The 256,294-nt window shown below is 52.0% G+C and overlaps 76 protein-coding genes and 1 non-coding gene across 77 annotated transcripts; 37 read left to right on the top strand and 40 right to left on the bottom strand.

Annotated features, from left to right (window-relative positions):
• Positions 1 to 15,092: 15,092 nt before the first annotated feature.
• Positions 15,093 to 18,913, top strand: IWZ02DRAFT_217709 (uncharacterized protein). The gene is made up of 3 exons (XM_066762769.1): positions 15,093 to 15,507; positions 15,556 to 17,249; positions 17,298 to 18,913. Exons 1-3 carry the CDS (start codon positions 15,323 to 15,325, stop codon positions 18,797 to 18,799), a joined length of 3,381 nt encoding a protein of 1,126 aa, XP_066624880.1. The 5' UTR covers positions 15,093 to 15,322; the 3' UTR covers positions 18,800 to 18,913.
• Positions 18,914 to 19,433: 520 nt separating this feature from the next.
• On the bottom strand, positions 19,434 to 21,536 carry IWZ02DRAFT_217805 (uncharacterized protein). Its single transcript, XM_066762772.1, has 2 exons — positions 21,108 to 21,536; positions 19,434 to 21,052 (listed from the first exon to the last, which is right to left on the bottom strand). The coding sequence occupies exons 1-2, from the start codon at positions 21,135 to 21,137 to the stop codon at positions 19,472 to 19,474; spliced, it is 1,611 nt and encodes a 536-aa protein (XP_066624879.1). The 5' UTR covers positions 21,138 to 21,536; the 3' UTR covers positions 19,434 to 19,471.
• Positions 21,537 to 22,521: 985 nt separating this feature from the next.
• Positions 22,522 to 22,884, top strand: IWZ02DRAFT_374542 (HSP20-like chaperone; the record flags this gene model as incomplete). Its single annotated transcript, XM_066764763.1, has 1 exon — positions 22,522 to 22,884. One exon carries the CDS (start codon positions 22,522 to 22,524, stop codon positions 22,882 to 22,884), a length of 363 nt encoding a protein of 120 aa, XP_066624878.1.
• Positions 22,885 to 23,053: 169 nt separating this feature from the next.
• Positions 23,054 to 24,273, top strand: IWZ02DRAFT_217714 (uncharacterized protein). The gene is made up of 5 exons (XM_066762770.1): positions 23,054 to 23,498; positions 23,601 to 23,731; positions 23,789 to 23,820; positions 23,934 to 24,073; positions 24,140 to 24,273. Exons 1-4 carry the CDS (start codon positions 23,277 to 23,279, stop codon positions 24,011 to 24,013), a joined length of 465 nt encoding a protein of 154 aa, XP_066624877.1. The 5' UTR covers positions 23,054 to 23,276; the 3' UTR covers positions 24,014 to 24,073; positions 24,140 to 24,273.
• A 367-nt stretch (positions 24,274 to 24,640) lies between these two features.
• IWZ02DRAFT_217749 (uncharacterized protein) lies at positions 24,641 to 25,983 on the top strand. The gene is made up of 2 exons (XM_066762771.1): positions 24,641 to 25,434; positions 25,499 to 25,983. Exons 1-2 carry the CDS (start codon positions 24,790 to 24,792, stop codon positions 25,532 to 25,534), a joined length of 681 nt encoding a protein of 226 aa, XP_066624876.1. The 5' UTR covers positions 24,641 to 24,789; the 3' UTR covers positions 25,535 to 25,983.
• Positions 25,984 to 26,230: 247 nt separating this feature from the next.
• Positions 26,231 to 28,633, bottom strand: IWZ02DRAFT_217812 (uncharacterized protein). The gene is made up of 3 exons (XM_066762774.1): positions 28,013 to 28,633; positions 26,760 to 27,946; positions 26,231 to 26,698 (listed from the first exon to the last, which is right to left on the bottom strand). The coding sequence occupies exons 1-3, from the start codon at positions 28,433 to 28,435 to the stop codon at positions 26,662 to 26,664; spliced, it is 1,647 nt and encodes a 548-aa protein (XP_066624875.1). The 5' UTR covers positions 28,436 to 28,633; the 3' UTR covers positions 26,231 to 26,661.
• Positions 28,634 to 30,890, bottom strand: IWZ02DRAFT_217811 (propionyl-CoA carboxylase-like protein). Its single transcript, XM_066762773.1, has 3 exons — positions 30,246 to 30,890; positions 29,941 to 30,147; positions 28,634 to 29,891 (listed from the first exon to the last, which is right to left on the bottom strand). Exons 1-3 carry the CDS (start codon positions 30,774 to 30,776, stop codon positions 28,833 to 28,835), a joined length of 1,797 nt encoding a protein of 598 aa, XP_066624874.1. The 5' UTR covers positions 30,777 to 30,890; the 3' UTR covers positions 28,634 to 28,832.
• A 31-nt stretch (positions 30,891 to 30,921) lies between these two features.
• Positions 30,922 to 33,697, top strand: IWZ02DRAFT_480735 (carbamoyl-phosphate synthase L chain, ATP binding domain-containing protein). The gene is made up of 4 exons (XM_066769112.1): positions 30,922 to 31,091; positions 31,147 to 31,481; positions 31,534 to 31,943; positions 31,991 to 33,697. Exons 1-4 carry the CDS (start codon positions 31,048 to 31,050, stop codon positions 33,260 to 33,262), a joined length of 2,061 nt encoding a protein of 686 aa, XP_066624873.1. The 5' UTR covers positions 30,922 to 31,047; the 3' UTR covers positions 33,263 to 33,697.
• A 600-nt stretch (positions 33,698 to 34,297) lies between these two features.
• On the bottom strand, positions 34,298 to 35,140 carry IWZ02DRAFT_489276 (MED7 protein-domain-containing protein; the record flags this gene model as incomplete). Its single annotated transcript, XM_066769549.1, has 2 exons — positions 34,298 to 34,813; positions 34,874 to 35,140. 2 exons carry the CDS (start codon positions 35,138 to 35,140, stop codon positions 34,298 to 34,300), a joined length of 783 nt encoding a protein of 260 aa, XP_066624872.1.
• Positions 35,141 to 36,023: 883 nt separating this feature from the next.
• Positions 36,024 to 37,071, bottom strand: IWZ02DRAFT_468748 (triose-phosphate transporter family-domain-containing protein; the record flags this gene model as incomplete). Its single annotated transcript, XM_066768654.1, has 2 exons — positions 36,024 to 36,277; positions 36,360 to 37,071. The coding sequence occupies 2 exons, from the start codon at positions 37,069 to 37,071 to the stop codon at positions 36,024 to 36,026; spliced, it is 966 nt and encodes a 321-aa protein (XP_066624871.1).
• A 2,595-nt stretch (positions 37,072 to 39,666) lies between these two features.
• On the top strand, positions 39,667 to 41,122 carry IWZ02DRAFT_516610 (putative adenosine deaminase; the record flags this gene model as incomplete). The annotated part of the gene is made up of 1 exon (XM_066770681.1): positions 39,667 to 41,122. The coding sequence occupies exon 1, from the start codon at positions 40,016 to 40,018 to the stop codon at positions 41,120 to 41,122; it is 1,107 nt and encodes a 368-aa protein (XP_066624870.1). The 5' UTR covers positions 39,667 to 40,015.
• Positions 41,123 to 41,423: 301 nt separating this feature from the next.
• IWZ02DRAFT_468746 (F-actin capping protein alpha subunit-domain-containing protein) lies at positions 41,424 to 44,375 on the bottom strand (the record flags this gene model as incomplete). The annotated part of the gene is made up of 6 exons (XM_066768653.1): positions 41,424 to 42,053; positions 42,129 to 42,238; positions 42,304 to 42,322; positions 42,381 to 42,411; positions 42,925 to 43,754; positions 43,806 to 44,375. The coding sequence occupies 6 exons, from the start codon at positions 44,373 to 44,375 to the stop codon at positions 41,424 to 41,426; spliced, it is 2,190 nt and encodes a 729-aa protein (XP_066624869.1).
• Positions 44,376 to 45,652: 1,277 nt separating this feature from the next.
• Positions 45,653 to 46,219, bottom strand: IWZ02DRAFT_374048 (uncharacterized protein; the record flags this gene model as incomplete). Its single annotated transcript, XM_066764743.1, has 1 exon — positions 45,653 to 46,219. The coding sequence occupies one exon, from the start codon at positions 46,217 to 46,219 to the stop codon at positions 45,653 to 45,655; it is 567 nt and encodes a 188-aa protein (XP_066624868.1).
• Positions 46,220 to 48,181: 1,962 nt separating this feature from the next.
• Positions 48,182 to 49,696, top strand: IWZ02DRAFT_489270 (VHS domain-containing protein; the record flags this gene model as incomplete). The annotated part of the gene is made up of 4 exons (XM_066769548.1): positions 48,182 to 48,196; positions 48,367 to 48,521; positions 48,574 to 49,632; positions 49,684 to 49,696. The coding sequence occupies 4 exons, from the start codon at positions 48,182 to 48,184 to the stop codon at positions 49,694 to 49,696; spliced, it is 1,242 nt and encodes a 413-aa protein (XP_066624867.1).
• Positions 49,697 to 50,946: 1,250 nt separating this feature from the next.
• On the top strand, positions 50,947 to 52,444 carry IWZ02DRAFT_217362 (PAP2 domain protein). Its single transcript, XM_066762766.1, has 4 exons — positions 50,947 to 51,175; positions 51,234 to 51,290; positions 51,391 to 51,684; positions 51,763 to 52,444. Exons 1-4 carry the CDS (start codon positions 51,086 to 51,088, stop codon positions 52,282 to 52,284), a joined length of 963 nt encoding a protein of 320 aa, XP_066624866.1. The 5' UTR covers positions 50,947 to 51,085; the 3' UTR covers positions 52,285 to 52,444.
• Positions 52,445 to 54,500, top strand: IWZ02DRAFT_217363 (major facilitator superfamily domain-containing protein). The gene is made up of 2 exons (XM_066762767.1): positions 52,445 to 52,797; positions 52,861 to 54,500. The coding sequence occupies exons 1-2, from the start codon at positions 52,605 to 52,607 to the stop codon at positions 54,318 to 54,320; spliced, it is 1,653 nt and encodes a 550-aa protein (XP_066624865.1). The 5' UTR covers positions 52,445 to 52,604; the 3' UTR covers positions 54,321 to 54,500.
• IWZ02DRAFT_480725 (uncharacterized protein) lies at positions 54,337 to 55,471 on the bottom strand. Its single transcript, XM_066769111.1, has 2 exons — positions 54,936 to 55,471; positions 54,337 to 54,829 (listed from the first exon to the last, which is right to left on the bottom strand). The coding sequence occupies exons 1-2, from the start codon at positions 55,080 to 55,082 to the stop codon at positions 54,503 to 54,505; spliced, it is 474 nt and encodes a 157-aa protein (XP_066624864.1). The 5' UTR covers positions 55,083 to 55,471; the 3' UTR covers positions 54,337 to 54,502.
• Positions 54,748 to 55,471, bottom strand: IWZ02DRAFT_447552 (uncharacterized protein). Its single transcript, XM_066767294.1, has 2 exons — positions 54,936 to 55,471; positions 54,748 to 54,829 (listed from the first exon to the last, which is right to left on the bottom strand). The coding sequence occupies exon 1, from the start codon at positions 55,407 to 55,409 to the stop codon at positions 55,182 to 55,184; it is 228 nt and encodes a 75-aa protein (XP_066624863.1). The 5' UTR covers positions 55,410 to 55,471; the 3' UTR covers positions 54,748 to 54,829; positions 54,936 to 55,181.
• A 1,641-nt stretch (positions 55,472 to 57,112) lies between these two features.
• IWZ02DRAFT_217368 (uncharacterized protein) lies at positions 57,113 to 58,473 on the top strand. The gene has a single exon (XM_066762768.1). It carries the CDS (start codon positions 57,460 to 57,462, stop codon positions 58,237 to 58,239), a length of 780 nt encoding a protein of 259 aa, XP_066624862.1. The 5' UTR covers positions 57,113 to 57,459; the 3' UTR covers positions 58,240 to 58,473.
• A 739-nt stretch (positions 58,474 to 59,212) lies between these two features.
• Positions 59,213 to 60,320, top strand: IWZ02DRAFT_489265 (nucleoside phosphorylase domain-containing protein; the record flags this gene model as incomplete). Its single annotated transcript, XM_066769547.1, has 3 exons — positions 59,213 to 59,240; positions 59,319 to 59,828; positions 59,926 to 60,320. 3 exons carry the CDS (start codon positions 59,213 to 59,215, stop codon positions 60,318 to 60,320), a joined length of 933 nt encoding a protein of 310 aa, XP_066624861.1.
• Positions 60,321 to 60,553: 233 nt separating this feature from the next.
• IWZ02DRAFT_498171 (Endonuclease/exonuclease/phosphatase) lies at positions 60,554 to 61,955 on the bottom strand (the record flags this gene model as incomplete). Its single annotated transcript, XM_066770208.1, has 2 exons — positions 61,652 to 61,955; positions 60,554 to 61,538 (listed from the first exon to the last, which is right to left on the bottom strand). The coding sequence occupies exons 1-2, from the start codon at positions 61,726 to 61,728 to the stop codon at positions 60,554 to 60,556; spliced, it is 1,062 nt and encodes a 353-aa protein (XP_066624860.1). The 5' UTR covers positions 61,729 to 61,955.
• Positions 61,956 to 62,527: 572 nt separating this feature from the next.
• IWZ02DRAFT_374566 (phosphatidic acid phosphatase type 2/haloperoxidase) lies at positions 62,528 to 63,922 on the top strand (the record flags this gene model as incomplete). Its single annotated transcript, XM_066764767.1, has 3 exons — positions 62,528 to 62,703; positions 62,767 to 62,911; positions 62,978 to 63,922. The coding sequence occupies 3 exons, from the start codon at positions 62,528 to 62,530 to the stop codon at positions 63,920 to 63,922; spliced, it is 1,266 nt and encodes a 421-aa protein (XP_066624859.1).
• A 275-nt stretch (positions 63,923 to 64,197) lies between these two features.
• Positions 64,198 to 65,935, bottom strand: IWZ02DRAFT_447540 (galactose mutarotase-like domain-containing protein). The gene is made up of 3 exons (XM_066767293.1): positions 65,576 to 65,935; positions 65,039 to 65,401; positions 64,198 to 64,921 (listed from the first exon to the last, which is right to left on the bottom strand). Exons 1-3 carry the CDS (start codon positions 65,843 to 65,845, stop codon positions 64,541 to 64,543), a joined length of 1,014 nt encoding a protein of 337 aa, XP_066624858.1. The 5' UTR covers positions 65,846 to 65,935; the 3' UTR covers positions 64,198 to 64,540.
• Positions 65,936 to 66,059: 124 nt separating this feature from the next.
• IWZ02DRAFT_417093 (Rap1-interacting factor 1 N terminal-domain-containing protein) lies at positions 66,060 to 72,560 on the bottom strand. The gene is made up of 4 exons (XM_066765795.1): positions 69,150 to 72,560; positions 68,824 to 69,099; positions 67,934 to 68,767; positions 66,060 to 67,372 (listed from the first exon to the last, which is right to left on the bottom strand). Exons 1-4 carry the CDS (start codon positions 72,195 to 72,197, stop codon positions 66,485 to 66,487), a joined length of 5,046 nt encoding a protein of 1,681 aa, XP_066624857.1. The 5' UTR covers positions 72,198 to 72,560; the 3' UTR covers positions 66,060 to 66,484.
• IWZ02DRAFT_447527 (guanine nucleotide exchange factor) lies at positions 72,528 to 75,044 on the top strand. The gene is made up of 7 exons (XM_066767292.1): positions 72,528 to 73,037; positions 73,094 to 73,168; positions 73,227 to 73,303; positions 73,363 to 73,521; positions 73,579 to 73,698; positions 73,753 to 74,630; positions 74,682 to 75,044. Exons 1-7 carry the CDS (start codon positions 72,989 to 72,991, stop codon positions 74,785 to 74,787), a joined length of 1,464 nt encoding a protein of 487 aa, XP_066624856.1. The 5' UTR covers positions 72,528 to 72,988; the 3' UTR covers positions 74,788 to 75,044.
• A 1,547-nt stretch (positions 75,045 to 76,591) lies between these two features.
• On the top strand, positions 76,592 to 78,079 carry IWZ02DRAFT_217115 (acetylxylan esterase precursor). The gene is made up of 2 exons (XM_066762765.1): positions 76,592 to 77,235; positions 77,438 to 78,079. Exons 1-2 carry the CDS (start codon positions 76,779 to 76,781, stop codon positions 77,725 to 77,727), a joined length of 747 nt encoding a protein of 248 aa, XP_066624855.1. The 5' UTR covers positions 76,592 to 76,778; the 3' UTR covers positions 77,728 to 78,079.
• A 1,553-nt stretch (positions 78,080 to 79,632) lies between these two features.
• On the top strand, positions 79,633 to 81,499 carry IWZ02DRAFT_217109 (uncharacterized protein). The gene has a single exon (XM_066762764.1). It carries the CDS (start codon positions 79,765 to 79,767, stop codon positions 81,295 to 81,297), a length of 1,533 nt encoding a protein of 510 aa, XP_066624854.1. The 5' UTR covers positions 79,633 to 79,764; the 3' UTR covers positions 81,298 to 81,499.
• A 250-nt stretch (positions 81,500 to 81,749) lies between these two features.
• IWZ02DRAFT_447521 (kinase-like protein) lies at positions 81,750 to 84,516 on the top strand. Its single transcript, XM_066767291.1, has 2 exons — positions 81,750 to 82,018; positions 82,086 to 84,516. The coding sequence occupies exons 1-2, from the start codon at positions 81,978 to 81,980 to the stop codon at positions 84,094 to 84,096; spliced, it is 2,052 nt and encodes a 683-aa protein (XP_066624853.1). The 5' UTR covers positions 81,750 to 81,977; the 3' UTR covers positions 84,097 to 84,516.
• Positions 84,517 to 84,976: 460 nt separating this feature from the next.
• IWZ02DRAFT_417077 (putative purine nucleoside permease) lies at positions 84,977 to 87,162 on the top strand. The gene is made up of 2 exons (XM_066765794.1): positions 84,977 to 85,508; positions 85,889 to 87,162. The coding sequence occupies exons 1-2, from the start codon at positions 85,220 to 85,222 to the stop codon at positions 86,824 to 86,826; spliced, it is 1,227 nt and encodes a 408-aa protein (XP_066624852.1). The 5' UTR covers positions 84,977 to 85,219; the 3' UTR covers positions 86,827 to 87,162.
• Positions 87,163 to 91,749: 4,587 nt separating this feature from the next.
• On the bottom strand, positions 91,750 to 93,688 carry IWZ02DRAFT_447516 (uncharacterized protein). The gene is made up of 2 exons (XM_066767290.1): positions 92,405 to 93,688; positions 91,750 to 92,337 (listed from the first exon to the last, which is right to left on the bottom strand). Exons 1-2 carry the CDS (start codon positions 93,500 to 93,502, stop codon positions 92,044 to 92,046), a joined length of 1,392 nt encoding a protein of 463 aa, XP_066624851.1. The 5' UTR covers positions 93,503 to 93,688; the 3' UTR covers positions 91,750 to 92,043.
• Positions 93,689 to 95,094: 1,406 nt separating this feature from the next.
• On the top strand, positions 95,095 to 96,958 carry IWZ02DRAFT_431810 (uncharacterized protein; the record flags this gene model as incomplete). Its single annotated transcript, XM_066766184.1, has 3 exons — positions 95,095 to 95,221; positions 95,256 to 95,414; positions 95,469 to 96,958. 3 exons carry the CDS (start codon positions 95,095 to 95,097, stop codon positions 96,956 to 96,958), a joined length of 1,776 nt encoding a protein of 591 aa, XP_066624850.1.
• An 897-nt stretch (positions 96,959 to 97,855) lies between these two features.
• IWZ02DRAFT_417072 (uncharacterized protein) lies at positions 97,856 to 98,480 on the bottom strand (the record flags this gene model as incomplete). Its single annotated transcript, XM_066765793.1, has 2 exons — positions 98,233 to 98,480; positions 97,856 to 98,126 (listed from the first exon to the last, which is right to left on the bottom strand). Exons 1-2 carry the CDS (start codon positions 98,454 to 98,456, stop codon positions 97,856 to 97,858), a joined length of 495 nt encoding a protein of 164 aa, XP_066624849.1. The 5' UTR covers positions 98,457 to 98,480.
• A 124-nt stretch (positions 98,481 to 98,604) lies between these two features.
• IWZ02DRAFT_474461 (N2227-like protein-domain-containing protein) lies at positions 98,605 to 100,601 on the top strand. The gene is made up of 2 exons (XM_066768997.1): positions 98,605 to 98,939; positions 99,076 to 100,601. Exons 1-2 carry the CDS (start codon positions 98,800 to 98,802, stop codon positions 100,319 to 100,321), a joined length of 1,386 nt encoding a protein of 461 aa, XP_066624848.1. The 5' UTR covers positions 98,605 to 98,799; the 3' UTR covers positions 100,322 to 100,601.
• Positions 100,602 to 102,185: 1,584 nt separating this feature from the next.
• On the bottom strand, positions 102,186 to 102,927 carry IWZ02DRAFT_217036 (uncharacterized protein). The gene has a single exon (XM_066762762.1). It carries the CDS (start codon positions 102,828 to 102,830, stop codon positions 102,363 to 102,365), a length of 468 nt encoding a protein of 155 aa, XP_066624847.1. The 5' UTR covers positions 102,831 to 102,927; the 3' UTR covers positions 102,186 to 102,362.
• IWZ02DRAFT_217041 (glycoside hydrolase family 55 protein) lies at positions 102,928 to 105,665 on the bottom strand. Its single transcript, XM_066762763.1, has 2 exons — positions 105,085 to 105,665; positions 102,928 to 105,014 (listed from the first exon to the last, which is right to left on the bottom strand). The coding sequence occupies exons 1-2, from the start codon at positions 105,483 to 105,485 to the stop codon at positions 103,025 to 103,027; spliced, it is 2,391 nt and encodes a 796-aa protein (XP_066624846.1). The 5' UTR covers positions 105,486 to 105,665; the 3' UTR covers positions 102,928 to 103,024.
• Positions 105,666 to 107,507: 1,842 nt separating this feature from the next.
• On the bottom strand, positions 107,508 to 109,309 carry IWZ02DRAFT_447503 (pyridoxal phosphate-dependent transferase). The gene is given in 3 exon segments (XM_066767289.1): positions 107,508 to 108,573; positions 108,653 to 109,151; positions 109,164 to 109,309. Coding segments are annotated over 3 exon segments (1,449 nt in total). The 5' UTR covers positions 109,166 to 109,309; the 3' UTR covers positions 107,508 to 107,625.
• On the bottom strand, positions 109,310 to 110,304 carry IWZ02DRAFT_447501 (uncharacterized protein). The gene has a single exon (XM_066767288.1). It carries the CDS (start codon positions 109,915 to 109,917, stop codon positions 109,450 to 109,452), a length of 468 nt encoding a protein of 155 aa, XP_066624844.1. The 5' UTR covers positions 109,918 to 110,304; the 3' UTR covers positions 109,310 to 109,449.
• A 268-nt stretch (positions 110,305 to 110,572) lies between these two features.
• Positions 110,573 to 113,257, top strand: IWZ02DRAFT_468727 (uncharacterized protein; the record flags this gene model as incomplete). The annotated part of the gene is made up of 2 exons (XM_066768652.1): positions 110,573 to 110,924; positions 110,952 to 113,257. The coding sequence occupies 2 exons, from the start codon at positions 110,573 to 110,575 to the stop codon at positions 113,255 to 113,257; spliced, it is 2,658 nt and encodes an 885-aa protein (XP_066624843.1).
• Positions 113,258 to 113,626: 369 nt separating this feature from the next.
• On the top strand, positions 113,627 to 114,290 carry IWZ02DRAFT_447499 (uncharacterized protein). The gene has a single exon (XM_066767287.1). It carries the CDS (start codon positions 113,737 to 113,739, stop codon positions 114,001 to 114,003), a length of 267 nt encoding a protein of 88 aa, XP_066624842.1. The 5' UTR covers positions 113,627 to 113,736; the 3' UTR covers positions 114,004 to 114,290.
• A 1,592-nt stretch (positions 114,291 to 115,882) lies between these two features.
• Positions 115,883 to 117,406, top strand: IWZ02DRAFT_447495 (putative mitochondrial cation transporter). The gene is made up of 2 exons (XM_066767286.1): positions 115,883 to 116,290; positions 116,396 to 117,406. The coding sequence occupies exons 1-2, from the start codon at positions 116,063 to 116,065 to the stop codon at positions 117,080 to 117,082; spliced, it is 915 nt and encodes a 304-aa protein (XP_066624841.1). The 5' UTR covers positions 115,883 to 116,062; the 3' UTR covers positions 117,083 to 117,406.
• Positions 117,407 to 117,634: 228 nt separating this feature from the next.
• Positions 117,635 to 120,746, top strand: IWZ02DRAFT_489246 (putative Hsp70 family chaperone Lhs1/Orp150; the record flags this gene model as incomplete). The annotated part of the gene is made up of 2 exons (XM_066769546.1): positions 117,635 to 119,679; positions 119,729 to 120,746. The coding sequence occupies 2 exons, from the start codon at positions 117,635 to 117,637 to the stop codon at positions 120,744 to 120,746; spliced, it is 3,063 nt and encodes a 1,020-aa protein (XP_066624840.1).
• A 4,046-nt stretch (positions 120,747 to 124,792) lies between these two features.
• IWZ02DRAFT_489244 (uncharacterized protein) lies at positions 124,793 to 126,089 on the top strand (the record flags this gene model as incomplete). The annotated part of the gene is made up of 3 exons (XM_066769545.1): positions 124,793 to 125,087; positions 125,137 to 125,303; positions 125,385 to 126,089. 3 exons carry the CDS (start codon positions 124,793 to 124,795, stop codon positions 126,087 to 126,089), a joined length of 1,167 nt encoding a protein of 388 aa, XP_066624839.1.
• A 3,748-nt stretch (positions 126,090 to 129,837) lies between these two features.
• IWZ02DRAFT_417051 (nucleophile aminohydrolase) lies at positions 129,838 to 131,298 on the bottom strand (the record flags this gene model as incomplete). Its single annotated transcript, XM_066765792.1, has 2 exons — positions 130,665 to 131,298; positions 129,838 to 130,619 (listed from the first exon to the last, which is right to left on the bottom strand). Exons 1-2 carry the CDS (start codon positions 131,200 to 131,202, stop codon positions 129,838 to 129,840), a joined length of 1,320 nt encoding a protein of 439 aa, XP_066624838.1. The 5' UTR covers positions 131,203 to 131,298.
• Positions 131,299 to 132,849: 1,551 nt separating this feature from the next.
• On the bottom strand, positions 132,850 to 136,582 carry IWZ02DRAFT_216858 (uncharacterized protein). Its single transcript, XM_066762761.1, has 2 exons — positions 133,934 to 136,582; positions 132,850 to 133,886 (listed from the first exon to the last, which is right to left on the bottom strand). Exons 1-2 carry the CDS (start codon positions 136,367 to 136,369, stop codon positions 132,900 to 132,902), a joined length of 3,423 nt encoding a protein of 1,140 aa, XP_066624837.1. The 5' UTR covers positions 136,370 to 136,582; the 3' UTR covers positions 132,850 to 132,899.
• Positions 136,583 to 136,796: 214 nt separating this feature from the next.
• On the bottom strand, positions 136,797 to 138,521 carry IWZ02DRAFT_373753 (putative diphthamide synthesis protein-domain-containing protein; the record flags this gene model as incomplete). The annotated part of the gene is made up of 1 exon (XM_066764721.1): positions 136,797 to 138,521. The coding sequence occupies one exon, from the start codon at positions 138,519 to 138,521 to the stop codon at positions 136,797 to 136,799; it is 1,725 nt and encodes a 574-aa protein (XP_066624836.1).
• A 974-nt stretch (positions 138,522 to 139,495) lies between these two features.
• On the bottom strand, positions 139,496 to 140,622 carry IWZ02DRAFT_489238 (phosphoglycerate mutase; the record flags this gene model as incomplete). Its single annotated transcript, XM_066769544.1, has 3 exons — positions 139,496 to 139,743; positions 139,982 to 140,501; positions 140,572 to 140,622. 3 exons carry the CDS (start codon positions 140,620 to 140,622, stop codon positions 139,496 to 139,498), a joined length of 819 nt encoding a protein of 272 aa, XP_066624835.1.
• A 1,124-nt stretch (positions 140,623 to 141,746) lies between these two features.
• IWZ02DRAFT_216842 (lysophospholipase catalytic domain-containing protein) lies at positions 141,747 to 144,342 on the top strand. Its single transcript, XM_066762760.1, has 3 exons — positions 141,747 to 142,001; positions 142,065 to 143,602; positions 143,651 to 144,342. Exons 1-3 carry the CDS (start codon positions 141,938 to 141,940, stop codon positions 144,038 to 144,040), a joined length of 1,992 nt encoding a protein of 663 aa, XP_066624834.1. The 5' UTR covers positions 141,747 to 141,937; the 3' UTR covers positions 144,041 to 144,342.
• Positions 144,343 to 144,690: 348 nt separating this feature from the next.
• Positions 144,691 to 146,305, bottom strand: IWZ02DRAFT_216816 (FAD dependent oxidoreductase). Its single transcript, XM_066762759.1, has 5 exons — positions 146,167 to 146,305; positions 146,032 to 146,115; positions 145,914 to 145,973; positions 145,622 to 145,860; positions 144,691 to 145,542 (listed from the first exon to the last, which is right to left on the bottom strand). The coding sequence occupies exons 1-5, from the start codon at positions 146,270 to 146,272 to the stop codon at positions 144,730 to 144,732; spliced, it is 1,302 nt and encodes a 433-aa protein (XP_066624833.1). The 5' UTR covers positions 146,273 to 146,305; the 3' UTR covers positions 144,691 to 144,729.
• Positions 146,306 to 146,598: 293 nt separating this feature from the next.
• Positions 146,599 to 149,691, top strand: IWZ02DRAFT_216764 (OPT oligopeptide transporter). The gene is made up of 7 exons (XM_066762756.1): positions 146,599 to 147,271; positions 147,337 to 147,688; positions 147,737 to 147,751; positions 147,799 to 148,261; positions 148,325 to 148,586; positions 148,661 to 149,168; positions 149,285 to 149,691. The coding sequence occupies exons 1-7, from the start codon at positions 146,717 to 146,719 to the stop codon at positions 149,494 to 149,496; spliced, it is 2,367 nt and encodes a 788-aa protein (XP_066624832.1). The 5' UTR covers positions 146,599 to 146,716; the 3' UTR covers positions 149,497 to 149,691.
• IWZ02DRAFT_216778 (uncharacterized protein) lies at positions 149,547 to 150,928 on the bottom strand. The gene is made up of 3 exons (XM_066762758.1): positions 150,710 to 150,928; positions 149,750 to 150,650; positions 149,547 to 149,670 (listed from the first exon to the last, which is right to left on the bottom strand). Exons 1-2 carry the CDS (start codon positions 150,752 to 150,754, stop codon positions 149,958 to 149,960), a joined length of 738 nt encoding a protein of 245 aa, XP_066624831.1. The 5' UTR covers positions 150,755 to 150,928; the 3' UTR covers positions 149,547 to 149,670; positions 149,750 to 149,957.
• IWZ02DRAFT_216766 (putative polysaccharide export protein) lies at positions 150,780 to 152,623 on the top strand. The gene is made up of 2 exons (XM_066762757.1): positions 150,780 to 151,685; positions 151,745 to 152,623. The coding sequence occupies exons 1-2, from the start codon at positions 151,098 to 151,100 to the stop codon at positions 152,393 to 152,395; spliced, it is 1,239 nt and encodes a 412-aa protein (XP_066624830.1). The 5' UTR covers positions 150,780 to 151,097; the 3' UTR covers positions 152,396 to 152,623.
• Positions 152,452 to 154,658, bottom strand: IWZ02DRAFT_447470 (uncharacterized protein). The gene is made up of 5 exons (XM_066767285.1): positions 154,378 to 154,658; positions 154,063 to 154,316; positions 153,699 to 153,893; positions 152,900 to 153,603; positions 152,452 to 152,828 (listed from the first exon to the last, which is right to left on the bottom strand). The coding sequence occupies exons 1-5, from the start codon at positions 154,427 to 154,429 to the stop codon at positions 152,717 to 152,719; spliced, it is 1,317 nt and encodes a 438-aa protein (XP_066624829.1). The 5' UTR covers positions 154,430 to 154,658; the 3' UTR covers positions 152,452 to 152,716.
• A 130-nt stretch (positions 154,659 to 154,788) lies between these two features.
• Positions 154,789 to 156,553, top strand: IWZ02DRAFT_417024 (amidohydrolase family protein). The gene is made up of 2 exons (XM_066765791.1): positions 154,789 to 155,565; positions 155,623 to 156,553. Exons 1-2 carry the CDS (start codon positions 155,264 to 155,266, stop codon positions 156,329 to 156,331), a joined length of 1,011 nt encoding a protein of 336 aa, XP_066624828.1. The 5' UTR covers positions 154,789 to 155,263; the 3' UTR covers positions 156,332 to 156,553.
• A 128-nt stretch (positions 156,554 to 156,681) lies between these two features.
• On the top strand, positions 156,682 to 159,067 carry IWZ02DRAFT_216733 (putative C6 transcription factor). The gene is made up of 5 exons (XM_066762755.1): positions 156,682 to 157,226; positions 157,278 to 157,477; positions 157,527 to 157,900; positions 157,953 to 158,513; positions 158,563 to 159,067. The coding sequence occupies exons 1-5, from the start codon at positions 156,776 to 156,778 to the stop codon at positions 159,041 to 159,043; spliced, it is 2,067 nt and encodes a 688-aa protein (XP_066624827.1). The 5' UTR covers positions 156,682 to 156,775; the 3' UTR covers positions 159,044 to 159,067.
• IWZ02DRAFT_216725 (Alpha/Beta hydrolase protein) lies at positions 159,035 to 160,376 on the bottom strand. Its single transcript, XM_066762754.1, has one exon. The coding sequence runs from the start codon at positions 160,152 to 160,154 to the stop codon at positions 159,168 to 159,170; it is 987 nt and encodes a 328-aa protein (XP_066624826.1). The 5' UTR covers positions 160,155 to 160,376; the 3' UTR covers positions 159,035 to 159,167.
• A 782-nt stretch (positions 160,377 to 161,158) lies between these two features.
• IWZ02DRAFT_216699 (uncharacterized protein) lies at positions 161,159 to 162,168 on the bottom strand. The gene has a single exon (XM_066762753.1). It carries the CDS (start codon positions 162,010 to 162,012, stop codon positions 161,362 to 161,364), a length of 651 nt encoding a protein of 216 aa, XP_066624825.1. The 5' UTR covers positions 162,013 to 162,168; the 3' UTR covers positions 161,159 to 161,361.
• A 320-nt stretch (positions 162,169 to 162,488) lies between these two features.
• IWZ02DRAFT_216694 (uncharacterized protein) lies at positions 162,489 to 165,004 on the top strand. The gene is made up of 5 exons (XM_066762752.1): positions 162,489 to 162,813; positions 162,866 to 162,939; positions 163,005 to 163,355; positions 163,411 to 163,886; positions 163,937 to 165,004. Exons 1-5 carry the CDS (start codon positions 162,759 to 162,761, stop codon positions 164,919 to 164,921), a joined length of 1,941 nt encoding a protein of 646 aa, XP_066624824.1. The 5' UTR covers positions 162,489 to 162,758; the 3' UTR covers positions 164,922 to 165,004.
• A 1,855-nt stretch (positions 165,005 to 166,859) lies between these two features.
• On the bottom strand, positions 166,860 to 170,255 carry IWZ02DRAFT_216574 (ubiquitin carboxyl-terminal hydrolase-domain-containing protein). Its single transcript, XM_066762751.1, has 4 exons — positions 169,551 to 170,255; positions 169,092 to 169,502; positions 167,002 to 169,046; positions 166,860 to 166,941 (listed from the first exon to the last, which is right to left on the bottom strand). Exons 1-3 carry the CDS (start codon positions 170,114 to 170,116, stop codon positions 167,162 to 167,164), a joined length of 2,862 nt encoding a protein of 953 aa, XP_066624823.1. The 5' UTR covers positions 170,117 to 170,255; the 3' UTR covers positions 166,860 to 166,941; positions 167,002 to 167,161.
• A 1,343-nt stretch (positions 170,256 to 171,598) lies between these two features.
• Positions 171,599 to 173,936, bottom strand: IWZ02DRAFT_373915 (phosphoenolpyruvate carboxykinase [ATP]; the record flags this gene model as incomplete). The annotated part of the gene is made up of 5 exons (XM_066764733.1): positions 171,599 to 172,232; positions 172,283 to 172,989; positions 173,230 to 173,430; positions 173,487 to 173,565; positions 173,740 to 173,936. 5 exons carry the CDS (start codon positions 173,934 to 173,936, stop codon positions 171,599 to 171,601), a joined length of 1,818 nt encoding a protein of 605 aa, XP_066624822.1.
• A 1,641-nt stretch (positions 173,937 to 175,577) lies between these two features.
• IWZ02DRAFT_216494 (uncharacterized protein) lies at positions 175,578 to 176,786 on the bottom strand. Its single transcript, XM_066762749.1, has 2 exons — positions 175,860 to 176,786; positions 175,578 to 175,788 (listed from the first exon to the last, which is right to left on the bottom strand). Exons 1-2 carry the CDS (start codon positions 176,584 to 176,586, stop codon positions 175,709 to 175,711), a joined length of 807 nt encoding a protein of 268 aa, XP_066624821.1. The 5' UTR covers positions 176,587 to 176,786; the 3' UTR covers positions 175,578 to 175,708.
• A 1,299-nt stretch (positions 176,787 to 178,085) lies between these two features.
• Positions 178,086 to 183,079, bottom strand: IWZ02DRAFT_516532 (ABC drug exporter AtrF; the record flags this gene model as incomplete). Its single annotated transcript, XM_066770680.1, has 3 exons — positions 179,140 to 183,079; positions 178,268 to 179,086; positions 178,086 to 178,157 (listed from the first exon to the last, which is right to left on the bottom strand). Exons 1-3 carry the CDS (start codon positions 182,935 to 182,937, stop codon positions 178,086 to 178,088), a joined length of 4,689 nt encoding a protein of 1,562 aa, XP_066624820.1. The 5' UTR covers positions 182,938 to 183,079.
• Positions 183,080 to 184,500: 1,421 nt separating this feature from the next.
• Positions 184,501 to 187,845, top strand: IWZ02DRAFT_373948 (spinocerebellar ataxia type 10 protein domain-containing protein; the record flags this gene model as incomplete). Its single annotated transcript, XM_066764735.1, has 6 exons — positions 184,501 to 184,764; positions 184,817 to 185,195; positions 185,247 to 185,653; positions 185,704 to 186,168; positions 186,226 to 187,576; positions 187,682 to 187,845. 6 exons carry the CDS (start codon positions 184,501 to 184,503, stop codon positions 187,843 to 187,845), a joined length of 3,030 nt encoding a protein of 1,009 aa, XP_066624819.1.
• A 2,431-nt stretch (positions 187,846 to 190,276) lies between these two features.
• Positions 190,277 to 191,886, bottom strand: IWZ02DRAFT_215875 (uncharacterized protein). Its single transcript, XM_066762748.1, has 3 exons — positions 191,567 to 191,886; positions 190,593 to 191,516; positions 190,277 to 190,454 (listed from the first exon to the last, which is right to left on the bottom strand). The coding sequence occupies exons 1-3, from the start codon at positions 191,757 to 191,759 to the stop codon at positions 190,426 to 190,428; spliced, it is 1,146 nt and encodes a 381-aa protein (XP_066624818.1). The 5' UTR covers positions 191,760 to 191,886; the 3' UTR covers positions 190,277 to 190,425.
• A 967-nt stretch (positions 191,887 to 192,853) lies between these two features.
• Positions 192,854 to 192,953, bottom strand: IWZ02DRAFT_t37. The gene has a single exon. It is a non-coding gene; the product is annotated as a tRNA-Glu (tRNA).
• Positions 192,954 to 193,696: 743 nt separating this feature from the next.
• On the bottom strand, positions 193,697 to 195,675 carry IWZ02DRAFT_215787 (uncharacterized protein). Its single transcript, XM_066762747.1, has 7 exons — positions 195,203 to 195,675; positions 194,980 to 195,141; positions 194,785 to 194,930; positions 194,690 to 194,726; positions 194,605 to 194,641; positions 194,364 to 194,552; positions 193,697 to 194,299 (listed from the first exon to the last, which is right to left on the bottom strand). The coding sequence occupies exons 1-7, from the start codon at positions 195,560 to 195,562 to the stop codon at positions 193,839 to 193,841; spliced, it is 1,392 nt and encodes a 463-aa protein (XP_066624817.1). The 5' UTR covers positions 195,563 to 195,675; the 3' UTR covers positions 193,697 to 193,838.
• A 1,161-nt stretch (positions 195,676 to 196,836) lies between these two features.
• On the top strand, positions 196,837 to 199,614 carry IWZ02DRAFT_489218 (uncharacterized protein; the record flags this gene model as incomplete). The annotated part of the gene is made up of 5 exons (XM_066769543.1): positions 196,837 to 196,921; positions 196,984 to 197,004; positions 197,072 to 197,206; positions 197,259 to 197,357; positions 197,528 to 199,614. 5 exons carry the CDS (start codon positions 196,837 to 196,839, stop codon positions 199,612 to 199,614), a joined length of 2,427 nt encoding a protein of 808 aa, XP_066624816.1.
• Positions 199,615 to 199,966: 352 nt separating this feature from the next.
• Positions 199,967 to 200,816, bottom strand: IWZ02DRAFT_468706 (RmlC-like cupin domain-containing protein; the record flags this gene model as incomplete). The annotated part of the gene is made up of 2 exons (XM_066768651.1): positions 199,967 to 200,098; positions 200,166 to 200,816. The coding sequence occupies 2 exons, from the start codon at positions 200,814 to 200,816 to the stop codon at positions 199,967 to 199,969; spliced, it is 783 nt and encodes a 260-aa protein (XP_066624815.1).
• Positions 200,817 to 202,335: 1,519 nt separating this feature from the next.
• IWZ02DRAFT_468705 (glycoside hydrolase superfamily) lies at positions 202,336 to 203,894 on the bottom strand (the record flags this gene model as incomplete). The annotated part of the gene is made up of 3 exons (XM_066768650.1): positions 202,336 to 203,169; positions 203,277 to 203,578; positions 203,828 to 203,894. 3 exons carry the CDS (start codon positions 203,892 to 203,894, stop codon positions 202,336 to 202,338), a joined length of 1,203 nt encoding a protein of 400 aa, XP_066624814.1.
• Positions 203,894 to 206,101, bottom strand: IWZ02DRAFT_447397 (PH domain-containing protein). Its single transcript, XM_066767284.1, has 4 exons — positions 205,634 to 206,101; positions 205,447 to 205,572; positions 205,299 to 205,391; positions 203,894 to 205,249 (listed from the first exon to the last, which is right to left on the bottom strand). Exons 1-4 carry the CDS (start codon positions 205,727 to 205,729, stop codon positions 204,122 to 204,124), a joined length of 1,443 nt encoding a protein of 480 aa, XP_066624813.1. The 5' UTR covers positions 205,730 to 206,101; the 3' UTR covers positions 203,894 to 204,121.
• A 58-nt stretch (positions 206,102 to 206,159) lies between these two features.
• On the bottom strand, positions 206,160 to 209,144 carry IWZ02DRAFT_447391 (uncharacterized protein). The gene is made up of 5 exons (XM_066767283.1): positions 208,681 to 209,144; positions 208,304 to 208,447; positions 207,920 to 208,244; positions 207,424 to 207,858; positions 206,160 to 207,371 (listed from the first exon to the last, which is right to left on the bottom strand). The coding sequence occupies exons 1-5, from the start codon at positions 208,737 to 208,739 to the stop codon at positions 206,490 to 206,492; spliced, it is 1,845 nt and encodes a 614-aa protein (XP_066624812.1). The 5' UTR covers positions 208,740 to 209,144; the 3' UTR covers positions 206,160 to 206,489.
• Positions 209,145 to 209,990: 846 nt separating this feature from the next.
• On the bottom strand, positions 209,991 to 212,575 carry IWZ02DRAFT_468702 (WD40-repeat-containing domain protein; the record flags this gene model as incomplete). The annotated part of the gene is made up of 8 exons (XM_066768649.1): positions 209,991 to 210,058; positions 210,215 to 210,290; positions 210,354 to 210,542; positions 210,646 to 210,931; positions 210,996 to 211,354; positions 211,599 to 211,766; positions 211,833 to 212,380; positions 212,440 to 212,575. 8 exons carry the CDS (start codon positions 212,573 to 212,575, stop codon positions 209,991 to 209,993), a joined length of 1,830 nt encoding a protein of 609 aa, XP_066624811.1.
• Positions 212,576 to 212,827: 252 nt separating this feature from the next.
• IWZ02DRAFT_215603 (EF hand associated-domain-containing protein) lies at positions 212,828 to 215,315 on the top strand. The gene is made up of 3 exons (XM_066762745.1): positions 212,828 to 213,277; positions 213,335 to 215,016; positions 215,074 to 215,315. Exons 1-3 carry the CDS (start codon positions 213,235 to 213,237, stop codon positions 215,224 to 215,226), a joined length of 1,878 nt encoding a protein of 625 aa, XP_066624810.1. The 5' UTR covers positions 212,828 to 213,234; the 3' UTR covers positions 215,227 to 215,315.
• A 1,051-nt stretch (positions 215,316 to 216,366) lies between these two features.
• On the top strand, positions 216,367 to 219,895 carry IWZ02DRAFT_215606 (uncharacterized protein). Its single transcript, XM_066762746.1, has 4 exons — positions 216,367 to 216,614; positions 216,757 to 218,443; positions 218,567 to 219,345; positions 219,398 to 219,895. Exons 1-4 carry the CDS (start codon positions 216,609 to 216,611, stop codon positions 219,761 to 219,763), a joined length of 2,838 nt encoding a protein of 945 aa, XP_066624809.1. The 5' UTR covers positions 216,367 to 216,608; the 3' UTR covers positions 219,764 to 219,895.
• Positions 219,896 to 220,910: 1,015 nt separating this feature from the next.
• IWZ02DRAFT_358198 (CWC16 protein) lies at positions 220,911 to 221,948 on the top strand (the record flags this gene model as incomplete). Its single annotated transcript, XM_066764319.1, has 2 exons — positions 220,911 to 221,704; positions 221,762 to 221,948. Coding segments are annotated over 2 exons (981 nt in total), but the record flags the coding sequence as incomplete, so codon positions are not given.
• A 148-nt stretch (positions 221,949 to 222,096) lies between these two features.
• IWZ02DRAFT_215558 (apoptosis-antagonizing transcription factor) lies at positions 222,097 to 224,176 on the bottom strand. The gene is made up of 3 exons (XM_066762744.1): positions 223,674 to 224,176; positions 223,507 to 223,609; positions 222,097 to 223,455 (listed from the first exon to the last, which is right to left on the bottom strand). Exons 1-3 carry the CDS (start codon positions 223,741 to 223,743, stop codon positions 222,144 to 222,146), a joined length of 1,485 nt encoding a protein of 494 aa, XP_066624807.1. The 5' UTR covers positions 223,744 to 224,176; the 3' UTR covers positions 222,097 to 222,143.
• IWZ02DRAFT_468698 (nucleotide binding protein-like protein) lies at positions 223,919 to 224,992 on the top strand (the record flags this gene model as incomplete). The annotated part of the gene is made up of 4 exons (XM_066768648.1): positions 223,919 to 223,972; positions 224,029 to 224,167; positions 224,214 to 224,333; positions 224,394 to 224,992. 4 exons carry the CDS (start codon positions 223,919 to 223,921, stop codon positions 224,990 to 224,992), a joined length of 912 nt encoding a protein of 303 aa, XP_066624806.1.
• A 998-nt stretch (positions 224,993 to 225,990) lies between these two features.
• IWZ02DRAFT_447353 (glycoside hydrolase family 92 protein) lies at positions 225,991 to 228,880 on the top strand. Its single transcript, XM_066767282.1, has 4 exons — positions 225,991 to 226,221; positions 226,268 to 226,300; positions 226,355 to 227,443; positions 227,495 to 228,880. The coding sequence occupies exons 1-4, from the start codon at positions 226,086 to 226,088 to the stop codon at positions 228,736 to 228,738; spliced, it is 2,502 nt and encodes an 833-aa protein (XP_066624805.1). The 5' UTR covers positions 225,991 to 226,085; the 3' UTR covers positions 228,739 to 228,880.
• The last annotated feature ends 27,414 nt before the right edge of the window (positions 228,881 to 256,294 follow it).

Raw genomic sequence — 256,294 nt, 5'->3', positions numbered from 1 at the left:
GCTTAGTAGCCTTATAAAGTGTGAGACTTCCCATAAAAGTCCCTTAGATTCACATCTTTTTCTAAGGGCTTCTCCCATAGAACTTACAGTTCTATAATGGGTAATACTAGAATAAAGTTTAGGATCTATAGAGGTCCTAATGAAAGTCCTTATTCTAGCATTATTAACCTCCTAGGTAGGATCTTCTACTTTAGGTTAAGATTTAGAGTCTAGATAGGCTTTTAGCCCTTCTATAATCACTATATCATTTATAGTAGATCGCTAAGACTCCTAGTTCTCAGGGCCTTTAAGTTTAGGAATGCTAGGGAATTCTTTTCCCATATTTCCTAGTAGAAGATGTTCCTTTCTTAAGGTATATTAAAGATTTTATACCTTATAGAGGTCTTTAGAGTATAAAACTCTTTATACTTATAGTTTTAAGCGGAAACTATAAGTGTATGAAGTCTCGAAGTTTATTAGGTGCTAATGGGCCTGATGCACCTAATAGAAAGTGGGGAGATTATTAGAGTATTAATGTTTTCTCTAATAACTTAGCCGGGAGTAGAGATATAAGGAATCTGATTTTAGATCCTTATCCACCGAGTTTTTCTCTTTAAAACGGTATACTACTTTGCTTACTAAGCAAAGTATTCGGGTCGATGCGGGTCGAAAACGTTTCGAAGTATCGTAAAGTTTTAGTGTTCCTCGTACTAAGACACTAGCAGGAACTAGTGTAAACGGGTAACGCTTAGGCCTAATATGGTATAGAGGCCGCGTAGCCACACCTTATATTAACGTAGTTAATAGATGTTAGCGGTATTCTATAAAGATAAGTAATATCTTTATTATATACCGTATGGTAGATGGTTTATAGTAGAGAATGTAGTAGATTCTTTACTATAAGAGAACTTCCTTAAAGGACTAACTAGCAGGCTACCTAAGGGTGTTTATATAGAAGAACCTATAGATTCTAGAGAGTTCTATCTCTAGGTAATTAGTAATAGGTTCTTCTATTAATAGAAGACGATTTCTAATTAATCTAGACTAGAAGATTCTAGGTCTTAGTAATGAGACAATCTAGAATAACGGCTAGAATCTGAAAGAACCCGTAGGAATAAGTTCTTAGTAATAGAAGAGGTCTAGAAGAGTCTAGAATAGTCTAGACTTATTCTTAGGCCTCTAACATTCTTACGATTAGCGAATTAATTTATAGGCGTACTCGTAGGCCTCTTATCTTCTTTTTTAGAGAGACTAAGCTATAGACTATGTTCTACCTTTAGGTAAAGTAGTTATTATTATATAAGTAGTCTAGTTATAATATATACATAGCACGAAGCTAAGGTCTACTTCTACTAGTATAAGACCTATAGCCTTATATAGGAGGGTAGCCTAAGCTAAATCTATTAATAGTAGAAGATTAGACTAGTCGTTTTAGTAGTAATTAATAAAGGGTCGTAGTTAGCGCATAAGGACCTAATTTACTATCTTAGTAATTCCGTTTATCTAAGAGTAATAGGCTAAATTAAAGTGTTATTTAATACTAGTTAACTTATATAGCTCCTACGCGAAGGCTAAAATGAACTAAGGACCTTAATCTAATAGTATACTTTTAGGATTTCCGAAAATTTAGTAGACGTAATCGTAAAAAAGTCGAGATACTCCTTTAGCGTTAATTTTCTTCATATAAGGTAAACTAAAGGTCCTTTAGGATAACTAGTCTATAATAATAAGGATATAATTAAATCCCTTTTAGTCTTACGGCATCTCTTTAAAATCTATAGCTAGGTATTATCACGGTTTCTAACTATTTACATCCTTAGATAGATCCTACGGTTAAAGTATTAGGCTTAAAGTGCCGATTCTCCGTATATACTCGCTTAGATTAGTACTTTAATCCTACCATCGTAAGACTAGCTTACTACGACTAATCATTACTATAAAAAAGGAGTTAACTTATATGTCTACATCTTAATCTCCTAACATTTAATTAGTTATTAATAGACGATGGAGTAGTAGTAGCTAGATAATTAGGCCGCCTAGTAGGCGGCCTTATAGTAATAGTAGTAAGACGATTAGGCTACCTAGTAGGCAGCCTTATAGTAGTAGTAGTAGGGGTTACCCCTAGATGAGTAGGCCTACCTCATAGAATAGGCGTACTAATAGTAGTAGGAAGCGCTCCGCGCGTAATAGTAGAACTAGTAGCTATACTACTAACTAACCGCCGGTCTATTAGATCCTAACGTTATTTAGTTACTATAGTAATAGATGGCCTACTAGGCTAATAAGAAGGAGCGTAAACGCTAAGTAGGTAAACTAACTAAGATCTTACTAGAGATGCCCGTTTATAAGGGTAATAGGGACGGGCTAGATGCGTAGATAGATATAGTTTATAATAAGATGAGCCTAGACTATACTAACTACGCGCTAAAGACTTAGTTATTTACTATCTAGGCTAAACTTAGCGGTAAAGCCGCCTACTAAATGACGCCCTAGTTTAAATAATATAGGGATGATCCTAGCGTAACCTTTAAGTAACTACTTACGTACCTAGAGCTAATCTATAGCGATCCTTACTAAGTAGTAAACGCGTAATGCTAGATATACGCGTTATACTAGTAGGGAGTACCATTCTAGGAGTTTTTTACTAAGTTTAATTAGGTCTTATAGTTAGCTAGGGGCGATAAGTAGCTAGATTTAGCTAAGATTAGCCTCCTAGAGAACGCGCTAAGCTATAAACTATTAGCCTAGATAGTAGGGTTAGCCTTAGGAGGAGAGTCTTAGGACTAGTATATAGCCCTTCTTACCTAAGTTAGTAATTCTATAGAGAGACTTAGAAATAATAATAGCGGCGCGCGTAACGGCGGTTACTAGGCTAACAGCTAATTCTATAAAGGTAGGTTAATAGGTTAGGCCCCTAGTAGTACCGCGATAACGCCGTAAGGATGGTTAAATTAAATAAGTACTACCCCTAAGGCTATAGAATAGGAGCCTACTAGTCTAGCCTACTTAGCTATCTAGCGTACTAAGTAGGTATTAGACGCGGAAGTAAGCTAATAATGTATATCTAAGCTCTATCTACGTTACGGTAGTAACGCTTACTTTATTAGTAAGTACCTATATAAGCCTACTCATCCTCCCTAGGCCATAGTAGTCTAGCCGTTACTAGAGGATGAGACTAAAGACGTTAAGGAGCCTGAATTAGGAAATAAGGAACTCTAGCTATAGTCGCGGTCCGGAGTAAAGTTATAAACTAGAGGAGGTTAAATAGTAGGATTATAGTCTATTAGCGTAAGGCTAAGTAGTATATAAGAGGTAAATCCCTACTAGTATTAGCGCTAGTTAATTAAGCATCCTATACTAGAACTCTTATTAATTTAGGGAGTGAACTATACGTAATAGTAACCTCCTAGTTCGTAATTTACATAAACCTCCTAGTCTATAAAATTACACCTATACTAATACTTAGACTAAAGAGCTTAGGATAGTTAGTAAAGACGGTAATAGAGTTTACGCTTAATTTAGAAGGATACTTAAGGATAATCCTTACCTACGTAGTACCCTAACTCCCTAATAGTATTAAGTTACTAATAGGAGCACTATAGCTCCGCTAAGAGAGGGTCCTACTAGACCTATTAGCTAGGAGCCTTATATTTAAAGATACTAGCCTAATAGTACGAGAGGAGGGAAGATTAGAGGTTAAGGATAGAGTCTACTTTACTTAGGCTATCTCCGCCCTAGCGTACTAACTACTTACCTAATTAGTAGCTAAATAGCGGAAAGGATACATATTTACGGTAAGTCTTACTAATATTAATAAGGCCTTAGTAATAAAGCTAGTTATTAGTAGTAATAAGATCCGTTACTATCTACCTAAGTAGATTAGTAATAAGTACTTACTATTATTTAATAAGGCTCTTACGGATTTACTCCCTCCTAACCGACTAGGAATTAACTATAAGATTAAGCTAAATAAGCTACCTAATAGGAAGGACCTAGACCCCCCCTAGGGACTACTATATAAAATAAGCTATAAGGAGTTACTTATCCTATATAAGACGTTATATAAGCTCCTAGAGAAGGGGTTTATACGCGTAAGTAGCTCTCTAGCCGCGGCTCTAGTACTATTTATAAAAAAACCTAGTAGAGGATTAAGGTTTTATTATAATTACTAAGCTCTTAACGCCCTAATAAGGAAGGACTATTATCTACTCCTACTAATTACGGAAATATTAGCCTAGATTAGATAAGCGTGCTAGTTTACTAAGCTAGATATAGTCTTAGCCTTCTACTACGTTTATATTACTAAAGGAGATAAATAGCTAATAGCCTTCTATACCTAATTTAGACTATTTAAGTAGTTAGTAATACCGTTTAGTCTTACTAACGCTCCTAGTACCTTTTAATAGTATATTAACTAGGTACTAAGAGAGTTCCTAGATAATTATGCTTTAGCCTACGTTAATAATATTCTAATCTTTATAGAGGGATCCCGGAAGGAGTATCACTACTAGGTTAAGATAGTAATAGATCGCTTACTTACGGTAGGCCTCTATGTTAATATTAGGAAGTATAAGTTTAAGGTCTAATTAATAAAATACCTTAGCTACATTATTAAGGCCGGATAAGGAGTATGTATAGACCTATCTAAGGTTAAGGTAGTAAAGAACTAGGCTAGACTAACTACCGTTAAGGCTATATAAGGCTTCTTAGGCTTTACTAACTTTTATTATCATTTTATTAGCGGTTTCTTAGAGATTATAGAACCTCTTATTAGGCTTACGCGAAAAAATAAGGAGTTTAGATGGGATAATAAGACTAAGAGCGTGTTTAAGAGGTTAAAGCTAGCGTTTATTAAGGCGCCTATACTAATATAGTTTAATCTAGAAAGAGAGATGGTATTAGTAATAGACTTATTAGGTTATACTACTAGGGGAGTCCTTTACTAATATAATGATTAGGGAGTCCTCCGGCCGACCGCCTTCTACTTAAGAAAGAGTAACGTATATGAAGCGAACTATAAGATCCATAATAAGGAGCTCCTAGTAATTATAAAGGTACTAGATGAATAGGATTACCTATTAAGGAGTATTAGTAACTTTACTATCTAGATAGACTATAAAAACTTAGAGTACTTTATAACTAGTAAGCGACTAAATAAGCGTTAAGTCTACTAGGTAGAGAAGCTTAGCTAGTATAACTTTACGATAGCGTACATCCTAGGGAAGGATAACGCTTAACTAGATATACTATTATGAAGAGAGTAAGACCTACCTACTAACGCGGATAATAGCCGCTTAAAGTACTACTTTACCTAAATACTTAAGTCATTACCCGCTAGCCTTATAATAATAAAGGCTAGTTAAGAAGAAGAACTAGTAGAGGAGAATACCGTATAGGTATACCCTATTATGTTAGGCGGTAATAATACTAGGGGTAAATAGATAACTAACGTGTAGAGAGAGTTAGTAGGAGAGGACGGAGCTTACTAGGCCCTAAAAACGGTAGTACTTAGTAGGAGTAGAATAATACTAGTAGAGCTCTCCCTTAGTAAGATATTAATGTCTAACTTAATAGTAGACGATAAGGGCAACCTTTATTAGCGTAGTTACTTATAGGTGCTAGATTCTAAACCCCTATAAACTAGTATCCTCTAGATAATATATAACTCTCTAGAGGCGATCTACCCTAGTAATAATAAGATAGTATCCTAGCTCTACTATCTTAAGTTATTTTAGCCGAACTATAACGCGTAGGTAAAGTAATTTAGGCGTAATTATAACATCTATAGAGCGACTAAATTCTAGAGAGACCATAAGTAAGGACTACTCTAACTACTCCTAGTCCTAAATTAATAGTAGTAAGAGGTATCTATAGATTTTATAGGCCCTCTTATAGCTAGTAAGGGGAATACCTACATACTAGTCATTATAGATAGGCTATTAAAAGGCGTAATCCTAGAACCCTATTACGACCTAATAGCTAAAGCCGTAGTAGTATTATTTCTATAAACGTACTACTAGCGCTACGGGTTACCTAATACTATTACGTTAGACTAGGGCCTATAGTTTATAAGTCTTTTATAGGAATACATCTATAAACTATTAAATATTTAGCGGCGTCTCTTAACGGGTTACTACCTAGAGATAGACGGTTAGACTAAGAGAGTAAACATAGAGGTAGAGCGGATGTTAGCTACGTTAGTTAACTAAGCGTAGGATAACTAGGCTAACTACTTACTAGTTATTAAGTTTACATTAAATAATAGGACGTTAGCTACTATAGGCCTTAGCCCGTTCTTCTTATCGTATAGTTATCATGCTAACCCCTTATAAATGAGACTCTTAGAAGTCCCCTAGCGTATTACTAACCCGTAAACACTAGTAGCATAAGGTAACGCCATTATAACGAAGATCTAAGAGGCTACCGCTTAGGCGGAAAACATAATAACCGCATTCTAGGTAGCCTAGGAGTAGTAGGTAAACCGCTATTATAACGCCTTACCTATATATAAAGTAGGTAATAAAGTTTAGTTAAGCCTCTATAATATATCTACGGACCGTCCTATTCGGAAGCTAGATTACTAGTTAGTAAAGTATACTATAATGTAAGTTATTTTAAATAAGGCCTACTAGTTAGATATACTAGGCACTATCTATAACATCTTTAATATAGACCTACTATAACCGGCGTCTAATAACGCCTTACTAAGCTAGGCACGTACGGACTATTAGCTACCTATAGTCGTTATTAATAACGAGAACGAGTAGGAGGTAGAACATATACTAGATAAGTATTAGCATTAAAACCGCTAAGAGTTCCTAGTAAAGTGGACTAGGTACGTAAGACTAATATAGAAACCGGTATCTATATTTAAAGATATAGCGGCTGTTAACGAGTTTAAAGCTAGTTAATAAGTTTAGGTTAGAAGTAAGGGAGCGCTACTAAATAATAAGTAAATAATAGTAGACCCTAGTAGTAGAATGTCTAATAAGTAATAGTACCATCTAAATAAGCTACTAGTAGTACTACCTATACCTAGGCGCCGTAGTACTAGGCTTAAGTAAGTAAACTAGCTAGATTATAACTCTAACTAATAGGGGGCTACTAGTAACACGTACTAACTATATAAGCCCGCCTATAATAATCCTCTTTATGAGGTCTAGAACTACTAAACCCCGCTTACGCTCTACTTACCATTTAATTAACTCTATAATCTTTATAACCGTACTACCTTATAACCTTATCATCTTACCGCACTATAGACGCTAATAATAACTACTTACGTAACTTACGTAACTATGTTACTAAGCTTAAGAATCCCCCTCCTCCTAATAAGGCTAACCCTACTACCTACCCTAATACTCACCCTAGTAACCCTTACTTTAGTACTACTCTCTATATCCCTCTAATCTTTAGTAATATTAAAGACCTCCTTAGTGTTAAGCTCCGCGGTTACTACTTTTATATTATGTCGGGCTCTAGTTAGGACGACCTTAATAACTCTATCTATAATGTTATTACTACTACTAGTAGTACGATCCTCCCCTTCCCTAACTTTAGTAATACTAAGGATGAAGAGGAGGACTACTTAGGTCTATTCCCTCCTAGCTCTATCTAGTATTAGATTATTATAGATGAGGTTATTATTAGTCTTACCCCTTATAACACCCTACCTATGCCTAGTTATAATACGTACTAGATCTTACCCGCTAAGCTGCGTATACTTATTACTATTAGCATTACTAAGCTGCCCTAAGGCTAGCGCTATTTAATCTATACCCTACCCCTATTCTCTTACCTTAGTATTAATAAGCGCTTTACGGTCTAGTAGGGCTACCTATCGCCTAGCCGCATTACTAACTACTATATCCGCTTATAGTAGATCTATAGTAATAAGCTAGAGCATAACGCGTTTATTATTTACTACCCTAATACCTGCCTCTTTCTATCCCTCTCCCTTAGTAATACGATTAAGGCTATAGGTAGTCTCATCCTTAACCACCCTAGTAGCCTACCTAACTATAAGACCTAGTTCCTTACCTACTCTACTAGTACCGACATCCTACTATTTAGCTAGCTGCCTAATAAGTATGAGTCTAGCTAGGGTCTCATCCTCCCTATTAAGTAGTTCCGCCGCCTAGTCTTCGTCCGTATTAGGAACCTTCCTAACCTAGGCTATATCCTCTATGAGTACCCTAGTAATAAAGAATTCTAGGCCCGCCTTATCTCTTACGGCTTTACTAATAAGTAAGCCGCTATAGCGACCCTAGTAGCTACCTTAGCCTATACCCTTTCCTTACCGTTCCTTTTTTTTACATGGTGGATTAGCGCTACATTTAATAGCGTAAAGGGGGGGGGTATTATCACGGTTTCTAACCGTTTACATCCTCGGATAGATCCTATAGTTAAAGTATTAGGCTTAAAGTGCCGATTCTCCGTACGTACTTACTTAGATTAGTACTTTAATCCTACTATTATGAGACTAGCTCACTACGACTAATCATTACTATGAAAAAGGAGTTAACTTACGTGTCTATATCTTAATCTCCTAATAGGTATTACTAGGGACGGTTAGGAATTAGTAGAGGATATAGAAGGCTAGGTATCTTATTAGTAAATTCATAGTTCTAGTAGTAAATATAGTAGTTTCGGCTATATCTCTTAATTATATAAGTCTAGCCGGGCTAGTAATAGTATTACCGTAATAGCTTTCGCATTTTATTAATTCTAGGATGGATAGTAACATAAGTAGTATACATTACTTTAATTATTCTTACGCGAAGGTTATCCTAGTTAGGAATAACTAATATGCTATAGTGAAGAAGTAATCCATCCTATAGCTTCTAATACGATTCGTTTTCTAGTTAAAGACGGGCTATTTCTCTCTATAGTTTAAGATCTAGGTTTTCTCTATTCACGTAGAGGAGTTCATTAAGGAAAATTATTAGTAGAGAAACTTCCGGCTCTATTATTATAAGTAGGACTACCTAGGAAGTAGGAATAAGATACTACTCTTATACGGCCTTTACTTTCTCTTTTTAAGTCTTAAGCTACTCTTACTTTCTTATAAGAATATCCGTAATAATGTTTTCCTTTCCTAGTTAGTAGGTAAACCGGACTTAGTACTTAGTAAGTTACTCGGCCTATCTTACTTATTATACGGATAATTAGCGCTTAGAAGTAAAGTATTCTAATGCTTAATAGTCCGTAATTATGAGAAAAGGTTTATAAAGGCCTATAAGCATAGATCTCTATTCCTCTAGTCCTTATATAATAGCTAGGAGTTCTTTATTAGGTATTCTATAGCGGAGTTCGGCGTCTAACATTACCTTAGAATAAAAGGATACCGGTTTCTATTCGTAATTTTCTTAATATTATGATAGAACTCCTATAACTACTCTATTACTTACGTCTATTTCCGTATAAGTGTCTAAAGTTAGATTATAGTTTATAAGTAGTAATTCACTATATATTAGTCTCCTAAGATTCCTAAAAGATTCTTCCTTAACTAGCCTAAGTTATTACTACTTTACTTTTAAACATAGTTTTTCTAGTAGCCGGCTAATTCGTCCGTAGTTAGGAAGGAATCTCTAATAGAAGTTATAGAATCCTAAGAAAGACTAAAGAGATTAGAGGGTTATAGGTAATTACTAGGTACGAATAGGTTTAATTTTTTATGGGTCTATTAATATACCCTTAGTAGAGATAATATATCCTAAGAATTTCGTGTGAGTAGTTAAAAACTTACTCTTTTTTATGTTAGCTTATAGTCCTGCTTTTCGTAATTATTAAAGAACTTTAAGGACGTATTAAGTATAATCGTACGGGTTTTCGGAAACGATAAGAATATTATCTATAAAAGCGATAACGAAGTCATCTAAATAGTTAAAGAGAACTTAGTTAATAAAACGTTAAAAAAAAGCGGGCCTATTACTTAGCCTAAAAGGTAAAACGCGGTATTTAAATAGTCCGTATCTCATATAGAAGGTAGTATATTCTTTAGACTATTCTTAAAGTTAGATTTAATAGAAAGCTTATTAAATATCTAGTTTTATATAGACCTTTCCTTTACCTACTCTCTATAAGAGTTCTAAGATAAGAGGTAAAGGATATAAGTCTTTCTTTATCTAATCGTTTAACCGTTAGTAGTTAATATAAATTCGCTAACCACCTCCGGGTTTTTTTACTACTAATACTAGAGAGGTATAGGGTATATAGCTCTTAGTAATAAATCCTTTCTTTAAATTCTCTTAGACGTATTCCTTTACTACGGTAAGCTATTCTAGAGACATTCTATAGAGAGGACTTATTAGTAGGTGTAGAGAATCCTCATATATAAGAGAAATTTAATGATTAACTCCCGTACGAGAAGGTAGTAGCTAGTTAGACTCTTATTTTAAAAAGACGTTACGGTAGCTCTTATACTTAGAGGGTAAACGATCATTAAGGTATTTATTAAAAGCTTTATCTTTATCGGCTTCATTAATATCGTCTAGTATAATAGAATAAAGATCTACTACTTCCGTTAGTGTTTTTATAGGTAGGTTAATTTCTATAAGAGAAGTAAAAAAAGTTTCTTAGTTATTAACTTTAATATTATTAGAGATATATATTAAAGAAATTAATCGGTTTATCCGTAAAACTTTACTTTATGCGGATAATTTTAGAATGTTTAAAAGATTTAAAAAAGAAATTCAGTCCAGAGGATCTAACTAAATGAGTTATTAGTTATAGTAATCTAGAAGAACATAATAATATATAAGGAACTAGCGGCCTAGAATAATATTATAGCGCCTAATATCTAGTATAAAGGCGTATATTATAACTAGCTAATGTTAGAAACGGAATTATAATTAATAAATAAAATTAAGTTACTTATTTATGCGTTAGTTAAACCTAGAGACTTTAAGGTTCCTACTAGTAATCTTTCTTTTCTTAATCCCTAATTCCCTAAGTTATAGAAGGAGTTAAGGATAGATAAAGCTAGATCTATTTACGCTAGTATTAACTAGGGCATAAATAGGTATAGCGCGACTACTAGCTATAATTATAGTTTACATAGTAAACGGGTATCCTCTAATAAGGTTATAAACGTTTACCTATAAATTAGTAATTTATAGAGCTCTAAGCTTATATCTTAGGGAGGAGACTTCCCCTAAGACTTATTATTTTCCGATAAAGAAGAGTATAGTTCTAATATTATACGCTCTTCTCCTTCTTCTTCTATTATAGTATTAACTATCTTTACTTTAGTTTCTAGGCACTATTAGATAAGGTATCTAAACTTTCTACATTAATAGTAGGGTCTAATATCGCCTTAGAGTTCCGCTTTTCCTTTACGTATTAGATTTTCCGTTATTACGTAAGGAGTAGATCTCTATGATGACCTTAAAAAAGGCTACTCTCTTAAACTTCTACCTATTAAAAGAGTGGATTTACCTACTTATTCCTATTATTATTTCTTTATACGGTCTTCCTAGGATGATAAAGATATATTTTAACCGTTTTAGTACTTAATTATACTTTATATAATAGGGTACGCCTTTTAAAGGTATTCTTTAAATAAAATAGAGTCATCTTATTTAATTCCTACTAAATGAGTTTATAGTAGGGGATCTAATAAAGAGTGAAAATCCTCTTTCTATTATTCGTGCGGAAGGTTAGCTTCTAAAGCTAGGTATATAAACTCTAACTAGAACTTCTAAAGATCTATAGAAATTTTATAATAAAGGTCCTTTAGCTTCTTCTTTATATCCTTTCACCGGTATGGATTCTTAAATACTTACTTAAGCTAGTAATATAAGTTAGTATTAAGGACTAGATCGTCTATCTTTATATAGGCATAAAGAAATAGTACTAAATGCTATGCTACCTTACCCTATATCCTAGAGAGGATGTAACTTATAATAGCTTCCTTAGTATCTATAGTAGTACCTCTTTTAAAGTGGTCCTTATTACTATAGATTTTATTATTTATAAGGAGCTACTAATACTTATACGTAGGGTTTTAGCCGTTTATTAATTTAGGTAGGTTAGGCACTCTTAGTATGCGTTTCTTCTTCTTCTAGGATCTATTCTCTTCTAAATACTATAAACTTATTAACTTAAGAGTATCTTCGCGTAACGAAGTTTAATAACTTAAAATCCTTTCCGCTAAGTTAAGAATAACTTATTTAAGAGTCTTAATTTATATCTTCGTGTAAATAGTAATATCCTAGGTTTATCCCTTTATAAGAGGAGTAATCTTAGATTAATAGTTATTAGCTTCTTCTAGTAGAATATACCTAAAAGCTTCTTTAACCTAAAATTATATTACGTAAAAAAGACCTTTCTCTTATACTTATATATTAAGCTTAACCAGTAATAGGGGGTAAAAAGATTATAATAAGAAGGGGAGTACCTATCCTCTTCCTTCCTCTAATTTATAAGGTAATTTAGTACCTCCGCATGAGGGTGTTTATTATTAACTACTAGACTCCTCTTAAGTACTAGTCGCGTAGGCTTAATTCTTAGCTATACTATCTACGCATAGAATAGTCTTCTACTTTCTTATAAGTAGGTATAGAGAGGATGCCTCCTTAATGTTTATACGCTATACTATAGCCTTATAAAGACTTCTATAGTTAATATATACTTAATGCTCTTTAGTCCTTAGATAATACTAATGCGCCTTACTAAGACGACTTAAATTTCCTTCTTAAATAATAGACGGTTATATATAAGGCTTAGGCTATATATATAGTATGCCTAGTTTAGGTATTCTAACACCTCCCTTAGGTGATAAAAAAGTAGGATGGGGATAATACCTAGAATAATCTTCTATATCTATTATGAATTATTAAGCGGCTAATATATAGGCTTTTACCTAGAGGCTATCTACTTAGTTAGATGTATATGAAATTAAAAAGAACTTAATTAAAGTTAAGTAGTTAAAAGATAAAGTTAAGTGAAGTCTTCTTAATTATTATAAATATAGAAGATGCTATATACTCTTCTATCTTCTATATATATTTATATAAGAAGTGAAATAAGAACTAAACTCTCTCTTTACTACGTAAATTACTACTTTAGTTACGTTATTAAAATAGATAAGAAATTAATCTTCTTATTACCGCGTAAAGTTTCGTTAGCTATTAAGTAGGCTATATATCCTTAGTAGTATTTATTATCTATTAGTACTACTAGCTTATATAGCTTAGCTAGTTTACGCGGCTTAGTTATAATTAGCTTCGGCTTATTAAGTAATTACGTAAGGGCGTAGTTATAATATGCTTACGTTACTAGTATCTAATATATACTTACGTTACTAGTATCTAATAGCTATCGCGATACTCCTCTAGTATAATATTTATAGTATAGTAAAAATGCTTATTTATCTACTAGTAGCTATTAGTATAGGCCCTAAATAGTATCTAAGTAGTATACCTATTTATACTTATTAGCTATAGTAGTATAATAGGTATACTTACTACTCCTACTAGTTAGTACTTTATAGCTAATAAATAATATATAAATCTAGGCCTAGATAACTAGAGGGTCCCTAAAATACTATTAGTAGTAATTAGGAGAAAGACCTACCTTAGCTACTTACTATAAGTAAGCCTAAGGCTTATAACTACTAGAGGATAAAGTACTAGTATTATCCCTAGAGGAGCTACTAGGCGCCTTCTACTTATAAGGGGAGGCCTATAGCTTTAGAGTAGGAGCTAAAGGGTTATCTATTAGTACTCTAGACTAGTAATAAAGATAAAATATATAGGTAGGTATTATGCTACTACCCTAATATATAGACTAACTAAGTAAGATAGCTACTATCTCGCTTACTATACCTTTTTAGGTCGGTTAGTATAGTAGTATTAGCCCTACTACCTTATAGAGTAAGTAAGATTTATACCTACCTAGAGGTTATTAGTTTAAGTCCTAGTTAAACTACTCTTATAGGTATAAGCTAAATTTAGGTTATCGCTTAGGGGTATATATATTAGTAAGCAGTATACTTATATGTTCTATACGCCCTAGTATATACTATAATTTTACTACTATATGTATATACCGCGTTCCTATAGCTATTATAGCTTTTATAACGCTACCTACTAGTTAGCCTTATCTACTAGCCGGCCTAGTACCTACGCGTTAGTAGACTAGTTCCCTATTAGTACTAACTCGTATCTACTTCGCGGCCGAATAGGTTAAACGCGAGGACGCGTTCCTCTAAGGGGGAGATAGTATCATGCTACTACCCTAATATATAGACTAACTAAGTAAGATAGCTACTATCTCGCTTACTATACCTTTTTAGGTCGGTTAGTATAGTAGTATTAGCCCTACTACCTTATAGTAGGATAATCTAATAGCGGCTAAGGTTAGAAATAAACTAGGTAGCTATAGACCTCCTTATATATAAGATAGGGAGGAGCTATAATAAAGGTTACTATAAGAGATAGGGCTAGAATAGTAATAGAGGATAGTAGATAGTAGGAAAGAAAGAGTAGTAGGCTAGACTAATAAACTTATTTATATACTACTAGCCGCTACTAACTCTATACTTATAGGCTATTACCTAGGCACCTATATATAAACCGCGTAACTAATTATAAAGAATATAAAGAAAATAGAATTAGGTATAATACTACTACCTATCTATATAATAAACTCTAGCTACTAGGTCTAGGCTACTCTATACTAGCTACTTAGTACTAACTAGATAGCTACTCTACTCTAACCTATTAGATAACCCTAGAAGAAACTAGGAATAATAGACTAGGAATAGCCCTTTTTAAAGAAGGAGGTAGTATAATACTAATACCTATAGACCCTACTAGAGATTAGGAATTAAGATAGGGCCTAGTAACTACTAACTAGGACCTAAATAGGGCTATATATATAAGTAAGAATATATAAAAAGCCCTTTATAGATGAAACCTTATAAACTAAGGTTTTATCTAATATCTACTCTAAATATATTATTATTACTACTTAATTTAACCCTCTATAGTACTAAATCTTATATAATCTATATTATATAATTCTTCTAATACTTTCTAATACTTTCTAATACCTACTAATACCTACTAATAGCTACTAATATCTATATACGCTCTACCCTTATAATACTTCATTCCTAAAGGGAGGCTTAGCCTAAGCTTTTAACTATTTTTCCCATTCCCCTCCGCTCGGTTCGCACGGCCACCCATCCATAACTACCTGGGCTGGTGTACTGCCTCCCGTCTCTTCACAACAGAGCTGCCTCTGCGCGCCTCGAGCTGATTACCGTATCTACTACAGCCGTCTTTCGCCTGGCCAGCGCGCCTCCGCTCCCCGACCTCGACAGCAACCAGATGAGATGACGACCGATGCGCGCGGGTCGCCGCCGCAACTCTTGGGCGGTACCCAGCACCTTGCCGACGCTCTTTCAAAGGACCCGTGGCGCCGTCTGCTCGAATCCTCGCGCGTGCTGAGCGCGCACGAGTTGAGCTTCCGCGACTCGAGTGCCACGCGTCTTGCTAGCTTCCAGTCTCTGGTCCGCCGGTAAGTTGACCCGCCAGCTGCCCCAGTCTGCTCCTGACGCGCCAAAAGGTATACTTTGCAGTTACGCCATGGTTGCGACAACCCACACTGTACCAAGCCTACCTGCTTCAGCTGCGTCAAACGCCTGACATCGAAACCTCTCCGACGTCCAACCCCCGTCTCTGCCAGGGCTCTCGCATATCACTTGGCAAGTCAGGATGACCCAGAGTCCGGCTTGTGCAATGTTATCGACAGCCCTTCACACTGGATAGGATCTTTAGAATTGCGCGATGGGTGGTCTAGGAGAATAGACCGAAGGTCATTCTTGCAAAATTTGTACAGCACAAAAGTGGCCCGGACATTGAATCAAACTGGCCGTGTCGGATTGGCAAGCCCCGACAGCGCGACATCTGGAGACCGCGCTGCCAAAATCGAGACTGGATTCGAATACCTCACAGAGTCCGGCCACGGAACTGCAATCACAAGTCGTTCGGGAAATGTGGAGGCCCCATGCAAACCAATTTCGGCTCGGAACACCCAAGTCAACATTCCTTTGCCATCGCGTTCAACCACATCTTCTACCGTGAATGGTCATGTCCCTGAGTGTGCGTCTCCTACGCCAAATGGAAAAGCAAATAAATCGGCCAAGGCGCGAGCTGCGTCAAACGAGCCGTCGATTGGAAAGCTTGAGAAGTCGGATCAACGCACATCAGCGCCGAATGGATCTGCTGGGCCCAAAGCTAATACAAACGGAGGGTTGTGCAAAAAGATCAATGTCAAGACAGCTGCCATTGAGCCACCAAAGGAGCGCCACCCTCGACACTCGATTGCAGAGCAAAAGGGCTCTGCCAAGGACCTTCAAATGAACGGTTGGCCGCGCAGCAAGAGCAAATTCACCGCAACCCATCTCTCCCTTTCAATCATGGAGGATCTGAAACGTCTTGCAATTGCTGAAAGAGATGACGAGCTGCAAATCCATCTGCCTGGCGGCATCCCGAGATACGATTCTGACAACAAGAAATGGAGTTTCGTGGACGAGTCTCTTCACCAGTGCCTCAGCAATCCAAAGCGTCTACTGGCATCCTTTCGCGACGAAATTGACGCTCGTCTTGACCCACTCCCGCATCTCCATCCAGTAAAGATGCATCGTGCGTTTGCATTATGGCAGGGTATTAACGGGGCACTCATATTCGACAGCTTGTGGCAAAGTCTCGAATGTTTGTTCATTCCGCCTCCCGAGCTCAAGATTCGAAAGAGTTCAAGAAGCAAGCATTCCAAGGGACAGCGCTTGTCGCTCCACGGTGACAGATCGGCCTACGTACCCGACGAAGACGCGGCACACATTATCATGATTTGCATCTATGCTTTGAACGCACTCGGTGATAAATCGGAGTACCAGGCCTTGCTTGATGGTGAGGTTCCTGGGGTTAGATTGATGTCCCGAGATCAACTCAACTACGAGCCTGCGGTCAGACTCGCCACTCGCATGGCACGAGCAATCAGCGCTCGACAATGCTTCTTCGAGATGCTCGAGAAAACTTCAGAGACCTCATCGCGCTCACCAATCATTACGGTCTTCGCTCATATCAAGAGTTCCCACGGATTGCGGACCGTCGACAGTTTTGACAGTGATTGGTCTTGGTTACTCAATGCGAATCTGAGGATGTGGTTGGAAGAGATTCTCGTGAAGACGTGGCGCGGCGAGCATGAAATCAAGCGATGGGACGCTTTTGGCTCTGCCGCGGAATGCTTATTGGCAATTTGTAAGTACATCGGGATCTGTCATTGATATACACTAAGTGACTGTCTAGCAACGTACTACGGGCCCTCACTTGAACCCGAGTTTTCTGCTGCTATCGAAACAAGTCGTTTCAAGCCCGACCTTGACCTTGTGGAGGTCATTGCTAGCTACTGTGATCGCCGAGACGATCCTAACGTGCGCCACATCCTTGAGTATACATTCTTCTTTCCCGACGATACCCTTCTTACGTGTTTTCGCGCTCTCAACTTCATCACCATGTCCAGGCATTTCACTACCGCCGGAAACAATTACCACATCCAGGAAAGGTTCAGAAGGCACTTCTTGAATTCTAATTGGCAGCGATATCTGGACGAGCATTATGCCGTCGCCTCCAGTAGATACCTCACGCTGGACGTGCGGCGAAGTCACGTACTCGAGGACACGCTAAACCAGCTGTGGGGCTTGGAAAGGCGACAGCTTATGCTTCCTCTCAAGGTCCGCATGGGCAAAGATGAAGGAGAACAAGGAGTAGACCAGGGAGGTGTTGCGCAAGAGTTTTTCAGAGTCGCCCTTGCTGAAGCATTCAACCCAGACAACGGCATGTTTACCGTCGATCCACAGACACACATGGCCTGGTTTCGGCCCATGTCTCCTGAACCACTTGAGCGGTTTGAGCTCATTGGTCTCCTATTCTCCATCGCTATTTGCAACGGAATCACGCTCCCCGTCTCGTTTCCCAAAATCTTCTACCTAAGACTCTTGAAGCGAAGCTGCCCCGACCCTTACTACATTGGAGACGGATGGCCCGAGCTAGAAAAGAGCCTTCAATTCATCCTCGACTGCGAAGAAGAAGTGGGCGACATTCTCGGCCGCGACTTCGTCTTTAGCATCGACGCGGGCGGCCTCATCATCAACGTCAACATGGCGGCCATCGACGAAGAAGACGAACTGCCACCGCTCGGACAAATCCTCTCGCACGTCGACGAGTCAGCCCTCATCAGCTCGCCCAACCCGACCATCAACTGGCCGCCCGAGTGGCCCGACGCGCCGCTCGTCACCAATGAAAACCGCGCCCTGTTCGTGCTCGACTACAAAGACTGGCTCACGCACCGCTCCGTCGCGCCACAGCTCGCAGCCTTCATGCGCGGCTTCGACACCTGCCTGCCGTGCGCGCACCTGCAGCTCCTCGAAGCACGGCCGGCGCTCCTCCAAAGCATCGTCGAAGGGCACCGCGACGTCGACACGCGCGCGCTCGAGCGCGTCACGCGCTACGACGGCGGCTACAGCGCCGCGCACGAGACAATCCGCGCCTTCTGGGCCGTCGTGCACGCGTGGGACATGGGGCGTAAGCGCAAGCTGCTCGAGTTCGTTACGGCCAGTGACCGCGTGCCCGTGGCCGGCGTCGCGAGCCTCATGTTCTGGATCCAACGCAACGGCAGCGATGGAGAGCAGTTGCCGACCAGCTCGACTTGCTTTGGCCGCCTGTTGTTGCCGCAGTATGAGAGTCGCGAGAAGATGGAGCGGAAGCTTATTGTTGCGCTGGATAATGCGAGGGGTTTTGGTGCAGCGTAGTGGTGGGGAGGTGATGATGGGTAGAAGGGGTGCTGTGCTGTAAGTGATTCGAGCGAGAGAATGAGCGAGAGAGTTCAGCGGCTACGTAGCTGGTCATTAGAAGTAGACGCGGGCTATGTGTATGAGCAAGCGGCTATTCCCCCATCTTGCCACCCAGACAGCCAAACATTTTCTTCCAACAGTGCTAGATGTGCTTGATGCACGGAATGTACATTTACGTTGTGATAAATGGTAGGCAGAAATTCGAAGCGTAACAGTGACATAGAAACCGAGACAAACTACCTAATCTGGTACGTAGTCAAGCCAAATAAACAAACTCCATCCGCCCATAAATGCCCGTGCCCGTGTCGGTGCGTCGTCGTCGCCAATTGCGCCTATGATGGAACAAAGCCTTTCCCTCCAACGCCTCGCTATTCAAATGCCCTGGCCAGCGTGTGTAGGTATTTACGTATCGTCTTGTCTTGTCTTATCTTGTCAAGTGATGTGGGGTGGAAGAGACAGACGGGGCTGCGGTTTGTGGTCTGTGGAAGGTTGCTGCGTCTTTGTTTTTGTCTTCTTCTTCTTTTTCTTCTCTTCTTCCTGGGGGCAGATCGATGAGGCAGCAGCAGCTCTGCTCTGCTCTGCTTTGCTCCTCAGATCACATCTATCTCCATCTCTTGCAGCACATCGAGGCTAGTTCCGCACGCGTCCCCTCACACTCAACACGCCACTGCCGACCTCAACCTTCCAGCCCTCCCTCACGAGCATGCGACCAACGGCGGGCCCAATCTTGGCCTTGCCGCCATCGCTGTGCCGCCCGACGCCCGTCACGATGCGATACTCGCCGCCGCCGTCGCCCCAGCCCCTGACGCGCCGCTCGCCGAGGCCGTCCCACCACGCCTGCACCGCCGTCCGCGCGATGCGCAGCGCGTCGCGCACGCTGACGCCGTGCAGGTCGAGCGACGTGGCCGAACTCTGCGACGCCACTAGCTCGTCGGCGCCCGACGACACGGCGGCCCGGTACGCGCGGTCGTAGTCGTGGCCGAGCTGGGCGTAGTAGGATGCTGCGGCGCCGCGGTGGTTGGTTGATGATGCGGAGCGGTGTTGTGATGATGCTGCGTTGAATGCTGCGGCGCGCTGTGCGGCTAGGCTTGCGGTGGTGTGGGGGTGGGGGGATGGGGCGAGGTTCAAGGAAGCGTTGACGGACTCTGTCAGGTCGCCGTTGTCGACGTGGAGGGGTGCGTATTGAGGGACTATCGGGGTTGCGTTCGCCGTGGGACTGCTCCGCGCTTGCGATGCCCGCCCGGTGAGGGCTTTTGCCAGTTCGTGTGCGGCGGCCGACGAGGGGTGTGTCAAGCGTATCAAGGCCAGGGCTTGATTTGGTTCAAGAGAGAATTCCGACACCAGGCCTATGGCGCGCGATGCCACTAGGGGATCGCTTTCAGCTTCACCGTTGGGATCTGAACTTTTGGCGGTCTCTCGCTGGAGCAGGCTGTCGATGGTCCTGCGTAACGATGCGCCGTTCTCGTGATACAGGGACCAAACTGCCTTGTGGCCGAGGTCGACTCTTGAAGAAATGAACGAGACATCTTTGCTGACAGAGTCCCAACGGTTCTCGACAGGCGAGGCGGGTTCTGAATGTGCTCTCGTACGCTCGTCCAGGTTTACGAATTTTGGTTTTTTCTTGCCCTTTTTTTTGCGCCCGCGCGTCCCGTTGGAGTCGATTGCAAATGCGTCGATTCCTTTTCTTGTCAAGTCTTCCCCATCTCCAGTCCCATCAAGCTCTTCAAACAGCACGTGATTGAGTAATTCATCCGTCACTTTTTCGTAATCCGACTTGCACTTTTTCAAGATGAACCTTATCGTCTCCATCTTGAGCGTGGGAAAGGTTTCGGCTAACTGAGCTTCCTTTGCAGCATCATCAAGCCCTTGGAAATAGTCCATGAACGCGCTCGGCTCCAATGGTGTTGAACTTCCCGAGCTACTGCTTCCAAGCCCAAGCGATGACATGCCGTGTGACAAGCTTGTCACATCCGTCTCGGACACGGGCGAAGTTGTGCTGCGCTGAGACTGCCGGCCATTATCCGGAGATGCGTCTTGAGCACTCTGGCCGCTCGTTCCAGTGGGATCAAAGTCGGTGAATTGTTCAGCTACGGCGCTATCCCTGAGTAGATCGAGTTGTGCGCGCGCTTGGTCGAGCGCGTTTGTTTGGCCTTCATAGTCGGAGTAGATGGCGTAGACCAGGGCAGCATCCAAAGTCGAGCAGTACTCGCGCTTGATTCGAGTTAGCATATGCAACATGCGAGGAGTGCGATCTTCACGCGCATACCTCGAGATCAGCGAGCCCTATTTGCTCCATTGCGTGCGTTTCTCGAGCTTCAATCGACCGACGGCGCGTGTCTGTTGTAGGTTGAGGGCGGCGTTTGGTTTTTCATGCTCGGTAGGGAGAGGACTGAAGGGTACTGCATGGCGATTCGAACAGAACCGTAATTGTTGAGAGGTAGATGGAAGGCTGTACACCTTTCCCGATTGAACCAATTCAATGACGCAAATCGTGTCGGCGCGGTGGAACCTTAGTCCGCTAGACGGAGCTCGGGCACGGGTCCCGAGGCTCCGTCTCGCCGACTCCGTTCCCCTGCCGTCAGGGACAAGCCAGGATCCATCAGACAAGCCAAACCCTCCCATCCTCTGAACTTTGACTGTATCTGTCTTGGATGACAAACTCACCTGTTGACTCACCTTTCACCCACAGAAGATGCCAGAAGTCTGTCCACAATCACCCTTTCTCTTGCGGCGCAGGATCACCAAGGTTGTTGCGGGGCGTCGACGGTCGCCACGCTAGACGCCACAAGGTGCTTGAGTACCACGAGTGCTAGTCGCCCCGGCGAATCCTCTCATGCGAAAAGCTGTTGCCTGTGACTAGCTGCCACCTTCAACTTCGAGCTGCTTCTTTGTTTCTGTGTCACAGTCTGTTGGTGGTCCTATGGCGTGCGCCGGAGCTTACCAAGCGACGTATCGTGGCGATTGGCCTACGTACGCGTCTCTGCCTGTCGTCCATAGTGACAGGATGCTATATAAACCCATGGTCTGTTACTTCTATCTTAGTTTCATCACTCCTCTCCATCTCTACATCACAACTTCCGCAAAACATCTTCAACATGCCTTCAATACGCTACGTCAATCAGACAGCTCCCTTCTGGGACTTTGTGGCAAACTTGGAAAACCAAGGTACTACTCATCCCTTCTTTACCGCCCGATCTGGCGACAACCAAGAAAACTCGGATGATGAGCGCTCCTGGGGACCCTGGGGAGCTCGCTTTCATCCATTCATGGGCCCCGGATGTCCTCGTGGATGGCCCCGCGGTCCTCATCCTCCAAGGGGTCCTCATGGCCCAGGACATCACCACCCGCCTTCCCCTCCCCCAACTCACGGTTTTCCCCACCCACCTCCACCTCCTCCGCAGCCCGAAGGTCTCTCAGACTTGAAGGGTGACCAAGACCGCGCAGGATCCCCTACGCCCGAGAACGACGGACCTGCTCCTCCGTACGCCGAGGCCGAGTCCTCGTCAGCACCCCACGGTCACCATGGTCATCCTCATCACCGAGGCCATGGACGTCGTGGTGGCCGTCGCGGTCCATGGGGACGCGCCAGCTGGGCTGGCCCTCCATTTGACCTGAGCGGCCTCTCAGATCTTTTCCAGCGACAACTGTTTGGAGAGCAGGGCGACGGTGAGAGAGACGCCATGCAAGCAGAATTCAAGCCAGAGGCAGACGTATTTGACACGGAAACGGCGTACATCATCCACTTGTCCATCCCCGGCGCGAAGAAGGAAGACGTCGGCCTGAGCTGGGACGCCGAGAAGAGCGAGATCAGCGTCTCCGGTGTCGTTCACAGGCCCGGCGATGAAGAGTTGCTCAAGACCCTGGCTTTGAACGAGAGAAAGGTCGGTGCCTTCGACCGCAAGATTCGCCTCGGAAGCCGCGCAAACCCTGCGCAGGTTGACGGTGACGCGATCACTGCCAAGCTCGAGGACGGTATCCTCAAAATTGAAGTGCCCAAGCTGGACAAGGATTATGTCGAGATCAAGAAGGTCGACATTCTGTGAAGGGACTCTGAAAGCATCCGAAATGTGGACGACATGACGAATTTACGATAATCTTAATACTTTGATGACCATCCTGGAAAACACCAAAAAAACCAAGTACTTCAAAATACTAAAAAAAATGGATGCTTTTACCTGGAACTTTCTCGATGAAATGTGAAGTCGAATGTTTGCAACGTGACATGTGAGGAATGCATTTGATGGTGTTGTTTGCGTGCAGGCAAGACCCCGCCACATAGCTTCTTTCCGTTTGTGTGGTTGCGGGGTCAAGCGAACGTCATTCGGCAGCCGTGGAAGCTTCCTTTCTTTACCACCACAGCTCTTCGTTCTACCTCTCAACTTCAAAACCCCGACACATCCGCCTGAACCAAAAGATCAAAGCAACTGACATCATCATGTCTCTTCGCATCCCCACCTCGACTTCTGTCGCCGAATCGGCCGTCATTGAGGCGCCTCTTGCCCATGTCTGGCACCTCGTCAAGCTGCAGGACTTCAGCAAGTTCTGGTCCAAGCTGGACAAGAGCGAGTACGTCAAGGGCGCTTCGCCCGAGACGGACGTGGTCAAGTGGACCTTCAAGGACGGCACCGTTCTTGAGGTCAAGCAGGAAGAGCACTCGGTAAAGTCCCCACATTGATGCAGCCTTTTACGCACCGCTACACGCCATGAGACATGAAGCTGTTTGCAATTGAGGAAATGACATATCTAATTGCACCCGCAGACGATCAACCACTACATCACCTACTCGGTCATCACTGCTTCGCCTGAACTGAGCTACTCGTCGGTCGTCAGCACCATCCGCCTGTTTCCCGTTACATCTGGCAAGCATGAGGGTCACACCTACGTCCAGTGGTAAGCGACGACGATCCCAGTGGAGGCGAGGCAACCACAATGACTGACGCGTGGCAGGACTGGAAATTTCTCGAGCGATGCTGATGCCGGTACGTGATGAGGCTCCACCTTCAACATGCTTGGAATAGAGAGGCAATAATAGCAGTCGAAAAAGACGGGTAGGTGGATGCACGGACACAGCTCGCTAATTGTTTCTTTGTAGGGGTCATTGAGGACGCCAAGTTCAAGCGCCGTGAGGCTCTGGCTGACCTGGCCGCGGCCGTGGGCAAGGTTTCCAAGTAGGGCAGGACACATCATGATTGGTAGGAGGAGGGGCGAAATTGAAGGCAGGGCTACACGCGTGTAGGTTACCATGTTTAGGTGGACAGGGTGGAGCAGCGGAAAAGGGTTCGACTGATATTTCTGAAGCAAACAGGAATTGATCATGTCATGGTCCATGGCTTTGTTGGTCTGTGTGACGTCGGAAGGTGAATTCTGACGGGCGGCTACATGAAGCTTGACAGTGTCTGGGATTGTGAGCAGAAAAAAGGGTTGCTCCCACGCACGCGATTTGGGTCCGAGTCAGGGTCCAACGTCGACCTCAACACCAGTAGGAGCCTCTCACTGTCTGCTGCAGCACTACCCCAGATTACACCTCATCCACGGCATGCAGCAGCAGCATCCACGCCTGTCACAACCAAGACACGTAGGAAACTTCCGGCGAGCTCCCATCATCATCCCCTTTCTCTCTGCAGCAGTCCATTCCATGGCACGCCTTGACGCCTCACCAAACCACCAAAACGCGCGAGTTGGCCACTGGCGAACAAAGACGCGTAAGCTCGTCGGCCGATGGGCGCTGCAGCGGGGACTATCACGGGAAGAATGATGATGAATCCAGCTCAAGCTCGGCGGGCGGTGATCTCTGCTGCTGCAACATTTGTTTATGCGGTCACGCCTGGTCGATCTTTGCGCTCGCGCTTCTTCTTTTTCGTTTGGAGTCGTCTTTTCTCCCGAACAGGACGGGAAGCAGATCAGCGCCAGCCCCTACCAAGCTGAACCCAGGCAGGCCTCGAAACAAGATGGTCACTACTTACCTTCTTCCGGTCTTCGCTGAGCCAGGCAATTGGTGGAGCGGACCAGCCCAGCAATGCTTTGCTTTCGACATGGAGCAACCGTCCGGCTTTCCCGCTTTTGCATGTGCGACCACTGAATGGGTCTGGGTCTGGGCCCCACGGTGCCGCCGCCGCCGACGACGACGACAACGACAACGGCGGAAGCCATCATTGCCCATTTTCGTTGCGACGATTGATGTCGTAGCGGTGCCCTGTCCCCCTCCCCCGGTCGTCATGGCCCAGTGGGTGCCAACGCGCGTGCCACCGATTTCCCTCCTCCCCGTCTACAGCACGGCTGCGAGAGCTCCACTGCTTGCTTGCTTGCTCTCTACTCGTTGTGGCTATAAAGATGTCTGCGTCTCGGCCATGCTGATGTTGCTTTTTCATTCCTTACTAGCCACTGACAAGAAGCCCTGGTTGGTTTTCTTTCAGTCCTTACAGAAAAGTACAAGTCGCCGTTTTTTCAATCTCCTCCTTGTAATTTTTCGCTGTTGCTGTCAGTCTCTTTTCTTTCTTCCTCTCTACATGATCTTGCAAGACGAACCGGGCCGCACGCACAACCCGTTTCAAGATGCACTCCAAGCTTGCTATTTTTGCTCCTGGCGCTTCCAGGTTAGTCCGCCAACCTCCTCCTCTTTCTTTTCAATTGATCCTGTGTCTGACTGATTCTTTGCAGTGCCCTTGTGGCCGGCGCCCCTGTCCAGCCAAGTAACGGCAAGGCGGCTGCTGCTGGCAGCGTCCAAGCCAGCGCTCCCGCCGCTCCGAGCGGCAACCCCGCCGCGAACGGCACTCAGCCGATAGGCACGCCTCAAGCTGGCGGTGGCGGCAGCGGCCAGGGCCAACACAACGGCGGCCTGCCCCGTCCGCTTCATGACAAGACCGCTATTGTTTGGACGTCACAAAGGGCGGGCAGAGTAGGTCAGTCGCGTGCGAGCAAGCGAGATGGCGAGGCGGCGACGTGCCTGTCAGGGAAGTAGGTGGGTGGTGAGGTGGGCGCGGAGGGTTGGTCGGATGGGAGGTCGAAGCGGCAAGTGACTGCAGATATGTGCGTGGCGTTGGATTGCGCAGTCACTACAACCAGCTGCTGCAAGTGAGGAGAAAGATTGAAAGCAGACGCGATGGCAAGAGGTAGAACGGTCGGTCGTCAGTTAGGCGTCGGGTGAAGTGGCATCAGTGTTGCCGCTGTCGACGACGCCTGACTGCGTGTCTGCCTGTGGGAACCTACCACGAGGTGCCAGGTGCCAGCGTCCAAAAAGGGCGTCGACAAAAAAAGGGCAAAAAGAAAACATCGTCATCACCCGTCAGGTTTCGAACAGAAGCGGCTGCTGGAGTGTTGAGCGAGCTATCTAGATAACGCCTTTCCTCCCGATGCGCCAACCGTACCTGACGCTCGGGGTTCCGGTGCCGTATTAACTCGCTTTTTCAGATTATGTAGTAGCCATTTTGGTACGAGTCAGGAGCGGCCTTCTATCTTCTTTCTGGTCGTTGATGCTCACTGCTGCGAAATCTGAATGGGGGTTTGAGTGCTTTCTATCTGGAGCCCGTCCTGCATCACCCGCCTCACCTCGCCTCACGTTTGCTACAATGTGTACATAGCCCTCATCAAAATTTACAGCGGACCCGATAGAAGTAGGCCCTCATCCCTCGTGCAACGCCCATGACTCCGTCCATCCTGCAGTAGTGAGACTCTGTCACCGTAAACAGCAGCCGACCACTGTCCCCAAGCTCCCCTCCCAAAATTAACCCGTCTAGTATGAAACTTTACGACCGAGTATTGCGTAAACATAGTGCACCATCAAGAAAAGTGGCTCATTGGCTTGGAAATCAAAGCCCAGAGTCTCAGCGCTGGAATCCATACCACTCGATTTCATGTAAACTGTCACGTCCACAGGGTCAGTAAAACGTTGCGGAGTGCGATTAGGGCTCAGAAAACTTACAATGACATGCGATGGGCGCGGAGGTGGAAGTTGATCATCTGAACGGAGGCTTTCAAGCGCGCTGACTTGAGAAGGGCTCGATGCAAACGGCGGGCCTCGTTCTCATGGGTGTGAATGTAGTTGTTGATTGCTCGGGTGTGCGCCTTTTCGTTGATGAGGCGACCCTCAACGAGTCGCATTGCACGTTGATGGATCTGACGCATGAGCATGTCGATGGCGCGCTGCTGCTTCTTGTAGCGTTTCTTATATTGGGAGACCTTGGCTTCTAGAACTGCAGGGCGCGAGTTTGGCGCCAGCTCGTCTTGCAATATACCGTTGTAAGTGAACTCCTGACCAGGGAACTCAACTTCGTACCAAAGAGGTTGACCTGATCGGCAGAAAGACATGTCAATCGAGATCTCCCGCGGGTCTTGCAGGGTGGCTTCCTCGTGGGGTGCAAGTCTTTGCATCTGAACCGATAGCTTGCTGCTCAGCGACTCCACAAGCTTAGCCAGCTTCTTCTGCTCCAGCTTGATCATCGATGCCAATTTTCGAGAATCTTTGCGAGTGCGCTGCTCTGCCATAATCGCCTCTATTCTCTCATCTTCGATGCTTGAAACATCGTCACGCATCTCCTGCAAGCGCATCGCCATTCTCTGTGAAGGATGAATAAGAATCTTCTCCAGACAGGGCTTCTTGAGGGCTTTCGAGATGTCGTCAGAAATGAGCTCCACGATGTCCCGAAGAGGGTGCCTGCTGTTTGGCATTTGGCGGAGGTTGGCATGGTGACTGAGAACATCAAGTCCATGACTGCGACGATCTCCGCAAAATAATTCCGAGTACCGACTGAGTAGTCTGAGGTAAGAGGACGAACAATCGCGGTCATCCTTTTCGTAAAATTCGCGGTCGAAAAACTCATCGATGGTAGTCTTCTCTTGCACTCCCTTTCCCTGGTTGGTCAACGATTCGATTGGACGCAGCTCCTCCAAAACAGAAAGCATATCATGCGTAGTGTCATCGAGCTCCCAGTATGCGGAAATTTGGCGAAGTTGCTTTTCTCTCTTCCTCTGCTCGCTCTTTGAACAGTCCACGAAGTCTTTGTGTATTCCCCATCCTCGAAACTTTTTGTGCAGACCAACTCGGGGCTTCCGAGGGCCAGTGCGCTTGCTGGATTTAATTGAAGAGCTGAATAGGTGGCTTGGTTCACTCTGTTTTGAAGTCAGTATCAATCGATGGCGGTGGGGCAGTCAAAATGGCAGCGGGTCTTCACGAACCTGCGCAACTGGCTCATCACTCGCGTTGCCCAACTCAGCGACGAAAGACTGAAGCAACCGCACATTTCCCATGACTCGTCTGTACGAATCAATTTGACCAGCATATATTCTCTCGGCCTCTGTCGTGAATGCGCTTGGATTCTCTGCAGGAAGACGTCGATTTTGTCCCGGCGACTGTCGTGTCGGACCCGAAGTTGGCGACGCATCAAGGCGACGAGCTGAAGATTCGCTTGACTGTGCAGGGGGAATTGGGGTCCGGTTCTCGTTGGATGTAATTGGACGAGTAGCAGTCGAAGCAGAAGGACCGGTCGAGGTCGGAGCATTGGCGGCGTCAGTGCCAGAGCCAGAACGGCGACGAAGAAATGGGCCCACCCCATAGAGGACGCCGCCTCGGCCCGGGGCCTTGGGGCGTCCTTGAGACATGGTGATGCGATTGAGTGGGTGAATGGAAGACGAGACGAATGGGAAACCTTGCAGGACCAAACGGTTGAGGGTAAGGTGATGGAAGAAAAAGTTGAGAGAGGAGGACAGGCGGAAGCAATTTTGACTTTGAAGGTTTGTTTACATGGCCATTGTGGGCGGCGACCATTGTGGGAGGAAGGCGCGGCCTGCACCTTCTCCACGAGCCAAAGGGCAGATGGGCACAGTCGTCAAGTGCGCCGCTGTGACCGCCAGAGAAAGATCTTGGAGCTTGGAACGTGAACAGTGAGGGAGAGAAATTGCCAGTTTTGACGATGCACAAGAAGGGAACCAAAGATTTGAAGTATAGAAAAAGAGAGGAAACCAGGCGCTTTCCCTTCTCCTCTAAACAATCCACTCTTCATGTAAACCGTGGACTCAGCGTCCCTACCATCCTCTTCTGCACTCTCTCTGGCAGCAGCACTTCATACATGTGCTTCACCCACTCACCTACAACCTGCCTCGTGACAGCAGGATCGATAATCTCCTCAACACCAAACGCATTCGCCGTACGGACAGGGTTCATCAAGCGACGATACTGCTGCTCCAGCTCCGCGTAGCGAGCATCGCGAGCCTCTTGGCCACGAGCAGCCAGGACGTCGCGCAGCTCCTGAGCATGGCCAACCTCGATGCCACCGTCGAGCGGCAGGCTGCCCCACTCGCCGCTGGGCCAGGCCACGCGATGATGCGGGTCGCGGCTATCCACCATGACGGCGCCGGCGACGCCATAGACGCGGCGTACGAGGACCGAGAAAATGGGGACGCTCGTCGCGTAGTATGCCGTTGCGAGCGCGACGCCGTGGCGCATGGTTGCGCTGCGCTCGGCTGCCGTGCCCACTGCGTAGCCTGGCACGTCGATGAGCTGGACCACGGGCAAGTTGAAGACGTCGCAGAATTTGAGATGGCGGGTCAGCTTTTGCGATCCGGCGGCGTCGAGGGCGCCGCTGTTGACAACCGGGTTCATCGCGAGGATCCCGATGGGGTGACCGCCGAACCGCGCCAGCCCTGCAATGGCGGTTTGTCCCCAGTGCGGTCCGATCTGGAAGAAGGATGAGGCGTCTACAAGAGTTGTGATAATGGGCAAGGGGTTGTATGCGCGAGAGCGGGCACGGGGTATTGCAGTGCGGAGGGAGGGCGATTGTCGGTTCAGGGGGTCTGAGGACGCTATTACAGGAGGGAGTTGGGTTCCACTGGAGGGGAGGTAGCCAAGGACAGTACGCAATTGCTCGAAGCATTCGGATTCGTTCGCCGCAAGGTTGTCGATGGTGCCATTTGTGCAGTGCATGCCAGGACCTCCCAACTGACGCGGACTGAGACCTTCTTCAAACGTTGCTTTTGCTACCACCTTGGGTCCAGCATTGAAAAGGGATCCAACGTCTGCGGCCATGACGGAAAAGTGACACGCAGTAACACGAGCAGCCTGCAAACGTTAGCGTGGCCAGTTGAAAAAGACAGCACGACACAATTACCCCTAGGCCAATGGCTGGGCCCAGCACGGCACCCAGATTTGGGATTCCCATGTTGAGCTGTTGGACCACCGAGTCGAAGCCAATCAGTGGAGGGACGTAGGAGTGACCCTCCTCGATAATTGTTGTCACAGAACCGCCGCCTGAAGAACCGTCCACGAGCTTGATCATGGGGAGCTGCAGAGCCACAGCAAGCTTCTCCATGTACAGCTATAGGTCGTTAGCAATGCAACATTCCTGATAAATCAAAACCAAAAGATCGAAAGTCGACTTGAGCAATGAACCGCAAAGACCAAACAAAAACTCACCGTCTTGGCCGCCAACGCTCCATCAGCATGGCCCGCCCGGAGCGAAAAGTCGTCGGCCGTCAGGACGACCTTTCTCCCGCCAACCAGCCCAAAGCCCTGCACGTTATTGCTGGGCACAAAGCTGACAGGCTCTTCCCTCTCGCCGTCGACCTGCCGCCATTCGACAGTCCCGCTCACGCTGCCCACCTCTTTGAAAGAATCCGGATCGAGCAATTGGTCAACGCGATCCCTCACCCACAGCTTGCCTGCTTGCTTTTGGCGCGTGTAACCGCGGTGCGTCGGTTTCGACGCCATGTCGCGCAGCGTGGATATGTTGGACAAGACATCTGAATAATCAGCAGGGACAGACGACTGTTTCCGAGCTTTGCGACGGCGTCGAGCTGGTTTTTCTTCCGACGACGGGGAGCTAGGGAATCTGGCATTTTCATCTTGGAATTTTGTTGATTGCGTGAGGTGTGATGAGACCTGGGCGAGCCGTCGCGAGGCAGAAGATTGGGCAGAACTGCCACCAGCGTCGTCATTTCCTGTCATAGCGAATTTGGAATGGGGGATGATCCGGAGGAGCGATTGCTTTTGCGCTACATGGTGCCGGCTGGATATTGACGCTTGGATGAATTGAAGGGTGCGGTGGGGTTGAAGTGCCTCGGTCCCTGGAGCTACCCCACGTCACGGTTGCCGATCATTCAACCTCCTGTCATCCTTTTCTCCCGAAAACAATGGCATTGAAAAGGCATCTTTGCAAGTTGGCTCAAGAAAGGAGAGTGAAAGAGCTGGATTGACGATACTTCAACACTTTTTTCCAATGGCAAAACTGCGCCCAATCAAACGTTTGCTAGTCAGCAACAGGCAAGCCACAAACATCCTCAAAAATTAGAATCTTCGACAGCTGACCAGACTCTAGAGGCGAGATAGCCACCAGAATCCTGAGTGCAGCACGGGAGCTCGACATAGAAACCTACGCTGTCTTCACGTCTTCCGATACTTCTCACGTGCTTGCAGCAGACAATGCAATCGAGCTGTCTTCAACGTCATCCTATCTCAACGTCTCCGAACTGGTAGAGATAGCAAAGAGACAGAAGATAGACGCAATCCACCCTGGCTATGGTTTCCTCAGCGAGAGCGCCGAGTTTGCGCGGCGCATGTGGGACGAAGCGGGCGTCGTGGTGATCGGACCAGGCTGGGAGATTCTCGAAGCGACTGGCGACAAGCTGAGAGCGCGAGCGCTGGCCGAAGCATGTACGACCTCTTTGTCAAAAATTTTTGTGACTTTAGAGATTAACAGACGCAGGTCGAGTCCCGGTATGCCCTGCCCTCGAGAGGCCAACCGACAGCATCCGCGACGTTGAAGTGTTTGCTTCGCATGTAGGCTTTCCAATTATGGTCAAGGCCGTTGACGGAGGTGGAGGAAGAGGCATTCGTCTCATCAGGCGTACTGGAGAGTTGGAAAATGCGGCGAGGCGTGCGATTGAAGAAAGTCCTTCTCGACAGGTGTTCGCTGAGAAAGCCGCCATTGACGGGTTCCGCCACGTCGAGGTGCAAATTGTTGGAGATGGAAAGGGCAATGTCCTCCATGTGTGGGAGAGAGAATGCAGCATCCAAAGACGGTATCAGAAAGTAGTAGAGGTGGCGCCCAGCACGATATCTGACAGGGGATTGGTGGGCAAAGTCATAGAAGCCGCCGTCGAAATGGCGAAAAAGGTGAAGCAGCTGATCCTGCATTCAGTCCGCGATGCTGACTTGTCCAGGTCCAATACTTTTCCCTGGGGACTTTTGAATTTCTCGTGAACCCGCAGCTCAACGAGTTCTTTTTCCTCGAAATCAACCCACGCCTGCAAGTCGAGCACACCATCACCGAATCTATATCCAGCATCGACCTCGTGCGAGCCCAACTCCTGCTCGCTCAAGGCTCCTCGCTCGGCTCCTGCGGGCTTCCAAACCTCTTCCCGGCAAGCCCACCCCTCCACTCAATCCAGCTGCGCATCACGGCCGAAGACCCGCAAAACAACTGGGCCCTGTCAGTCGGCACCATCACCTCCTTCCGCTTTCCATCCGGCAACGGCGTCAGAGTGGATACGCACCTAGTCCCAGGGCACGCTGCAAAAATATCACCAGATTTTGACAGCTTAGTCGCAAAGCTCGTCGTCACAGCGCCGACGTGGGACGAGGTGCGGCGCAAGGCGCGGCGAGCCCTCGACGACACGCGCATCGAGGGCGTCAAGACCAACCTGAGCGTTCTGCACGCCATCGTGGCGCACGGCGACTTTGCAGCCGGGCACTGCTCGACGCAGTGGCTGGAGACGCAGCAGGCCAGCCTCGTCGCCGAGGGAGCACGCGTCACGACGGCACTGGCAGCGCGCGAGACAACGCGGCTAGGGTCGATGGCATCGAGCACTGCAGCAACAATAATATCAACATCAACGACATCAACAGCAACAGCACCGCTCACCAACATCAGCGCCTCCACACTGCTCTTCCGCAAAGGCGACGCCTGGGATATTGAGCTTACGCCGTCGCAAGCTGGAGTTGACGACCAGCACGAGGCCAGGAAACATCACCATCACCTCGAACTAACCCGCATCCTGCGCAACGACTTCCCCACCTCGCTCGCCGCCGACATCGCCTTCACCTCGCCTGGCACGACGAAACCAACACCCTACACCCTTTCCCTAACAGCATCGTCCGCGTCCGCCGCCGCATCTGCATCGCCGCACGCACTCGCCGACCCACATAACCCGTCGCACGTCGCGCTGCCGCTGGCCGGGACACTGGTCGAGCTGTGCGTCGACGCGGGCGACGCGGTGGCAGCGGGCGACGTGGTGGCCGTGGTGCGGCAGATGAAAATGGAGGTGGAAGTGCGGAGCGAGGTGGCGGGGCGGGTGGGGTGGGTTATGGAGGTTGAAGAGGGCGAGGAGGTTGCCGAGGGGTGGTTAGTTTGCGTTGTAGATGCTGAAGATGGAGAGGGTGTGGTGGGTGTGGGTGAGGGGGAAGAGAAGACAAGGGACAAGGCGAAATTGTAGGACGACAGCTACCATTGTAGCGAGGCAGATAGAATAATATAGCATGTATAGAAAGCGCTGTGGCGTGCTAATCGCAAGTGAGTGAGTGCGAGAGGTGACGAACAAACGCCCTTCGTACCTTACACTCCATCCACTCAACGCCTCACGCCTCACGCCTCACGCCTCGTACCCGCCCGCATATTGACTTCACATCTCCAAAACGCAAGACTGACTAGCACCGGATCCCCGAACATCCCCGGCCAATTCGCGCGGTGACTCGGGAGGAAAGGCGGCGTCGGTTCAACCCATTCAGAATCCCGGCGCAGCAGCTCGCTACTACTGAGTTCGATACCTGGTGGGTGATGTCGATATTCTTCTTCTTCTTCTTCTTCTTCGCAGCATGTAGTGACTGATGACTGACGAACGACAAGTGACGGTAAAGCTCTTTCCCCTTTCTGCTGGGTAGGTATATCATGATTGATTGGTTGATTGGCTCTCCCTACATGGTCTTTTGCGCCTGGCGCTTCCGGCTTTCTCTTTCTCTTTCTCTTTCGTCGTCCTGCGTTTGCCTGACTAAGGTGGTTCTACTTTCTCTAACTGGCAAGACGGATAATTCTACGTACGTTGGCATGACGACGGGGGGTCCCGTTCTGCTTTTTGGCGCAGAGGAGCGCCGCCGTGGTGAAGAGGCAGATGAGCACGGTCCGAAGGCAGGGGCATGCGGAGCAGCACTGTGGTGGCACGGCATGGCTACTCTTTCGGAGTACCCGTCAAGCTGCGATTCGCGGTCGAAGGTGGCCTGCGTTTCGGATTGCCTGTCGAGGCGCGCGCGGGAATCCAAGGAGGTGGCGGCGACGGCGTCAATGGCGTCCGGAGACATCGGCGGCTCAGGCGCGTCGGCTGCTTCCGCTGGCAGTAGATAAGGGGTGTGAGGAGCAGTGTGCATCCCCGAGGGAAGTTAAACTACCCTCTAAAACCCATGGGCCTCGTCGACACTTGGACGGAGCCTTCTATCCTCCCAAGTGCGAGCCAAGTATCGACTGTCAGAAACCTGTCTCAATCCACTGCCAACTCATCGTCCAGAGCGCGGAAGATGGCCCTCTGCTGCTTGCGCCTCAACTCATCCGCATCAGCTCTTGCGTCCTTCTCGTCCACCGCCTCACCCATGTCAATGCCTTCTCTCCCCAACCCCGCCAACACGGCCTCGATCTTCTCACCCATCTTCTTGACGCCCTCGACCTCATCCCTCTTACGCCGCAGCTGATCCTCCATCATCAAGATCAAGCTCGCGCGCGCCTGGTGCGGGCGGTACTCGTTGATCAGGCTGTGGCAGTTGACCAGCAGCGTATCCAGGTCCTTGAACTTGTTGGCCCACTCGGACGGGTTGACGCTCAGCAGCCCGACGTATTCGAGGAAGTTGAGCAGCAGCGATTGCGTCATGCGTTTGAGGTACGAGGCGCGGTCGAGCGTTTGCTGCGAGGTTGTCGTGCCGGACAGAGAGGTGGGCTCGGCAGGCGAAGGGTACAGCTGCTCCATGCCCATGTCCTTGAGCGATGGCAGTTGGGCATTGATCTACACCCGGCATATCAGCATTCCAAAACGTCCCAATGGTAGTAGGGTCGTGCTCCGTACATCATATTGGTCGCCGAAGCTGCGGTACTTTCCAGAGGCCGGTGGTTCGGGCGGCACTAGGTAGCGCAGTTCTGGAGGCAGGTCCAAGGGCTTCGAGCCGTCGTCTTTGTGGGCATTTTCAGAGCTACTTATCAAAGTGTCTTCACCACGAGAGGCACCCTGCAGCTCCTTCAGTCGTGCGCGATTTTCGGGCGTAAAGTGCTTCCAGAACGGCGGCGGAGCTGGCCACTGCGTGCTGACGACATTGTCCACGTCTTCGTCGGCCATTTTCGGATGCGCGTGGCTTGACTGGATTGCGCAAAAGGCTCGAATCCCACAGGCGCAAGGTTAGGCGTGAGATTGCCGTGGGGAGGTGTTTCGGAAGGGGTTTCAGTGGGCAGTCACAAAAGTGAGGTTGAGGTTGAGGTTGAAGATCAGCAGCCAAGCTTTGGAGCTTGGGCCACGCAGCAAAGGTCCGCCGAGATTTAGCCAGCGAGCCGGTGGTTATCTCCGGGAACAAAAAGAAGCATAGATCAACAACCTCTTGTGCCATTCCGCATTAACGGCTGGCGACGTGAGCCAATGGCCTTCAGATCCGAGCTCCTCTGCTGGCAGCCTCATGCAGAAATAGGAAAACTGTTGGAAAATGCTGTTTATTGGTTTCGCTTTGCCACTAAAATGCAATGATGATTTTCCTTGTCTTTACGGACTCTGTCTCTCTCCTGTTTGCACAGATGTCGCCGTTTGATTTGCCTCCATGTTCTCGAGAATTCCGTCCGCTTTGCAATGGCAAGTGTGGCCGAAAGCCCCAAACGTTGTTGCGTCGAAGCGACCGCCCCCTCTTACCTCCTGGCGACTCAAACCCACGATTCCATGCTTCAAGCGGCACAGGTGGTCCCGCATCTGCGTCCTCTCCATGATCCAGGGGAGTTGGACTTGATGATGGCTTCTTGCGCAGGAATTTCGGCGGCGCGGATGCCGTCGGTCTGCCCTTGTGAATGTGGGTCATTCAGCATCTGGGCCGGGCCGCATCGCGGATCGAGTGGGCTGGATGTCTTGTGCTCATCCATGGCCAGATTCAAGAAAGATGGGCCGGTTTTGGTGCGATGCTCAGTCTTTGGTGAGACTGGTCGTGTCGCAGATTTGATGTAGAGTAGCGCACAACGAAACCTCATTTGCGCTTGAGATGGCCGTAAAGCCATCCACCTCCGACGGCAAGTAGAACTCCAAAGGTCTCTTGTTGCGTGGGAATCCTGCCTTCGGCGTACCATCCAAAAGATAGAATGAGAATAGTCTTGAGGTTGCCGACGACGTTGAAAGTAAGAGCCGAGGTGCGGCTGATGATGAGAAATTGCGAAAGATTCAGAACGCTTGCCATCATGCCAGATGCGAGCAGGGACCAGTAAACTTCAGAGGGTATCGTGCCTGATGGTGTTGGTCAGCATGTGAAAGGGAAAAAAGAAGCCGGAAAAAAAAAAAAGGAAAAAGAAAAGAAAAAGAATCTTACGAAAGTCGGGAATCTTGTCCATTAAAGGAACAATGAAAAGTAACAGAAAAGCCGAAATGGGGGCTTGGTTCATCAACAACTGTTGCGGAGTGACATCCAAGTCGTCAATCTTCTTTCCAATCCAAATTTGATAAAAGGCAGTGACGGTGACGGCCATGACGGCAATGATTGCGCCAAACGGGTTGCTCTGGGCAGAGCCGCCATTCGTCATGATGACACCGGCGCAAATGCCAAGGATGGCGAGAATTCTGTAGGCGGTGACGGTCGTCCGGAAAATGACAAAGGTGACGAGAACGACGCAGGGCGTCGTCATGACCTTGGCGAGCTGGTAGAAACCGATCGAGTTGTAGGTCAAAGAAAGGTTGCCCAAAATCACATAGGCTGTAAACATGACGCAAATCGGAAGTACCCCGCGCAGGGGCACGCGGACAGGCTTGAACGCCCGAAAAGGCGCGCGAGTGGAGATCCAAAGGACAATGGCGGTACAAGTGAAGTGCCAAATAGTAAAAAGAACCTGGGCATCGTGCATTTGCGGGTCGCTAAAAGTTCGCTTGCTGAGAAAGACCATGGCGACCGTAGCGAAGGTGTTTAGGAGGATGCAAGCGGCGGTGACCATGCGGTCTTTGACCGAGCCGGCAGGCTCAGCAAAGAGCTGATCCGAGTCCCATTGCGGCAACTTGGACAAGCCGTCCTTTTCCTCATCTGCGACCATGTCAGGACGTGGGTTGGGGGAGAGAGGAGAGAGGGAAAGAGCGCAAGAGCCCGACGAACCATTTGAGGGCTTGGCGCGCAAGGCATCGGCCAGAGGAAAGGCAGAAACGCTCATGGACGGCGTCGGGTCGCGGAGACGAGGAACAAAGTTTTGCACCCGAGGTTGGCCGGCTCGAGCAGAGAGACAGCTTTGGCGGGGATGGGATGGGATGGGATGGGGTTGGAGGAGCTGACATTGAGGCGTGGCTGAGGTCTTGGGACGGTGGCAGACGGACCGCTAGTTATAAGGCGGCGGTGATTGTCATGGAGTGGCTGACCAGCTATTTGGACTTGTTGGACCCCTGTGCTGTGGTGTGAATCCGTCGAGTTTCACGCTCGCTCGCTCGGCGAGTGCCAGGGCAGGTCGACCGCACCGCTCCATCCTCTGCCCCGGCCCCCAAGCAAGCTGCACCGAGAGTGTCCGTCTTGTAATTCTTTGCCCTTCTTCGTTTACGTTGTTGACAGCCAAAATTTTTATTCGCATGGGCAAGATGGTGGACCAGTCACGAGAGCTGCACTCCTAATACCGCAAGCGCCAGAGCAATCATCCATCCATTGGCTTCGTATCTCCGCCATTTGGCCAAGCCGGCGGCGGGCCCAGCCTGCCAAGGCCGGCGCGGAACATCAATCATGCGCCATGGAATAGGAGTTCATTGATGTTCCCTGTTGCTCCCCTCCCCTCCCCTTCCCTCGCCTCCTCGGCTTCGGAACGGAACATGGCAATCCACTTGGAAAACGGCTGCATTCTGTGCCCCGCCTAAGACCAAGATGTGAACCCCGTTTCTGCCACTCGACCGCGTCTGATGAGCAAACAGCCGCCAACTTTCACACCTATCAAGCAACAGTGTCCCGTTAACCCCATGCTGTGTACTTACTTGCCACCCATTCAGAAAAGACCATGTGCCACGTCCACCACGCCAGCTTGAACTTTGCACATTCATCACATATCTTCCACTCGCCAAGGAGCGGGCGGGAAGGGAGAAGGGGAACCGGGAGTCCCACCAGCTGCAGTAGTGCTGTGGGAGATCCCCGTCCATCTTCGCGTCTGAGAGGGCTGCGAGCTGCCTGTTCCTATTGTCGCCTGCCTGCTTGCGTTCCGACAACATCCAACCAGCCACCCTGGCCCCCTTCCCCTCGGTTTAGTGTACATCAAGATCAACAACAATGCTCTTCGTAGTCGTACCGAGAGAAGCCTTGCGCCCAATCTTTTTTCTGTTCAACTCGGATCGAGCGGCGGGCTGCAAGCTGCTGTCCCACGGTGCACAGCGCGCGCGTCGCGAAGCGAGCCGCTGTGGGACTCGCTCGCCTCCGATGAGGCGACTGCCGTGTCGACTTTGCTCATGGTCTGCATCTGCCTACATAGCCACCGACACAACATCTGTCTGCCTGCTTGCGCTTCCGCGCTTCCGCGGCGGTCCATGTCTGCTCGAGATCGTCAACGGCCTGCCGAAACCAAGTCATCCGCCCGCCGTGCCAGCCAGCCCGCCCCCAACAGATCCCAAGAACCAACAACGCCGTTCCCACAGACGGCAGCCAGCCCTTTTCGCCGCACGGCTTCTCCACATAGTTACCATCGAAACGATAGACCACGACAGAAGGCCAATTTTATAAAGATCGATGATGGTACTAATGACGGCTACCTATCGGTTTGCTCGGGCTTTTCTTGCTGCTTTCGAATCCTCCACTCTCCTCTTTGCATGACATTTCTCGCAACAATGCCAGATGCTGCGTTTGTCGTCGTCGCTTAATGTTCCCTGGGTGGCTTCCACCTCTCCTCCCCGTATCTCCGTCCAATAAGTCCGGCCGCGTCCGTCATGACGCGCATTTGTACCATGCGCGCGGCCCCACAACCAAGGTCACAAGGCAGACATGGAACTGTCTACGCTTTTAGGTTGGGTTTGAAATGCTCCTCCACGTGGGGCTGAAGACGTCGACGGAACATTCCATTTTCATTCCGTCTCTTGTCGACTGTGTGTTTGTCAGCGACCGGTGGTGGTCGACCCTCTTTGCTACAGAGATGGCCCGTACAATTATTCCAGCTGAACGATACCTGGCATCCAAAAGAGTTGCGACCTTGAGAGGACTGGTCAACTGGCAGGCTGATGACTTGATAGATTCACTGCTCGTCGTAAAATGATCGAGAGCAGTCGACCTGGGAATGTGTACTCCATCAAGTGTGGCTGGTGCGATACACATACCCCGCTTCATGGTTGGTCGTGACAAGACCCCGGACCAGACCACGAGGCGAGGCGAGAAGCGCGGCGCTGCGGAAGCAATTCCATGGCGTGCGGAGTCGCCGGAGCAGCATCAGCATCAGCACTGCTAGGTAGCACGCCTGCTTCTGCGTCGTCTTTGCGCGCAGGCAAGCAAGCAAAAGAACTCTGGTCATTGGAGCCAATCAAGTTTGCTGTTTGTTCGCTTGCAGATTCAAACAGAGCATAGGTAGTCAAGTGCTACATGTAGATAGGGACGGAGTGAGTGAACGACAGAGAGAATTCGACTTGAGCCTTCTGTTATCGTCACCTCACTATCCCTGATCCACCCATCTGCTACCCTGGTTTTCTTATTCCAGAAGAGCATCATTTTCTTTTCAGGGGAGTCTCTTTTCATCGCAGTCACTGTTGCCTTGCTTGCTGCGGGTTTGTCGGCTTGGTTCCGTCCCTTCGATTGCTCTCGCGCGTGTTTGATAAAAGCCAGGAAACGAACGTACCCGGGAAAGAGGTGGACGACGACGAGGATTTCTTTTTTAAAAAATAAGGATTCCGATACCTCCTCAGTCTGCGGTTCGAAGAGGAGCAAAAAAAGAGTGTCCATCCAATTCTACAATCCGGAAACCTATCATAGGTAACCCCCTCCCCTTTCAGGAGTTCCAACAAACCTCCCCTCTCACACCAACACCACCAACCATGGCCGACGACGACGACGACAACACCAAACCCACGAATCTGACCTCCTTCATCACCGCCATGCCCAAACTCGACCTACACGTCCACATCGAAGGCACACTGACCCCCGAACTCCGCTGGGCCCTCGCAACCCGGAACCGGATCCCGCTGCCCTACAGCACGGCATCTGCCCTGCGCGCCAGCTACAACAACCTCTACGCCTCGCTCCGCAGCGACGGCAGCAACGCCCTGCCCCTCTTCCTCTCGCACTACTACGCCGGCATGGACGTGCTGCGCGCCGAACCCGACTTCTACGACCTCGCCATGGCCTTCCTGCGTGCCTGCGCCGCCAGCAACGTCCGCTACGTCGAGCCTTTCTTCGACGTCCAGGCCCACACGCGCCGCGGCGTGCCCGCCGCCGCGGTGCTGGATGGCTTGCTGCGCGCCAAACACGATGCCGCGCGCCTGCTGCCCGGCGTGCGCTGCAACTTCGTCTTGTGCTTCCTGCGCGACGAGCCGGCCGCCGCCGCGGACGCCGCATACGACGTCGCGGCGCCGTACGCGCATCGTCTGTTCGTCGGCGTCGGCATCGACAGCGACGAGCGCGGGAACCCGCCTGCCAAGTTCGACGACTTGTTTCGCCGCGCGCGCGCCGACGGGCTGAAGGTGACGGCGCACTGCGACGTCAATCAGGTCAATGGGCACGCGCACATTGCGCAGGCCGTGTGCGAGGTCGGCGGCGGCGGCGGGCTCGATCGCATCGACCACGGCGTCAATGCCGGCGAGAAGCCGGAGCTGATTGCGGCCATTCGCAAGCGCGGGATCGGCTTGACGATTTGTCCCCAGGCGTACGTTATTGCGAAGGAGGCGCGCTGGGGCCAGTGGGTGCGGACCCTGGTGGATGCTGGGGTCAAGGTGACGATTGGCTCCGATGACCCGGCGTACATGCATGGCATGGGGACGGCGGACAATATGGTGTTGGCGGCCGAGGCGTGCAAGTTGGACAGGGACGAGGTGGTGCAGTTGGTCAGAAATGCCATTGACATCTGTTGGGCGGATCTGGATGTGAAGAAGGAGCTGGGAAGCGAGTTGGAAAAGTTTGTCAAGGAATGGAAAGGTCAGTCCTGATGTGGGTAGCTTCAAGAAGTAGTCCTGCTGAACTCTGTCAATTGAAGGCGAAGGCCAGTTCAGGAAATATGTGCCAAAGGAAGTTCACCAAGAAGTGGCAGTTGAGTTTGAAAGCGCCCAGTTCGTGATCTCTGAATTGATGAACAGTTCTCGCAAGGCAGGCTACCAATCTACGAGACCTTCCCCCAAATCTGAGTCCAAGTCAGCAAGAAACATCTCCTGTCATATGAGCGTCCAAATACCTCCGTGATGCCGGACCCCATTCCCTCTTCCCTTATTCGCCTTGTACTGCCACCCAAATCTACCTCTTTCCCGAGCCAATGTCCTGGCCCAGCTTGTATCCACTAATCTTCTCCCACTCAATCTTCTGCCTCGTAATTGGCAGCTGCCTTCTCAGACCCTTGAAAGCGCCCTCACTCAGGCTACCAAACGCGCGGTTCAAGTCCTCCTGATACTTCTTCTCAGCCAGAGCCAGAGCCTTGACAACATCAGCCCCGCTAGCACCGCCGGAGCCGGCGCTCGTCGTCACCGGCTTGTCCGTCAACATGCGCACGTTGCCGTCCTCGTAGTAGTGCACGTCGACCTTGATGCTGCCCGTCACCTTGCCCGAGGCGGGCTCGTACACGTACAGGCTGCGCCACCTTCCGTTCCAGTAGTTGTTTGGCGAGTACTTGCTGCTGACGAGCACGATGGCGATGCGCTCGTCGGACTCGATCGGGTAGGCGCCGACGGCGGCGGCGGGGTAGTGCTCCGAAGCGTGCGTGCTCAGCGATTTGAGCAGCGATTTGACAAGGTCTGCGTGTGCCGACTCGAGGACGTGGCTTTGTGCGTCTGATGCCTGTTGCGTGACATGGTCGAAGGCGAACGAGGTTTGCGACGAGGGGTCGTAGTAGCGCGAGTCGCCGAGCGAGTTGAAGGAGGATACGATGACCTGGTGACGCGTCAGACACGGCTAGATTGTGCCCCCAACATCGACCCTTGAGCTCAAAGTCTCAGCCAGACTTACAGGGTCGCTGGCGCCTGGCAGCTTGACTGTCGTGAATTGCTCCTCGTTGTACTTTTGAAGCGCGGGGCTTAGGGACGAGACATCGCTGCTACCGGTGATGGACTTGATAGCTAAGCAACGATGGAGAATGAGTAAGAGGTCTATGGAATGACCGGCGTAGAGTCAAGTGGCACACCTGCGGTGACGTTGGAGAGCTGTGTCCAAGTTAGCTTGAATGCTGTAGCTCAAGGGAGGCGGCAGGCGGCAACATACTTCTCCAGGAGGAGCAGACTCAATGAACGAGCTCAAAGCTTCAGTATGGGAGGCCATTGTAGCAGCGTTGGGATCGGGAGGACGGCCAGAGAGGAGCGTGGTGGTTAAGGGTCAGGGATGCAGGCGGCGGAGGTGTAGTGTTGTCAAGTTGCGGGAGATCGTCGCGGGGTCGCCGCGCTCTTGCGCGAAGCTGTTGCTGACCACCGCGGGGCCTATTCACGCACTTTAATGGTTGGAGCATCAAGAGAAGAATGTTGAAGAGATTGATATCAAAAATATATCTCAAAAAAGTCGAGTCGTGGTATCATAACTATTGAACCCTGGAAATGTCCCAAACCTAATCCGACTCCCTGATGAACGCCGCGCTTGCAAGAACCCGTCTTACGCCCAACGAATTCAAACGAATCAAAGTCCTGGAAGTTGAAGACCATCGACGCCTGCACCACTCGAAAATGGGCGCACTTGGCTTCTTGAGTCGCGCCTCATAGGTCATATATTGCTTGAGACATCACAAGTGTGGGTTGAATGAGACCAGCATCTTCACTCGATGCTCATCTTCATTAGCCCGTCGTTGGTGTCTGTCATTCCTTGAAGACCCACCCTTTTCGGTCCCAAGGATGGGGTGACACTCATGGTACTGCCACCGCTGTTGGACCGCTCGCCCGCAGCGTGTCCTCCCGGAGCAGATGTGCTACCTTCGCGGCTATTCTTTTGGTTGTTGTTCATGGTTTGTTGTGGACTCTGGCTCATGACTGGACTGTTAGTCACACTGAGACCAGGGCTCACTGCTCTTCTCTTGATGCTGTTGACGTCAAAGTCGTCGTCCCGACGACGCTTCTTCTTGATGCCATCCGCCGCAGTTGGGGGGACCATTGGTTGTGGCGTGGATCCACGCGACAAGCTCTGATCTTTGGTACCTTCGGAGACGGACATTCGGTGGGAGTAGGATACGCTGGAGACGGAGGGCGAGTCCATGTTGATATCGTCGCTGATTGCAGATCCGCCACGAGAGAAGAAGGGCGGCGGAGGCGTGTGGAAGCGGCCGTCGGGGTTGCCATTCCATGAAAGAGGACCGTCGACAGTCGGCTGGAGGTTGAAAGCCCTGAAGAGACCTTTGCCACTGGACACCGCCTGGCCTTCCATGTCCATTCCGTCATTCTCGGGTATGTCTTCGAGCTCACTGAGACCGGGGACCGTTGGCAACAGACTTGGGGAGGAGTTTGCTGTAACTGAGCCCTCGCGCTTGTGTTCGGTCCTGGTGTCGCTCTCGCGGACTTGTCGTATTATTTCGGCTTCGCGCTTGACCTCGCTGTCGACTGGCGCACCTTCCTCGAATAGGTCGGCTCGAATGCGGGCAAACTGTCTAGACTTTGGCTGGAGGCATGTTAGGGCGGAAGCAAAGCGGCATGAAGGAGAGGGGCTTACCAGCAGGTTGCCACGCCGGGTTACTGCGCGACGGACAACACCTGGAGTGGAGGGAGCTGGTTTGCCCGCTTCATCGCCGCTGTCGTTTCCAGAGGACAAGTTTAGATCCTTTGCGTGCACGCTGAGCGATTCCCGCCGGGAGCCGGCCTTCCGAATGACGGCCTCGCGTGCAAAGTAGCCGCCGTTTGCACCCTCAAACGCCTTGCTGGCCGGCGGCGATGCGGGACCAGGGCTTGCCAGAGAGCTGTGGCCGCTCGCACTGCTTGAGCTCTTCCTGCTGCGTACCTTTCTCAACCGATTTCTTTGTATCTGCAGGAAGTTTGGTCCGTTGGGGGAGAATCCACCCGACCACATGCCGCCGCTGGGGCTTGCCGCGCTGGGTGCGCCGCCGAAAGGATTGCCGAGATTCTTGTCGAGCTTGAGGACTTGTGGTGTCATGATCATGGGGTCGTCGTTGTCGTCGGGGTCCATGGGGTCGTCGTCACCAGAGCTGTCGCTGGACGAGTCGGAGCCAAGCATGTTGACGCTGCCGACCGAGCTAGATGCAACACTCTTGTCGTTGTTATTCATGCTGGACCAGCGCAAGTCGCTGGCGTTGGGCGAGTCGAGAGACATGGAGGTCATGGTGCCCTTCCGCGGCGGAATCATCATGCCCTTCTGCGTAATGGTCGGCGACGAGTCAGGCGACGACTGCTCGGCCAGGGTAGAGTGATGAAGGTTTGTGCATGCGCGCGCAAAGTCAAGCCCGCGGGAATGGCGGGGCAGAACGGTGGCTGGTGAAGCGTACGTGTCTCGGGTGTCGAGCTGAGGAGAGAGGGGAATGCGGTGGTTCGTAAAGCCCGTCGACGGATGCTGTAGCCCTAGAGTAGGATCCCGCGGGGGCATCTGCAGAGACAACCCTCGCGCGAGAAAGTCGGGCCTCCTGGGTGTGCGAGGAGTCGCGATGCTCGTGTCATCCTTGGACTCGCGCTTTGAGACGATTTTGGGCGAAGGCGAGAGCTTTGGCGTCGAGTCGGACAGCGACCGGCTTTTGGAAGGCGAGGCCGACGGCGTCTTGTCGTCGTCCTGCTGCTGCTGCTGCTGCTGCTGGTGCTTCTCAAAGGCAGCTCTCAACCCTCCCTTTCCGCCATCTGCACCCGGCTCCGAAGCATGAGATGCAATTCGCGCGTTGAATGGCCTCTCAGGCTGCGGATGATCTAGTGGTTGCGTCATGTTGTCCGTGTCTGTGCTGGCAGAGTTTCTTCGGCGTCCACGGATCAGATGGTGTGCTAAGGCTGGTATGATACGATTGGCGAGCCTGCGCTAGAGAGCATAATGGCATTTTAAGAGAGACGGAGGTGGTGGCTAGCTGGGTGTGGGAGGGGAAGTGGTTGGAGCTCGAGGTCCTGGCATTGTCTGCACGTGACTTGTCACGCCAAAGTCCCAACTAACCACTCTTTGACGCCACAAGCTAGTCAAAAGCCAAATCATACGGAATGAATACTTGTGCCGCTCTATTTTTGAAAAGGACAGTCTTGCCAGATCAGCCACAATTGATTGAACCTCTTACAACCCGTCCTGTAGCCGTCCGACCCTCGACCTGACGTATGAAGCGAAAGCCAGAAATTCATCACCGCCCGCCAGGACCCAATTAACCGGAGTGGCCAGCAATCGCGAAGCTCGAGATTCTGACCGACCTCAGTCGCGGTTTGGATCGCAGGGAGATGATACAAACAGGCAAAAATAAGTAGCCCTTGGCCACGCTGTTCAAAACATAACCTTAAATGGCCCATCTCCAGAGCCTTGTCAATACGCAGGCCAATCAACACCGGCGCGATGGAGATCAAGGGGCGTGGATTCTGGAGTTGTTACGACAGGATGATACCAGATACATAGTCCACGTCTTCCATGGTTGCGCTCCAGATGTTGAGGATCTCAAGCCTCCACGTGACGTTGTCGCGCCTGAGTTTCCCAATGCAGCGACACAGGCGCGGGTTGTGTGTTGGTGCCAGGAACATAGATCCGTCATGGTCGTGCAGGTCAACTCCTTTCCAGGTTTCATACGTTGCATTCAAAAATGGTGGGCGATCGTGAAAAAGGTCCATCAGGACAAACTGTTGTTTAGTGCTGGGCCTCGGTTCGCGGTAAGAAGACAAGACTCTTGCATAGAGCTCAATCAGGACTGTTTGTTGCCGTCGAAATGCCCGGCAGCCGGCGTTGAGTGCTTCACCAATGCGAAAACAAGTCCGCAAATACATCGACGAGACAAGTCCGACAATAGGAGAACGATCCTTGACAGGGTTTGGGAAGGGCGGTCTTACGATTGGCTTCGGATGTGTACCATTACTGCTCGGCAATGCTCTCTGTGGTACAAGATTTGCGGCTGGTGAAGATGGTGACGAGATTTTGTCGCCAGCAATGTAGTTCGGCTGCATGTTGCCATCATGGTTGCGCTCCTCCGCTTCCTCGAATATCTGCCAATCATTTTCAAGAACCACGTCAAAGTCAGAAGCGTTCAAAGTCGACGGCGAGTTCTGTTGCTTTGCCTGAGGGGAACTTTCATGTCGTGAGTGGAAGTGTGAAGTCTTCGTTTGACTCTCGTTGCTGTCTCGTTGCTGGTGCTGACCACCCTCCTCAGGGGCATTCTCATCCCCAAGCACGTCGTTGAAGTCACCGTCAGTCAGACCCTCTTCAAAGTCTTGGATTTCGACATCCGGTGGTTCTTGCTGTTCATCATGACTTGAGAGTGGTCTCGAGGAAAAGTCGAAATCCGTCTCTTCAATCAAGTCGAGCAAATCTTGGTCTGTGACGCCACCTTCAAATTCCGTGTACCGGTCAGATTCGGCCACGGATTCAGTCGATGGCCCCGTAAGATCGATCACATTGTTGACCAAAGTGCTTGGAGAAATTATGAAAAAGTCGTCTTGGGTCGCGGGGACTTGCCTTTGATCTTCTGTGAAGGAGGTTACCATGTTGTAAGACTGCCGAGGCTGGACCTGACTGTGCTCCAAATCCTGGAGCGGGAGAAAGAGTGTTTGTGAGTTGGTACTATTTTCTATTGTTGTTGGCATCTGGAAATGACGGTTGACTTTTGGGTTGGGGGGACAGGGTCCATTATTGAGAGTGACACTGGTAGTAGGTTCTTGATTTGCAAAAATGTCCATAGATGTTACAGGAGTAAAGACGTTGACTCTGTCCGAGAGGCCTCGTGTTTTTCGCACAGGGTTTTCTGAACGCGGTCGGAGGGGGAAATCTGCTTCTGCCTTGACTTTGGCGACTTCTTCAAACCCTGAATTAATTGGTGAAAATGTCGAGGCCGGCTTGGTTGAACGCATTCCGGCAGACACTGAACGCTTTGCGGATGCGGTGAAATCATGCTCTGGTCTGGATAGTTTTCGCGGCAAGGACTCGGCTGCGTTCTTTCGAATTTTTCGCTTCACTACCCGGGGCGCTTCTCCGTTGCTGATGGCAGCTCTCTCGAACATGCTGTTGCCTGAGGGGGCCTTGCTTGGTGAGAGGTATTCTCTTACGGCTGACTTTCTGTGCCGCACGGGAGTGTTCTCTTGAGCTTCATGCTTAGCTTCATGTTCGAAACGGCGAACAGGAGAGCTTGAGTCTGAGTTGATGGGTGTAAAATTCACAGCTGGCGATGAAGGTTGCCTGGCCTGGGTTAGCGTTTTTTGGGTGACACGACTCGCGCCCTTGCCTCAGGTCAACAGCAGTGGCAAAGGTCGCTGCATTGCTTATAAGAGGCGAATGGCATGCGTCTTGGTGGTTGGCGGCCATGTCTGTCGAGTGAGAGACTGCCTCGGGTTGATTGAGGTCTTGCATATGCAGCGCAGGCTTGGTGTTGTGTTTTGGGTGAGACACAGCGAGAGGCAGGGCAGGAGCAAGTCGGCAGAAAAGCCGACCTGGTGGGGCCTGTAGGGCCGGCCAGGTGATCACGAACCCGAAACATCAACACCACACCCACTTGCGCACGTCATATCGTCGCCGGCCGCCGGACTTTGTCTTCTCTCTTCTTCCGCCATTCTGCACCTTTGAGCCGTCGACCTGGGCGTTATCACTCATTCGGAGGCCCTGTTTAAGGTGAATCGGTCCGTCAGCACTTCGCTTGTGGGCTTATCCACCACTCTATTTGTCCAAGTATCGCGCCCACGTGCTTCCGAGCTGCATTGAAAGATTCGCCGGACGAACATAAGATCAAAGTCTGATCGGGCAGCAATCTTCGCCTTGCCGCTCCTCGTCGTACGTTCCGCTTCACTCATTCATGCCGCCTGCTGTTGCCCATGTTGACCCCGCAGCAGCTGTTCTCCACGGGCCCACCCTTTGCAGCACCTACGTGGAAGCTCAACACGCCTTGACCTTGGAACAGCTCTGTCAAGCTTGTACAAGACATGTTTGGAGGCTCTGTAAGCTACCCTCTGTCAATCCTCTGCTCTGAGTAGGATCCTGCTGTACTCGAGCACGATCTTTTTTTCATGGTCCTTGTCCACACGCATGGCTCGCGAAAAGCGAATCTGTGGACGTCAACATGCTTATTGATTCCTCTCGTACTGAGCACGACTGACTCTTTTCGCAGCGGAAACCGTACTCGGCTGTGACAGTCCAAATAGACCGCCTCACCAGCGAGCAGTACGAGGAGAACGATATCGGCGGTATTGTCGATCTGATTGATGTCATTCGCATTCAAGAGTCGGGACCTACGGAGGCTGCCCGTGCAATTCGGAAAAAGCTGTATGCCCCTTCTCTCTGCACCGGCCACAGCGTCTTTGTAACATGCCAAAAGCAAGTACGGAAACGTGCACCGCCAGCTTCGTGCCCTGGCCATCCTGGATGGCTTGATTCAAAATGCCGGATCCAGGTTTCAGCGAGCCTTTGCAGACGAACCCCTCTTGGAGCGTCTGCGAATTCTAGCCAGAGATGACATGGTCGACAGGCAGGTTCGACAGAAATGCAATGTCCTGTTCCGACAGTGGGCGACAGCATACAAAGGCCAGCTTGGCCTTGAGAGAATTGCCACTCTTTACAAGGAACTTCCGCAGACCCGTAGGCGCGAGCCGCACCAATCAAAGGTCATCAAGGAAACCGAAGCAGAAGCATCACACAACTGGAGTGGTGTCGCTACTCCCTCTCACTCGCACAATTCCTCAGGCGTCACTCCGGCGGCTGCCGCGGTGGCAGCTTCGTCCAGGCCGACTAGCTTGTCAACGTCCTCATCTTTTTTCAGTTCCAGGGACAAGAAACACAAGAAGACCAAATCGCAACCCTTCAGCCTCGAAAAGGAGAAGCCACAGCTCTTAGAGACGATTGCCTCGGCCTCAGTTGCGAGCACGAACCTGTTGAACGCTCTCCAATTGATCAACCGCGAGCAGGAGCGGGTCTCTGAAAATGCGCATGCAACCAAGGAATTTGAACAGTGCAAGCAGCTACGTCGCAAAATTCTGCGCTACATCCAGCTCGTGGAGTCGGACCAATGGATCGGCAGCTTACTGAGCGCCAACGACGAGCTCGTCAAGGCCCTTATGAGCTACGAAATCATGGATAAATCCATCTCCGATGACAGCGATTCCGAAGCAGAAGGGGCTGTCCGTTCACCCTCGAGTCCAGCTGCCGTGAGGATTGCGGAAGAGCAGCTCTCCGGGCTCAGCATTGGGGAGACTCCCCCGCCCCGACCTCCGAGGCCTGATCTTGGTCTCACAATGCCTTCGCGACCCAGTGCTGCGCGCAAGCAAATGGCTCACTCAGTAGACAGCGAGCCTGAGGAGGAAGAGGAAGATGAAGACAATCCGTTTGCAGACAAGAACGCGGTCAAGACCCCGTACGTAGAGTCGGGCGGAATGGCATGGTGAGTCGTCTGAACTGTGTCACACAACACCAGCGTCTAACACGAGCACAGGCGAGATGTTTAGATGGTTGTACCCAGCGCCTGGTAATCGAGTCCTCCATTTCTAGAAGTAGTTACAGTTCCCATTGGGTAGAAAGAACAAGGCCGGCTCCATGTCCTCGAAAACGGTATCGAATACCCAATGAAGAATTTGGTCTCACTGCGTATAGTGATACTAGATGGACCACACCCCTGTTCTAAACGCAGCTTACTTCTGCCAACCGATCATCCTTAGAGTGTGCTCGCTGTCAGCTATACAGCACAACATGGACGGCCGACTGCAAGTGCTGCGCCTTCCTTGGCACACGTCACGGCACAGCTTCCGCCAGCCACACATCGCTCCGCCGACGACGAATGGTTACAGAGATTCTCTCCACGCAGTCAAATGCCAGCGCGGCCCAGTTGCACTGCCAATCTTCAGCCTTGCACATGTCCCGCGCGCTTGCCTGACTGCTTCAAAGCCATCTGCCCAAGACAACCACAGGACGACAAACCCATGACATTCTCTGCGCCACTCGCCGTGTCCACATGTCTTGACGCCCGCAGACCTTTTCAAAGCCCAGAAACCACAGCCCTGGTCGTACTTGGATCTGTTTTCAACTGCTGCCTACCTGACTTCTGATCTACCAAGAGCGACACTTTTCACTCATATCATCACCGTTAGTGCATAAACATAGCTTCAAGAAACCGAGTACGTCTGGTAGCTTGCTCTCCCCTTTGCTCGTCATTTCTTCTATTTTCTTCCGTTTTACCCCTCCGCTCTTCTCTTGCTCACTTTGCGGTATTGCAGAAAGCAAACAAATTATTCAGCCGACGCAATCCATGCCTGGATCGACAAATTCGTCGTCTTCGTCTTCTATCAAAATCAGCAAACCCGTGCCTCAGCAACTGTCTTGCTGGTGCGGCGACGATTGCGCCTGCTGCTGCATTCCGATTCCGCTGCCGTGCGTGGTCATGTAGGCAGTGACTTTTTCAAGAGAAAAAAGGACGTCGGCGAGCAAACGGATCAGGGAAATAAGACAGCGGAGGGTGATCATGGGGAAACGAGATCGATCCTGAGAAAGCTGAGAGGATATTCCTGGGAGAGGGGTGGATGTATGTGGGCTTTATTCATTGAACAGGTTGCTTTAATGACGCGGCAAACTACGTGGGCTACGTCGCAATGAGTAGCATTATTTCAAACTTAAAATCTACATTTCAGGACAAAAACATGTGGATAAAATCGACTATGTGCACCTTGCAAAAGTTCATCCCTCGATTAACAGACCCTTGCGTCAGCGCGCCTATCGATAACCCTTGCCCCCTCTTCCATTTGGAGGAACGCGAGGCGTCTAGTCGCGTGCTCCCAACTATTCTCCAACAACCAACGCACTCCTTGGTTGACATACCATGGCCCTTTGAAGCCCGAGTAACTATGATGAGGGGCAGCAATGCTTCGTCACCCAAACGCTCAGCGGGTCTGCAGCAACAGGGTCCCAGCTCGCCCGTGGCGCGGTTTTGGCAGGTAAGCCATGCCGCGCGCAACATACAGCGATTGTTGATGGCTAACGACAAGTCAACAGCGATCATATGCGCCGGACTATCTCGGGTTTACGATACTCCTAGCCCTCTATCTTCTCGTGAGTCGATCCGTGTCGACCGCACATCTCAAACAGGGGTTGGCGCAAGCAGGAGACGTTGCCTAAAGAGCAGCCAACTAATGACTGCTGTGCCGACCAGATTCAATTCTTCGCCGAACCCTTCCACCGCTTGTTCTCGCTCGATAATCTCTCCATTTCCTATCCGCACGCCGATCAGGAACGGGTCCCCGTGTCGTGGCTCTTCGCATATGCTGGCGGCGTGCCGCTGTTGGTCCTCGTTGTTTGGGCTCTGCTTTTTCGACCGGGCGGACACAAGCTACACGTCACGATCCTCGGGCTATTCATCAGCTTGATTTTGACATCTTTCATCACCGACGTGATCAAGAATGCCGTGGGAAGACCAAGGCCCGATTTGATTGCGCGGTGTAAGCCGGTACGTCTCGACCGTAGAAACGGGGCATGATGAGGATCCAGAGTCGATGTAAGGACACTTCTAATGCGCAGGGAACAGGACAAGGGTACATCAGAGCACAAATTGGTCAACTACACCATCTGCACCGAGACCGACCACCATATTCTCCATGATGGCTGGCGCAGCTTCCCCTCTGGACACAGCAGCTTTTCGTTCGCAGGTCTCGGCTACCTTTCTCTTTTTTTTGCCGGACAATGCCACGTCTTAAGGCCTCGAACTGATCTCGCTCGCGTCCTACTTGCCCTTTTGCCGCTGCTCGGTGCCGCTTTGATCGCAATCTCGCGCTGCGAGGATTACCGCCATGACGTGTACGACGTCACAGTTGGAGGCATACTGGGAATGCTGATAGGATGGTTCACCTACCGGAGATACTACCCTCCCTTGCGGAGTCGGTTCTGCGACAAGCCATATCCAAGCCGAGCGGAAGTGGCAGATGCGTTGTGGTCTGCAAAGTTCAAGGACGAGGAGGCACAAATCAGGCGAGCAGCAGACTTTGAACTGGATGAGCTGGAAGACGAAGACGACGAGCGACTGCCTTTGCACAACACCCGCAGGTCATGAGCGTCTGGAGAGCAAGATCTGTTGGACAAGTGGAATTTTGGTGGAGTCTCAAATTTGGATGGCGTTTGTATGGATCAAGAATTCTAAAAGTTCTGCAACTACAAAATGGGCAAAAACTGAATCGGTACGTTTTGCGAAGCGTAAAAAATCACCATCATTGTCCCCGACGGAAGGATATTGTACGGTGGCTTATCAGAAGACGTCATCGCCCATCGGGCAAGTCTGCCGAGGCCGAAGCTGGTCTCGTGGAACTTAAATCTCGACTTGACGAAATGGCTTGAACACTCCAACTCTTCGCGCAAGAGTGGGAAAGGAGCAAAATGCCTGGCGCGCCCAATGAATCCACGGCCGCCAGCGAGCGCAGCCCGCTCTTGGAGAATGGCAACGGTGGCGGGGCAGAGCAACACCGCGTCTCAGCAGACGACTCCCCACCTTTGCCCGAAGAGCCCAGCACCGCGAAGCTGCTGCTCATTCTGTCGAGCATCTGGGTCGGTGTATTCCTCGCTGCTCTAGGTATGTTAACAGGCTCATAGCCAACTCAAAGAATGCTTCTCGAAGGCCGCTAACAACTCGCAGACTCGACCATCATCGCGACTCTGAGCAGTCCGATTTCCGACTCGTTCAACTCCTTCACCCTCTTCTCGTGGCTCGCCTCAGCCTATCTAATCGCCAATGCCGCGCTACAGCCGCTCAGCGGCCGGCTTACGGATATCTTCTCGCGGCGGACCGGCCTCGTCATATCCAATGTTCTCTTCGCGGCCGGCAACCTCATCTGCGGGCTGGCCAAAAGCGAGGGCGTCATCATACTGGGGCGCGTAGTCGCGGGCATGGGCGGCGGCGGGCTGACGGCCATTTCGACGTTCGTCACGACGGACCTGGTGCCGCTGCGGCGGCGCGGGCTGTGGCAGGGCTTTGGCAACCTGTGCTTCGGGCTGGGGAGTGGGCTGGGCGGCGTGTTTGGCGGCTGGATCAACGACGCGCTGTCGTGGCGGTGGGCCTTCCTGATCCAGGTCCCGTTTGTCGTCCTGTCCGGCTTCCTCGTCTTCTTCACCGTCAAGATCCCCGTCAAGGAGGAGAATGCGGCGCGCGTGCGGCGCGTCGATTTTCTGGGCAGCGTCACGCTCGTCACCAGTCTGGTGCTGCTGCTGCTCGGCCTGAATTCTGCCGGCAACATTGTGGCGTGGACGCACCCGCTGGTCCTGGTCAGCTTGTTGCTGTTTGCCGTCTTCCTCGTCGCCTTTCTGGTCGTCGAAGATCGCCTGGCGAGCGAGCCCATCATCCCCGTCCGGTTGCTGCTGCACAGAACTGTGTGGGCGGCTTGCTTGACGAACTGGTTCACGACCATGTCTGTCTTTGCGCTCCTCTTTTACGGCCCCATCTACCTCCAGATCCTCGGCTTGTCGGCAGCGCAAGCAGGCGTCCGGTTGATTCCCTGGTCGATAGGGGCAGCAGTGGGATCAGTCGGCGTCGGGATCGTCACCAAAGCGACAGGAAAATACTGGTGGTTGAACGCCGGCATGGATTCGACCATGGTGCTCGCCTTCGGGCTGGTCGCGGTAACATTCGACCTGCAGATGCGGGCCTGGCCGCCCTTCGTCTGCTTCTCGTTGGTCGGCCTGGGCTACGGCGGCATGTTGACGGTGACGCTGCTGGCCCTCATCTCGGCCGTCGACCACGTCCATCAGGCCGTCATCACGTCGGCGTCGTACGCCTTTCGCAGCACGGGCTCCACCATTGGCATCACGATTGCGAGCGCCGTCTTCCAGAATATCCTCAAGCGCGACCTGTGGCGGCGGTTTGGCGACCGCGACGGCGCCAAAGAGGTTATAAAGTCGATTCGCGACAGCGTCGGCTCGTTCAAGCGCCTGCCGCCCGACTGGCGCCAGGGCGCGCTCGAAAGCTACATGACAGCGTTGACGGGCGTGTGGTGGACGATTTTTGGCATTGCGGTGCTTGGGGTGCTGTGCAGCTTGGCCATGAAGGAGCACCGGCTGCACAAGAAGCTGGACAGGACGGAGGAAGAGGACGATGAGTAGAGTCTTGTACGTACCCGAAGAAGAAGAAGAAGAAGAAGAAGAAGAGAGATTGGCTATACTCAAACAAGATGATGGCTCCTTCACCAAATCCAAAAAATCCAAAAAAAAAAAAGAAAGAAAAAAAACACTAATCATGAACAGATACATGCATCAATCAATTTACTCAATCCCCCAACACCCCCTCACCACCTCCCCTCAATCCCCAAATGATCCATCTGCTGCTTCTGCACCTGCATGTCCTTCGTCTTTCCCTCAACCCTCCCCCTTATCGGTCCCCCCTCCCCACTATTCTCAATCGCCTGCTGGCCCTTCGCATATCTTTTCCCCGCATCACTCCGCGCCTCAGCAACAGCCTGCATATTAGCAGCGCCGCGGCCCTGCGCCTGCGCCGCCGTATCCGTCGTCTCGACGCTGCGCGCTGAGCCGTCGGCGCGCGTGTCCGTCGTCTTTTTGCTGCGGCTGAACATGGAGCCGCTGAGGGCGGCGAAGATGTTGAGGCTGAGACCGGCCTAGATGTGGGTGCGTGGGGTTGTTTAGGTTTTTGTGGGAGAGAGGGGGTTCAAGTTGGAGGGGAAAGAATGGTGGATGGATGGATGGATGGATGGATGCACGCACCTTGGCTTCGGCGCTGGCATATTGCTCGCGTATCTCGGCGTTGTCGTGGTGGTGCGGGTGCGCTGCTGCTGCTGCCGTCGTTGTGTGCTGCTGCAGCGCTTGGTCTTCGGCCGCGGCGCGGCGCGCGACTTGTCTATCATTCGCCATGATATGTCGATGTCGTGCGGCGGTAATGTAGGTAAGGTATTACTGCGCGAGATATTCGAGGAGGAGGAGGAGGAGGAGGAGGAGGCTACGAAATGGGAATCAATTATGGCAGGACTGGAGGAAGGCGGCAGTCGGCATATATGTAGCAGGACCTAGAGCGCTGCTATGTCGCTCGCCCTCGTCGTCTCTATAGGTATCTTCTGAACCTGAGGTGGTGGGCTGGCTGGGCTGGGAGCACGATGTGACCTTGAGCAAGCAGAAAAGAAAAACGAGGAGGAAGAGAAGCGAGTAAGAGGGGAACAGGACGACTCGAAGCTTATCACTCATGCATGCATGCAAGCCGCTCGCTCTGGCGTCTGGCTAGTTTATCACGACCTTTTTTCTCCCTGGTCGTGCCTACGAGGCTGCTTCAAGCCCACTGCCCGCCGTATGATGTCAATGTGCAGCGCCGGCGTCCCGTCGTCATCACGTGGGAGCTCGTAGTCCCGGTCGCGGTCCTTGTCTGTTGGCGAGTGTGCGGCAGGGCAGGACCCTGGAGATCGCGAGAGGCTACAGTTATAGGTAGGGCTGAGACTGGGTGGTGCGAAGCAGGGATCGGATGTTTGTTTCTTTCTTTCTTTCTTTTTTTCTTTTTCTTTTTTTTTTTACGCTTCTTCAATGGCGTTGCAAAGGCTCTATTCTGTGCTTTCGTCGAATCAGATGGTGTCTGTGTATAGGTGGTAAGCGGCTGGGGTGAGCTTGAGGTCTTCGGCTCCAGGTCCCACCACATCACCTATGGAGCGACTATGACGTCACCCATGCTTGCATGGAATCAGGTCCTCACTCAGGACAACTGGAAGTTCTCAATTCCGACTAAATAAATATAGGGTCACAATCATTCTCCTTAAATCGACTAAAGACATGCTTGAAATGCTGTAGAAAACGCAGACTGGTCGTTAGAATGGAACATTTTTCACTGTTGGCATCAACTGCAGCTGAATCTAAGTGAATGACTGGAATGCAAAATGCAATGGTAATCTGTTTCTGTTCTTAGTGATTGGTGCGGATGTGTGTTGGGATCGTTGAGAAGTCCAATGGCGAATTACAATCTGATGTCAAGCTTGACGAATTTCTCAAACTGCTAAATGCTTATGGGGCTCAGAAGATTCGCACAAACAAAAGGAACGTTTCCAAAACTGCGATTCCCCTTTTTGCATGTAGCTAAGCTTCTTGCTCGCGACTTAGTCCCAGCATATCAAACGACCAAAGTCCATCAAACGCGCACACCTAGAACATCTGACATTCCTTCAAACGCGCGTGCAATTTACTCCTGAACCAGGGGGAAAACACCCGCCGTCCCGTCTCCGCCTGCCACTCGACGGCTATCTGGCGGTCAGAGTGTCAGAAGGGAAAGCGGGCCGCTGCCTTCACGTCAACATCGAATCAATGTTTCGACCGACTCTTCTTCCGATTCGGCTTGCCGACTGTTTTGCCTCGAAGAGTTGGCCGCAACAAGTCACTGGCATCACAATCGGCGGCGAAGGGAAAGCATCTCCTCTGACTATGGTCGGAGGAGTCAATGACTGCTCCCTGGGCGTGGCGGTGGTAGCGGACGGCTGCCCTCTGGCTTCGTCTGCAGCGGTGAATGAACGATCCCTAGATGTGCCGGCGATGTCCGGAGCTACCACTTTTACGGCGCTTTAATCTTCCTTGACATTTCCGCGACGTAGCAATTCCGACTTGCTTGGATGCTTCGCTTTCCTCGTGGAATGGTAACTTCTGCAGCGTTCCCATTTCGTGACACATGCATCTTCCCGCTCTCAAACTCTGACAGATGCATCTCTCATGCTCATGCGCCTATCGACCCAAGCAGCCCACTGTCAGCAACTGACCTCTACGAGTGTCCAGCCTGAACTCGGTCTCCGGCTGCATTTTACATAGGGCAGACTGGTTAGCCGCCTCCATGATCCAACCCGACATCCCTCAATCTATCCTGTCGGTTCTAAGTGTCTAATCCAACACCTGTTTCAAGTTTCCTCGTCGTCGGGAGCAGCGTGCACTTGATAAGTCGAACCACCGCCCTGTCAATTGCGTTTCTTCTCTCTATTCCTTTGGACGGTCACGACCTCGCCCTCCCCCTGATGCCACATTTCACCTACACCGGACGATTTCATGAAGACAGGACGAGATTGACAAAGCTCAGAAGAATTTTGAAAAGACCTGACGAATTGCCGTCTGAGCATATGGCGAAAAAGCAGTGCATGGCCGTTCCTCCTACTGGAGGCAAGCGAGCTAGGCAAGAGCAGGAAGGGATCACTTCTAGACACCACGCTGCCATCCACTCACCAACCAATAGCTTGGCGATGACATCGTTCTCACACCGTTATCGCATCGTCTCATGTGGATAATGCGACTCACACTTCCAGGCAGCGCCCACATGCGCCACACAGACCGTCCTGCGCCAGGGGGCAGGTATACAAAAGATCCTGCCACCCCCTGCCCAGCCTTCCCCCTGCACTCCATCCCGGAACCTGCAATTGCGACAATGCCTCGCCAGAAGCGTGCTTTGACCAAGGGCGACAAGTGGCTTAACAACCAGCGTCGCAGACTCAAGCAAGCTACTACGGTCAACAAGAACCCGGTAAGTCGACTGCAGGGGGCCCTTCGACGGTCGGCGCGACCAGGTCGTCAAGCTAACTTGATTGCGCAAGCCTCGCACAGGGAGCCGCCCAAGTCGCGGATCAAAAAGTACGACGAATGCGGCGAGCCTCCCAAGCAACAGAAGCTCGGCAGCGTCCAGAAGATCGTGAAGGCCTGGAACCTGGAGGGCGCCGACCTCGACTCCTCCTGCGCCAGCTTCAAGGCTTTCCTCGGCGACCTGATGCCCTCGCAGCAGCCCAGCGGCAGCAACGGCATTGGAGTGCACGACAAGCCGTCCAAGGACTTCGCGCTCCGTCCTGAGACGCAATTCAAGAACCCGCTCGACTTGGGCAAGGCTTTCCTCTTAGGTCTGGCCGTCTTTGCCGAGGAGACCGCGCATGACAAGGACTCGGCTCTTTCTGCGCTGCGTCAGGCTCGTAGGGCGAGGTGGACGGGTCGCGGCAACCCCGTGCGTGACGCCCAGGAGCTGCTTCTTGATGATATTGGTTTGGCAAAGGTGTACTTTGCTCGCCTGTAAGCCATGCTCTTTTCTCTTGTACATTTTGGAATGCTGGCTTGGACTAGGTCCTCCGCTGGTGCCAATCAATGAGATGGCGGTTGAGATGGTGTGTGGTTTTCATACATAGGGAGCCTCCTTGCTGGTGTCACATGGTTCGACGGGACTTGTCTGATTAGAGAAAGGACTGGGAGGCTTCATCTGACGGGACGGACTGATATTTTTGGAGGTCTAGACACCTACATTTAGGTGATGTTAGCACTTTTTCTCATGGTTCTCCGAGACTTGTACGATTACAGTACGAAATGGGGCTTAAATTTGATGGGATGTATTCCCATTTTCGGAGAAGAACTCACCTACATTTCGGTGATGCTGGCACCTTTTCTCGGCTAGCAAGATGAAGTTGACTTTCTTTCCGAAAAGGTCGTAATGCAGAAAAACGATTTCCATCGTGTGAGCCACAAAACTTTGCTCTGCAAGTGATTTTGTGTAAAAGCGGCGTCGACCGAATCTCTTACGTGTTTTATACTGGGATAGCTTGCGTAGGACCTAGACATCTTCCATCGTAGTCAGCTAGAAGCTCTTTTTAACCTCGAATACATAGTACGCGGTCTTTCCCATAAAATTCAGCATTAGTGCGACGTGAGTATGAATACTAGCACCATGCAGATGTCACAGTAGATGTGCGTGATGGAATCGTAGAGGGAGGGCATCGTTGTGATGGCACGTCGTTGAGCGAAGTAGGAATTGAGGTTGTGGTTCAGGTCAGAGTGAGGGAGCAAGGGGTGGTGGGGTGCCCCGGCGGACCCCGGCATGGCGTCATGGCGCCCCCGCGCTACAGTGATCCTAGCGCAGAAATTCTACAACAACCCCTCCTCCTCCGCCCACTTTCTTCATGAATTGTTGTGTCCTGCGCGCTCGCCGACCACCACCTGCATTCCTCTTCGCGCACAACTTCCGCACTGTCTCTCTGCCGCCCTCGCGCAAGAGAATCATGGCTAACGTTGCTACGTCGTACCCGGGTGCGTCAATTACTTCCCCACGCTCTTTCAACAGCCAAAGCTTGCGAGCACCTGCTAACAGCTCCTCCACCACTACAGATCCCGTCCACATCGCCGTCATCGGCGGCACAGGGCTCCAATCGCTCCCCAACTTCACCCACGTCGCCACGCTCAACCCAACAACGCCCTGGGGCGCCCCCTCCTCTCCCATCTCCATCCTGCACCACCCATCCCCGTCAACGGGCCAGCCCATCGCCGTCGCCTTCCTGAGCCGCCACGGCCTGCACCACGAGCTAGCGCCGCACGAGGTTCCGGCGCGCGCCAACATTGCCGCGCTGCGCAGCCTCGGCGTGCGCAGCATCATCGCCTTCAGCGCCGTAGGGTCCCTCGCCGAGGAGGTGCGGCCGCGCGATTTCGTCGTCCCGGACCAGATTATTGATCGCACGAAGGGGGTGCGCCCGTTTACATTTTTTGAGGGCGGCATGGTCGGCCATGTCATGTTTGGCGATCCATTTGATGAGGGACTCGCGAAGGTGGTGCGCAAGTGCGGACATAGTTTGGAGGGCGAGGGCGTCAAGTTGCATGATCGCGGCACTATCGTTTGCATGGGTAAGTTTTTGGATTTTTCTGCTCTGCTCTATCTACACCACAATCACTCCCTCTCGATGGACATACAGGACAGGGCTAACAAGTCATCTCTCGGCAGAGGGCCCCGCCTTCTCCACGCGCGCCGAATCAAACTTGTACCGCTCGTGGGGCGGCACGCTGATCAACATGTCCGTCCTGCCCGAAGCCAAGCTGGCGCGCGAGGCCGAAATCGCGTACCAGATGATCTGCATGGCGACCGACTACGACGCCTGGCACGCCAGCGAGGACGTCAGCGTCGAAATGGTCATGGGCAACATGAAGGCCAATGCGGAAAACGCCCGCCGCTTCATCGGCGCCGTGCTTGACGCCCTGTCCGCTGAGGAGCATGGGAACCTTGTTAGGGCGAAGCATCTTGAGGGCCAGACTAAGTTTGCGGGGAGTATGACGAAGCCGGAGGGGAGGAGTAAGGCCGCGTATGAAAAGTTGAGCTGGTTGTTCCCTGGGTACTTTTAGGAGGGGCGCGGGGAGGTGGGTGTGACAAAGGGGATTTTTTGCGGCTGCTAGGTCAGGAGAAAGAGCTCAAGTAAGTCAGCATTTGGGGAGAGTGCCTGTTACGGCTGATTTGCTGCAGTCAGTCATCCGAGAGTCTCGAAGAAGGAATACCAAGATCAGTCTAAGACTGTTTACTACGTTTACAACTGGTACTTGCTCCCACAGCCGGTGATATCAATTCAATCCAATCCAATCTACGACGCAGGCGCCCACAGCGCAGCCAGCAAGTCCACCTCGTCGCCGTCGCGGCCCCAGAAGCCGACGAGCCCCCAGCCCTCGGGCGCAACGCTGACTGCGCAATCATCGTTCAGCGTCCCCGTGCTAACAGAGTTGCCACTGTTGGTCGAGGCCTCGAGGTAGAAGACGCGCGTGTGGTCGTTGTGCTTGTCCTGGCACAGCGTCACGTTGTTGACGTACTCGCCGCTCTGCATGACGAGGCTCGCGGCCGTGCCGCCGGTGCCGCCGTGCGAGAAGCTCGTCGCGCCGTCCGCCAGCGCAATTCCCACGGCGTCGACGCGCTCGGCGCCGCGCAGCGAGAGCGTGGTACCGGCGGGCGAGGGCGTTGCCGACAGGTTGGCCAGCGCGCCAATGTCGGAAAAGGCGGTGCCGTTGGGGCCGCCCAGGAAGTCAGACGAGCGCAGCATCGACGAGGCGGCCCAGGCGAAGTCGGCGCGCAGCGGGTTGTGGTCGGAGAGGGTGGAGCTCGAGTTGTTAGGGTCGGATAGGAAGAGCTCGGCGATGTAGGCGAAGCTGATGGGTATGAGCGAGACGAGCGGAGAGGGCCGGTAGAAGATTTTGTCGACGACCTCGCACGTCGCCGACTGCGCGGGGTTGGCGCACACGTCCTCGACCGTCGGCCGCACGCCGTCGAGCTCGAGCTTCACCCACACGTCCGTCAGGTTGTTGGCGGAGGAGAAGAGATCGATGTTGTCGGCGGCGCGCGTGAAGCGGCAACTGGTATCGCCAAAGACGAGCACGGCGGCGTCGGGCGACGTCGAGTCGATGTACGCCGAAACCTGGGCGATGTTGGCGTTGCGCGCCGTCTCGTCGGCGTCCTCGGTGCCGGCGTCGGCGTGCAGGTTGTAGGCGTCGACGTAGACGCCCTCGGCCAGCCGCCACCGCATGTACGTGAAGCCCTTGGGCGTCAGGCAGTCGGCGCTGGTGCTGCTGCTGCTGCTACTGGATAATGGGCACGGCGGGCAACAATGGGATTATTATATCCAGCTGCAGCACGCCTGCTGGTGGTATAGGCGGGCTGCTTTGGTTGCAGCCGACGACGAGGCCATTATTACCGCTTAGAAGACTTGGCGAGCAACATTAAAGGTCGTTGGCCTCTGGAGCAGGGCACGTTGGCGGGCGAGGAGGGCATTTTTGGATCTCCAGGACGAGCAGGTGGATGTGCCGTGCATGGTCAGGGGCCTGGGTCGCAAGGGAGATGGCGATAGTCTGCCAGTCAGCATCGGTTCGAGGTGTCGGCAGAGTTGGACGTCGTATCGCGGAGAGAGGTGAAGAAAAGGGAGCGTGGACCGAGCGAGCGTGGTAGTGGGGTTTGTGACGATACAAATCCCTGACGCATAAGGCTGGGCAGAGAAAGCTTGGTGAAGCTTGGCCTCGCGCCGGCCCGCTGCTGCCCGCTCATCACCACCAACACCAACACCAACACCAACCTTAGGCACTCCATCATCGTCATCATCACCACCTCGTCCCGTCGTGCCAGCGTCGCAGGTTTTGCCAGGCCATTCCCCATTCTGGCTCCCGTTTGCCAGCGGCAGGATGGACAGCCCGCCAGCCCTCGCGCGTCCAAACAAAGCATCGAGCCATCCATCCCCGCCATCTAGTGTCGGAGCGCATTGCGTCATCTCTCTCTCTCCCGTCTTCTTGCTTTCTTGCTTTCGTTATCCCTTTCCCCAAGGCGCCAAACAACTCAATCCAAGGAATCCCTCGCGCGTCTGGCATGAATAAAAGCCGCTCGTCACCCTGCCCGTCCTGCTAGGCCACGAGCTCCCTCGTGTTTTGACAGCTGCTGCGTCTCGCGAGCCACCACACGTGCCCTCGCATTCCTAGCCCGACGCGCTTGACTCGTCGGCTCCAGCTGCCGCACTCCATAATTTTTCTCTTCGCGTTCCATCCATCCATCCATCCAACCATACAGACAACCACAACTCACCATGGGCCTCTTTTCGCGCCGCGAGCTGGCACCTGACAATGCCACGACCAGCACTGCTCCCGTCATCGAAAGCGGTCACCACAACCACCAACACGCCAACGGCAAGCAGCACGGCCCTGTGTGGAATGGAGCCCTGAACAAGAGGCCGCCGTTCGGTCAGTGGCTCAAGGTGACATGGTGAGAAAACGCAAACCCATCGACTTCTGCTTTCAGCGTCGTTGACTTTTTGTTGCTTGTTAGGCCGGATATTCTGACCATGGCACTCATGGGCGCCATTGGCCTCGGTGTCTACCAGGCGGACCCGGCACCCTCGCGCTCCTTCCCCGTCTTCTTCTCTGACGGCGAGGTTGTGTATCCGCAGTTTGCGTATCCCATGAGAAACGAGGTGCGTCGCGTTCAAAAACCCCAACCTACTATCCCCAACTCTCGTCACTAAGAAGCAACTCCCCAGATCATCCCCATCTGGGCCGCCGCCCTGATCGCCAGCCTCGTCCCCATCGCCGTCTTCTTCATCGTCCAGATCCGCATCCGCAGCTTCTGGGACATGAACAACGCGGTCCTCGGCCTCCTCTACTCCCTCATCGTCGCCGCCGTCTTCCAAGTCTTCCTCAAATGGCTCATCGGCGGGCTCCGCCCCCACTTCCTCGCCGCCTGCCAACCCAACGTGCCAGCTACAGGCGCGCAAACAGGCAACGGCTGGGCCGGCATCATGTACGACCGCAGCGTATGCACGGGCGACCGCTCCGACATCAACGACAGCCTCGAATCCTTCCCCTCGGGCCACAGCACGGCGGCCTTCGCCGGGCTCGTCTTCCTCGCCCTCTACCTCAACGCCAAGCTCAAGCTCGCCGCCAACTACCACCCGGCCTTGTGGAAACTCATTGCCGTCATGGCTCCCCTGCTCGGCGCCACCCTCATCGCCGGCGCCCTCACCATCGACGAGTTCCACAACTGGTACGACGTCGTTGCCGGCGCGACCATCGGGACGCTCATGGCCTTTTGCTCGTACCGCATGGTTTATGCTGCCGTCTTTGATTTCAGATTCAATCATGTCCCCCTGAGCCGCTTTGTCCCGTTTACGTATGGCGCCGGTGGTGGTGGCGAGGCGATGCAGCTGTTCGCCGGCTTCCATGACGCCGTGTGGACGCGGCAGGTGGGCTGGGGCGCGCCAGAGGCGTTTGAGGCGTTTGGCGGTGCTCCGGGCGATGCGAGCGCTCTTTCTGCCGGTCATCGTGGCTCCACTACTACGGGCTATGGTTATGGCATCGGTCTGGGTGGTGCTGGTGCTGGTGCTGCTGCTGCTGCGAATACGGGTCACACTGTGGACCGCAGGCCGGTTGGTGGACACAAGGATCACGCTGCTGCTGCGCAGCCGCCGCCGGAGAATGTGGTCTGAGGATGAAGCTAGAGTTAAGGGGGCCAAGAATTCACGACTCGAACGAACGAACGAACGACGGAAAAAGATAGCAGGATGCCTACCTACGTACCTACCCATCCACCTTACATTCTCCTCCACTCCCTCTTCTTGTACAGTACATTTTTCTAATGCCCGTCATCAAACCGAATGACATACTTACTTCTCAATCCAAATGCCACCAATATGAAAATAATGACAATGATTATTGGATTTGACGGCGAGAGGTAAGAAGCAAAACGAGGAAAAGGAAAGCAAAATAAGAAGCAATTCTTTTTGCATCGATTGATTGACTGATTGATTGATTGATTGATCGTTAAGTAAGCAAGGTAGGCAAGGTAAGTAGAGGTCATCTACCTGGCTGCTCCCTAGGCAGTCAGTACCTCTTAAGCCGTAGAACCGTACCGTGTCGATAAAACCTCTAAGAGTGTGAATCCATCAACATCATCATGTCCATGTCCATGTCCTTCGTATCCATCCATCAAATGCTTCATGTTTCGTTCCCGAGCTCGTTGGCAAATCGCCACTCCAGCTATTCAGCTAGTCAGCCAGTCATCCACCAATTTTCCTTCATCCACCAACTCGCACTCCGTCTGTTCCTCACAACAGACTCTTATACGTAACACCACCCTCCCACGTGTCGCCAGCCTCAAGCTTGGTCCACTCAGCCACCGCACCCGCCTCGACGCAAATCATGCTCTTGTACGCGTCATCGGGGGCGAAGTCGGCCATGGCGTGGGCCTTCTCCTTCCACGGGTTCCAGACGACCGTGTCGGGCAGGTTGTCGCGCACCACGTCGAAGCGCGGCTTGCCGTCGACGACGACCGACGTCGTGGATTGCGGGATGGCCTTGTAGACGCGATCGGTTTCGCCCGTGATGGGCAGCGAGGCGTGCGATTCGGTGATTGTGGAGATGGGGGTGAGGACTTTGTCCGTGTAGGTGACGCCGAGGAGGCCGGTGACTTGGGTCTTGCTGATGTCCTGTTGGTGGGCGGGGGAGACGAGGTTAGCAGGCGACCTGTGTTTGCGTGGAGGGGGGCTTGGGAAGGATATGAGGGCTTGGGAGTGAGAGAAAGAAAGCACCATAACATGACATACCTTGACGCTCAAGTACGTGTGGAAGAGGACCTGGAAATCCCATGCCTTGTCGCCCTCATTGCGCACATTGACGGCCGTCTGCAAGCTGTTGGGGCCGAGGGTGACGCTGTAGACGACGCCAAAGTCGTAGGGCCACGCCTTGCGCGCCTCGGCCGACAGGTTGGACGAGTAGAGGCCAAAGTCGAGCTTGACGCTGGACGAGTCGGCGGCAGTCGTAGCAGCAGCAGCAGCAGCAGCAGCAGCCTCGGGGTCGGCGCTCGCCTCTGACGTCGACTTGCCCAGGTACTCCCAGCGCGAGTTGCGTGCAAAGCCGTGCTGCGGCAGCGACGAGGTTGCGTGGTTGGCTGGTGGCGGACCAAAGACCTATGTGCCGTTTGCTCTGTTAGTGGGCTGTTGTTGATGCTTCTTGACCTCCATGTCTGCATTCATGGGTGAGCCGTCAGCAGCAAGACCGGAGTCACCTATTGATTCATCGAGAGAAGTCAATGAAGGTGAGAGGCCCGTCTGGCTATGAGTGTGTGAGTGGGTGTAACGCACCGGAAACACGACTGGAATTCCTCCGCGGACGGGCTTGCTGCCGTCGAGAGCGGCCTTCTCGCTCAACCACAGGTTGTCACTGCCATCTGCATTCTTCCAGCTTATGACGGTGGCGCCGTAGAGTAGGATCGTCACGCTCTCGCCGCTGGGGAGGCGCGCCGTTACGCGGGAGTTGTCGTCGCTGATGTCAACGGTAGGCTGGGGGCCTGCAGATTTGGCGGCGGCGGCAGTGTTGGGAAGAGAGGAGGGCTTATGAGGGCGGTCGACCATGATTGCGGCAGTCGTTGTTGTGGTAGTTGTTTGGTGTGATGGGTTGGAGTGAGATGGAGGTGGAGGTGGGAGAAGGTGTGACGTTGGTGGGGTGGTGGTTGGGGAGGGGGGCGGGGTTGGTGGTTTTTAAGAAAGGCAAACAGACGACGAATTGGTCTACGTCAGATGGATGCAAGCACAGCACAGCACAGCACAGCACAGCACAGTACAGTGCAGGCCGACAGCGGACATCAACTACTGAAGCTTCGCGAATCCAATGTCTGAGCTCCAGCCCAGCGCTTACGCAGTCACTGTCCCGCGATTGGTTATTTGGCGCGCCATCCTAAGTCAAGCAATTCAATTGATTATTATGCATACACAGTCGGTTGCACCTCACACCAGCACCAGCCTCTCTCTTTTCTGCCAGCGAATCGGTTGCCAGCGTCAAATAAAACATTAAATCGTTTCGGCGCCGTTACAGCGTCTACTGGAACGTGCGGTCCATGATGTCATGCGTTGCCATGAAACAACGCCCAACTGGAAGAAAACAATGAATGCTGTCAGGTACTGGAGGTAGGTACCGAACATGACGCCCATCATGGCACCACCCATATCAATAGCAATATATACCGTCATCGAACAAAGTCTCCATCCTCCACCCTATTGACCCTGCGCCTCTCCTCGGCGCGCCGCTTCGTGTACTTCTCTCTGCAGCTCAAACATGACATCGCAGCAGTCACGCTCCTCTTCCCTCCCCACAACCATGCTCTTGGCATCTGCCAGCAGTTGTTTCAACCGCCCGAGTATGCTCCTGGGCTCCTTTTTGCGTCTGCCATCAGATGCCTGCGACGCCTGACTGGCCGCCGTTGCATCATGCTGTGACTCGGCTCTGCTGCTGCTGCTGCTGCTGCCGGTCGTAGTTGCTGTCGTGCCACCATCGCCCGCCCCGGCATTGTCTGATTTCTGCTGGCTTGACTTTGTGCTGCGCGCTTCTGCAGCCGCCGTCTTGTCAATGTCGTCTGATCTGCCGTGCTTCTGCTGGGACTGGGACCATCTCGCTTGTAGGCTGTTCTTTCGGGGCCGTCCTCTGCCTCGAGTCGGTCCCGTGCCAGATGCGTTGGTCGTCTCCTGTGGGGATGCAGTCGACTGCGACGTCTCGGACGCATTGGACACTCTATTCTTAGGCGGCCGCCCTCTGCGCTTCTTTGGTGCCGGTGTCTCGTGAACGACATCAAGGTCTATCGATGTGTTGCCATAGTCACTCTCCTCCTGATTCATCTCCTGATCATCATCAATCGCCTGCGACTCGGACAGTCTGGACTTGCGTTTGCGGAAAAAAGGCAGCGGTTCTTGCGGAGCTTTACCAGCTGACCGGGGAGATGCACGTGAGTCTGATGCATTAGAGGCTGGCGATGACTCAACTTGGGATTCGGCGGGTAGCGACTTTGTACTTTCATCGCCGAATTGGACCTGCGATGGTGACGGCTTTGGCCGTTCGTGACGAAGATCGTGTTGCACCAGAGGCTGCGCCTGGGCCGACGAAGAGGACTTGCGCAGGTTTGTCTTTGATGTTTTGTCCTCGTCGACAGAACCCCCATCCTGACCCTCCTTCCCCTGACCAGATGCGATTGACACTGGCGAAGAATCCTCGTCGCCCTGATCTCGCGATGAATGCTTAATGCGCTTCGTCGGGCCCTCTTCGACAGCTTGGTTTTTGCGCTTTTTCGCCGCTCTTTTTCTTTGGTTTCCAGTTGTAGGCGGGCCCTCTCGATCCTGTTGAACAGCATCTTCCTTGTCTGCCAAGCCATTGTTCACCTCTGAAAGAGCAAAAGAATCTTGTACTACGGAATCATCCTGACTCTGAGCGATTTCAATGCCCTTTTGAACTTGAGCTGGCGACTGGCTTCTCACACCGGCCGGAGTAGAAAGCACTTCAGTGGACTCTTGATCTGACATGTCATCCACGGCGATCCTGGCTGGCACCAAGCTTGAAGTTGCTTCCGCAGTACCTTGGGGCAATCCGTCGGCGACGTCCGAAAATGAGTCAAAGCCATTGATATTATCAGTGTTGCCTTCAGACTCTTCCGTTTTGAGATGCTCATCCTCCACAGCTGGGTCTGATTCCACAGCAGCTGGCTCGTTAAGTTTGAAACTTTGCCGGGCTTGACTTTCGTCTGCAAGCTGTCTGGCCGACTCGTCGCCATCTGAATCCAATGACCCAAAACTGCCGGTCAGGATCGAGATGGGTGAGTCTTGAGATAGACCAGATGCCGATGGTCTACTGCCAGCACTTTCCTGCGAAAGTCTTGCAAAGCTCTCTTTTACAACGCTCGAGTCCGGGGGGAGATCATTATCGTCATCCATGCGAGGCGGTGAAGAGGGGATTTCCGTTTCGAAGAATCGGTCCGCAGCCGAGGAAGTGATGTAGTTCTGGTCCAGCGGTGGATCGTCGCGTTCGCTGCGAAATCTTGCAGTCGGAGATGACCCGCCCAAATCCTGCAAGCCATCGGAGCCCAGTGCCGCAAGCACAGGAGTTGAGAGTCGGCTGCCGTCGCCTTCACCAGGCAGATCCAAAGGCAGCTCTGTCTGTTTGATCGCTTCAGAACGACTGCGCTTGGACATGTGAGCGGGACTGGAATTGATGTCTGGAAACATGACAGCAGCACTGCCATGTTGCTTTTCTCGGACCTCCTTTTGATGTTCTGTGAGGAGGAGCTGAGAGTCTACAGAGACGTCTTGCCCTTGAGATGATTCAATAGCGGTGTAGTCAATCTGAGAGTCGTCGTGCCGTAACTTGGCCTTCGGAATTGGCTTGACGCTCTTTTGTTTTGAGGTCTTTGAGGATAGAACGGGAGCTGTCGGGGGAGCAGCTAGTCGTGAACTGGCACGCGTAACGGGCGCGCTTCCTTGGGACTCTTCAAAAGCGGGGGCTGGTCCCAGGTTCTTTTTTGAATCAACACACAATACACAGGGAAGCAAGTGAAAATTAGATGCCATACCTCGTCTGCTGGTCCGCTTGGAAAGTTTGGCAATTCCAGCTCGACACCAAGATAAGGACGCAACCTTCGCAAGGCCTTTTCGACCTTAGGCGGATACTCAAGAGTGCGTTCCTTGCCGAAAGACCTGTTCCAGTTTTCAACGGTTCTGTTGACTACACATCTTTGCCTGCTGTTCAGGCCACTGGCAATCAAGTGCTCCAGAGCCTTGAGCAACATAGTGTCTTTCCTTGGCAGCTGAACTACGACCACCATCACAACAGTCCAAAAACTGTCCACCTGATGCGCGTCAGAAAATTCGACAGAAGTTGAAGGTGGAAAATACTTACTGCCCTTTTCCCGGCCTTTGAATCTTCGCCTTCGCCCTCCAACTTCTTGTCTCTGTCCTCAACCCAAAGAGCGATACCTTCTTGAATCTTTCTCAGCATTATCGCAGTATTAGATGCCGGCCATCTCTGAAGGAGTGCTGCGAGAGACGAGACGAAATCTATGACAAGCTGTGGATGCAGCTTGTCCAGGTTTTCATAGGCGAAATGAAGCTGCGAAACGACCATTCTGTACAAGTGATTGTATGGGTCAAAGACAGACGGCTTCTGCGGACCATCGCAAACCCCCCACAGGGCTTTCCGAGCCGTATCCAGACTCTTTCGATCTCGGGGTGGCGTTATCTGCGTCAGAGCCAGAGTCGCCAAACCAATTATCGTAGGTCGGTCGAGGGTTGGATTTTCACTAGCAGTTACAATCGATTCCGCAAGAGGCTCCGTTACAGCGATGCTTGGGGCCCCATTCCCAGCCTCGACGTTTACTTGAGTCACAAGGACATTGTAAAGCTCTTCTGCCATGGCAACGGTTTCGGTTCCACCAAATTGCAACCCGCAGGTGAGTATCGAAAGTGCTGATCGGTACTCTTCCCCCAGGCGGGGCGATCCCGACGTGCTTTTGGGCTGGCCGGAGGGGTCTTTCAAGGTAGACTTTGCGAGACTAGCAACGTGTATCCAGATCCCTGTGGATAATTCTTTTCGAACAGCAATTTCAGCTGATGCGGTAGCTTCTTGGGCACAGTTCTGGAGAAGCTCTAATCTCGACCTCCGCAAACCTCGAGAATCGGAAGCAAGGGTGATGAGCCTTTTCGAGAGGTCGAGAACCAGTGGCGAATTTTCGCTGCAGACAAACATGTGTAGGAGATGGAGCAATGGCGACTGCATAACCGCCTTCTTCTTTGTCCTACTCGACGGGGTGGGTACAGGCTCGAAGTTGTCGGGAGAGATTTGCGTCAATATGGGGTCCGCAAAGTGTAATGGGCCGAGTGTTTGTACAGCGGTTGTGACAAGGAAACTAAATCTTTCGATCCATTCTTCGTCCTCGTCATCTGCTAAGCCAAGGGATGCGGGAAAGTTGTTCCAGATGCGATGAAGAAAGTTCATAATATGCGCGCTTGCCGCCTTGAACTCCATGGATGTTGTGATCTCCTTGCTGCCCGCTTCGGCAACAGTCGACATCAAAGCCAACCACATATTGCGGACCGATGGCTCAGAAAGGGCCGGGCGACCTGCGCTGGGACTGTCCCAAGCAGCATTTGAAAGACATGGCTGCACAAGTTGAAGCATCACAGAAAGCTTCCGTCGTACCCATTTGGAATCTAGCCCGGGCAAATGACCTGGCGTTACAAGACCTTGCAAGACTAGATTTTCATTCCATATGCCGGTCTTGTTGCCCTTGAACAATTCTGTCAGGACTTGACAGGCTCTATTCGCACCGGCCTGGCTCTTCTTTATCATCTTTTCTAGCAAGACTTGGGCGACATATTCTTCCCAGTAAAGGTCAAGTTGCTCTTCCGAAGCCATTGGAGGTAAGGAGTAGTAGAGCAAGGCGCAGTAAGACGAAAAGGCCGATCCCATTGACCGCTCATTTACACTGGCAGCTTTACGGTCAAGCTGTAGAGCGACACCTTGGCGGAGCAAAATTCTCGTTGCTGGATTGGTGGCTGTGTCGGGTCTGATGGCGTAAATGAAGCGGTTCCAAGCTGCGTTGGCGTTGGCAACCACTTCCCTATTGCTCGAGTTGAGGCATTGCTGTATAATCTTGAACCATTCAAGAAATAGTTTCCATTGATGGAGCTCCCTGTGTCGTCCCCTCAAAAAGAGAATCATGACCGCCCACACCTTGGGGACGTCTTCGACCGAGTTGGGATCTTTGGACATGGTTTGCAGACTTTGAACGTAGTCCCTGCCAAACGTCTGCCCATTTCCCAGCTTCTTGTCCATTAGCTCCATGACAAGCCGTGAGACCTTGGGCTTGTCTCCAATGTGGATGGCTGCACTGTGGCCAACCTCGAGTGCTTTTCGGCGCAGCTCCAAGGGTGCGGTGCGGACCATGCTATTCAAGACATGTGGCAACCAATCATTTGCGCGAGTAATCATGACATCGGGCGCTTGTCCCAATAGTTTTTGGTAGACACCAAGCCTAGCTGCCAACACGCTCTGACCGGAGACGCGCTCCTCAATGTTTTGTATGTGCGTGACAACCTGGTCTACCAGGGCGGGCGTTATGACTTTGGGACCAAAGTTTTGCAGCGAAAAAAGGACCAGGAAGGGATTGACCAGTCTCTTCAACACCTTTTCGTCGCCAAAGGCTTGGACTGCGCAACTGACGAATGCGACTTGGAGCTCGGTTGGGATGTGCCGGGCAACGTCAGAGAGATCCATCAGCACACCGAGGAGTTTCAGTGCCTGTTGAGCGAGCTGCGCGTCGTTGGCGGCAGTCGGGATTGCAATGTCGCGCTGTATAAATTGCGAAAGCAGCCCCATCTTTTCAACCAGAGCGTGCGCCTCTGGAAAATGGTCATAGGCCTTGAGGGTGCTGACCAGTGTGACGTATGCATCCCGCCGATGCGAACGCGACGCACCGGCCAGTTGTTTTACCAAGCTGTCCAGCATTTCGGCAAAGGTGTCGAATTTGGGGGCACTCTGACTAGGGGCGGAGTCAAGGTTGGCGTTTGGTGGACGGGCCTTGAGGATTCCTTTGAGCGTCGTGTGGTCCTTTGGCTGCGGCAAAGGTCTGAGCGGCGACGATATGCTTCCGCGACGCGACAAAAAATCTTCTGGGCGATGATAGTCGGTCCAAGGGGAAAAGCCGACCTTTTTGGGCCTGCCCGAACTGGTGACAGCCGAGTCTACAGAGGGCGGCGCGACTTTTAGCGGCGTGACGACGGGCTCATTGTGCAGCGGCGGGCGCGCAGTGGCGTCGGAGACCTCAAAGCTATCCGACAGGAAATCGCAGGCTTCGGCGACGATTCGTTCAGTCTCTCTCGGCGGAGTAGGAGGTCTCAGCTGAAGGCTTTCGAAGTAGGAACCGGGAGCTGAGGACGGCGGCGCCATGGCAATGGCCGCGAAAGATGGAAGGTCGACACGGCTACGACATTGGCGGTAGGGAGGGTCGAAGTTGGGGACCGACTCGAGCGGGATGGGATGCGCGAGGGTCGAAGACGCAGTGAAGGCTGAGAAGTGGTGATGGTGATGGACCAAGTGAAGAGGAAGAAGCTAAGGAAGCACTCACTCTACGCGCCACCAAAAGTAGAGTCGCGACTGGACGCGATCTGACGCGCCGGCGGCACGGGTAAGGAAGGGTAGGGCGCGACGGGTCGGGTACATGTAGGGTGGTAGGGGTCCACCACGGCCTGAGGCCAACAGACAGCTGTCGATGATTTCTTTTTTTTTTCTTTTTGTCTTTTTCTTTTTTTCTTTTCTTTTCCCCATGGCCCAGCAAGACTAGATGCAGCACGTGCTCGCGGCTTGCATCTGCTCCCACGTCATTTGATGCCTTCTCTCCCACTCAACTGCACCGCATCCCCGGCCATGTACTGGCCTCAAAACTGCCCATCACATGGTGCAGACATGGATTTTCGCAAAAGACCACCAGCTGCTCTGCGGCCCTGATGCTCTGCTGCTCTGGTCTCAAGTGCGCCTGGCCTTGCCATGCGGCGAGCCACATGAGCATCACAAGTTGATCCAGGAACCTTCAATGCGGGGGACCCACCTGTTAGCTTCAAGCCCCCGTGTGCCCGCCGTCATCAGCCCTCCACCGCATTTGGCTCCCGAACCCGACTCACAACCACCGACAAGTTTCCCTATAAATCCTCTCTCCATCCGCTCTCCTTTCTCATGACACAATGCCGTCCCCTTCCAACGGCGCATATGCGGCCATGATCTCTGGTCCCAGTCTGCCTGCCTCTTCCGCCGCCATCCTCTGCGACCCGTGGCTGACGTCGTTGCAGAAAAACGCGAGGAGGTCTCCTCGCTCATGAAATCCCTCCGCGACGACCTGGACAAAAACAACCTGCTTCCCCACCGTGAGCCTACACACGCCGACCCTCCTGCTTCCCTTCCTGACTCCCGTCGTCTCCGCAGAACGCAATGCCGCCCTCGAACAGGTCAAAATTTATGGTCGCAACGTCCAGGACGCCGACCCCATATTCGCTCCTGAGGTACCCCGTTTGAAACCACCCGTCCGCCCCGCCGCCGCTGAAACAAACAATGGGACTAGGGAATCGAAACGCTCGCCCGTCATGGCTTTTCAAACTCGTCGCCCCAGACTTCTCGCGAAGCTTTGCGCTGCCTTGCCAACGCTCTACTCCTGAAGCCGGCCACCCGCCAGGTCTTTGTCGACAAGGGATTCGCAGAAAATGCTGCCGAGAAGCTCAAGGTTGGTCGTTCGCCTCAGCCTCAGCTGAAGCTGTTGGGCGTGGCTGAGCCTGCGCAGTGCGATAATGCCGACGACGAGTTCCTAGCGTCGCGCATTCTCTTCTTGCTGACCTACGACACCAACCTCAACTTTGACGATCTGATGAAGAACAACCAGCTCGGGGACGCAATCATGCAGGTACGCCGTATCTTCAACAAGGCCGAGCAGAGGGTTGCCTAACATGAGTCGCAGAATGTTGGTCGTCACTCCAAGAGATACAAGGCGAGCAAGAAGGGGGGCCCGACTGCCCAAATGGAAGACATGGCTCTTTCGGAAACACTCAAGTTGATCTTTAACCTTACCCACTACTATCCAGACTACAGCGATATCTTTTCCAAATGCGTTCCCGACCTCCTCAAGATCCTCCACCAAGCTCCTATTCCGAATCCTCCGCTCCAGGCACCCGTCAACTATCTCATCAACGCCTTGCTCAACCTCGACCTGGAGGACAAAAAGTCAAAAAATTGGGGCAGCAGTCCCGTCTTCCCCAAGTTTGACCAAAAGTGCAACGTCGAGCGCTTGATCAACATCCTGGACAGATCAATTGTGGCCTACCCCGAAACCGAGTTGGACCAGCTGGCTGCCCCGCTCGTCACCCTCCTCCGGCGCATTTACGAGTTTGCCCCTGAAAGCGTCAAAAAGTACATGCAGTGGTTGCTGCTCCCAACAGAGGACGCACGGAGCAAGCCCCTCGGAAAATCTGATACATTGTCAGCTCGGCTGCTGAACCTGTCCACTGCGGCCATGTGCCCCAATCTGCGCGGGTCCATTTCGGCCATGCTTTTTGAGCTCTCAGACAAGGATGCTTCCACTTTTGTCCACAATGTCGGGTATGGCTTCGCTTCTGGGTTCCTCCTGAGCCACAACATCGCAATACCTGAAAATGCCATGGAGGCTTTTAGCAACCAAGGTCAACACGAAGAGGACGGCCAGGATGAAACCAGCAAGGGTAGCGCAGTAAATCCAATCACTGGTCAAAGATATGAAGACGAGGAGCCGAGCACAGAACCTGGCATGACCATGGAAGAAAAGGAGCGAGAGGCTGAGAGACTGTTTGTGTTGTTTGAAAGGTGGGTCAAGTTCGACTGGAAAACAAGTATTGAATCTAACACATTGCACAGGCTGAAAGCAACCGGCGTTGTTGACATCAAAAATCCAGTCGAAGATGCCATCCAGTCAGGACGTATCCAGGAGCTCCCCGATGACGAGCCCGCGTCTCCGGACTAAACACAGACTTCTCGGAACCGTCCGCGATTCTTCTTCCCTGATAACCCCGTTAGCCTAGAAGCTTTTAATGCGTGCATACACTGCATGGGTCGGAGTTCAGCGTCCTCACTTGGCATCATTCTTGTCTAGAGATACCACGCCGTTGGTCCAACAGCGCTGAGAAGTTGTCCTCAGCATTTTCTTGATTGTTTGTTTTGGTTTTTTCTCCACTGTATTAGTACCACATACAAGTCATTCTAATCACATGCTTCACACAGCACACTGTCCACTCCTTTTGCCCAGTGACGTGCGCATAGAATTCGGCGCCGAGGACCCTTCGCAGAGATGCCAAATGATCGTGGGCAGATCGCATTTTCGCATGCGTGCCAAAGGCCATCAGGCGTGCCGTCGCGTCGCTCGAGATTGGTCGCCGTCTATCCTGTGGGGTGCCCGAGTGAAGAGCAACTTTGACCGAGGATGCTCCTCTTTCAGAAGCGCGCCTGCCGGCGAAGACGTCATGCCCAACATTGTAGGGCTGGGATGGTCCTTGAAAGCAGGCGGGAGCACTTTCACCATGCACAAACTGGCTACCTTGATGGGTTTTTGCTGTGGACAGGCCTTCTCCAACGACGAGACATGCTGCTCAATACGTCGACGTCTAGAGACTGCTGAGCCGCGTGCATTACAGCAAGACGACACTCATCGGACCAGCCACAGCTAACATGTCATGCGGTCGACTTCTCTCTCAACTCATGAAAGCCATCCGTCAACAATGTCAGACGTCACTCCAACCCAACCCCGCTTGCAGCAACTTGGCTCATGGAACTCTGTGCCTACCTCCCAACCTAGTCGCGGGAGAGGCCGTCCATCCGTCCATCAACAACCACGTACCACACACTTGCGTCTTCCCCTCCCCTCCCCTCCCCTCTCTCCTCCCCAAATCCATCCCAGCGTCCCTGACCCCCGACATGCCAGCTGCGCCCTCCCCCTCCGTCAGGCAATGCGCCAGCGCTGCCCACGCTTCGGCGCATACCGATTGGGCAAACTCTTCCTCCCCTCTTTCCCTCCGCTCCACTACATACACAACCAAACTACACTGCATCCTTAGTTTTACGCCGGCTGCTCGTCCATCCGTTTGGAAAGGCGGCCAGCTTTCAGCCGGAAGGTTCCCCGTTGTTTGTCTTTTCGGGGTGTTCGGACCTGGCACGAGATGCTCGAGAGAGCAAAAGCGAAGACTGACTGGCTGGCTGACTGACTGGGCTGGGCTGGACTGGGCTGCCGAGGGAGACGGCGGCGTTTCCTTGTGATGGGCAGCATTCCATCGGCCGCTTGCACCGGCTCGCGCCGAACGAACGCTGTTTCCATGTGTGCGCGCTGCGCGATCTGGATGGATGCTGTGTCTACGATGGCTGCCGACTGCACTCCCGCCTTGCTGGCTGTCGGACTAGGTAGACGCTGCTGGTTGGAGCTGGCCGCGTCGGTGTGTGGGCCGGGCAAGTGCCGTGGCCGTGGCCGCGGCGGCTCGTTGCTTTATTTGCGAAAAGGTGGAGTAGTGGTTGTGCTGCTGATGGAGTGAGTGATGGAAAAGGAAAGGTGGATGGATCAGGGGACGGGCGGGCAAGCGGGCAAAAGAGCTAAGGAGTTAATAGTTCATTTGGGCTACCGCTATCGGGTTTCTGTTTAATGTGTTGCGCCTCGCTGTGGTGGATAGAGGTATTTGGCTCGTCTGGCTGTTCGTTGTCGTCGCCCTAGTTTTACTTGTGGGTGGAGACAGCAGCCTGACTGCCTGATTGTCTTGGATCACGACTCCTCCTTTTTCATTGTCTTTCTTTTGCTCAGGATACGGTCGATCGACTGACTGGCTGGGAGTGTTTGCTCGCCTTGCTCTCGACGCGTCTGATTACGCTCGCGACCTCGACCTCGACTCCGGAACCAAACCAACTCAGCATCACCGTCGACAGCCACGCAAGCACCCACGAGACAAGGAGCCAACGAGCCATCCAACAAGCACAATGCACATCCCACCCCTCCTGCCGACGCTCCTCACCCTCCTCCTCACCCTCGCCCACCTCACACACTCCTCCCCCGCCGCCTCCCCCCCGCGCCTCATAGTCCGACAAATCCAATGCGCACCCATCCACCTAATCGTCGCGCGGGAATCGCTCGCCTCGCCGGGCACAGGCACAATCGGGTCCCTCGCCAAACTAATCCAAGACGCCAACCCGGGAACGACGCTCGAGAGCATCGACTACCCAGCCACACTGGACAACTACGAGAGCAGCAGCCGCGAGGGCACGCGCAAGACGACCGAGGCGTTGGGCAGGTACGCAAAGGCGTGTCCGTGTGCGCAGATTGTCATGTTGGGTTATAGTCAGGGCGCGCATGCCATTGGGGACACGCTTTGTGGCGGGGGGGAGTACTTGGGGGTGGAGCGGTTGCCGCCGATTGAGAAGGCGGTCAGTGACAGAGGTGAGCTTTGCGTTTTGAGGAGATTCCCTTTGGTGGTGTGGCAGCTTCTTCTGCAAGGGGTACTGACAGAAGTAATGCCATTGCGCCAAGGGGGTAGTGATACCCCTTTTCCCTTTTCCCTTTCCTCTCTCTTTTCCCCTTCCCCCACTCACCCAATCAAAACTCCCCAAAAACACACCCGCTAACGCCCCCTCCCACGCAGTCTTCGCCATAGTATTCATGGGCGACCCGCGCCAAGTCCCCGGCCAACCCTTCGACGCCGGCACAGCCGACCAACCGGGCACGTTCCCCCGGCCCCCCGACATATCGTGCGAGCCCTTCGCTCGACGCCTGGTCAGCTACTGCGACCGCAACGACACGTACTGCTCGAGCGGCCAGGATGTCGTCACGCATTTGACGTATACGGACCGGTATAATCAGAAGGGGTTGGATTTTGTGAATAGTAAGTTGGTGCTGAGGGGGGGTGGGAAGCAGGGGGAGTTGAGGGTGTAGGGGGATGTAAATTTGGGGTGAGAGGATCGAAGAAGGGAGGGAGGGTGGTGGTTGGGTCTGAGATGGCGGAGGAGAGGATGCTGTTGTGTGAGTGTCTTGATTTGACCTCGACCACGTGGACTTGGGGAGCGACAAGGGCAGAGGACGTGGCGGCAGGCAAGTGTGAGGGAGCGGAAGGCTTCGACAGTTGACTGTGGCAGAGGGGAAGACCGAGAAGCCACAATCTCAACCGACGCAATGCCAACCGCACGAGTGGCGGCGTGTCTAGGAATTGTGCCACAAGCAAAGGCGACGGCAAAGAGATGACGGCAATGGATGTCTGTGTAAAGTCTTGTTCACAATGTACATACGCATCATGTACATAGGACGGGAGGGATCTGCGTCCTGTGAGCAGGCTCTCTGTCACAGAGAATCTGACATCTGGGTAGGACGACCGGGCTGGCTGCAACTCAGACGGTGAGACGTCGACCATGTAATGGGATTGGCGACAGCAGAGCTTCTCTGTTTCGGCGCAGAGCGCTGTGATTGAATTTCGCGCTCAGATAGTGTGTAGTCAGACATACGCAGAGGTCTGCACCCTCGACTTGCCGTTGAGACCCCAACTCCTCCGCACAAGCCTAGTCTTTGAGCGCGGTTACGAAACCGATCATTCTGAGTGGAGGCCCGGAAGTATCAGCGGTGCAGGCAGGCGCTGTATCACTCCATGACAGTGCATCAGGGCTGCTCCGCACATGTCCAGCAGCCAGTGGGACAGGCGAGTCTGCACGTTATCGTCGGCGTAGACGTGCATGTCTCGACCTTGTCACGCCACGTCTTCTCGGATTCCGCAACCAGGACTGCGGTGAGAGCAAGGCGTTCAGGTGAAGATCGTCTCTGCACATGACGACGTCTTTGCTTTCCAGCCGGCGTGGTCGTCTGCCTGCCTGCCTGCCTGCCTGCGTGCTTGCAGACAACCCGCGGGAACGTTTTCGGTCATCGTAAATTGATCAGACGGGCCGTGTCATGTGTGGATGTAGTCCCCGCTGCTGGGCATCGTTGCGACTGGCCGACTGGCTGTTCATGCGGAGCCATCGCCGTCGACAGCGGCGCAGTTTCAGGCGATCGGTTCGGTCCATGACGGTTGGGGTTGATGTGTGCAGCCCGTAGCTGACAGTGTCGCTGTGCCGGCGCTACTGCAGCCCCATCTACGAACTGTTTATCCCGCCCGCGAATCCGCTTTGCGCATGTCCGAGATCGATGTCGTACGGTGGACTGATTGGTTCAAACAGGTGTCGAGATTTGAGACAGGCCATGTGCAACGCTCGACTCGTGGACTGCCGCTTCTTTGATTCTTTTTTATCGAGAATCTGCACAGGAGCACGAGGCAGACGAGATGCGGGTGCCACATTTGCCGGAAACTCCGTCATTTAGCATTTAGTGTTTCAGCCGCAATGAAGTGGATTTGAGATCGCGTCACCGCTGTCAAACTTTGTTCGTCCTCTCCGATTCTTGTACCATGCGACTGGTAGCATTTCACAACCACAATTGCAACACTGGCATGCAGTTGGGCACAGCATCATGTAAAATCAAAGTTTCTTCCAGACCAGATGTTTGGTGGCTGAGCCAAGTCTCGCGTCCCAGGCCATCGTCGACTGGATGTTGGATAGAGCGACGTCTGTTGTTGGAAACATGAGCTTGCGTCAGTGGCCAATTCAAGATGACCACCCTTGCTCTGCTCGGGGTACACATTGCTTGCCGCCATGAGACTGGAGGAACATTTGGGCGAGGTTGCATGTTCTGCGAGCAGTCAGCTTGTAGCTCTACTTTCAAAGCTTGATAGGCCTTGGATGTGCTATATGCTGGCCAGTCAATTGAGAGATCGGACCATCCTCTGCACCATATGACCTCTGTTGTCTGGCAAAACTTGTCGTTGGTATAAAGCTCGTCTCCTCCAAAGGACTTGGCCTGGCTTGGACTGGCTGTCCGGTCTCGACGTCAAGAGTGACATGGAACAATCTTGACATCCATTTGGAGAAGCAGCAGTATCAAATCACAAGCATGCAAGAGACTTGTGCAACCCTGTTTGCTTCGATACTGAACCCCTTTTTCGCCATGAGCTCAGCAGCAAAGAGCTTTTCGTTCTTGTGCCTGGGAACTTATCCAAATCCAAGGGACGTCATCCATTGCGATGTGGCCATCATCGGCGGAGGTTCTAGCGGCACATATGCGGCTGTGCGCCTGCAGGACCATGGGAAAGGTGTAGCCATAATTGAGAAGGGCCCCAGGCTGGGAGGACACGCCGACTCCTACACAGATCCAGAATCAGGACAGAGGATCAATCTCGGCGTCATGGAATTTGAAGATCAGCCACTGGTTCACAAGTACTTTCGGCGCCTTAGAGTGGAGCTTGAGCCACTTACAACGGCCAATATTTACTCGACATCCAAGCCGCTCGACTTTGCAACCGGCAAAGTAGCGGCTGGCTATCCCGGGCACAGCTCTGCAATGATTCACGCAGCCCTGGAGGCCTACCTTGAGCAGGCGGAAAAGTACCCTTATTTGGACGAGGGATTCGAAAAAATGCCGAGCCCGGTACCTCCTGATTTGCTGCTCGACTTTGGTGACTTTGTCCAAAAGTACTCGCTTGAGCCAGCAATGGTCGTCATTCAAAAATATACCGGAGGCAACGGAGACGTCTTGCGCTTGCCTACAATGTACGTCATCAAGCTTCTCAACGCTCCTGTGGTGAAGGCCATCATGAACAACACGTTTCTTCAAGCGGGCACCAGCGGCGTGAGCAGCGTGCTCTACGACCGGGCCCTCGCGCTTCTCGACTCATCTTCATCTTCAACCGTGCTCTTATCATCTGTCGCCAGCGGCATTCGGCGCCGGCCCACCCAGTCAAAAAGACCTGGATCCGACTCACCTTTAATATCAATCTTTGCGCAGACACCGACCGGGTCCAAGCTCATTCTCTGCCGCGCTGTGCTGATCTCTGTGCCTCCGCTCATCTCGCAATTGCCGTTTCTTGAGCTTTCTGCAGAAGAAAAGTCGCTATTTTCACGCTTTTCGTACGCTGCTTATTACACTGGCCTGGTGCGCGATGGAAATCTCCCGAAGAACACGAGTTGGTCAAACATTTCCCAAGACTTGCCATACGCCATGCCAGCATCACCGTGCGTGTATGGTCTTTTCTGGACTGGCGTTGGAGACATCTGGGACGTCAAGGTCGGCTCAGATGAAGAGTTGGAGGAAGACGAGGTCACAGATTTGATCATGGCAGCGGTGAGAACCATCAAACAAAGTGAGGGTATCGTCGTGGATGGACAAGATGCCGAAACCGAGATTGTAGCGCTCAAGAGCCACGCGCCGTTTCAGATGACGGTAGGAGTGCAAGACGTGGAAGCCGGTTTCTATGGCAAGTTGATGGCTCTGCAGGGTAAGAGAGCCACGTGGTGGACCGGCGCGGCCTGGGCGCAGCAAGATAGCGCGGCGGTTTGGAAGTATACCGAGGAGCAAGTGCTGCCGGATTTGTTGGAGCGTTTGAATAGCGACGAAAAGGGGAACAGGGGCAATCATTTTGAAGATTAGGAGAGCGACTTTGTCAATGCAGGCCGGCGTTGCTTTGATTTTCCCATCATCTCCCCAACCAAGACGACCCTGAAAGACGTGTAAAGCGCATGACTGAGACGAAGGATCTTGCCACGGCCGAGATGGACAAGTATGGGAGGGTAGAGAATCAAGAAGCAGAAACCTTTGCGAAATCAGGGCGAAATAGTATACATGAAAACGAGGATTGCAAGGAGCTGCCCAAACGCACGATAGCCAGGAGTCGTATCCAGGAGTCGTTGATCGCAATGAGCGTGCTTGCAAGCGGTGATCAGGAGGCGACCGTGGACAAGGAGACAATGGGAGGCTTTGTTTGTTGTCGTTGTTGTTGTTGTTGTTGTTATTGTTGTTGTTGTTGTCGTCGTTGTTGCAAGGTCACGTACAGATGAAGGTAGCGAGGCGTTCTTCCTTCTTCTGTGGATCCATCCACCCATGTTCCCGCAGCGTCACCCTCTCACCCTCAGCCACCCCACCCACAGCCGCCGCGCAGAGATGCCTGCGTCACAACTCGGTTGGCCACCGCAGATGCGATTTCATACGCCTGTCCCCATCCTCATCATCCGCCTTCATTCGTTGCATTTGCGCTCTTGAAGACTGGGCTGCGGTTGACGCTTCTTACCCCTCATTCCTGACCACCACCTCAGCTAACTTGAGTGGCGGGCATGTCTCTGGTACCGCGGCTGAATCGCGGTGAAATCGTCCTGTAAGTGGACCGCTTGCTCCCGTCTCGTCTTTACCTAGACAACATTTGCTGAATGCGCGACCAACAGTCGTCATGGCTCTGCCGTCGTCGTTTATGATGCGCGCTCACGGCAGCTGTCTCTCCGCGCAACACCCTCCGACTTGGAATTCGCCAATTGCCCGTACTGCCAGCGCCCGCTTCGCGATGGACCGACCACTGAAGCTGAAGACGACCACGAGGAGCCCGAGGCGAGCTTCGTGAACCCGCAGTACTTTCGCATGCTCCATCATAGCCAGCCGGGCTCAGCATCGTCTTCGAGGCACACGTCACCCGTTAGAGGCACCGCGCCGAGAGCATTGCGACAGCCCTCTGGGTCTTCTGAGCCACCCCCTAGCAGCGAGTTCATCGGAAGCTCCCCAGCTCCCCCGACAGCGTCCCACGGCATCTCCTCTAGCGCATTCAGCCAGAATTACTTCAAGACCTTTTTCGTCGAAGAACGCGTGCTTGGAAGCGGAGGCAAAGGGGTGGTGCTGTTGGTCAAACATGTCCTCGATGGTGTATCTCTCGGACATTTTGCCTGCAAGCGCGTTCCTGTCGGAGATGATCACGAATGGCTGGAGAAGGTCCTGATCGAGGTTCAGCTTCTTCAAAATCTTTCCCACCAGAACCTCGTATCTTACCGACATGTTTGGCTGGAAGAGGCCCAACTCACCTCCTTTGCTCCCAGCGTACCATGCGCCTTCATACTTCAGCAGTACTGTAACGGCGGCGACCTACACCACTACATACTTGGCGATGCCAAGAAGCGAGAAGAGTCGGAAGGTTCCAAAAAGGAGCTCAAGGAACGCATGCGACGGAGGTCGAAAGGGCAGGTCGAGCCCCCGGTAGATCTTCACGGCCCGCGCCGAATGCACTTTGACGAAATCTTTTCCTTTTTCAAGGACATCACGTCCGGCTTGCACCACCTTCATTCCAACGGATACATACACCGAGATCTCAAACCACACAATTGTCTGCTCCACACGGTGGGAGGGCAGACAAAGGTGCTTGTCAGTGACTTTGGCGAGGTACAGACGGTCAACATGACGCGGAAGTCTACCGGGGCTACCGGAACGCTGTCTTATTGCGCGCCAGAAGTCTTGATGCGGGAGACTCCTGATGGAAATTATGGAAACTTTACCACAAAGTCGGACATATTTTCGCTGGGCATGATTGTCTACTTCATGTGCTTTGGTCGACTCCCTTACAAGAATGCGGATGATCTTCATGAGGAGAATGAGGATCTGGACGAGCTGAGGGCCGAAATAGCGACTTGGCGAGGCTTCAATGATTCCATTCGGGCGCGATCCGACCTGCCGGAAATGCTCTATGCTTTCCTGAAGAAGCTTCTCTCCTTGAACCCCAAAGAAAGGCCAGCGACCGAGCACATCCTCCAGGGTATAGGCGCGGCGTCGAGCGAGAGCAACGGCTTCCACCCTTCGTTTTTCAACGACATGAGTTCTCGCATTTCGCCAGCGGATTCGCCTTCACCAGCTCCCAAGCACGCGCGGCGAGCCGCCACCCACACCAGCATGTTGAGAACGTCCTCAAAATTGCGCCATGCTACAGCCGAAGAGCAACGTTCTCCGAGCCCACCCATGCGCAGGACCGTGTCTCGCACACCCACCCCTGAGGATTCTTCCACAGTTGTCTTGCGCACTCGGAAAGTCAAGTTCAATCCATCTCCGACGCCTCGATCAACGCCGCGCTTGATGCTGCCTCCCCCAACAAACCTGTCAACCCGTATACACTCCCTTTTGCACGACTGCAGGATTCTCTGGACCCTGAAAGTTTCCATGTTCCTTTTCAAAGTCCTTTCGTTGACGCGCCCTTGCTCCCCCTTCGCTCCTCAAACCTTGATTTTATACCCACTGCTATGTTTGGCAGCACTCGACCTCGCGCTGATGGACGGAATGCCAGCCAGCCGCTGGAGCTACGGGGGTCTGCTGGAGAGCATCGTGTTGCTGGCGGTTCATTTTGCAGTTGCAGGACTTGCCGCGAAATCGAACACACTTTGTATGAATAGCGTTGTTTGGCATGAATTTACTACGGCGGAGTAGTTAAGGTGAGTGTGGAGGGCGACCCAAAAGTATGGTAACTTCAGCCCTCATGGCTTCCCACCTCACATGGACCCGGTGCCGAACCGAAAATTCGGTGAGGGCGCAAAAAAGCCAGCTGCTTGTTTTGTTTTCCAGGTCTAATAGCGACGGTGGATACAATTATTCATTAGCAGAGCAGACAGATCACCTCGACGTGTAACTCATCAAATGAACAGAGTAAGCCTCGAAGTTACAGGCGGGCTATTCTCCTTTGCAGATTCAAAATCCGTTCAACACGAAGTTCGAGTTGTTATTCACACAGGTCAGTCAGTTCGGAGGTCAATCAGTTCGGATCCGAGCGACCAGGGGGTAAGGTGGTGGTGCGTCGATGTCCAGGAACCCTCCACTTTTAAAGGCCACAAAGACAAGGGTGAATGATGGGATTCTCAAGTGCAGCTGGAACAGCCAGCCAGCTGTTATTTGGTGATTTTGCAAAAAGCCGCGAACCAGTCGGGCTTCTTGGGATCTGGGATGGTCCCTGGGCCGGTTCGGGAAGCACGATTTCTCGGAGCCAGATTCTGGGTTGATGAAGGACGGCGCCACGGCACTTCCCAGCACTGCCGACCGTAGACCGAACGTCAACCCAGACTCTCCCGTCCCGTTCATCTCGCCTCCAGCCAAGATCGGCTTGCCTGGCTCTCCAAGCCACCACCAGCCCTCGGGCAGCTCTCCCAATTCCCTCTCAGCCGACGCAGGCGCTACTGTCCGTTGACCCTTAGCCTGCCTGCCGGTGGCTGTCGTCGTTGACCCTGTACACTCTGCCATGCGGTGACTCGGTACCCTCCTGTCAGCGGCGGGGAGATGTGAGGTGGATCCCGCGGACAGACCGCGTCATGGTCCTCCATTGCTGCCCATACCTAATCGGGCGACACCAACGTGATATGCCTGGTTTTTCTTATAAGCCTCACGACCCTGCAGCCATGACGAAGCTTTTGGGTCAGCAGGTCTTGTTTCCTTTTGCCAATTTGCGGCTCCATTGATCTCGACAACCTGCGTTGCTGTCGTAGCCTGGTGTAGTTAAAGCGCTACTACACCTCGACACCTTTCCGGCTATCGACAAGCTCGCACCACTCGCTCGGCCACCATGCGCTTCTTCTCCACCGCTACAGCAGCATGTCTGTTGTCGTCCTTCGTCTCTGGCTCCTCAAGTCTGGCTGAGACAGCCGTCGCCAAACCAAGCACCAGCACCAGCAAGATAACTCCCAAAGTCTTCATCATCAATCACTTCAACCCCGAAGCAGAAGCGTGGTGGAAGATCTCCGAGTTCAACCTCCTGGCGCAAAATATCACCGTTCCGGGCTTCAGCCCATTATTTCCGGAAGCTCACTGCACAGCTGACGGCAGTATATGTCAATTAATTGCCGGCGAGGGTGGTAAGTGGCGATTTTCTAATACATCGACCCGTCCATTTCTTTGAGTTCAATCGCTACCCAGGCCTCAATGGCCAAGAGGTGGATACTTGGAGGCCGGGAGAAGGCTGGACTTCCCGGTCTCCGACCGATTGGGAGATGGGCGGCTTAATCTCTTGGGACAGCTTATTGCAGTTAAGGTTACAATGCGAATCACTGGTATCCCGGGTCAAGCTGGCCGCAGGCGCGGATGCGGCGGTTCGCCGTGGGGAATTCGGTGTGGAGCATGCTACCACTGCTGAGCCTGGAGCAGTTACAGGACATGCAATCGCGATTTGTCGCGATAAAGCCATGGCATTCGTATTCCTCTTCCAATCCATTAGCGCTAACGCACTTGTCTGCAGAAATCAATGCCGCCGTCACCCTGACTTCTCTCGTTCGCTCCGAGTTATTCGACTTGCGCCAAACCTACTTCCTAATCGCCGGCATTGGTGGAATCAACCCAGAAATTGGCACCACTGCTTCGGTAGCGTTTGCAAGATTCTCAATCCAAGTCACACTGCAGTACGAGCTGGATGCTCGCGAAAAGCCCGACAATTTCAGCACCGGGTATTTCCCCAAAAACACTAACTTCCCAGACCAGTACCCGGGATCCATCTATGGAACAGAGGTGTTCGAGGTCAACGATGCGCTGCGCCAGGTTGCGATTGGCTTTGCGTCCAAAGCTACTCTGCATGATAGCGCCGCCGCCGCAACCTATCGCGCGAATTACGCCAAGTCTGCGCGCTTTGCCGCCGCTGCGAATGCGCCTCGCATTCTTGCGTGTGACTCTGCCACTTCTGACACGTACTTCTCTGGCACTCTGCTAAGCGAAGCTTTTGCCAATTACACGAAGCTCGTCACCAATGGCACGGGCAAATACTGTACGTCTGAGCAAGAGGACAACGCCACTCTGGAAGCTCTTCTTCGTGGCGCTGCTAGTGGTCTCATCGATTTTGCGCGCATCATCATCATGCGCGCTGCATCGGACTTCGACTTTCCTCCTCCTGGCCAAAGTGCGTTTTTCCACCTCGTTTACGCTAAACAAGGTGGTTTCGAGCCTGCCGTCCAGAATCTGTACCGCACCGGTGTCAAGATTGTGGAGGGTATCGTCGATGGCTGGGATGCAACCTACTCCAAGGGCGTTGCGGCGAACAACTACATTGGCGACATTTACGGTACTTTGGGTGGCAAGCCAGATTTTGGTCCTGGCAGCAAGTTTGACAACAAGGCTGTCAACTTGAAAAAGAGGGGATCGGGTCGCAGGGGGGTCAGGGGCGTGCCGGTGAACAATGGCTTGTGATGACTGCGATTTTGTGGCTCCGCCATAAGCAACAGGAGAAGGGAGTCGTGGTTGAACTCTTGCGGCCTTCCATCAAAATCAGGAGTTGGAGTTGGCGCCATCAAAGGGAAGAAGCATCTCTGTACATATTTGCATCGTGCATCATACAAAATCGATAATAATCCATCTTGTAGACGTCGCAGAGAATCTGGAGCACAGTTGAAGTTGTAGTCAGTGAATGCGACATCAGCCAAGAGCTCGATCAACCGACGAGTGGCTGCAACCTCAGTGGCAATTCGGAGCACTGTCATATCGAAGTCTTGTACGGAGAAAATGGTTGGTCACAACGAAGCCGAGTTCGTTAGGGGTCGAGTCGGGTTGGGCGTCGGTTGCTATGCTGCATGACTAAGCACCGCAAGCATCATTGGTGTCTTGGCATGTTTACAGTCTCCACAGGCCCTTTGCTTGTCAACAACCTCCAACGCACGCACAACCACCTTTGCAACGCGACTCTTCCGCCCAACGCCCGGACATGGAATGAGCCTGTCCTTTTCCGACTCCAACGTCTAGAAACCTCTTCTGCCCGCCCTCCTCGTAGCAAATTGCTACTTTGCATATCCTACCTACGCGTCGCCGTCTAAGCGCCGCGCACCGAACGAGACGACCACCATCGTCTTGTGATCACTAATGGCACCATCACCTACCGGGAGCAACGAATCGCGATCCAAGCTCATTCGTGACTTTGCTGAGAGCTTGAGGTCATCTCGAAGCTCTCCATTGCCGCAGCCGACGTCGCCGGCCCCCGAATCGAGAAACAACACCAACACCCTCCCGAGCGGCGAACTTGACCTGGGCACGGGAACCAGCTTCGACCCTGAGCTGGATAACGTACCCGAATCGACGCGTAACCAATTCGACGACAGCACGCAACCCATCCCGAACATCCGCGCGAGCGCAGCCCGTTACCGGTACTGGCAACCTGCTCCTCCGCCCCAGCGCATCGACACGTCCGTGATTGAGCAGGAATTTCAAGACTTTTCCGACGAGAATTCTGCCGACGAGAGCGAATCCATTGAACTTGCACGTGGCAACAACAGAAATCTCCGTGGAACCCCTAGCAAGAGTCTCGGCGATATGTCACCCAACGCTCTGAGCATTGGCAACGACAGCATGTTCCACAACTCTGAGGTTCGCAACAGTGCAAGAGGGAATCAGAGTGCAAAGAAGACGTACGAGGGTGTTGAGCGTAGTAATCTGCGTCGCGACGCTCAAATCCGACGCGCCACGTCTCTGCCCCAAAAGGACCTTTCGACTCGCCTTGGACGGAATTCAGAGCGAACGTCACCGGCAAAGGCTACGGCAAATGACAAACGCAGGAACACTTTGGCACAAATGCACGCGAGATTGGCTTCTGAGGAAGACAGCTCTATGATTGACGAAAGACCCCCAACAGTCACGTTGACTGCGAAAAACACGCGCTTCGGCAATCCTCGATCCCGACAGACGTCCGGCACCTTTGTCGAGGAAAACGACTCCAACATGCGGACGCCCCAGAAATCCACATACTACACGCCTCGCTCGGGTGCTGTCCCGGGCACGGCTGGAACGCAGCAGTCGTTCATGCTGCCAGACATTCCAAATCTGACAGAGCTTGTGTCTGGCACGTACCAAGATGGCACCCCTGTTTTCTCGCGCAGTGCAAAAGCAAGGTCACGCTTCTCGTCTGCTCCCATCCCGAGTCGCTTGAGGAACGAAAACAGCGCCAAGCATATTCCTATTGAGAGCGTCCCAATGCCTGCCGACGAAAAGGCACTTTTCACGTCTTTGCAGCTGCTCAAGGACAAGGTCATCCAGATGGAGCAGGAAAAGGCTGAGTCTGAGAAAAAGCTTGAAGACTACGAGACACAGGTTGCTCAACTCCGTGCGGAGCTGAATGCACAGGCCGAGTTCAGGCGCTCTGACAGCGCATTGGGCTCGACCGACGGCGAGGGCAACAAGAAGGACAATTGGAGGGTTGAAAGAACTCGTAAGTCTTGGATCCAAATGTTTTGTGACTCTCCTAACTTTGTGAGCAGGACTTGAGGCTCAAGTAAACTCTCTTCGCAGCCGGCTTGAACGTGCTGAACGCAAAATGTCTGTGTCTGATATTTCGTCTAAGCGTGTGATCGAGGAGCGCGACAACGCGGTGACTCAACTTGGTGTTGCCTTTCTGAACTCTGAGGAGCTGAAGGGAGAGAGAGATGCGCTTCAATCGGAAAACAACTTGCTCCGAAACGAGGTCGATACTCTGCGGGTCGAAAACGAGGAGCTGCAAGCTCGTCTTGCCCAATACGAGCAACAGAGCCAACAATTCCAAAAGGCAGCCGACAGAGCGCTGCGCACCGAAAATACCGCCCGGGGCGAATCGGAGAAGACGCAAACACGCCGAGCCGAGGAGAAGAAGCTCAAGGAGGAGAATGAGAATTTGAAGGAGCAAATCGCACACGCCAGAGCGCTTCGTGAAGAGGAGGCTCGTCGTAGGAATCGCAAAGAAGCCGAGCTCCGCAGCCGCATCGACAGCCGTGATGACACCATCCAACAGCTTCAGGGCATGACGCCCCAGGAGATGAACGCGTATCTTCGGAATGAGAACGAAAAGCTCCGTGTGCAAATGACAGAACTCGAGGCAGAGCGTGAAGATGATGAGCAGGAGTGGGCTCGGAAGGAGGCCCGTCTAAAGAGGAAAATCGAGAAGAGCCAGGAGGCGACGAGGGATGCGCAGGACATTACCAAGGAGCTGTTGAGTGTGAGGAGGTCCTCCCGCAGCCGTCGCGACAAGATGGACAACAAGATTGACGAGGCTATCCGCCGTGCTTCGCTGCCGGCCAAGGCCGAACGTGCGAGGTCCAAGGCTGGCCGTCGTTCACTCCCAATCTACGTCGACTCGGAGAGCGAGGCGGATTCTACCACCGATCTTGATGCCTTTAGCCACCTGCGTAAGGGGGCCTCGCTTATGTCTGGTGCCATTCCTGGGCTGGACAAGAAGCCTGAGCAAACTGGCGACACGACAGAGCTGAGCTTCATGGCTCGTGATGAGGTCGCTCGCCTGAGGAAAGCGTTGGAGGAGGAGAGAGCCGCTGCTCGCAGGCATTCCAGGGCTCCATCAAAGACTCGCCATGGTCAAGATGAGACTGCTCGCTCGCAGTCCCTTCCTCGCAAATCATCGATGAAGGACCTCACAACTGCTTCTCGTCCCATGGACCTGACAGAGTCCAACACTGGCCGCATCGTTAGCACCGCTCTGGAAGACGACACATCTGCTGCCGCCAGTCCGACCAAGCAAGACACGCAGCGTTCGGTTCTCAGCAACAGCGGCCGCCGCCGCCCTCGCAGCGCTCCGAACGATGTCACTTCGGCCTTTATCCTTCCCGACATCACCATGGACATTCGCAACATCCCGCAGCCCTCGCCCCACGACAAGGCCAACTGCACCGTCTGCCACAAATCTGCCTGCAATGGGCACCAAAATGCTGCAGCCGCTGATCAATCGCCATCCATCCCCAAAACAGTCCCCGTCTCCGAGCGCGTGCCCGCCGACGACATTGACGCGACCCTGCGCCCCACTCAACCAGCTCCCCTCGCCCTCGCCACCGTCATCAAAGAGCTGCAGGACGAACTGACGCACCTCAACCTCCAAAAGGCGGCCCTGGACGCCGTGCTGCGCGCACACGACGCCAGCATGGCCAAGCGCAAGCGCAAGGCCGTCGAGGCCAAGATCGCAAAGCTCCTCCATGCCATCAGCGTCAAAAGCGACCAAATATACGCCCTGTACGACGTCGTCGAGAGCCAGCCGTACGAGCAGCAGCAGGGGCAGGATCAGAAAGAAGTAGACAACGAGAGAGAGGTCGAGGAGACGCTGCTCAGCGTCGGCATTGACCCCGAGGAGATGCGCGAGAGGGCTAGAGCAAAGGCCAGCAGCGGCAGCGCTGCCCATGATGGCCCGCTGCGCCCAAAGGCCAAGCGCGTCGTCATTGAGAGTGTTGGCGATAGGAGCGGCGTCGATGGTCCCGACGATGATGATGGTAGTGGCCTCGAGGATGAGAGCGAGTTGCCGTGGGAGGGCATCAGTGAGACGGATTTGGCCGTGTAGAATGATGCATGGCGATGGTGATGATGCTATCCATCCATCCATGTTTGTTTCACTGGGCGGGCGAGGGCGAGGGCGAGACTGGATGATGCGTTCTTTTTGGATTGTCGATGGAGCTGTCTGGAATGGTTGGTTGGCTGGCTGGTTGGTGTAGGCGCTTGGCCGGTTGGCTGGCTCGCTGGGTCTTATCTCTTCGTCTCTCTGTCTCCTTCTTTCTCTTCTTCGTCCGACTCGTCTTCTCGTGTTTGGCACGTCGGCCTGGGGGACTTGAGACATGCTTGTCTTTTCTCCCTCCCCTTTTTTTTCTCATTTCTCCTTCTCCTCTTTTTCCTCTTCCTCTTCCTCTTCCTTTTCCTCTATCTCCTTGGCAAATGGACTGGGCTGGATGGGCTGGATTGGCTGGGTTATACGGACAGGTGGGTCGGTCGTTGGGTGTGTGGTGTAAGTGTTAGAATGGATCCATCGATCCCCCTCTCTCGCTAAATCGCTGATCGCGGCGGCCGTCGTGACTTTATATTACTGTGCAGGCAGGCGGGCAAGTCGAATCAGATCAGACCAAATCAATTCAATTCTTTGGGGATATGATTAATGAATGGAATTTCCGTTATCTCTATCTGTAGTGTAGTGAATCTTTATGTGGTGGAATGTGACTTTTTTTTTTGGTGCCTTTGGCAGGTGGAGAGAATGGGACTGGGACTGGGACTGGCAGAGAGAGGATGTGAAATCCTCCTCATAACCCTCTCTACATCCCAACCTAACGGTTCCTCCACCGAGTATTCACCACTTCTCCTTCTCCCTCCCTCCCTCCCTCCCTCACTCCCACCCTCTCAATCCTCCCACGCGCCCTCCCTATCGCCACCGCACACACCTTCAAATTTCAATGCAAGCGCACCAACGCCTCAAAATTCCCAATCTTTTCGTATATCCATTGAGTCGATGAGAGGAAAGGAGAAAAGGAGAGGATGGAAAGGGGGGTTAGTTGTCGCTTTTGCTTGTCTCCTGTTAACGCCGTCAAGAATGGCAACTCCCTGAACGCAACCGCATTGCTTGATGGCTGCTCCCCCAGTGTGGATGTACCGATGCACGACTCCTCCCTAAGACAGGCCATCTCCTCACTTGGCTTCGGGCCTCCTTCCAACGTGGACTTCAACGTGGATCTTGCCTCGGATGACCTCTGCCAACCGTTCGGCAACTTCTTCGTGCATCAAGACCCACTGCGAGGCCTTGGTATCCTTGTTTGGACCGATCATTATGACATTGTCCTCGGTCATCTCAGTCTGGACCTTGTCCTCCGCGATTCTCGCGACGGTGCACGAAACACCTTTGCAGACGTGCCCGATCATCAGGTCTGTCCTTTTCGGGCCTGGCATCCAAAATTTGTGGTATCGTTCGGGCATTGCATCCGCCTGCGACCGATATATTAGCTTTGACGTCGATCAAGCAGCTGAACAGAGCTGGTGAAAAAGGACTCACCTTATGTCGCTTCTTACAGTGCCACACGTACGCCTTCCAGTCGTAGGAGTACCACAGCTCCTCTTTGCGCAGCGTTGCAGTGAATGACTTTGGGACCTGTATGCTGATGATCCACACCTCACCATACGGACAGCGTAGCTCGGCGTACGCTTTGTAATCATACGCCGTCTCCTTCTCAGCAGTGAAGTACCAAGCGACATAGCGTGGATTGAAGTCTCCACCAGGGTAGGACTGAATGACATCCATGTCGACTTTGCCGGATGCCGTGATGAAAGCCGTGTCGGTGCTCAGCTCTTCGACCGCTTTGGCCTTGTAGAAGACATCATGGTCGGGAAGGGTGGGTCGTGCGTCCCTGATGAATACGTGAGCTTGGGGGAAATGGGAGGTTACGCTGGCTGTGCTCATCGAGGCAACACCCTGTGACAGCTCGGTCATTGTTGCCGAAGAAGACGCTGCACCTGGAGCGCCCGGGAAGACTTCACCGAGACTCGCCCTCTTCTGCTTCTTCTTACCCTGGCCTCGAACGGTGGCGTGGGTTTTGAGCTGTGAAAGGATGCGGGCCAGGGCGTTGTAGTTAGTCCTCATCGATTTGTCGAGCCAATGCTTGAGCTCTTTGGTCAAGTATATGCCGGAGTAGCGAGGATTAAGGATGGCCTCTTTCAACCACGGCGCAATTCCAAGCCTGTCGCAAGCCTCCTCATCCGAGTAATTATTCCATGAATTGCGGCGTAGCTGACAGGTATGACCGTACACGAGGTCCAAAAGGCTGTTGGGATTGTACTTCGGGTCAGGACGTGAGTCCCAGCGGTTGAAGATTTCCGAAGCAGTGTCAGGTTCGAGGCCGATGAATTCAAGAGCCTCTGCACTTTCCAACTTCTCCGGAACGACAGTGTCCTTCTGAATCTTTGAGGGTATGTACCGAACCGAAGCAGTGCTCGATGAGCTGGAGCTAGAAAGACTTGAGGATGGTGACGGCATGACAGAGTCAGCGAGGAAGGACGCCGAAATTTTGCGCTTGCCGCGCTGATCGTGCGGAAGAAAGACCAGCTCGTCTTCCAAGGTCTGACACTCTGTCGGGGTGAGTTCTATGTTGCTCATTGTCTTGACGTGAAGCAAGAGTCTTGAATGAGTTGGAGCAGATAGAGGATGCCAGTGGGTGGGTTGAAGTTCGAGGGAGCTGAGTGTGGGTGCGAGATGCGGTTTATATAGGCGGAAGCGACGGCTCGAACCGTTCTTGCCGTGGTTTGTTGGGGCGCAATGTGAGTCACACCCTCTGGGTCGAAACTAGCATCGCGAATAGCCGATTTTGGAGAGCGCAAACTAATGACGAAGCAGGCGCGAGCCCTGTGACACGCACAAATAAATGTACGTTTCAGCAAACTGGGCCTTGAATGCTCCCTCCCTGTTGCTAGCCTTTGTCGACGCTTAAATGCTCCCAAATCTTGACCCCAGAGTGACGGGAGGTGTCTTGAATGCTTCACATCAACCGCCAGACCATGGGTACGAACGCTGCCTCCCATATCGCACACATTGTTTCCTTGTGCATGCTACGATTTTTGGCACCAAGCCTCGGAGCCAACTCGCTGTCCCAGGGTACGGTAAGCACGTGCGGGCTCTGAAATTGTGCGCCATGGTTTGTGGTCTTGGTTCCGGGGCGACGGCGGGACGAGGCAGCGGCGGTGAGAAGTTCTGGGCAGATTTGAGTGCTGATAAGGCAGATGGTTGGCCGCAGCGACGGGAAAGCACTCGCAGGGCTGAGGTGTCTTTCCAACAGCCGTAGAAATTCTCCCAATAAGTGAGTGAGTGCATGGAGCGAGCAGTTGTTCCAGACCGGAAACTAGTTGGAGGGGCAGCGTAGGTGCAGGCGATCTGAAGGCGGGGCGGACGCAGAAACTCATGCTGTGTGACCGTTGGCGCGTGCGATGATCGACAGGTGTCTTGGACTTTGTAGAGGCTGTGGTTTTAGTACTAGGGGGTCAGGTGTTGTGGTACCAGACTAGTGACAAGTACCGGTGAATCGTTCAGGGGGCGTTGAGGCAGAATTTTGGGGGGGGGGGGGGTTTCAGGGGAACGAATGTTGTCATTGGCGAATGTGATCTTGCCATTAGATTGAATTTCAGGTTGACAGGGAAACCCAGACCACAGCAAGCATTCAAAGCTGCCCTAGGTAGGAATTGTTGTTCACGACCACTGCTATATCTATGGACCTGCCACTCGCCATCAAAAATGCACCTTAGGATAGATACCGTTATCTCTCTCTCAAAACTCGCTGTGTGGCTATGCTTTCTTTTTCTGATAACAACCATGGCAAACATGGGCACGGAGATTATATAGGAACTCCGCAGCGCTACAGTCCTGTTTGCTAGAGCCACCATGAGAAAGTAAATGGTCACAGACTAGACGTCCCGTTTGCTAAGCTTTCAGACTCATCTGCTCTCATTTGGCTCATTTAACTCATAGGTGTAAGTATTCTTTGTCTGCATGCTATGAAGCTTACGTGAGTGCAAATGTGGCAATAAACAACAGCTTCCTGATCATTAGTGTGATGATGATGCCCTGCAGAGCGTTAAGACGTGCTTACGGGTGCCTGCATGCCTGGCACCTACCTCGTTATGTAACTACACTTACACATTTAATTCTTAATAGAGGAAGGAGCATCGCCTGCGGCTTCCCCGTCCACATTGACCACCATGCACGCCATCCGTTGTAAACCTGCTGCTCAGTCTTATGGTCGCCTATTCACTTTCCCTCTCAGAGTGCTTTCACTCCTCATCACTCTTATCGTCGTCACCCAAGAAAACTACGACGCAAACTCTGGTTTCGATTTCTCTCCCTCTTTGATTCCTCCCAGTCAGAGGATACGCCGCTGACTGCGTCGCTGCGGTTGCACCTTGGGAGCTGCCATTCGCTACGACAGCTGCGTCCCGGGAGCAATTATTCGCTACGACAGTCGCGTCCAGGAAGCTTTCACTCGCGACCGCAGCTACAAACGCAAGCACCACCATGGAAGGTACGTCTCCTCTTCCGCTGTCAACTGAATCATTGGATAACACTGACTGCCTAGACGAGGATGCGGTAAAAGCGGTGAAAGCCCAGTTCGTCAGCCACGCAATCAGCCAGCTCGAGCGACTCGGAGTCCATCAGGTGCAGGGCAAAATGCCCACGAAGATGATCGAGAACATACTCAGCGTAGGCTGGAACGCAGGCGAAAAATGGGCAGAGTGGCTGTCGCAAGAGGGACAAAAGTCAACGGGTGAAAGTTACCTTGGATACAGAGAGGGATATCGCGATGGGTACAAGGATGGCCAGCATGGCGGATACGATGCCGCTCTGACGCGGCGCGACGGTCCTCGTGGGCTTCCCGCTTTGTCGGTCGAATCTGATGCAACTTTCGGCTCCATCACCACGCAGATTTCTGGATCTCCTCAACCGGCACCAGTGCTGGGTATTGGATTGGCCTCCAGCATGACTGGACTCCGTCAGACAGCCCCGCAAGAAGCACAAGCGATTGCCACCTCGGCCGTTCCCAGCACCGGAGAAGTCGATACGAACACTTCTGCGAATTCGCCAGCTCCTAGTAACCAGGCGATCAAGGTTGAGGTCCAAGAGAGTGTCAGTCCTCTGGACGTCGACGGAAAAGACTCAAACAAAGGCGAAGACAACGGCACTACCTCCCCACACGCCAAACGGGCAGACAGTCTCGTACAATCAGTAGAGAAGCCCGAGAAGGCTGAGGACCGCTCCAAGAGGCCTACGGAAGCTGTGGAGTCAGCCGGACAGCCCGAAAAACGCCTTCAGAAGGCCAATTCTACCCTTCATGCCAAACGGGCAGACGCCCTCGCAGAAACAACCGGGAAGCCTGAAAAGTCTGAAAACCGCCTCAAGAGGTCTAGGGAGGCTGTGGAATCATATGAGACTCCGAAATCTGGGATTTGCCCCAAAAAGCCCAAGGAAGAAACAAGGCACGAAAGCTCCAAGGCCACGGAGGGAAGGCGCAAGAGGATAACGGCTTCGAGCTTGGGAAACTTCATGTACTCATCGGAGGACGACCTGGACACCAAGGATCTTCTGTTAAACACTTGTGCGGACAGCTTGCGCAATAGGCCATGCCAGCTGGGACCCAACGACCAAACAAACTGCTCGTTGTTTCATCTCTGCCCCTCATACTTCAAAGGACGACGCTGCAGCTACCCAAACCACCACGGCAACTGGCTTCACATGGTGCCCACGTGCTGGTCCGTACTCCAGAAACGTGATTGCTTCAAACCCTGCAGTTGCGCATATGGTCATGACAACTCCGACGTCCGCCTGCGTAGGGACGCGTCGCTGAATGCTCATCACTTCGATGATCAGGCCCGTGGACGCCATACCGCCTCGTCCAAGCAACATCCCACACCTCATCGGACTACTGAAAGGTCTCCTCCTTCTAGGCCTGCTGCTGACAGAGTACCATCGCACTATTCGTCGTCGAGGTCCTCGGACAGTGCTTGCAAGGAGCATCTCGGCCCCACCCCTACTCGTCTGGCTGCTGACTGCTATTTGCCGCGTCGTTGATTGTATTCCAAGTCATCTGCGCCAGAGTGCTCGGGAACGTTCAAGAGCACTGGTATGTCTCTTGCTGAGCCGAGCAAGGAGCATTCCAACTCGTGTACGCTTTTCCGCAAAAGACATTGGCATCATTGATTGACAGATCTTGGCGGTGGTGGTCATGGTGGTGAAAGAGGAGGTGGCAGTCGTGGGATATGGCAGTCAGTTGGTAACGTGCGGAGGGGAGAAAAGAGAAAGGAAGCTTGGGCAAGCATAGCGTGCATGTACTCGGTCGATAGATATCCTCGCCGTTGTTGTATTTGGTAGGAGTACAAAATTCAATAATATTCTTGATTTTCCTTCTCAGTCTGGCTGAGAAGGTTGGGCGAACGGGGAGCATTCGTGTCCTTGGACGGGCAAATGATAGTGAGCATTCCGGGTCCATTGCGCCAGTGTTCTTGGGAGCGTTCAGGAGCACGGAAGCGTGCAGCTTTTGCCTCCAAGATGTACAGAAAGGGTTTTGATTTTGCCTCCGACGAGCTCGATTTCTGTTTCTGCGTGGCCACCCACTGCCTTGGTCTAAGGTACCAGGCAGTCCGGGAGATACGACGACGATTGGGTGGGCTTGACTTGATGAGTCTTGCATATGTGAAGCGCTGCTGGGCTTTCAGCGGGCTCTGTGGTTCGGGAATCGGTACGGTCCGTACCTGCCCAAGGCAAGGCCGAGCGCGTGGGGAACGATGTAGCAGAGATATGGAGATCAACTCGCAACCTGCTGCTGACATTCTGCCCCCTTGAAATTTGCCGCTCCTTGTGTTGTTACGCCCCGGGAAGTATGCACAGCCAGCAGAGCTGCTTCGACTGCTCTTCCCCGTGAGGTTTCCTACCTCCTACATCACTCTCGGCCTTTGCTTCTCTGACTTTTCATCTCGCCGCATCCACACTTCTGCTCTCCCTATCCACTCGCTCCAGCTCTCCCATCACAACCTCGACCACGCGTGCCAGCCCTTCCATTTCCTCCTCGACGCTGCCGCCCAGCCCGGCGCTCGCAAACGACGTCGAGTTGCCGACGTAGGTCGGGCGCCCGCTCTTCCGTGCCAGTATGCGCGCGAGCCGCGTGGCGAGGTCGAGAGTCGGGGCTTGGACGTAGAGCGGCGTGCTTATGGGTTGTTGCGAGGAGGATGTCGTCGTTGAACTAGTAGTCTGTGTCTGCGGGGGTCGTGGTTAGATGCTGCTGTTGCGCGGTTTGCTTGTCGACTAGGGGGCCATGTTTGTTTGAGGAGTTGAGGCTTACGTTTGACGGCATGGCGTAGACGAAGCTGCCCATTGGCGCGGTGGCGCCGGCGTCGTGTTCGGGAGAGGTGGTTGTGACGAAGAGGAGCAGCGCGGTCGATTGGATGGTCAGGTGCATGTTGATGCGCGTGTTGGAGGCGCGCGGGAGCGGGAAGGACAGCTGGATGGGCTTGATGGCTGCGACGCCCGGCGGCGTCGTGCCATTTGCGATGGCTTCTGTTGCAGCGGACATGGTGTGAGGAGTTGATGTCTCGGAAAGGTACTGCAGTGCAGCTGAGGTGAGGTAGAGCTGGAACTGTTTGCCCGCAATGATCGGCGACAAGGTTGCGGAGAATATGACGCCAGTGCGCAACGCAACGCGCCGTGCCGCCTTGTCGAACAAAATCCCCAACACCAACTTGAGAGCAAACACGCGCCCGTCAGTTTGAGACCAAGGCGTCTTCTTGAAAGAGCGTCATGTCTGCTTCGTTCAGCTGATCGCTTGCCGTCGTTTACTTCATTTCTCCGCCAGAACTGCTGCATCTTCGCCGTCACTCATTCACTCATCTCCGCCTTTTGATTTTCGGTCCTTCATTATGGCATCCATGGAACACGAGCACGAGCACGAGCACGAGTACCATGGCCATGGTGGCACAGAAGAATGGGGAGGCTCTTTCGATCCAGCCTCGGATGCCGAAGAACAGCGCGTTGTCTACGCGGCATTGGATTCCTTTAAGTATGTCTTTGTTCGCATCTTCTTTCAACCCATACATTTCCACATCTGGAAGTTTTCCACGATGCCCAGCTCCATTGTCAAATCTACGATCCAACTCTGTCAGTCCCCGGCCAGAATCCAGCTAATGGTCCTACAGGACCTACCGTCACGTAGCCCACTACAACACCACGCATCTTCGCAGAGCATCGTTTTACGCGCTACCCTCCTCGCACTGGACGCTCCTGTCCCAGCCTCCGTTTTCCGTCCTCTCGACCCTAGACGCCGTCGACGACGCCATTGACGCCAATGCCGATCTCTCCGAGGCGATATACCGGGTCGCGGTGCAAAACTTTGGCGGCGACCCGGAAGCCCTGCAGAACGCAGACACGACAGCGCCCAAGCCGTGGAGCGGCACCGCAACAGCCAACGACATGGACAAGGCGCGCAGTACACTGCGGCAAATGTGGCGAGACTGGAGCGACGAGGGGGCAGCCGAGCGCGCGGCGTGCTACGGGCCGGTGCTGTCGCAGCTCGAAGCCGAGTTCAGCTCGACGCCCGCATCACACCGTCACGACATCAAAGTGCTGGTGCCGGGCGCGGGGCTGGGGCGGCTGGTGCTCGAGATCTGCCGCGCCGGCTTCACGGTCGAGGGCAACGAGATCTCGTACCATCAGCTCATGGCGTCGTCGTTTGTGCTGAACCACACGCAGCGCGCGCACCAGTTCGCCATCTACCCGTGGGCGCTGGGCTTCAGCAACCACGCCGCGCGGGTGGACCAGCTGGCCTGCGTGCGCGTGCCCGACATCCAACCGGGCACGGCGCTGGCCGAGAGCAGCGCGGACAAGCTGGTGCATGCCTTTGAGCGCATCAGCATGGCGGCGGCCGACTTTTGCGTCCTGTACCGCGACGAGGAGCAGCGCGAGGCGTTTGACGCCGTTACCACTGTCTTCTTCATCGACACGGCGCCCAATCTGATCAACTACATCGAGGCGATCCGCAACTGTTTGAAGCCCGGCGGCGTGTGGATCAACCTGGGCCCGCTGCTCTGGCACTTTGAAAACGACCCGCCAGGAAGCACGCGCGAGGGGAAAACGAACAATAACAACAACAACAACGAAGACCAAGCCGCCCCGGGCCAAGGGGGCAATCAGAGGCACAGCCACAACCATCAGGGGGCATCACACCAGCACAGCCACTCCAACCCACCCCCCGAACACCAAGGCATCGGCGAAAGCGGCTCGGTCGAGCTGTCGGACGACGAAGTCACGGCGCTGGTGTCGGCGCTCGGCTTCGTGATCGAGCGGCACGACCTGGGCGTTGTCGAGACGGGCTATATTTCCAACCCGCGCAGCATGCTGCGCAGCGTGTATCGCCCTTCGCTGTGGGTCGCGCGGAAGAAGTGAGAGAAGAGTGAGTGGGCGAATGGACGGATGGGACCGAGCTAGAGTTGGTTGGTAAGGCACGCGGCGACGCGTGGTGGGGAGCGAGGAGTAGGTAGGTAGGGGTAAGGGCCGGCGCGGCGCGGCGCGCAACGTGGGTGTGTGGGTAGGGGGGTTAGGTGTTTGGGTCCAGAAACGAAAGAAAGTGAATCTAAACAAAGAAAAGATAGACCAATAGATGAATAAATAGATACACACCTACATAGATAAATCCAACACTGCTGGCCAGGCCAGTCATCAGACACGTGCGGGTGATGGTGCCCTACCTGTGTAGTCGACCAACGAACCTGGAAAACTACCAGTACTGCTATGAAAAGAATACCACGAGGAGGCAGGAGAAAGGGGGAGGTGCTAAATAAGTCTAACTGTCTAATTATCTAACCATCCATCTATCCATCTGTTTAGTGCGCTGAATGGAAATAAACTAAAGGTACCTAGGTATGTAGGCCCCGGGGAAACAAGTAGGTAGGTAGGCAGGCAGGTAGGTAGATAGGTAGGCAGGGAGGGAGGGAGAGACAGCGACGAAAGGGGCACCATCTCTAACCTCCCATCAATCAAATACCGATTAACCAACCAACTAACCAACCAACCAACCCCTAAAAAGTGCAATAGAGTCTGTACTACACACACCACACTAGAATGGATGCATATCTTATTACTCAAAAGACTACTATACCTACCGCTGGCACTGCTAGTTGGTTAGGTTAGGTTAGGTGCGGATGTAGGAGGTGTCTGTCCCTGCGTCTGCGTCTGTGTCTCTATCTATGCCTCTGTCCATGTCTGTGTCTGTCTCGACGTCCGTCCGTCCGTCTGCGGGTCGGACTTGCACTGTAGCCATTCCGTTGACGACGTTGATGATGATGATGATGATGACGCCATGTTTGTGTGCCGACCGAGGTATTAATAGACACAACACAAGCACGGCACGCACCGTACCGGCCAGCCGGCCGGCCATTATACGCAGTAGATTGAAGCAGATAGACGCAGATGTAGACGCAGACGCAGGGCGGCGCGGCGTGGCACATGGAAGGATAGATAGATAGATGCGGGGGCGGCGCGGCACATTGATGGAAGGAAGGAAGGAAGGAAGGAAGGAAGGATGCGAGATACACTTACACTCACTCAGCACTAATGTAGACATGCACACCTCACATCCAACCGTAGGAAGGCGACAGGACATCGACGTACGCTTCATCCTTTCCGTCCGTTCCGTCCGTTCCGTGCGTGGGTAGGTAGTATATGGCCGTCGTCCGTCATGCGAGAAGGAAGGGTGGGAGGGAGAGTGAGAAAAGTAGGATCAACCGACGTGAGGAGGGGAGGAGAGAGAGGTAGTGAGTGAAGGGCATGAGTTTAGAAATTCATGTGCGGACTCAGGACTATTTAGTGATATAGGAATATAGATTAGTAAAGGAAAAGGGTAGGGTAGGGTAGAGTAGGGTAGAGTGTCAAGCAAGCTAGCAAGCAAGTAAGCGGTGAGCGGCAAGGTAAGGTATCTGGGGACTAACACTCACGCGGCTACAACGACAGGACAGGACAAGGCAAGGCAAGGTCAGGTCAGGCGAGGCAAAGAGGAGGCAGATAGACACACGACAATTTAGATACTGGTAAGATATTCCACTAGGATGCATGCAAGCAAGCAAGCAAGCAAGCATACATGCGACTACACAATACAACACAACTCGATTCAATTCAATTCAAATTCTTAAAACAACAACGACGACGACGGTGATGACAACATCAACGAGGAAGCCTCCCATTCCATGCCATGCCATCAGACAGAGAGGCGGAAGCGGAAGCGGAAGCAGAAGTAGACGGTGAGGAGGAGGACAGAGACACAAGACAGGACGAAGGAAGAAGATGCGTGAGCAGTTAGTCTTCGACTGACATGGCACGCACGCACGCCCTCCGCCTACTTGCTCGCTTGCTGCGCCTCCCGCCCTCGCTCGCTCACTCGCTCTGTCGCTCGTCCGGTTCGCCCCCCTGCCACCCAAATTTCTCCGTTCCTCTAGCCGCGCGCCTGCCTGCCTGTGCTCGTGCCATGCCATGCTGTGCCTCCCATCTGTGCTTGTGCTCTGTGCTGTAGGTGACATGATATGCTGCTGGTGCTGGTGGTGACTGCCTCTTCTCCTTCTTCGTCTTCTTGTAATGCCGTGTGACGCACCGGACCACGAGAGAAAAAGAAGGCTAAGGAAAACAGGTGGTTGTGGTGGTGGTGGTGGTGCTTGTGATACAATTGGCGAGCCAACGGATCCGAATCCCTACCAAGACTCTCGGAAAATGCCAAAACTGGTTGGGAAAAAACAAGCGCATTCGTCATCATGATGGAAAAGGCAAGGGAAAAAAGGGCGTGTGCAAGAAGAAGAGTAAATGCATGTGAGAGAGTAGTAGTATTCGGCGATGGATGATGACATGTGGCACTTGGGTTTGAGAAAGAGAAGAAATGGGAAGAATTCATCATAAACAGAGTCAGCATTTTGCCAAGTGGCGGTAGTGTGGTGTGGCGCGCTGACCCTGTGCACCGCAGATCCTCCTCCAGCGCCACCCCAAAAGAGGCAAGCAAAGGAAGGGCTCTGTGGCACACTCGAATACGGGTAATCTAAAAATATGCATAGAAGAAAAGAAAAAAACGCAAAAAGACGAAACAGTGACTCCGCGCACTGGTCAGCCCTATGAGAGGCTGTACTGGACAATGTTGGCGCAAAAGTTGTTGCGGTTGTCCTTGTCTAGGACGACGCCGTTGCCCTCGACCGTAATCATGTTGACGGCAGCCTTGGTGCTGATGGTCGACATGATGATGTTGGAGTTGGTGCCCTCGAGCGAAATCATGTCGGTTTGGCAGCTCTGCGTCGCCAGGCAGTCCTGGTTGTAGTTCTCGAAGAAGCTGTACAGGCCACCGCCGTAGATCATGACGTCGCTGGAGTCGATGATGCGCAGGCCCCACGCCTTCTTGGCCAGCTTGTCGCCCGAAAATTCAGGGTCGGACCACGCGGCCTGCGAGGTGAAGGGCGTCGTGGCATCAGGGTTTGACTGGAAGTAGGGCGTCTCGGTCTGGATCAAGCCCATGAAGACGTTGGAGGCGTTGACGAGCTGGTAGTTGTAGAGGACATTGTGCTCGGAAGCGGTTCCGTACAACCAGGCGCCCTTGGTCGACTCGATGAGGACACCGCGGCCGTTGTAAAGGTCAATCTGATTGTGGTCGGAGAGGTCGAGCTCGTGGTCAGCAACCCAGAACCAAGAGTTCTCGACGTACGGCGACGACTCTGCGGTTGCGTGGAACAACAAGAAGGCGCCAACGCAATCCTCGCTGGCGCTGTGTGTCGCGTTGGGGTTCTTGGCGCAAGTGTCAGACTGGAGTTTGGTGCCTGCGGATCCACCAACGCGGAAGTGCACGTCCCAGATTCCGCTCGCGCCCTTTGTTTGCGAAGCAACGTTCCACTGCATGAGGATTGCGCCAGGGGCAGGGCCCAAGGTCTCGAAGATCATGTCGCTGATTTCAACGAGACCGTTGTCACCAGCCTCGCCGATTTGGAAAACGGGCTTGGGGTTGTTTTGGTCCGAGAAGCCCTTGGCCATGATCAGAGGCCAGATTTCGCCCGTGATGCGGATCGTCTTGGAGCCGGGCACCTTGATGGTGTCGGTGACGACGTACGCGCCATGGTCAAAGTAGAGAATCTGGTCGGCGGTAAGCGAGTCGAGGGCGGCTTGGATGGCGGCAGTGTCGTCGGTAGAGCCGTCGCCCTTTGCGCCCTTGGACTTGATGCTGACGAACGAGCTGACGGGGGTGCCCTCGTACTGCGGCTTCTCCTTGGCAAACACGTAACCAGCGCTGTTGAGCAGCTCGGCCGGCTTCGAAACAGTCACGGGCCCCTGCACAACGGAACCCTTGCTTCCAGTGTACGAACGACCTTGGGCCCATGTCTGAACTCGCGAACCGCCGGCCAAGACGGTCTCACCCTGGGAAACAACAGCAGTCTTGGAGCCAGTAAAGTCAACATTGTCGAGCCAGAGAGAGCCACCGGTAACAGGGACGTTGCCAGTCTTGCTGAAGGAAGCATTGACGCCAAGGGTTGCCGAGATGACGCTGTCGAGAACGAGCACCGAGCCGACAGTCTGGTTCGAGGGGCCGTTGGCCATGTCGATGCCAACACCGCAGTTGTTGACGCTGACGCCCTTGAAGGTCCAGCCCCAATTCCAGTTCATGAAAATGGCCGTGTTGCAGTCGTTGAAGGTCAGGTTGCGCGTGGTAAATTGTTGGCTGCCGAGGAATGCGCCAATGTTTCCGCCGTTGAAGGTAAGGTCAACCATGAAGCCACCAGAGCCATTGTCCATGAAGATGCCCTGTTGCTTGTTGCTGGTACCACCTTTAACCATTTCGAAGCGAAGGTTTTGCAAGCTGGTGGCCTGGGCAACCTGCCAGTGGATACCGGCACCGGAAGAGGAGGGCATGGCTGTGAGGTCAATGACCAAGTTGCGAATCTGGCGGAAGAAGTTGTTCTGGTTGGTGTACCAGTTGGCACCACTGTCTTCGTAAGGGTCAGAGTCGATGACGGCCATGCCGGTGAAGCCAGCGGCAGCCTTGAGGACAGGCAGGTTGGTGGCATCGCCAACAATCTGCGTGTAGTAGTACTGGATGATGGGCTTGCTGACGACGTAGGTTCTGTTTGCAAGTCAGGAAAAAAAAAAAAAAAAAAAAAAGGGTACAAGAAAGCTGAAGGAATGGTGCTGACCCTGCAGGGAAGTAGATGATGGCGGGCTTCACAGTAGTCGAGTCGCAGTTCTTGCCGCAACGGCCACCAGAGCTGATGGCCTGGTTGATGGCGGCAGTGTCGTCGGTAGAGCCGTCGCCCTTGGCACCAAAGTCCTTGACGTTGCGGAAAATGGTGTAGTCGGCAGAAGCACCATAGGCAACGACGCCCTGGCGCTCAATGTTGGCGACCCAGTAGGAGGACGAAGCGGCCGCCGTGGCGGCGGAGGAGGAGGAGGAGGAAACGCCCAGCGAGATGGAGGCGCCCAGGGCCGACAGACCAACGTCGAGTTGTGGGTCAGCGACGGGGGCAGGAGCAGCGGCTGCGGGCAGCGAGAGGAGGTGGAGGGCCAGGGTAACGGCCAGGGAGCCGAGGGAGATCATGATGAAGGTCCTGCTTCTGTCGAGAGTTGAGTTGAGAGAAGAGGGTGGTAAGGACTGTTTTGTAGAGGCGAATCAGTGGCCCGCACTGTCAGGGTGGACCGTAGAGAGGGACGGTCGCAAAGAGGCTGGAGTAGAATGTGGAGAGGTGTCAGGAAAGAAAAGTCGACGAGATTTTCGAAGCGGGAGGAATGCAGACGCGTGCTGGAGGAGGTTGGCAGGCCAGCAAGCTTTATTTTGGCGTCGGCTGTGACAATGGACAATGAGGGACAATGCAACCAGTTGAAGGCCGCAGGAAGGGTAAAGTGTGAAAGGCCGAGCCGAGCCGCGAGATGGTGGACAGAAATGAAAGTAGGCGCGGTGACTAGCACTCGACTCGGGTGGGATAAAGAAAGAAGGAGGACGAGTGGAAGGAATTGGTAGTAGGAGCGGCGGGGGTGATATTTTTTTTATAGCGGCCAGCGACTATTGAAGATGGAGCAGAAACATGAAACAGGCATTTCCCACTCACCACAGCTGGCCCTGATTCTGATTCGGCTTTGATGCAGAGCCCGGATACCGTTGGCGCCGCCGTCGCTCTAGCCGCCGCGACGGCGCCATTTATACCGTGGATACCGCTGTGGCCTGGCCTCTTTTCTTCAATATTATCTCTACACATGACGGGCAGCCTCGTGGCCGGCGCCAGCTTCGTCATGGCCATGGCCATGGCGGCGGCGGCGGCGGCGGCGAGGGAAGAGGGCCAGCTGAGCACTACCGCAGCTAGAGCAGAGCAGCAGCAAGGAGCAGGCGAGAGGAATGAAGGCCGTTTGGCTGCGCTACCACACCGCTGCGCTACTGGGTTCTGCTCTCCGTGCGCACCATGAAACATTCCAGCTCTGGGCGAGGGAGAATTGCTTCTCGATGGTGCGCAGTCGACGGGATGGAGATGTGCAGAAGTCGCTGGACGTAAGCCACGGACCCGAAACCAGAGGTACCACTTTGGGCCAAGGCTCGTCTCAGGAACCCGCGGCGCTGACCTGCCATTGGCTGCCCACCGACGGACCACTGAGCGCGCGCCTATACACAGACCTTAGGGTGGGTTGTCCAGAGGTACAGGTACAGGTACAGGTACAGGTACAGTACAGTTCAGTACATGCGTCTGCGCTACTGCTGCTCGGCCGCCATTGAGACCTTGCGAGGACGTCGTCGTTGATGTCGGTTTGTTGTCAGGGGATCCCCCCCCGGGCCCGCTTGCTCGGCGCGTCAAGCCGCAAGGTGCGGCCCGTGGCCAAAAATTTTAATTTGCCTTCTGATCCGTCATGCACCAGAAATTGTGCTGGACGAGATGGACCAACCAACTGACCAACGAAGGGAAAAAAAAAAAAAAAAAAAAAAAAAAAAAAGAGGTTCCTAGGTATGTGTGTGTCTGCAAACGTGGCGCCGCCCACCCGCATCTCGACCTGCCAGCGCAAGGCTCCAAGCTTGCCGGCGCTAGCAGCAGGAGCTGGTAGCTGGTCGCAGCCTAGCAACTGTTGCAGAATAATACGCCGTTTGTTTACTTGAGCTTCCCTTGGTTCCTTCATGGATAGGGTAGGTTGTATATCACGAGCTGCTAAGCCCCGAAACCCATGACGCCATCACATGGGACCCGACTGGACTGAACAGAATTGGACTGAACCAACCGACGGAACTCCCAGACGTCCCCTGCTCCTTCCCCATCCGGCGTCCCCCCCCCCCCCCCCCCCACCACGTCCCGGTCCTCAAGCCACTTTGCGCCGCGTCGCACAGCCGCACAAGGTGATGAAGACTTGGTTGGTTGCCGACGTGTTTGCCTTTTGTTTTTTTTTTTTTTTTTTTCTCTGCTTTGCTTTGCTTTGCTTCGCTTTGCTTCGCTTTGCTTCGCTTTGCGCTGCTCTGCTCTGCTTTGCCTTGCCTTGCTCCATGCCCATCTCAGCTGCATCATGCAAGTCTCGTCCATAGGTCCGCATCAGCCCTCGTGCTCTCCCACCCTGACTCTTGACTGGTTTCCCGCCCCCCCCCCCCCCCCCCCTCTTCCCCACAGCTTTCCAGGTTGCACCTGCTTCCAGAACCGGGGTCGCCAACCTCATGATGCCTCAAATCCACCACCGTGACTGTGACTGACTGCAATGGGCCCTTGCCCGCTTCACCAGTAATTCGCGCCGTCTTGGCCGTCGCCAGTCTCCTTTTGGCCCTCCTCGTCCGTCGCACGTTGTATCCCGTCGCTGCTGCTGAGCATTTTCCCACGCCTTTGCACCTGTTGGATGACCTGTCCCAGCCGTTGGATGCCCTGCTCAAGTATGTCCTCGGGTTCCCACGCAAAGCAAACGCGCACGTCACGAGGAAATTTGATTTGCGTCGAGTCACCCGGGACTTCAAACATCTGGCCCTCTGCGACAATCAGCTTCTGCTCCTCCCGCGCAATCCGTGCCACCTCGACGCCCGTGAGCGGCGCCGGCAGAGACAGCCACACAAAGTACCCGCCAGCGAACTCTCCACCCGGTCGGCCAAATGTCACTCCCAGCGGTACAAGGTGCTTCTCGATCGCAGACACCATGGTTCGATACCTTGCGGCTAGAGCCGGCTGCAGAGTACCGTAGACGTGCTGCTGGAGCTCGCCCCATTCCAAAAGCAGCGACATGTAGGTCGATGTGAGCTGCGATGGCGCACCGCCAGACCGCGTAGTGCCAGCCTGCGAAACGCCGTGCGCCAGCTTCCGAGTCCCTTCGAGCCATCCGGTCCGCAGACCCGGGCCGCAAATCTTGCTGAATGAGCCATTGCTAGCTACATTGCCAAATCCGTCGCTTCCAGGCCTTTCAGCCCCGCCATCGAGAAAACGATCAATGTCCACGATCCGGGGCAGACTGCACCGCCTCGGGTCCGAATGACCTGGCCCCGGTGCGCTGGCAGCCGGCCATTGGAGAAAGTCATAGACGTCGTCACAAATGACGAGACAGTCAAAGTCCCGTGCCAGGCGCACAAGCTGCTGACGCCGCTCCAGCGACATGGACACACTGCTCGGGTTCGAGTGGTTTGGCACGACGTAGATTACATGGCGGTAGATCTTGGACCACGGCCTTCTTGGTTTCAGCATCTGGCGAGCGCATGGCGTCAACAATCTGTGTTTAAAATGATGCTTGGCGACACAGAGGTCACGGTAGGTGGCGTCCTACCGGCGGGAGGTCACGGTCCCCTCGATTCTGCTCTTGATCGGCCGTCTTTCCAATCTCGCGCCGCAGGAATCGGACGTCCATGCCCGCGCCGTCCTCGGGGACAGAGCGCAGCTTTCCATTAAAACCGGCATCCTCAAAGATGCGAAACGCCAGCATATAGGCCGGCGAGCTGATCCAAATGGCCCGGGTATACACTGGATCGGTGAATACCTGGAGAAGACATCCTAGGTTCTGGGAGGCTCCACCAGAAATGCAGATCCGGTCGTCTCGGACAGGTTGCCGGGGTTGGTAAAAGTCAGTCAGCCAGGCAGCTACAGATTTGCGAAGATGCGGATGGCCTGGATCCGGGCCATACAACAGGCCGAGGTGGGAAATAGAGGGCGTTGTAAGAGCAGTGTCTGCGGCCCGCTTGAGAAGGCTGGCCGGCAGCAGCGAAGTGCTGGGCCAGCCACGCAGGAGGTTGATGAGAGGCTTGGACGACGACGACGACGACGACGACGACGACGACGACATGATGTCCCCGGGTGCGGAGGAGGTACGGTGAGGTGGAATTTTCAGCGATTCCCTTGTGCTACGCCGCCAGCTCTTGTGTCGTCAGCGCCGGACAAACAGCAGAGGCGGCCATGTCTCGGTTGGTGCTCGCCAGCGGAGGCCCAGCGCCCGGCGGGAGGCGGCTGCGGTGCGCGGGCCCACGTCGTCTCGCTCGATCCCCCGCCCGCAGGCCTGAATGCAGCCGAGGAACAGCCTACGGTGTGCAGATAGGGGGAAGGGGAAGAGTCGCCAACATGATGGGATTATCATTGTGAGGGCCATGCGGAGCAAGTAGTCACCGAGACGAGAGGTCCAGTGTTAGTTGCTCGGATTCTTCGGAGCTTGCTTGCATGCGGCATGGTCTGATCTTGATCAGCGGCAATGCCGGTAGGAGACTTTTGGGGGCCCAGGGGCCTTTTGTCATCGATGCAGGGCTGAGATGGCCCGTCACTTATCCCTGGCAGTGGCACACGGGAATCCAAAAAGCCAAACGCGAAAAAGAATAAAAACAAACAAAAAGGCTTGGTGGAGGCGGGAAGCTCCCGCGTTACTTTGGTGAGCTTAATGAGTCTCGACGCCTCCACCTGCAGTCTTGAACCAATGTCGCCTTTGAGGTCAGCAAAGTGACGACGGGGTTGCACAATGCATGTAATGTACCCACAAGGAGGCAAGGCTCGTGGCTCGGCTGCGGTGGAGTTATCGATAAACCAGGTCGGTATATTTTTGGACCACATGGTACGTCGGGTGGTACTGGACTTTTGGTTGTGAGCGGGAGCTTCGGACTGCGGGCCTCTCTTGCGGTTCCTGCTGCTCAGGTCCTCTCGTTTTCCACATGCATCCTCGATCCCGCGTTGATGATGTCAGGCCGTGACGACACTTCAACATGAAGGGTCCGGTGGCAGCAGATCGCTATACGAGCGGGCTGGCGGGCGGCGATTCATGGCCCTGCTGCGCGAAACCAGCAGAGACCAATCGTCGCCCTCCGTGAAGCCTCGTCGTCTGCATCCCGCCCGAACTAAGCCACCCCAGACGCCTCAACTGCGCAAGAGAGAGACGGCCCTGAAGGATGCTCTGACAGGTCCCTTGAAATTTAACACTGCCTCCAGGTGTGGCCCTTTTAATTTTTTTTTTTTTTTTTTTTTTTGCCCTTCTGCCCTTCGCTCCCTCTTGCTCCCGCGCCCCGAAACACCCGCTGTCCCCTCCGCCATCGCCCTTTTGCGCCATCGCCCGCTCTTTCTCAACCATCTCTCCCTCTGACCATCCTCCTCCTGTCCTGGCCCGCAAATACTCGAATCCTCCTCCCTCTCCTCGCTCCTGCCGTAGAGCCTCGTTGCCTTGTCGCGGCGCACGGCAATCTCCATTCACCCACCCCTCCCCCAAATCTAAACCATGGCCTCCTCTACCGCCAAGCGCCTCACCTCCCTATTCAACTTTTCCTCGCTCAACCTGTCCGAGGAGCCGCCCAAGGAGGACTCCAAATCTCTCTCGCCCAACAGTCCCCAGCTCCCGGCCAACCGAGGCCGACGACTGTCGCTGTCAAAAAGGCTGAGCAGATCTCAAAGCCGCGATCGCTCTGTTTCCGCACACCCAAGAGCCAGCGACCCTGACCAACCTCCTGTCCCGCCTATTCCCTCCAACATCAGCCGCAAGTCGACCGCCCTCTCCTCGCCCACGGACGATGGTGAAGACCTCCCCCTACCGCCACCCGTCCGCGTCGACTCCTTTTCTCGCAGCTCCTCGCGCAACTCGTTAAGACCGGGCAGCCAAGCCTCGGCGGCCCGGCCCGAATCTTCGTTCCTCGACGTCCCAAGCGATGGCATGCTCGCCCCCGGCAGCCCCGGCAAGCTCAAACGCAGGAGTATATTTGGCAAGCCCAGCAGGAAGAGCCATGTCGAGGCTTCGGGGCCTCAGGCCTGGATCGTTGGCCACGAGGGGAAGCCCGAGTACAGCGTTGCGGCGTTGCAGAACGGCGACAAAATATCCGAGCTGTGGGACGAGCTCGGTGACACTTACGTCTACCTCTTTCCGCGCACCTCCGGAAAGGGCGCCTCGTTCCGGGTCGAGTCCACCATCTACGCCTCGTCGACGGTCCTTACGCAGCTAGCCTATGGCGGCATCTACAGCAATGCCATAGCTGCCGCGCCGCCAAGGTCGCACTACGAGCCGGCCGACGAGAATGCAAGTGCGGGCGAGCCAAACATTTCTCCCGTCTCGCCGGCAACTCCTCGCCCCTCGGAGTTGGACAGCGAGGAAATGAGCTCCAAGGCTTCCAGGGAGCTAATGAACGACTCTCTGGAGCTGCCTCATGAGCAAACTGAAATCGCCCTGTACCTGCCGCTCAAGTTGAGCACCGATGGAGCTGTTCCTACTGCTACGGGCATTCCAATGCCGTGTACTCCAGAAGACGTTGACACTCTTGTGGCTACTCGTAACATGTTTGCCTTTTTGGTTGGCCAGTCTTTGGTCGCCACGCCCAAGCGTCAAAGCATCTTCAACATTTTTATGCAAGTGTCCGAGATCCTCAAGTATTACGAATTCTCCAACTTGGACGGCTCAACCTTTGGTGAGATTGCTGCCTCCAGTTTTGACAGCTACGTGGATGAGCTGCACCTGGCCGACGTCAGGACGAGCACTGAAAAGACCATCGAGGGCGTCGTCCTCGGCGAACGCATGCGTTCGGTGATGCTGTACAATGAGTCATTCGTCCACGCCGTCGGCAAGTATGAGCAGATAAAGAACTTTAGAACGCCCAAGTTTGAGTTCATCAGCAAAAACACCCGCGACCGCATGGAGCGGGCCTCGATGGATCTTGAGATTCGGCAAAGAAACTTTACGACCCGCTTGATTGAATTTGAATTTCCCGGCGTCTTTTCCGGCATCATGAACAGCAAGACTTCAGAGGAGCGCAAGACCATTCGATTCGAAGCATGGAAGGCGTCCTTTATGGCTATTCGCAAGCACATTATAAACTACTACAAGACCAAGTACGGCTCATGGCCGCCCAAAGCAAACAACAAAAAGAACACGCTGCAAACCGACGGTCTGAACCGGATCGTCCTGCAAGATATGTACCACGACTTTTCGGGCCTGTACGACCTCCTTGTCGACCGAGAAAGCCTAACGACACGTACTTTTGACGCCGATAACGAAGACGAAGAGGTCCAAGCTGGCACCGACCCCATTCATAAGGCTCTGCGCAAGGTACTTAGCGAGTACGACCGCAGTGTCCCGCCGTTTCAGCCCCCTATCCCCTTTGACTGCTGCATTCTCCCCGACCTCTCCCACACTCGCGCCGAGTACGGCAAGGACGAGAAGAAGGACGCCAAGGCTCGGAAGAAGGGCCTCAAGGACGACGAGATTTCGCTCCTCCTCAAAAAGTCTCACAACGAAGACGCCGAAGCGTCCAACCCCTTCTTGGACTTTTTCCGCCAGCTGGAGAAGACTGCAGCGCATCGCAAGAGCACCGAGGAGATTCGTGACCAACGCGTCGGCCACTGGCTCTTCATGTACGCAGTCATGCAGTCCATGCCCATGTTGGTTGTCGACGCTCCTGGCGTCCAGTGGACTGCCGGCGTCGAGTACTTCCTCTGTGAGCCTCCGCGCTCGGGCGTGCCGTGGGCTCGGGACGTCAAGAACCAACAGCGCCACTGGTACAGCACAGCCGGCGGCTCGGGCGTCGTCTCTCTGCCGTCCGACCTGGTTGAGCACGGCGTCGAGGGCGTGTACCGCCGCAGCCACTGCTGGGAAATGGCGGCCAAGTGGAGCGCCGACCAGGACATCGCGCCTGCTTCCCAAGAGGCCGAGGACACGTTTGAAGACTTGCCCCCGCCGCCCGGCATTCCCGGCGCCGTCCCCAGGCCCCGTTCTGTAGCTAGCAGCCGCCGCAGCGAGGTGCGCCAGAGCGTCATGATTGGGCTCGAGGCGCTGCCGCTGCCGCAAGGCGTGTCGCCGACGGGCGAAATGCCCCGGCCGACCAGCGTCCACAACAACGACCCGACAAAGACGTTTGATGCCATTCTCGCGTCGCAGCCTGCAAGGAGCAAGAAGAGGGGGAAGTCGAAGCTTGCTCCGTAAAACACCAACCGTTCCCAATCGGAGCCTGTTTGTTTCCCCTTTTGGATGTTTGCATTTCTTTTGGATTTTTCGCTCTTGTACATTTGGTACAGAAATATGATGCTGGCTGGGCTCCTATACATATCTTTGAACGATTAATGGGCCGGCGGCCTCGTTCCTCTTTTTCGTTTTTCATTTGCACACACCAAAAATTATTCGAGGGACTACTACTACCACCACTACCACCACCACCGCCGTATCGCAGCACAGTACAGTCACTTTGTAGCCTCAGTCACAGTCTTGTCGTTGTCGTCCTTCGGCGAAAAAAGTTTCCTTGGCACATTTGTTCATTCACTCAGACACACACACACTCTCTCTCCTCCCTTTTTTTTTTTTTTTTTTTTTTTTTTTTTGCCTTTGCCTTTTCATTGCTCGCTTATCACTTGTCCACTTTGGGGTTGAAGGGAAGGAAGGAGAGGGTCAAGGATGGGGGGCACGGAATGCTAGGAATCACAACCAACGGTAATGGTGCATCATGGCCTCGGCGTTTTTTTTTTTTTTTTTTTTTTTTTTTTTCGGGTTTGGCTTTGAGCATTTTACTTATTTTTTGCTGCTTCGTTGTCGTTGTTGAAGCGGTTGTCGTTGTTGTTGTTGATGGGCAAATAATTCACAAAGTTTCCTCCGTCGAGTCTTGCAAGCGAGAGCAACATGTTTACTTGGGCCGTTGTTGCGTTTTTGTTGTGCTGGTTGTTGTGGTTGTCGTGTAAATGGATGGATGGGTGGGTGTATATGTTTGACTTGCCGGTCGGTCATCGCTATGTAAGTTTTGGTGTCGTCTACATTTGTACTGGCATGTATATGTAGAAATACCCACCTACCTACCTACTAATCCTTCGGCCCTACCACTACCACTCTCCCTATCATACTATGTATCTACCCACCTATTTATGTAAACTTGAGGATATACAACGAAAACATCTCTTATCGCGACTAAATCAAGTGGTAGACCACCTAAAAGACAGCAAGTGACCGCAGCCGGGGAAGCCAGAGCTACCTAGCCCCTGACCTCACTCCCCCGCACGACTGCGCCCTCCCATCTCTTCGTACCGTGTAATTCAACCAACCCGACCCGGTCCGATTATGGCCCTCCGTCGCGTCCGACACGGTCACTTGCTTGCTTGGTAGTTGTCCAGTCCTCCCCTGTTCTGCGCACGCATCGCCGCATCGTGCTGCTGGTAGTACAACGGAGATGTCGGTACGTCTACACAGTGCCAAGGAGTGACGTGCCTTGTACGTAGGCAGACAGTCAGGCAGTCAGGCAGTTGGTCAGTGTGTCTCACAAGCGCAACCATCTCCATCCATATGTGTGTATGCGTGTAGTCCAATGGATGTCGTGCATGAGGCGCTCCCCCGCGTCCCTCCTCTCGGCTATCTACGTACCTTACCTTACCTACACACCTACGTCGCCCTGTGATGACGAGAACTTCTGCACCTTGTGCGTGCTGGGCTGGGCTGAGCTGGGCGGGGGGGGGGGGGGGTTCGGCATCGGTGGTTCCCGGACGGATGGACCCTGACTGGGGTGGCAGGGGTGGATGGACTGGAGTCGGGGCGGCGTTTGTGGATTGCACCGCCGCGTCGCGTCGAAATCTTCCATGTTGTAGGATGACGGATGCACGGCGGAAGCAATTGTGCGGGGACGCGTTTATCTCATCGTCGCGTCTCAGGCGATTTCGATTTGCTGATGTTGGACAACAAAAAAAATTACACATGTAGCCGCGGTCGACTGACTGCAGTGCCCTGAAGGTCGGGACTCGGGGATGGACGGCCGGGTGGCTTTCAGTTCCGTTGAAAAAGCGGCGGCGCTTGGACCACATGCCACATTTCTCTGTCAGTCAGAATGATTACTTGTCGGGTGCTACCGTGGGTGGTAGGCACTTTCACTGTCGGTCAGGTCCTCGTCAACTAACCGACCAACCAACCAACCAACCGAATTCACCGACTGGCCGGCTGCCTGGGCAAGAAGAGAGCGACGGAGAGGCTTGCTTGCTTGCTTCCTCATCAATTGCACCGGAACGGCAGCACAGAGAGAGAGAGAGAGAGAGAGAGAGAGAGAGAGAGAAAGAGAGAGTGCCGCGCGCGCACACCACGACACGACCTGACGCCATCCATCCACGCCCGACCGTGGTACCAAGAGACACGCGCTCGTCCTCCGTCTCGTCACTCTTCGCCGGAGCGGACCCTGCCTGAGAGCCACTGAGGTTCCTGTTGTTGTTGTTGTTGTTGTCGCACCACTCACTCCACTCGCAAAAGCCATCAACCACCACCATCACGACAGCAAGACATACAGCTGGAGCTTATACAAGCGCGGACGGACGGACACGATCGACAGACATGTCGGCGGCGCTTCCTGGCAGTCGCGACCTCCCCGCCTCTCAGTATGACCTGAGCACGTACTGGGGCCGCGTGCGGCATGCGGCCGACATTTCGGATCCAAGGTGAGGACTTGACACAAACACAACGCTGCGCTGTGCTGCGCGCCCGCCTGCTGGCTCTGCTCTTCGATTGGAACGTGGAGAAGAGGAGGGTAAAATGAATGGCGACGGAGAGCCGTGTGGTGAGTATAATCACACTCTGGTTTCGTGGGGGAAAAAAAAAAAAAAAAAAAAAAGATTGGCTTCAAGAGCTAGCTCCGGGACGGACAATGGAAGCTGTGGAGTCAGTTGTGCGTGGCAAGACGAAAAGCCTGGTCGTCGTCATCTTCGTCATTGAGAAGAAAAGGAAAAAGAGGCTGATGATTGCGCGTGTGTTGCTTCGGCCGCTTGTAGGATGCTCTTCACGGGAACCAAAGGACTCGAGCAGGCAAAGGAGCTCGTGTCGGCGTACAAGCAGGGCAAGGTGCACGACATGACGCCCGACCTGTGGAAGGCCAAGAAGATCATCGACTCGACGCTGCACCCGGACACGGGCGAACCCGTCTTCCTGCCCTTTCGCATGTCCAGCTTTGTGCTGTCCAACTTGGTCGTCACGGCCGGCATGCTGCAGCCCGGTCTCGGGGTGAGTAAGACTTGATTGTTTCCACGATGTTCATGTTTTGGATGCTTTTTTGATCATGGTGATCCGTTGGCTGACTGGTGTTTGTGTTTGTGTGTGTGCGTACAGACGGCCGGCACGCTTGGTTGGCAGATTGCTAACCAGTCGCTCAATGTGGCTATTAACAATGCCAATGCCAACAAGTCGACGCCTCTCTCGCTGGGCACCATGGCCAAGTCGTACTTTTTGGCCGTCAGCGCCTCTTGCGGCGTAGCATTGGGTCTCAACGCCGTCGTTCCCCGTCTCAAGAACATTTCCCCTGGCACGCGGACCATTCTGTCTCGCCTGGTGCCCTTTGCCGCCGTCGCCACGGCCGGTGCCCTCAACGTCTTCCTCATGCGTGGCGAGGAGATTCGTCGCGGAATCGACGTCTACCCCGTGCTCAGCGAAGAGGAAAAGGCGCAGCAGGAGAAGAAGGGTGAGGACGCATCTCCGCAGAGCCTGGGCAAGAGCAAGACGGCGGCCAAGATGGCCGTCGGCGAGACGGCCCTGAGCCGCGTGTGCAACGCCACTCCGGTCATGGTGGTGCCGCCGCTGCTGCTGGTCGGACTGCAGCGCACAAAGTGGCTGCAGCAGAGGCCGCGCATGACCACCCCCGTCAACCTGGGACTGATTCTCGGAACGTCGCTGTTTGCGCTGCCGCTGGCCTTGGGCGTGTTCCCGCAGAGGCAGGCCATTAGCGCCAAGAGCCTCGAGCCCGAGTTCTGGGAGAAGGGTGGCAAGGATGGAATGGTCGAGTTCAACCGGGGCATCTAGTAAGACGTGGGCGATGGATCTTGCATAAAATTCCAATTAGACAAGACGACGGAATGACAGTCATCTGGGCGCATGCTACCTAGAGAGGGAGATAATCCACTCATCGAAGATGCATGCTTCTTTCTTTGGCTCATCTCGAAGGCTATCGAAGCTTGCAAGCTCTTTGACTTTTCATCAAAGCTTCCAGCATAGCGACGTGATTGGCTGAGCGACCTCACCGCCTGCCAAAAAGGGAACCACCGCTGCGGAGGTTTCAAGACGACAAGTGGCCCTTGGCAGAAATGGTCCGCTGGCTGCCAGAATAAAAAGGTTACCCTTCTTTCATGCTGATTTCTCCCCTGCGTCGAGTGACGACTTTCCCAATGCACCTCTCTGTCGTTTAACCATTCAAGGCCAGTCCCCTTTTTTTTTTTTTCCCCCCTCCTCCTGAGAGTCTGCCCCGACCTGCAGCAGCCAAGGGTTCGCCTCGCTTGCCTGCCTGCCTGCCTGCCTGCGGCTCAAAGAGCTCCAGACAGCTCGCCGCCCACCGCACACCTACCCAAAACACCAAACATGGCACCACCGGGCCGCCGACGCGCGGGCACGTTGCCCCTCATGCTCGCCCTCGTCTGCCTCCTCATAAGCACCGCCTCCGCCGCCTCCGCCGTGCTCGGAATCGACCTGGGCACGTCGTACCTCAAGGGCGTCCTGGTCAAGCCCGGCATCCCGCTGGAAATCGTCCTGTCCAAAGACTCGAAGCGCAAGGAGAGCGCCGCCGTGGCGTTCAAGACGCCGCCCCAGCCCTTTTCCTCGACCGGCTCCGCGTTCCCCGAGCGGGCGTACGGCTCCAACGCCCTCGCCCTGCACTCCCGCTTCCCCGCCGATACGTTCCCCAACCTGAAGCCGCTGCTGGGGCAGCGCATCTTCAGGGGCATTAAGATCCTGGCCGACTACAAGCTATGGCACCCGTCGCTGGACATGGTGGGCCTCAAGAACCGCTGGACGGTGGGCTTCCGCAGCCCCAGCTTTGATGAGATGCAGAGGCCATTTAGTGTTGAGGAGCTGCTGGCCATGGAGCTGCAGCACTTGCGCGAGAATGCGGAGGAGTTGGCGGGCAAGGGCTCGCGCATCACCGACGCCGTCATCACCGTGCCCGCCTTCTACTCGGCCGCCGAGAAGCGCGCCGTCGAGGTGGCTGCCAATTTGGCTGGGCTCAAGGTCCTCTGCCTCCTCAGCGACGGGCTTGCCGTTGGTCTCAACTATGCCACCAGCCGGACTTTCCCCAGCGTCAGCGAGGGCGCCAAGCCCGAGTACCACATGGTTTTTGACATGGGAGCGGGCTCGACGACGGCGACGGTCTTGCGGTTCCAGGGACGCACTGTAAAGGATGTGGGCCGATTCAACAAGACGGTGCAAGAGGTTCAGGTCATGGGCACGGGCTGGGACCAGACCCTGGGCGGCGACGAGCTGAACGAATTGATTTACGACGACATTATTCAACAGTTTACGGAGGATCCGGCGGCGAAGAAGGCGGGCGCTGTGGACTTTGTAGTCAGGAGGAATGGTAAAATCGCGGCCAGGCTGTGGAAGGACGCCGAAAAGATTCGTCAGGTCCTGAGCGCCAACCAGGCCACGAGCTCGACCTATGAGAGCTTGTACGAAGACGTGGATTTCAAGTACAAGATCACCCGCCGGCAATTTGAGGAGATGGCTTCTGAACACGCCGACCGTGTCCAAGCACCTGTCAAGCAAGCGTTGGAAAACGCCAACTTGACCTTTGCGGACCTTGATTCCATCATCCTCCACGGCGGCGCCGTTCGTACTCCTTTTGTCCAAAAGGCACTGGAAACTTTGGCGGGCGATGCCTCCAAGCTCCGCAGCAATGTCAACGCTGATGAGGCGGCCGTATTTGGCGCTGCATTCAAGGGTGCCGGCCTGTCTCCGAGCTTCCGCGTCAAGGAGATCCGCGACATTGACGTGGCCAATCACCCCGTTGCGCTGCTCTACATTGACCCAGACGGTGAGCACCACCCGAAGCTCTTCACGCCGACGTCTAAAATTGGCACGACCAAGGAGGTGCCGTTCAAGGTCCAGGAAGACTTTGATTTCGTCGTGTACCAGAGGATCGCTGAAATCAAGGAGCACCCCGTTTTCGATGTTTCGACAGGTAACTTGACCGAGACAGTGACCGAGTTGGTCGAAAAAGAGGGCTGTGTGAAGGAGGAGATTGTTACCCAGGTTTCTATCAAGTTGGACGCGGTTCTCGGTCTGGCAGAAGTCGTCGGCGCCAAGGCCACCTGCGAGGTGGATGAGAAGAAGGGTAGTGTCGTCGATGGCGTCAAGGACTTTTTTGGCTTCGGCTCCAAGGACGGCAAGCAGGAGCCCCTTAAAGAGGGTGAAGAAGATCAGGTCACGGAGAAGGTCACTCCTACTCCCGAGACCTCTTCCTCTGCCACTTCCACGCCCCTGGACGCATCGCCCTTGAATGATGCTTCGAAGAAGCCGGAAGAGGCGAAGGCGCCCAAGAAGAAGACTGTCTCCCGAAATGTCTCTCTTAACATCTTGCTCTCGGGCTACTTTGAATTTCCTGACGAGGATATGAAGGCGATGAAGGACCGGTTAGTTGATGCTTGTTCTCTTTGGAACGATCTTTCTAACGTTTCGCAGCCTTAGCGCTTTTGATGCTTCTGACCGCGCCCGTCTGGCTCGTGAAGCCGCCTTGAACGAGCTCGAGGCCTTTACCTACCGCTCTCGCGACCTCCTCGAAGACGAGGGCTTCATCGGCGCCTCGACCAAGGAGCAGCGCACTGCCATTGAAACCAAGCTTCGCGAGCTCAGCGACTGGCTGTCTGCTGAGGGAGCCGACGCCGACGAGAAGACGCTCAAGGCCAAGCACGCCGACCTCAAGGCCCTCATCAGCCCCATCGTCTCTCGCCAGGACGAAGCAAAGCAGCGCCCCGAGGCCATTTCCAAGCTCCAGGAGCTCCTCAGCTCGTCCAAGGACGTCATGGAAATGATCAAGAGCTCTGTCGACAAGGTCGCGGCTGCCGAAGCAGCTGCTGCTGCCGCGTCGTCGTCTTCGTCGACGGGTACGCCCACGCCTTCGCCGAGCAGCACGCCAGTCGAGCACAGTATCAACTACAGCAACACACCCGGCTCCAAGCCACCAGCCGCTAGCAACACTCCGGCTGCCAGCGACTCGCTCGACGACTTGGAAGAAGACCTGCCCCCGCCTCCGCCGCCCGCCGACGACGCCGCCAAGAAGGCCAACAGCGACATGGCCAGCAGCCCCTACACGGCCGAGGATCTCACGTTCCTGAGCGCAAAATACGACCGCATCACGGCGTGGCTCGAGACCAAGCTGGCCGAGCAGGCCAAGCGCAGTCCGACGGACGAACCGGCCCTCTCGGCCAAGGACCTCGAGGCGAAGCATAAGGAGCTTAGCGATGCGATTGTTGAGTTGGCGCAGCGGCAGTTGAGGGGTGGTGCGAAGAAGGGGGCTGGTGGTGGGAAGAAGAGTGGAGGCAATGGAGGCAATGGGAAGAAGAATAAGACGGCTGCGGCGAAAAAGAAGGATGAGAAGAAGAAGAAGGCTGAGGCGGAAAAGGAGAAGGAGAAGGAGGGTGAGGCGAAGAAGAAGGGAAATGGCAATGGGGGTGAGACGCCTGAGCATAGTGAGTTGTGAGGTGGTGTAGTTTGTTAACGTGGCGTTGTGCGGTTAGATACGTGACTAGGTTGGTAAGGTAGGTAGGTAAGACAGATGGAAGAAGAAGAAGAAGAAAGAGGAAATTGTTTGCTATTACTTGCTATCTATCCACCGGTAGCTTGCCTCGCAGACAGGCAGAGACAGACAGATCAGATGACATGACCGGCTTTTTTCATTGTTTTGCGTTTGCTTTTTTGACTTTGTTTGTTTGTCGCCTGCCTGCCTTCTTGCCTGTCTGCCTGTCTGCCTGGGACAATCTACACACCTACGTACGTACGTAGCTTCTGCTTGCTTGGTCGTCGTCGTCGTCGTCGTCGTCGTCGTCCGTTCCAACCGCCCCTCCTCCTCCTCCTCCCCCTCCTCCTCCCCCAACGTCGATGTGGTGGAGGCGCCGCAGCGCGTGTTCATCAGTCTTCAGTCGGTGGTCGAGGAGAAGAGGGAGGAGGAGGAGGAGGAGTAGCTATTCTGAATGGATGGATGGATTGACGGATGGATGGATAAACAAGCAAAAAAAAAAAAAAAATGTTGATGCATGTGAATGGCGTTTTCTCTGGCCTATTGCACTACTACTGTCTTTCTCTGTCTCAGGCTGGTAGGTAGGGAGGTAGGTAGGGAGGTACGTAGGTAGGTAGCTAGGTAGGTAGCTAGGTAGGTAGCTAGGTAGGATTCATTTGATTGGTTGATTGATTGAGAGAGTGATTGGGGTTTATTTCTTGGTATTGCTGATGGCTATGTTGCTGTTGCTGTTGCTGTTGCTGTGCTACTGAGTGAGGGTCGAGGGTTGTGCGGTTAAGTGGTGGTGAATCGGTCGGGGAGTGATTGATTGACTGACTGATTGACTGATTGATTGACTGATTGATTGACTGATTGATTGACTGACTAGATGGATGAATACAGACAGATAGACAGACGGATGGAGAAGGCGGCTATCCCTCCCCTCCCTCCACTTGCGATGGACTAGACGGGCGGGTCGGGGCAGGCGGACTATGGGGACCTATATTTTCGGCGCTCTCGGCCAGTTGGTCAGTTAGCATCTATCTCTCTATCTTTATCCATCGATCAATCAATCTATCCTCCTGGACCGTCATTTTTTCTACGCTTTTGTAGAGGCGAGTGATGGGATGACGTGGCGTCATTGAATTTGATTCATCGGAAGATATGTAGGCAAAGACTCAACAACCCCCGCTCCTTGACCAATTCTACCCATTCCACCGCACCTCTACGCTCGCTCCCGTACCATGCTCCTTTTTCTCCTCGCCCTTATCCAGAGGCGCTCGATGCACATTGTGCGTCGGCAGTTGCGCACTACTGCCGCTGCCACTACCCCCATCTACACCGGTGCCAGTATTCCTGTCACTATCATCAAATCAGTGTGAGGTGAGTGAGGATGCGGAGCGGGCGACGCACGCGTCGTCGTGCTTGGGCAGCCGGAACACGTTGTGCGTGGGCAGCTGCTTGGCACGGGAGAGTTGGCTACGGTCGAGGATGTCGGGGTTGTAGGAGAGGGGGGTGGAGTCGGTGTTGTTGTTGTTGTCGGTGGAAATGATTGTGTTGGTTTTGTCGGTTGTATTGGACGACATTTTTTGTTGTTGCTGCTGCTGTTGTTCTTGGTTGTGGATATGAGGCGGTTGTGTGGATATGGATGGAGTGTTGCGTGTGTTGTTAGCTTTGGATAAGACGTCGAGCTATGTACTCTTATGTGCGAGTTCAGAGAACACGACGACTTGTTTCTGTCGACTGCGACATTGCTGTTCGGTACTCGTGAGTTGAGACGCTCCCTAATGCGAAAAGAAGTATTTGCTGTTTAGCTTTCAGCAACCGTCTGCAGGGGCTCGCGGTCAAACGAATGCCAACGGGTAATGACGTCTTTTACATCCCGCACGCCAATGCGACCATAGAAGCATCATCACAAATAGACGTGTGCGTCGCAAAATTCCTCAATCCGGTTACCTCGGCGCGCGCCTGTAGCTGGTAGCGCGACGCCGACGTCAAGCGGCGCGGCGCGGAGACTTCTGTCAAAGTCAAAGACAACATGGCAGCACGAGCCAGAGCGGCTCGTTACGCTTGTTGGACCAAGCTGCAGAAACAGTGAAGCGGCCAGCCCAGGAGTAGCAGAATGTCTTGACTTGCTCGAGTCAGACAAAAATGGGACCTTGCAGGCCAACGGGCATGTGGAAATCCGCACAGAAAAAGAAAAAGAGTAAAGAAGCCCCGGGATACACGAGAGTGACCAGCCGTCGTACAAACGGTGACTTGACAGCTCAATGGCGAGTAAGAATAGTGGCAAAGGATTGATTGGCATTAGCGGCGCGAGCGAGGCCGGGATTTCCCACACGCCAAAAGCACGGAGACGAAGGGACCGTGATCCTGCGACGTCGCTCGTTGGGGCCACTGCCGTTGTCGTGGAGACAATAGTTTGGCCTTCACCGTGCTCCATGCTCCGAACCGTCTGCGCCATCACACGGCCACCAGGCGGAGCTCGGCCAGATATCAGTCCCAAAGCTGATCTTATCACATGGACGGGCTCTAGTTTGAATAGTGTGTTGCGCTGCGCGCGGGCATGGCCCAAACGCCTGCATGCGTGCGTCTGTCAGCCTATTTCGTTGACATGGAGAATGGTTTCAAAGTGACACATGATCCTGTTCGGGCCCCCGAGTTGGTGTAACAGGTTCCGAAGTCCTTGAGGGAAGGCTTCTGCACAGTGTGATGCTATGACGAAGGGTTCTCTTTCTGATCCGCGTTTTCGATGATGTGAATGGCTGGCTCAAGGAGCTGTTCTCCATCTTGGCAGTCAGCAACGCATCTGAGCCGGGCTTCCAGACTCTCCACAGGCTCGAGAGATTGACCAGCCTCCCGGATCATGGCTGGCCCCGGTGGCCGGACTCCCAATGTCTTGACAGACATAAGAAAACTCCGAGTCGTCCCAATCCGGTTTAGCGTCTACGCCGTAATTCAGCGTGGGTGACTGGGCCGTGGAGCTCCCTCGTTGCGGGTTTGGCCAACAACGGGAGACATGTACGCAATTTTGGAGTGAGGCGCCTCCTTTTCCTGGTTTTACTTGAAGGGTAATTGCTGGTAAACGGCAACTGTCAGGTACCGTTGTGGTGTGGGGGTGGTGGGTAGCTGACAGGAGAAGGAGGTCGGCGTTGGCGGCGCCACCAAGTACATGACGGCAAATTAGCAACACTCAGGAGCAAGCGGAGAGCAACAAAAGGGGAGACGCCAACGGCCAAGAGTGAGCATTTGAGAGGGCCCACAGGCGCCGACACATGTCGGTAGGCGACATGTGGCAGGCGAATACGGCGAGGGGATACGGTCGAACAAGCCCCTGCGGCAGCGCGACGAGCTGCGATGGATGCGATGCGCAGTTGGACAGGTTCGAGCGACCAAAGGAGGGTTTGTGGCAGAGGGATTGGGATTGGTAGGAGATGAAGGGCGGCTGGCACGTTGGGCTCGCTCGGCTGGCTGCAAGGCCCGTCCTGCTCCGGCGCCTCTTACACTTTGGTACTACCACCTCCATCAGCCTGATCTCTTGCGTCGAAGCAAAGGCAATGGCTTCTTCAGTCTCGGGATCGAAGCAGCAGCATGGCCTTCGCGACATGCACCGGCCGTCAGTCTGACGCCCTTTCATTCGCCAGCGCCAGTGGCACCCGGCGAAATCCTCTTGGGCTTGAAACGACGCGGTCAAGAGGCGTTTACATGGCGTTTGAAGGCTTTGGCCCTCATGTCGCTGACAATACGATCATGTAGGCACGTCGACCATGTAGGTGACTATAATACCGAGGGCGGACGCTCTACCATGTTCTTCGTAAAGTGCAAGCCTCTCTTCCGGCGTGTTCTGTAGTCAACGTTGGTGCACGACATTACTACCGGCCTGGAGCCCACCTTACCTTCAACCAACACACGTCACTCTTTGCGTCTTCTTCACGAAACAAAGTCATTCCCTGATTGAGCCTTTCTGCTCCTGTCACTCTTTCGACTACAGAACAATCCCGGAAACCGTCATCAAACCCACAACCATGGCCATGTCAAAGATCGCCGTCCTTGCCGCTTGCAGCTTCGTTGCTGTTCAGGCCCATATGCAGCTCGGATATCCTCCTCCCTTCCAGGCTGGAAATAACCCTCACAAGACTGGTGAGGGTGATAGCACCTACAATGCTCCCATGGGATGCTGTGGCTACAACAACACCGCCATCTGCCGTGGATACTTGGACCTCCTTGGCACTCCTGCAGGCGCTTCTGTGGCTACCTGGAAGGCTGGCAGTACCGCCACCTTTTCCCTGACGGGCGAACCCTCTGCTGCGTTGAACGATCTCGGGGGTAAGTTTTGACTCATGAGATGCCAAAATGAAGAGCTCACATAGAATAGACACTCACTACGGCGGAAGCTGTCAAGTTGGATTCTCGACTGATGGAGGCAAGACTTTCCGTGTTGCTGCTTCTTACGAGGGCAACTGCCCTCACCGCAAGGACTCTGCAAACTCTGGACAAGACTTTACCTTCACGGTTCCCCAAGACATGCCGAATGGCGACGCGGTGTTTGCCTGGACTTGGATCAACAGAGAGCAGGCAAGTCTTCTAATTTCCTTTACGCCTCATTCAACTAACAGGATATAGGAGTTCAACATGAACTGCGCCGCAGTCACCATCACGGACGGTACGGGTGCCGCGGGCAACAATGACGCCGAGCAGGGCGCGCAGCAGCCTGCTGTTCCCTCTGTCGTCTCTGAGCCTGTCTATGAGCCGTCCTCGGAGCCTTCTTACGCGGCGTCTGACCCAGCTACTCCTACTGAGGACTCTCAAGCTCAAGCTTCTGCCGCTCCCACCGAGGCTGCTGAAGCTGCCACCACCGTCGCTCGTGGTGTCTCGTCGGCTTCGCACACCCCGTCCAACTCTCAGTCCAGCAGCGCCAAGTACAAGCTCGACTGGTGCCAGTGCACGTGCGACGAGTCTACCAGCACCCTCAACAAGGAGCAGGCGTACGACGCGTCTGGATGTACGTGCCAATGCTGGAAGGCTCCCACGACGACGACGACCAGCAGCAAGCGCGAGGTCCACATGGCCCGCCACGTCCACAACCGCCGCGGCTTTGCCGGCAACAAGGCTGCTCCTGTTGAGGGCCGCGACACGACGGCCGTCGCCTGGAACTCGCGCCCCGAGATCTTCGTCCCGAACCCCATCTGGCACGACTGCCACTTGCCCTTGACCGACTCGGAGCTTTCGTACCCCAATCCCGGTCCCCAGGTCATCAAAGGAGACGGCGAGTACCCGATGAAGCAGCCGTCCACGGCCCAGTGCACCAGCAATACGTCTGATGACTAGACGCCACGCGCGCTTCGACAGGGCTGCCGTTCGCGCTGCAAAGGCGTGGCGCCCCTCTGGTTCGTCTTCTATTCGACTCTTGCGTCTTGATTCAAGCATGGCAGGGCGGTGTTGCAGCATTTACTGCATTTTGGGAATGGGGCGTTGCCCACTTGGAGGGCTTGTCTTTAACTACGTTCGCTTCTAACTGCTTTCCTTCGACATAACCTTCGTACGGCCGTTTCTGGAAAAACGCCGGCGCGAAATTATCCAAAATTTGATGAGAATCGCTTAGACCAGTCGGGCTTGTCTTTTTGAACAAAGACTCATGCGCGTGCGATCTCGCTTTTCGCCTGTGGCTAACCAATGCTCAGAAGCAAGTGATGCATGTACGACAGTGCCGTGATCGTAGATGACTGCTCCCTAGGCGTGGCTGTGACCGCAGAAGACTGCTTCTCAGACGGACCTGTGATGGAAGATGACTGCTCCCTAGGGGATATCCTGTTTCTTTCTGCACCAATATCCCATAGCACTGTACATACTAAGGTAAGTCCCTTGTCTCTAGCCTCTTAAGATTCTCTGTCAACCAAGTCTTACCCACCATCGGGCTGCTCCATAAACGGGTCCTTTGTGTAATGGCACGCATTATAGATGCCATGTCATCGACCTCAATTGATTCTATTCCACTCACTATGAGGTTGGTGTGCAGAAACATTCACAACTTCAAAGCAAGCCGCCAAAAGGGGCTAGTCTCGCGTCACGATAGACCTGGTGCCTTGACGACCTGCCCAACACCTGCAGATATCTTGCCCTGCTGTCCACCTCGTCAACCCAAACCCATATTTCTCGCTCAGCCGCATCTCACTCCATCCACCTTCGTCAAGCATCAAACATTTTCGTCAAGATGCTGAAGAAGTCCGCCGCTGCAACCCCTGAATGCCCCCTTAATGACCGCGAGGTCCAAGTCGTCGTCGCAGCGCTCCGCGCCCTCAAGGCTTAGCCGATCGTAAGTATAGTATCCCATCTTCAGACCTTCCCTTCAATCAATGCGCTCCATATGCCCCTTTCCCATATCAAACCCAAAAAGAGCGGCATAATGTTCTGACTTTGCGCGCTTTTCAGCTCGACACCGACGGGATGGCCCAGGAATTGGGCAACACAAACCCCCGCTCCGGCAGAGAACGCCTGTATAAAATCATGAAGAAGATCGGCAACGACCCGGTAAACCTGCCCACCTCTGTAATCGGCGCCACCACCGCGAAGCCGGCCGCGCGCAAGAAGCGGACTGAGGAGTATACCACCGAAGAGGCTGCCCAGGACGAGCAGATGCTGGATGCATCGCCGCCCAGGCGCAGGAGCAGGAGCTTGAAGGCAATCCTGTCCAACGACGACGGGGAAGAGGGTGGTGTCCCCGTGGACGGCCTCAACACCCATCCCGTCCCCACCGCCAGCAAGCCCAGCGAGCCCAAATGGGCCATCGAGGGAGGCTCCACCCTGAAGGACCTCAACATTTCTCCCGTCCCCTCTGCCAGCGAGCGCAACAAGGCCAAATCGGCCGGCGACGATGACGACGACGACGAAGGTGGTGTCAGCCTGGCACAGCTCTCCCTCGACGGCCTCAGTCACAAGAGGGCCGCGTCCGCTGAGCCCGAACACTCTCCCCGGCCCTCCAAGAGGTCGGACATGGCCCCCCACGCGTGAGTCCAAGACCAGCACCTCGCGGCCGTGGATGGGAACCGACTCCGACACCGATGTCGACGAGTCCGCCTAAGCGCTCCAGCCCCTCGCCGCCGGTCCGGCACTCCTCTGCGTCTTTCTGACGCTCGATGCGCCTGACCATTGGTGGTTTCGGTTTGGCAGTCAAACAGTTGTGGAATTTTCAGGCAGCTTCTCCTCTCTTCTTGTACAAACAATCATAGAATGCAAATTGAACTCATCTTATTGCTCCTGTTGGTGACTTGCGTGATCTGTAATCCGGGAAAGCGGCGTTCCCGGCGCGGTGGTTGTCCCCGAACCTCCTGTTGATTCACGAGAAGGGGACCTCGGCGTTCTCAACGGGTTAGGACTCCCCTACCCTCTAGATACTCAGCAGATTAACAAGGACGAGGACGCGTCGTTCTCGGCGTTCTCTGGCGTGTGGGCGACCCAAACGGTGCTAGCACTGCCCACGAACAAATTGAGTCGGAGGACGGCGCAGGTGCTGAGCATCAAAACCTTGATCTGCGCTGTCACCTCTCGTCCTTCCACCCACCACTCTCCTACGCACTTATTCCGTCCTGACCTTTTCCTCAACACCACATCCTCCAATCAAAATGTCTGATTCAAACGACAAGAAGACCGTTCTCGCCACCGCCGACGAGGTCCAGGACCAGCCCGTTGGGGAGCCCCACTCTCCCGACGCCGAGGGCAAGACCACCGTCGTGAGTTTGAACGCTCCCAATGATGAATGCTCCCGCTGATTGCTCAACCAAGGACAAGGGCAAAGGCAGAGCCACCACGCCTGGGGAGGCTTCGCACGTCGACGCGGGCCAGGACCAGAGCCAGGCTGTTGAGGAGCCTGTCTCCTCTGACGTCAAGAAGAAGACCAAGGTCGTATGTTTGAATGCTCCCAATGAGCTTGAATGCTCCCGCTGACTCTCACAAGGGCAAGGGCAAGGGCAGGGCCACCTCGCCCGATCCTGACGATGACGAAGAGGACGCCACGGGCTCCAAGCCTCCTGTCTTCACGCTGGGCGAGATGAAGATCATTGTCAATTGGTTCCGCTGTATCACGAAGGACGGCCTCGACCCCAAGACTAAAGAGCCGCCTGTAAGTCAAGACCTCTTCTCTATCCCTTTGATCAAAGTCTTCTCAGATCTTACGCAAGACTCATGGGCTGACCAACAATCAGTACGACAGGAAGAAATTCAACAAGCTGAGCAGCTTCGGTGAGAGCTCGACGGCAACCTTTCTTACCCGTACGCGTAGGAAGCTCAGGGAAGTCGCCGCGTACGGCGACGACACCTACAACGGCTTTCCTGTCGACGACACTGCCAAGAAGTCTCGCGCAAAGGCTGCCGCTCCGTCCTCGAAGACCAGCAAAGCCGTCAAGCGCAAGGCCTCCGCCTCTGACAACAAGGCCGATGCCGACGGTGACAACACCAAGCCCAAGGCGAAGAAGGCCCGCACCCTCAAGACACCCAAGACACCCAAGTTTGTCGATTCCGACGATAGCGACAGCACTCCTGGCGAACCTGCTACTCCCACACCTAAGGGCAAGCCGACCCCCAAGGGCAAGAAGGCTGCTGCTACTCCGCGCAAGGCCAAAACCAACATGAGCTCTCCTGCTTCCGCTGCCAACGACAGAGAGGCTGCCGGTCCTGCTGCCGGTCCTTCTGCTGGTGACAAAGACGCTGTTGACGACGAGGACAACTCTGATGACAACCACATCGGAGGTGGCGAAGATGACGCCTTTTGATGTCAACAATGCTATTTTCAACGGCGGTGACAGCTTGAGGCCGTCAACCACACACATTGAAGCGCACGACTGCTTCCTGGCGCAACACGTAGGGTGATTACTGGCGATAAGAGAAATGGAAGATTGATTCGGGGGATTGGTTTCTTGGTTCGGCTGTTCGATGGACGTTTCGGTTGCTCTCCTCCATGGATGGGTAGTCGTCTGCCCACATCTCCAACTCCACGCTACTTGAGTAGCCCAAAAATGCATTCACGCTACTCCTCACTCTTGTCTTCTACGGTGCCTCGTACCTCTGTGATGCTCTGCTCTCTTCAAGCCTCGCTCAAATCATAATCCTCGCGGCCATCTTCATCCGCAAACACAGCTACCCTCTCTTTGCCCTCATCATCCACCCACGCTCTGAACATACCGCCACAGTTCATGTCGTACAGGACGTTGCTTTTGTCGCCGCGCAGCTCGATGCCAATGATTCCGCCCTCGCCCTCGCCCGTCTTGCCCCACCGCTCTTCTGCCGACTGCTGCAGTTCGCCTCCGGGGCCAGCGACGCGCTTCAGCGCTATCCGAAGTGGGAGGTTAGGCGAGGAGAAGCGGCACATGGCTGCGGCGGTGCGAGCGGCGGCCACGCGTAGGAAAGAGTCGCCGTTGCCTGTGCCTGAGAGACCGACGGCATGGCGCCGTTTAGATTCGGAGCTCGCTGGGAGCTTCTCTTGAGGATACGACGGAGACGCATCTGGAGAGGATGGAGCCAGAGAGGGCAGACAGTCGGACAAGACGCCCGTTATGTCACCGCGAGAGAGCTTGTCGAGCAGCGAAGCGGCGCCAACAGAGTTACGAGCTTCGTACGGCATGCTAGACGCAAAGTCCTCAAGCCATTGCTCTGCCCAGAAGCCCGCACCCAACGTGGGTGTGTCGCCAATGCGGCCCGGCAGCTTGTTTGTCAAACCACCCGTGGACGTCGCAACAGCAATCGTTCCAAAGCTATCCATGACGACGCATCCAACAGTGCCCTGCGGGAGATATTCCTTGCCATTCCAACTAGGATCTCCGTCCCTCTCTTTGCCTACGTTGTTATTGTTCGCCTCGTCTCCAAGTGCTCCCATGTCCTCGCTAACCAGCGCGCCCTTGCCCCTCTCCAAACCCTTCCTGTGCTCTTCCCACCGCCGCTTCGTCCAAAAGTAGTCCTTGTCCACGACCTCGCAGCCCCACTTGTACGCCAGCTCCTCGATCTGTGGTCCGCTCAGCTGGACGTGCGCGCCAGCTCCTCCCCCATCTATCTCGTCGCCCCGCTCTAGCATCTCGTGGCAGAGCAGAATCGGGTTCTTGACCGTTGTCACCAGCATGACGCCGACGCCGCGCTTGTGCTTGCCCCGCGACACCATGAGCGAGGCTTCGAGCTCGTTTGTGCCGGCGGTCGTGAAGACGGCGCCGCGGCCCGCGTTGAAGAGGGGATCGTTTTCGAGCAGCGACACGCCGTGCGCGGCGGCTACGTGGGCTGCGGTACTACGGTCTTGAGCGAAAAGCGACGAGGTCTCGCGTAGGATACGGCGGAGGGCATGGCGGTAGGGCAGGGTCGATGAGTGTGGGAGCGTCGCATGCGAGATGTTGCCAGCGCCACCATGGAGGATGATGCGCGGCGTGAGGGAGCCCGCAGGACAGGGCGGCGTCGAATTGGCCATGAATGAGAGAGGGTCTATAGTATCGAACTGAACAACAATCGAACCGAGTCCGTAGGAGGGAACAGGAGACTCGCTGAACTTATGTGTGATGGCGCTTGCGTATGTCGACGCTCTTCTCCGCGCCAGTCGGACAAGCGCCGACAGGAGCCTATCAGTTGCTCGATGAGGCAATCCTGCAGGCGCACGGGCTCCTTGCCAATTTGAGTTAGCTCCGGCACAGCACGCGAGCCAGGCATAAAATGGTCGTCGAGGCCTCATCCCAACCTTTCCTCTTCAACGCACCCACCGCTCGATGGCGCGTTCAATCCACGCCACAGCAAAGCCCAGGTTGTCGCCTTCAATGGTGACAGACGTAGCCTGAGCGAGCTGCTCGAGCTTGACGCACTCTGACGCGTCAAACCCAGTGTTGCTCGACGTCTGGCCTTCGGCATCACGCTTAACATCAGCCGACGGCGGCCTCTACAGACGACAGGCCAATTGCCTTTTACGGTAAGCTCCTCATCTCTTGCGCTCTTTACTGACAGGCCATGAGGTCCAGCAGCAGTTTTCCGCTCACCTCGGCGCCGTCTGCCCGGGTAGACAAGCTTTTGGGCTCGCACTTCACCTTCACTGGCCCTGTACATCAACCGACCTAACTCGTTACTCTCTGGAGCAGTACTTTTAATCACTTCCCCAGTAGAAGCATTCCGTCTCTTGACATTTCATTGGTGTTAAGCGCTCACCCCTAACCACGACGTCCGTGGGAGGGATAAAATGCGCACCCTTTCCCCCCTTCTGCCATAACTCCCGTTCAAGCTGGCAGCCAGTCAATTTCACCTAGCTAACATCCCTCTTACTGTGCCATATCAGAAATCCAGCAACTTTTCTTCCCGGCGCGCTGCGGTGTGCCTTTTTTTGTGATGTGATGTGTAATGCGCGCCACGGGATTCAAAAAGTGGCATGGTGCGCTAGTCGAGATTAGCTGAGCATGCTAACGTTTTTGGGTGCGGCGGGGATCTTCATAGAGAGGCTGAATGAATGCTCCTTAATACCGCCATGGGAGGTACCACGCTACCTACGAGACAACGAGTGCTCCCCGTCAGCGTCAGATAGCATAAACGACTACTCCTCAGTCCCGCACAGCGCCTAAGCACGAATGCTCCACATCTAGGACGTGCAATCGAATCGAATACTCCCCATCCCCATCCAGCTACTTACAAGACCACGGATGCTCTCTATCCTCCTACACTGTACCCAGGACACGAATGCTCCCGAGGAAAGCCCATGCGCCGTAGAAGAGAAACAAATATAGGTGGACACACGCGGACGGCTGCTCCCCATGATAGTCCGGGCAGTAGAGCAGGTAAGAGGTGCCGGTGTACGAATGCTCCGAGGCGCGTCACATAGCAAAGCAGATGACCAAAAAGAACAGCAGTGTGAAAGGATGATGAAAAGAGTAAATGATGACGTCCATTCATAGATGCACTACTGTAGCTAGCTTCCCTTTAATTGACTTGCCTTCGATTCCCACCCATTCCCTTTCCATCTACCAGTCCAGTCAGCTAGCGAGCCTGCTTGCTTGCCTACGTAAGTGCTATACTTTTCTCCTACTGTCATAAATCCCTATCCCCATCCCTATTCCATCACCATAACGCAGCCTGCACCCATAGAATAGACTGATGATTGACCTCCCAAATGAGCGAAAGTTCTCTCTGCGCTCACGCCTCCACACTGACCAGCTCAGCACTGGACCCACTACCAGAGATGACGGGGCTCTCATCCTCGTCGACGTCGTCTTCGTCCGGCGCCTCATCGTCGGCGCTCGAGTGCGGCTCGCCGTCCGTCTCCGTGTCGTCGTCAGCGTCGTCTTCGTCCTCGTCTCCGCCCTCGTTGCTGACGCTGCCGGCTGCCGAGTGATGGTGGTGATGGGAGGACGAGGCGGCAGTGGTGGCAGGAGGTACCATGACGCCGCCGCCTTCGGCCGCGCCCGCGACGTGCACGTGTGCATGGGCATGGGATGAGGACATGCTGCCGCTGGTGCCAGCAAACACCGCAACGCCGCCCGGCGCAACCGTCTCGGTCGTCGCGCTCTGCGGCTCCAGCGGCTGCTGCGCCGACGAAGCATGCGGCGCTGCGTCGAGCGACGGCAGCGAGCGCCGCGGCACCTGGCCTACCGTCGCGTAGTCCATGTTGGACAGCATCTGCATGACGGCGTCGCGGATCTCGTCGGGCGTCGACTCCTTATGCATCGTCGTCGTATTGGCAGCCGCCGCAGCAGCTGCGCGGGCGGCGCCCATAGCAGAGCTCTCAGCGTATGTGGCGGCGCCCGTCGAGTCGAGGACGTCAGGAGACGTCATGCTCTCGATTTGCGGTAGGATGAAGCGATGGCGGGCGCCTTCGTCCGCGACTTCAATGTGCTCGGTCCTATTCAAGTCGTCTCGCCATTCGGAAGGGAGAGACGAGCCCACGTCGAAGAGGTTGCTGAAGAATTGGCCAACGGATTCGGCGGCTTCATCTGCGCGGACCAAGGCTTCTGCTTCCATCCTCCGCAGCGCTTCTTCCTCCATCTTCTTCTTGACAGCGGCCGCCCGTTCCGCATCACGCTGGCAAAGCTTCTTCACTGCGGGCAACAAAGCGCATGTGGGACAGTGATAGTGCGTTGAGCAGTACGCGCACTTGCACGGGGGATTGCTATCCAGACAGCCCTATTCAATATTAGATGAATCCTTTTTTCAACTCATTAAACACTTACATCGCAAACAACCACACGGCAGGCCGAGCACTCCCTCATGGCCGCATTGCACCTGGGCCGGCAATCTCCCACCGGCCGCAGCTGTTGGCAAAAGTAAGCGCCACAGCCCCGCCACTGCACCGGGTGCCGTGGTGAGCCAGGTAAGGGCAGCATCCGCCTCGCGCGCTCCCTCTCCTGCGACTTTGCCGCTAGCGAGTGGGCATCACGAGACTTGCCCCACGGCGACGACGAGCGCGACGGTCGATTGTCCGACGCACTAAGGGCACGCGGACGAATCGACGGTTCCGAGTGACCAAGCGACGATGTGGAGTTGGCTAGCGCCGACTCTTCCGCGTTTATGTTGCCAAAAATCCAGTGGTTGCTCAAGTTTTGCTGCTGCTCGGCTCCCGATGACGAGGCGAACGAATCAGACGAACCCGTCACGGCCATGGGACTCGACTGGAGGGCGCGCTGTTCCGGCGGCACGAATGGCGGAATGTGCAGGTCGGCGCTGGACGACGCCTTGGTTGCCGGGGCGTAGGATCGAATGTGTTCCCGCTCAACGTGAAGTTCGCGGTAACCGCACTTGCGAACCTTGAGCGCCCGAAAGTCGTGCTCCTTGCACAGCGGCCTCTTGCAAGCCTTGCACTGGACCCTCCAACGAAAAGTCCGGTAGCAGTCTTGGCAGAGACTTCGCGGGCAGGACGATGCTTGCAAGTCCAAGCTCTCCTGCATCAAGTACGGCACAATGTCGACTTGTTCGCCGAGAACGTGCTCGTAGAGCGATGCATTCTTCATTTCCCGAATCATGTCTGGCGATCGAAAGATGGAAGTGAAGTCGGGATCCTCATACTGCTGTCCCTTGGGTAAAGGCGTCGCGCGTATCCTGTCGGCCCCTCTACCACCAACCCCAGGACCTAAGACGACGATTCCGCCACCTCCAGAAAAGACCGGCTCCACGCAGCACCAGTGCATGTTGAGCTTGGGCGGAGTGGAGATGGTGGTAATGGTCAACGGGTTAGCAGTGACGACGGCAATCTCGTCAGAGTCAGACGCGTCGTCATCCGAGGTGGATTCGCTCATGAGGTTGGGCGACCTGGTGGCACCTGGAGCCCACCAAAACCGATCATGTTTTCTGCTTCTCTCCTCGCCGCCGGCGCCATTCTGGATGCTGTTTGAAGGTGAGTGAGTTGGTGATGTGGTGCCAATGTTGACCTGGCCGAATGCCTGCGTCGTGAAGTCTCGATTCGTCCGTCTCCGCTTGCGGGGAATGGGTCTGTTGAAAGCGCAACTGGCGCACAGCGTCTTGCGGCAGCCCATGCAGTGCATTCGAATGCTGCACTGCTCGCACCGCTCCAGAATGGGATCGTTGCACTGATCGCATTTGATGTCCTCGACAAACAGTTTGTGGCTCTTGCGGAGATGGGCTGGTGTGTCCTTGCCTTCTCCCTTGAACGGCCCGCCGACCGTGCCCAGTGGCTCGCCGTCCTGACCCGTCTCCATGTCTTCCCAAAGCCGTCCGTCCGAATGGTTCGAGGGCGTCTTTGAGCCCGGTCCAATCCTGTTGCCGGAGCGCCAGAGCCGGTCAAAGGGAACCCAAACCTCGTTGGTCCCGGGAGCAGCACGGCCAGAGTAGTAGTCCTTTCTCCGGAAACAGCGGCCGCCCGGCGTCGTGCACCACATTGTGTCTGTCCAGATGCCCAGCTGGTGGCATATTTCGATGAGCTGGTGGGTAGGCTCCGAGTCCGAATCTCGCCGTATCAGTGACGACGGCAGATATGGCCGCCGGCGGTGGTGCCTGCAGCGGTACGTGTACAGACTCTTCAATGCCAACTCGCTTGTATTCGCCCACGGGCTCGCCGAGTGGACATACGGCTCCAAAAAGGGCACGAGGTGATACTTTATCGAGACGTTTTTGCACCCGCGGACGCTGAGGTGTTGCAGCGTTTGGACCCTTGGCTCAAGCACGCGCGAGACGAGCCTGACGCCGGAAACGGTGGTGTTGCAGAGGTCGAGGCTTGTCAAGCGGGTGCCAAACGGCACGACGACTTGGATGAGCAGCGAGTCGAGGGCATACTGTTTGGCGTTCCGCGCCTGGCTGTCGGCTGGGTCGCCATCAAGCTGGTTGATTCCGAGGGCGGGCTGGGGTCCTCGGAAGCTGACGGTTCTCCAGGCGAGCGGATATGATGCCAAAAAGGCGCGGAGGTGACTGGAGGTGTGGTAGAGGTCGAGCAGCGATCGGGTGGGGAGCTGAGCGAGGAGGCTCTCAACGATGGTCGGGTGGGTGGTGAGGACCCTTTCAAAGCGGCTTAGCGACGGCGGCGCCGTTGTGATGGCAGAGGTCGACATGGTGGAAGAGTTTTCATCGCTCTCGCAGGCGTCGGGCTTCGCAGCGACGAGTGTGGCGTTGTGGGGGTGTCGGAGGACATCTGACGGCGTGACTTGGACAGAGGCCATGCCGGAGCCGTCTGGGCTTGGAGGTGGTGTTGCGTCTCTCGGCAAGCGAGGCGGTCGGTCGGGCTGCTGACGGAGGGTGAGGCAGGTCAGGCAAGGGTCGGGATCGGGATCGGGGCAGTCGAAGGGCAGTCGGGAGGAGAAAAGGTTGAGAGAGTGGAGTGGTGGTTGTCGAGAGCGAACAGGTGTGTGCTGGCTCGGCGAGGATGTGCCCCGACGACATGGACACAGGGCGCGCGACGGGAGATGATGGCTCCAATGCGCCAAGTTCAAGTTAGCGATGGATGGCGGCTCTCACCCTCAACCCTCAACACTGAGACGCCGAATTCACACTGCACCGCGTGCTCAAAACTTTGTTTGGTTGGGGCTCAGGTCAGGTTAGGGTTTCAGCGCCGTTTGGATGTCTGGTGGCTGTCGTTCAGTCCAGTCTCTACCTAACCTCCCGAGCCGCCCCATCGCCATCCCCAACCCCGTGAGTGTAACCTCGCGCTATGCCGCTCCGCCCTTCCTCCATGACAGCTCCACGTCGCCCCGACTCGTCGTCGTCGTCGTCGTCGTCGTCGTACTGGTCAAAGTCGCTGCCCAGGCCCTGCCATGTGCGCTGGCTGCGCAGAAACTCGGCCCCCGGAGATGCCACGCCGCCAATCTGTGCGACATCGCCATTTGCACGCTTGATAAGCTGCGTGAAGGCATTGATCGCCGTCGCATCACTCCGTCCACCACGGTGTCCGGCCGCCGTTGCTGTTGTCTGCATCGGCCGTGCGTGCGAGACGTAGCGTCCGCTGCGCAGGTCGAACTCGGGCGGCGCCGACTCTTCCTCAGACGACCCATTGCCGTTTTCGTCATCCACCTCTGCTGCTTGCGCTGAGCCCTCCTTATAGTCTCTGGCTTCTTTCAGGACCGCCTCAAAGTCGCCCGTCCACTCGCCAGTCCAAACCCGCTCCTCGTCGCTCTTGAGCGCCAGCTGCAGCTCAAACGGCGTGATGATGGGCTTCCAAAATTCCTTGCTTTCTATCAGGCTGCTTTCCCAGCATCCAATCACCACCCACCCGCCAACCTCGGAAAAGTTGGCCACCTTGGCTGCGTTAATCTTGCCCACTACGAAAGTGTAGCTCTTTTTATCTGCCTCGGCGATGATTCGCTTGACGTGCTCTACAACGTGGAGGTAATTCTTGACCGACAGCGTGTTTATAAGAATGCCAAAAACTGGGACAGTCGACAAGCGCGTGAGGAGTGCATATCGCCGACGAAGCGTTTGCGCTGATGTTGCCAGAAGGGCTTGAGGCGGTGTCGAAATGTCGGCAGTGGTTGGATAAATGTGAATTGCCGCCACCCGTGATGACAAGGTGAGGAGCAGTGCCGTGGGCGGATCCGAGATGTGGAATAGTTGGTACTCCCTCAGTGCCTGCGAATCGTCCTTGACCTCTGGTGGCACCGTCCTATTCGGCAATGGCGCAGACGGGTCATGTATAATGTCAGTCAGAAAGACGTGAGCATAACCTTTTCCTTGCAGCCGCCTGTGCAGCTCGGGCAGATAGCTCGAGTAGGGGATATCTGCCATCAACACGACCTTTCGTTGTTTGTCGGGATAAGTCTGCTCAAAGCACGCCACGACAGGATCCAGCTCGAGCGGCCGCGTCGTAAAGACGTAGATAACGGGCAAGCGAGCAGTGGGCGACAGACACGACCGTCCATAATGCACCACGACATCAGCGTCGACATGCTCGGCCGCAATCTCATCAACGCAACATGCGCCGTACGAAGTGTCACCCAGAATATACAACTGCTCTTCCTCGTCCCCCTGCTGTGCGCTCTTGTCCGCCTTGCCCTCCTCCAACCGCACCCCATCCAAGCGCGGCGCGACCTCGTCGCCATCCTCACTCGCCCTCGCCCGCGCCGCCGCCAAACCTCTCCTCAGACCCTCATACACGCGCGGCGCATCGACCAGCATGCCATCTGGAAACTGCAGCGCGACGCGCTTCCAGCGGCCGGCGCGTATCTCGCGCACCGTGCGCTCCACCTCATACACGGCGCCCAGCTGCGCGTCTGATATGCGGCCGACGGAGGCGGGCTCGATGGGCTCGGTGGGGTCTTCGAAAATGCGCGTGTCGGGCGTTGAGAGTACCGGCGCCACGGCCGGAGCAGCCGCCGTCATTGTGCAATGCTATGCTAGGCAGCGAAGGCGCGCGGCGGGCTGCGGATGTCGTCGTTTTCTTCGTCGTCGGTGCGGATGCGAGTGGAAGCGCAGTGAGGTAGGTGGAGGCAATGGTTCTGCGCGCGTGGATCGTACTCGTATTTGATGCGTACAGCGTTTAGGGAGCGAAAGAGACGGGTGTATTAGGCAGCGAGCGCGAGCAGTGATTCGTATGCGTAGAGTCTAAATTGGAAGAGCGAGGGTGAGAAGAAGGTCCTGGCGAGCAGAAATCGTGCAAGTCGGACGACAGCGGGGCGGCGGCACAAAAAATGGTGCGCGAGTCATTTTCATCGCGAATCCTGGTGCCCACGCACCCCGCTATCCGAATGAGTCTGCGTGGTCAGAGCGTCGAACCATCCGCAGCCGGACAGGTGCAAGCGTTGCCCGTCGACATGCCATGTTACGAAATTTTGAAAGGACTCGAGGGTGAGTCTTGTTTAGTCGTCTGGTTCCAGTGCAGAGAACACTTCTGGAGACTTGCACGTTTTTAACGAGTGGAGGACGGTCTGAACCATTCCATCAGTCATCGTCAACACGGAGCATTTGATTGGATGCATTTTTCAGAATAGTCGTCGCATCCATCTTGTGGAACTCAGAGCTGTGCTGCAAGTCATTTATATGATTGCAACGAAAGCCTTTAGAAATTATTCCTGGAGAGCAAAGCATGTGAGATTTTGGCGAGATGTACGAATGCTTCTGGGGGAGACACCAGAAAGTCTGTCACAGTGCAAGAAAATTGAATGCTCCAACTAATCTAACCCAAGCCCCGTCTGTGATTCTGGATTCTCCAGGAATGGTATCTAGGTCTTCTCTCTCCTTTCAAAGTCTAGCTCTGGTCTACCCTTCTAAAGAACCAATTGAGCTGTCCAACCCACCAATTGTCTATCCGTCTATGCCTCTCACTTTGTCGCCCCTCCGTGATCTCCATCCATCCTTTAAATGTTCGACTTGGCTGCCTCGACTCCGACATCCTTGGCGGCAGGGCCAGAAGCTGTGTCCTTGCCCGTGCCCGCGGTGCCACCGTTCGCGGCCGTATCTTTGTAGCTGTCACAGTTGGCACGCTTGGCGTCTGCGGAGTGGCCGCGGCGCTCAAGCGACTCGGGCGTCTCGACGAAGGAGGCCTCGGCGCCGGAGGAGGTGTCGAAGGTGTAGGTGCGCCACTCGGTGTTCTTCCAGCCGGTGCCTGTTGTCGACGCAGTTAGTCAAATACTTGGCAGGTCTCCGCATGGGAAGATTCAAGAGGAGTGATTGCAGGGGGTGTTTCGCGCAGCCATGATATTCAGCGCGAGGCTAGAAATGAGATGGACCATGTGGGATGAGGGATGCCGAGGCGAAGCGGCGGGAAGGAGCAAATGTCAAACTCATGCAGCTCTCCAGCGCTTCGCTTCTTGTCACGGCCGGCGCATAATGATCAGACATACCCTTGAACTGGTCAAAGTCGTCCCAATCGCTGGTCAAGAAGTGGAGATAGCCGCCGTGCGTAACGACAACGATCTCGACATCATCATCATCATCATCATCATCATCATTACCGCTGCTGGAAGCTAGCTCGCGCAGGAACTGCCTCGCATCGCGCGCGCGCGCCTCGATGGCGGCGCTTTCCGGCGCCCATCTGCCCTTTTTGCTATTCCATCCCTCTTCCACGCGGCTTAGGTCTACGGGCTGACCGGCAAATTCGCGCGCAACCTCTGCGGGATCGCTTCCCGTGTCGCAGGGCAGATCACTCGTCTCCTGGAGCTCGGGCAGAGCGATGACCTTGAGATGCTTCTGCTCAATCACGGGGGAGAAGGCGAGGAGCGCAGTGTAGATGGTGCGCTTGATGGGAGAAGCAACAACGTGCGAGACTCGGGCGTGGTACGGGAAAGTGTCTCGAAGGGCGAAGCACTGGTTCTTGCCATTGTCGGTCAGGAGAGGGTCCGGCAAGGAGTGGTTGTCTGGAGTCTGCAAGCCGAGCCGCGCCAACGGCTCTATGTCAGTGGGCGAACGGTCTAAAGGGCGGGGGGAGGACTACGAGATTATGGAAGCCCTCGGCGTGCCGGACACAATGAATCTTGGGGGCCATGGTTGACAGTAGGATAAGAAGTTACTGGTCGCGTCTATAGGAATAGCGAGAGACGAACGAGGGTCAGATTCAAGGACGAGTTAAAGACATGCAGAGATGGATTGATGACGATGTCGGCGGGAACCGAAAGTGGGCTCCATGTGGTGGGGTCCGCGTCGGTGGCACGCAAAGACGGCGTGTAGGTAATGGCTCGACGTGAGTCAGTTGCACGGCGAAAGGTCCGCCAACACCACCATGGACTCGGGTATTGAGGCTCTATCACGATTCAGCAATCCAATGAGGCCGAACTGCCAAGTTTGGATGCATCCTCGAACTGCGGTCCAATCTTGTGGCGGGACCAGCGGGTTCTAGCAGCGTCTGTGCATGGGATAGTTTAGAATGGTCCAGATCGATCGGATGAGATATCAGAGACGGAACGAACGAAAAGCACAAGTTCCAGGCAGCAAAATCCTGGAAACGCGGGATCCAAACAGCCGTCATGACGTGTGCGGTGTGTTGGTCATGGCTTGCCCACGCAGCCGCTGTTTGGGAATCGGGAGGCGAATGTAGAGAATACTGCACAGGTACGGAAGCATCCGCAGGCGACGTTGTTTTTTCGAAATTGTGCAAGGGATTTACAGGACCTGGGATCCCCCTTGTTGTCAGTTGGAGCCACGCGCAAGACACAAGACGGACAGCGACAGCCGAAGTGACGGCGACGCAAAGGACGGAAGAGGTGCATGTGGTCAGGCAAGCGAGATGGAATACGTGGATCGACGACCAGGGGCGGCGACGAGGGCGATGACGATGTGCAAAAAGAGGAGCTGGAGGGCTACATGGACCTACTGTACCTAGGATGAGGCGGGAGAGCCGCAGCGTGCGCCCGCCACCATGTGGAGCTACATACATGGGCGTAGGGCTGGCACAATCGCTGAGCTGGTGATACACTTTTTTTTTTTTTTTTTTTTTTTTTTTGTTTTTTTCCTTCTTTGTCGCGCCAAAGGCGTCTCTATCCGGGACCGTGGCGTGCGGGCGATAATAATCCTGCTGCGGCCTGCCCGAGGTGTGCTGCCGCTCATGTGTGTGTGCATGGTGGTATGTATAGGAACTGATGTCATCCGCCCGTCCATCCGGTGTTCCGCTCCAGTCTGGTCCCTCGTTGCCCTTCGCTTGGATTGGATTGTGATTGGGATTGTGACGTGCCCGTTTTCGCTCCCAGCCATTCCCTGCACCCGCTACAAAGAATCACCTGTCGCCGCTCCCTACAAGTCTCGCCCTTTCGCTGTCGTCTGCAAATGTGCGCGACAGTCGGCTTTGTGCTCTCACCCAGAAAATCATGAAGCTTCAGACATCCGTAGCCACCCTGGCTGGCCTGACAGGCCTAGTCTCGCACGCGTCAGGTAAGCATCCAGAAACTAACTCAATTGCAATCCATCATCCATCAACACTAACACGCTTGTCAGCCGGTGTCGTTGCGCTTCCTCGCGATCCAAGTTCAGAGGAAGCTGCTGCCCTCGCACTTGCCCCCGCTTTGCACAAGCGTGGCTCTCCTGATGCTCCCAACGGCTACACTCCTTCCAGGGTCGACTGCCCGTCGTCAAGACCACAACTCAGAAACGCCCTCGCCCTGTCCCAGGAAGAGACGTCATGGCTCAAGTCCAGGCGCAATGCCACCATCCCAGCCATGCGCGACCTCTTGGGCCGCCTGAGCATTACTGGCTTTGACTCGAATTCTTACTTCAACAATCACGCCAGCAATGACTCTGCTCTCCCAAACATTGCCGTTGCCGTGTCTGGTGGAGGCTACCGTGCCATGTTGAACGGAGCTGGTGCCGTTGCAGCCTACGACAGCAGGACTGAAAATTCCACCGCCAAGGGCCATTTGGGAGGTCTGTTGCAGTCGTCCACCTATCTCGCTGGCCTCTCGGGAGGAGGTTGGTTGGTAGGCAGCTTGTATACCAACAATTTTACTTCGGTGCAAGCGATTGTCAACACGTCGCCAGAATACTCTGGATCCCTGTGGCAGCTTGAAAATTCCATTTTCGAGGGCCCAGATACCGGCGGCTTCCAAATTCTCGACACGGCGCAGTACTACAACAATCTCTACGACTCGGTCCAAGCCAAGGGCGATGCTGGATTTGATACTACTCTCACAGACTACTGGGGACGCGCTTTATCTTTCCAGCTCGTGAACGCCTCCAACGGTGGTCCGGCCTACACCTTTTCCTCCATTCAGGACGACACCACCTTCAAGCAAGGCAATGCGCCTATGCCTATTTTGGTCGCCGACGAGCGAAACCCAGGCGAGACCATCATTTCTAGCAACGCGACCAACTTCGAGTTTACACCATGGGAAATGGGCTCATACGACCCGACCGTCTTTGGCTTCGTCCCTCTCCGCTACATTGGTTCCAACTTCAGTGCTGGGTCTCTTCCGAACAACGAGTCCTGCATTCGTGGATTCGACAATGCCGCCTTTGTCATGGGCACTTCGTCTTCGCTCTTCAACCAGTTCCTCCTCCAGATCAACTCGACGAGTGGTGTCCCGGACGCGCTCAAGAGTGTCTTGACCAGCGTGCTCGAAAGGGTCGGCCAGAATGAAGAGGACATTGCTTCGTGGGAGCCGAACCCGTTCTTTGGCTGGAACAATGCCACAAACCCCAACGCGGCTGACAAGCAACTCACTCTCGTCGATGGAGGCGAGGATCTCCAAAACATTCCCCTTACGCCTTTGGTTCAGCCCCTCCGCAACGTGGATGTCATCTTTGCTGTAGATTCGTCCGCGGACACTTCTGACCCTGGCGCCAACTGGCCGAACGGCACGGCGCTTGTCGCGACATACGAAAGGTCCCTGAACGCCTCTCAGGCCAACGGAACCATCTTTCCCAGCATCCCAGACCAGAATACGTTTGTCAACCTGGGCCTGAACAACAAGCCAACCATGTTTGGCTGCGACGCCGGCAACTTCTCTAGCAGCACTCCCATTGTCGTCTACGTGCCCGTAAGGACCCTTCCCCCCATCCCCAGTCCTCAGCTAACACAACCACAGAACTCCCCCTACGTCTTCAACAGCAACATCTCCACCTTCACCGACACCTACACCGTCGCACAGCGCAACGCCATGGTCGAAAACGGGTACAACGTGGCGACCATGGGCAACGGCACCGTCGACGCTGACTGGCCGGCCTGCGTCGGCTGCGCCATCATGTCGCGCAGCTGGAACCGCACCAACACGGCTGTCCCCGAAGTCTGCACCCAGTGCTTCGACCGCTACTGCTGGAACGGCACGCGCGCCTCCAACACCCCCGCCACCCCGTATCAGCCCCAGATGCGCCTCCAGGCCATCAATGTCAAGAGTGCCGGCTTTAAGCGCGCTCATGTTCCCGCTGCGGCTGCTCTTATTGGTGCCGTGGGTGTCACGGGCGCTTTACTGCTTTGATTTTCGCCTGGATTTACGATCTGGGTTCATCTCTTCTTTTCTTCTCTTCTTGGATGACGGGTTTAGGGTTTGGATGGTTTGGATGGCTTGGATATAGGACGGGGGTTTCATTTGGAGCCAGCATGGTTGGGCATCATTGGTGCTTCTTGTTCTCACGACCTTTCTCTCTCTTCCCTCTCTAAATTTTAGGTACGGAGCATATTTTTGCATGGACGTATGCAGCAGCAAAAACCTTGGCTTGCGCATCTTGGCGATCCTGGTGGGCATTGGCATTCTTTCATGCAGAGCATGCCGCATTTAGGCCTTCTTTGATGACTCTTCTTTTTTTATGATCTTGGGATTCTATATCTTCGGTTTGTTGTGTACTGTCAGGGGGGGTTTCTTTCATCTACTTTCAAATGGAGAGAAGATGTGAATTTTGGGAAAACGGGTGCTGGACTTTTGATTTCAGTGGGTTGCTCTGTTTCCTATCATTGCTGCGACTTGCCGATATTGCGTGCAGCTTCTGCTCAATGCGTGCGTGGTGTGGTGAGGGACCTTGCATGTTCCAAGCACTTCATTCATTTCAGCTGCTTCTCGCGATGCTATCTCCCAAGGGCCACGTCATGTAAGGGGCAGTAATGGGGTTGCGGGGGTGCAAGCGCTAGTAAGTTCTTCCAACCTATCTCTCTCAGAACCCATCTATCCACTCACAACTTACTCTTAGCCTCACCACCTCCCATACCCACCTCCCTCAAATCCTTCACCCTTTCCCCAGGCCTCGAATCATCATGGCCCCACTCCCTCTCTCTCAAACTCCACTCGCTCCTCAACCCCCTCGGCTTGCCCTCCAACGCATCAACAATATAGCTCCCCATCGTCGGCAGAAACTTGAACGCATGCCCGCTATCCCCTGTCGCAAGCAGCAACTGCGGGAAACTCGGGTGTCTATCAATCAAAAAATGGCGATCCGCCGTATCCGTACACCAGCAAATCGACGCCCCAACAATCTCACGCCCGCTAAACTGCGGCAGCACCGCATCAATGAGGCGACGCATGCCAGCCAGCGCCTCATTGGGGATGCCCTCGCCCGGATGCTCACTGGCATAGTACGGCAGCGAAAAGGCGAGCGGCTTGCCCGTGCGCTCGTCGACGGTGCGGCCCACGCGGTACTGGTAGCCCTGGAACTCGTTGCACAGCTTGATGCGGCGCGTCTCGGGGTCGGGCTCGAAGAAGAAGCCCAGCTCGCGATTGTCGACGACGGGGCAGCCGGCGAAGGCGGCGAGTTCGTCGTCCGAGCACTCGATGTGGCCGAGGGTCCAGCATTTGCTCCAGAGGTGCGGGGCGAGGAGGGAGGGGAGGAGGGCGGGCGACGCGGCGCCCGTGCAGAGGATGTAGTGTGAGGCGCTGTGGATGGCGCCCGAGGCGACTTTGATGCCGAGGAGGGAGCCGGATGGCGAGAGCGAGAGGCCTGTCATTTGGCCGGAGGGCCCGCCGATGAACTTGACGCCCAGTTTCATGGCCTAAGCGTAGGTCGTCAGGAAGAGTTGGATGGATGGTCTTGGGGACCGTCCGGGAGAAGGAGAATGAATGGTCACTTACCTCGCTGCCAACCCTCTCCAACGCCTTCCGCGCATGTGCCCATCCGGCTTGCGGGTTCCAGAACCCCTTCCAGTCCGCGATGCCCTTTGCCTTGGCCAGCTGGGGAACGTGCTTGACGATGCCGTCTTTTCCTTCGACGAATTCGACGCCTTTGGCTTGGTCCCGGTCAACTAGGTTTTGATATGCCTGCCGCAGGCGGCGAGCTGCTTCCGGGTCACCAGACGTCGTGACTAACCATCCTGTAGAGAGGTCAGTGATGAGTTTTGCAAAGCAATGATATGGTGAGACTTGCCCGTTTCGTGAAAGATTCCGTCAAACATGGGTTGACGCCATGCTTGTATGGCTTCAATGGCTGATGGCCGTGTTAGAATATTTCAGTCAAGTCTTCTTTCATGTTGGGCTTGACGAACCCATTTCCGAGTAAAGCTCTTCGTCGTATTCAGTCCGTATTATCTTGTTCAAATCATAGGCGGCAGAATCGACAGAAGGAAATGCTAGAATTTGGGTCAGGCGGTACATGTCGAGGTGGCGCAGATTAAACGTACGTCTCTTGTCCAAACAAGTAACATTCGTGTAGCCCCTCTTTGCCAATTCCAAGGCCGTCGAGGTGCCCCAAGTGCCGCTGCCAATGACAATGACCGACTCATTCATTTTCGGGAAACCAGGAGGCACGCTTGGGGATGTGGTTGCAAAGTGACGACAGGTTTTGTAGTTGGAACGGCAGGGAACGAAAGCGGGCCAGCCACGCGAGTAGTGACCCTTGTCGAGGCGGCGATTGGCTTTTCGCTTGCACCTTCCAGTGCCTCGCGCAGCACCTCTCCAACGCCACACGGATAGGATAACCAGCAACCTCCAACATTGCAACTCACGCGCCCACCTCGAATCAACAGTAGATTAGCCAACGGAATTCCGAATACAGATAGGCTTCGTTCGCACTTGGCCCGACGGCTGCCGGAAAACGGCGTCGCCTGGTTCATTCATGTATAAGAGCTTAATCCCCCTCCAGGCGCAATGATGGATCTCCTCGCGCGCGCATGCAACTTTAACCCCACATCGAGGACGGGTTCCCGGTAGAAGCAACATCGCCCACCCATCATGAGTTCCACAAACAATGGCGCCATGGTCGACGACGACGTGGAGCCCAAGCAGTCGCCGACGGCCGTCGACGACGAGGGCGGCACCGGCGGCACCAAAGAGCCGCGCGTCGGCATCACCAAGCTGCTGTCGACGCGGTCGAGGGCCGAAGCAGAGAAGGCGACAGCCGCCGCCATTGAGCACATTGACGAAGAATACACCATTGACTCGAACAACTCGCCCATTCCCGAGGTGCGCGCCAACGTGCCCAACACGGACGACGTGCACCTGCCCGTCTCGACGTTCCGCATGTGGTTTTTGGGCGTCTTGTTCACCCTCATTGGCGCGGGCATCAATCAGTTCTTCAGCATGCGCTACCCCAGCGTCACCATCACGTCGCTGGTGGCCCAATTGGTGGCGTTTCCGCTTGGTTGTCTGCTTGCGAGGACGCTGCCTGTCAAGACGGTGCGCATTGGCGGCTGGAGCTTCGTGCTGAACCCGGACCACGAGTTCAATGTCAAAGAGCATGCTGTCATCACCATCATGTCCAATCTCAGCTTCGGCGGGAGCTCGTGGGTGCGTCATTCCACCATTCGCAAGTCAGTGAAGAGAAGGAGACCAACAACTGACCAATCCGGCAGGCCACCGACATCATCCAAGCCCAAAAGGCAAAGCCGTTCTACAACGTGCAAGCCCCGACTGGCTACCAGTTCCTGCTTGGGCTGACGATGCAGCTCTTCGGTCTCGGCTTGGCCGGCATGTGCTACCGGTTCCTCATCGAGCCGCCGCACATGGTGTGGCCTCAGACGCTGGCCAACGCGGCGCTCTTTGAGACGCTGCACAGCCGCGCCAACCCCGTGGCCGACGGCTGGAGAGTCAGTCGGTACAAGTTTTTCTTGTACATCTTCATCGGCAGCTTTTGCTGGTACTGGTTCCCGGGCTTCATCTTTACCGGTCTTTCGACTTTTGCCTTTATCTGTTGGGCTGCTCCCAGTAAGTGACCTCTTGTGTGTTTGAAGAATGGGACTGACGTTTTTGCAGATAACAAGGTCGTCAGTGAGTTTTGTCCAAACCGATTCCAGGGCCCAGCTGACGAGAATTAGACAATCTCTTTGGGATGAGCACAGGGCTTGGATATATGCCAGTGACCTTTGACTGGAGCCAGATTGCATACAACGGCTCTCCTCTTGTCGTCCCCTTTTGGGCGCAGGCCAACGTCTTCAGCGGCTGGCTTTTCCATTATGCCCTTGTCGCGCCCATTATCTACTACACGAACACGTGGTGGACGAGCTACATGCCCCTTTCCGGATCCGACAGCTACGACAACACGGGGTCCAGCTACAACGTGACCAAAATCATCGACGCCAAGGCAAACTTTTTGGAAGACAACTACAAGGCGTACAGCCCGGTGTTCCTGCCGGCCACTTTCGCCCTGTGCTATGGCGTCTCGTTTGCTGTCATGGCGTGTCTGCCGGTTCACACTTTTCTGTACCACTCCCAAGACATGGTCAAGGCCGTCAAAGGGTCTGACAAGAAAGACGTCCACGTAAGATTGATGAGACAAAAGTGAGTCTGTTGCCGCTGTTGCTGCTTCCAGTCGACCTGCAATGCTCACGTCCCACCCAACAGCTACACCACGGTGCCCTGGTGGTGGTTCCTCATCATGACAGTGACTGTCCTGATCCTCACCATCATCACCATGGAAGTTTACGACACGGAGATGCCCGTGTGGGGCATCTTTGTCGCCTTTGGCATGGCCGTCGTCTACATTGTGCCCGTCGGCACCGTCTTCGCCATTGCCAACCTCAACTCCAACGTGCTGACGGTTCTGGGCGAGATCATCTCCGGGTACCTGCTTCCCGGCAAACCGATCGTGATGCTCATCTTCAAGGCAAGAAACCGCGAACCCCCAACTCAAGTCCCCATGCAAACATGCCCCTTTCTCCGTCCACTAACCCGTCGCAGTTCTACGCCTACTCAGCCCTTTCGCAAGCCATGAACTATCTCAGCGACATGAAGCTCGGCCTGTACATGAAGATCCCACTGCGAACCCTCTTCATCGCCCAGCTGACCGCCTGCATCGTGGGGACGATAACGCAAAACGCCGTCGTCATCTGGATGCTAAGCCACATCAAGGGCATCTGCGAGAGCGACCAGTCCAACGGCTACACGTGCCCGCAGGGGCGCGTCAACTTCACGTCGAGCATCGTGTGGGGCGCCATCGGGCCCTCGCGCATGTACAGCGTGGGCAAAATCTACTCGGGCCTGCTGCACTTCTTCTGGATCGGGACCAGCCTCCCCATCCTCACGTACTTTCTCAAGAAGAAGTTTCCGCGCAACAAGCTGCTGCGCTGTATCCATTGGCCGCTGTTCTTCGCCGGCACGGGCAACTTGCCGCCCGCTACGGGGATCAATTATAGCACGGCCTTCGTCGTCAGCTACATCTTTAACAAGTATATCAAAGGCCGCTTTCGTGAGTTCCCTCCTTCCCTCCTCTATCCTACCACCTTACCTACCTAAACCCCCACCATCTCGACATGCATTCGCATCAACCCAGCCAGCTGGCTGACTGACCATCCATCTGCGCAGCGCACTGGTGGGCCAAGTACAACTACGTCCTCTCGGCCGCGCTCGACTCGGGCGTCGCCGTGTCGGCCATCGTCCTCTTCTTCACCGTCATCTTCCCCGGCGCCGAGCTCAACTGGTGGGGCAACACGGCGTCGGACAAGACCGTCGACGGCAAGGGCACCCCGTGGAAGGAGTTGGCTGCTAATACCACGTTTGGACCTAGTTCGTGGTGAGTGAGTGGGTGGGTGGGTGAGGTTTGTTGTGTTGCGCAGTTGCTTGGACCTTGATCTTTTGCTGTTCAGTGTAAAAGGAATTGTGGACTTGAGGAAAGTCGAGTGGGCAAGGATGCTGTTGTTCGAGTTGCTGCGTGTGTGCATGTGGGTGAGTGCTGTTTGTAGGACTGAAAGCTTGTACAATCGTTAGGCTGTAATTTTGTACTTTGACATTTCTAAATGATTCTGGCTGGTTTTGGGCGTGACGAAGTACCTTGCGCGAGAGTTCTGCATTCTTGAACCTGAATAGCGGGATTGATGTGAAAAATTCGACAAATGATTACTGTACATGATGAGGGGAAACATCCGGAAAAGCCCGGAATTTTTTTTAGAAAAAAATCTCGACAAAGATGGTATCACGAAGGAGCGCTCGCCTCTCTCGCGCCCTTGATTGGGCGAAAAGTCTTTCTCTCGGCACCAGCTTACTTTTGCTGCTGCTCCTCCTCCTGGACCTTCCACTCCGTCCGACCCAACCTAACAATGTCGCTCTGGCCCAGGAGCCAAACACCCTTGTCATGCTTTCCGTCGACGCACAGCTCGCTGGCGTGAACAGCGGCGCGAGCAATGACCTCGGCGTCCTGGGCCCAAAAGTCCTTGAGGCTGTTCGACAAGCATCCGGCCAAGCCGGCAAGCTTGCGGACGGCAAACTCAGCGGGCCGGCTGTCCTCGCGGCCGCCGACAATCAGGCCGGGGCGCAGGATCACTGTATGGTCGAAGCCGAGCGCCTTGACGGCCTCCTCCAGCTCGCCCTTCATTTTGGGGAAGGCGGCTATGCTGTGGGGGTTGGCGCCCGCTGTCGAGACGAGCACGTACGTCTTGATGCCCGCGTCTTTGGCGGCTTTGGCCAGCGCCAGGTTCAGGTCGTAGTCGACGGCGCGCTGCTTGTCGATGCCGCCGGCTTGTGCGCGCGTCGTGCCCAGGCCTGAGAAGAAGACGCTGGGTTGCGGGGCGGGCGACGGCAGCAGCGTGGGCCATGTCGCCGTGTCTTGCACCGTGGCTGGGTCGGCCGGGAGCGTCGAGAGCTTGGGCGATTCCTGTCGAAGCCTGCGGCGCGAAAAGGCTGAGACTTGGGCGAATGCGGCATGGTGGATGAGGGTGTTGAGGATGCTGCCGCCCTGGATGGATGTTTTCTGTTAGTGGCAGACTGGGTCGATGATGGCATCCATGGGCGTACGACTAGTCCGGTAGAACCGGCAAGGAAAGCGTTGATGTTGGACATTTTGCGGGATGAGCTGGAGAGAGTTTCTTGGGGATTGATTGATCGGTGGGACAGGATTTCGGACGGCTTTTAAATGGCATGAAGGCGATGATAACCTAAACAGACTGACTCCATGTCTCCAGCAGAAAGTAATCGGCCATCTCAGCGATGACGCGACGCGAGCAGGGCAGGGCCGGTCCGCGGCGTTAAGCCGAGTTGGCGCCCGTCACCACCAAAAGCCGCCATATCCTGGCTCGACCTGGGCTGTGTCCCAAAGGCCGCGCAACGGCACCACCAAGACGAATACTCGCCTTCCGTTCTTCCTCTCCAACGACCATGGAATTGCACCAATTCCATCGCCGTCATGCTCCTGCCCCGCCGATATGCCCGCCTCTCGCGTCTGCCGCGCACCCTGCTCTTCGACATTCTGCCCCTATTCCTCGTCGTCTACAGCGTCCTTGAGGTCTTATACATTCGGGCCAACCTCGACGCCGCCGACATAGCCGCCAAGGCCTCTTCCATTGTCACGCCCAGGGGCGAGAAGGTCTTCATCTCCAGCATACACCTGCACGACGAGCAGCTGCTGCGCTGGCATTGGAACAAGGCCCTCCTCGCCCTCGTTGAATCCCTGGGCCCCGAGAACGTCCATGTCAGCATCTATGAGAGCCACAGCCTGGACAACACCAAGGGCGCGCTGCGCGAGTTGGGCGATGACCTGGAGAAGATTGGGGCCAAGCGCACCATCGAGCTGGACGAGACGACTCGCGCGCAGACGGTCATGGGCAACTCGGAAGAGCCAGGATGGATCATGACGCCCAGGGGAGAGAAAGAGCTTCGACGCATACCGTACTTGGCCAAGCTGAGGAACAAGACTTTGAAACCCCTGGAAGACCTGGAGAAGCAGGGCGAGAGATTCGACAAGGTCATTTTTCTCAATGACGTCGTATTCAAGGTAAACACCCATGGTGTAGTACCAAGGCCAAATAACATGCTGAGTGCAGTCATTGGTAGGCCGAAGATGTCATCAATCTCCTCGCCACCAACGGCGGCAAGTACGCCACTGCGTGCGCGTTAGATTTCAAAGTCGCGCCTCTATTTTATGACACGTTTGCCCTCCGAGACGCAGACGGGCACGAGCCCATTTCCATATCTTTCCCGTACTTTCGCTCTGCCACGTCGCGCCACGCCTTGACGAGCGGCAATCCCGTCGTGCCCGTGTCGAGCTGCTGGAACGGCATAGTCGCCATGGACGCCGCGCCCTTCTATACGGCGCTCCGTCCCTTGAGATTCCGTGGTTTCGACGACGGCCTGGCGAAGGAGCATGTCGAAGGGAGCGAGTGCTGTCTCATTCATGCAGACAACCCTTACTCCGGCGCTCATGGCGTATTTGTCAATACTGCCGTGCGCGTCACGTACAACAAGGAGGCCTACGAAGCCGTCAACCCCACCAACGGGCCGTGGGTTTCGTCATGGGACATCTTGAAGGGCATGTGGAAAAACCGGTCCCTGAGACTACTGAAGCTTGGCGGAGACAGGAAAGAGATGGCTGTGAGGGCGAGAGTCAAGCACTGGGAGAAGATCAATGGCCGCGACGAGCCGGGACACTTTTGCGCAATAGACGAGATGCAGGTCCTGCGCATGGACGGCTGGGCTCATGTTTAAGAGCAACTCTAGATCGTTTTAGATTGCTGGCAATGGTTGCGTAGACACATAATCGATTGCTCGTAGCATTTCACAGCCTTAAATAATTGACTCCGCCTGCCCGCTCAGATACCCATCCGGCCCTTGGTGTTGGGCGTACAAAAGCAAAAACAAACACCAGCCTCGTTCAATCTCGGGCTCTTGATAAAGCAATAGTAAGAGAGAAAAAGAAGGGGGTATTTTCGACCCCTAACGACAACATCTTTGTCTGTTGCCGATGATTTACAGATTCGACTTTCTGGCTTGCTGTCAGCCCTCGCCGGTCTCTCGTCGCCAGGAGAATCATGCAACTGACACTTCCTGAGAAGCGTCGATAGCGAGCGAGGGGGCCTCGGCGCTCTTCCCCCTGGCCTTTTCGAGAGCGAGCGTCCTGACGTGATCCGCCATGTCGTATCTGAGTGGGTGCAGTTGTCAGTCTCATTCTTTCCAGGACGGACGGATGGACGGAGGTGGCAGCAATCTTACTCGTTCATCTCCTCGATCGTCAGCTTTCCCTGCTCGCTGGCAACCTTGTAGCGCACGCTGTTCTTGTTCGACGAGAAGCCGATGCGCTCGCTGATGTTGACGCGCGCCCGCGCGCTCGCATCCTGCACGCGCGTCGCCCGCGGCTTGCGGATCTCCTCGTACATCTTGAGGCCGGCGTTGACGTCCTGGGTGAAGCCGTGCTCGGGGCCAAAGATGAGGCCGAGAGCGGCGGCGTCCTCGATGGCCTGGCAAGCGCCCTGGCTCTGGTCGGGCATCATGGGGTGCGCAGCATCGCCCATGATGCAAGTGCGGCCAGACTGCCAGCGCGGGTAGGGCTGGTGCACCCACAGCCGCCAGGGCTTGATGTCCTCGGAGTTGCGGAACAGGTCGAGCAGGCGGGGGTCGAGGTCCGGGTAGGGCGACAGCAGCTCCTCGACCGTGGCCGTGTAGTTCCAGCCCTCGCCGCCGTGCTTGCCCTTGGCTGTCGGGAAGAAGCAGTAGAACGAGTTGACTTCGCCCTCGCGGCATGGCGAGTAGACGATCTTGTCGATGCCGTCGCCGCCCCAGAATTCGATGGCGCTGTTGGGCGTTAGGTCCAGCAGACCCAGCCGGTGCACGTCTTCGGTCTTGACGATGCAGTGCAGACATGTCGAGTCGGAAAGCTTGCGCTCGGGGACGATTCCGAGCGTGCGGCGGACGGCGGACTAAGGTGCTGTTAGCTGGGGTGGCCTCGAGATAATTTCTCAGGGGTCGGCGTCTCAGGGGTAACTTCATCGGGGATGTCTCAGGGGGTTCTTACGCCAATGCCGTCTGCACCAATGATGAGGTCGTGTTTTGCGACAACGCCGTTCTCGAAGTAGACGATGCCCTTTTCGTGGTCGATTTCCGAACACTTGTGGTCGACCTTTAGCACAGCGGGAGGACCCTCGCCGTCACCGACAGCTGATCGCATGAGCATTTCATGCATGTTGACCCTGTGGAACATGTTGTAGACCTGTTCACAACATTAGCATTCTGCTTCTGAATGAAGAAAGCATAACCAAAAACCAAAGAAAGCACTCCGCCATCCCGTCATCTGGTGAACGCACGAACCGCTCGTTCGCGAGAAGAACGGGCAGGGAGAGAGGTGTAAAAAAAAAAAAAAAAAAAACATCAGCACTTACATATCCCCATCGGTCCTTGTAGTCGCCGAGGTCGTAGACGTCTTGCACCTTGCCAGTCTTCCAGTCGTGAAGGATGAGTTTTTGCAGGATGACGGGTCTGCCGACGGGCACGTCGACGCCCCACTCCTCCAACCACCGCGTGCCGTTGGCAGCGCAGCTGATAGAGGCGCCGACTTCGCCAGCGTAGTGAGCGCGCTCGTAGATCGTGACTTTGTGGCCTGCTCTCCGCAGCGCAGTTGCTGCCGCAAGACCGCCTGAAATACCATCAGTTGAATCATTCTTTGAGACGGTTACTTGAACAAGAGACTGATTTACCAATGCCACCGCCAACGACTGCAACGTCCAACTGTGTCCAAGTGGCTGCCATGGTGCTGATGAGTATTGGCGATGCAAACAAGAAGTTCAGATTGGCAAAGTTCCAGCGGAGACGCAAACGATGCTTGGTCAATTCTTAAATGATATGCCTAGTCTAGCCTTGTGCGACCCCGTTTCTCTCTCGATGCTCGACCCAGCGAGCTACTCATCGTCGACAAGCTTATCTCGTGGTAAACGGCATTGGTTCGCTGGGACGGCGGCGGCGGCGGCGGATCACGGTGGCGGCGTAGCAACCTGGAGCGGTGCGGTGCGCGTCGCGGGGGGTATTAGCCGCGGCATAGACCGCGGCAAGCCGAGGCGGGTAATGCACTTGTGCCAGCGGTTGTCACACTTGGCTCCATCAACATTTTCGCTTTCTCTCCGACGAGCACATGACGAGCGACAGTCTCCCAGGATTCCTCGCTGATGATGGAGCTTCTTCCTTGAAGCTTGAATGCTTGACGCACGCCCCGCCCCTCCCCCGGATCCGTTTCGACACAGGTAACTACCCGTACCTGTGCCCCGTGGGGTCTCTGTCCGACACACACCCACGGCACGCGTGTTCCGCGGGACGCGCACGGCAACGCGGATGATGTGCTTGCTGCGCTGTGAATTGCGAGAGCATCATTGGATGCCACCTAACCGGCCGGTCGACATGGTGCTATTTCCAAGGAGCCAGACGGACTTGTGGGGAGCTCCAAGGTTAGGTTAAGTGGATGGTTTAAAGTGTTGGAGCATCCGCGCCACTGTCAGCTCTTGCATCAATCAATTGCGCGTCCACTGCACCTGTCAATCCAAAAATCCATTTGTACCTCGTACCGAAAACTTGTTCTCCAAGAAATTGAAAATGTTGGGCAAAGTTGCGCTCGAAGAGGCCTTTGCGCTGCCGCGCTTTGCGGAAAAGACGCGCTGGTGGGCGTCGCTGTTTGCCGTCAACCCGGACAAGCATGCGCGAGAGATGAATGACATTTCCGAGATCCGGATCCAGAAGATGGACCAGCACGGCGTTGGATACACGATTCTGAGCTACACTGCGCCGGGAGTTCAAGACATTTGGGACCCGAAGGACGCGCAGGCGCTCGCAACCGAGATCAACGACTACGTTGCGTGCCAAGTCCAGGCAAGGCCGGACCGCTTCGGCGCATTTGCGTACGTCTTTACTTCACTGGAGGGCGAGCAATTGGAGACTGACGTTTGCACGCATAGCACCCTGTCGATGCACGACCCGCAGCAAGCAGCAGCCGAGCTCCGCCGCTGTGTCAAGAGCTACGGATTCCTGGGAGCGCTGGTCAACGACACGCAGCGGGCAGGGCCAGATGGAGACGACATGATCTTCTACGACGGGCCCGATTGGGACGTCTTTTGGTCGACGGTCGAAGAGCTCGACGTGCCATTTTACCTGCACCCGCGAAACCCCACCGGCACAATGTACGAGAGGCTCTGGGCGGATCGCAAGTGGCTGGTGGGCCCGCCGCTGTCGTTTGCGCAGGGCGTCAGTCTGCACCTGCTGGGCATGGTCACCAATGGCGTCTTGGACCGCCACCCAAAGCTCCAAATCGTCATTGGTCACTTGGGCGAGCATCTGCCATTCGACTTGTGGCGCATCAACCACTGGTTTGAGGATGTCAAGAAGCCGCTGGGCTTGAGCTGCAAGAAGACCATCAGGGACTACTTTGCCGAAAACATTTGGATAACGACGTCGGGCCACTTTAGCAGCCCAACGCTCAACTACTGTCTGCAGGAGGTGGGAGCCGACAGGATCTTGTTCTCAATTGACTACCCATTCGAGTCTTTTGAAGATGCGTGCGGTTGGTACGACGGAGTCGTATTGAACGAGGTTGACAAGAAGAAGATTGGACGGGACAATGCAAAGAAGCTGCTCAAGCTGGGCAGGTTCAAGGACTCGGAGGCTTAAAGTAGGTGGTCGGAAAAGCGAGTGTGGATTTGGACGAATGAGCTTTTTTGTAATGACGACGAATTAGATGCAGTGGTCGTGGCACACACTCGAAAGCAAATACATAGATGCCTGCTATATATCTGCATTTTTCTATAGATATTGGAGGATTTCTGCCTTTGTCAATGGTACTGCCTTCCACGAGGAGCAACTGTTTCTCAATTCACGCCAAATCGATCGATGGATGTATAAAGACAGCAAATCATGTTGGTTGGTTATGCGCATCTTGGCCACCGTGCACTTCCGGCTCGTCTATCCACATTACGCAGTGCAGCAGGACCACTGATAAGGCAGACTCCGCATTTCTGATAAGCAAACAACCGTCCACGTGAGCCCTTTTTGGGGATATGCAAGACCAGCCATGCGGGCTCCACGATTCAATGCCCTGGGGCGAATGACCCGTGAATGATCTCTTTTTCGATTCTTTTCCAAATGCCTCGTCCCAAGGTCCTACCGGAGAACAGGCAGCGCGCGCCGCAGGCATGCCTCCCATGCAAGAGCTCCAAGAAGCGCTGCGACTCGCAGTGGCCGTGCGCCTCCTGTGTCAAGCGCGACTGTCCGGGAGCCTGCGTCTACCAGCAGTCGAGGAAGCGCAGGCGGACTGAGGCCTCGATTCAGAGTGACGCGACGCCGGCGACAGCGGTGCGGGTTACGCCGCGAGAGGACTCGCAAGAGGCCGACGTCGCTTTTGTCGACACGTCGACGCACTCGACCGAAAACCAAAACACTGATGACTACGCCGACTCGTCGACGGATCATGCGGGCGAGCGGCGGATGTCCCAGACGACCCATACCTCGCAGTCGACGCCGCAGGCGATTCGAAGCCGGATGCTGTTGAGCTCAAAGGGCGAAAAAAGTATTGTTCCCTGTTCATTCCCAGAGATTGTTCGACTAAACATGGCGACAGTGTATATTGGGGACTTTGCTTCCATTTCTTTTTTGCATCTGCTGCGCCAGATACTGAAGCATCAAATGGGACCGTCTCAGTTTACCGAGAACAATCGGCGCAACACGATGCTGGAAGCAGATATGCGCCACGATACGATTGACAACTTTGAAGAGGACCTCGAGCAAAGAAGGATTCTGATTGATTATTTCTACATTGCCGTAAGTCTTGCCATCTCCCGTCATCTTGGGTGCAACTGAATTGGTGCAGACTAGCGGGATATTAGACCTCTACAGCAAAGAAGAGGTCGAGCGGATCCTCACCGGCCAGAGCAGCGAGGATGAACAAGCTGTTGTCCATCTCATGATTGCAATTGGCGGACAATGCAAGGGCCAAAGCTCTCTTGACCTCGCGTATGGGTTCAAGTATTTTGAAATTGGCCAAAAAGTAGCTTTGAAAGGAATGCTTGAAGACCCCAGTCTCTACATGGTCAAGCTTTTCCTGCTCATGGGATTCTACGTGCTTGGTGCTTGCCGCAGAAATACGGCTTTCATGTACCTTGGTGTAGCAAGCCGGGCGGCATGGGCCCTCGGACTCCACGTCGAGGAGCAATACGAGCCGCTGGATCTGATTCAAGCTGATAGGTAAGATTTCATATCCAGACTTGGCCATTCTCAATGCTGAACGGCGATAAAGGTTGAGGACATGGAAGAGCCTGCGAGTCATCGATCTGATTGTCAACGCCATACTCGGCCGGCCCTGCGCGCTGCCTGTAATGGACCTGACCTCCATCGATTCTTCTCAGGGTCACGGAAAAGTTTCACTCGATGCTACATTTGAAGCCTGTTGCACTATTGACAAGGTTGCTCGAGACCTTGGCTCGGGTCGTGGACTCAATCCAACATCAGCAGAATGCTACCTACAGCAGCTCGAGGAATGGAGCAATTGTCTGCCAAACGGACTTCGAAAGTTTACCCGAAGCGACTCTCGGGGACTGACGCCGAACGACCGGGAGCTCATTATTGGCAACATCCACGTTGCCTGTGTATACTATTTTGCCGTCATCCTCGTCACTCGTCCGTTTTTGATCTCTCACTTGACGTCACATCTTTCCGGCCAGTCTCCCCCTGAAGGAACCTCGACAGGCACCGACAAGCGCCTGGCCCAAGTTTGTATAGATTCAGCAGTGTACATGGCCCAAATGTGCGCAGAAGCTCTCGACTCGGAGGCCTTGATCGCAAACATGTGTCTTCTGAAGTAAGTTCTCCACTGGGCGCACCCCAACCTGGTATCTAACATTCTGCAGAGCATGGATATTTGCAGCCGGTCTTGTCCTGGGCTTCTCGATCTTCGCCCAAGGCGAAGCCAACTTCGACATCGAAGACGCCTTCAACGAGGCGCGCAAGGTGCTCCAATTCCTCGCGCGCCTCAGCCCACAGGCCGAACACTACTACGAGATCCTCAGCAACTTTTCCGAAGCCATTGGCAAGCATCGGCAGCAGCTGGCGCACCAGAAGCGGCGCGTCAAGAAGAAATACGTCAGCCAAATCTTCACCATGGAGACCCACGACGGCCCTTCCTCGTGCAGTCAACCTCACTACGCCAATTCCGTGCCGGCGGACCACTCGACTGGGACTGCGTCTGAGGCTGCCAGCGTCGATCCGAATCTGTGGGATGAGGAGACGTGGGCATCGATTCAGCTGCCCCTCGACTTTGACTATGGCGACTTGGCGACGCAGATTACCGAGTGCTTCCAGTTTGACACGGGGATCTTTGATATGCAGTAACCATTAATCATGTGCAGACAAGGGGGTATTTCTCATGATTTCACACCTTCAAATGAACACGCATGAGCGCGCAGGTAAGAATTCAAATTGTTTTAAAGGCATAGAAATGAAACTAATTCTTAACTCAAAGATGTTGCGCAGGCGAAAGAATTTCTTCGACCACATCCGCCACAATCTCCGCCAACCGATCTCCCTTTTGCCACAGCTCATTGTGGTCTCCGCCGCACTCCATCTCTCGTATATGCAGTCCCAACCCCCGACTGAGCGTCAGCATCGCCTTCATCTTAGTTGTTTGCTCATACGGCACCAAGCTATCCTCCTTGCTTTGCGCCAAAACAGCCCGCTCGCCCTCCTTCCACTCGGCCTTCCAATTCTCCACCGATACAGGGCTGATGGCGTGCCACGCGGCCTCGTCATCGCCAAACGCGCCGCGAGTAAAGGAGTCGTACACGCCCGTTAGGGCCTCATGCTTTGGGCCGGGGTCTTTAATGATGACGGGCATATCATACAAGCCATCCAAGCCAAGGACAGCGCGCGGTTTCTCGACCGCCAGCGCGGCGGCGGCCTCGGCGCCAATCCACCTGGCATGGTCCATGGCGACCTGGAAAGCGAGCGTCGCGCCGCAGCTGTGGCCAGCGAGAACGTAATTGGCACCGAAACCGAAACTGCGCTGCAAGAAGGCGAGGCCGGTGAGCACGTCGCGGACGTGATCGGGGTGCGCGGCGTTGCGGCTCGGGTCGTCAGGCGACGAGGGATGCGTCGGGTGCTTTGGATGCGGCGACAGCGTGTAGTTGAGCGAAGCGATGCCGCCGAGGTGCGCAAACGTCGGCGCGTGGCGGGCGAGCAGGTGCTGGACCGTGGGCTCAAAAGTTGCCGCGTCGACCAGCGGATCCCGCCATGCGCCGCCGTGGATGTATATGACCCAGGGTCCCGGCCGCGGTGGCAGGTAGTCGGTTGGTGTGCTGGCGGCGCTGCCGACGGGCGATGCAGAGGGGATCCAGAGGGTGAGGTTTTGCAGCGCGTTGGCGCCGCTGCTCTTGTAGGGGTGGTTGGCTTTGTACAGGTAGCGCACTTGGCCGGCCGTCTTTTCTGCAAATGCGCCTCTTTCCATTGTGGTGGATATTATCTTTTCGGCGGCTCTTGGTGCAGTGCTCCGACCGTTTCTTCTTGTCCCGCTGGTGATGGTGTTTTGGTGGACTCGTAGAGCCGTGGTCGGGGCAACTCTAAAAGTTTTGTTTAGATGGCCTTCGAATTATTTCTTGCAGGCGCATGTGCTTTGGGGTTCCGTCGGGACTACAGGAGCCGTCGTCGGCAATGCGATTACTGCAATTGAAGGAACCTGCATCAGTCTGAATGTTGATAGCGGGCGGCTATGAACTCCCCTTTGCCGACCGACGACCCACACTCGCTTTGGCTGGACGACGGCCGAGTAGACTTTGCCTTGACGACTTGAGCAAAAGAAACCTACCTCTCCTCTTGCGATACACGTGTATTGGAATCGTCCCTCTTCCGACGTCTTCCTCCTCTCACAACCAATTTCCAGGTTCCCTACAAGGATGCATCCATCTCGACAGCCGCCAACCGGGCACGGCAAAAACCTTGACGCTCCAGCCATGCAGCACGCACGCCGGCGCCGCGGGGCAGGTCCAGTCGAGCATCAAGCATGCAAGCTCCAAATGACTGCCGGTGGGAGGAGAAAAGAGGCCGCACGCCCGCAACCGCAGACAACCCCGTCCGTCGCCTCTTGCAAGGAACCTCCCATCCACCAAAGCAGACGAACGGCCAAAAGGCCCGATCCCCGTGCCCCGCAACGCCAATCCACGTCACAGGGTCCTAGCTCTCACACGACACTGCACTGCATCTCGTTTTTTTGCTGGCTGATCGAGTGGTGCGGAGTCCCCGGCTGCTTCCCTGGCGGCTCTGCTGCGCTGCATGGCCCGGCGCCGTTGAGACTGCGCTTATGATGAGTTGCGGCGTGCCGGTATCATTGCTGATGGATGGCTAAGGGTGGCTTCCGACGTGACGGCTGTCGATGGCGTCGGATGAGTTGAATGAGGAGACGTTGTAGACGTGGCGATTGGCGAGAAACGTTCAAGCTGCCGAGTGGGGGAAGGGCAGGGAGCATCCGATCATCTGACAACGCGTTGGGACTGTCGTGCGTGCCTCAAACTTCTGCTACCAGACTGATTCTCGCGCGTTCGCTCCAACACCAGAGCCCATTGAAGTCGCAGCCAGTAAGGCACGCTGAACTTCCACTGCTTCGACCAATTTCTATCCCGCCCTTCGCGCCAGCGCCAAACACACAAACGACCGCATCTCTACTTGGACTTGCCCTCATAGTACTCGACGTAGTTATCCTTGTACCCCAGCATCCACTTGCCCCAATACGCGACCACAATCATAAAGACGCGGCTAACCAAGATACCCAACCACTCGAACGGCAGCGGCAGCGCGAGCGGCGTGTCGGCGCTGTGCAAAAACACCATCAGCTGAAAGAGACTAGGGCTAGTCTTCGCGCGCTTGCAGTCATCCAAGTAGCCAAAAAAGTTGCGAAAGAAGCGCTGCTCATTCTCGTACGCCTCGGGGTCCAGCTGTATGTCGACGACCAAGTTCTCGTCCGACGACGCGTTTTCGAAGCGGTGGTAGCGGCCGGCCGGCACCGACGCCGTCTTTGGCTCTCCCGGCCTGTCCGACAGCTTCGCAAACGGCTTGGGGTCGATGCCCTTGAAGAAGACGCCCGTTCCCGACTGTATCCGGAAGTACTCGTTTTGCGAAATGTGGTAGTGGAACGGCGGCTGGATGATGGAGGCCCCGTCCTCGGGCGTCGTCGGCGGGATTGTGTGCGTCATGATGTAGCCCGAGTCGGGCGCGTGGAAGTGCACAGAAGACTTTCCATTTTCATAGAAGATGAGGTTCTTGTCTGCGTTTTTGGTGCGCGGAGGGATGGCTGGGCGGCAGAAGGAAAGCATTTTGGCAATAAGTTGTTCGTTTGTTTGGGATTGGAGGTCAAAATCTCTCCGTCGCGGGGTGCGCGCATATATCAACGCTAACTGGCCGCAGCAGAAACAACACACAGGTAGCCGCAGCCTCCACAGAAGCGGGTCTCTGCAGAGGAACAAGCAGGAAATATCCGTCCCACAGCCGTCGCTCTCTCGCCAATCAAAGCCAGGGTGACCATGGAGCTCCCATGAGTTCTCTTATCAGTCCCCACGTCCCGCACTCGGGTAAAGTTTAAGAGAGGTCGGCTGCAGTCCAAGGTGAAGATCAAGTGCGCGGTCCGCATGCTGCACCACGCCAGTCATGTACAGAAACACCATCCCTTCGCTCCCAAGGCTAAACCCCCCAGCGTCCAAATGACAAGGCCATCCCAAGTACAAAAATTAAGCTTTTCTCCTGCACCACGCGGAGATATGGGCTCCCAGGAACCACGCCGCCATCCGTTCGTCAGGTTGGCCAGAGATAGCGGCAATTGAGAAGCCGGTGGTGCGAAGAAGCAGCAGCAGCACGGAGAGGGAATACGGGCACAATGGCGCCGCCCGCCAGCCGCAGGGACAACCTTACGGCAAAATTGAACGCCTTGCTGGCATAAAAGGATGGAACACCACTGGCGAAAATGCTGAAATTAAGCTATTGCCAGGCCCTGCGCTATTCCACCTCGTCGTCTATCGTCTTTTCAATGCTTCAACCTCCTCAGTAGCGCATCTGACGAGTAATTATGCTTCCCCAATCGGCTTTACAGACCGAGGTGGATGTGGTCGTGATTGGAGCTGGTTCGTTCTTGACTTTGTAAGAGGCTGGAGCGTTGAATTGACCTAAAGGCAGGATTTGGCGGCCTCGGCGCAGCAAAGGCATATCTGCAGTGCGCGCCAGAAACAAACTTGGTCATTCTAGACACGGTGAGCTTCTGGGAGAGACGGCAGCAGCATGATGTAAAAATGACAGCGGCTGACTCCTGGTCCAGTACCCCACCATTGGCGGCGTCTGGTCGCAGGATCGCATATATCCAACACTGCGGAGCAACAACCAGCTGGGAACGCTGGAGCTCCCCGACTACCCCATGCATGACGGCTTTGGCGTTGCGCCTAGATGCCACATTCCAGGAAAGGTCGTTCACAAGTACCTCTGCGAATATTCCGACAATTTCGGCCTCACAGGTCGCATCCGGTTTAACTCCAAGGCCCTCAGTGCCGAGAAGCAAGACGATGGCCGGTGGAAGCTTCATATTGTCCCAACCGAGACGGACGTCGGCGGTAGGGAGTATGAGCTGTTTTGCAACAAGCTGATAGTCGCTACTGGCTTGACCTCGCGGCCGGTGAGTTCCTTGAATGTTAGCATAGATCAGGACTCTTGCTCACTCTCGACTGCAGGAAGCAGTGCACTACAAGGGCGAAGAAGACTTCAACGCACCTATCCTCAACTCTGCCGCGCTGGCCACCGAGGGCGTGCGGCTCACCAAGGAGACGCCCGAGCACGACCGCCAGGTCACAATCTTGGGCGGCAGCAAGAGCGCGTACGACTCGGTTTACATGTTTGCGTCCAACGGCTTCCAGGTCAACTGGGTGATTCGCAAGTCGGGCTATGGACCCACGTGGATGGCGCCACCGCACATCAAGATTCCAGGGGGCTCTCTATGGACGGAGATGGTTCCCCTGACGCGGATTCTGACCTGGTTCAGCCCCTGCATCTGGGCCCAGGGAGACAGCTGGGCGCGTCGCTTCTTGCAGGGCACGCGGCTGGGACGCTTCTTTGTGAGGAAGTTCTTTGAGAGACTGGGGAGCGATGTGGTCAACCAGTCTGGTCTGACCTCACACCCGGAGCTGCAGAAGCTAATCCCCGACGAGAAGTAAGTCTTCAAACCCCCTTTTCCCCTGCAGGCATTCTAATGGTCTCCAGCGTCATGTGGTTCGGAACCTCGCTGGCCATCCTCAACTACGACACGCCAATCCACGACTTCATCCGCAACGGCTCCGTCCAAATCTACCGCGAGGACGTGACGCACCTGTCGGAGCACACGATCAACCTGGCCGACGGCACGCGCCTTACGTCGCCGGGCGGACTCATTACGGCAACAAACTGGCAGTGGGCGCCAAACCTCGACATCCGGCCAGCGCACCTGCACGCCGAGCTGGGCATCCCCAGCGCCTCGTACACGGCGGCCCAGACGAAGTTCTGGAGCAAGCTCGACGCCGAAGCGGACCGCCACATCCTGCAGCGCTTCCCCATCCTCAACGAGGCTCCCAAGCCGCTGGCTGCTGCTGCTGCTGCTGCTGCTGCTGCCGCCCCACCTACTGCTACGGCTACTACCACGGCTACTATCACTGTCGATGGCGACACTATGAAAACCGGCATCACGACTACAACGATGGAAATCTTCCCGCCGCCTCCTTCTCCCGACGCACACCTAATGAACAAAAAGCCGCGCATGCAGCCCTTCCGCCTCTACCGCTTCCTCGCGCCACCAGGGCTAACAGCAACGGGGGACCGCTCGCTCGTCTTCCAAGGCTACGTCGCCAACCTCCTAAACCAAGTGCGCAACGAAGTAACCGGGCTCTGGGCCTACGCGTACCTCAACAACTCTCTCGCCGCCGATGACAACGACGCCCTGTCCACCGACCCGACCCGCGTGTACAAGGAGACGGCGCTGCAGACGCGGTTTTGCCGCCTGCGCTACCCGTTTGGCTACGGTGATCGCTTCCCCGATTTCGTCTGGGAGCAGCTGCCCTATTTTGATCTGCTGTTGAGTGATTTGGGGCTCGAGCATAGGCGCAAGGGGGGCTGGTGGAGCGAGTGGACCAGCCCGTATCGGCAGGCGGATTATAGGGGTGTCACGAGAGAGTGGTTGGAGATGAGGGCGGCCAAGGGAAAACTTGGGGCGTAAGGAGTGAGTGGGTCTGGAGTGAAGGGTGAAAGAGCTGTGGATAGGGTGAGTGGTGGAGGAAGACTACGTATGTTGGATGATGCGCTTTGGGAGTGATTGAGCGGGCGTTTGAGGATTGGAAGCGTAGCCAGCTTTTCTTTGTCTGTTTGGTAGGGTTCTGTATGAATGGGTATATCAGACTTTGTCACCGTCGATTTTCAAAATATATCTCCTTGCCTGTATATCTGTCTGCTTGCTCTGTATTCACTTCTCCGGTTTCAAGTCTTCTCTACAGTGCGGGGGTTGGTGCGCTGCGCAGCCAGAATGTTGCATCAGTTGTGCTTTTCTGCGGAATAACAGTTTACGTCTACTTTATATGCTGGCTTTGTCGGTGGATCGAGGTAGGCGCGTGAGCAGGCGTCCGGGTGCATTCTACGAGTATATCTGCGTCAGTGACTGAAGTTGTTCCTGATACCTCATAACCACCGCACAATCACACCACACCACACACTACATCATCATCGACAAACCACTCCAACCACAATGTCATCACCATCTTCTTCTTCTTCGTCGTCGCCCTCCTCGCACTCTTCCGCGTCGACGCACAACACCACCTCACCTCCATCACCAACAGTGCTGCTGGCAGACAATGTCACTGATCTTACCAGTGCTCTGAGCACCATGTCGTAAGCACTGTCCTCCCAGATCACTAACCCCTCACTCACTCCACAAACCCCAGACTTGACCATCCCATCCTACCCCATCACTCTCCACAAACACTGACCACTCCAACACAAACTAACCACCACCACCACAACCATCAACGCCGAACCCATCCCCTCCAAAAAAAAAAAAAAAAAAAAAATCAACAGCGTCAACCCCGACTCCTCCTGCGCCTTGCCATCGCCACAGCCCACCGTTCCACCGCTCCTAAGCCGGAGCCACAGCCATAGCCGCTCCCCCTCGCCGACCCGCACCTCTGTCTCTGGCGTCGGCCATAACGCAAACCACGATGAGACAGTCCACCACGATCACGCAGACAGGCAGCCCAACGAACCCACAACCCGAGAGTCAAAGACGACGAGATGCAGCAGATGACCAAACAGGAAGAGCTCGACGAATCAACCCTCCGCCGCCGCCGCCGCCGCCGCAGCATCCGCGCCCTCGAAGCCGTGTTGCTGTGGCTGACGCAGGAGGACGTGGAGGCGCCGGGACCGTGTCGCGCCGTTCTCGAGGCGGCGGCTGAGCGATTGATTGTGGGGGTGGGGGGTCAATGGGACGTTTCAGGGGTAGGGTGGGGTAGGAGTGTGTTGGGGGAGTTTGGGCTTCGACGTGGGATGGAGACGGGATAGAAGGGGATTGGATAAATACGGACAGTGGTTTAGATAAATGGTCTAGAAGGGCTAGATATCGACAGGGGAACTAACTACTGAAAGAGCGATTACTTAGCACATGGAACGAGGTTCACACAAACAGATGCACTGCTCGCCAACCCTTTTTCGAACCAGCGAGACAAATCGAGTAGGTACGAGCTTGATTGAAATACGACCCACGGCATACCTCCACGACCGATCGAGCAGCTTCAAAAGGCGACGCCATGCTGCCAAAGAACGAGGGTTACAGCGAGGGAGGATTTGTCGGCGGTGCTAAGTCCAAGTCTAACAGACCTCGTCGAGCGGCGAGCCACTGCGCGCTGGCAGTTGAGGAGCCAGCCAGCTAGCTACCTAGCTGGAGAAGTCATGCCGTTGGTTGGTTGTCCTTGTCTGGAGAGGGAGATGACGTCGGAAGGGTGTCTTGCGCTTCATGTCGGGCTTCCTTGGCGACCTGAGAAACTCATTCATTAGCAACAATTCATGCAGTTTGGGAAGGCTGGCATATCTTGCCCACTCACGGCTTGGTGTTGGTCTCTTCGAAGGTCGACTCGAGGTAGGTGGTGGCATCGGACACGGCCACGCGCAATGCCGTGACCAAGTCGAATCTTTCCTGAGAAGCGAGATGAAGAAAGAAGTAGCTGGATGGAGCGAAACGAGAGACGAGGGAGCTGCGGATAAAGGTCCAAAAGAATTGATTTGAGTACATACAGGCAGGCAGGCATACGTACGTTTTGAGTCCTCCCCTTCAGACACACTCCCCCTCTTCCGCTTCCGCTTGGCTCCCCTTTTCACGACCCATCGATCTCCCTTTCCAAGCAAACCGACCAACTCCACACACTTGTCCCACCACATGCGACCCCCAGTTCCCTCCTCTTCCACCTCAGCGACCTACCTCCCAACACCCACAGAATCCGGTGTGCCACTAGCGCCACGCGCCGGCGTCGCTATGCGGCTGGTCGAGCCAGGCACCTTGAAGCCAACCTCCCAGCCGCGCTTATATATATCCTTGACCATTTCCTCGCAGACGGCCCTTCCCTCGTCGAGCTCGACGTGGCGCCAGTGCTTCCAGAGCTTGAGCGCCGTGCGCGCGTCCTCGACCGAGTCGTGCGTGCCCGCCTGCACGTCCTCCTGCAGCACGATCCACGCCAGGAACCGCAGGCTGAGTTTGCGCTGCCGCGCCGGGATGTAGTATAGGTCCACCGTGTCCACCACCTGCGGCCGCGGCACGTGGATGTTGATTGTGCGGAAATCTTTGGGCAGGCCGTGCCCGATGAAGACGCAGCCGAGGTTGAGGAGAAGCCAGAGCTTCTTGTATGCGACTTTGAGCCCGACGAGCGCATGCTTTGACGTGCTGCGGTCAAGGTCGCCGGGCGATATGCCGCTGAAAAGCGTCAGGTAGTCGACGATGGGCTCGCTGATGGCAATGTAGTCGTCGATGAAGGGGGCACCTTCGTCGGGCCCGTCGCCGCGCAGCACCGAGACGCGCGCCAGTCCCAACCGCGAAGGTCGAATTGTCTCGCGTTGGCCTGAGGCGCTGATTTCAATCTCTTCACGTTGCAGCGAGACAAACTCGGCGTCTATGGCAACAGGCCAGCCTGCAGTTGGATGCTCGCTTGGGTCGAGCTGCTTGAAGCCGAGGCTGTCGATTGCTCCTGGTCCCCAAGTGCGGTAGAGTAGAGACGTGTCTAGCCTTTCTTTCCAGGTGTCGTCAATGTGGTGACTTGCTTTGATGCTCTGGAACGCCAAAACCGACGGCAATTTCCACGTCGGCTCAAAACGAAGCGCCTCGTCCTTTGTCACGGGCCGGACGAGAAAGTCGTTGAAAAGATGCCATTGGCTCTCGGTCTGGCTGCTGTCCCGCGAGGACGGCGACACGTTGATCATGGAAACCAAATGAGACTTTTGATTCTCGCCGCTGTTGATGTCAGCCACCACGCCCACCAACTCGTAGACTTGAATGTCGTAAAAATTGCGGCGGAGATGATGTTCAAGGTCTTGGCCCTCGTAGCAAAAGAATTGCCCCTGATTGACAATGATGCCAATCTTTTGAGGCATCCAATTAGGCGTTGCCCACAGCTGCTTTGCCTCGTGGCTGTGGATGGCAGCATTGATCATGATGATTGGCGGAATGTTTTGGATGCTTTTCCGTGCGGCCAACTGCTGGTAGCGTTTGCATCTGTCACACCACCCGCGGTTTTGGTCCTGCCGCTCAACGCTGGCTTTCAAAATCTGAGAAAAGGTAGGTCTTGATGCTCGCATGTGGTTCTTCATGCTATTCTTGGGCGGGTACACCAATTCATGAGCAAAGGTGGCACCTGGTCTCCTCGTCTCGTTGTTGCATTGCGCACATCGAATGTTTGCAATGGCGTTGGTCGTCAGTGCCAGCTCCAGATGGTTGGCGGCGGTAGTCATCTGTCGAAAGTCGGACGTGAGCTTGTCGAGCAGAAAACGATTGAGTGACTGAATCATGTTGGTCAGAGCGTTGTTTGGTGAGTGCTCTTCGAGTAGGCCCAGCGAGGCCGCGTTCGACAGGTTACTAAACGTTTTCAAAAAGTTGGTGGCCTGGCAGTTTTGCCCTTGTGCCTTTTCCAGCATGTCGATGAGAAATCCCAGCTCGCAAAGCAGACAGTTTTCAAACAAGCAAGACGTCGATGTGTGATGTAGTGCCAGGTTACGCAGTAAAGGGGTGAACCTGAGCAACTGCAGTAGCGGATTTGCATATGAATTCGCAATGTGGGTTTCCAAGCCAGAGTATTCCGTCTTATTGTAGTACCTGATTTTGTCAGCTGAAGCTCCCTGGCAATGGCCATCAACTTACTTGAAATCGAAGTCGTCAACACCAAACTTGCTGTACTTGATTTCGACATTGCGGTACATGACGGGAACGTCCTTTTTTGTTGTCCCATCGAGCATCATGTCAGTCATTGCTTCGAGCGTCTCGCTCATCCGGCGTTCAGGGTCGGTTTTTGAATTATCTCTGGCCTTTTCGCTCAGAAACTTTGGCGCCATGATGGCATCGCCCTTGCCATGCAGACGGGTGCCAACGACCTGGTTTCTTCTTGTCTTGCGTGGGTTTGGAGCCCAGTGGCCCAGTTCTGCCCGCTTAAGGCTTGCTTGGACTTGCTGGTCAACCTTTGGCGGCGGCGCCCCGACTTCGAAGATCAAGTGACTCGGCCAGGCAGAGAGCAGAGTCTCTCGATAATAAGGCATTCCGACGGTACTCAGAGGGCTGGGTGGGTAGTCAGCATTGTATTTGGGCGAGATCCGGAGTACTCACGTATCCATGGACCAGTCCATCTTCTGAGGCGGAATGACATGATCGGGAAATTCTGTCGGCTGGCTCTGATCCGTGAACCTGACCTTGGTGGGAGAGCCCCATATTCGAACAGTGCAGAGTGCGTCTGAGAGAGCCAATGCCTCTCCAGAAGGCGCCATTTCCAAAGAGGTCAAGTACGTGTCGTAGAGATTGACTTGGCGGACGTTGGCAGTGTTGGGATTCATAAGGTCTACGACCTGCAACTGTCCAGATTGGGAAGCCACAATGCTCGTTGTAGACATGCGCGGATGCATCCGGACAAAGGCAGCTCCAACGTGGAATGGGATAGGCGGGAGCGGTAAAAGGGTCTTGAGGTCATAAACATAAGCGAAAGGGTCGAGGATTAAGTTATTCATTTGGCGGCGCGAGTACCCGCAGGTGACGAGGAAGTCGGCCTTTGCGTCCATGTCGTTGATCCATTCTTTGTGGGCTTGCCACGTCTTGACGACTCTGAAGTTGTAGGGGTCTATGATGACAACCAGGCCGCTCTTTGTCGCGGCACAAATGTATTGCCCGCCCTTTTTCATGAGCGTAAAGTTGTGCTCGGCAGCCAGCTGTGACCTGTCAGCTCCTCGCCATACAAAGCGCACCGGCACAGGCCCGTCTTACAGTGTCGACGATTGTCCCCTTTTCCACGTCGATCCTGTACATTGTATCTTGGCAGCCTGCTACCAGAACCTCATGAATGCCCTTGCTCGTAAAACTCATGCATCGTAGGTCTTTGAACCCTTCGTGTCTAGGACTGGGTCAGTGTCCGTCGTACATGACTTGTCGCCCAAGATTCATACGTGAGATGCCATAGCGTCAAACCTCTCCTCGTAGCTAGGTGGACGCTCCTCACGCTGAGACTCAGCACACCCTTGTCGCAGAATAACAGCTGTTTGACAGGACCCTCTCCCGAGGAATGCGCGCGATAGCTAGTATATCGTTGGAGCTCCGGGCCAAAGAACGAGGACACCCTCCCCTGTACGTCGAATGCGCGCGCATGTTGTTAACCCAACTGAGCTCCAGTAATCCAACCACTCGAGAGCTGAGAGGAGATCGGGGCGAGCGAGACCGCATCGTGTCGCTTCGCAGAAGACGCACTCACAAAGTCATTCCCCGCCCAAAGCAGATCTTGATGCGTGTCGAATGCGACGGTGGTAGCTGGCGTTGGTAGGGCGTGCGGGCCTGGCGGAGGCAGAGCGATCTGACTAAGCTTTGAGAGACGAGAAGAATCAACCATGATGTTCTGCTCAATCACGCAGCATGCTGCGCAGGAAAACAAGGTGCGAGTGGGCAAGAAAGCTGCCCTGATAACAATGCGCGGGGAGCTGAAGACGTACCTCGTCCCAGTCCGCCTCCATTTTTACCGCAAAGCAATAACGATGGTCAAGGCGATCCCGGCGGCTTCTTCATGCTCCAATCATGGGACTGGAAGGGGTTGAAAGCAAAGGAGTGAAAGAGGAGCTGTGGTGGTAAGACGGTTGGTTGGGTGCGGAGCTTGTCTCGGAGGTGGACGCGGAGGTGGTCTGTGCCCCGCTGCTGTCGAGGCTGGGCTGGTCTGTCCCCCCTCCCTTGCACCTGTCAACTTCATCAGACACCAGCTCATCTAACCCGACATCAACCTTCATCTGTTCATCGTATTTCTCGCTTGACAGTCTTGTTAGAAAACCGGTAGAGACTGAAAGCACAACACGAGGTCGACAAGCCTCTTGCTTTTGCCCGCCGGCACACACCGAGCACGTTTTTCAGCAACAGGCGTAGAACAACTTATGGTTTTTCATGAATCGCCCAACGGGCTTCAATTGTCCACGCCACTGTGCCCCAATGCACATACACCGAACCCGCAGGTCAATCCACACCTCGAAACCTCATCCGTCATCCCATTGACCAAACCAACCAACCCTGCCGGACCCAATTCCGAACAAAGACGAGAAATGTGTGACGAAAACAATTTGAGAGATCCAACCCGTCTGTTCCCACGATCCACCAAATCTACGCTCTCATAAGAAAATACTGCCTCAATCCTATACCACGGGACCAGCCTTGAGGACGTCGGGAGTGGCCTCGTCACTGTACTTTTCAAAGTTCTCCGCAAACAGCTTGCCAAGTTTGGAAACCTCGCCCTTGAAGTCAGCGGTACCCGTCCAGCTCTTGGCCGGGTTCAGCAAATCGTCAGGGACGTTGGGGCACGTCTTGGGAACATGGAGGTTGAAAGTGTCGTACGTCTCGTACTCGACCTTGGCGAGCTCACCCGAGTGGATGGCGTCCAGGATGGCGCGAGTGTACTTGAGAGGGCAACGCTTGCCGCCAGTGGTGGCACCAGCGCCAACCCAACCAGTGTTGAGCAGCCAGGCATTGGCGTTGTGTTGCGAAATCTTCTCTGCAAGCATCTTGGCGTATCGCATGGGGTGAAGGGCGAGGAAAGGTTGAGCGAAGCAAGAAGAGAAGGTCGCCTGGGGTTCTGTGACGCCGTCCTCCGTGCCAGCCATCTTGGACGTGTAGCCGGAGATGAAGTGGTACATGGTTTGCTCGGTCGTGAGCTTGGAGATGGGAGGGAGGACACCACGAGCGTCGCAGGTGAGGAGAATGATGTTGGAGGGATGGCTAGTCGAGACGCAAGGAATCTTGGTGTTTTCAATATACTCGATGGGGTACGCGCTATGCGAAGTCAGTAAGTGTTTTGGAGACTGCTGACAGTCAAGACTTACCAGCGAGTGTTTTCAGTGAGGGTGGCATCTTCGTAGTCCACCTCACGGGTCGCCGGGTCAAATACGACGTTCTCAAGGATGGAACCAAAGCGGATGGCGTTGAAAATGTCGGGCTCCTTCTCCGCGGACAAGCCAATGCACTTGGCGTAGCAACCCCCCTCAATATTGAAGACACCCTTGTCACTCCAGCAGTGCTCGTCGTCACCGATCAACGCACGCTTGGGGTCCGCGGAAAGAGTGGTTTTGCCCGTACCCGACAGACCGAAGAAGACTGTGACGTCACCGTTCCTGCCCTCATTTGCGGACGAGTGGAGCGTCAAGACTTGGTGCTTCACGGGCATCTCGTAGAAGAGGACGGTGAAGATGCCCTTTTTCATCTCACCGGCGTACTCGGTACCCAGGATGACCATTTCCTTCTCAGCGAAGTTGATGGAGACGGAGGTCGCAGAAGTCATTCCAGCGGTGAATCTGTTTGCCGGGAAGGCACCGGCGTTGTAGATGACATAGTCGGGGTGGAAGTGCTCGAGCTCGGCTCTCGAGGGACGAATGAGCATGTTGCGCATGAAGAGAGCGTGGTAGGCGCGCGCGCAGACGACGCGAACCTTGATGCGGTAGCGCTCATCCCAGCCGGCAAAGCCATCGACGACGTAGATGCGATTGCGGGTGTTGAGGTAGTCAACGGCGCGTTCTCTGTTGATGCGCCAGACCTAAAGAAAGAACGTGGTCAGCACGTGGCGAGGCATCGGCGAGAGTCGGGGCTCTTTAGGGCTAAAACGTAATAGGGTGCGGGGAAGCAGGCGCCACCTGCAACCCACACAGTGACGTCGCGTCGATCGGTTCCACAACTCAGTCGGCACGTCTGTGGGGTAATGCAGGTACAAAGTCCATGGTACAATGCCATTCGATTTTGCCGGCTTCCGGCTTTTGAGTAACGAGATGCGACGTACCTCTGGAGACATGGGCTTGTTCACAGGACCCCACCAGACATCCTTTTCTGACGTCGGCTCCTGCACGATGCGCTTGTCCGAAGGCGAACGGCCGGTCTTGGCTCCAGAGTATGCAGAGAGGGCGCCAGAGGCAGTGATGGCCGAGCCAGTTTCGTAGACCAGAGCATCTTCATACAGGGCAGCGACGGACGGGTTGGCAATCTGAGCACCACTCGGTCAGTGTGTGTCGCGAGATAAGCAAGAGACGGGGCACTCACAATAGCCACGCGGTCGTAGTCAATGTGCGCCTTATCGTGGAGCTCTTCCTCGATCTCGGTGTGCTCGCCCTTGGAAGGCCTGGGACGAAATTAGTGCTTGTGATAACCAAAGGAGCTTAACCTCGGCAAGGGTGGGCAGAGTTGGAGACAGCCCTAAAGCGGAGCACGGCCAATGCCTTGTCAAATCTCGAAGGATTGGCGGCGATTGCTCCGAGAGAGGGACAAGGAATGGAGCAAAGGGGTGTGGACTGACTCTAGACCTCCAGGGTGGAGAGCAGTCTTGTTGACGAAGTTGGGGTTGCCGGAGACCATTTTGGAAAGAGAGGTGGAGTGGAAGTTGTTCTTTGCCTGACGAGTGGCTTGCTGGCGAGAGAATTCCTGGGCGAGGGGACCTGGAGAAGCAGTGCGGAGAGGGGGGTCGGCGGAGCCTTTAGTAGGATTCAGGGCCATGATTTCGGGAATACTTGGAGTGAAGTCACGATGGTGCTGTCGGCTTGGGATTAGCACTTGCAGCAAGGCGATTGGTTGTGAGGCGCAGAAGTCAGCGGACGGACGAACCGAGTATGGGAGCCGGAGAAGGGATGGGCCTCTGGGCGGGCAAAGTCGGAAAGAAGGCCTGGAGGTGACGAAAAATAGTCGGCTCGAAGCAATGGTGAGCAGTGGGCGAGTGTGGGGGAGATTCAGGTAGCGAGCAGTGGAGACGATAGGCGAGCGACGGGCGAGGCTTTTGAGCGGGCTGGTGGCTAGCGTTTGTTGACGGTCGTCGTGACTGAGGATGGAGTCGCGATGGATGTGTGTAGCAAGGCGGGCTCTGGCGCATCCCTGGAGCTGTTCACAGTAGAGTATGGCCGGGTCTGGTCTAGCTGGAGTCCCCAGCACACGTGAAACGCAAATGCTCAGTTCACTTCGTCTGGGCCTCGCCAGTGACGTCGCAGCCTCGACCTTCAGCCGGAGCATCCCTGAGCAGTGGACAGACACATGCAGGAATAATGCCTCAGCCTGGAAGTATCCTTTGACGACCCGGTTCCCTCCGCGATTTTCCGATGGATGATGCAGCAATGAGGGTAAGCATGGACGTGCAGTGCAGTGCAGTGCAGAAATGGAGAGCCGTGCAGAAGGAAGAAACTAAGGTAAGCAGGTACGGGAAGTCAGAGAAGCAGAGAGCCGCAGCCCAGAGCCAGAGCCAGAGCCAGAGCCAGAGCCAGAGCCAGAGCCAGAGCCAGAGCCCAAAAGGTAGCATTACAGAGAAAGTCACACAGGCAGTCTAGAGCTTCCTTGTTCCTTCCCGCGCGCGGCCACAGAGGAGGCGGAGACCCACTACCTGCGGAACCTTGTCCACTGCCAACCTTTCCCCACGCCCCGCGTAATAGCCCCAGCCAGCCAGGGCACTAGCCCCTTCCGGCTGCGGGGCAATCCGTGACGTCGGCTGTCGTCGGAGCTAAGGAACAGGAAACCACATCACCTGCACCATTTCAACATCCTCGAGCTCCCCGTCAGCGCCAATTCCCCTCTCCAAGCCGCCAAGCCGACTCATTCTTTGATTCCATCGTCAACTCTTGGGGAAAATCCACGATGGGCAAGTCTGACCGGAAACCTCAACTCTACTCAGCCCCACCAAAATGCCTCATTTGCTCCGTGTTTTCTCGCGCACTTCAGTCGTTGCGGGAAATATTTGCCTCTCGTCATAATACTTTTGATGCTCCCAGTCTTTCCCCGGTAGTTCCCCTGAAATCCTCTCACAAAGCTGAAAAGCGTGGCGCTGCTCTCGACCTCTCCCAGGACAGCTACCTACCCCGATCCAGCACCTCCAGCTGCGCCTCAACTGCTCACATGCTCTCTTGCCATACCGGTGCCAGTGGCGCTCTCCGATAGCAGCTGGACACCCTAAAAGCAGAGCAGTGAGCAGCCACTGCAGCCCAGCCGTACTATTCTTTATCTTGTTGCCAGATTCCTGGATCATCTAAGTTCATGTAGCCAGGCACCAAGACCAAACGGGCGGATGGCGGGGGTCCGCCCAGTGCACACCCCTCCAAGGCGGTCAACACCCTGGGATGCACACGAGCCTCCCCTCCCCCATTTACAACCTCAGTGTCATGCACGCCGACTCTCGCAATCCCATACCACCCGGGTCCGTGCGCACTTACCCCTTAATATTTCCCCCATGCAACTGCTGTGGAATGACCTCCCTACGTGACGCCTTTCTGCCGAGGGTCATTCCCAAACTACAATCCAACTACATCACAATCACTTTCAAGACCATCCACACATTCATTCAACCACACTCGTTCAAATCCAAAACCAAGACCAGAACATGGCCCCTCGTATGAAACAGACGCAAAGACAGCTCGTGGCCTCGCTCCTCTCAACCAACACGTCCATCACGGAAATCGCAACAATCGTCAACTGCAACCCGCGCTCCGTCTACGGCATCAAACGACGGCTGCGCACCAAGCACACGCTCGCGCCCACGCCCGACGAGAAGCCCGGCCCCGCGCGCACCCTGTCGCCGCGCATAATGGGCGCCCTGCTCGTCCACCTCAACGACTACCCGAACATGATTGTCCGCGACATGTGCGGCTGGATCCTCGACGAGTTCGACATTGACGTGTCCGTCTCGACCGTCCACCGCAGCCTCAAGACGGTGGGCTGGGACAAGCAGGCGGCGCGGCGCGTGGCCGAGGAGAGACGGCTGACGGGATACTAAGGCAGTCTGACTGCGGGTGGTGGTGGTATCGTGAGTTTCCTTTGTTGTGTAGCATCTAAGCGTTTGTTTGATCCTTTGCTCCTTTTGTCTTTGATCGTCCGATGATATCCATAATGCAAGCAATCCATAGCAGATCATCAACGCCAACAAACAGTTACAACTACAACATCCCGACTCCACCTCAGCCACTCCTCCAATCCAAAGCCCGGGGCAGCAGTGCACTCTCCCTACACAACCAACCTCGCACCGCCAAGTCATACAACACGAGCCACATGCCTTCCCGCCAACATCCCGCCCATGTTTAAGCTCTGCCGCGTCGTTTCGCCCGCCCACCACCGAACAAGCTTTCGCCGCCACACCACCTGGAATATGTACCTGAAACCCAAGGCAAGGCATTCACTCGCACCGTCATAATTACCCCACATAAGACAACGCCGACGCATCGGTACTTAATAAAACTGCTCTGTCGAATTGAATCATGTAGCTGCTGCAGCGAAAGAGACAGAAGGATAAACGCTGAGAGCTTATTATTTATACCGTAATGATAAAAAGATGGCGAACGGGACAAATGGATTAAGAGTGAATAAGGCGCGATGAATGAGGAGGTAGGAACGACCTGGAGCGAGAAGCCGGGCGCTCCTGTCCACGCGCTAGAATGGGATGAGGAGAACGACGCGCCAGGAACGCCGACAGGAAACAAACCAAACACCCAGACACCTCAACATCCAAACGACACCTCCCCTACATTGCCTCGTATTACCCCTGCCCCAACACCCCACCATTCCCCCTCAACCCCTCAACCCGCGCACTGCCCCTTCTCCCTCTCCCCCTCTCCTTCAATCATGTTCCTGCGCTTTACGCTATACCGCTTAGCCGCCGCCCACTTGCGCACATCGCGCCACCCCTGCACGTAGAGCCACGTGCAGAAAAATGTTAGACCGACGTTGAACAAGATGAAGAGCCAGAAGACGCCGTAGGAGCGCCAGAGCGTTGCGTGGTGGATGTTGAACGTTGCGGCCTATGTGTGGTGGGTGGGTGTCAGCTTTGAGAGGGGAGAGAAGAGAGAGACAAGGGGAAAGGGGGCGGGTGCGTGTAGGGGTGGGGGTCGAGGATTTGTTGTGTGACGTCCGATAAGCACCGGACCACCCAACGCAGCTAACAGACGGACAGACGGATAGGTAGGCAGGTAGGTAGGCAGGCGGATGGCAGGGCCGGCGCAGAACAATAGAAACCAGACAGTAACAGACATCCAGCCTTGCCGTCAATGTCTTGCCGAGGGCCACACCCGCCCACTCGTCCGCTCGTCCTACTCATCCACCGGCTAAGCTCACATCCCCTGTACTTTTAGGTGCCGGTTCTCGCTCCTGTCCATCCACCCACCTACCCCATGTACCGTAGTGCGCCCGTCCGTCGCCATATCGTCGCCTAGGAAGGTCGCTTAGGTCGTCGCCACAACTCGATTGTCGACGACGACGCGTCCCGACTGGCTGACACGCGAGCACGACCGCACCGCAACGCACCCGGCCCGTCCCGATGCCTGCTCGTCGTCGCCCGGCAAACCACCCACACGTCCCCCAGCTCCAGCTCCAGCTCCAGCTCCAGCTCCAGCTTCACCCCCACGCCCCTCCTGCGCCCTTTTCGCCTCGTTGTGCGAGCGAGATTTGTGGCTTGCTCAGCCCGCCGTTTCCACATGCACTCGCGGCTTTTTTGGGGCAGCGCGCCGCTCCGGTCACAACAGTCGGTAGGTGGCTGACTGACTGGCTGCTCCAGTCCCGGCCGGTGCTGCGACGCCTCGGGCGGATGGGAGCGAGCGGATTCGGCGCCGTATGAGTGGCGAGGGCGAGGGGAAGGAGAAGGAGGGGAGGGGAAATGGAAGAAATGATGGGGGTGAGACACTATTGAGGCAGGGTGGTGGGTCGGATAAGTGCAATCGATGAACGACTGGAGTCAAGCGAAGCGACGCGATGCTATAAACGGCCGGGGAAAGGCGCCGCAGCGTGTGAAAAGAAGAAGAGGCATTTACGCAAAGGGATGATGCGAAAAGCAAGAGCGAGAAAAGGAGGGGGAGTACACGTACAAATTCATCGCCATTTTTGAATCGGCAGTACCCGCAGCTGCCGTCTGCGTTGGTCTGCACGTAGCCGCTCCCGACGGCCGCGACGTATGGGTCAGCGTAGCCGCCGCACGATTGGCCCGGCGGCGGCGTGAAGACGGCGAGTTCATGCTCGTCGCAGCGGACGGGTACGTCGTGCGTGACGAGCGCAACGAGCGGCTCGACGAGGTACGTATACGGCGAGAGCCCTATCAGTGCATTCACCCAACCATTAGCATCACTCCTGCTCCGCCCCACGCCATTCCTTAGACTCGAGGCAGAGAACATACAATATATCCAGCTCTTCCAGAAGCCAGTCAGGCTGTCGTACGGCACCATGATGCCGCAGAAGCTGATGATGAAGAGGAAAAGGATGGGCACGAGCAGCGACGCCATCAGCTCGTTGGGCGAAAAGGCTGCGACGGCCTGGCCGAAGCTGAGGTAGTAGAATTCAAACGCCAGAATCATGAGCCACGCGCTGGCGGCCGACAGGCTGTCGCGCGGGAAGCCCGGCGCAAAGTACCAGCACGCCCAGTACAGCGTGCCCGCGACGATGCGGTAGGGAAGCTCCGAGACGACGGCCGCCGTCGTGAAGGCCACCCATGAGTACATTTTGGATTTGGCCTCGCGCGTTTGGAATAGGGCCCGCATGTTGAGGTAGCGCGGCTGCAGCTGTTGGATTAGTGGTGGCGAGATGGCGAGCACCATGAAGACGGAAAAGAGCCGCGATTGCATGTCGATTGGACCGGACCCGAGATTCCAAAAGGTGAAGCCGTTGAAGAGACCGGTGAAGATGTGGAGGATCTAAAATTGGTGGTGTTAGCGTGACGCCTGTTCGGTGGATTGAGTGCACTTACCATCATGCCCATGACATAGTCAGGACTCCTCCATAATGCCACAGAGGTCCGTTTGAGCAATGCGCTGACCTGGTATGACAGTGGCATCGCGTGCTCCCTGCCATCTCTGGCGATTACAGTATCGCCCTCTGTCCTCCTGGTCGCAATGATTTCTTCAATCTCGCTCGCCACCTTCTGATTCTCGGTAGAGTGAATCCACACGTCACCCCAATCCCGCTCTACACGGCCCCCAGAACCTACGACTTCGAGCATGTACTCGGCCGGATTCATCTCTGGAGGGCACCTCTCTGCTCCATTCCGCTCAAAGTAGTCGATCATAGTCCTGCTGTCATGACCTATCTGGCCAAAATAGACAATTCGGCCTCCGGGTTTGAGCAGCAGGAGCCGATCAAAGTGCTGGAAAAGAACGGAGCTGGGGGCGTGAATGGTCAGCAGGATGGCCTGCCCAGAATCTGCCAGCTTCCGAAGTAGCCGTATGATGTTGAAGGCGGCGCCGCTGTCCAATCCAGAGGTAGGCTCGTCGAGAAACATCAACAGCTCCGGCTTACTGGCCAACTCTACTCCTATCGTAAGTCTTTTCCGCTGCTCTTGATTCAGGCCGGCAGCGGTCGTGCCGACAACTGCTCCCGCGAGTGGGCGCATCTCCAGCAGGTCAAGCACTCTTTCCACGTGGTCATACTTTTCTTCAATCGAGACCTCCCTGGGCTGTCTCAGCTCCGCGGAGAAATTCAAGGCCTCGCGCACAGTCGCTGTAGACTCGTGGATATCCATTTGCTCGGCGAATCCAGTGGCTCTCTGGAATGATTGCGGGAGCGGCTTGCCGTCGACGAGTATGTTACCTCCGACTGTCCCGACGCGGGCTCTCTGTGATAGCGTGTTGAGCAACGTCGTTTTACCAGCTCCGCTGGCGCCCATCAAGGCGGTTAGCTCCCCTGGCTTGACGTAGCCCTGTACGTTCTGCAGCAGCCGACGTGCTCCTCGTTCGTATGGTATCGTACAGGTAAGGTTTTGCCATGTTAGAATGGGCCTCTGGTCGGCACTTGTGAATGCGTCGATGGAATTGGTCCTGGAGTCAAAGTAATACACCGGGGCGAGAGGAGTGGGAGGTCTCAGGCCTGCTTCTTCTTCTCGTAGGTTGCTTGGTTTCTCCACATTTTGGTCGACCGTTGCTGGAGCATCCCCTCTCTTGTAAAGCGTTACAGATCGACCTCCTTTGTTGGGCCTCAGCAGTTCCATGCATGTTGCGTTGACGACGACGAGGATCACAAAGAATGCGCAAATGATGCCAAGATTCTTCCAGAGGTGTGAGCGAAAGTAGTCAAAGGCAACCGCAATGTAGTCCGCGCCCGCTATTGTTGTTTGTCCTGAAATACTCCCCTCGAGAGCACAGCTCTGATACTGCGGTGCTGCATTTGGTACACCTGACGGCACTAGGTATGGCGGTTCGCAGGCGATGTCGAGATTGTAAAATTCGTTGGCCATGAGCGACTCAAACCCGTATTGTATAGGGTTGAGCCAGCAGATCCAGCTAAACCAGCGATGCATCTTTCGCGGGGGAATCAGGTAGCCGGTGTAGACGACGACTGCCTGTACCACGACTCCAGTAACTCGTGTGGCACCGTCCAACGAGCTGGAGAAGGAACTGATGGTGCGAAACAAGGCAAAGGTTGTCATGGTTGACATGAAGAGAAACAGCATGGCGATGAAGAATTGGGACGCTGTCCTCTGCAGGTTGCTCATGAAGTAAACCGGCGTAGAAAATAGAACAACTTGTAGGAAAACCAGAGGAACGTCGCACACTGTCTGAGCGATGGCATACGCACTAGGTCGATAGAATGAAAAACTTTTGTGCTTCAGAAGGATCCGCCGGCCATCGAAAGCAGCTGTAATCTCTGCCAACGCAAGCAGCGCATTAAAGAGGAGCATGAAAAACATGACTCCCCCCCTGGTGAACACTCCGGCAGCAGTCTGGGGCTGGTCGTAAAAGAGACTCCCAACCACAAGCGACTGGCAAATGATGCCCAGGAACTTTGCTGTCAGCGATGGCATGTCCCCTGCCATGATGAGGAATTGGCGTTTGGTGCACACCATGACCTGCCTTGGGAACGAGATAGTGTAGTTCTTCTTGGGGGAATTCGTTTCTGCGCGCAGTTCAAGATCATATTTGAACTTTTCAATCTCTTCCAAGTTCCTTTGATGCGTCTCGCTGTCTTTGAAAGCCTTTGAAAACTGGTCGGGTGTCCTTGGTACGAGGTCTTCCCAGCCTTTCCAGGCCTGTCGCTCCTTTTCATTCGACATGGCAGTGAGAAAATCAGCAGTTGTCCAGCGCGCCTTTCTCACGAAACCAAGCGACTGGAAGTACTTGGAGGCCCCCTTAGCTGGGCCAAAGTAACAGCACTTGCCCTTGTCAATAACCAGAACCTTGTCGAACAGTTCGTAAAGGCTTTCCCCCGCTTGGTTCAAGGCGACGCATGCGGAGATTCCAGTCATGTTGGCAAGAGATCGCAAGCTTTGGACGTATTCGAGAGCAGTCGAAGCATCCAAACCTCTTGTGCTGTTATCCCAGCACTGAATAGAGGCTTTCGTTACCAAAGCCTCGGCTATGCTAACTCGTTTCTTTTCTCCGCCGGAAATGCCCCGTATAAATTCGTTTCCGACTTTTGTTTCCATGGTCTGTTCCAGTTTCAAGATTCCGCTGAGGACCCGCAGAAACTCGTTCATGTAATCTGATCGCGACTCGCCCGGGAGGAGTGATTTTTGACCAGGTGTCCTTGTGCTGATTGCAAACTTTAGAGTGTCCTGGACTTTCAGTGTGGCGTAGTGCTCATCCTCCTCAGGACTGTAGAGGACTTCATTTCGATAGCAGTAGTGCATTCGCTCTGCGGACGTCCCTCCGTACGTCACCTCGCCCTTGGAGCATCCAGAGCCATGCATCTGGTTGCCAATGGTCTTCAAAAACGTCGAACAGCCAGCACCGGGCCTGCCCAGCACCAAGCACATCTCTCCCGGCAAGACACAGCCTGAGAAGTCGTCAATGAGTAGTCGTGTCGACGATTTAGCTGCGGTATGTTGTGCATTTTTGGTGGCCATGTTTCCAATAGATCGTGGGATTGCCAGAAAAATGTCTGCGACTGTAGGTTGCAACGCTATGTTGGCGCCACATCCTTCTACGGTAAGGTTCTGGAAAACGAGTCCCAAGTGCCGCGTCTTCTCTTCCTCGGAATGCTCCCGGCGCGTTTCGCCGAACAAGCGAGACAGCAGTCCATTTATCATCTCTTGCTCCTTTGCGATCTCCTTTGCTGATTGGGTGGACAAGGACGCCTGGGAAGTGCTGCAGCGAGGCGAAAGGCTCGACGGACGGCTCTGGAGGATTTTGAAAAGTTCGGTTTCTTCGGTCTTTTTTTGGTGGAAAAGCACTTGTTTCAAATCATCTTCACGAATAATTCTCCCAGATGGTGATCGTGCAAGTGCCAGGTCAGATGCGTAAGGCGTGTCAGACCGGTTGACATGTTGAAATCCTGCTGCACCCGAAACTGAACGCTCCGAGCAAGTTGAACCAGGAGGTTGGATGGAGTTTTCATTGAAATTTGCGGTGTCGCGATAATATGAGTGTGCAGTGGCCTCCTCGGGTACCCGAATCGTCTCACTTTCGCTCCACATTCTGTCTGCTCGGATTGGCGAGGGCAAGTCAAGAGGATCCAGATGTGCTTGCACAGGGGTTTCGGACGGGAAACTCAGAGGCCATTCTCCTGGCCACGCTTCTTCCGGTGGACTTGGCCTTGTTCCCTCGTGAGACATACTTGGCAGGTCAGACCAATTGGTGGTCGGTCATTTGGGATGGCTTGTTAGACGCAACCAATCCAAAGAATTGTACTTGGACTTTACAGGACCCAGCTTGTAGGCGATGGAAGCAATGCTTTGTTTTGGAAAGGAGAGAATAGTAGAAAGGTTTTGACATAAGGGGAGCCGTCGGACCTTTGGACTTTTGGTAGCATCACAGCCGGGAAAAGCTAATTGGTCGTTAATTTTGAGAATCGGTCTGGAAGTACGGACCTCCGAAGCTCCAATCTACGCTGGCTAGTCCGTTCTGAAGGCCTCTCCTGTAAGCGTGTTGGAATTGGGCATCTGTGCTACGTTGCTAGAGATGTACATGCAGCTAGTGCCTTTGTGGCTGACCCACGGGGAGTTGTCTACTTCGACGCTAAACTTTAGCAAGCCACTCTCGAGTTTTGTACATACTCTTCGCTCGGCGTATCATGATCCAACGTCAGAAAGGGAAAGCGGTGTAGTCTCACTCCACAGTGACTATCCTGTGGAGGGATCGCCCTTGTACCTCGGTTTGCAGGAGCCCGATCATTACAACTCCACCAACCACCAAAACACACCTGAATTGTGTTGAGACGGAGATGTGCACAGGAAATAAGTCAATCCTGCTGTTGAATGCTCCCAGTAAGCAGACTTGCCTTTCTGAATCCATCGGGAAAATTGAAAATAAAATCAGTTCATTTGCTTTGCTGTATGGAAAACGCCGCCCACTTTGACGAATTTCATGTGTTCGTGCCGAAGTGAGTCTCTACGTTTCGGTCGAACAAATAGGTCTCTGCGTTGGCAGCTGAAGCTTTGATGGTGAAGATGATCCACCTTTCAACCTGGTCTGAAGGTCTGCCAGTATGCCAGAAGACCAGCTTCAAACATGTCAGTCTCAGGGGAATGGCCGATGTGCTTGGTACCTTTACATCCAAAACTTGTGAAAGTGATCTCTGTTTCCGGTCTTTGAAGGTTGGCATTTTTGTGGCAACAGGCTTGAGTGGAATGCCTTGCCAGGCGTCGACATACCCAACAACAAATCATGGGCTTGCTTGCATGCAACGATGTGCTGTCAAATTGCGTAGACTGCAGAGACGGCGGTGTGGGAGGCTGGCAACTATCTTCACAGCCTTCGAGCAGCCCTCGAGTTGTGATTCCATGCAAGAGAAAGGCAAATTTCGAGCAAAGATCCGCCGCGACGTCTTCGAGTCAAAAAATCAGACGGTCATTGAGTCGTGCGCCAAGCTGCGCACATTGCAGGCGCGGATTGATGCTCAAATTCGATTCGGAATCCATTTGCAGAAATTGCGGGTTTCTCCCTGTCGCAGGGCGATCAATTGAAGGCAGCCCAGGCATGGAACGCGCAAAAGTCCTGGGTGATGATGTCGTAGCGATGAAAGTCATGGAGCGAAGCGACACCTTTAAGTAGCGGAGCGGAGGTGACTCGGTTGTGCGTCATAGCGCTTTCCCGCTCTCCGCTCCACCAGCGCCGAAAGTCCATGCTTCGACAAATTCCGCCCGCAACACTCGCATCCTCTACAACTACCACGCGCCATGTCGGCGACCCAGAATACGTCCGCTGAGTCGCATCATGGCGGCGACTCGCCTGCTCCGCGGACGGCAGGAAGCTCGTCTTCGCCAAACGCGGACGACGATACTCCAAGATTATCAACAGACCCGTGGGCGGTTGAGCTGTTGCTGATTCTTAACCCATGGATAATACACTTCAAGTCACCGGGCTATATCATGCCCTACATGATGGAGAAGCTCGATTCGATGTGCAAGAAGACGCTCAAGAAAACCGTCAAGGACGAAGAAGTTAGGTACCACAAATCCATCGCATCTACTCTGGACGTTCAAGACTGACGAGACCAGGTACTCAATTGGCTCCAGTCCCAAAATCTGGCAAACCCTCAGTGAATTGCTTCAATCCGCAGTCCCATCCCTCGAAACACGCTCGTTCGCGCCACCGGACCCTGCCGCACCTGAATTCGAGGGCGCTTCGGTGACTCTTATCGCCTCCAACTACAGCACTTTGATGAAGGACTTGGAGCGGCTCATTGACCTTGTGTCGATTGGCCGCAATTCTCTCACAATCGGCGAAGACGCTCAGGAGCTCGCGGCAAAGATGCAGTTCGACTCGGAAATATTCAAGCTCACGTCTGTCTGCGTAAAGGCAACTGCCAGAGGTTTCGATGGCGACGCTGGAACACAGGACGGGACGCGGTGGCAAGACGTAATCAACTCATGTGGGTGGAGCAAGTTGACACTTTCCGGTCTTAGACTGACACTCTTGCCAGACAAGAAACTGCTCATCACAAGTCTGCAATTCCTCAACAACCTTGTTGCTCGCAACGAGAGGCGCAAACTGATGCTCTGGGTTGAACTGTTTGATGGTTCGCCTGAGGGTGCCTTCAGGCCAGGTTCGAGGCCGCCGTTTGAGACGTCCGGGCTGACCACCACGCCTGAGCAAGACTGGAGCTCAGTACCATACTCCGATTTTACGGCAAAAGCAATCAAGGACCTCTCCATGGGCGCAGGATCAGGCTCGCAGCAGCGGGCGTCTTCTCCATTTCTGCTTTACATTGGGAAGATTGGGATGGATGTCAAGCGTGCTTTGCTTGCAAAGGGCGAAAAGGCTGGAGCCACTGAAATTGCGGCCGAGTGCAAGAAGAGGTGGCAGGAAATGCCTCAGGAGTCGCGCGAAGTAGGTCTTGTTGCTTGCTTTGCTCTTGACAATGCTAATCTGGGATTCAGGAATGGCACCTCTTGTACAACGATCTCATGACCAAGTACCGGCAGGACGCGTCACTGCTAAAGTCGATAAAGCCACCTTCTGAGCTCAAGCCAGTTGACCCCAATGCAAGCCAGGAAGAGAACGTTGCTGCTCTCGCTGCAAGCATCAATCAACTCCAGCTGGAAGTCGACCGTATGAAGAAAGCCTTGCTATCGTCGAAAAGCAAAATGCTCACCTACCCTTCAGCACAACCCAAGATTACGCCGACCGATGTCCTCAAACGGTGGGATATTGAAAACTTCCCGCTCACCACCAGGCTTCCAGAATCGCCTGCCGCGAGCGAGGCAGACTTTCGCATGGCTTACTCGGCAGCCTATGGAGCAAACATTCTCCAAGAAGGAAAGGACGATCTGATGAAGCGACTCGAAACTTTCCCGGAGCGCGTGCCAGTGCAACGCATGCCCGAGGCATCGCCCTCTTCGCCTGTAATATCACCCGCGTCCCCTAACGCCACCGAACCAGCCGAAGACATTGGAGACGAGGTCAGTGATGAAGAAGACAGTGAGGATGACGACTATGTGGTCTCGGGTGATGACGGCCGAGGCCTTCTGACTGACGTGCCTTTGATCTTGGCACCCTCTGAGATTGAGGTTTTGCCAATGATCATCATGTCTGGAATAGTGCCGCCACCCGAGGGAGCGTCCAACTATGGTGTCCTTCCAGACGAGATTTCCGCCATTAAGAATATGCACACGGTGCGGTGTCATCTTCTTTTGGCCCAGGACAATGGAAGAAACTTGCTGCGCGAGCTGTTGATATTTGTTGCGGCGTGGGATCTGCGCGAAGACGAGCTCTACTTCAAGTTCATGGTCAAGATCACCGAAGCGGTCCTCATGAATGGGCTCCTGCCATTTTCCTATCACGCGTTCCGCGAAACGAAAGACATCATTTCGCCAGCCCAAGGGGTCATCATGAAGCTTTTGACCAACATTTTCAAGACGAGGCAGAACCAGGCGGTGGAAGCGGCCAAGGACCATGGCGATGGCCAAGGGTCGTCATACCCATTGCGTGTTGACGTACACATGGTCAACTTCCTGTTCACCGAGTTCCGACGGCACATTATCCCCCAGACATGTGCTTTGATATTCCTCCAGGGCCAGATCAAGGCCGGACACGCTCACCCCGAAGACTTTCCGCTCAACCTGTGGGACATGGAGCGCATGTACGAAGGGGTGTATCAGTATCTCGAATTTTTCGCCATTTTGACTGAGCACGATGTATGGAAAAAGATGATGGCCGACTGGGAGATCACCAGCGAACTTATTACGCTTTTGAAGGAGCTCGACTCGGCGTTGCCCAAGCAGACTTTGCTGGCGAGAAGACCGCCAACGATGCCCGACAGTAACAGGTCGGCGAGCCCTCAGCCTCCACCAGGCTCTGGACCTGCTCCAGTGGCAGTCGAGCGACCGTATGACGTTAGCGGGCCGCCGTTGGCAGCGGATCAGTTCCCGGCACCGTCTTCGTCTAGTGGACAGTATGTGGAGGATCCAAGCGAGGAGCCATCGGACTTTGAATGGCGGAATCTCAAGAAGCTGACAGTCTTGGTCTTGACGTCGCTTGTGTGGAAGAGCCGCAAAGTCCAGGATCAGGTGCGGGCACACGGAGGTGTCGAGGCAATTCTGAATTGCTGTCAGTACGACGAGGGAAATCCGTACATCAAGGAGCACGCAATCATGTGCCTGAGGTTCTTGCTCGAGGGCAACAAGGAGAATCAGGATGTGATTCGCGAGCTGGAGCCTCAGGGCGTGGTGCCAAACGAGGTACTGGACCACCACGGATACGAAACATTCTGGGACCAGCACGGCCAAGTCAGTCTGCGTCGCAAAGAAGTGGGTGCATTGGCGAGCGCCAAGGCGGCGGCAGCAGCAGTTCAGGCGGCGGCGGATGCGGTGCGGATCGGATCAGGGATCAGCAGTAGTGCAAAGGATGTCGGGGCAGAGGGGGAGAGGAAGAGGCCGCCACAGATTGGGTCGGGGCAAGCGAATCTGGATCTGCTGATGCAGCAGGTGATGAGGGACCTGCCGGCGACGGTGCAAGGAGCACGACGAGATGCGGAGAAGGCGGCGGCGCTGGCGAAGCTCGACAAGACATTCAAGAAGTGAGCTGAGGGGGTTGCATTCTTCTGGCGTCATAGTGATTGGGCTGAAACGGGAAAAAGAGCACATGGTGCCGGCGTCTTGGAGTCTGGTTTGACAAGCTGCCGAGATGGGGTGACGATGGCATGGAGTTGGCGCTGTGTCTGGGAGCTGCGTCGAGGCAGCGTGGGTATAACATGGAGGCGTCCCTGCCGCATTTCTAGAGGGCTCTGTTGTTTTCAAGTCTTCTTTGCTGCATTCTCTTCGCCGTGTCTTTCTTTGGCTGGCGTGTTAAAAGACTTGTTCTTGATCTCGTTGTCGTTTGCACTCCAATGTAGCTTGAGCCATGGAATCCTGCCCTTGGACCACACCGTTCGACACCGGCACTCGTCCGCCTGAATAGTTCAAGACAAACGTCTGGACATGGTCCCCAAGCACCCAATCACAGCCAACTCTGGACGAAGGTCAATGGGAGAGGAGCCAAGTCAGTCAGCATCGTGAGCATTTCAGCGAGGGCCGGTTGGGTTGCCGAGTGCCGACGGGCGCAGGGGCCGCAGAATCTCCATCACACCACCGTCTCGCGAGGGTTGGCTGTTCGCTCAGGTCACGCCAGCCATACACCACTGATCTCCCCATGCAGTCAGCGCCCCAACGTCGACCCTCGCCGTTCTGGGAACCTCCAACGGTCGCTCGGCAGGGCTGAAGCCCATCGAATCACGACACCTGCACTCCTGCTTTCCTGCTTTCCCCGGATCCAGAGCCGAACGGCCAAGCCAATTCTACACCACCCTCGTCTCTGGCGGCTCTTCTGATTGCTTGCGGCTCTCAGCGGCCACGATGCCGCGACTCAGCCCGGTCGGCATTGGCACGAAACGACTGCGACGGATCTGAGGCCCGGTGCGGGTGCAAACGGGACTGCCTCTTTGACCATGATGCCACCAGTATTGACTGGCCCCCGTCTCAGCTGATGCGAAGCCTGGTTGTGGTTTTGTCCGGCCGTTGACCGTTGGGCACTGGGTCGAAGGGGGATGAGTGCGTCATGAGCAACGCCTGCGCCTGCGCTTTCTGCGTGGTATATATTCTTGCTTCTGGCGCGAGGCAGGTGTTTCTTTTTTCTTCATCATCACAACCATCACAACAACAGTCTGTGCATAAACTGCGACTTCTCTTGGCCTCGAATCAACGAGACCTGTCCATATCGACTGCAAACCACCACTCTAAATCCGGCTGTTCATACATCGACATCCCTCCCTTCTCAATCGCAACCAACAACCACCAAAAACACACTTTGAAGCTCAACTCCAAATCGCTTCACCCCTCTCTCAATCAACCACCGACCAATTCCTCAAATCAAAACCCACCTCTCCAAACAAAAAAAAATGGCATTCCGTCCCTCGCCCATCCGCGCCTTCCTCCGCTCCGCGCGCAACCTGCTCCCCAAGGAGGCCCGCCCCGTCGGCCGCTACCCCACCACGGGCCCGTCGCACCCCGTCTCCTGGGGCTTCTACCGCACAAAGTTCACCCGCACCGCCACCTGGTACGTCCCCATCGCCGCCGGCATCCTGGGCTGGCCCGTGCCCGTCGGCTACGTCCTGAACAAGGTCGGCATCTGAGCAACCCGCGACGTGGAACGACTGCTGCAGGGCGTAATGGGAGCATTGAGCATCTTCATTTCAGAGACGGAGAAGATGGGGGGGGGGGGGGGGGGGGGGGGGGGGGATGGAGTGTTGAAAATGGAGGCTTGGTCTCTCTCTTTTTTTTTTTTCTTTTTTTTTTTTCTTTCTCGCCCTTCTGGTCTGCCTTTTGCTTGGGTTTTCCTTCTTCCTTCCTTCCTTCCTTCCTTCCTTTCTTTCGGGGTCCTCACACTCTTCTTGGGCGTTGGAGGTTGACATTCGCGGGCCTCTTTCCGCTGTAAATATTCGTCTGGACTTGGACTAGACTCTATACAGACAGACAGACCACCACCGGAGGGGAAGACTGATGGTGAATTGATACCCGAACTTGCCACATCATCCACTTGGCCCAATGAACTGCGTGATCTGCCTGATTTAATGCTCGCTGTGTGTGTGTGTGTGTACCGAGTGCGGCGCAGCGCTGAGTCACTTCACTTATCTCCTGCTGTCCGCAAAGTTTCTTCTCCCCTGCTTCCCTTCCTTCCCTTCTTTCTGAGCCCTTTGAGAAACATGGTAGCTGCCACAGCAGCGACAAGGCCAGTTCTGCGGTATCGGGCAATCGTCCAAAATCCCACATTATCATTTGACGAACAACCTTTGGACCGCAATCTACCCGTCCGTCAATCCATTGACTCATGTAATAATCATACAGTCGTTGAACATGTCTACCCGGGCTGACACCTTAAAAAGCAGCATACACAGGGTATCGTATCCCTTAAACACCTCCGAAGCTCCAAGCGCCGTTTTCATGCCATTCTCCTTCTCTTCTCTTCTCGACATCTCACATGGTGGCTGACACCGAGCATCCCTCTTCCTCTCCAAAATCTTTCGCCGTCCCCCAAACAAAAAGATAAAAAATAAAAATAAAAAACACACATGAATAACAAAGCTTGAGAAATTTTATTCTGCTTCCACCACGGTGAGCAACACCAGCTCATCCCTCCAACTCGACCGGCCCGACAGCTGGCCCAGATCCCTTCTCCGGCAAATGCAGGTCGGCAGACGACAAGCTGGAACGCGAGCGCGGGCGCGCCGCCTTGCCCTGCGCCGCGGCGGCCTCGGGCGTCAGCGACTTTGGGCCAGGCGAGTATGCCGTGTAGCTATTCGACTTGACGGGGGGCGGGCGATAGGCCAGGTAGCTGGGCTTGAGGGGCGCGGGTGCCGTGGTGGTGGCCGCAGAGGTAAAAGATTGGTACTTGTCGGGACGGTAGGGGGGCAGGGGATTGTTGTTGTTTTCTGATGGGACATGATGAGGATGAGGATGAGGAGGGGGAGGGGGAGGGGGAGCGACGCCGCAGGTGCCTCCGCTGTTGAAGAAGGCAGCGATGTCGTCGGCGAGTTTCTGCTGCAGCAGGTCTTCGATGCTGGTTTGGTCGAGCTCGACGGTTCCTTCGGGCTCGGGAGATGCGGCCAGCTCAGTCGAGTCGAGTTCGGCCACAATGTGAGGCGTGGCGTTGGCGCTGCTGGGGTTGGAGTTTGCGACGACGACGACGACGGAGGAGTCCCGTGGTGGCAGCTTTTCGGATTGGGACGAGCTTGGGCGTGAGAGGAGCGAGTGGGCGCCACCACCGCTGCTGCTGCTGACGCTGGCCGCTTCGCTGGAGGGAACGCTTGGTGGCCGATACACGGAGCTTGCCATGTCGGCGTAGACGGAGCTTTGCGCTGAGCTCATGGCCGACACTCTGCGACTCTGCCTCTTGGAATCCTCGATGCCGGCCTTGGCCACCAGTCGGTCGACCAGAACACTGTGGGCCTTCTTGAGCGTGCCTTTGACAAACTTATTCATTACAATGTTGCAGTGCATGTCGCAGTCCTCGCGGAGATAGAGGCCTTGGCTTGGGATGTTGAGGCCGAGTTCGACAGGTGCTTGCGGCTCCCCAGGAAGGCTTCCACCGACGCTCCATTTCTCCTTGATGTCGAGTCCCAGAGGAGCGTAGACGTGCGTTTGCACGCCGTCAAAGAGGTCGTGGAAACATGCGTTGTAGGTGACTGATCCAGACACGCCGGGAATGTAGCTCACTCGATCTGCACATGTCAGTTTCCGCATAAGAGGCATTCATCTTTCGATGACTTACCCGTCAGAGAATACCAGATGCAGTGGAATTCTTCGGCAGTCGCACTTCGTGGAGGCCGTATCATATGGCGCTCCACAACCAAGGGATTCAAGTCTATCATGGACATATGATCATGCAAAAACTCCAAGACAGTCTCTTTCGAGACGCCCGCCGGCAGCGGGGTAATAGTAGTGAAGACGGTCCTCTTCGACATGATGCTTGCTCACTGTTGACGATGCGTAGACGGGGCGGCGGCGCAACAGCGCAGAAAAGGGGATTCGACAGGCGGTCCGCTACCGTCGCGGCGGGGTCAGAGGTGATATAACAACCCATAGCTATCCCCCGACGAATCCTCATGGTTCGCCAAGTGCATCCGTGGATCCAAAGGGAACTTGTGGCTGAACCAACGGCGCGCGCGCATTGGTCCTGTCGGTCTGGGTTACGGCATGTCAGCCAGCATTCGTAAGATCAGCCCGCTTGCGCCCTATTTTTGGGCTGACTTGTCGTCCAAGCCCCCTCCGGCATGCACGTGCTTGGGCGAAAGGTGACTTGACTTGGGGCGATCCAGCCATCATCTTGGGCGGTGCTGTAAGCTGTCCCGTCGAGTGGGGGAGGTAAAGCGTGGAGTTGATTGACGTCGAGGGCCAGAAAAGCAGGATTCAGGGGATGGAGCGCTGTGATTGGTTGATTGGTCCTGGTTCTAAATCGGTGCATTTTGGCCCCGACGATTGATCTGGAAGCATTCGAACATACAACCAGACAAGACACACGAATCCAAACGAGCTGCATTGGCCTGCATATGCAGAAAACACATGGCGACATGTTGTGCAACGACTCAAAAGTTCGGGTGTGACCAAGGCGCGTGGCAGAAGTCGTGGCACAATGACCAAGATAGGGCAGAATGTGGGTACGTTCGGGCGCTTTGATGCAGATTTCATGAGAAGAGCAAAGTCATCCTTTGTCAGAGTTCCCATGAGCATTTTAGCCTCCGTAGGAAGGAATGTGGATGGGGAGAATCCAAGTTCCATCTTGCGGAAGACCGTGTTTATGTATGCCACGACTTTTGGCAATACGCCTCGTCGGCTTTCGGCTTGACTGCAGGTACGCTGCTTGGACCTAGCAACGGGTGTAAAACAGACGATTCAAATCATTCGTTTCTTGAAGTGTTTCGCTACGCAAGATGTCCTTCACACCCTGCGTCGTTCAGGCGGCAAAGCAATAGAAATCCTGGTCAAAAAATGCCTTCGACTCACAACAACGCACACTCCCTACCCATAAATACTACAAAAAACGGGTCGCAAAAGGTAATTCCGTCGCCGGGAATTGAACCCGGGCCTTGCCGGCGCTTTTTAGAGCGTGTTGGACTCTCTTTGAGAGCGGCAAATCCTAGCCACTAGACCACAACGGATGTTGACACATATCACGTGACGCCTGTGCATACATGTATACATACATCCACCATCAAGTAGAGATTCAAGATTTACTGGTCTAGTACAAGTTTAATTTGCATGGCTAGTGGTGCGGGTGATGGAAAATTCTTGATTCAGGGATCTGTCATTGACGACGGGGAAATTTTGAAAATCCAAACCACAACCAAAGTAGTTACATCAGTAAACCTAACCAATGAATCAAGCAAGAACAACGCCTCAGGGCGTAAAGCAGAAGGATTCGACTCTTTTTGAAGGCGGCAAATCCTAGCCACAAGGCGGCGACAGATTTTTGATGTCAGAAAAGAGATGATCACTTGCTATGTGATGTAGAAATCAGGACTACTCCTGCGATAACATGATACCGAGTTGTAATATGTTGATCTAAACGTGATCCGGAGTGGTTGGTAAGTGTGGTGGTGGGGAATTGTTCGTTCCGGGGTCTTTGACGAATCGAGATGGCCCTGGCCAAACAACAGCCTTCGAACGATTGAAGAGAACAGGTCCGAATAGCTTCTTCTTTCACAAATACATGAGGATCTAGGACTCGGTGGCAGAAGTCGTGGCACACGCCCGCAGGCATTGCTTCTACAGGGGAGAGCTTACTACGAATACTCCGGTGTGGTAGCACTTGAGTGCACCCTATTGATTACCAATCAGAGTTTACGGATTTTCCCTGCCTGCGGTCTTTTGCTCATCTACTTTTGGTTGTGTGCCACGACTTTTGGTCACAAAGCTTCGATCCGTGCCTCTACGCCTTTCGCCCACCTAGTCCCTATTCTCCAAACGCCACTCGGGCAGCACAGAAGCAGCATCCAAACACCAACTTTTTACATTTCTATCACTCTCAATCTAGTCGGCATCTCTCAGCTCAGCTCATTCGCATGGCCCGAAGGGCCCTGCGTCGCGTAATCAATCGTGACAAACGCGCGATCAACCTCACTCAGCGCCTCGCAGCAATACTGAAGCGTCTCAGCAATATCGTGCACCTTGCGCAGCGGTGTGCGCTCGTCGAGCAGCATGTCAATCTCGACCCAGATGCCGTCGCCCGCATGGTACGCCGTCACGCTCTTGAAGCCCTGGACCAGCGGCCCGAAGCGGATCGCCAGGTACAGAATCTTGCGGTGCACGCGATCCGAGGCGGCACTGCCTGTCAGACGTGTGACGTTTTGCAGGCACGTTTCGGCCCAGTCATAGATGATGAAGAGAGAGAGCAGAGCGGCGCCGACGGGGTCGAGCCACCAGAGGTGCGCGTGGTAACCGATGACGGGGAAGAGGAGCGAGAGCGTGTTGAAGTAGACGTCGGTTTTGCAGTCTTGGGCCAGGGCTAACGCGGCTTGGTCAGTATTCGGAGCACTGCTTTTGAGGGGGTTGACTGCTTCATAACGCACCTTGCACTTGAGTCGTTTTGATCGGTGTGCAGCCAAACCAGATGAGCCCCTTCAATCCAACTGTTGAGGCCATGGCGGCAATGGCGACTGTAGGTAGTTGAACGGCCTCTTTGGGACCGTCGCCCATGAGCTTTTCAACGGATTCTTGGAGCACTTGAATGAAAGATACGATCATGATGATGGAGAAGACTGTCTTTGTTAGCAACAATGAAGCCAGTCTCGGTGAGATCCATTGACTTACCCAGAATACCAAGAGGCTCGAGACGTTTTCTTCCAACCTTGTCCTAGTTAGCAAGTTTGATATCCTTCTACGAGTGCCAACGTACGGGAAATTTTGCCTGTAGCTTTTGTAATCGCCATTTGCTGCCAACAGACCGTTAGTATCCAAGTAAAATCCTATGAAACAATGTTTAACACATACACCAAGCGGTTTGTGGTCCAGACGATCAAAGTACAGAGCAGATCTAATGCCGAGTCGACCAGCGAGGCGATAAGTGACAGCGACGACGAAAAATACGAGGCGACGCATTTGGCCAGGAGGAGCAGGATATTGGCTATGACGTTGATCTGCGGGCACAGTGTCAGCTTGGGATCCTTCAAGCCCCGATGCACTCACATTGATTGCCCATTTGGCATTCCTCCTTGCTTTTCTTCTCTTCTCCCGCTCGTCGTCTGGCAGCAACGGCTCGACGCTTTCTTCTGTTGCTTGAAGCGCGCCGCCACTCTCAGCAATTCCGTCGTGGTCATAGTCTCGCGGATTCATCGAATCCAAGACTTCCTGCGTCCTGGATGAGCCGCTGCCTCTGGACCACATCTACCGACGGGCAAGGAAGACTCACATCCGCCGTGGCCATGACGATGGCATCCACTTCCAGCCAATCATTCAAACGCTCATTCTGATCCTGGTAAAACTTGCGGACTTTTTTGTTCTTGGTGTTCTTGAGCTCCTCGATGCTCTTGCGGTAGCTCTCCAGCGAATCGCGGTCCATGCCCTCGAGGCCCTCGTGCAGCTGCTTCTTGATCTTGGTGACTATTGTCGAGTCAATGGTCTGGGAGATGGCGTCGCGAAAACGGAATCGTGGGGGTAGGTCACGGCTGGCCTCGAGGTCATCGGGGTACTTGTTGCCGTTGGCGTCGGCATCGGCGTCGTTGTCATTGTTGCGTTTCTGGCGCGTTGCGCGGTGGCGTGCGGCTACCATTGCGGTCTAGGTCGTGTGAAGGGGAGCAATGCTGATAGTAAGTGTGTGTAGCAAGTGGCCACTACAGCCACAGAGGCTGAGATTGGGCGAGTGGACGAGGATCGGGCGGCGGAGGACGATGAATGATGCGGTAAAGCAGGACGATGGTAAGAGCAGTGGAAGAAGGGACAGGAAATGGACGGGAGGATATAGCAACAGTGCAGGACGCGCAGGCCAGCAGCGCTACATCATACAAGCAGTGGGTCAGCAGCGGGTATCGCCAAGTTCGGAGTGGTGGTTAGCTTAGCTTGGTGAGACCGGGGGACGGGAGCTTCCAGCCTGTCGGGCCATGACGTAGTTGCGGGCATGGATCGCCGCGGCCCCTCTGGAATCCCGTCGCTTTCCAGTTCTCTCGCTATCACCTTCGTCTCCGCGACTCACCTACCATCCAGCCCTGTCGAAACTTGATCTTGCCGGCATTTGATATCTTCAACGTTTTCTTCCTCTCGCGTGGCATGGATTGACCGTGTCTGACGTGCTCCATTGGCCAAGTTTCCTGCATCACTGTTTCGCTTCACCAAACCCCTGGAACTTTCTGCCCTGGCACTCTCGAGACCTTTCAACATGTCAGCGTTTCATTTCGCACAGAAATGTCCAGCTGTTCTGTGAGGAAATGCTTTTGTTATGCACAATGCCGAGTGAGAAATACCAGTCTGCCAAAGGCAATCCTGGTACAGTAGCATTCATGGGAGTAGTGGCCTTTTTTCAGGATTCACAAGATGGAAACAAGCATCGAGCCAGTCCACCTGATTGCCCCATCAGGCTAGGCGCGGGTAGATGATTGTGCTTGCGACCAGGGCCGCATCTTCAGAGCCGCAATCGCTCGCGTTTGAATCATCAAGATCAATTATCCAGCATTTGGTGTCTCTTGATCGAGATCATGTGGCGCCTTTTGCTTCTCGACTACACCGCTCAACACCTTTCCGAAAGATGATGCTGTTGATTGAGAGACTTGGTGAATATTTGCGGGAGGGATGCCATTCCCGTTGAAATGCTTCCGTCAAAATTTAGAGACATATAAGGGACGGGACCAGACTGAGCCGGGGGTGAAAGTGCAATTTGTTGGTGGTTTGGCGCTGTTGAGTGGCCCGAGCGCGGGGCCGCTGTTGCGTCACTTGCATCTTCGGTTACTTCAGTCGCAACGCAGACAAACCCTCGACCTTCATTCGCATCGCCAACGCTCCACGCCGCCTCGAGTTTTGACTACCAGCAATCACGCCGCTTCTAGTGTCGCCATGTCGCATCGCAGGATTAAGAATATCGACTTCGACGACGACGACGACCTGGACGAATATGACGAGGATGACTATGGCGAAGAAGGTGAGGGCGCAGCGCCTCTACGCCGACAAGTCCGAATCTCCTGCTAATCCCAGTCTCCTCAGAGCTGAGTCCCGAAGATCAGGGTAGGCACAATAACCATCGCTTGCACGCTACTCCCGACATGCGCGACTAACGCGCGACCTACACCAGAGCAAATGCGCCAAGGCAAAACCAAAGTTCGAGAAGCACTGGGCCCAGACTACGCAAACGTCGGCGACAAGCAAATTGAAGACGCGCTTTGGAATTATTACTACGACATTGGAAAATCCGTTGCGTACTTGAAAAGTCAGGGACCTGGTCGTACCGAGCAGAATAGCGTGGTTCTGACGCGTCACAGATGCTCATAAGCCTGCGCAAACGAAGAAGGCGAAGCAGCCTTCTAGATTTGACCAAGCCGCCAGTTCTGCCGCTCAAGCGCAACCAAAGCAAGCAAATGGTCAGTACTCAAATCTCCACATTGCTTATCCCTTGCCCCCAACAAGGAGCTGTCCTCCATCCATATGAGTAAGAATTCCCCGGACACACGTACCGGTCCATGTAAGACCACCCCACCTCGACTTTTCAAAAGTTTTCGGAACGCTAGCTGAACTGAGCTCCTTTCAAAAGTTTTTGACGCCTATCCACTTCTCTCGATGCTTCCAACACTGCGATCCGACTCCTCCCCCGCAAACTTCTTTGACGACACTCCGTGGCTGAACGTTCCAATAAATCGGCGGGGGACCTTGACTCCTGCAAGGACCTTGCCACGCATGGGTTTGCTCGGGGGCTCGTCCAAGATTGCTGCCTTGGCTGCTGCACGCAGGAAGAAGCAGGAAGAAGCGAGATCAAACTCCGCTGCATCACCCGCTGAAGATGCGCGGCAGCAGACGGGTCGAGCAGTTGCTTTGTTGGATAGCCTTAGCAACAAGGCGAGTTCAGGGAGCCAAAAGAACCAAGGTCAAGCCTCGACAGGCACTTCACAGGAGTCGGCAGCACCAAAACCCAATGCCCAAGCACGGCTATATCCTCGTAGAAAAAGGAGTCCAAGCCCCGTCAAGCCGGAGCCAGTCCCTGAGGCTCCCAAAGTGGAAACCAAGAAACGAAAAGCGAGCCTGCCAGATATTCGAGCCGGTCCCTCCGTTTTTGCAAAAACCATGTTTGGATCAACACCCAGAGGACAGCTCCGAGGGGGCGAGACATTTTCGCTACCATTCAAACGCATCATGCCGCAGGATGCCCAAACTGACCCATTCGCAGGACCAAGCCCAGATGATGAAGTACTGAACAAGCAGGCCAAGGCTTTCAAAAAGTCAAATACGACTGGAAATGCCGCGAACAAAAAGGACAAAGACACCGGGGCCGTAACCAAAGGCGTGGCAAATCTCACCGTAGACGACGCACCCCGAGTGAAGAGCAAAAATCTCAACGTCCTCGAAGAATACAAAAAGTCGAATCTCAAACCCTCGGCAAACTTCGTCGTCATTGGTCATGTTGACCATGGCAAGAGCACACTCATGGGGCGTTTGCTGTACGACCTCAAGGTTGTCGACGAGCGTTCGATAGAGAAGCTACGCAAGGAAGCCCAGAACATGGGCAAGTCGTCTTTTGCCCTGGCGTGGGTCATGGACGCAACGTCAGAAGAACGCTCTCGAGGTGTAACCGTCGACATTGCAACCAACACATTCGAGACGGAAAAGACCAGATTCACCATTCTAGACGCCCCAGGACATCAAGACTTTGTTCCCAACATGATTGCTGGCGCCAGTCAAGCAGATTTCGCAGTTCTCGTCATTGACGCAAGCGCAAACAGTTTCGAGTCTGGTCTCCGCGGTCAAACCAAAGAGCACGCGCTCCTCGCCCGAAGCATCGGCGTGCAGCAACTCATCATCGCTGTCAACAAGATGGACGCGGCCTCGTGGTCCAAAGAGCGATACGACGAAATTTCACAGCAAATGGCCGCATTCCTCACTTCTGCCAACTTCCAGCCTCAAAATCTCAAGTTTGTCCCGTGTGCTGGTCTTACGGGTCAGAATGTCGCGCATCCCGTGCCCAAAGATGTTGCTCCCTGGTATGATGGACCGTCGTTGGTCCAGGCCCTTGAGGCGTCCGAAGTCAGCAAGCGCGCAGTCAGCGGTCCGCTCCGCGTGTCGATATCCGACATATTCCGCGGCGACATCACCAGCGCTGTCTCTGTAGCTGGCCGCATCGATTCGGGGAGCCTGCAAGTTGGCGACGCCGTCGTCACCCTACCACGTCCAGCAGGCGAAACGGGGACGGCTTTCATCAAGGGGATCATGGTTGACGACGAGCCTGCTGACTGGGCAGTGGCGGGCCAAATCCCCACACTACACCTGACCAACATTGATCCCGACCAGCTGCGATTGGGCGACGTTGTCTGCCATCCGGCAAACGCAATCAAGAGCATCACAACCTTCACCGCGAAGATTCTCGCCTTTGAGCACGTCATGCCCATGTTTGTGGAGGTGCACAAAGGAAGGTGGAACATGGAAGGGCGCATAACCAAGCTGTTGGCAATACTCGACAAGAATTCTGGCGAGGTCATCAAGACAAAGCCACGCGTGATACAGCCGGGGACTGTCGCGAAGGTAGAGGTCCAACTTGACCGGGCCGTGCCGCTGGAGACGGCGCAAAGGGTGGTGCTCAGGAACGAGGGCTTGACCGTGGCCGCCGCCTTGCTGGAGGAAGTGAGATGATTATATGCCTGTCCATATGAATAGAACCCTAGAGCCAGATAGAGTCCAAGATAGGTTTTCTTTCGACGAGGACGTTGACCATGCTCAAACGCTCCGGTTTTCAAAATTTTTGAATCAGAACTTGAATTCAATGATGCGCCGTGCTTTTGTTGCCCGCTGAGGATGAATGCCATTAGCCAAGTGGTAAGGAGCCACCATCCCTGGGGACGTTCATGCCACTGGAACCATGAGTACAACCTGGGGCTTATCTTTCGAGTCGGATTTCTCGCATTCGTTTGCGAACCGCTCGAGTCATCTCACCGACGATATCCGTGCTTTCCCAATTCTACGAGTCTGGATCCAACGGCCCTTGTTACGAAGTTTGCGGTTTGTCCTTCCTCAGTAACCAGGCGAGCTCCTTTGCTTGCTCAGGAGCCACCAAGTCCTTCAGGCGCTCTTCCGTCAGGAAATCATGGTCTGCAAACTCAAAGCCGGGAACGACGGTCTTCGAATGTCAGCCAAGGAGACTCCATGACGATCGATTCAATGACACAGGAAAACGGGTACCTCACCTCACTGATCAACAAACCCTTCTCACTCTTCCCGCAGCCATCCTCATCCTCCAACAGGAAACTCGCCTTATACTTGCCGCCGTCTACAATCCACACCATACGCTCCCCTCGCTCAACATCCTTACCAACCACAAACGTCTCAACGCGCGCCTTACCCTTCCCCTCCCCACCGCCATCGACCTCATCCGCATGAATCAACACATAGCGTCCACGCCCACGAATCAGCGTATGCACCGTCCTTCCCTTATTCCGATGCCACTTGCCGGCCGAATTGGCCTGGCCGAGCAGGTAAAAGATGCTCGTGCTGGCCGCGCGCGTGAGGTCCGTCCAGCGCTGCTCCGCAACCCTGCCACCAGCCGTGTTATACGTCTTCTCGTCGCCCGACGCCGTCTCGGCAAACGACACGACGCCCGCGGCCGGGCTCAGCATGCCGCTGTCGTAGGTCGCGTGGAATGGGTTTGTCACGCGCCGTGCGTCGCGGTCCAGCTCGACGAAGTAACCGCCTTCCGGATGCGGTTGTAGGCCCAGCTTGCGGATGAGCGTGCTTGTGCTGCCGTTCTCGTGGGCGGGCGCGTCGGCGCTGGTTACGGGTATTGAGGAGGGGAATGAGGGCTGCAGAGGCGCGGAGAGGCTGGCGTCGATTGTGGACATGGTGGTGTTGGTGCTGGATTGCTTTCGCTGTTGTTTTGCGGTCGTCGAAGTGGTGCGGGAGCTGTGGGGACTGAACCTGGGGATGATGTGGATCGATTTGAGAGAAGCAGCTCGTAGCAATGCTCCCCAGCCTTCAATGAGTTGCGCGTCTCATTACACGGAGGAGAGGGGAAAGCTTATGTGAGAGACGGCGCGAGAGGAGGAACAGAACACAAAAAAGGCGATGACGGCAGCGGGGCGATAAGATGGACAGACATAGCAGCGATAAGCATCCTGCAGTCATTCACGTTTTCACGTGCAAAACCACCAAGGTATCTTTCCAAACCTCCTGTGCCCCCTGTCCAGCATCACAATCTAAAAGCGCGCACGCAGGGCACTGAAGACTACGTCTCGGAAAACTTGCTGCTTTCCAAGCGATACGAAGAAAAAAAAAAAAAAAAAAGCATGGCCGCTAGCTCCACCAAGCAAGCCTCGTGGCCCTGTCATCTTATCTGCAACTCAAACGCCGCCGCCGCCGCCGTCGTGATTCACATGCTTTGCAAAGCAAACGAGCCAGTTGAAGTCATGGAAACCCGAGCATGCCAAAGGGCGCGTGTGATCCATGGTAGACCCAGGGGACTATTCCAACGCCCAAACGCCTAATAGGTATCCCAGCGGGCAAACAGCCTGTTTTTGAGGTGCAGTCTGTCTGCAGCACCAAGACTGCGACTTCGCAATGCTAGTATGCTCTTGATGCTCGTCATTGGCGGCTATTTCGACAGTTGGTCTGCACGTGAACGCAGTCTCCCCCTTCGTTCTTTCTTTCGTTGGTCGTGCTCAACGGGAACCGTCATGCGATGGGGACGAGGTGGCTGGGACCAGTCCCTTCTTCCACCCTTTGTCTGGGTGAGTCGCAGAATTCTCTGCTGTTCTCGTTTCGGCTGAATGGGCTAGATTCGCGGCATTCGAACGACAGTCCATCATGAAGCGGGAGAGAAAGGGTTGCTGGAAGGAGTATTCAGGCAGCTCAGTCTACGTCAAGAGTATTGAAAGCAAGCATTGCGTACAGTACGAGGCTTGAATGCAGAAAAGCAACATCTGCAAGCCGATTGGATGAGCCGTGTGAATGTAAGAATTTGGCGCTTGGCCAATCAGTGACTGCGAGCTGTTGTGTTCTCTGTCGAGACGGCTAGATCGTGCCTTTTGATAATCGACGATTGGTAGTTTTGAAGATAACCATTGACCTTAATGAAATTCAAGAACAGCTGACGACACGGCCAAGCATCGATTTCATGCGCGTTGGCTCAGTTTACTTTTTTGCCTTCTCAAAAAGCAACTTGAGTTCATTTGATCCATGAAAAGTCGGCTTCTCGACCACGCACCGCCATGACGAAACCACAGAGAGTGAGGCGTCGGAAGTCGATCTGTGCATTTCCGCGCGGTCAAGGTTACTGTACAATTGCCGCGGCAAACTCAGATAACACAGCGGGTGACTCAAACTGGCCCAACCGGTGAAGCTTCGTGTATGCTGATTCGTCCGTCACTGCTCAAGAAGCAGCACGGCTGCCGTCTCTACGTCGCCGTTCGTGGCATTCAAGGCCGCGACGGCGTTCGAGCGCCCAAATCCCAGCTCGCAAAGCTTATCGACGTCGGCGCTCGGCCAGGGCACCTGGTTTGGCGGCAGGGCGCCAGGAGGGGCAGCAGAACCCATCACCCCCTGGCCGACATGCGGTATCGCCCCCCTTGCGGCAGTTCCCATCACCTTTACCCACTCCCATGGCCGGCTGGAGCACGCCAAATCGCGTCCCTCCTCTCCCTCGTTTGACCCTGCGTTGAAGTATTCCCATCCCATGACGCCGCCGAAGCGTAAACCCCTGCTGCGCAACGCCGTCACGACGCCTAATAACCTGCCCACGTCTACCCAGCCACTCCCCCCGTTGCGGTGATTCGTCAAGACACCGACAACGATCTTGCTCGCCGGCCACCCGGATGACACCATCGCGTTGTAAAAGTGCGCATTGCTGGCGTCACCCCAACCGTTGTAGAACTGGACGTGATACCAGCTGACGAGATGACCGTGTCCCGCCTCCAGCGCGAAGTGGTTGAAACCAGACATGTGGGCGTGGGAGTGGGGAATCTGGAGCGGTGCACTCTCCGTTGGGGTGTAGAGGATTGGTGGTTGCCGCAAATCTGGAATCATGGCCGTCGCGACTGGGGCTAGGGTGGTGATGAAAGACGGGCCAAAATCGCTGCGCAGGCGCGAGAGAAGGCGGGTGATGGTAAGGAGGGAGATTTCCTCTTCGACATCGAGATCGAGGCCGTCGAGGGAGTGTCGCCGAATGAGGTCTCGGAGGGGGGCGTAGTATGCTTCGAACTGCGGTGGCAGTGAGTTGGTCGCTGCTCGTTACCGACTTGGCCAGACTCCATGGATATCATGGCGCCGAATACGAAAATCTTGGTAAGTCAATGCAGTATGCTCACCTGTTCTTCATTGCCCTGCAGCCTCCAATAGCTTCCTTTGGCAGCGCCGCCCAGCATGCCCATCACCTTTACACCTGCTGCCTTGAGCTGCCGCACCTCGTCCCATAGCTGGTTGAATTTGTTTGCGCTTGGTGGGTCATCGTTGAGAGTGATGTTTCCAGGGCCTTCGTTCAAATGGAGTGCGGCGACGATGACGTGCGTCACTCCGGTGTCGTTTGTCAGAAGGGGTAGCAGCGAGATGGGCTCGCCAGACGGAGTGTGGTGCGTTTGGGCGTACAGTATCACTCGCGGTATATGACCGTCTGCAGTAGAGCTTGTCTGGGGCGGATGTTGGGTTTCCTGTAGCTTCGGCGATGACATGAAAGCGATGTTGTCCTCGGCTGTTGCTTGGGACGTGACGGGAATCAACTGAAGTCGGCATGTTCAGGCGCGAGACGCGGAGGCGCCGAGAGCGCGGGCGGGAGCGCGGGCGGAACCGGCGTGGGGTGCGCAACGGGCCCTCTGCGCAAGCCCCTGAGCTCATCTTCAGGGCCCACAAGCCCACGACATACGGGAATGGTCCTGGCACAAGAATACGGGATGCGCATCGTTTTCAGGAGTTTCAGGCACTGTGCGCATTTGAAGAATCGTATGATATTAGAAAAGGGTCGAGACAAAACTCGTGATATATTGCTTTCCCAATCAGACCAAAAGCTTCCCCCCAGCCGAGACGGGAATAGAACAAGCAAACAAACCAGTGCTCAAGGCGATCCAGTGTCGTTTTCGTGACTGGTTGCGTTGAAGAAGGAATGGCGGAAAGGCAATCCATCAATCTGACCACACCATGGGATCAGCTACTCGCCGCCTCAAGCTTTCTCCTTCTTCTCCTCGCTCACGGCGCTGGTTAGCGCAGCAGAAGTCGTGGTAGGAGCAGCAGACGTAGGCTCCGAGCCATCGGCACTAGTGATGCCCTGTGTTTGAAGCGGCGACATTTTCCCATCTGGGCTGATTGGGCTCGACGCCATACTACCGCTGGTAGCCCTGCTCTCAGCCGGGCTGATGGGTTGTTCGCTTGTGGTGCTACCTGCGCATTCACGAATGATGTTCCACCATTTTTCCGCGTCGCCGGCAGTGTGCGCCTTGAAGGCAAATTCGTGCGTCATTGAAAAGGCATTTCCAACCTTTCCTTTGGAGACGTCCTTGCCCTTGACGTTGAATTTGTTGCCATCGATGGCGCCAATGGCACAATCCGGGAGGAACAGCGAAAGCTCCGGCTCCGGATCCTTTTGAAAGTCGTCGTCTGTCTTGTATTCGTGCAGGTACTTGGCCGGCGTGACCACGTAGTAGCTAGCATCGTAGCGACGCAGCATCTTCCCTCTCTTCTCCAGCGATCCGGCAATCAAAGGCTGAGCTGCTTCGTGATTCTGATTAGGAAACGTGATGTTGCCCACAGACCGTGGCGGGGCAGAGGGGTCAATGAGAATGTTAGTCTCGCGCTTGATGAAACCCTCCCATTCAAAGTTTCCAGGGATGCACTGGCAAGTGCCGACGATGTCGGCGTACATGGCCTTGGTCTGTTCCATCTGCGTGCTCATGACTGTGTTGAATTGTCCCATGCCGCTCTGGAAAGTCTGGATAATGTGCGCTTCAAATTGCGCAAAGTTGTTTTGCACAGCCAGGAGATCCTGGCGATTGTTGTTCTCCTCGATGCATTGCTTGTTCAGGCGGTGGACGACTTGGCGCTTGAGAACGTAAGGATCCTGGTCGGCAGTTATTCTGCCGCCGGCAGACGCGAAAGCAGCAGTGTGCTGACCCAGCAGCTCGATATGCTTTTGCGTCACAGCACGGGCCTTGTCGACGGCCTTTCCAGTCTTTCCGGCGCCCTTGGTGAGCTCCTTGTTCTTGTTCTTTATCTCGGCGTGCAAGCGTTCGAATATCGGGAGGACTTGGCCTTTGAGCGACTTGGCGGTGTTTTGGTGCGAGTTTGAAAGTGCCTGGACAGTCAGTCGAGAACGGGGTTTCAAGATTGTGACTGCGACTGACCTGAGTGTTGGATCGAATGTTGTCAAACCACCCTGCCACTCCGCCCATGTCCTGGCTGAAATGGTGACCTTCTCTCAGGGGAGAGGAGACTGTCTGTTCCCCTGTTAGCAACGCGCGCAGGCATTGAAGATGATGCGATTTGACCGACCTTCAAAACTTTTTCATATTCCTTCCCCTGGCTAGTCTGGAGCTTCTCGGTGGCAGTAATGTAGTCCTCGACGTAACCGCAAGCGTGTTTCCAAGCCTGCAGGCGCTCCTGAAAGAGCTTGGTAACCTGAATCAAGCGTCTTGGTTAGTGCGCATGGTTTGGAATTGTGCGCAACAGCATCGCTTGCCTCGCTGGTGTCTTCGTCGGGGATTGCGCTCTCATCGCCCATGGTCGTGGTCGTCGTGGCTCTCCTAGGGAGCGTGGATTCGGTAGGGCTTGCCATTGCGAATTGGCTGGGTCGTAGGATCGGTGATGGGTAGGGATGGTCGCAATAGTGTATGTATCGCGGAAGAGATAGGGAGGCTCAAGGAACAGAGAAGTTGGTGTGCAGGGTAGAGGGCGGGATCGGAGATGGTTGTGGTTCGGGGCGAAGCCAGGATAATGAGCTGGGGGGTTCAAGTACGGCTTGGCGAGCTCAACGCGTCAGAGGCGTCCAGACTCGGCTTCGGGGGCGTCTTTAGGGGGGTGTTGGGATGCGCGAAACCACGTCGTTGAAAGGCTGGGCTGGTCAAAAGCTCCAGTCTGAGCCAGATCAGGAATGAGGTCACCGTGATGGTCAGCACTAAGACCAAGAGACCCTGACACATGTTCTAGCCCATCCTTACCTCAGGACCGTTCCGGCTCCCGCATGTTTATCTTCACATAGGAATGGCCCCCCAACGACGTCATAGCCCGCAGGGATCATGCGCACCTAGTGAGCCCATCACGCACCTCACCACTGATTGTCGCTTTCCCGCATGATCAACCGTCGATTAAGCTCTACTCTACTAGCAATGTCGCTCCAATCCAAGAATTTTTCCGCTCGTGTACAGCAGCCCATGCGCCTGTGAAAATGCTAATAAGACACCAGGAGGTGGGTATCTACCGCGCCAGGCTTTGCCGTCTATTCGGAATGAAAAACAAAAGACCGAGTCAGTCCGTCTACAAGCTCTATGTACCAATGAAAACCAATAGGCAGTCGTCAAGACGTCAATCCAAACATCTCAATAATGGACGGCGCGTGCTGCAGTCTCGGGTCGCAACCGATTATATGCCGTGTTCCTTTCCGTCTCTTCTGTTAATGTTGCCAGACTGCCAGTGGGTGAAGGGGTGCTATCCCTGCTTCCTCGAACGTGAACTGGCCCGGGCCGCTGCAGGTCATGGACCGGACTCGCCGGCCTGCTAGTGGCCACCTCGTACGTTGGCAGGTCTTCGCTGACGGGGGTTCGTATGGGCGTCTGGAGCGCCGTGTTGTAGCTCGGTATTCGTGCAAGTGCCTCCATGTCGTATTCCACCCGAATCTCAGCCACAGGGGGAAAGTAGCTGGCCTGAGGCGAGTGGTTGGCGCTGTTGTGGGACTGGTGGCCGCTCGAGTTCTCAGACACTTGATGAGAGCCATTTTGGCCGCCAGGGCTGACTGGTGCCGAACTCTCATATCCATTCCTTGGCGTGTTCGTTCCGGAAGAATGTCGAGAAAAGTAGCTACCTGATCTCGAGCGGAAATCCGAGGGGTGGTTCTGAGAAAGGCTGAGACGAGCCAGGCGCGAGTGCAATTGGCTTGCGGATGCACCCAAACCCCCGGATCCTGCAACGGCGTCCATTGATGGCAGGTCTTCGGTCGAGTTCCGGCGGCTTTGAGCGTACAAGGGGGTTGCATATCCGCTGGGAGCCGGCGAGCGCCATCCGGGTGTCCGGAATCCTCGTGGGTCGATGTCGCTATACATTTGGTCCAGCTGGTGTTCAGCATAGGTTGGAGGCGCCGCCTGTGTTGCCTCGGCATGCATGGCTGCTTCAATCAGGGCCCCTGACGCTGGTGAGACAGTCTGATCCTCTCCCACCGGAAGGTTTGGCGAAATAAACAAAACACAGTTGTTCTTGACAAGGAGCTGCACATTGTCAGACTCGGATCAATCACAGCAAAAGACGTGGAAACCGTACCTGGCTCGTATGACCTTCAGGGTTGTGAAGGTTGACATAGAGCTTGATCTTGTGATCGATTCTAATAAAGTCCGTGTCCACGTTCTGTCTGCATTTCTTGAGTGATTTCGGAAATGGCAGCGTCAGTTTGAACTTGAAAGATTCGTCAAAAGGATGGTCATCGTCCTCGTCGGTCATCCTCTGCTCGGCGTCGTCGGGCATGTCGTACTCCTCCTTTGCCACGATCGCGTCCCAGGAGTGGGGAATGGTGCGTTCTCCTTGGATAGCATTCAGGATGACGTGCTCGTGCAACTCCATCTTGATTTTTCCTATTGTAACACCTTTTTTCAGAGGAATCAGTTGGAAGTCGGCTGTGGCCTGGGTCCCAAATATGAAGTTGGTCTGGGGTATCGTAATCTTGTATGCCAACTTATCCGCCCACACGTCTTCGTTGGTCTGTCGAAGTTGTTAGAGCTCAAAACTGAAAGACCAGGCAGGAGAGGACCTGAACACATACCTGCTCCATGGCAGCTTCTGACAAAATCTCATTCGCCAGCGTCCGGACAATTCTCAAGTGCTTGTCTGCGTACAGACATTTTGCCATCATGCCTCGGTCAAGCGTGGCATGGAGATTGTAAATGATGTAACTGCCTGCGAGACCCTCGACGCTTTCGGGCAAGTGCCCTTTCAGAACAAACTTGAAATTCCACTCGTGGATGCCAGGCCCCATTGTGTGGACAATCTTCTTGCTGCTCCCGTCGGCGGGGTAGAGCAGCATGTCGTCCCTGAGGAACTCATCCTTATAGACAATCTGCTGGGGGTTCACAGCGTTGGTGAGCCAACTGGATCGGTCGAGTCAGTCATGGCCGCGCAATCCAAGTTTCCCAGAGTTTCTACGCACGAGACTTTGCGAGTGCCAATCAGCGACAGCTTGATGTAGCGGATGGGTAGTGAGTCGCGGTTGGTCAAGACCAATTTGCCGGTCAGGTTAACGGGTTCGGCATTGTGCGCATCACCGGAGAAGACGACGAAGGGCGAATCGGGCCTGAGTATTGCAGATTAGCTGTCAAGCACGGAGTCCAAAGCTAGCCACAAAACGCAGGAAAGATCTTGGTGTAGACGCATTGTTTGGGATTTTGGGCAAGGATTGTTTGCCGACCATGCAGAGACAGGCGGTTGCACGGGCTTTGTGCGTCCTTTTCCTCTCTCTTTTCCCCGAGACATTTTTTTCACATTCTCCGTCCAGCCAGAAAAATAGAGCTTTAGAACTATGCGTACCTGATCTCAAGGACCGGCTTGGATCTGCTTCCGCCAAAGACTTTGGGAGTAGTGACCATTGCGGCGGCGGGGCAGTGGTGGTGCGGTGGAGGGCCGGCTCTGGGGCCAGCGGGTTGGTGGAAATAATTTGTCGAGATGGGCCAGGGAAGAGGTCGGAGGGTAAGTTTGAGAGAGAGGGGGAGAGAGAGAGGACCGGGAAATTAAGTAGATTGGTGGAAAGGCCGACGGAGGATCATACGACCGGTCGAAGTAGAGTGTTGTCGAAGGTGAGGGAGAAGTAAGGCGAGGCAAGGTTTGTTGGCAGCGCAGCGTAGCAGCGAACAGAAGCAGGGCGACAAAGAAGGTATGCCGACGGTTGCTTCAGCGGGCGGGATGACGTGATGAAATGCAGCGCGACGCGGCAGACGAAGATCGCGCGGACCGGCAAGCCCTGGGAGCGTGGAACGGACGGTTCGGTGCGGCGGCGGCGGCGGCGGCGGCGGCGGCGCAAGGTCGAGATGGGAGTGCGGTGGGTGTGGATAGTACAGTACTTAGAGAGGTATGGTACCAGGGTCGCGGCTCCTGGCACATGCAGAGTGAAGGAGTCACGGAGCATCAACAACAACGGAAGAGGGCGAGGGCCTTTTTGTTCTAATTTTTTTATTTATTTAATTTTTTTTTTTTTGCCCGCGCAAGCAGCGGAAGTGGCACCGCGCGCGCGCGATAGAGAAGTCAAAAGTTACCGTTACCTTGCCTGCTCCTAATCTCTCCGTTGCCCAGACCAGGACCACGGCCAGCAAGAGTTCCATTGAATTTGCTATGACGTGGGCGCCGGCGCTGCACCATTTTTTTTTTTTTTTCTTCAACACTCTCTATTTCCCTGCTGCAACGCCACAGCAGCAAGAGATAAGTACCGCAGCCACTGGACCCGAGAGAGACCCGCTCCCTACCCGCTGTTTGCGGTCCGCCGACAGGGGGGGCTGCAGTCTGGACATCCATGGCCACCAACATCAACAAGGAATGTTTCCTGACTTTCTTCTCGACTCCCGTCTCCAGCTGACGGCATGCACATGGCCCTGCTTGTTTCACCGTTGATCTGTCGTGATCACAAGCCACTCCCGCAGCCTGCCCACCTACCTACCTATATTACATGTACATCTGTCACGGTCAGCCCATCGACTGACACTCAGCACACTCGAAACGCCCCTCTCTTATCCCGCGTCAATGATTTGCGGCCGGCTTTTGGTGTTAAAAAAGAACGGCATGAGCAGGCCATCGCGACTATCGTCATGTCTGCCCAGTACGCTTCTATATTCTGTTCTATCCAATGGCTACTGCTCCTCGTCGCCGCCGCCGTTGTCGGCGCCCTCCTTTGGGCGATTCCACGTTTTGATGTGTCCTGTCGCCAGTGGTCAGCACGTCGAGCAGCAAGAGTCTGGATCTGCGGGCGAGGCGGGTTCCTGCGCACACGACGGCGAGTGCCGCCCGATGCTAGCGCCGCGATAATCAACGTGAAGACAGATAAGGCCGCCTCCTTTCGCCAATCTACACTCACCGTTTTCGCACGATGTCAGAATGCAGTCTTCCTCAAATCCGAGCCAGCAAAGCGGGTGCTCGTCGACCGATTTCGCCTGCCCCGTCACTCGTCAGCAATAGATCTAGCCGTTTTTATCGCGATGCCTCGGCGAGAATACCATGACCGGCGGCAACATGGCCGTGCGGGCCCGCGGCTCAACAGGATGCTCCGCCTGTTGTTCCATGCCCTGCTCTGCGCTTCCCGTCGTCCCGTTTGAATCCGATCTCAGCCGCGTCGTTGAGCCGCTTACCGGATTTCGTGCCGGCGCAATGTGAGACGAGATACTGCCTCGCTGCCGAACCGATGCCTGCGACGCCATCAACACCGGTCAGCATCGATTGAAAAAAAAAAAAAAAAATTATAGCGTCCCCGCTCCATCCACCACCCCCCAATCGGTCGATGTGACTTACCGCTCGCGGCCGATGCAGCATCCCGACGCTAAAGTCCCACAACAGGAGCCGACAGTCCTCCCCAACGCTGCCAAACCGGTAGTTGCGATCGTCGCACCGCCACGGGTCGAATGCTACGCTCGTCACCCACGAGTTGTGTCCCTGGCATCGTGCAACCAACATGCTGTCCTCGACTGACCATATCGATACTAGGTCGTCCTGCCCGCCTGTCACTACGTACCTGCCGTCCGGGGACCAGCAGACGCACATGAGCCCGCCGTAGTAGCTGCGGAAGATATCTAGAAGTCTGCGTGATGCCCAAAAGTCAGCCTCATGCCGGTCAGTGCGTCGACATGTTCCGAGGTGCCTACTTTTCCTGCAGATAGTCAATGACGCGCAATGAGCCGTCCTCTGACACGACTGCCAGGTGCCTGCAGTCTGGCGAGAATGCAATGGCATTGACCTTGGACTTGGAAACTTTCCACACTGCCACCGGATTGCTCTTCTGGTTCCTCGATTGGACCGACTTTTGCACATGCAGGGCGGCGCTCCGGCCACTCTCGCTTGGCGGCTTTTCGCTATGTGGACTCGTCCCCTCGGGTACAAATGAGGCGTCTTCTTTCTCCTTATCGTAGACCACCAAGGTCCCGTCCATGTGGGCCGCGAGAAATAGCGAGTCTGAATTCGGTATCCACCGGATTTCCGAGACAGCACTGCTGTTGATTGCCCCCTAAAATGTGTCAGATCCTATGCATCTTCTCAAGCTGCCTCCGCGGAGAGACGCGAGGTGAGCAGGTTGTGCATGCGTTGACATCACCGCTTCGAATTTGATGTACCTGCAGCCAGAAATGCCTCGTGGGGCACTGCGTTTCGATCGCGGAGCCACCACTTCTGCTACCCCTGACGGCGCAAATGCATCGGCCAGGGCACCTGCGACAACTCTGTGACTGGGGGAAAGAAACTCGCCATCTTACATTCTTGTTGATTCTTGCATACTTTTGCGACATTGGCTCATACCATATTACGTCGCCCGTCGAAAACCCAAGCACGATATCAATGTGATTGCTCGTCTTGGTCACTCGATTTACATCATGGCACAGCGCATGCGCCTTGGTGAAGAGAATCTTGGTAAGATGTTCATCCTGCGAGGTTTGGGGTTAGCGCGGCTCCGACTGCCGTCCAACGAACGCGTAGTAGCCAATGCGAACCTTGTTTGAAGCCGACAGATCTAGCCATTGCAGCGCTCTGTTCACGTTCGCAAAGGCCAACAGCCCGTCTCCGCTCCGTTCTTGTAATCGTTTCGAGAGTGCTTCGTGTGGGATAACGCGGGAAACGAAAGATGAGTTGCTCTTAATTATGTTGTTTTTAGGCTTCCTCCGCTTTGAGGGGTCCTTTGGCTCCTTGCCGTTTGACAGCGCCAGGGACGGATTCCCCTCGCCAAACACGGGAGCCGCCGCGAATCCAAGCCCGTTCGCTTTGGAGTACGGCGAGCTGAAGTCACTACTCGCGCTCTGGGATTCGTGCGGACTTTCTGCTATGCTAGGCGGTATTCCAGATATTGCGCTATTCGTGGTCTCGGATCTTTGAAGGCGGGGAAGTTGCGGTCGTCGTGGGGCCAGGATAGTAAGCGACAGCTTCGTGCCAGCTGTAGGAGGGGAGGGCGTCGTCGCAAGCGGGTTGGGATTCTGCACGGGGGCTTCGGAGGGATGGGGCGGCGGCGTCGCAAGGTGTAGGCTGTCGCGGAGCACATAGGTGCCTGTGGGCGCTGGGTCAGGAGGGCTGTCGAATTCCTGCATTGTTCTGAGAGGTGACTACCTTCGCCGACTACCAGCTGATGTTCCGGGCCCGTTGGGCGCGAAAGGACGTTGTTGGTCTCGATGACGGGCTGGCCAGTCATTCCCAAGCCATATTGACCTGGGGGGTAACGGGGGGCGGGCGGCAGCACAAACATGTCGTCTTCAGCTTCCGCTTCACTTTGGCAGACCTTATCAGCTTGTGCGCAGCGCCAATGGGAGGACGAGGCTCCGGGTGGTGAGACAGAGAATTGGACGTACGGCGGCGTGCATAAGCTTTGCGGCGGACTTGGGTATGGTTGTCGAACCTTAATGGACCGACAGTCCCTTTTCCATGTGCTCTTGACGAAGGGGGAGCTGGCGATGATGTAGCGACAGCGATCTCAAGGTCCAGTGTGGAGAGAGAGGTTGGTGCGCGCACCGCGCCGCAATGCTTCGGACCGCAGTGGGTGGACGGCTAAATGCTGCTGCGGCGGCGGCGAACGGGCGGCCTCAATGTCAGACTGGAGAGGTTGAGCATGGTCTGAGGGCCGAACGGCCAAGAAATGGATCAGGGGAGTGCTGCAGAGCGCGAGCAACTATCGAGCAAAAGTCGCTTGTTTGCTTGGTCGACCTGAATTGGAGCAACAGTCCAGTCGGCGAAGGAGACGGCCGGGGAATCAGCGGAAGCCCAGCAGCATGGTAACGCCGTGGGTCAGGGCAGCTAGGTACTGCGGTACCCGGTTCATGTCCTCTGCGACCTCATCGCTCCATGGCTTCCTCCAACCCACATCACCCTCTGTTGTCAAGCTTCACTGCTGGCTGATGCGCCGCCCCAATGGCTGCTGTGCGCATCTGTGTCTGCGGTGACGAAGGCACCGGTCCGTCTCGTCATAATCCCCTCCCGGACGTCCCCTTGCGCTGACGCTGCACGCCAGGGAAAAGCTCCCTCATCACCTCGCTCGTCAAAGATGTCTTCGTCCCCAAGATCCAAAGCGTTCTCCCACCCGTCACGCTGCCGCCCACGCTAGGCACTCCTGAAAATGTCACGACCACCATTGTCGACACTTCGGCCCTCCCGCAGGAACGCGACAAGCTCCGCAAAGAGCTCCGCAAGTCCAACGTCATACTGCTGGTCTACTCCGACCACTACAGCTACGAGCGCGTGGCTCTGTTTTGGATGCCATACTTTCGGTCGCTAGGGGTCAATGTTCCCGTCGTCTTATGCGCCAATAAGTCTGACCTGCACACCAACGGCAATACTGCCCAGGTCGTCGCGGACGAGATGCTGCCCGTCATGAACGAGTTCAAGGAGATTGACTCATGCATACGGACCAGTGCCAAGGACCACCATAACATCAACGAAGTGTTTTTCCTCTGTCAAAAGGCCGTCACGCACCCCATTGCCCCCCTCTACGATTCCAAGGAGGCCAATCTCAAACCGGCGGCCATGGCTGCTTTGCGCCGTATCTTCTATCTTTGCGACAAGGATCAAGACGGATTTTTGAATGACAAGGAGCTGCATGACTTCCAGAAGAAGTGCTTTGACAAGCCCCTATCTGAGGAAGATCTTTTGAATATCAAGCGCTCAATCCAGAAATGGGCGCCCGATTCGGCCACTGAACGAGGTATCGACGAGAGGGGCTTCCTACTGCTACACAAGGTGTTTGCAGAAAAGGGCCGGCATGAGACTATATGGACCATTCTGAGGAAGTTCCACTACACTGATAGTCTTAGTCTCAAAGACAATTTCTTGCACCCCAAGTTCGACGTACCTCAGCACGCATCTGCCGAGCTTAGTCCGGCTGGATACCGCTTCTTTGTAGACCTGTTTCTCCTCCATGACAAGGACAATGACGGTGGGCTAAATGACGCGGAACTGGCTGCTCTGTTTGCTCCTACACCAGGGCTCCCCGCATCCTGGGTTGACTCGGCGTTTCCTTCATGCGCTGTGCGCAACGAGGCCGGATACATCACTCTGCAGGGGTGGTTGGCGCAGTGGAGCATGACAACTTTTGAGGAGCCAAAAACGACGCTCGAGTATCTTGCCTACCTGGGATTCGAGAGCGCTGAGCGAGGTGGAACAACTGCGGCATTGAAAGTTACGAAACCACGCAAGAGGCGCAACAGGCCGGGAAGAGTGGAACGCAATGTGATTCTTTGCTACGTGCTTGGGGCAAGTGGGAGTGGCAAGAGCTCGCTCTTGAACGCCTTCTTGAATCGACCGTTTAGCAGCATGCACCATCCCACGATCAAACCAAGATCTGCCGTAAACAGTGTTGAGCTTCAGGGCGGGAAGCAATGCTACCTGATCCTTGAAGAGCTTGGTGAGCTAGAGCCGGCGATTCTGGAGAATCAAGCAAAGCTCGATGCATGCGACCTGCTCTGCTACACGTACGACTCGAGCGATCCCGACAGCTTTGAATACATTGTCCAGCTTCGGAAGCGCTATGCTCACCTTGACGCCATACCGGCAGTATACACAGCCCTCAAAGCTGACCAAGACAAGACAATGCAGCGGAGCGAACAGCAGCCTGACGAGTACACGGGGGCGTTGAACATGGCGGCCCCTTTGCACGTCAGCGTCACTTGGAGCACAATTTCCGAGTTCTTCGTCCACGTAAGTAACACCGCCGACTGCTGCCTTGCAAATTTGCTAACTGACGCTGGGCTGCAGCTTGCTGAATGCGCCACACACCCGTCGACTGCATTTCCAAAGTCAGACGAGGAGCCAGTGGACAACACGAGCCTGTACCTGGCGCTGGGGGCCACGGTATGTGCGGCAGCAGCTTTTATATTCATCTGGAGGAAGAATGCTGCAGGTGTGTAGCCACCAAGTTCGCGCAGGTACGGTATCGGGTCTTCAATCTCATTTACCAAAAAAAAATCAGATGGTGGTCACATTGTGGAAGTGCACAAGTAATCAGGCGGGACACGCAGTTAAGCATGACGGCGGCAGATGCACGCGAAAATTAAGGTTTTTCACCATGGTCTCGGGTTCTGGGGGCTTAGACATCAAGGGTAGGGCAAATAGCACAGGTTGTTGTTTTTTCGTCAACGGGCGACTGGCGCATCGCAAGAGGGTCGTGGTGGGCGAGTGGCTTGGTGTAGGCGCTTGGAGATTCCAACAGCCATGTGATGGATGCTGCAGAAGCGCCAGCAACGAGGCTGTTGGGCAAAGGCCAAGATAAGCGGGACAAGGTGTACATTGCACGATGATGGAAAGAAAGGGTCAAGTGTGTAGGCATGTAGGTAGGTAGGTAGGTAGGTAGATAGGTAGGAAGGTGGTAGGTAGTGGGAGAGCGAAGGTCCGGTCAGCTCAGCTCATTGTCGCACGTGAAACAGGGACGGACAGCCCAGCAGGGCAAAGATGGATGTGAGACGACAGCCAACTCGCGAGCTCGTGGAGACGGCGCGCCTGGTTCTTCTTATATTGCTCATGCAAGTGACGCGGGGGCGAAGGAAGGTGCCATGGCACCTGTCAACATAAGTTTCTAAGGATATCCATTCATCCATCCATCCATCCATGGCACATGGTATCTTGACGAGCCAGAACTAAAAAGCATCCAAATAGCCCGAGCAGCAATCATTTGCTGCAGCATTCGAAGAGCCCTCTTATAATATTGTGCCGCTGGCTTTTTTGGCAATAAGCAGTGGTGATGGTAGCAGCACCTAGGTAGGTAGCTTCGGTTCCATGGTGAGCTGGCGGGACCCCTTGGTATTAGCATGCCGCCAGGGACCGCGAGATCAGAACATCTGCAGGCAGTCGAAGTCGATTGTCTTGATACATACAGCGTCTTTTTGCGTCTGCGCTATCCCAAAAGCCTACTTCGCGACCGAAGGGGGCGTCCGGACGCTCTACCCACTTCCATTGACCGCTCTCCACGGCCGCCGAGCCCCAGCACCACTGCGCTCTGGCTCTGGCTCTGGCTTTGGCACCCGCCGCCCACACACCCACCTGGACCTGCAATCCATCGTACTGTACACGATCCACGTCCGCCGCCGCACCACCTCACGACCGCTTCCGCTCGCTCTGTCCTCTCGCCCTCTGCTGCACTGCGGTCATGCCCAGCCTCAGTGTCTGCTCTGCTCCTCTACCCCCCGATCCATGAGCCTCGCCCGCGCTCGCCCTCAGCACCCGCCGCCCCCTTGTGACCGCAACGTCGCCGAGGTCGAGTCGCGACGAGGATCTGCGTTATTCCTCGAGCAGCCATGCAGGTTGGTCCTCCCGCTCTCCGCTCGCTCCCCCCCCAAATGCAGGCCCCGGGCTACACAGCAGATCGCTCGTCCTGCCCACCGCCCTCCTTTCCTCGCTGCCCTACTCTGCCTTGCTGACCTCTGCCCCCTTCTCGTCCGCCAGGTCTCAGACCGGAAGCAACATCTCGAGCGCTTGTACCAGGCCAGGCGTGGCCATGCTCCCCAGCTCTCCATAACCGACGACAACCACCACATCACCGAGGCTATTGGAGACATGTACGGCGAAAATGACTTCTCTCGCCGCGACTCGAGACCCTTGAGCTTCATCAGCTCGCCCACCAACGAGTCGTTTAACAGCAGTACCGACTCCTTCCACTACCACCACCCCAGCTCCCCTCCCTCGTCCGCCCACACCTCCTCGCCGCCCCGCAACCACCAGAATGGCTCTCCCCGCGAAAACACATACAACCGCCGCAGCGCCGCCTACGACCGCTCCCCCATGTCGCCTCCGCGATTCACGAGGCGCGACTCGGATGGCTCCAACCAGCCCTTTGAGTTTCAAGACATAGACGCCCAGTCGAGCCCTGCTGCCGTCGCTCAGGAACTGAGCAACCTCCAGGCAATACGTCGAATGTCCATGGACGTGCATGGCTCGGATCCAGATCTGCCCTCGTTTGCCTCAAACGTCCCCATGCCCGCCGTCGCTCCTTCCCATTCTGCCGACGATGACGATCCTTCGCGCATGTTTTGGGTCCCCGCAAGGGTCCACCCCGAGCTCGCTCCCAAGGAGTTCAAGACGTTTATCGAGGAAAAGGTTGCCAGTCACAGGCGTAGATCTGGAGACATTGACGAAGGTATGCTGTCGCCCGAAGGTTTGAGCAGAGATGGGTCCATCGGTGGATTGCGGAGAAAAAAGTCAATGCTCTCGAAACAGGTGGACGGACCAAACGGCTATCACGATGGTGCCGAGCGTTTGGAAAGGAAAAAATCCCTGTCACAGCAAAATGGAATGGCACACAACCCGACCCTGCAGCAGCTTGAAAGCTTGACCGAAGACCCGGCATCTCTTGTAAGGAAAGTGAGTTTGAACGAAGGAGGCGAGTCTGGTTCCGAATCCCAGGAAAACGACGATGTGCCGATCCTCCCCGTCAAACCCGCTGGTCAAAGCTTGAAACGTTCGACCAGGACAAACTACCGGCGAGGTAGCCTAAGAAAAGGCGAGCGAATACCATTTAGTCGCAGGATGGCCAACAGGCAAGGAGACCTAACCGATGGCGAAGACTCGCCAATATCGTCGCCCGTCTCCTCGTCTAGCCCCGAGATCAAGCTAGGTCTGCAACGAGTGCACACGGACCCTGTCCCTTCGAACAACAGCACCAAGGATGACCCGCCCCAGAACTTTTCCCGGCCGAGCAGAACACGCTCACCCTCCAATGGACTTTCTACGACAGGCGCAGATCAGCCACGCCCGCGATCGGCAGAAGAGCCCACGCAACAAACTTCAGCACACCGTGAGCATATGGCACCGCAACAACCTCGAGCATTCCACTCACGGATTGGATCTAATGGCCGTACCACAGCATCTCTTCCAGGATACAGCGCAAACAGGCCCGAGTCCACCGGATCCTCGACCCCTGCCTCCCCAATTCCCCAGATCGTGGAGACGCCGCCGCCTACGGATCGACCGCCCCCAATTCCAGCGCAACACCCCGAACGCAAGTCTTCAAAGTCCTCGGCCGATCGTGCGCAGGCGAATCCTCCGACTCTCACGTCGCCAAGGATACCACCCCCTACTCCAGTCCCCCGCCCACCTCCTGGAAGACAGAGCTTGCGGGAGAAAGCCCAGGCCAGTAAGCCACCAACTCAGACTCTCGATGACATGGCGTCCCATCCCTCGGCAATACCTGGACATACCAGTGCTACCCGGACGGATTCGTTGTCTATCATACCGACATTTGCTGATGAGAAGAAAGACAAAGCAGACAAAAAGTCCAAGGACAAGGATGAAGGTTCCGAAGGAGGCTCTAGAAAGGCCAGTTGGGGGTGGTTTTCGCGGGGCAAAGGAAACGACAAGGACGACGACGACGAAGCCGAGAAGAAGGAAAAGAAGGACAAGGAGGAGCGGAAGACGAAATCCAAGCTCACGAAGGTCGACAAGTCGCACGACGCTACCCGCCTCGATGTCTTGCAGTCATCAATTGACGAGGGACGCGGAAGGGAAAGCCTAGTGTTGGACCGGAATAGCATCAAGCTCGACGAAGAAAGGCAAAAGACGAGCAGCCGCAAGACTTCCGGTGGGGAAAAGAAGGAGAAGGAAGGCATCTTTTCATCCATATTTGGAGGAAGCAAGAAGAAGGGTGACCGCGATTCCGGTGGCAAGAAGGTTAGCCTGCAACGCGGACTTTCGCCAGATCCCCCACCGCGCATTCTCAAGCCCGACATCGACTACAACTGGACCCGATTCTCCATCCTCGAGGAACGCGCAATATACCGCATGGCTCACATCAAGTTGGCAAACCCACGCCGCGAACTTTACTCCCAAGTGCTCCTCAGCAATTTCATGTACTCCTACCTTGCAAAGGTGCAGCAGATGCACCCACACATCCAAATCGGCCAGACTGCGCAGCAGAAGCAGCAGCAGCGCCAGGCCCAGGAGCAAAAGAAGAAGGAAGAAGAGCAACAACGGCGTCAACAGCAGCAGCAGCAGCAGCAACAACCTGAAGAATTCAACACCTACCAACGGTATCAAGATGTAAGTGTCACAAGCACTAGGAGAGAAATACGGCCACTAACATCATGTGTAGCAACAAGCGCAGGCTGAAACTCATGAATCGGCCTATGAAGGGTCCGGCCAAGGCGCGCAGCATTACGCAAATCAAGCGGAGTCGCCAGAACATGACCACAGTTCGAGCATGGCTCAGAATCGTTCGGAATCGTATGCCATGTACCAACAATCCCAATCCCAGCACTCTCCACAGCCTCAACCTCACATGTCCTCCCAATACCAACATCAGGGCCGCTCCGTTTCCAATGGCTACAGCGTCTCGAGCGGTCAGCACTACCTTGGCCAAAGCCCTTCGCACCAACAGCAACCATACTATGGACAGGCAAGAAGAAGTCCGAGTTACGAAGATGATGAAGATGACGGCGAAGGCCACGACATGTGGTAGTCGGCTGCTTGGGCGCAGTCCGTTCAGCGTCTACCACGTTTCTTGGAGCGCGATTCGGCATCAAACCACCTGGCAGTCGCATGCGCAGAGGATTCACAAAAACCTCGTCTTTTTTTTTTTTTTTTTTTTTTTTTTTAAACCCAAGCTTCATGCTATCCAATGGGCAGTAGAAGATTTAGTTTGAGACCAATCGGGCCACAAGACAACGGGAGGATCATTGTGGCAAATTCGACCGTTGTCCCTTTTCGGTTGATGTTTTTGCGATGCATAGCGATGGAAACCACTTTTCTTTCCTTTCTTCGCCTCTCAAGACTTACGACGGCTGGTCGAAGACGGCCGCTCCCTCGGCCACGGGGTTGAGCACTCGAACGATTTGCAATGGGGATGTTTCTGCAGGAGTCTTTCATTTTTCCAAACTTCGACCCTGCATACTGGCGTTGGTCCGCCTTTCCAATTCCACCTCTCACACCAGGTCAAATATGAAGCATAATCCGTCTCCAATGTAGGATATTCCAGCTTGTGGACACCAATCCAGTCCCAATTTCTCATTTGCAGAAATGTGTGCGGCACTCGCACAAGAGAGAAAGCGAGACGCAGAAACCTGTCGTCAAAGGGATGCCCCACAGCCCGTTCTGTTCGAGTCCTCCTGGAAGCGATCGGACGCCCTCACTACCATGTCTCCTCATGGTTCTGCCCGGACGTTGTCCTTGCTCATAAGGAGCATGTCCCATCAAGGTTGTTTAAGATCTTTGCCGCTGGAATCTCACGGTCGAATGTGAAGGACAAATATAGTCCAGCTTGGAGGATAGACAGTAATAAACAGATAGAGCATCAACCTAAACATCGCAAAGATAGCGATTATTGCAAATTGATCCATCATCTCGAGAAGGAGCGCAGCTCAATTTTCATGGTCCTCGCTCGCTCAAACCTGCCTAGTTCGGCAATGCAAGTGCCATCACTAAGGTCAAGGTATCGGTGTTTCGGACGTTCACAAGTTCCGACTCTGGCATACTCCCTGACGTCTTCAACACGGCTTCCACATGATAAACTCCGCGACACAGTTCATTCACTGCGAACCCGAGCCTCAACCCTTGACTGAAAACCCACGCCCAACCTCCACCAAAGCCCCTCTGCGTCGATCGCCAGAATGCAGGGCTTCAACATGGGGCGCTATTATGCGCCCAGCACGTCGTCTCCGCCGCGCTTCAACACGTCGTCGCATCCTCTCGGGCAGCGCGCGCGCAAGATCAACCAAGGAATCCTCACGGTGCGCTTTGAAATGCCCTTTGCCATCTGGTGCACAACTTGCGACCCCGAAAACATCATCGGCCAGGGCGTGCGCTTCAACGCGGAGAAGCAGCGCGTGGGCAAGTACCATAGCACGCCGATATGGGAGTTTCGCATGCGACACGGCGCCTGTGGCGGGACCATTGCCATCCGTACCGATCCTCAGAACAGCGAGTATGTGGTTACCGAGGGCGCGCGGCGTCGAGATACCGGGTCCAGGGAGCTGTATCAACAAGATGTTCAGGATGGCACATTTGAAATAGTGACGGCCGAAGAGAAGGAGCGGAGGAGACAAGATGCGTTTGCGGCGTTTGAAGGGAAGAAGACTGAGGCAGAGCAGGGCAAGATGGAGGAGCGGCGGATTGAGGAGTTGAGGGCGTGGAGGGAGAAAGACTGGGCGGATCCTTATGCGGCGAACAAGCGTTTGAGGAGGCCTTTTCGTGAGGCAAGAAAGGATCGAGAGAAGGAAGACGAGGTCAAAGAGAGCCTGCAAGTGAAATATGGCATTGGCTTTGACATCGTTGACGGAAAGGAGGTGGATGCGCAGAGGGCCAAGATGATTGAATTTGGCCGCGATGGAGATGATGGAGACTTACTAGGCGTGGCGAGAAAGCCTCTGTTCGGTGAGTCTCTTACTGAACAAATTTTGGTTCCGTACTGCACTAACGATCGTCGACGAGATACAACATCGAGAGAAACATCACAGCCAAGATCAAAGGAGAAACCCAAAGCGGCGCAATGCATTGAGCGCAGCAAGAAAGCACTGCAACAGACGCTTGAGGGCAACACGAGGGTGGCTTTGGATCCTTTCCTCTCCGAAAGACCGCGAACCAGTACACACATCATTGCGGGTATCAAAAGGAGGCGGGCGGAAGGTGATGATCCAGTTGGTAGCCGCTTTTCAGGTGGTCAGCCCGAGGAGAGATCGACAGGCCCTATAAACGTCGCGAAGAAGAAGAGTGTGACCACACTCGTTGGGTACGCGTCTGATGACGACTAGAAAGCATTAGAGATGCATTCCAAGGCACGAATACTGGCATGACTTGAAGGCGTTCGATACCCTAGACACTTGATTATTTCTGGAGAGGTCCCCTCATTTTGATCCACCAAACAGCAGTAATCCTTTCTCTCCAAGATCCTCATCCTCACTCTTTTCAGCCTCCTCGACGGCGTCTTCTGTTAACCCAACTTTCCTGCCAAGCAGGCCAGTGAAAAGCTCCTCGGCTTGCCTTTCTACCCATGAGCCTCTATCTTCAGGCGCCATGAAATTCTGAAGCTTCTCGTGCACCGTGTACCGCAGCTTCCTGCCCTTGCTGGCCCTCGTGTCCACGTGCTTCTTGGTCTTGGCCTCGCGCGCAGCCTGCCAGTGCGGAACATTGAAACTCATGCCAGAAAGGGCGCCAGATGCGCTCTCTTCGCTGCGCCGTTCCAGCAACTCCTTGAGCAACAAGCCATAAAAGTCCGCATCATCAAAGACGTCAGCCGATTCCGTGACGCCCGCGTTGGCTTGAAGTGGGGCACACGAACGCGGCATGCGCGTCTTCTGCGCCAGACGAGTTGAGTCGGCCAACTGAGAGGCGAGCACGTCCACTAGACCTTGTTGCGCCGTGTTGTTGAGTTTGCTCTTGGTCGGAAGAGCAGTGACGCCTCGGGCTTTGGCGTTCCATTTCTCCAGAACTGCTTGACGATGCGGTACACTCGCATCCTCGTAGGAACTCATGTGGATCCAGGCGTCTTGAACCGGCGTGGATGTGCTGATCTCAACGCTTTTCCGCTTCTGGCCCGTTCGCGAAGTGTAGAGGCTCTCGCGGAGGTCATTCAAGGTGTTCCAGAGATTGCAGGCTGCCTCCTCGGCTGCCCGTACAGGGTCTTCATGGCCCTCACTGCTGCCGTCGGCCTTTCCAGGTTGTTGGGCGACCATCGAGTTGGTCGCGACGAGGGCCTTTTGCAGCCTGATCCTGGTGTTGAGGAGCGAGTCAAAAGTCTTGCGCTGCGTCTTAACGGCGCGACCTTTTTCGGCATCGGCTCGAGCCGCCTCAGAAAGCGTCGCAGCCACAGTTTTTTGCTCTTCGCTCACAATCTTGCGCAGCTCGGAGCGGTCAAAGGCTCCTTTGTTCGGCTTTGCGCCATCCGTCTCCTTGTCTTCGTCGTTGGAACCAGATGCGTCTCCGTCTTCGTCCTCGTCCTCTTCCGAGAATCCACTCAGTTCCTCATCATCTTCCCCATCTTCCGCTCCAGAGCCATCCTTAGACAAGTCATCGCCGTCTTCATCGTCGCTTTCGTCTTCGAATCCCTTGCTGAAAGGATCGTCGCTTTCTTCGCCTTCGATGTCGTCCCGGGTGACGCGGGAGCCTTTGTATTTGGGCCCTAGTGGAGCAGCATCCTTCTTGCGCAGCTTGCTTTCTCTGCTGCGAGTCAGTAGGTGCTCTGCAGACATTGTCCGGGAATTGACCCACCCAACTTCAACGTAGTGTTCCCTCGCAGCATCGGTGTTGTCGTCACCGCTGTCCGAGTCGTCGCTGCCGCTTGCGAAAGTGTCGGGCTCCTCGGGATCGAAGTCTGGCCAAGACAGTTAGCAAAAGCGCCTTCCGGGTAATGAAGAGTGATGGATCTAGAGGCTAACCTTTGGGCGCTGGGCCGTCGAGATCAGCGATCTGTTCCGCCAGACTTTTTGACCGCTTCGGTTTGGCCATGTTGGGTGCAATGGCTGGTGCGTGAAGTTTATGTTCTTGTTGCGACTACAAAATTTCTGGGACGGCGAATGGAGCTGCAGGGGTCCGAGCGGACACGGCCGGGCCTTTGGGCGGCATTCCGCCGGCACAGCTCCATCACCACGACGCCACACTCAGACACAACCTCACACCCGTCATGCGACAGCGATTGTTTTCGACCTTGAGGACCTTGAGGCATGAAAACCCGTTGGTGAGTCCCAGCCAATGCCTCGTGCAGTGTTGGGTTCTTAGCAACAACTTTTGCAGGGCTTGCCGCGCTCCGGCGCACCGCCACAGCTTCCCCGGATGCAGCGAGGTCTACCTCAGAAGCGACGAGTCCGTGATGTTGGCAAAGTGATTGCCGTTTCTTCGGCCAAGGGAGGAGTCGGGAAGTCAACGATATCAGGTTGGCTTTTCTGAACCTTGTGACTGCTTTTGTTGATCGTCGAAAGCAAACCTTGCCCTCTCGTTCGCCCGTCGCGGCCTGCGGAGCGGCATTCTCGACACCGACATCTTTGGGCCATCTATCCCTACTCTTTTCAACCTCTCCGAAGAACCCAGACTGTCGGCAAGTTCGTCTTACGCACAGGAACCACCGTGTCCGCTTCGCCATCGTCTGACCTGATCCAAAGATAATCAACTGATCCCTCTGTCCAATTACGGTGTCAAGTCCATGTCCATGGGTTATCTGGTCGGCGAGGATGCTCCCGTCGTCTGGCGTGGGCTGATGGTTATGAAGGCACTGCAGCAATTGCTTCACGAGGTCGAATGGGGCGGCCTCGATGTGCTTGTGCTTGATCTACCACCCGGCACTGGAGATGTCCAGCTCACCATTACCCAGCAGATTGAGCTTGACGGAGCTGTGGTTGTATCCACCCCCCAGGACGTTGCCCTCCGAGACGCTGTCAAGGGCGTCAACATGTTTCGCAAAGTCAACGTCCCCATCATAGGCTTTGTGGAAAACATGGCCATGTTTCACTGTCCACATTGCAACACAGAGACACCCATCTTTACTTCTGCAAGCGGAGCCACGCATATGCGCGAGCGCTTCTCGGAACTCGGGACCGAACTATTAGGAAGTGTGCCCCTGCATCCGACCATTTGTACGGACGCTGATCGCGGATGTCCTACCGTAGTGGCGGAGCCGGACAGCACAAGAGCAAGGGTATTTTGGGAAATTGCAGATGCAGTGGCGAAGAAAATTGCATTGTCAAAGGGCAAACTGGATTAACATCCACGGGTGCAACGAAAACACAGTGGTCACCAATCGTGTCTCGGTGTTTGTCTCGCAAACAAGTGTGCCACAGTGGTGTAAACAAGGGGACGGCAGGGGGGTATTGTTGCAAAAACACCTGCCCGGGATGGCTGCGGGAGATGGACGGCAGATCTGTCTGTGCGTCCCTTGTGTTTTTGAGAACCCGTGAGCTTCTATGGCGGGAGGGAGAAGGTTGACGAAGATTGGCTTTACAGTTTGTAAATTTTGACGGGCGGGAGCCCAAGCTTAACCAGCCGAAAGTCAAAGTTGGCGGTGTGGACGACAACCTTTAACCATAACGTCGACAAGTCGAGCAGGCAAGGCTTGGGGATCAAAAACAAAAAACGTTGCCGGGCTAGGCGTACAGTAGGAAAACAGCGGCGCTACCTTACTGCTGCTCCGCCTCCCGTCGACGTCCTCCATTCTCATCTTAGTCTTTTGGGATGACGTGCACGACAGCTGCTTCAACGACACGACAAACACGGAAGCTAACCCGCGTGCTCGTAGTCCAGTTCCAGCTCCGTCGACCGATGCCAACCAAGATGACCACTCAGTTCACCGAGCCCTGCCTCGCTCCAGCCATCTTTTTTACCCATCCGCACACTTCCGACTCAGAGTCTTGGGCAAAGCTTCGTTACTGGTTTATTGTCCCGTTTCATCGGCCCTGACTGATTCTAACTGTAATCTCCCCTTTTGCCTTCGCAGCCGGTCCGTTCCAAAGCCAACCCATGTCATTTTCCCAGGCTCTTCGTCTCGCTTGGAGCCGCTAATTTGGCAGGATCCCTAGCCCACGAGCTTCATGGCGGCAGTAATCCTGCCGCAAAGAACCTTCCTATTTCAACGTCTGCTGTAGAACCAACCATATGCCTGTTCATGCTCTGGGTGCCTCCTTGGCATCCTTATCCCGCCCTGGCATTTTGAAGGCCATTACTTTCTCTGTACATGGCTAGGGGATGGGAAATAAACCCCGCACACAAGGCTGGATGGTTAAATGTGTGCTTAAATTCTGCGTGGCTTCCCGCCTGCATGCAAAGAAATCCGGTCGCTTCTCTTGCCGACAAGTCCTGACATGTATGGCAGTATGCGCTTGAAAACAGTCACACAGCTTTTGTTGGTGACCCTGACGGTCCTCCCAAGCAGCGCGCAACTGACGGAGATCGACAACCTCCAATATGTCAACCAATTGATTGGTTCCCTGAACGGGGGTTCGTAATCCTATCCTTTGCCTCGGATGTGTCTGATAGTATCCAGGAAATGTGTTTGTCGGCGCAACGAGGCCATTCGGTAGGTTCCCAGGAAAAATCATTGTTGCGGATGGTGGCTGACTTTGGATGTCAGGAATGGCCAAGGCTTGTCCCGACACAGACAGTCAACTCAACCAAGGCGGATTCGTCTCCGATGGATCAAACGTCACTGGGTTCTCGGCTACGCACGACTCTGGTACTGGAGGATCTGCTTCTCTCGGCCTATTCGCCTTTTTCCCTGAGCCCGGTTGTCCACAGGACGACATCAACAACTGCAAATTCCCCAAAAAGGCTCGGAAGTTGAAATATCGAAACGACACTGTCAGGGCCTCGCCCAACTTTTTCTCAGTTCAACTTGAAAATGGAGTGACAGTCGACATGACGTCTGCGGTGCATGCGTCGCTCTTCCGGTTTAAGTACCCACAGCCTGACGCCAGCATCAATGCGAGGTATCCGATGTTGCTGTTGGACTTGACGGATTTGCAAGACTCGCGAGGCGATAACGGTACCATCCGAGTCGACGGTTCTACTGGAAGGATGACAGGCAACGCGCGCTTCAACGCCAGCTTTGGACAGGGGAGCTACGTCGCCTACTTCTGTGCTGATTACAGGAGCGGCGGTATTCACGACAACGGCATCTTTGTCAACAGCAGAGCGAGCGCAGACGTCAAAGACTTGACCATCTCGAAAGGCATCAACGGCTACCCGCTTCCCGGCGGTGGCTTTACGCGCTTTTCTCAGTCCGGTGAAGTCCTGGCCCGAATTGGACTGAGCTTGATCAGTGAGAACCAAGCTTGTCAGAGCGCTGAGCGCGAGATTCCCGACTTCGATTTCCAGACGACTCAAAACCAAGGAGTCGACGAATGGCGCGCCAAACTCAGCCCCATCTCTGCATCGACCAATGGCGTCAACCGCGACCTGCTGGTCAACTTCTTCAGTGGCATCTACCGGACCTTTGTCAACCCCCAGGACTACACGGGAGAGAATCCACTATGGCAGAGCGACGAACCGTACTTTGACTCCTTCTACTGTCTTTGGGATCAGTTTCGATCCCAGCTTCCTTTCCTCACCTTGGTTGATCCAAGCCAAGTGGAAAGAATGATTCGATCCCTCATCGACACCTATCGCTACATCGGTTGGCTACCAGAATGTCGCATGACCCTGACCAAGGGCTTCACTCAGGGTTCGTCTCCCGCGTCAGCTTGAGCACTGCGGATTACTGATTGTTGGTCAGGAGGTTCCAATGCCGATGTGGTTTTGACCGACGGGTTCTTGAAAGGTCTCACATCCGGCATCAATTGGGATGATGGTTACAAGGCCATTGTCAAGGACGCTGAGGAAGAGCCATATGATTGGTGCTGCCATGGACGTGGTGGTCTTGACAGCTGGAAGAGGCTCGGTTACATTCCCGTCGAAGACTTCGACTACAAGGGTTTCGGACCATTTACTCGAAGCATATCGCGCAATCTCGAGTACGCCCACAATGACTTCTGCATTTCGGAGTTCGCCCGGGCCGCAGGTGGTCGCGAGATTGACGTTACGAAGTACCAAGAACGAAGTGGTAACTGGCGGAATCTATTCAAGAGCACCCAAACGTCTAATTTCGGCAACGGCTCCAACACAGGCTTCACGGGTTTCTACCAGCCACGTTACTTGAACGGGACGTTTGGCTTCCAGGATCCACTAGCTTGCTCGCTTGTCGACCCCGTTCAGGGCAGGCCTTGCTCGCTGCAGGTCAACTCGGTGGAGTCGTATGAGTCAAGTATCTGGGAATACATGTTCTACGTGCCCCATGACCAGGCCACTTTAATTAGCACGCTTGGTGGACCAGCCGAGTACGTTCGTCGACTCAACTATCTCCACGACCAAAACATCACGTACATTGGTAACGAGCCATCCTTCCTCACGGTGTATCAATACCATTACGCCGGGAGGCCTGCGGAGTCTGCGCGTCGCGTCCACTACTACATTCCTCGTTCGTTCGGAATCACGTACGATGGTCTGCCAGGCAATGATGACTCTGGAACCCTCGGTGCTTATGTGGCCTTGTGTATGATGGGTACACTTGTCATCCCCGGGCAGAATGTGTATCTCATCACCCCTCCATTCTTCGAGAGCGTCAACATTACAAACCCTACCACGAACCGAACCGCGACTATCCGAAACATCAACTTCGACCCGAGTTACGAAGCCATCTACATCCAGAATGCGACCCTGGATGGACAGCCGTACACCAAAAACTGGATTGATCACTCTTTCTTCACTGAGGGCAAGGAACTTGTCCTCACCCTTGGAAGAACTGAGAGTACATGGGGTACAAGTGTTGAGGACTTGCCGCCGAGTCTTGGAAACTACGATTTCAGGCCAAAGGCTCGTAGGCGCGGCAGCTCTGGCGGAAGCCCGATCCAACCACGCGCACCATACGGCATGGACTTCATTGGAAAGGGTGGTGTAATGGACGTTGGTTCTGGACATTGAGGTCCCTCGTCAGCACGAGAGTTTGAAGTTGTCATGTACATTTATCGTAGAGAGCTTCACGTAGTTTACATTCGAAATCTTCACATAATCTTCATTACTTTTTCATGCTATGAATGTTTTTATTTATTTATTTAGTTTAACGTCCCTCTAGAGTTAAAGACTATAAGAGATAAGGGTCTAAGACCCTAATAGTCTAGTAGCTATATAATCTATAGTCCTCTTATTAGGAGATTAAGACGTAGATACGTAAGTTAACTCCTTTCTTATAGTAATAATTAGTTATAGTAAGCTAGTCTTATAATAGTAGGATTAAAGTACTAATCTAAGTAAGTATATATAGAGAATTAGTACTTTAAGCCTAATACTTTATAGAATCTATCTAAGGATGTAAATAGTTAGAAACTATAATAATACCCCCCTCTTACGCCGTTAAATATAATACTAATCTACTATATAAAGGGCATAGTAAGGAAAGGGTGTAAGCTAAGGGAGCTACTAGGGTTACTATAGTAGCCTACTTATTAGTAAAGCCGTAAGAGATAAGGTAGGCTTAGAACTCCTTATTACTAGGGTACTTATAGAGAATATAGCCTAGATTAGGGAGGTTCCTAATATAGATAAAGACTAGGTAGTAGAACTACTTAATAGGGAAGATAAGACCCTAGCTAGACTTATACTTATTAGGTAGCTAGCTAAATAGTAGGATGTTAGTACTAGTAGAGTAGGTAAGGAACTAGGTCTTATAGTTAGGTAGGCTACTAGGGCGGTTAAGGATAAGGCTACCTATAGCCTTAATTATATTACTAAGGGAGAGGGATAGAAAGAGGTAGGTATTAGAGTAGTAAATAATGAACGCATTATGCTCTAGCTTATTACTATAGATCTACTATAAGTAGATATAGTAGTTAGTAATATAGCTAGGTAATAGGTAGCCCTACTAGACTATAAAGCGCTTATTAATACTAAGGTAAGGGAATAGGGGTAGGGTATAGATTAAATAGTACTAGCCTTAGGGCAGCTTAGTAATACTAATAGTAATAAGCATATATAGCTTAGTAGGTAAGATCTAGTACGCGTTATAACTAGGTATAGGTAGGGCGTTATATAGGGTAAGACTAATAATAACCTTATCTATAATAATCTAATACTAGATAGAGCTAGGAGGGAAGAGGCCTAAGTAGTTCTCCTCTTCATCCTTAGTATTACTAAAGTTAGGGAAGGGGAGGATTATACTACTAGTAGTAGTAATAACGTTATAGATAGAGTTATTAAGGTTATCCTAACTAGAGCCTAACATGATATAAAAGTAGTAACCGTAGAGCTTAATGCTAAGGAGGTCTTTAATATTACTAAAGATAGAAGGGATATAGAGAGTAGTACTAAAGTAAGGGTTACTAGGATAAGTATTAGGGTAGGTAGTAGGGTTAGCCTTATTAGGAGGGGGGGCTAGGTCTATAGGGGTAATAGGAGGAGCTATAGGATTTATAGTATTAACTAGAGGAGAAGGATTCTTAAGCTTAGTAACGCGGTTATATAAGTTATGTAAGTAGTTATTATTAGTATCTATAGTACGGTAAGATGATAGGGTTATAAGGTAGTATAGTTATAAAGATTATAGAGTTAGTAGAGTATAAGTAGGGTTTAGTAGTTCTAGACCTCATAAAGAGGATTATTATAGGTAGGCTTATATAGTTAGTATATATTACTAGTAGCCCCCTATTAGTTAGAATCCTAATCTAGCTAGTATACTTACTTAAGTCTAGTACTATAGTGCCTAGGTATAGGTAGTACTACTAGTAGCTTATTTAGATAGTACTAGCGCTTATTAGATATTCTACTACTAGGGTCTACTATTATTTACTTATTATTTAGTAGTACTCCCTTACCTCTAACTTAAACTTATTAACTAGCTTTATATTACGTAGTAGTAAAATAACTTATAAGTAGGGGGTATAGCCGAAGTAGATCTACTAAGAAGCGCTTAATTATATATAATTCTAAGAATACTCCTTAATCTACTCTAGGCTATACTACCTTTTATATACCTTTATTAGACGATAATAGAATTATCTTTATCTATAAGCTAACTACTATTTAACCTCGTATCGTAGTCTACTACTCTATATATATATCTAAAGTAGTATATGTAGTTAAAGGATTTATCTAAAGCGGTAACCGTTTTAGACGACTCTTATTTTAGATAACCCTCGTTTTAGATAAGTTAGTCGTTACGGCTTATACCTAGGCGGCTAGAGGATTTACTACTTAGGCGGGCTAAGTTAGTTCATCTATTAGTTTAGCTAAGTTAGTTTATTAGAAGGCATGTTAGGCTAGTATCTATCATCTAGGATTTAGGCCGTAATATCGTCTAGGATTTAGGCCGTAATACTTTAAACTTATTAATAGCTACTACATCCTTAAATATAGATACTAGTTCCTATATTAGTCTTATATACCCGGTCTACTTTACTAAGAACTCTTAATAGTTTTAGCGCTAATACTTATCTAGTATATATTCTACCTCCTACTTATTCTTATTATTAATAATGACTATAGGCGGCTAATAATCCGTATATACCTAGCTTAGTAGGGCATTATTAGATGCTAGTCATAGTAGGTCTACATTAAAGACGTTATAAATAGTGCCTAGAACATCTAACTAGTAGGCCTTATTTAAAATAACTTATATTACGGTATACTTTACTAACTAGTAATCTAGCTTCTAAATAGGATAGTCTATAGAGATATTATAAAGGCTTAGCTAAACTTTATTACCTACTTTATATATAGGTAAGGTATTATAATAGTAGTTTACCTACTACTCCTAGGCTACCTAGGATGTAGTTATTATATTTTCTACCTAAGTAGTAGCCTCTTAGATCTTTATTATGATAGTTTTACCTTACGCTACTAGTATTTATAGGTTAGTAATGCGCTAGGGGCCTTCTAAGAGTCTTATTTATAAGGGGTCGGCGTAGTAGCTATGTAATAAGAAGAATAGGCTTACGCCTATAGTAGCTAACGTCCTATTATTTAATGTAAACTTAATAACTAGTAAGTAGTTAGCCTAGTCATCCTACGCTTAGTTAACTAACACGGCTAACATCTACTTAACCTCTATATTTACTCTTTTAGTCTAACTATCCGTCTCTAGGTAGTAACCTATTAAGAGATACTACTAAATCTTTAATAGTTTATAGACGCGTTCCTATAAAAGACTTATAAACTATAGACCCTAGTCTAATATAATAGCTTTAGGTAACCTATAGCGCTAGTAGTATGTTTATAGGAATAATAATACTATAGCCTTAGCTATTAGATTATAATAGGGTTCTAGGATTACGCCTTTTAATAGCCTATCTATAATGACTAGTATATAGGTATTCCCCTTACTAGCTATAAGAGGGCCTATAAAATCTATAGATACTTCTTACTACTATTAATCTAGAACTAGGAGTAGTTAGAGTAGTCCTTACTTATAATCTCTCTAGAATTTAGTAGCTCTATAGATATTATAATTACGCCTAAATTACTTTACCTATACATTATAGTTCGGCTAAAATAACTTAAGACGGTAGAGCTAGGATACTATCTTATTATTACTAGAGTAGATTACCTCTAGAGAGTTATATATTATCTAGAGGATACTAGTTCATAGAGGTTTAGAGTCTAGTACCTATAAGTAACTATACTAATAAAGGCTACCCTTATTATCTACTATTAGGTTAGATATTAATATCTTACTAAGGGTAAGTTCCGCTAGTACTATTCTACTCCTACTAAGTACTACTATCTTTAGGGCTTAGTAAGCTTCGTTCTCTCTTACTAACTCTCTCTATATGTTAGTTATCTACTTAGCCCTAGTCTTATTATTACCTAATATAATAGGGTATACTTATACGGCGTCCTCCTCTACTAGTTCTTCCTCTTAACTAGCCTTTATTATTATAAGGCTAGTAGGTAACGGCTTAAGTATTTAGGTAAAGTAGTACTTTAAGTAGCTATTATCTATATTAGTAGGCAGGTCTTACTCTCTTTATAATAGCGCGTCTAGTTAGGTATTATCTTTCCCTAGGATGTACGCTATTATAAAGTTATACTAGCTAAGCTTCTCTACCTAGTAGACCTAATACTTATTTAGTTACTTACTAGTTATGAAGTACTCTAAGTTTTTATAGTCTATCTAGATAGTAAAGTTACTAATACTCCTTAATAGGTAATCCTATTTATCTAGCACCTTAATAATTACTAGGAGCTCCTTATTATAGATCTTATAATTTACTTTATGTATATTACTCTTCCTTAAGTAGAAGGTGGTTAGCCGGAGGACTCCCTAATTATCGCGTTAGTAAAGAACTCTTCTAGTAGTATAACCTAATAAGTCTATTACTAATACCGTCTCTCTTTCTAGGTTAAACTATATTAGTATAGGCGCCTTAATAAATACTAGCTTTAACCTCTTAAACGTGCTCTTAGTCTTATTATCCTATCTAAACTCCTTATTCTTCTATATAAGCCTAATAAGAGGTTCCGTAATCTCTAAGAAACTACTAATAAAATAATAATAAAAGTTAGTAAAGCCTAAGAAGCCTTATATAGCCTTAATAGTAGTTAGTCTAGCCTAGTTCTTTACTACTTTAACCTTTAACGGGTCTATATATACTCCTTATCCGGCCTTAATAATGTAGCTAAGATATTTTATTAATTAGACCTTAAACTTATACTTTCTAATATTAATATAGAGACCTACTATAAGTAAGTAGTCTATTACTATCTTAACCTAGTAATAATGCTCCTTCTAGGATCCCTCCATAAAGATTAGAACATTATTAATATAGGCTAATATGAAACTATCTAGGAACTCTCTTAGTACCTAGTTAATATACTATTAAAAGGTACTAGGGGTGTTAGTAAGGCTAAACGGCGTTACTAACTACTTAAATAACCTAAATCGGGTACGGAAGGCTATTAGCTACTTATCTCCTTTAGTAATATGAACATAGTAGAATATAGAGACTATATCTAGCTTAGTAAACTAGTACGCTCGTCTAATCTAAGCTAATATTTCTATAATTAGTAGGAGTAGATAATAGTCCTTCCTTATTAGGGTGTTAAGAGCCTAGTAATTATAATAAAACCTTAATCCTCTACTAGGTTTCTTTAAAAATAGTACTAGAGCCGCGGCTAGAGAGCTACTTATATATATAAACCCCTTCTCTAGGAGTTTATATAACGTCTTATATAAGATAAGTAACTCCTTACGGCTTATTCTATATAGTAGTCCCTAGAGGGAGTCTAGGTCCTTCCTATTAGGTAGCTTATTTAGCTTAATCTTATAGTTAATTCCTAGTTAGTTAGGAGGGAGTAAATCCGTAAGAGCCTTATTAAATAATAGTAGGTACTTATTACTAATCTACCTAGGTAGATAGTAATAGATCTTATTACTACTAATAACTAGCTTTATTACTAGAGCCTTATTAATATTAGTAAGACTTACTATAAATATATATCCTTTCTACTATTTAGCTACTAATTAGGTAAGTAGTTAGTATACTAGGGTAGAGATAGCTTAAGTAAAATAGACTCTATCCTTAACCTCTAATCTTCCCTCCTCCTATACTATTAGGCTAGTATCTTTAAACGTAAGGCTCCTAGCTAATAGGTCTAGTAGGACCCTCTCTTAGTAGAGCTATAGTGCTCCTATTAGTAGCTTAATACTATTAGGGAGTTAGGGTACTATATAGATAAGGATTATCCTTAAGTATCCTCCTAAATTAAGTATAAACTCTATTACTATCTTTACTAACTTTTCTAAGCTCTTTAGACTAAGTATTAGCATAGGCATGATTTTATAGACTAGGAGGTTCATATATATTATAAACTAGGAGGTTACTATTATATATAGTTTACTTCCTAAATTAATAAGAGTTCTAGTATAGGATGCTTAATTAACTAGTACTAATACTAGTAGGGATTTACCCCTTATATACTACTTAGCCTTACGCTAATAGACTATAATCCTACTATTTAACCTCCTCTAGTTTATAACTTTACTCCGGACTATAACTATAGCTAGAGCTCCTTATTTTCTAATTTAGGCTCCTTAATATCTTTAATCTCGTCCTCTAGTAATAGCTAGACTACTATAGCCTAGGGAGGATGAGTAGGCTTTTATAGGCACTTACTAATAAAGTAAGTATTACTACTATAACGTAGATAGAGCTTAGATATATATTATTAGCTTACCTCTATATCTAATACCTACTTAGTACGCTAGATAGCTAAACAGGCTAGGCTAGTAGGCTCCTATTCTATAGCCTTAGGGGTAGTACTTATTTAGTTTAACCATCCTTATAGTATTATTATAGTGCTACTAGAGGCCTAACCTATTAACCTACCCTTATAGAATTAGCTATTAGCCTAGTAACTACCGTTATACGCGCTACTATTATTATTTCTAAGTCTCTCTATAGAATTACTAACTTAGGTAAGAAGGGCTATATACTAGTCCTAAGACTCTCCTCCTAAGGCTAACCCTACTATCTAGGCTAATAGTTTACGGCTTAGTATATTCTCTAGGAGGCTAATCTTAGCTAAATCTAGCTACTTATTACCCCTAGCTAACTATAAGACCTAATTAAACTTAGTAAAAAACTCCTAGAACGGTGCTCCCTACTAGTATAACATATATATCTAGTATTACGTGTTTACTACTTAGTAAGGATTACTATAGATTAGCTCTAAGTATATAAGTAGTTACTTAAAGGTTATACTAGGATCATCCCTATGTTATTTAAACTAGGGCGTTATTTAGTAGGCGGCTTTACCGCTAAGTTTAGCCTAGATAGTAAATAACTAAGTCTTTAGTATATAGTTAGTATAGTCTAGGCTTATCTTATTATGAACTATATCTATCTATACATCTAGCCTATTCCTATTACTCTTATAAATAGGCATCTCTAGTAAGATCTTAGTTAGTTTACCTACTTAGCGCTTACGCTTCTTCTTATTAGCCTAGTAGGCCATCTACTACTATAGTAACTAGATAATATTAGGATCTAATAGACCGGCGGTTAGTTAGTAGTATAGCTACTAGTTCTACTATTACGTACGGAGCGCTTCCTACTACTATTAGTACGCCTATTCTATAAGGTAGGCCTACTTATCTAGGGGTAACCCCTACTACTACTACTACTATAAGGCTGCTTACTAGGTAGCCTAATCATCTTACTACTATTACTATAAGGCTACCTACTAGGCGGCCTAATCGTCTAGCTACTATTACTCTATTATCTATAATAACTAATTAAATATTAGGAGATTAAGACGTAGACATGTAAGTTAACTCCTTTCTCATAGTAATAATTAGTTATAGTAAGCTAGTCTTATAATAGTAGGATTAAAGTACTAATCTAAGTAAGTACGTATAGAGAATCGGCACTTTAAGCCTAATACTTTAACCGTAGGATCTATCTAAGGATGTAAATAGTTAGAAACCGTAATACCTCTAACCTCTATAAAGAGAGAGAGTATATTATAGTTTCTAACTATTTACATCCTTAGATAGATCCTATAGCCTAAGTATTAGACTTTAGTACCGATTCTCTACCTATTTACTTACTTAGATTAGTACTTTAACTCTACTATTATAAGACTAGCTTACTATAACTAATTATTACTATAAAAAAGAAGTTAACTTATATGCCTATATCTTAATCTCCTAATATTTAATTAGTTATTATAGACCCTAGATAATAGAATAGTAGCTAGATAATTAGGCCGCATAATAGGCGGCCTTATAGTAGTAATAGGGGCTACCCCTAGATAAGTAGGCCTACCTTATAGAATAGGTATACTAATAGTAGTAGGAAGTGCTCCGTATATAATAGTAGACCTAGTAGCTATACTACTAACTAACTATAAGCCTATATAGTCCTAATATTATCTAGTTACTATAATAATAGATGGCCTACTAAGCTAATAAGAAGGAACATAAGCGCTAAGTAGGTAAACTAACTAAAATCTTACCTAAGATACCTATCTATAAGGGTAATAGGGATAGACTAGACATATAGATAGATATAGTTTATAATAAGATGAACCTTAACTATACTAACTATATACTAAAGACCTAGCTATTTATAGTTTAGGCTAAGTTAGTATTATAATAGCTACTAGGCTACGTATATAAGATTTAGCACTATAGGGAGTTAAATTAAGTATAAATAATAATAATATATTTAGTATAGATATTAGATGAAACCTTAGTTTATAAGGTTTTATCTCTTAAGGGCTTTTATATATCTTTACTAATACGTATAGCCCTCTTTAGGTCCTAGTTAGAGTCTACTAGGCCCTACCTTAGGTTAGAGTCTATAGTATTATACTATCTCCCCCTCTAAAAGGGCTATCCTTAGACTATTAATAAGTAGCTATCTTAGGGGCACTAAGTAGCATAGAGTAGTTAGGCGGTAGTATTATTCTTCCCTTATATTATCTAGCCTAAGGGTATAGTTATGCTATTAGGCATGCTCTAGCCTATAATTAGTATTATTATTATTACGTAGTAGTAAATTAACTTATAAGTAGGGGGTATAGCCGAAGTAGATCTACTAAGAAGCGCTTAATTATACGTAATTCTAAGAATGCTCCTTAATCTACCCTAGGCTATACTACCTTTTATATACCTTAGTTAGATAATAATAGGATTACCTTTATCTATAAGCTAACTACTATCTAGCCTTATACCGTAGTCTACTACTCTATATACGTATCTAAAGTAGTATATGTAGTTAAAGGATTTATCTAGAGTAGTAACCGTTTTAGACGACCCTTATATAATGAGTTAGTTATTACGGCTTATGCCTAGGCGGTTAGATAGTTCGCGTATTATCTAGGATATAGACCGTAATATTACCCCCTCCTAAAAGTAGATATAATAATAATAGTTAGAGTAGCTTCGTACGAAAAGAGTATAAGGGAAATACTAAACTAAAATTAAACTTAAAATAGGTATTAGGTTTAGGGTACTAGAATTATAATAAAAAAAACGTCTTAATAATTAGATAGAGCTATAACCCTAATTATTATAAAGTAAAGCTAAATACCTTATCTATAGGTATTATTATCTTCGTAGCATAACTATAGGTACGTAATTAGTCTTAGTAGCTAGCGTCCTAGTTACTTACTATAGTTATTATTATTTTACTTCTAGCCTAGTCTAGTCTATAAAGTAGTAGTTATTTTAGATAATAGGGAGTAGAGAGGTAATTTTAAGGTTAAGGGGTATTAGATTATCTATTATAATAGGGCTAGGTAGGTAATATGCTTTATCTAGTACGCTAGGTTACTAAGCCTAGAAATTATAGGGGTTTATATACTAGAAGAGGAGGATAAGGTGTAACTACTTTACGTAGTAGTATAGTTTTCTTTATGCGTTTTCTTAGATGACTAGGATGTTATCTATATTAGTTCTAACATAGTCCTTTTTTTTATAAAAGTATCTATCTAGGCTTAGAGTTATACTAGTAGTCCTAGGGCATTTAGGTTCCTTTAATAATAGTCCTTAATGAGGAAAGGAATTCCTATAAAGTTCTATACTAGGTACTATATATTATTCTAGTCGTACGCTTTCTATTATACTTAGTACTTAAGCTTACCTTAGATGATTTAACTACTACGTATAAAGTCTACTTTATACTCTTCCTTATCTATATATATAGTAGGAGGTTCTAGCTCTAGTTACTAGCCTAGAATAGGGTTATAGGCTTTACGAAGGTAATCTATATAGAATAGGTTATTAACTTTAATATAGTATAGAAGGTCTAAAATATATAAGTAGCCTTTTATGCTAGTAATCTAATAGGGACTACTATTTAGTTAGTCTAACTTTATACTAGGCTAATTAGTTATCTAACCTATTTTATAGATATATACCTTATTACTAATACTAAAATCTAGCTTACGCCTAGACTAATTTACTTAATAGACTATATACTCCTAAGTTTTACTAAGGTATTTCTTAGCCTATTCTATAGTATCGTACGCCTAGTATATAAAGGCCTAGGCTAACTTATAACTAATCTTCTTACTTAGCTTTACTAACTTTATATAGCGCTCCTAATTAAATTCTAGCTAGGGGAGATATCTAAGTACTATTTTATATAGGGATACTCCTATTAATTCGTGTAGTAAGATAGCTTATATAAAGTCTAATACTAGTAGGCGTACTACCTAATCATCTTAAAAATAACTAATAAATAGATATAGTCTTAGATTAATTAATTAGTTTATAATTTCCGTACTACTATTTATTTATAAGTAATATTATCATGCTACTACCCTAATATATAGACCGACTAAGTGAGATAGCTACTATCTCGCTTACTATGCCTTTTTAGGTCGGTTAGTATAGTAGTATTAGCCCTACTACCTCATAAATATACTAAGGTAAGTTTTACATATATACTAGTTAGCCTACATAACTTATCCTAGAAAGCTAAGATGAATTATAGCCCTTAGTTAGAAATAATTATCTCTAGAGCTCTATACGTGCGCTAAATTCACTTATAGAATAGTTTAGCTACTCCCTAAGCTATAATACTCTTATAGTAGGGTAGGCTAAACACTTATTTACTTAGGTAGTTAATAATAATAAGTATAGTGTTATGCCCTATATAGTCCTTTAGTATTTCCTTAAAATCCATTCTAATATACTACTATACTTAGTCTAGTATTAGTAGTATTTTTAGTAGTCCTAGGGTCTTATCCCTAAAGTTTATTAAACGTTAGCATGTCGTACATCCTTAGATAAATTCTAGCCTATACTAGGCTAGTAGTAGAATTATATTAACATCTTCTTAGTCTTTATTTATCTAGGATGTATAAGAATAGGGGAAGAATAGATAGACTTAATTAGTTTTATATAAAGGTTACCTTATATAGGTACTAATAGTTAGCTAAAATAAGTAAGTAGACTATTCTTTAACTCCTAGTTATCGTAATTTATCTTTACCTTATTTCTCTAGTCCTATAGCACCGGGTCTATCCGGTTAGCCTAGAGTATTTAGTTAATTAGGTCTAGTTCATGCCCTTAGTTAAAGCTTATAATATTAATATCTACGTCTAAAATATTATTAGGGGGAATTAGATATATTATATAAGATGCCTTAGCCTTTACCTTCTAGGTTTATAACTCCTCATGCTTATAAGTAAGAATGTCTACTATAATATTCTCCTTTCCCGGCTAGTAGGTGAATTATACGGTGAACTTAGTAATTTTCTCTAACTAATAAGCTTATCTAGCTATGAGGGCCTTTTTTATTAAGAAATACTATAGCGCTAAATAGTCCGTAAGGGCTAGGAAGGGATTTTATAGGCCTAGTAGCATACTCCTCTACTCTTATAGTCCTTAGATAATAGCTAAAAGCTCTTTATTATGAATCTTATACTATATCTTAGGGTTAGATATTACCTTAGAGTAGAAAGTAACTAGTTACTACTCTTTTATAGGTTATCTCTATAAGAGGACTCCGGCTACTACTCTATTACTTATATTAGTCTTAATCCGGGTTTTATATAAGGGGTTATAGTATGTAAGTACTAGGTTACTAGCTATTATTTTATGTAGCTAAAAGAAAGATTCTTTTTTAACTTCTCCTAGGGGGTACTACTTCTACTTAGAACTAAGTTTCTTAAGTAGATAAGCGGCTCATCTATATTCTAGTATAAAGTTATAGTAAAAGTTATAAAACCTAAGGAAAGATTAAAGTCCCTTTAAGGTAGTAGGTATCTCCTATATTTATACGGTCTAGGCCTTCTCTAGGTCTATAGTAATTCCCTTAGTTAAAATAATATATCCTAGAAACTTCGTATAAGTAATAGAAAACTTAGACTTTTTAATATCCGCTTAAAGGTCTATATTATATAGAATTATAAGCACCGTCTAGATGTGTTTTTCATGTTTTTCTAGGTTCTCTAAAATAATTAATAAATCATTAATAAAGGTAATAATGAAGTTATCTAAATAGGGAAGTAGGATTAAGTTAATAAATTACTAGAAGGTAGCCGGTCTATTACTTAATCTAAAAGGTAAAACTTAATACTTATACATCCTATATCTTATATAAAAAGTAGTAAACTCTTTAGATGCTTTATCTATTTAGACTTAATGAAATACTTATTAGATATTAAGCTTTATAAATACCTTACCCTTTCCTATATACTATAGTAATTCGGAGATAAGGGGGAGAGGGTATATATCCTTTTTTATTAGCTTATTAAGCCTATAGTAGTCTATATAAAATCTCTATCCTCCTCCTAGTTTCTTTACTATAAGTACTAGAGATCTATATAGAGAATAGCTAGGCATAATGAATCCCTTCTATAAATTTTCATGAATGTATTCCTTTAAAGCCTAGAGTTACTTATATATTATGCCGTATAATAGGCTTAGGGGTAAATAAAAATCCTAGCCTAGGTTAAATTTAATCTAGTAGTCTATACCTAGATAGTATAGTAGTAGAGTATCTAAATCTTGTTTTAAAAAATATATTAGTAAAGTCCTTATACGCTAGGGGAAGTTTCTCTTAGATAAGTATTTTAGTATCTATAAGGTAGTAGGGCCGATACTACTATACTAACCGACCTAAAAAGGTATAGTAAGCGAGATAGTAGCTATCTTACTTAGTTAGTCTATATATTAGGGTAGTAGCATGATACTATCTCCCCCTTAGAGGAATACGTCCTTATATTTAACCTGTTTAGCCGTAAAGCGGACGTAAGTCGGCGCTAATAGGGAACTAGTCTACTAATACGTAGGTACTAGGCCGGTTAGAGGATAAGGCCGACTAGTAGGTAGCGTAATAAAGGCTATAATAGCTATAGGAATATAGTACGCATATATAGTAGTAAAAGTATAGTATATACTAGGGCGCACGGATTATATAAGTACGCCGCTTACTAATATATACACCCCTAAGCGATAACCTAAATTTAGCTTATACCTATAAGAGTAGTTCGACTAGGACTTAAACTAATAACCTCTAGGTAGGTATAAATCTTACTTACTCTATAAGGTAGTAGGGCCGATACTACTATACTAACCGACCTAAAAAGGCATAGTAAGCGAGATAGTAGCTATCTCGCTTAGTTAGTCTATATATTAGGGTAGTAGCATAATAGTATCCTTATCTTCATCTAATACTTCTTTTTAGGCTTATTTAATGTCGTTAATAGTAAGGATGTATATATCTACCTAATATTCTCTAGTAGTATCTATAAGTAATTTATAATTAACTTCTTATCTAAAAGTATAAATTAAAGCGCGGAGCTTATCCCCTCCTCCTAGATCTACTTAGTCTATTAGACGAAGGGTTTTCTTTTTTATAAAGGTATATAGAACTATAAGTAATTTCTAAAAGGAAGGAGTAGTTTTTTTATTATACTAAATAAGTATGTTTATCTAGTAGTCTAAAAGAACTTCATTCTATTTAAAGAACTATTATCTAAGGATAAGAGAATCGCTACCTATATTATAGATAAAAGCCTATATACGGATAATTCTCTTATTAATTTCTAGGTTTAGGTAGTATGCGAAATAAATATTCGCCCTAGTCTTATTATTAAATCCTAAGGCTTATAGGATTCTACTAGTAATCCTCTATCTTTAGATACCCCTCTATTAGAGAAAGGCGACTACTTAAGGGTAGATAAGGCATGTTATACTTATGCCTAAATTAGCTAGCACGGTTATGTTTATTACTACTCTATTTATATATACCTTAATATATATAGTAAACCTAGGTCCTCTAATGATTTCCTATAGGTCTAAGCTAGGTTAGCTAGTAATATATACTATACTAAGCTACGCGCTAGATATAAGATTATTATCTAATTTACTACTATTATATAGTAGGTCTTTAAGCTTAATTAAGTTAACCTCTTTAACCTTAACTTTACTTAGATAGTTCTTTACTAAATGCCTATACTAACTATACTTATAGTAGTAAATATAGGAGAGGTCTAAACTCCCCTCTAAGGGTTTATTACGGCTTATTATCCGGTCCTTAGGTATAGATGTTATCTAGTCTACTATTATTATAGTAGATAATTACTTTTACTATTCTATATTACGTTTCTTTACTCGTAGTTCCTTTTATAGGTCTAGGTTTTATTAATGTATTTTCATTATATAAGTAACTAATAGACCCTTATTAACATAGTTATAGAAAGTAATTTTTAGGTCTTCTTTATACATGATTATCTACGTCTAGAAAGGGGGATTAAGGGATGTATAGAAATTATCTTTCTACTAGGCCTAGGAAATGTCTATATCTAATACTAGGTAAGAAAAGCGGGCCTAGTATGCCTTAAAATCGTTACTAATTTTAAAGGAGAGCTTCTAGAGAGTATCCTAAGCTTCCTTTCTCTTATATAGATTCTTAAAAATAGAATCTAATAGTTTATAGATATTATTATCGTATATTACTTCCCTATTCTTTTCCTAAGAATTAAGAAAAGAATATAAATAGTCTATAGCATTACTACTCATATAACTAAAGATGTACTATATAATAGTAGTCTCTTTTTCTATTACGGTTTAGCCTTTAAAGTAGTTACTATTACGGGAAATCTTAGCCTTTATCTATATTAACTAGAAGCGGTACTTAGGGTCCTTTCCGTCTATTAGGAGAGGTAGGTCTAGGAAATAGGCTAATTACTTAGTTTTTCTAATACTACTTAAGGTAACCGTATAAGTAGTATTAGTTATTAGTTCTTACCTCCTAGATTACTTATTAGGGTGTAGAGAACCCGTATTAGGGGGAAGTAGAAAAGGAGCATTCTTATATAGGCTAAGGGTTTTAGCTAATACCTCTATATATTATTATATATGCTAGTAGTTCTTAATTAAGGTGTCCTTAGTTATGTTCCTTACCTAAATAAGGCACTCTTTCTCTACCTAAGTAAGCTAGGGGGTATAATCCTATACCTATTATATACTAGCATTAAGTATAGTATTAGGATCCCCTAAGTACTCTATAAGTACTTAACTAAGAGTAACTATAATATTATCTAAGTAGAGCTATTCCTAGATAAGAGTATTAAAATGCTCTATATCTATTTTAGGTAAGGTTAGCATAGTTCCCTTAGCTTTAGATAGGTTTATACTAGTATAAAAGTCTAGTCTTATAAATAGATTAGGTGATAGTAGAGCCTCTACTCTAAATTTAGTGGCCTAAAAGGCTATATTATCGTATACTTAGGTGTAACCTTCTACTTAAGAAAAAACGGTTCTTAGTAGGATATAGTTAGGAAGAACTCCTTACTTAACCTAAATTCTTCATATACTATCTTATAACCTTATGCGGTTAATAATCTACTATGTATATAGGGGTCCCTCCTAATTTAGGGATACTACTATTACCCTAAAAAATAAGGACTTAGAACGGGAAAAATTAGCTAGAGATAGTTATAGGTACGGTAAGTATTACTCTACTATTACTTAATAGTAGGTTAGATATTAGGAGACCTTCCTAGGTCGTATAATTCCTCTAATAAAGAAAAGGATTCTTAGAATTATGTTACATAGTAGTAAAATAACTTATAAGTAGGGGGTATAGCTAAAGTAGATCTACTAAGAAGCGCTTAATGTAAGGTAGTAGGGCTAATACCACTATACTAACCGACCTAAAAAGGTATAGTAAGCGAGATAGTAGCTATCTTACTTAGTTAGTCTATATATTAGGGTAGTAGCATGATACTATCTCCCCCTTAGAGGAACGCGTCCTTATATTTAACCCGTTCGGCCGTAAAGTAGATATAAGTCAGCGCTAATAGAGAACTAGTCCGCTAATATATAGGTACTAGGCCGGTTAGGGGATAAGGCTAACTAGTAGGTAGCGTAATAAAGGCTATAATAGCTATAGGAATATAGTATACATATATAGTAGTAAAAGCACGGCATATACTAGGGCGCACGGATCATATAAGTACGCCGCTTACTAATATATATACCCCTAAGTAATAACCTAAATTTAGCTTATACCTATAAGAGCGGTTTAACTAGGACTTAAACTAATAACCTCTAGGTAGGTATGAATCTTGCTTACTCTATAAGGTAGTAGGGCTAATACTACTATACTAACCGACCTAAAAAGGCATAGTAAGCGAGATAGTAGCTATCTTACTTAGTTAGTCTATATATTAGGGTAGTAGCATGATACTTAATTATACGTAATTCTAAGAATACTCCTTAATCTACCCTAGGCCATGATACCTTTTATATGCCTTAGTTAGATAATGATAGGATTACCTTTATCTATAAGCTAACTACTATCTAGCCTTATGCTATAGTCTACTACTCTATATATATATCTAAAGTAGTATACGTAGTTAAAGAATTTATCTAGAGTAGTAACCGTTTCGGACGACCCTTATATAACGAGTTAGTTATTACGGCTTATACCTAGGTAGTTAGGTAGTTTACGTATTATCTAGGGTATAAACCGTGATAATTATAGCCCTAAGCATTATTATATAGTAATAGGGTCTCTTTATTAAGTCTATAGAGTTATCTACTTTATTATTAGCCTTATAGCTTATATATAAGCACCTAGGCGTTAGCTTATAGGTACGGAGTTAGTAGCTAGTAGTATATAAATAGGGTTACTTATCTTACCTATCCCCTATCTTTTCTATCTATTACCTTCATAAGTTATTAGCCTTATAACTTTTACTATAGCCCCCCCCTATCTTATATATAATGAAGTTTATAGCTACCTAGTTTATTTCTAACCTTAGCTACTATTAGATTACCCTACTTATGCGTACTATATTTACTACTAGTCTAGGGTACTACTAGGTAATCCTTTAGCTCCTATTATAAAGCTATAGATCTCTCCTTATAAGTATAAGGTCCCTAGTAGCTCTCCTAGGGGTAATACTAGTATATTATTATCTAGTAGTTATAAGCTATAGGCTTACTTATAGTAAGTTATTAGGGCTAATCTCCTAAATAGTTATAGCTAATTATTCTAGGAACCCTTTAATTATTTAGGCCTAGGTCTATATATTATTTATTAGTTATAAGGTACTAATAGGTAGGAGTAGTAATTATATATACTATACTACTATAGCTAATTAGTATAAATAGGTATGCTATTTAGGTACTACTTAGGCGTGTTACTAATAGGTTATTAGTAGATTAATAAGTATTTTCACCATGCGGTTAACATTATACTAGAGGAATATAAGTACTTAATTAACTATGCTTACTATACTATAGTATATAATAAGTTAGAGTCTTATTACTAGACCTAGTCTTAGACTTAGGTGTCTTATTTATCTCCCCTCCTTATAGCTATAAGTAGTATAGCTACTACTCCCCTACTAGTAGCCTATTCTAAGGCTAAGCTAGATCATGCTTATAGGCTTTTAGATAAGGATATATATAATGCTACTACTCTAGCTTAGTAAGATATATTTATGCGTCCCTTAGCTTCGTGGTTCGGCTACTTAAATATACTAGAGTATATAGCTTAGAACTACACTAAGGCTATAGGTAATAGTATAAAGAGTAAGGGGGTTATACTAGTAGAGTTAGGTTATTATTACTAGGTAAGTTACCGTACTATATAGGAGTATTAGAAGGTAAGTTATTACCGTTTATACCCCTATTTAGGTGCCTATTAGCTAACCTATAGTAGAATACTAGTAGCCTCTTTAGCCCTAATAAGCCTACTAATATTATTATAAATAAGGAGTTAGAGTAGTTATAGCTATTATGTATATATATCATGCCTACCTATTATAATGCCCTTTATTATAGTAGCTAAGCTAGGCTTTCTCTTCTATAGGATCTACTTATACTAGTTAGGTATTCCTATTATCCCTAGTTCCTATATGGGTTCTAGTTAGTAGAGTTATTAGGTCCTTTTTAATACCCTTATAGTAATTAAGGTCTTTTACGGGTATAGTTAGTAGAGGTAGTCTACTTATATTAGGCTAAGTCTATAGGATAGTTTCTAAGATATACTTATTCCTATCTAGTACTTATTCTTACCTATTACTCCCTATAATCCTTCCTATACTCCTATTTAACTTAATATATCTATATTATTACCTAAGCTACTACTTAAGTTATCTCCCTATTTCTATAGGGTGTTATTAGGGCCTATTAGGGCCCTAAGGGGGCCCCCTACTACCGCTATTACTCCTTTAGGTTTATTTCTAGACCCTAGAGGTTATCCTTATCCTTACTTTATAGGGCCTACTAGGGCTAGCCTATTAGTTACCCCTTTAGAGGCTATCTACTTATGTTTAGCTAGTTTTTTAAAATATTATAGGTAGACTTATATGCGTCTATTATTTCTTAGTAGTTATCTAGGCTATCCTTATATATCTATTTATTAAATTTATTCCTATAGCCTACCTACTTAATGTAGTACTATACCCCTCTAGGGGTAAGCTTATAGTCTATAATAGTTTCTACTTCCTAGTACTTATTACCCTTATCATTAATCTTAATAGGGTAGGGTTTAGCATCTATTAGGCCCTAATAGGGTTCTAGTAGGGAGATATAGAATGTTAGGTAGATCCTTACTATACTTAGTAGGAGGTCTAGTTTATATATTAGCCTACTATATTATTTAATAATAGGGAAAGGGCCTAGATAGTAGGCGTCTAACTTCTTTATTAGTTATTTAGTATAAGTATTCTTTAATAAAAGAAGTACTCTTTCTCCTATATTAAATTATTTATCTAATTAGTAATAGTTAGCATACTTAGCCTAGAGTACTTAGGCATGCTCTATACGCTCCTTCACCTTACTATATGTTTTAGTTAGCTAGTAGAGGTAGCTCTCTACCTACTAAGCTTACTTAGAGTCTATTAGTACTATAATATTAGGGTCTATAGTAACCCCTTTATTATTAATTAGGTACCCTATAGTAGCCCTATTAGTCCCCCTCCCTATCTAGGGTATAGTATCTAGTACGCCGTTAGGGAGATTAGGTACCTAGCTATAGGCTAGGTATATTAGAGTAAACTTAGTTATTAAGTAGACTTTACTATTATAGATAAAGGCTACCTTATATAGGTATAAGGCCTAGTCTAATTATTTATAGTTAATATATATATATATAAGTATGCCTCTAGCTCCTAGTTTTAGTACTTAGTCTACCTATTAGTCTATAGGTAGAATGCTATACTTAACTTTTAGATAATTCTTAAGTAGTAGTAGAATACGCTCTAGTAGTTACTTATAAAGAGGCTACCCTAGTCTAAGATAATATTAATTAGGCACCTAGTTACTATAATAACCTTATACTAGATAAGAGTAGCTAAGCTATCTATACTTATAGTTATTTATATAGGAAAGTACTACGTATATTTTATAAACCTATCTACTAAGACTAGGATAGTATTATATTCATATCCTAATAGGTCCTAGGAGGCTAGAAGGTCTATAATAAAATCTATTATAAAGTGTTACTAGGGTATTATAGGTCTTTAGACCGGTTTAAGGAGCCTATATAGCTTATACTACTATAGCTTATTATACTAGTAGGCATTATAGTCTCCTATATATGTAGTTACGTCTTTAGCTAGTATTAGCTACTAGTATTTACGGCTAATTACCTCTATTATGCGTTTAACGCTAAAGTATCTACCTACTAGGTTATTATAATTCCGTATAAAGATCTTACTATATAGTAGGGTGCTATTAGGTACCTATACTTTACTATTCCGGTAGATAAGACCTTAGGGGTCTATAGAATACCCCTCTCTAGTACTATCTACCCCTATTATACTATCTATACGGACCTCTTATAATAGAGGGTCCTCTCTCTAGCTATCTAGAAGTAGCTAGAGGAGGGACTTAGGGGGGTTAGTATATACTATTTCACTAAGAGTAGCTACTACTACCTCTTAGTAAGGTATTAGACTTAGTACTAAGCTAATACTAGTAAGTAAGGATACTATAAGGGGGTATTACTTATGTTATTAGACTTATTTTAAGGGTAGCCTTACTAGTGCCTTAGCTTTAAGTAAGTACCGTAATACATCTATCTAGCTAGTAACTAGGGGCATAGTAGTACCTAGTAACTCCTTAAGGTCTTTTACTTAGAGCTTCTATTATAGAGTAGGTAATAGTATATCTAATACTAGCTATTTATCTACTTCTTTAAAGCCCCTTATATAGTTAGGGTAGCGGGATAAACTATTAGTAGGGTTACTTAAGCTAGGTTTATAGCTAATCTTAAAGTTAAATTCTACTAATAACTCTATATACCTAGCCTACCTTACGGTTAGGTATTTAGTATCTATGAAATAGTAGAGGTTATTATAATCTATAAGGACTTACGTTAGGGTAGGTATATATTATTATAGTTTCTAACCGTTTATATCCTTAGATAGATCCTATAGTTAAAGCGTTAGGCTTAAAGTACTAATTCTCTATATATACTTACTTAGATTAGTACTTTAATCCTACCGTCGTAAGACTAGCTTACTATAACTAATTATTACTATAAGAAAGAACTTAACTCGTATATCTATATCTTAATCTCCTAACATTTAATTAGTTATCTATAGATAATAGAGTAGTAGTAGTAAGATGATTAGGCTACCTAGTAGGCAGCCTTATAGTAGTAGTAGGGGTTACCCCTAGATAAGTAGGCCTACCTTACGGAATAGGCGTACTAATAGTAGTAGGAAGCGCTCTATACGTAATAGTAGAATTAGTAGCTATACTACTAACTAACTACTAGTCTATTAGATCCTAATATTATCTAGTTACTATAGTAGTAGATGGCCTACTAGGCTAATAAGAGGGAGTATAAGCGCTAAGTAGGTAAACTAACTAAGATCTTACTAGAGATACCTATTTATAAGGGTAATAGGGACGGACTAGATATGTAGATAGATATAGTTTATAATAAGATAAGCCTAGACTATACTAACTATATACTAAAGACTTATTTATTTACTATCTAGGCTAAACTTAGTAGTAAAGCCGCCTACTAAATAACGCCCTAGTTTAAATAACATAGGGATGATCCTAGTATAACCTTTAAGTAACTACTTACGTACTTAGAGCTAATCTATAGCGATCCTTACTAAGTAGTAAACGCGTAATACTAGATATATATATTACGCTAGTAGGGAGTACTATTCTAAGAGTTTTTTACTAAGTTTAATTAGGTCTTATAGTTAGCTAGGGGTGATAAGTAGCCGGATTTAGCTAAGATTAGTCTCCTAGAGAATATACTAAGCTATAAACTATTAGCCTAGATATTAGGGTTAGCCTTAGGAGGAGAGTCTTAGAACTAGTATATAGCCCTCCTTACCTAAAATAGTAATTCTATAGAAAGACTTAGAAATAATAATAGTAGCACGCATAATAGTAGTTACTAGGCTAATAGCTAATTCTATAAGGGTAGTTTAATAGGTTAGGCCTCTAGTAGCACTATAATAATACTATAAGGATGATTAAACTAAATAAGTACTACCCCTAAGGCTATAGAATAGGAGCCTACTAGCCTAGCCTACTTAGCTATCTAGTATACTAAGTAGGTATTAGACTTAGAGGTAAGCTAATAACATATATCTAAGCTCTATCTACGTTATAGTAGTAGTACTTACTTTATTAGTAAGTGCCTATATAAGCCTACTTATCCTCCCTAGGCTATAGTAGTCTAGCTATTACTAGAGGACGAGATTAAAGATATTAAGAAGCCTAAATTAGGAAATAAGGAGCTCTAGCTATAGTTATAGTCTAGAGTAAAGTTACGAACTAGAGGAGGTTAAATAGTAGGATTATAGTCTATTAGTATAAGGCTAAGTAGTATATAAGAGGTGAATTCCTACTAGTATTAGTACTAGTTAATTAAGCATCCTATACTAGAACTCTTATTAATTTAGGAAGTAAACTATATATAATAGTAACCTCCTAGTTTATAATATATATAAACCTCCTAGTCTATAAAATTACGCCTATACTAATACTTAGTCTAAAGAGCTTAGAATAGTTAGTAAAGACGGTAATAGAGTTTACGCTTAATTTAGGAGGATACTTAAGGATAATCCTTACCTATATAGTACCCTAACTTCCTAATAGTATTAAGCTACTAATAGGAGTACTATAGCTCTACTAAGAGAGGGTCCTACTAGACCTATTAGCTAGGAGCCTTACATTTAAGGATACTAGCCTAATAGTATAGGAGGAGGGAAGATTAGAGGTTAAGGATAGAGTCTATTTTACTTAGGCTATCTCTAGCCTAGTATACTAACTACTTACCTAATTAGTAGCTAAATAGTAGAAAGAATATGTATTTATAGTAAGTCTTACTAATATTAATAAGGCTTTAGTAATAAAGCTAGTTATTAGTAGTAATAAGATCTATTAATATCTACCTAAGTAGATTAGTAATAAGTACCTACTATTATTTAATAAGGCCCTTACGGATTTACTCCCTCCTAACTAACTAGGAATTAACTATAAGATTAAGCTAAATAAGCTACCTAATAGGAAGGACCTAGACCCCCCCTAGGGACTACTATATAGAATAAGCCGTAAGGAGTTACTCATCTTATATAAGATATTATATAAGCTCCTAGAGAAGGGGTTTATACGCGTAAGTAGCTCTCTAGCCGTAGCTCTAGTACTATTTATAAAGAAACCTAGTAGAGGATTAAGGTTTTATTATAATTACTAGGCTCTTAACGCTCTAATAAGGAAGGACTATTATCTACTCCTACTAATTATAGAGATATTAGCCTAGATTAGATAAGTATACTAGTTTACTAAGCTAGATATAGTCTTAGCATTCTACCGCGTTTATATTACTAAAGGAGATAAGTAGCTAATAGCCTTCTATACCTAATTTAGACTATTTAAGTAGTTAGTAACGCTATTTAGCCTTACTAATGCTCCTAGTACCTTTTAATAGTATATTAACTAGGTACTAAGGGAGTTCCTAGATAATTATACTTTAGCCTATATTAATAATATTCTAATCTTTATAGAGGAATCCTAGAAGGAGTATTATTACTAGGTTAAGATAGTAATAGACTACTTACTTACGGTAGGCCTCTATGTTAACATTAGGAAGTATAAGTTTAGGGTCTAATTAATAAAATATCTTAGCTACATTATTAAGGCCGGATAAGGAGTATATATAGACCTATTAAAGGTTAAGGTAGTAAAGAACTAGGCTAGACTAACTACTATTAAGGCTATATAAGGCTTCTTAGGCTTTACTAACTTTTATTATTATTTTATTAGTAGTTTCTTAGAGATTACGGAACCTCTTATTAGGCTTACGCGGAAGAATAAGGAGTTTAGATAGGATAATAAGACTAAGAGCGTATTTAAGAGGTTAAAGCTAGTATTTATTAAGGCGCCTATACTAATATAGTTTAACCTAGAAAGAGAGATAGTATTAGTAATAGACTTATTAGGTTACGCTACTAGGGAAGTCCTTTACTAATGTAATAATTAGGGAGTCCTCTAGCTAACTACCTTCTACTTAAGGAAGAGTAATGTATATAAAGTAAACTATAAGATCTATAATAAGGAGCTCCTAGTAATTATTAAGGTGCTAGATAAATAGAATTACCTATTAAGGAGTGTTAGTAACTTTACTATCTAGATAGACTATAAAAACTTAGAGTACTTTATAACTAGTAAGTAACTAAATAAGTATTAGGTCTACTAGGTAGAGAAGCTTAGCCGGTATAACTTTATAATAGCGTATATTCTAGGAAAAGATAATACCTAACTAGACGCGCTATTATAAAGAGAGTAAGACCTGCCTACTAACATAGATAATAGCTACTTAAAGTACCGCTTTACCTAAATACTTAAGCTATTACCTACTAGCCTTATAATAATAAAGGCTAGTTAGGAGGAAGAATATTATAGCCTAACCCTTAGGCTATAAGCATAATAGCCTACTATAGTATTAAAGCTCTTATATAATAACTACGCGCTATAGCATTAAGCCGTAAAGGCGCGCTATACTAGTAAGCTACCTTACTAAGCCGCATTACTAAGCTATAGCTATAAGCTACCTCTACCCTTATAAGTAAGCTAACCTATAATCTCTAGCCTATATAGCCCTATAGTAATAATACCTACCATAAGCCCTTATACGGCACGTATTAACTAGCTTATAGGACCCTAAGTATGTATCTAATAACTAAGTCCTATAAGCCCTAGTAGCTAAATAAGTAGTTAAGTCTTAAGAGGTATCTTAGCTTAAATAATGCCTGCTTATATGAATAAGGGACTATATCTTAACTCCTATTCCCTTATACTACCTTCCTCTCTCTTTCTATTTACTTCTTAGAGTACGTAGGCTAGAAGAACTACTTAAAGGGATATAAATAAGCGGTTATACGGAATAGTAGCTAGCTATCTTTATTTTCTTATAATTAACTTCTTAAGTAGACTATTAGCCTTTCTTAACCTCTTATCTCTTACCTCCTTACCTTATTATCTTATTATAATTATCTTATACTAACTACTTACGACTTAGTCTCTAAAGTGTTACTATCTACCTATTAGAAAGCCTAGCTTATAATAGAAAAATAAAGATCGTTAAGTAGACGTATTATATAATATGTTTACTCTTCTACCTACCTATAAAGGTCTTAAACATTAATACTAAAAATACTAGGTATTCCTACTAAGTAATACCTATACTAGTTAGTATCCTACTTAACCTTCCTCTCCTAAGTCTTATTTTATAAGTACTAGTAGTATCTTTATAAGTCTAAGGGTCCCTCTAGGTAGCGTAGTAGAATAATACCGCATAAGGTATTTATAATAGCGTATAAAAAGATATAGGTAGACTCCTACTCTATATCTCTATAAGTAATAAGGTTATATTATATGAGTACTACTTAGTAAATAGTAGTATAGGCGACTATAACTTATCTACTAAGGAAGGAGGGTAAAGAGTACCCTCTATAACTCCCTCTACTTCCTAGTATAATGCTAGAAACGCTAACTAACCTAATATCTATAATAAAGTGCTACCCTAAGGCTAGCTAGCTATTAGGGACTACCCTATAGGACGATTAAGAGAGCTCTATACGCTCCTCTAGAACCGTACTACCTTAGAAGCCTTATAGGAAGTGTTTTACATCTATATATAACCTTTAGATATAGAAACTACTAACTATCTTAGGAGCCTAAATAAACTACCCCTCCTTAAGTATACTAAGTTCTTAGCTTAGCGCGTATAAGCCCTTAAAAGAACTATTAGTCTCTACGTAGCTTTTACTAAGTCTAACTATTACTAAGTAGCTTATATAACCCCCTTCTAAGCCCCTATTCCCCTTAGCTTCCTACTAGGAGTGCTCCCCTACCTAGACTAGTAATAATACCTAGTCTACTAAAACTAGGAACTACTAACGCTATATTAAGATTCCTAACCTCTTAATCCTAATAGATAGTAAGGACCCTAAGTACCTACTCTAGCTTCATTAAATTAAGAATAAAATCTAAGCTAACTAGGACTAGTTCATTACTAATAATCCTATAGATACTAAAGAGGTAATTACTACCTATATTATGTCTCGTACGGGTAGAGAAGTAGCTAATCATTTACTTCTATTTCTAGAAGCTAAGGAAAAGAAAAGTATCCTTATTATAGATAAGGATGTCTATACCTTCCTTAGTACTATCTTTAATAACCCGTATAAGAAGCGTAAGGCTAAGAAAGAACTTTATAATCTTTAGTATACTATCCTAGGAGATTTCTAAGCCTATATTACTAAGTTTACCTACCTTACCCTTAATACTAAGACTCTACGTGCTTAGTAGAAGGAAGAACTTCATGCCTCTACTAATCCTACTCTTAGGACTTATATAACTTTATATAAGGAAGATAACTCTATATCCTTCTAGGCATATATAGCTAAAGCCTTATCTATTACTTATAACCTTAAAGAGTAACGCTTATACCGTACCTAGTCTAATAAGTCTAAAGCTAAGTAGAGGTAGGAAGAATAATCCTATAAGAAAACCTATAAGTCCTTAGCCCTAGTAACCTCTATAGATAAATCTACCTCCTATATAACTATAGGAGCTAGCTCTAAGATATAGGAGACTTAGAAGATAATAACCTCTAGCTCTTCTAATCTCTACTTTAAGTATAGCCTACCTAGCTACTTTACTTAGGATTATACGAATAGAGAAATTAAGGACCTTAAGCCTAACTACTAGTATTACTATAACTCTAAGGAAGAACGCCCTTTATATAAATCTAATAATTAAGCCTTAGAAAACTCTAAGCTCTAGGGAAAGAGCCTACCCTAGAGACGGAAGTTAGGGCCCTATATATTACTAGTACTAATATTAACATCTATAACCTTATTAGAGGAGACGCCTTTACTATATAAACTAAAATTTATAAGAATAGTTAGTTCCTAGCTACCTCTACTCTTATTAATATAGGCGCCCTAGGAACTAGCTTTATCTATCCCTAAATAGGACCGTACCTTAAAGCCTTAGGTATACGATAATTTAAGATTACTAGTAGACTCCTTAAGGTAGTAGGATTTAATAACTAAATTAGCGCTTATCTATACTATACATATTTCCTTACCCTTAATCTTTCTAGAAACCTCTATAAAACATAGTCCTTTATTAGTAATATTAGCTAACATTCCCTTATCCTTAGAAAACATTTCTTTACGAAAAATAACGTTCTTCTAGACTACTATATGAACTCCCTTATCTTCCTTAATAAGACCGCCTAACCCGCGGTTACTAAATAGCTACCTATTATTTAATTAGTCGTATGATAAAAAGGAAAGATTTTAGAAAAACATTAAAAAGACTTAGAAAGAAGAGAAAAAGCCTAAAAAATAGAAAAACTTTTCGTCCTACTTAGTATACTCTTTACCTACGAAGATCCCCTTAAAATTTAATTTACTACTTTATATAACATTAACGCCCGCATCCTAGAACTCTCTACTAAGAAAGAAGATAAAGAAACCTAGTAACTTATTACTAGTAAGCTTCCCCCCTAGTATAAAGACTATGCTAATATCTTCTCTAAATACTAGTCTAATACTATTCTACCCTACTAACCTAGTATTAACTATAAGATTATAATTAAAGGAGAAGAACTCTTTTCTCTTCCTCCTAGCCCCTTATATAGCATGACCGTAGAATAACTCTAGGCCGCTAAGAAATACATCCTAGAGAACCTAGAGAAAGGCTTCATTATTAAAAGTAATATACTATACGCCTCTCCTATTCTTATAGTCTATAAACTAGGGGGAGGATAGTAATTTTATATAGATTATAGAAAGCTTAACCTTTATATAAGAAAAGACCCCTACCCTCTCCCCCTAATCTAAGAAATTATCACGAATCGCTAAGCGGCTAATATATAGGCTTTCACCTAGAGGCTATCTACTTAGTTAGATGTATATAAAATTAAAAAGAACTTAATTAAAGTTAAGTAGTTAAAAGATGAAGTTAAGTAAAGTCTTCTTAATTATTATAAATATAGAAGATGCTATATACTCTTCTATC

Source organism: Phyllosticta citriasiana (assembly GCF_038021145.1).
Source record: "Phyllosticta citriasiana strain CBS 120426 chromosome Unknown IWZ02scaffold_4, whole genome shotgun sequence".
In the NCBI taxonomy this organism is placed as follows: domain Eukaryota; kingdom Fungi; phylum Ascomycota; class Dothideomycetes; order Botryosphaeriales; family Phyllostictaceae; genus Phyllosticta; species Phyllosticta citriasiana.
Note: the sequence above shows the minus strand (reverse complement) of the source record. Positions and strands in the feature narration are given on the sequence as shown.

Coding starts and splice junctions, on each gene's coding strand:
- IWZ02DRAFT_217709 (XM_066762769.1), top strand. CDS start 15,323: ATGACGACCGATGCGCGCGGGTCGCCGCCGCAACTCTTGGGCGGTACC. Junction 15,508..15,555: donor TTCCAGTCTCTGGTCCGCCG/GTAAGTTGACCC, acceptor ACGCGCCAAAAG/GTATACTTTGCAGTTACGCC. Junction 17,250..17,297: donor GGAATGCTTATTGGCAATTT/GTAAGTACATCG, acceptor GTGACTGTCTAG/CAACGTACTACGGGCCCTCA.
- IWZ02DRAFT_217805 (XM_066762772.1), bottom strand. CDS start 21,137: ATGGAGCAAATAGGGCTCGCTGATCTCGAG. Junction 21,053..21,107: donor TAGGGCTCGCTGATCTCGAG/GTATGCGCGTGA, acceptor ACTCGAATCAAG/CGCGAGTACTGCTCGACTTT.
- IWZ02DRAFT_217714 (XM_066762770.1), top strand. CDS start 23,277: ATGTCTCTTCGCATCCCCACCTCGACTTCTGTCGCCGAATCGGCCGTC. Junction 23,499..23,600: donor TCAAGCAGGAAGAGCACTCG/GTAAAGTCCCCA, acceptor TTGCACCCGCAG/ACGATCAACCACTACATCAC. Junction 23,821..23,933: donor CTCGAGCGATGCTGATGCCG/GTACGTGATGAG, acceptor GTTTCTTTGTAG/GGGTCATTGAGGACGCCAAG.
- IWZ02DRAFT_217749 (XM_066762771.1), top strand. CDS start 24,790: ATGGTCACTACTTACCTTCTTCCGGTCTTCGCTGAGCCAGGCAATTGG. Junction 25,435..25,498: donor TTTGCTCCTGGCGCTTCCAG/GTTAGTCCGCCA, acceptor GATTCTTTGCAG/TGCCCTTGTGGCCGGCGCCC.
- IWZ02DRAFT_217812 (XM_066762774.1), bottom strand. CDS start 28,435: ATGTCTCAAGGACGCCCCAAGGCCCCGGGCCGAGGCGGCGTCCTCTAT. Junction 27,947..28,012: donor GTGATGAGCCAGTTGCGCAG/GTTCGTGAAGAC, acceptor ACTTCAAAACAG/AGTGAACCAAGCCACCTATT. Junction 26,699..26,759: donor CGCGCCCATCGCATGTCATT/GTAAGTTTTCTG, acceptor TGGACGTGACAG/TTTACATGAAATCGAGTGGT.
- IWZ02DRAFT_217811 (XM_066762773.1), bottom strand. CDS start 30,776: ATGACAGGAAATGACGACGCTGGTGGCAGTTCTGCCCAATCTTCTGCC. Junction 30,148..30,245: donor GAGCGTTGGCGGCCAAGACG/GTGAGTTTTTGT, acceptor AACGACCTATAG/CTGTACATGGAGAAGCTTGC. Junction 29,892..29,940: donor GCCCAGCCATTGGCCTAGGG/GTAATTGTGTCG, acceptor TAACGTTTGCAG/GCTGCTCGTGTTACTGCGTG.
- IWZ02DRAFT_480735 (XM_066769112.1), top strand. CDS start 31,048: ATGGCAAAACTGCGCCCAATCAAACGTTTGCTAGTCAGCAACAG. Junction 31,092..31,146: donor CGTTTGCTAGTCAGCAACAG/GCAAGCCACAAA, acceptor ACCAGACTCTAG/AGGCGAGATAGCCACCAGAA. Junction 31,482..31,533: donor GCGAGCGCTGGCCGAAGCAT/GTACGACCTCTT, acceptor TAACAGACGCAG/GTCGAGTCCCGGTATGCCCT.
- IWZ02DRAFT_217362 (XM_066762766.1), top strand. CDS start 51,086: ATGATGAGGGGCAGCAATGCTTCGTCACCCAAACGCTCAGCGGGTCTG. Junction 51,176..51,233: donor CCGTGGCGCGGTTTTGGCAG/GTAAGCCATGCC, acceptor ACAAGTCAACAG/CGATCATATGCGCCGGACTA. Junction 51,291..51,390: donor TCCTAGCCCTCTATCTTCTC/GTGAGTCGATCC, acceptor TGTGCCGACCAG/ATTCAATTCTTCGCCGAACC.
- IWZ02DRAFT_217363 (XM_066762767.1), top strand. CDS start 52,605: ATGCCTGGCGCGCCCAATGAATCCACGGCCGCCAGCGAGCGCAGCCCG. Junction 52,798..52,860: donor TGTATTCCTCGCTGCTCTAG/GTATGTTAACAG, acceptor AACAACTCGCAG/ACTCGACCATCATCGCGACT.
- IWZ02DRAFT_480725 (XM_066769111.1), bottom strand. CDS start 55,082: ATGGCGAATGATAGACAAGTCGCGCGCCGCGCCGCGGCCGAAGACCAA. Junction 54,830..54,935: donor ATGCCAGCGCCGAAGCCAAG/GTGCGTGCATCC, acceptor ACCCACATCTAG/GCCGGTCTCAGCCTCAACAT.
- IWZ02DRAFT_447552 (XM_066767294.1), bottom strand. CDS start 55,409: ATGAGTGATAAGCTTCGAGTCGTCCTGTTCCCCTCTTACTCGCTTCTC.
- IWZ02DRAFT_217368 (XM_066762768.1), top strand. CDS start 57,460: ATGTGGATAATGCGACTCACACTTCCAGGCAGCGCCCACATGCGCCAC.
- IWZ02DRAFT_447540 (XM_066767293.1), bottom strand. CDS start 65,845: ATGGTCGACCGCCCTCATAAGCCCTCCTCTCTTCCCAACACTGCCGCC. Junction 65,402..65,575: donor GAATTCCAGTCGTGTTTCCG/GTGCGTTACACC, acceptor AACGGCACATAG/GTCTTTGGTCCGCCACCAGC. Junction 64,922..65,038: donor ACACGTACTTGAGCGTCAAG/GTATGTCATGTT, acceptor GCCCACCAACAG/GACATCAGCAAGACCCAAGT.
- IWZ02DRAFT_417093 (XM_066765795.1), bottom strand. CDS start 72,197: ATGGCGCCGCCGTCCTCAGCTCCCGGTTCCTACTTCGAAAGCCTTCAG. Junction 68,768..68,823: donor CAAGCGGACCAGCAGACGAG/GTATGGCATCTA, acceptor GATTCAAAAAAG/AACCTGGGACCAGCCCCCGC. Junction 67,373..67,933: donor CTGTGGAATCAGACCCAGCT/GTGGAGGATGAG, acceptor AACCTGCGCAAG/TCCTCTTCGTCGGCCCAGGC.
- IWZ02DRAFT_447527 (XM_066767292.1), top strand. CDS start 72,989: ATGCCGTCCCCTTCCAACGGCGCATATGCGGCCATGATCTCTGGTCCC. Junction 73,169..73,226: donor AAACAACCTGCTTCCCCACC/GTGAGCCTACAC, acceptor TCGTCTCCGCAG/AACGCAATGCCGCCCTCGAA. Junction 74,631..74,681: donor CTGTTTGTGTTGTTTGAAAG/GTGGGTCAAGTT, acceptor CACATTGCACAG/GCTGAAAGCAACCGGCGTTG.
- IWZ02DRAFT_217115 (XM_066762765.1), top strand. CDS start 76,779: ATGCACATCCCACCCCTCCTGCCGACGCTCCTCACCCTCCTCCTCACC. Junction 77,236..77,437: donor GAAGGCGGTCAGTGACAGAG/GTGAGCTTTGCG, acceptor CCTCCCACGCAG/TCTTCGCCATAGTATTCATG.
- IWZ02DRAFT_217109 (XM_066762764.1), top strand. CDS start 79,765: ATGCAAGAGACTTGTGCAACCCTGTTTGCTTCGATACTGAACCCCTTT.
- IWZ02DRAFT_447521 (XM_066767291.1), top strand. CDS start 81,978: ATGTCTCTGGTACCGCGGCTGAATCGCGGTGAAATCGTCCT. Junction 82,019..82,085: donor AATCGCGGTGAAATCGTCCT/GTAAGTGGACCG, acceptor CGCGACCAACAG/TCGTCATGGCTCTGCCGTCG.
- IWZ02DRAFT_417077 (XM_066765794.1), top strand. CDS start 85,220: ATGCGCTTCTTCTCCACCGCTACAGCAGCATGTCTGTTGTCGTCCTTC. Junction 85,509..85,888: donor ATTAATTGCCGGCGAGGGTG/GTAAGTGGCGAT, acceptor ACTTGTCTGCAG/AAATCAATGCCGCCGTCACC.
- IWZ02DRAFT_447516 (XM_066767290.1), bottom strand. CDS start 93,502: ATGAGCAACATAGAACTCACCCCGACAGAGTGTCAGACCTTGGAAGAC. Junction 92,338..92,404: donor ACTGTAAGAAGCGACATAAG/GTGAGTCCTTTT, acceptor TATCGGTCGCAG/GCGGATGCAATGCCCGAACG.
- IWZ02DRAFT_474461 (XM_066768997.1), top strand. CDS start 98,800: ATGGCATCCATGGAACACGAGCACGAGCACGAGCACGAGTACCATGGC. Junction 98,940..99,075: donor GCGGCATTGGATTCCTTTAA/GTATGTCTTTGT, acceptor ATGGTCCTACAG/GACCTACCGTCACGTAGCCC.
- IWZ02DRAFT_217036 (XM_066762762.1), bottom strand. CDS start 102,830: ATGCTGACTCTGTTTATGATGAATTCTTCCCATTTCTTCTCTTTCTCA.
- IWZ02DRAFT_217041 (XM_066762763.1), bottom strand. CDS start 105,485: ATGATCTCCCTCGGCTCCCTGGCCGTTACCCTGGCCCTCCACCTCCTC. Junction 105,015..105,084: donor ATCATCTACTTCCCTGCAGG/GTCAGCACCATT, acceptor ACTTGCAAACAG/AACCTACGTCGTCAGCAAGC.
- IWZ02DRAFT_447503 (XM_066767289.1), bottom strand. Junction 108,574..108,652: donor GGGACCGTGACCTCCCGCCG/GTAGGACGCCAC, acceptor TGCGCTCGCCAG/ATGCTGAAACCAAGAAGGCC.
- IWZ02DRAFT_447501 (XM_066767288.1), bottom strand. CDS start 109,917: ATGTGGTCCAAAAATATACCGACCTGGTTTATCGATAACTCCACCGCA.
- IWZ02DRAFT_447499 (XM_066767287.1), top strand. CDS start 113,737: ATGCTAGGAATCACAACCAACGGTAATGGTGCATCATGGCCTCGGCGT.
- IWZ02DRAFT_447495 (XM_066767286.1), top strand. CDS start 116,063: ATGCTCTTCACGGGAACCAAAGGACTCGAGCAGGCAAAGGAGCTCGTG. Junction 116,291..116,395: donor TGCTGCAGCCCGGTCTCGGG/GTGAGTAAGACT, acceptor GTGTGCGTACAG/ACGGCCGGCACGCTTGGTTG.
- IWZ02DRAFT_216858 (XM_066762761.1), bottom strand. CDS start 136,369: ATGGCCTCTGTCCAAGTCACGCCGTCAGATGTCCTCCGACACCCCCAC. Junction 133,887..133,933: donor GCCGTGTGGTTGTTTGCGAT/GTAAGTGTTTAA, acceptor AATATTGAATAG/GGCTGTCTGGATAGCAATCC.
- IWZ02DRAFT_216842 (XM_066762760.1), top strand. CDS start 141,938: ATGAAGCTTCAGACATCCGTAGCCACCCTGGCTGGCCTGACAGGCCTA. Junction 142,002..142,064: donor CCTAGTCTCGCACGCGTCAG/GTAAGCATCCAG, acceptor CACGCTTGTCAG/CCGGTGTCGTTGCGCTTCCT. Junction 143,603..143,650: donor CCATTGTCGTCTACGTGCCC/GTAAGGACCCTT, acceptor ACACAACCACAG/AACTCCCCCTACGTCTTCAA.
- IWZ02DRAFT_216816 (XM_066762759.1), bottom strand. CDS start 146,272: ATGAATGAGTCGGTCATTGTCATTGGCAGCGGCACTTGGGGCACCTCG. Junction 145,861..145,913: donor CGGAATCTTTCACGAAACGG/GCAAGTCTCACC, acceptor ACCTCTCTACAG/GATGGTTAGTCACGACGTCT. Junction 145,543..145,621: donor TGGAGAGGGTTGGCAGCGAG/GTAAGTGACCAT, acceptor ACCTACGCTTAG/GCCATGAAACTGGGCGTCAA.
- IWZ02DRAFT_216764 (XM_066762756.1), top strand. CDS start 146,717: ATGAGTTCCACAAACAATGGCGCCATGGTCGACGACGACGTGGAGCCC. Junction 148,262..148,324: donor GTAAGATTGATGAGACAAAA/GTGAGTCTGTTG, acceptor CCCACCCAACAG/CTACACCACGGTGCCCTGGT. Junction 149,169..149,284: donor GTATATCAAAGGCCGCTTTC/GTGAGTTCCCTC, acceptor CCATCTGCGCAG/CGCACTGGTGGGCCAAGTAC.
- IWZ02DRAFT_216778 (XM_066762758.1), bottom strand. CDS start 150,754: ATGTCCAACATCAACGCTTTCCTTGCCGGTTCTACCGGACTAGTC. Junction 150,651..150,709: donor CCGGTTCTACCGGACTAGTC/GTACGCCCATGG, acceptor ACATCCATCCAG/GGCGGCAGCATCCTCAACAC.
- IWZ02DRAFT_216766 (XM_066762757.1), top strand. CDS start 151,098: ATGCTCCTGCCCCGCCGATATGCCCGCCTCTCGCGTCTGCCGCGCACC. Junction 151,686..151,744: donor TCAATGACGTCGTATTCAAG/GTAAACACCCAT, acceptor AGTCATTGGTAG/GCCGAAGATGTCATCAATCT.
- IWZ02DRAFT_447470 (XM_066767285.1), bottom strand. CDS start 154,429: ATGGCAGCCACTTGGACACAGTTGGACGTTGCAGTCGTTGGCGGTGGC. Junction 153,604..153,698: donor TTGGTGCAGACGGCATTGGC/GTAAGAACCCCC, acceptor ACAGCACCTTAG/TCCGCCGTCCGCCGCACGCT. Junction 152,829..152,899: donor ACGATCGAGGAGATGAACGA/GTAAGATTGCTG, acceptor GCACCCACTCAG/ATACGACATGGCGGATCACG.
- IWZ02DRAFT_417024 (XM_066765791.1), top strand. CDS start 155,264: ATGTTGGGCAAAGTTGCGCTCGAAGAGGCCTTTGCGCTGCCGCGCTTT. Junction 155,566..155,622: donor GACCGCTTCGGCGCATTTGC/GTACGTCTTTAC, acceptor TTGCACGCATAG/CACCCTGTCGATGCACGACC.
- IWZ02DRAFT_216733 (XM_066762755.1), top strand. CDS start 156,776: ATGATCTCTTTTTCGATTCTTTTCCAAATGCCTCGTCCCAAGGTCCTA. Junction 157,227..157,277: donor GAGCTCAAAGGGCGAAAAAA/GTATTGTTCCCT, acceptor ACATGGCGACAG/TGTATATTGGGGACTTTGCT. Junction 157,901..157,952: donor GATCTGATTCAAGCTGATAG/GTAAGATTTCAT, acceptor ACGGCGATAAAG/GTTGAGGACATGGAAGAGCC.
- IWZ02DRAFT_216725 (XM_066762754.1), bottom strand. CDS start 160,154: ATGGAAAGAGGCGCATTTGCAGAAAAGACGGCCGGCCAAGTGCGCTAC.
- IWZ02DRAFT_216699 (XM_066762753.1), bottom strand. CDS start 162,012: ATGCTTTCCTTCTGCCGCCCAGCCATCCCTCCGCGCACCAAAAACGCA.
- IWZ02DRAFT_216694 (XM_066762752.1), top strand. CDS start 162,759: ATGCTTCCCCAATCGGCTTTACAGACCGAGGTGGATGTGGTCGTGATT. Junction 162,814..162,865: donor TGTGGTCGTGATTGGAGCTG/GTTCGTTCTTGA, acceptor ACCTAAAGGCAG/GATTTGGCGGCCTCGGCGCA. Junction 163,356..163,410: donor CTGGCTTGACCTCGCGGCCG/GTGAGTTCCTTG, acceptor TCTCGACTGCAG/GAAGCAGTGCACTACAAGGG.
- IWZ02DRAFT_216574 (XM_066762751.1), bottom strand. CDS start 170,116: ATGAAAAAGGGCGGGCAATACATTTGTGCCGCGACAAAGAGCGGCCTG. Junction 169,503..169,550: donor ATGGACTGGTCCATGGATAC/GTGAGTACTCCG, acceptor CTACCCACCCAG/CCCTCTGAGTACCGTCGGAA. Junction 169,047..169,091: donor GTTGACGACTTCGATTTCAA/GTAAGTTGATGG, acceptor TGACAAAATCAG/GTACTACAATAAGACGGAAT.
- IWZ02DRAFT_216494 (XM_066762749.1), bottom strand. CDS start 176,586: ATGCCTTGCCTTGGGTTTCAGGTACATATTCCAGGTGGTGTGGCGGCG. Junction 175,789..175,859: donor TTGCGATTTCCGTGATGGAC/GTGTTGGTTGAG, acceptor CATGTTCTGGTC/TTGGTTTTGGATTTGAACGA.
- IWZ02DRAFT_215875 (XM_066762748.1), bottom strand. CDS start 191,759: ATGTCGAAGAGGACCGTCTTCACTACTATTACCCCGCTGCCGGCGGGC. Junction 191,517..191,566: donor CATCTGGTATTCTCTGACGG/GTAAGTCATCGA, acceptor TGACATGTGCAG/ATCGAGTGAGCTACATTCCC. Junction 190,455..190,592: donor GCCCCCCGTCAAGTCGAATA/GCTACACGGCAT, acceptor GATCTGGGCCAG/CTGTCGGGCCGGTCGAGTTG.
- IWZ02DRAFT_215787 (XM_066762747.1), bottom strand. CDS start 195,562: ATGGTAGCCGCACGCCACCGCGCAACGCGCCAGAAACGCAACAATGAC. Junction 194,642..194,689: donor AGCTACAGGCAAAATTTCCC/GTACGTTGGCAC, acceptor AACTAGGACAAG/GTTGGAAGAAAACGTCTCGA. Junction 194,553..194,604: donor CGAGCCTCTTGGTATTCTGG/GTAAGTCAATGG, acceptor TAACAAAGACAG/TCTTCTCCATCATCATGATC.
- IWZ02DRAFT_447397 (XM_066767284.1), bottom strand. CDS start 205,729: ATGGCAAGCCCTACCGAATCCACGCTCCCTAGGAGAGCCACGACGACC. Junction 205,573..205,633: donor CCGACGAAGACACCAGCGAG/GCAAGCGATGCT, acceptor CGCTTGATTCAG/GTTACCAAGCTCTTTCAGGA. Junction 205,250..205,298: donor ACATTCGATCCAACACTCAG/GTCAGTCGCAGT, acceptor CTGACTGTCCAG/GCACTTTCAAACTCGCACCA.
- IWZ02DRAFT_447391 (XM_066767283.1), bottom strand. CDS start 208,739: ATGGTCACTACTCCCAAAGTCTTTGGCGGAAGCAGATCCAAGCCGGTC. Junction 208,448..208,680: donor AAGCCGGTCCTTGAGATCAG/GTACGCATAGTT, acceptor TGCAATACTCAG/GCCCGATTCGCCCTTCGTCG. Junction 207,859..207,919: donor CAGAAGCTGCCATGGAGCAG/GTATGTGTTCAG, acceptor CAACTTCGACAG/ACCAACGAAGACGTGTGGGC.
- IWZ02DRAFT_215603 (XM_066762745.1), top strand. CDS start 213,235: ATGGCTGCTGTGCGCATCTGTGTCTGCGGTGACGAAGGCACCG. Junction 213,278..213,334: donor CTGCGGTGACGAAGGCACCG/GTCCGTCTCGTC, acceptor GCTGCACGCCAG/GGAAAAGCTCCCTCATCACC. Junction 215,017..215,073: donor TTTCCGAGTTCTTCGTCCAC/GTAAGTAACACC, acceptor GCTGGGCTGCAG/CTTGCTGAATGCGCCACACA.
- IWZ02DRAFT_215606 (XM_066762746.1), top strand. Junction 218,444..218,566: donor GCGGGAGAAAGCCCAGGCCA/GTAAGCCACCAA, acceptor ATGAGAAGAAAG/ACAAAGCAGACAAAAAGTCC. Junction 219,346..219,397: donor CCTACCAACGGTATCAAGAT/GTAAGTGTCACA, acceptor CATCATGTGTAG/CAACAAGCGCAGGCTGAAAC.
- IWZ02DRAFT_215558 (XM_066762744.1), bottom strand. CDS start 223,743: ATGGCCAAACCGAAGCGGTCAAAAAGTCTGGCGGAACAGATCGCTGAT. Junction 223,610..223,673: donor CGACGGCCCAGCGCCCAAAG/GTTAGCCTCTAG, acceptor TGTCTTGGCCAG/ACTTCGATCCCGAGGAGCCC. Junction 223,456..223,506: donor GAACACTACGTTGAAGTTGG/GTGGGTCAATTC, acceptor GACTCGCAGCAG/AGAAAGCAAGCTGCGCAAGA.
- IWZ02DRAFT_447353 (XM_066767282.1), top strand. CDS start 226,086: ATGTATGGCAGTATGCGCTTGAAAACAGTCACACAGCTTTTGTTGGTG. Junction 226,301..226,354: donor CGGCGCAACGAGGCCATTCG/GTAGGTTCCCAG, acceptor TTTGGATGTCAG/GAATGGCCAAGGCTTGTCCC. Junction 227,444..227,494: donor GACCAAGGGCTTCACTCAGG/GTTCGTCTCCCG, acceptor ATTGTTGGTCAG/GAGGTTCCAATGCCGATGTG.